Source organism: Acomys minous (genome assembly GCF_964271855.1).
Source record: "Acomys minous genome assembly, chromosome: 3".
In the NCBI taxonomy this organism is placed as follows: Eukaryota; Metazoa; Chordata; class Mammalia; order Rodentia; family Muridae; genus Acomys; species Acomys minous.
In genome coordinates, this window is record NC_140485.1 from 119,179,864 (window position 1) to 119,468,221 (window position 288,358).

The window sequence follows — 288,358 nt, forward strand, 5'->3', positions numbered from 1 at the left end:
GAGCACTCACCGAGTGCCGTACCTGTGCCGTCCTTATTTGGATTTTAGAGCAGGCCATTTCCCTCTTTGCTTTTCATTGGTCCCAGAACTAAGGTGTAATTTTGATTATTTTAAATCACTAATAATTTATTTAAAAAAAAAGATTTAAGTTATGTCGATGTGTATGTCTGTGTGTGGGTGTATACATGAGTTTGGGTACCCATGGAGGCCAAAGGCAGACTTCTCTGGAGCTGGAGTTACAGGCTATAAGTTGCCTGATGTGGGACTGGGAACTAAACCCGGATCCTCTGACGCGCAGTAAGCAATGTTAGCCACCAAGCCATTTCCCCACTTCCCAAGGCCCCTGGTCCTGAAGGTGGCACATCAGTGTCTTTTTGTTGTTGTGTATAGAGCTGCTTGAACTGAATCCGTGGTCTCACATAGGGCTAAGCAGGTGCCCCGTGGCATTACGTAAGTATCTGGGTCATCTGAACACGGATGTGGGTGGAGAAGCCCAGGCATGATGGCGTAAAGGCCTTCTCAGTACGAACCTTTCACGAACCGCAATCCACAGCAGGACAAAAGTGTTAACAAAATGGTGATGTGGGAAAATACTGTGTTTTATGTAGGCTCAGAGACAAGGAGAGAGATGGGGGCGGGGTTGTTTAGAGAAACAGATAGACCCTGGTGGTGTGGGAAGACCTAAGGTCAAACAGTGGGTAGCTTGATCTTGTGGACATGCAGTATAAAAGAACCACTGAAAACACTGGAATTAATGAGACAAACTGTGTCTTAAGGCAGAGGGGACCCGACTTTCTTCAGTTTCCAAAAAGGATTTAAGAGACTAATGCCCTTGAAGTTAGGGTCTTTTAAAGATCAATCCTGTTGCTGTCAAATGAGAAAATATTCCAGAGAGTATTTTGTATACTCAGATGCAACATGATGCATCACACTTTTATTTTCACATAGACCATGTCTATTTTATTGGAGACTTGTATCAGTCAAGTCATGATACTCAAACACCTCTATGTGATTTCTGTCCTATGCAATAAGCACGTTCCTCTGTGTATAGGAAATGTACCGTTTATCCATCCAGGAGCTTCTGATCTCATCCTTTCAACACGGGAAGGTTCATAAAAATATATTATTTGGATCAAAAAATTCCCCAAATATGAGAACAACGTTAAGGAGACAGAAAAGACAGTTACGTCCATTAGGATCCTCCTGTAAGCCTCTTAAGATACGGAACGGTGTCTTACTGTCTCACGGTAACTTGGGGTCTTGGGGAAATACACTGAGTTTAGTGTATGTGTGTTTTTTGTTCTGTTTTGTTTTTTTGAGACAGGGTTTCTCTGTGTATCCTTGGCTGTCCTGAACTCACTATGTAGACCAGGCTGGCCTCGAACTCACAGCGATCCACCTGCCTCTGCCTCCCGAGTGCTGGGATTAAAGGTGTGCGCCACCACCACCCAGCTAATTCAGAGTTTAAAATGTTCACTTTCACCGCTCTTTTCTCTGGCCTCTGCTGACCCCGAGGGACAGTCTGGATTCCAGCCGTCCTGTTATCACTAGACTAGAGACAGGTTCTACTTGAAGTTATAGGTGAAACAACAACAACAACAACAACAACAACAACAACAACAACACAAACCAAAACTAAATTTTAAGCCAGTCATTTAGTTCATCAGAACAAAATGAGAATTCTCTGGACTTTGTCAAAGTAGCACGCCGGCCATCGTTTTACTCTTCAGGTAAATATGACACAGTGGGTAGCTTTAGAACAAGCTAACATGGCCGTGATCCAGGCGTGTGCGACCGGGGCCCTTCAGTAGTACACAAACTCCATCAGCAAACACTCCAGGCCAGAAACTTAAGTTACAAAACACAGTCAATAAGACAGTCAGTACACAGAGTAACAACCATTGCTCTTAGGTTCTGCACACTTAAAAAAAAAAAAACAACTTTATACAATGACTGAAATTATGCATCTCTGCTCAGAGACTCAGGGGACACCGCGCACACACACAGAACCCTAAGAAGATGTGGTCACATTTTGGTTTTCTTCCAGTGGTGCACAGTCACACTAAAGGTTCTGTCTGCTCCGCGGTAAACACTGGGCTGAAACGCAACAGCTGCTGACCCAAAAATATTTCAAAACGTGTAGACTAAAACAGTCCTTGACGTTAGAGCTCTTAACTAGGATTATTTTGAAAACCTTTATGGAGAGTCCTTTGGAATTTTGTAGAAATAGAACTTGGGAAATTTCAGCGAGTTTTGTCCTTTTTTTTTTTTTTTTTTGACACTAGTAAACAAACACTGGGTTTAAAGTGCAGCTTCTTCCTCTCCTCCCTTGGCTCCTCGTCCCACAGGGGAGCAAGCAGTTCTGTACTCATGTCAGGTGCATTTGTCCCGAAAGTCGACGATGGCCTTCCACAGCGTGCACAGCATCCCTCCCCTGTTTAAAGACAGAAGAACAAGGTGAAGAGCGCTGTCACTCCTGCCCTTGACAGGGAAAAGGGACTCCTAGCACTTAGCCCCAGGCTTATCAGGCCGTACGCATTCTATGTGCAAAGCACGTCCTCACCACCCAGTACTGAAAGTATCAAGGCACAAAACATCATTTCACATTCTCAGCATTTCTGAAAAACATTTTCAAGATTTTATTTATTTATTTTATGTATATGCGTGCTCTATCTGCATGTACACCTGTCCACCAGAAGAAGGCTTTAGAAGGTACAGATGGTTGTGAGCCACCATGTGGTTGCTGGGAATTGAACTCAGGACCTCTGGAAGAGCAGACAGTGCTCTTAACCACTGAGCCATCTCTCCAGCCCCCAACATTTCTGAAAATTTTTAAAAATTTAATTTAACTAATTTTTTTTGTTGTTGTCCTTTTGTTTTTTTCAAGACAGGCTTTTTCCATGTGGCCCTGGCTGTCCTGGAACTCGCTCTGTAGATCAAGCTGGCCTTGAACTCAAGAGATCTGCCTGCCTCTGCCACCCTGAGTGCTGGGATTACAGGCCTGTGCCACCCCCAAACCCCACCCCTCCCCCCACCTCCCCACCCCCCACCCCGACCCGAGAAATGTGTCTCTATAGAAGTGGTTGTTAGGGATCTACCCTGGCTGGGAGAGGACACCGACAAGAAATCGTAGCAGACTATACAAAGTGTTTCCGCTGGTAGATGAGTAAGTGCAGCATCAACTGTTTTACCACAGGACCATGAGCTACGTTAGAGTGCATGCATGATTCTGGTCTGCAATCCTATTTAAGAAATCTCTTCCAAGGACAAGCTGGGGTAGGTTGGGGGGATCCCCTTTTCTGAGGAATAGGGGGAAGGGGATGGGGGAAGAGGGAGGGAGGGACTGGGAGGAGAGGAGGGAGAGTACATCCTTACTATCAGGATGTAAAGTGAATAAATAAATAAACTCATTAAAAAAGAAACCTCTTCCAGAGGCAGGCAGGCATTGGCACATGCTTAAACAGAAATCCTAGTCATTAGAGTTCCCCCAAATAGCCTGGCCCAGCTGACTCAGTTTCGTCAGAGGGCTGAAAGCCAGACATGGCCCTTCCTGAGCCTGTGGAGCAGCTTGGAGACCCTGCAGGGCAGGAACCCAGACTTCCTGCTCTCAACCCAGGGCTCTTTCCCTCATGACAACCAAACACAAGGGGGAGAGCGGTACCTTAGTCTGAGGCACTTTAAGTCATCACGTGTGACATAGTAGAGAACGTCCACCAGTGTGTAATCCTCGGCCAGAAACTGCAGAGACAGCAAAGCACGCAGGGAGTGAGACTGAGACACTTTCGGTACCGTGCTAACAGATGCATCTGCCCACAAGACAAGCACCGCTAGTAACTAAGAATGGGTCTAAAAAACCAACCTCCTGGAATTACTAGAGGACTAGCCTGCTGACTGCAGAATTAGAAACCCATCCGTAGTGTTTGCATCCAACAAGCCTAGTGCTCTACAGTCCCGTTTGTCCACAAGTAGACAAAGAGTATCCTTGGGACATTACTGCCTACTGCAGTCTCTGTGGACCTACTTTCTCCTAGCCAGTGACAGGGACCTTCCTGTAATTCACTGCAAAGTCCGTCCTGGATGTAAACGGGGCTTTTAGTTTTAAAGCAGATAAAAGGGGCAGTGGTTTAGTGGGTCATTACCCACTCTCCCTTGATTGGGATCTGAGCCCAAGGGGATAAATGTTTTGGAGAATATGGTTGGGTATATTGTTTTCCCTTAGCAAGAGAGGTATTTTAATGTAGTTAGCAGGGAAGTATTAAAGGTATATTTCTAAGGAGACCATACATTTTATGTAGTCCATATGTTGTAAAAATAAAATTTTATTTTAGTTATTTAAAAGTATATACCTAAATCTTAAGGCAGTATAGTATCATTAAGAGGTCTTTTCTAGCAAATGGAAAGTATTATCTTAAAAAAAGAAGTCTTATTTCTACCTATGTACGTATGTGTATTTGTTTGTGCAGAGAGCAGGTATGGCTGGACTCCAGAAGAGAGCACTGGATCCCCTAGAGCTAGAGTTACAGGTGCTTGCGAGCCACCAGATGTGGGTGCTGGGAACCAAACCCAGGCTTGGGCAGCGCACAGGCTCTCTCCAACTCTCAAGTACACCTTAATATGTATATATGTGTCATCCATGTGATCTTAAGTCAAATACTACTCTTCATGTTAACTGTAAGTCTATGATGGTGAGAGAAGAGTTAGGCTGTCATCGACATAATGTGATTTGCATAGAGTATTTCTGACCAGCTACATCTACTTTTGTCACGTAGCAATTAACAGCCACTGCCTAGTGGAGATCAGTAACGTTGCACAAGAATTAAAAATGGACCAAAGGTGAGTAGCAGCAGGAGGAGGACACTTGTAGCTCTCGCTCCATTAGTTCCCCACACTTCCTCATTTCCAGTCTATAAACAGGAGACTCCTTGGAGGCTGCGGACAACAGTGCTGTGGTCCACCTTCCCTCCTTGCCTCTGTGCATCTCTTACTGCACTCTTTCCTTGTCTGTCCTGTCCCTGTGCACATAGCTGGCCTAGCTTCACCGCCCTCTGGGAGAGACGGGGCACACACATACATAAACCTGAAAACTACACACACAGGCACACACGCCTGAAAACTGTGTCAGAAGGTGCCATTGTAAGAGGTTTGCTTTGTTTTGTTTTAATCAGTGGAACTCGTCTGTCCTAATGTGTGAATCTGGGGAGGGCGGGAGTGGCTCTGGCTTGCTCAGCAGTGTGTCTCCTGGGCCTCAGGTACCCAGCGCATGCATGGCAAACACTCATCCTGAGGTAGACACGTGGGACACCACGGGTCCCACACATAGTTTTCTCTTTACCCGACTTATAGTGTCTTCATCAGCTCCATTCGCTCTCAGCCAGCCAGCGAGCTCAGAGTCTTCATGGGCTGTGCCGGCAGAGTCCAGGTGGCACACAGGAAACCCTGGGATATCTAGAACCAAAACAGGGGTCATCTTTAGCGTCACAGAAGTGATGTGGGACCTCGGGATCCATGGAAATTTGTTGCTACTTTTAAGTAATTAAAGACTGCTAGAGAGTAACAGAGAAAACTGAGGCTGGCTCTAGAAATGACGATGTAAATAAAACTCGGGCCAGCCACTCTACTAGTAGACAGGAAGCCACACCCACTTCAGACTTTGGTGTGGAACTTGTAGTTTCTTAGGATTAATTCTGTGTACCCAAGGCATGCCTTGTAATTTTCGTGCAACTAAGACGAACAGTTTGTAGAGTAACAATTATAATCCCCCCTTTTCACTATTGGTAAAGTAATTCAGAAGAGCCGAATACTTGAATAACTGTAGACACAGCTTCTGAATAATTAGCAAATAAGGTTCACCTGCAAGTTCTCATAACTGTATTCCTTTAATGTTTCAAGCTATGGCCTTTTCTTGCTGTAAGCTTATCCTATTTAAGTCTCTCCAAATTAGAAGGGAGAGAAGCTGGAATATGCTGGATACAGATGCTAAATAACAAAAGTAGCGTTGTTTTATTCTGGCACTCTCGTTGTGATATCTCTTTTGTTGGCCTGCCTTTCAAGACAGGTTTTCTCTGAGTAGCCCTGGCTGTCCTGGAACGTGCTCTGTAGAACTCAGAGGTCTGCCTGCCTCTGCCTCCTGAGTGCTAGGACCAAAAGACATCAAGGGCCACCACTGCCACCACCACCACCCTCATAGCGAAATCTTAAAAAAAGAAAGGACTAAAACAGTGGAGATACTTTGTTTACCTCAACAACGCATTATCTCCCAAAGAGCGCGTTTTTGCTGGGCTCACAGAACATGATAGGTTACTACAGTTAAAATGGAGATCTTTAATAAAGGAATTCTAGCAGGGGGTGGGGGGAAAGAGTACCGTACAATCTGCCTGCCGGTCTCCCCAGCCTCCTGTGGCAGCCGCCTGAACAGGGATGTCTAAGCAGGAAAACTCTGGATTTCTCTGCAGCTTACCTATGGGTTGGGACTTGAGCTTCAGGTGTTTAATTTCTTGGTCTTTCTCTTCAATAGCTCGCTGAAGGAGTGCTTGCAGCTCTTTCTCTTTCCGAACTAACTCTTCAAGTAGTCTGTAGGAGAGACTCGGGTCGGGTGACGGGATAACAGAACAGGAAGTGACAGTGGGTTTTCTAAGCGTAGGCTTCTTTCTCAGGCTATGAGCACAGGGGTTTTATAAAACTCAAAGACTCGGTGCCAGTGGCATGCGTAGTAAGAGGGCATGTGTAATAAGAGCACATGCGTAGTGAGCTCAGTAGGCAGATGTGTGGGGACTTAAGTCATCCTTCCTGAACTATGAAAATCTGAGGAAGCGCTGGGGTGTCTGGCAGGAGGCAGGGGCTCAATAAATGTGAATGGTTATTGCTGCGATTGTCATTGCTGCTATTTCCTTTCTCACTTCTGGGGGTGGGTAAGGCTAGTGAAGCGTTTAAAGAGATGGCTGTGTCCCTGGTACATTCTGTTTCTAAAGTGGTTCTGGTGTACTCCCAAGATGCAAAGATACACTCTGGCCTCCTGGCATCACTTTTGCCCACAGGAAGCCCACTCAGCAACTGAGAACCAACCGTCGATCGTGTTTCTGGGCGGGAACACTGCAGCTTACAGAAGCCTGCACTCTGGGTCTTTAGAAAACTACCTCAGTAATTCTGATTCACAATTCTGTAAGTTTAAAATAGAGAGATGGCTGAGTGGCTAAAAGCACAGCATTGTTTTCACCGAGGGCCTAGGTTTAATTCTCAACACCTACACAGCAGCTCACAACTCTCCCTCACTCCAGTTCCAGAGAATCAAATACCCTCTTCTGGCCTCTGAGAACACCAGGCACACACGTGGGGCACAGGCATACATGTTAGCAAAACACTCATTCATATTAAATAAATCCAAAAATAAAATACATAACTATTAACAAGAATTTTAAGACAAGTTGCTTCACAGCCCGCAGCTCCCAGCAAGCTGTCTGTCTCACTTTCTGACCATTGATAGATTTACTTCAGGGCCATGTAGAGCCAAAAGTCTGTTTCCGTTGGCATGCTGGGAAGGCAGCACGCTGCAGCTGACAGATAAGCCTGGGCCTGCAGACTGGCTCAGCCACACACTTCCTGTGTTCACCTTAGACATATTTCCCAATGCCTCTAGGCTTCCGTTTTGCCAGTTAAAACGAAATGGAAAACCTCTAGGCAGGATTACTGTTGAGAATTCCACAACACAACATATATAAACCACTAGGTCCAAGCAAGGGCTCCTATCTCGAGCTCCACGATCTACTCCATCCAGGACCTAGAGATGAAACCGAGACCGTTGTGAAGGACAGTGACCGTAGTAGAGTCGGCAGCAGAGGTGGGACAAAAGCAAGGCACAGTAAGAGCCAGAGGCGGGTTGAAGAAGACGTGTAAGCAAAGTTACCTGCAGAGAGATCACAGCATGGACCTCAAGCCAAGGGCCAGAGCGAGACTTTCTATCCACCCCAGCACCAGTGATTGTCCCGGATTGGGAAGCAAGCTCTGGATGAAATTTAAATGGGTGGTTTTTGGTCTGGAACGTATCTCTGTCCACCTTGCTGGTTTAAAGACCTATAGAAAAGTGGCTGCAGATTGCTGTTGCCTTCTCAAAGGACACGGGCATTTCTAGAACTTATTGAGGCCATGCAGATCTCTTCCATCTTTAAAAGACAGAACACCACAGTGGAAGACCAGGCTTGCTAGGCCACCTCAGCTGTCCCTAGTCCAGCTTTATGACCACGTACCCTAAGTGTGTATTTAGCTCATGGGTTTAGTGTCACCGTATGCGAGTTAGCTGGGAAATATGGTGTAAGGGTGACAGTTGCCTTCCTTTCTGTTTCAGAAAAGTATGGCAAGAAACTACCGTGAGTCCAGTTTTCTAACTCAGGTGAGCACAGCTATGAGGTGGGCTTGGGCGCAATTCTGGAATCACAGGGCAAGGAAATCAGGTCACCAGCCAGTGGTTTCTGAGTTCATTCACTCAGCTTTTCACACTTGCCCAGCTTAAGCCACTAAACTTAAGATTCTTAGCACCAGAATTAGGCCCTTCCCTAAAATACACTCCCTTCTCCCCCATATTCACACACACAACTCCCCCTCCCCGCTGTAGAGGAGGAGGACATGGCTTGAAACCAGGGCCTTGTACATGCTAGGCAAGCACACAGCCACACACCCATACCAACGTCCAACTGAAGGTTAAGTGTAGGTCGTAGCGTGTAATCTCTGTTCTTGGGAAGTAGAGGCAGGGAGATCAGGAGCTCAAGGGCATCCTCAGAAACAGACTGAATTTAAGGCCAGCCTGGGCTACATGAGCCACTGTGTAAAAAAAGGATTGAAAAAAATATTAAAATATTTAGAAATAATAATAATACCAACTGAAAGCAGAGGAGGAGTAAGACAGGCAGTGACCCCGCTTTAGCTGCCTGTTGCTTTATGTAAACTGTCCACTCACCCTTCCTCAAATAATTTGTAAGGAACACACTATACTTTGTCTCACTTTCCTGAGGGTCAGGGAACCTGGGAATTACTACTAGAAAGGAAAGAGGAAGCCAGTGGTCCTCGGATTTCACAGATTGAACTCTTAGCATAAGTGTATAGATTATTACAAAAAGGTAGCTATGTAGGAGTGTAACACAGAAACACGGCAAGACCTTCTCTATAGAGATGGATAGATTTTGAGAAGCGAGACTTCAGCTGGAGCCAATGGGACCCCAGAAAAGACATGTGTCGATGTGGGAACTGTGGCTCCTGGAAACTGCAGACGTCATAAACATGGTAGACAGAAGGCAGCGCCAGATGGTGAGAAGGAGGTGGAGCAAACAGGCAAAGGAGAAAATGGAAAGCCACACGCACTTAGAGAGGTAGGTGCTACCGGCATGCCAGGGTGGGCGGGCAGAGGTTTGGGGACAGACCAGCTCTTTGGTAGACAGAGGAGCTTTCCTGCAGAATCAATCTGAGCAGAAGGCATGGGTGGGCAGGGCTGGAGCAGCACAGGCAGCCGAGAAGCCCTTCTTCCAGAGACCAGGGAACGGGTTCTGAGATCAACTCCAGTCGGGGCTGCGTGGCTGAGTGAAATGAAGTGGCCAAGAAGCTGCTACAATGGAGGGCTGGAAGAGGCAGCGCGGGGCCGAGCTGGGTGGCAGAGGGCAAGGCTGGGATACGGACACCAGAGCCCATGTCACTGTATTCTGAAGTGTTCCCCCACGAAAACCACCAAAGTCGAGTAGGTTTCACACCGAAGTCTGACTTCCAGAAACTCAAACTAACGCTAAGGAATCATCAACTTTTGTCACCCTGGTGAACAACTGTATCTTCAACTAAGGTTTCTAAATATTTGAACCTGTTTTATTGGTTCACTAAAAAGAAGTTTTCATTGTAGAACCAGAGCCATAAAATCAGTTTCCCACATGTCAAGAGGGACCGGCGCAGGAAGCTGTACATCGTAGGAACTCAAGACTGTGCCAACATCTGTGAAGAACAGGAAGTACCTACAGCTCATTTGATAACTGGGTTGCACGGGTTCTATGGTACCAAATTCTTGGGGCACTCTGTTCTCTCTCTCCTCTGTCTCCTGGGAGGAACAGTCTTTCCCGAGTCTGTTTCCAATAGGGGTCATGAGGCAACAACCTGTTACTCTGTAAACCCCAGTGCTCCTAGGGCAAAGAGGCAAGCAGCTGAGCTCAACTCACTAGAGGCAGGGAGCACTATTTTATAAGAGGTTAGTGTCAACCCGCCCCCACAACCTTGCTTTACAAGAACAGCCTTTCCCTTTCTGCGACGGGGTGACAAAACTGCCAAGTCCGACTTTTAAAGCAGACCCACAGCTTTCACTTTTAATAGGAATGGGAAAAAAGAGCCCACCCCGCACCCTCAAGGTACCTGTTGGTTTCTATTTTCATCCTTCCGAGCTGCACACTCAGCGACCGGTGAGCACTCTGGGAATCGTGGGACACAGTGGAGCTGAGCGTGCTCACCCCCGAGGTGGCCACAGCGTCCTCAACGACGACCATGGCCTGAGGCCTCCGGACAGGCTGGTTTGAAGGCGGCTCCTCGTGCTCATCCTCAACATCCAAGTCTTCTGGGTCAGCCGTGTCACTCTCGGACGCAAGGCTGAAATGTGGCCTCAACTCTGCACAGCAAACCAGAGCGCTGAGAAGCACGACCACTGACTAATGGGCTTTATGCATTACGATGCACCAGCCCAGCCCCCACGCAATCCACCCAGACTGAGCCTTCAGGTCAAGGCGGGATTCCTGTGCATCTGTTCGGATTTGTTCTTGCAGTGGGAACAGCAAGCAGCTGCACTGCTCTAAAGATGGTGCCTAATGCAGGAAGGTGCGCCTGTATCATCAGCTCTAACTCCCCAGGGCCACCCTGGCTTCTGCACTCAGTGTTTCTCTGCCTGGTTACCACTGCACTTGAGAATAACAATGTTATTCTCAATGTTCCCAGTGATCTTAATGACACTCAATGTTCCCAGTGATCTTAATGACAGCCTGCGAAGAGAGCTCCTAAGGGACTCCCGCTGCACTCTGTCCTGTGCGATCACTTTGGAACAGGGACGCTTCTTAAAACTTTCCCAGTGAAGCAGTTTTACAGCAGCAGAGGAGTTGGTAATACAGAGCGAGCGGTTCCTCTGTACCTACCAGAAGCTCACTGTGACCTTAACATCTCAAGTGACTTCAGAACTAGTGCCCAAACCAGGACACCAACACTGGCACTTGTCAACAAGTCCCCGCCCCCCTCGTTTTTTTAAAAACAGGATCTCATTACGTAACTTGGGCCGGCCTGACAGTCTCCACCATCCTGCCTCAGCCTCCCACGCGCTGGGACGACAGGCTCGCACAACAGCACACCGTCAATCTGTGAGCGGTTTCCCCATTGGATCTGCCTCTTCTCTGGTGCATGTTCTCTCACTGTGAGGAGGTACCAGCTATCCTGGTCTCCTCCATCTGTGACTAGTATTCCTGTGCTAGCTCTCGTCTTCACCTTCACCCCACTCACGTCTGCCTCCCCCGTTCATTTGTCTTGGTTTTTTTGTTCAGGTAGGGTCCTCTGTAGCCCAGGTTGGCCTTGAACCTCTGTTCCTCCTGCCTTAGTCTCCCAAGAACATCCTACTTTCTGTTCAGATATTTTATACCATGCACTTTGCTTTAGGTACACTTGATGAACTGTCGTGGTCAAGTAGAGACTACATCTTTGAAATAAAAAAAAACACAGGCATGATGCTGTGCCCTTCTTACATGCATTGCCTCAAGAGGTGCATGATACATGGATGGGCATGGTAGTGCACACTTTTAATCCCCAGCACTAGGGAGGCAGAGGAAGGCGGATCTCTCCAAGTTCGAGGCCTGGTCTACAACGGGAGTCCAGGACACCTAGGGCTATTATACAGAATAAACCCTGTCTTGGAAAACCAGGAAAAAAAAAGTCCCATCATACACGGGCCTTGTTACTGCTTGAATTCCTTGGTTGAGGAAGGATCCAGGTTTCTCCACCACAGAGTTGCTGTTTTCGCTTTGTAGTTAGTCAGTACCTTGCAAGAAGAGACGTGGAAGCCTTTCACTATCCTGTGTCTCGTCACTGTTCTGCCTACTAATTTTAGCCGTCATTGACAGTCCTTGTCTACAATAATTATCACTGCTGGTGCTTGTGTACTGGCTGGTTTAGTGTCAACTTGACACAAGCTGGAGTCATCTGAGAGGAAGAACCTCAGTTGAGGAAATGCCTCCATGAGATCCAGATATGAGGTATTTTCTCAATCAGTGATCGATGTGGGAGGGCCCAGGCCATGGTGGGTGGTGCCATCCCCGGGATGGAGGCCCTGGGTTCTATAAGAAGCAGGCTGAGCAAGCCATGGAGAGCAAGCCATAAGCAGTGCCCCTCCATGGCCTCTGCATCAGCTCCTGCCTTCAGACTCCAGCCCTGTTTGAGTTCCTGTCCTGACTTCCATCGATGATGAATAGCAATGTGGTAGTACAAGTCAAATAAACCTTTTCCTCCCCAACTTGCCTTTTGGTCACGGTGTTTCATTAGCAAAAGAAACCCTAAGACACTCTCTCTACATCTGTCAAATAGAATTTTATTATAGCCAAGGGCTGACCCTCACATGTGTTTACTTATTGAATTATTTATTTCACCCTGGACTCACAGGTATTTGTCCTGTTAGGCTTGCTATAGTTTGGGTCTTAAAGCGCCCCCCAGAGGTAGAGGTAGTAAAGGCTCAGTGCTTAGAGCAGCCACTAATGGGAGTAGTGGGACCTTTAGGAGCTGGGGTCATTAGGAGGTCTATGTCACTGTAGGTTGTGGAACCCAGACTCTTGCTTCCCAGCCAGGAACCAAGAGGTTTCTCTCTGCCAATTGCTCTCACTAGGCTGTGTCACCAAGAGCCCAAAGCAATGGCCAATCATGGCCGAAATAAATCGTCTCTCTTATGAACTGCTTATCTTAGGAAGTTTCTATGGTGATAGAAAAATTATCAACACAGATCCATAACCCAATACTATGTTTACTTCATTTCATTTTGCCATTCAAATTCTTGCAGCATGAACTGGTGGGGATTTCATGTCAGATCCAATCTTTCCAGTAAACCCTGACCTTAAGAGTCTTCCTTAAGCCAGGCACGGTGGGCATGCCTGCAATCCTAGCACTGGGGGAGGCAGAACTGGGGGGTATCTCTCTTAGTTCGAGGCCAGTCTGGTCTACAGAGGGAGTCCAGGACAGCCAAGGCTATACAGAGAAACCCTGTCTCAAAAACCAAACCAAAACAAAACCAACCCCAAAAAAGCTTCCTTACTTTTTGTCACCACAGGATGTCTCAAGCTCATTTTATATTTCTCCTACCTCAGGCATAAAATCCTGCCAGAGGATGATGTTGAGGAAGCACAACCTAGGTCCAGACATACTTAGGTAGCAGAGACACTATGCCCACACTTGCAAGCCAAACAAGGCATTCTTAGAACAGAGCAGGAATCCCATAACGTGGAAGGAGTCACACTACTTAAAGGCTGGTGACACTCCAAAATAGCTCACACTCATCCCTTTAGGTTTCTATTTCCTACCTTTAGAATGCAGCTCTAAACCACAGCAGCGGTCCACGTGCCTAGCTCCTGTGTGTAAGTCTATCCATGGACTGACCTATCTAGCGGCACCGCCAGTTTACAGACATGCCAGAAGGAAGTTCTCATTACTGAACAGACTGCCCAGGTACTTCAGAGGTCTGTCTTACAGTAGGAGACACTCCTCCCTCACTTCACAAACCTTGGTTCATCATCATCACTGCCTTTTGTGTTTCACCGCCAACACGGCTACATGTCCATGGACTGGACAGCTCTAAGAGTGAGCCTAGGCGCATGGGCTCTGGGTGACTAGGGGCGGCAGTGTGCCTTTCAGGTAGGGAACGTTCACGCTGGGAGAAGTTAAACACATGCTGGCACATACAGGAGACGGCACTTTCAATTCTGTGATTAGAACTTTAAAAGAATCTTAACAACTCCATTTGTTCGGGATGGGCTCACGAGCTGTGATTTTTGCTGAAGGCACTGGAAGATCTGAGACTCGCTGGTTAAAAACAGTGACAAGGAAACATATTCGTGGGCACAGCTAGCTACACATTGAGATTCTTAACTATTTAGGGCATCTTACGGTTTCTAGTTTTTCTTCATGTCCAAGCAGGCTGCCTGAAGCCAATCTTCCACACCCAGAGTGACCGTTTTGCTCAGCCTATCGCTGCGCACAGCGGATGCACTGGATGAATGTTACCTGGTGACTGCTGTAGTCAGAATGAGACATCACCTCCAGAAGCTCACGTATTTGAGCACCAGGCCTCTAACTGGTGGCGCTATTTGGGGAGGCTTAGGAGGTGTGGTGGCCTTGCCGGAGGAAGTGTGTCACTGGGAGCGAGCGGGCTTCACCAGTTTGAAGACCTGAGCCACTTCAAGTTTGCTGCCTCTGTGGTTCAAGCTGTGAGCTCTGCCTTCTGGCATGCACCCCCCACCCGTCCACCCCCATGGTGGCGGCGGCAGCCTTCTATTACTCTGGAGCTGAAAGCCCAGATAAGCCTTTCCTTGTATAAGTTGCTTAGGTCATGGTGTTTTATCACAGCAACAGAAAAGTGAGTAAGGCAGTAACTCTGAAATGACTTAAAAAACAAAAACAAAACAAAACAAAATAAAGACAACAAGTGCTCTTAGAAGAAAGACCAGAAACGAAATGACAGAGGTAGAGCAGCCCAACACACACAAGCACTAATTATTTTTACACAGTAATTAAATAGTTCTGACCTGGCACCAGAATGGTAATAGCCGTTTGCACAGCCTTTCTGATGATGCTGTCCAGGGCGAACATCCAGTGTGGCTTGATGTTGTGATTCCGAAGAACTTTATTGACCTGGAAAAACAGTGACCTTTCATCTAATGTTTTACATTATTTATTATACATGGTGTGTGTGTGTGTGTGTGTGTGTGTGTGTGTTATTGTGAGGACAACCTGTGGAAGTCAGTTCTTCCTGTCTACCACGTATGCTCCCAGTGTTAAATTCAGGTCATTAGGCTCAGGGAAGGCCTCTGGCGAGATGGGAAGGCCGCATCTTCGGTACTCAGCAGGGCTGATGGAAGGCCTAAGAGCAGGGAGGGCTCAAGGGGCTTTCAGGAAAGACAAACCCTCCCCTGCCTTGTCAGGGCTGCCAGTTAACACAGACATTCACGATTTGGAAAAATCAAGGGAGGAGGGTAGAAGCGAATAGTTGTGCACTGCTTATACCTTGCCACAATCCTCATCTTTATTTTTTACTTTTTTTCTCCCTCCCTACCCCCTGCTCATTGTTGCTTATGCCTCTCTATACAGAGGAATAATCTTCTAGAATATTCCAAAAAGTGTAGTCAGAGTCAGTCTCTCTCTCTCTCTCTCTCTCTCTCTCTCTCTCTCTCTCTCACACACACACACACACACCCTTTGTTGTAAAGGTAACTTTTTTTTTTACAATGAGTGGTAAATGTTCCACCCACCTAAATAGACACTGAAACAGGCACACACCTGAGCTTTCTGGACCTCGCTTGTTCTGGGACATCCTTTCAGACTGAGTTTGAAACGCCTCCGTTTCTTGGAGTGACCTGCCTGTGTGACTTCCTGTACATCATTTAGCAAACTGGACCATTCCTCTCCAGTGTGAATCCTTTGTGACCATGCCCTGCCCCGCACAGCCACCTCATTACACACCGTATCAGCCAATGAGCATACTAGACAGGGCACAGGCTGCGCAGGGGGGAGTGAGTTGCGTGTCTGTGTCTGACCGGGGCCCAAGGCCCAGGATTACAGCTAAGTAGCTCTCACTCTGAATTCTACAGCCAGCTGGCCTTCCAACCTCTCGCCTGGAAACCAGTATGTGGGCAAGCGCAAATCAGCTAAACCATTGCACTCTCTTGCAGATGGCTATGTTTCCCTAGTTGCAGTGTAAGATGACTTTAGCATCTAATGCTAGTGACAGGCACTGCCAGCTGCTTTCATACTGTGACCTCATCCGGTCAAGGCTCTTGTACCCGCTAACGTACAGCAGAAAGACCAAGTAGACCCCAGTCAGAACACCAGTGGCTGCTGATGGATGAAGATGTAGCTCTGAATGGACACAAATGTCAAGAGACCCTCAAATACAGGAGCAATAATACTTTAAGAGTTAATTTTTTAAAATGTAAGTAAGACCAGACAGTATGATTCTATACTCACAGCACAGGCCCCACCGAGATTATCTTTTACTTCTGTCTCCCATACCTTGTAAGGGTGTCTGAGTGTGGCTTAAGGTGTCTGGGGCATGGCGGTCTACAGAGAAGCCTTACTCAACAACAGGAGGGGTTCTGCATCAGACTTGCAGAATACCTCTAGTTTGTGTTGCATGCCATGGTCACCATTAGATCATGTGGATTAATTTTCACTCGTCAACTGCCCGCACTCTGAATTGGGTATCTGGCTTGGAAATGGTGGATACTTATGAAACAAATGTGTGAAGAGTGCTCTATATGGAAACGAGAGAAAAATCCTGAGGTGTGGTGGTGGGGACCTGTTCAACAGTGAGCATTTCCCCGTGCATCAGTGCACTTCCCTCAGTGGCCACTAGATGTCATTTCTCGTACAGCATTACAAAACACATGGCTAAAGTACAGGATGCTTCAGAGGCCACGGAAATCAACAGCAATGCAGCACTCGGGAATGTTTGTAAGTCTTGCTGTTTTCCATGGCGGTTCAGCTGTACCTGTCTCTTATCTTTGGGGGCATGCATGTGAAAGGGAACAGAATTTAAACTGTATCCTTAGCAGAGTTTTCAAGGAAACTGCGGCACACTATGGCACTTACCGCATCCTGGAAGCCGAACAGGACCACCTGCACCTGGCTGATGCCGTGACTGTCGAAGTCCAGCTCCAGCTTCAGCTTTGACAGCGTAGTGGCTATGATTTTTCGGTCTGTGGACCTCACAAACTCCCTGAGGCTCGCGATGAGGGTCGTGATGTGCTCCCACTTCAGCTTAGGCTCTTCAGCACCCTGAAAATAAAAACCCCTCAGGGCCTTACTCATTCTGTACCGCATACACCTGCCTCAGCTTTCCCATTCTCAGAAGATCTGAGCTCCAAGAGGCCTCCTGCTAATGGGGGAAAAAAAAAAAAGGAGCAGGTTTTGAACTCTGTGGCTCCTTGTTAGTAGCCATCACTTCTGCCAGAAGTAACCAGCCTTTGGAGAAACAGCCTTCCCACCTCCACCCCCCATCAACACACACACACACACACACACACACACACACACACACACACACACACCTCGGTAGCCAGGACAAAGGTATACAAAGCTTTGCCTAATGGGCATAAGCAAAGGCAGTGCAAATAAATCCTGCTTTCATAAGTCTTAATTGGACACTAGAGTGAGATAGAGGCACTGAGCCATAGAATCTTTGTGTGTTTGTTTTTCTTTTTTTCCAGACAGGGTTTCTCTGTGTAGCCCTGGCTGTCCTGCACTCACTTTGTAGCCCAGGCTGGCCTCGAACTCACAGAGATCTGCCTCCCGAGCGGTGGTATTACAGGCGTGCGCCACCACTACTGGCTGAGCCATAGAATCGTAACCTCAATGTCTCTGCCCAAAGAAAGGTCATGAAGTAGGGTCAGGAATGCATCCAGTGACGAGGGAGTAGGCGCAGGGGGGCTCAGAATGACAGTGGGTAGGGAAAAGAGAAGTAGAGGCCAGAGAAAAGGTGGAACCATCGGAGCTTTAAGTCTCCAAGGTCCAAGCCTCTCCGCCAGGCTCAGCCGGGTACCTCAGGCTACTTCCCTCACGGCCATGTGTATCTACAACGTGTGTTTGATCTTTCCACCACCATTAAAGTCAATTCCTTGTCATAGAAGGGGCCAGCTCAGACTCCACCTCTGGAACAGTTGTAAAAATGTAAAAATGGACCAAGGAAAAGTTTACATATATAAGTAGATCTCGCCTTCAAAATGAATTTTAATTTTTTACTTGAATAAAGTACATTGCATCGTAAAGAAAACCTAATTTACGGATGCTGTTTATCCTTGTTTAATGTCAAGAACCAACAGAATTTTCATTAAGCTCATTTCTATTTCATATTGCATTTTCTTACTGTAGTAATAAAATTAAGTTTCTCCGCTGGGCCAATGAAATTCCAATTATTAGAGTTCATCAAAACTTCCAGAAAGCACCACCAAATGCTTTCTCCACAAAGATCCTTGATTTGGGAGCGTGGTCCCATGTTTGAGTTCTCATGAGAAAAGTATAAACTGAGAGGCCTAAAGGCTGTCATTAAAGAAACATTTTAAAATTACACTGAGAACAATTTTGCACTTTGTCTTTTTCCTCGACACAAACTAAACAACAGCCAGAGGGAAGATTCACCAACAACTTCATAACACCAGGAAAATATCGGGAAGGAAAACGGAGTTATTCAGACACTGAATCTTAGCTCAGTGAACAATCAACTGCAGATCTGTCAGCAGCCTGAAGGGCAAGCATTTATTTTCGGCATCAGGTTTATTTTCAAAACAACAGCAACAACAACAAAAACAACCAACCATGTTGCTTCTAGAATTTTGGAAGTGCATGTTGCTACCCTATGAAAGAACAGTCTCTACTCTGGGAAACGCTTCCTGTCCATGATGCTAGTCCATCCACTTACTCCATCACTGTTTCTGTCCTAACTCCAGTCCCTCTGTGTTAACTCCTTCAAGGGCACTTGCTCAAAACAATGGTAGCATTTGAAAATAAGCCTTTCCCATGCATTCAGCATTCACAGACTTTTCTGCAAAAGTCCTCTCTAGTGTTGTGCTGGCTGGTTCTGTGTGTCAACTTGACACAAGCTGGCGTCGTCAGAGAGGAGGGCGCCTCAGGTGAGGAAATGCCTCCATGAGACCCAGCTGTAAGGCATTTTCTCAGTTACTGATCAAAGCGGGAGGGGCCAGCCCATGGTGGGCGGGGCCATCCCTGGGCGGGTGGTCCTGGGTTCTGTAAGAAAGCAGGCTGAGCAAGCCATGGGGAGCAAGTCAGTAAGCAGCACCCTCCATGGCCTCTGCGTCAGCTCCTGCCTCCAGGACCCTGCCCTGTTTGAGTTCCTGTCCTGACTTCCTTTGGTGATGAACAGCAATGTGGAAGTGTGAATGAATAAATCCTTTTCTCTCCAACTTGCTTTTCGGTCACAGTGTTTCATCGCAGCAACAGAAACCCTAAGACGTATGTACAGGGGTGTGTGTGTGTGTGTGTGTGTGTAATGTGCAGAGATGCACACATATGAAGGGCACAAGCAGGTACTGAGTATGCCCTATCACCTATCACTCTCTGCTTTATTACCTCAAGGCCTCTCACTGAACTTAAAGCTCGCTCCCTCTGCTAGGCTAGCTAACCGTAAACTCCCAGGACCCATGTCCGCTCAGAGATGCTGGGGTCATAGTCATTCATGCCCTGCCAAGCTCAGCTTTGACATGCGTGCCGGAGCTTCAGGCCTCTCGTTTTCACGAGTGCTCTTGCCCACTGAACGGTCTCCCAGGCCTTTCTCGTCCTTCCTGGAACCCTGAGTGGATTTGTAGCCGGTGATACAGACTAAAGTGGCTCTGAGGCCCAGGGAGATGGCTCCGTGGGTAAGAGCAGGTTCTGGAAAACAGGGCCTGAGATCAAACCCCTAACACACATGGAAAGAGGAGGCCTTGTCTTCACCTGCTTGTAACTCCGGCTTTGTGGAACGGAGATGGGTGGGTCCTGTGAGCTCACTGGCTGGCCAGCCGAGCAGAGTAAGTTTCTATCCTGTCTTAAGTAGTAAGGCAGAGAGTGACAGAAGATGAAAGATCTATCTGCTGTACTTTCCACAGGGGCACACACCACACATTCATGTGCAGCACACACATACTTATCTCCATCCCCTGACACACCTCAAAACACACAGCACACACATACAAGATGCACACACCCCAGAATAAAAATACATTAAAAAAAAAAAAAGCTTGTCATGGGTTACAGTACTAAGGACCTGACTAATAATCACCTTTGGGATTTGTTTAGTATACACAGAAATGTAAATATTTCTCTAGAAAGGTTAAAACAAATTAAGAAAATTACTTTTGTCTGGTTATGTAGGGGAAAAAAACCCACAAAGAAACTAGGTAACTATTATTAGGTTGATGATAACAAGTTCACCTTTGTACAGTATTTTCTATTATGACCTAAATTGCCCATGACTCAGCAGGTCCTGTTAGCAATCCCACGAGGCTTTGTGAAGCAGCTCAGGCTGAGGAGGTCAGTAACCTACCCAGATGGCACGGCCTGTAAATGATGGGGCTAGGGCTCTGAGGCAAGTCAGAACTGAACGCAAGCTCCCAGTCATGTACCCTACCCGCCACATGCTGGCACTGCAGTCAGCCATGAACTGCAGCCAAGACCTGCTCCGCCACCCAATCACCATGGGTGTGACGGACGGCCCTCTAAGGAATTCACAGTGTCCTGGACAGAGCGGTCCACCACTGTCATCTGCCCATCGGGGCTGAGCGTGTGATTCTGACTAGCAGTTTCTGGGAGCTTCCTCTTGGTATCCACGGCCTTCTCTAAGGCTGACTTGGAAGGGCTCCTCTATCTTTCCTCTCACAGGGGAACACTCCAGTGGGCTCCAAAAACTTAAGATATGCTATGCCATTGAAAATAATTTAGGAAAAAAAAAACCCCTTCCATTTTAAGGATTTCAGATTAAACTATAGCAAAGTGGTAGAACATGTGCTTGAGATATGGTGGGCTCAGATTTAATCCCACACTCATATTTAATCAACCAATTAGCCAGTTCATCAGAATTTCAGGAGTCATAGGAGCGACTGTTTTGGAAAAACGGTGCTACAGTGATGACCCAGACACCTGGAGCTACAGTGCATTGGGAGTCAAAGGGAAAGAAAAAGAGAGAGAGGGAGGGAGAGAGGGAGGGAGGGAGGGAGGGAGGGAGGGAGAGAGGGAGGGAGGGAGGGAGGGAGGGAGAGAGGGAGGGAGGGAGGGAGGGAGGGAGGGAGGGAGAGAGGGAGGGAGGGAGGGAGGGAGAAGAGGAGGAATAAGAAGAAGACGAGGAGGAAGAGGAAGGGGAGGAGGAGGAGGAAGAGGAAGAGGAAGAAGACATCCTCTGTACTGGAAACTTCCTCTTAGTAATGTGAATGATTGAGGCAATTCCTGGGTCTCACATATGCCTGACCAGAAGCAAACGTCATAAACTGGTGGCCATAGGAGCCTTAATTCCAGGGTGGCTAACAGCGGCGAGCCTCCACCCTGCCTGCTCCCCCATTTGCCATACTGGGAGCCAGCGCATACTATACACCCTGCAGCCACACTCTCTACGTTCAAACCCCAACTGCATCCCTCAGGGGCGCGTGACTTCGGAAGCCACACAAGTCCTCTATGCACTGCCCTCTTCACCTGGAGGGGACGGCTATTATAGGACAACACTTAGGTTCTGGCACGTGAGGACTGAAGGGCACACACCTCAAGGTGATGGCCAGAGGAACTGTTCGCTATGATTACAGTGCACCTAATACGTAGCTACCAGTTCATTTTACTCCTATTTCTCTGCTAGAATGTCAATTTCAGTGAGACACAGAGCTGTACTTCGCTCCCTGTTGTACTGGTAGGTTTGTGCCGTTTGCTGAATGACTAAATGAACGGCAAGTCATGCACCTAACCCCTCCATCCATCTAAACTAGGTTTCCCATATCTCAATCTGTCCTTTTCTCAGTTCTTGAGTGACGACCATGGGCATACCTTGACAACTGCCCTAACCCCCTACCTAGAGTCTGGGCTGCCTTCTCATGCGAAAACACCTGTTACCTGGGCCTCGGGATCAGTATTTGAGACAGCTTTCCAGTAGGACCACAGTAGGTTTCTCTCAGAACATACAGATGGCATCCCCTGTAGCTGGAGCCTTCATCGGCTCTTTCTATGGGATCCAAAGGTAGGTGGATGTTAGGGGATTCCTATGGTGACAGAACGTTCCAGTGGCTCCACGAACAGCACAGAAGCCGCCTAGTGGGTCTGACAAGATACAACTGGGTCTGAACAATAAGAGCCATGAACAAGAACCTGGCTCCTTGTCTGTCTCCATGAAAGACAAGAGCAGGCCAGCTGTTGGACTGAGACATGTGACGAGCCTAGCCTACCCCTCTACTCTCTTGGCAGCCATTTCCCCAGAACCAAAGCAAGAAAGAAGCTATATGCAGTCCACACCGACCACAGCCATGAGCAGTTGGTTCACAGTGATGCGGAGGGGCTGGGGCGGAAAGACAGGCAGTGGGGACCCCTGATGTTCACAGGACTGATAAGAGGATGACCTATGTCAGGAGGTCAGGTCCCTCATGTTCACAGGACTGACAGAGGATGGCCTATGTCATGAGGTCAGGTCCCTGATGTTCACAGGACTGAGAGAGGATGACCGATGTTGTGCAGAGGATACGCTATGTCTATGGGAAGAAAGCTTGCATTCACAAGAGGTCTGAGCTGTGCCTTATTTTGTCTGGTGTATGTGGGCTCACGGTGCTCACGAACAGAGCAAAGGGCATGTGGGGATTCTGGGAGAGGATGGTCAGCAGCACACAGGGAGAGTTCCCTGAAGTCAGTACATGTGCTGACACCCTGAGTTGGACTGCAAGCCTCAAGAACTGCAAGGAAGCACATTTCTGCTGAGTTAGACTTGGCTTGCTGAGTTAGACTTGGCTTGTGGCGTTTTGTCCCAGCAAGCTAAGGTACGAGGGAACAGTAGTGTCTGTGGCAAGGTTTCTGTCTGCTTGTTTTTCACACAGGAATTCTGGCATACTACACAGTTGCTCACTGCCGCCCCTACCCCCAGGTCCCCATGTGAGTGTAGTGACCTCACAAGAGGTTCTGCTACACCTGCTGATGTGATCAGAGGGCAGCCTGGAGCTAACGTCAAAGCCAGCAAGCCCTGTGGCTTAGTCCTCAGGTATCGACTGAATGGATGAACAAATGCATGAACAGAGGACGTGTGCAGGACTAGGTGGAAGTTCATGAGTATGAGAACCTGTGTGTGCCGGCCAAGGACTGTACACATACATATGTGATGTGCATGTTAAGTTATGCACACTGGCTTGTTAGTGAAACAAAGCACAAACACTATTGCTGCACAGTCTATTAGTATCAATGTTTCACTATTTCAAGTAGGAGTGCAAATACCTTAATTCCATCAGTCCACCTCTGGGGGAAAAAATACAAGAACAGGAAGGATGCAAGGGAGGGAAGGAAGCAGAGAAGAACGAAGGAAGGACGGAAGGAAGTAAGGACAGATGGATGGAGGAACGAAGGGTAGGGATGGAATATGAAGCAACAAGCAAGAACAGCACATAGTTTCTACGTTTAATGTTTTTTGTTTGTTTACCCTAAAGGAGGGTTTTTATTATTGTTTTTTTTTTTAAATAAGGTCTCCCTATGTAGCCCAGGGTGGCCTAGAACTCACCATCCCCCTGCCTCGGAGGGTTTTTATTATTGTTTTTTTTTTTTTAAATAAGGTCTCCCTATGTAGCCCAGGGTGGCCTAGAACTCACCATCCCCCTGCCTCGGAGGGTTTTTATTATTGTTTTTTTTTTTTTAAATAAGGTCTCCCTATGTAGCCCAGGGTGGCCTAGAACTCACCATCCCCCTGCCTCAGCCTCTTAGGTGCTAGGACACTCGGCATGTAGGTTTGTCTTTAATGCTTAGAGTACTACAGCCTCCTCATACTTCCATGTGTGAGGACACAGGTAGAAATCTGTACTTTGGCTGGGGTACAGTGGTCCATACCCATAGCCCCACCTGATCAGGAGACAGAGCAGAAGGTCACCTGGAACCCAGACAGCTAAAGTCTATCTTTAAAAAACTAAATTAGCTGAGCAGTGGTGGTGCACGCCTTTTCATCCCAGTGCTCAGGGGGCAGAGGCAGACAGATCCCTGAGTTTGAGGCCAGCCTGGTCTATGGAGAAAGTTCCAGGACAGCCAGGGCTACATAAAGAAACAAGAACACAAACACTATTGTTGCACAGTTGGTTTGGTTGAGAAACCAAACCAAACAGCAACAGAAACCCCTATGTGAATCTTCCGGAAGGAAGTCCCCTGAGGCTTTACCTGGGCCAGAGATTCCATGAGGTTCCGCACAACCTTGTCCTGGTCTTCTGTGAGGATCCTGTGAAGGGTAGCCCGCCTCTCGCTATCCTTTCTCAGCAAGAAGAAGCCGGAGTCTTTCTCTTCGGGGGACGGGGGCGCACTGTGGTCTTCAAAGTTTTCGTCTGGAATGCTGTAACAAAGGGTGAAGCCAGCGTGAGGCAGGGTTTCCTTATAAAGCGGCACACTCACAGGGTAACCCTTTCAGCACAGCCAAGCCAGCTCTTTACCCTAGAAAGAGTGTCCGGATCCCTTTCCCATCCTTCTCCCCGCAGGATCTGGCTCTGGTTTTGAAGGAGAAGGGGTCGGCCTTCAGCTCTGTGTCAGGAGACACAGAACCGTACTCGCTGCTGCTGCTGGTGTCTTCCACCAGGACAGGGACCGGCAGGGAAATACTTCTAAGATACTCTGTGACAGGAAAAGAAAAAGAGAGAGGGAGAGAGAAGGTAGAAATCACTTTAAGAATGTCACACACGCTGGCCTCTCTGTGAAAAAGACTGCCCTCCACGCCAGTGGTTAGAAGCTGGTCACGTGATCATGGCCCATGCCTAACATGGGTAGGTGGGCAAGGATTCAGTCAGGAAGGGGCCTCTTGGACCCTGAGAGGAATGTCTCCCAGAGTGGAAGAGCCAGGCCGCAGGTTGAGTCACCAGGTCTCCGTTCCCACATCTAGAAACAGGATGAGACACACCATTTTAAAGTATCCTCACAGGTGTGTGGGCTCACCTGCACATCTGTGGCTAGTAGGGTGTGAGGGACAGGCTCTAACCATGCTTTAACTAAGAAAAGCATGCTGACTGCCACATGGCATGGTATGAGGACGAAAAGAAAAACATTCTTTGCTAAAAATAAACAAACTAACAACAACAGAGAAAACAAAACCTTTGGAAACTGAATGACCTCTAAGGCCATCCCAAGTTGCCAAGACACCAATTCCGTGGCAAACACGGGCCTCTGCTTTACTCTGATGGAGTCTAAGACAGAATAACAGGAAATCCCTACATTTCATTCCACACTGGTTTTAAAGACAGTCACTTTTGCCAGAAACATCTTTAATGTCTCAAGACTACAAACATCTTTTACTAAAAAAGGCAAGTGTGAAGTTATTATTAAAAAAAAAAAAAGAACCTGTGGTTGCTTGGAAACCTCTTTTTATTTAATTTCTCTTAAGCTGGGTTGAGCTGAACTCACCTGGGTCTCAAAGACAGCAGATGGTCAATCAGCAGTGGCCCTCTTCCATGGTTCACCACTACTGTGAGTCAGCAGCCATCACCAGGATGTTGCCATGGGCCACCAGACGGACGCACACATCTGTCACTGCCCACTACTATCTCTGGCTCACGGACATCAGAAAGCAAAACTGTCCTATTTTCCCTTCTGTCATTTTATATATAAATCCTGGCAGAACCAGCCTAGGTGAGAAACGGTTCTTAGGGTAAAACCCATCACTACGGGGAGGCCAAGGTAGTCCAGGACCCAAGCCCAGGGAATGTGGTGACCACAATGGGTGGGTCTTCACACCAATCAAGAGTCTCCTGCAGACATGCCCAGCAGCCAACCTGACAACCCCTCACTCCGACATTCTACTCGGGAGATTCTTGACTGTGTTAAGTTGACAATTAAAATGAAAAACAAGCCGCCTATTCTTCCTTCTGCTTCTCTAGGTACTTTTAGGTTCTAGACACACACACACACACACACACACACACACACACACACACACACACACACACTATTGACGGTAGTGCTTTTTAGAAAATGGGATTGAGGGGGAAATATTTTCCAATTTTTCTAAAATAAACAAGTATTTTGTATGTACATGCAGGTACATGTGTGTTTGCAGATGTGTAAAGATGTGTTTGTGCATATGTGTAGGGCTCAAAGGACAAACTCCAGTATTGTTTCCCAGGTGCTATGTATGTATATAAATACACATATATATTTACTATATATATACATATATATTTAATAAATAAAAATATATACCATATATATTATATACACATAGCACCTAAGGAAATAATACTGGAGTTTGTCATATGTAATACGCAGGCGCGCGCGTATACACACACACACACACACACACACACAATTTAACACAGGCTTTCTCACTGGCCTGGAACTCAAGAGTTCCTGAAATGCCCCTGTCTCTGCTCTCCAGTGTTGGGATCACAAGTGTGCACTTCTATGCCTTTTTTTTTTTAATGGGAGTTTTAGGGACTGAACTCAGGTTGCCAAGCACTAGCCTGGCTGAGCTGTCTCCTCAGTTCATGTCATGGTTCGTTCAACACAAGCCTAAAGTGACCTGGAAAGAGGGAACCTCAGCTAAAGGATTGCCTAGATCAGAGTGGCCTTTGACCTTATCTGTGAGGCACAGTCTTAACTGACGTAGGAGGACCCAGCCCAGTGTGGAGGCGCCATCTCTAGGCAGCCAAGTGTGCCTGCACTGCAGAAGAAAGGGAACACAGCAACCAGCCAGCATCACTCCTCTGCTGTCTCTGCTTCAGTTCCTGTCTCCAGCTCCTGCCTTGGCTTCCTTCTGTGGAGGACTGTAGCCAGTGAGCCAGGTAAACACTGGTCCCCTAGTTGCTTCTGGTGTTTACCACAGCAATTAAAACAAACTAGAACAGCCCATGGACGTTCTTATGGTCAGAAAAATTCTATCAAAGTAGCTTCCACAAGCAGATACTCAATAGCTAGCCAAAGCGCTTTAGTGAAAACTTGATGGTGCTAGGCCCGAGTGTCACATGCTGTGATCTTAGCACTTGGGATACTAAGGCAGGAGGATGCCAAATTCCTTGCAAGCCAGGGCAGGTGTTAAATTTTAAATCACCAAGAGTCTATCTTCCTCAATAAGGAAGGAGTCAGCACCATGATCAACTGATGTCTTGTACAGTCTGCACGGCAAGGTAAGGCACTCCTATCCTGTGTTTCTGTTAATGTCTTCGTGAGATACACACATATGCATATCTACAGAGAGGGACAGGGCCTTAAATTAGCCTGATTTTTACCTCTCTAGTCCCATTATGTGGTTTGAGTAGCCAGCAATGAGAAATCCCATGAAGTCTTGTGAATTTTAAGGTTGCTATGGATACTGATTGCCTAAAAGGTGGTCTCGTAGGGTAAAAGTGTGCATGTCCAAGGGTGGAACCCAGGCCCTGTCATTCATCTTAGAATGAAAAGGACTTCTGTGGACCCCATGCGCAGGCCTGGCTCATCCTCAGCCTGGTGAGAGTCAATCTATTAATCTGGTTCTGAACTGCTTCCTGTGTCAAGCCCAGCCTCATGAGAATTCGAGATGCGGCCGAGGTTTCTGTGTCTTCTATTCACATACTATGATGACAAAGACTATGGGCTGGCGGGGAAATCCTTTTCAGTAGACAACGGCGACATCTGATTATTCAACTTGCAAAGTGAACAGAGCAAATAGGCCTTGAGCCTGGGAGCTCAGTCAAAGTCTGGGTCAGAGGTGTGGCTTCAAGCTTGTCCTCATGGCTCCCAAGGGACTTAAAGCAAGAGATGGCGGAACGCGGGGAGAGGGGAGAAAAAGAGCACAAAACACAACTGTTCCCAACACCAGAATCTTATAGGAACGGAGTGAGAAGCAGCAGCAATGAAGAAAGAGACGAGCAACAGCCACGGCACGAGAGAAGAGGCGGGTGAGGTGTCAGAGAGGCCTGCCCAGGGCATGGCTGCAACAGGAGAGAACAGGCTTTCAGGCAAGGAAGCGTGAGAAGTGGAGAGTGCTGAGACCGTTCTTGTTGGCTTTGCTTCAATGGGTCTCATTGGCAGGTTTAGTCGAAGTGAGGTCAGAGGTCAAGTGGAAGCACAAATACTAGACTGTCAGGAATAAAGAACAGAGAAGACCTGGAAGTATTAAACTTCACGACATGAATCTGTGATGGGGGGGTGCATCTATCCCAATCTCCTGGTAAGTGAAGACTTTCATGGGACATCCCTTTTAGGTTAGTGTCCAATTATGAGTGAATATATACCATGTGAGTCTTTCTGGGTCTGGGTTAACTCACATTGTATGATCCTTTCTAGTTCCATCCATTTGTTCACAAATTTTGGGATTTCCTTGTTTTTTATAGCTGAGTAGGATTCCATAGTGTACATTTACCACTTTCTTTATCCATTCGTGGACTGGGGGACACTTGGTTGTTTCCAGGTTCTGGCTATTACGAATAAGGCTGCTATGAAGATGGTTGAGCTTATGACCTTGTTGTGTGGTGGAGCATCTTCTGGGTATAGTCCAAGTAGCAGAATAGCTGGGTCTTGAGGAAGCTCTATTCCCAGTTTTCTGAGAAAGTGCCAGATGGATTTCACAATGGTTGTACAAGTTTGCACTCCCACTGGCAATGAAGGAGTGTTCCCCTTTCTCCACATTCACTTACCAGGAGACTGGGATAGATGCGAGGACATCTTATTGGAACCCTAGGTGAGAGAAGTATGGGAGAATGCAGAAATAGAAGGATCCAGAGGGTCCTAGAAACCCACAAGAAGAACATCATGACAGGCAGATCTGTACCCTAGGGAGGTCTGTTCAAACCACTGCACCAACCAAGGACAATACATGCAGTAAACATTGAGCCCCTACTCAGATCTAACCAGCCGGCAGGACATTCTCCACAGTTGTGTGGAGAGTGAGGACTGACTTGGACATGAACTCTGGTGTCTCATATTTGACCACTTCCCTTTGGTGGGGAGGCCTGGCAGCACTCAGAGAAAGGATAAGCAGGCTACCAGGATGAGACTTGACAGGCTGTGACCGTATCATGGGGGAGGAGGTCCTTTTCTGTCATAGGGTGAAGGAGGGAGGGAGATAGGGAGGGAGGAACGAGGGGATACTAGGGAGGGGATAACAATTGAGATGTAATCTGAATAAATTAATAAACAACAACAAAAAAAGCAGAATTCTAGGCAAGGGGGTGTTGGAGGATGATCAGTTCATGACAGAAGCTATGGAGGTGAGCAATATGGGACTTAAACCAGAGCTGGAGGTTGGGCTTAAAGGACCCCGCTGGGCTCCTGGCCTTTGATGGATGCTGTATGTCTTTAGGGCTAGCAAATGGAATGTAAACATGTCTGTATACATGCTTATGGGAGGCTACTCTAGATTGTTTGGTCTGGAGCTCTGCAGGCCTCAGAGCACGATCTGTGCTTCCACAGGAACAAGAGGACAGGCCTTGACCAGCACAGAGGCCTGGATCCCAACTCAGATATGGGAGTCCAGATATGGGGCTCTCAGGCGTGGAACGGGAGCAGAGAAGGGTTTCCGGTTACTGGCAGCATTACTGCCAACGCCCTGCCAAGTCCCACGAAGTCCGTGGCTATGGGGAGCTGGCTGCGGAAATCTGAAGAGGCCGAATGAACCTCGCAAAAGCCAGGTCACCTCACAGGTGTGTCTCCAGAAAGGGATCTGCATCTCTGAGTTTTAGGGGTTGATGGAAAAGAGTGAGAGTCCACAATCCTTTCAAAGAAAGCTTATCAGGAGGCCAGGGTTTGGTTGGGGAGAGGGCAGGTGGCCCATGTGTAGAAGGGACCCACATTGCCAAGAATTTCCATCCAGGGGAGGAAGTGGTAAGTCGAGGAAAGCTCAGATTAGAACAGCTATTCAAGAGCAAGGGGGACAAAGCTCCCATCCAACACAAAGCCTCCTACCCAGCCGGCCTGCCTGTGTCCAGTTGCTCAAGGCCCAGCAAGCAGTCCCCACACCTCAGCTGTTTACAGAGCTAGCTGAGCTTCTGCAAGAGAACTACAGTCCAGGCTGGATGTCTAGACGGTGGTAAAGGCCGGCATCTCAATGACTAGCAAGCACACGGTTAGCCCAGATGGAAAGACCTCAGTCCGAGTCAGTTCTGCACACCGACTGTCCACCTCTGATTCTCCTTGTGCTAAGTGGACAGCATTACTGAACCAATGCTATTAAACAAACCACCATCCACCCAGCTATGACCAGGACAACTGGCTTCACTGCCCCACGCGGTAGCTAGAAGCTTCAGATGGTTATTTATGGTACCATTTAAGTAAAGACTAGTGCCTCAGTCATAGGCGCCATATTTGGACGCCGTCTAGCGGCTGATGTCCTAGACATTGAAGACACGGGGCATTTCTCTTACTACAAAAAAATTGTGGACCCAGTGCTGGTGGTGACACCACTGCAAATCAACTCTCCCTGGCTCTCTGCCCCTTTTAGCTAATTCCTTAGTATTACATGAGGGGCCCTTTGGGATCAAAGCCTGAACATCTTGTCCAGCTTTGTCCCTTCTGCATTCACGCTGACTACCAGCAACACTGAGCCACCAGGGATACTGAGAATAACGGCACCCAGACAGGGGAGTGTCTGTGCTCTACACAGAAACCATGTATGAACAGTCGCAACCGCCTTTAAAGTGCTTGCATCTGACATACACGGTCTCATTTCGTTCTCACAAATCCATGAGCAGCTGCTGTTAAGTCACATTCAAGGCCACTCAGTCATCAAGGGGACCCAGCTCTGACCCCAATTCCCATCCCCTGATGCTCTAAAACTTTAAGATCTTTTAGTACTTTAACTAGAGTTAAGACTATCAAGGTAGGCCAGAGCCTAAACTCCTGCAGAATTACCCTGAACGCAGAGGGAGAGGACGTGTGGGAGCCACAGTGGGCCAGCAGCAATAACCTTAAATCTCATGCTCAGTCTGAGGCACATGCTCACCGAGAGGACCGTGGGTAGAGGTGAGCGCTGTTAAGTTCATGGAAGTTTACATATGTGTGGTGGGAAAGGTTTCCTGTGAGTGAAAACCATGGCACATGAAAAGGACCAAATGATGTGAGACTGAGAGGCTGCGCACAGCTCCAAGGCTCTTCCAGGGCAGTATTTTAGTCTCAGAATCAAATCTGGGAAGTATCTATGGTTACCAGCACAGAGTGCCAGCTGAAACAAATACACTTCTGCACTTCACATATGGAAAAGAAAAAGGGAGGGGGAAAGAGGTCTGGATGAATCAAAACTTCTGTGCAAAGCAGGCTGCTCAGAAACCCAAGAAGCTGCCATAGGTCTATCCTGAGAAAATGTAGGGGCTTCTTTCTACATCCTAGGAGAAAAGAGGCAGCACCATCAGTTTGTCTCTCTGCATCTTAGAGCCTGTCCCCACCTCAGCATCACAGAAGGAAAGCTGTGCCCAGGAGAGCCTGATGAATGGGCCTCGCTTGGCTGACTGGCTCTGAGGCACCTGAACAAGCTGCTAAGACCCGGCCATGCTAACCTCCTGACACAGCGGACATACATTAGCTATATAGTTGCTCCCACTCCCACCAGCCATGCATCCACAGCTGGGCTCCTTCCCTTATTATTCTCTGAAATAACTGGCTTGAGGGACAACTCAACTCCCTGGTTATGGCTTTCAAAAGCTAACCCAAGGAAACAAAAGCACGACCCCTGGCCCACGAGAGTACAAGGCACTGTCCTAAGATGTCAGAAGATGCCCCATGATACTGACATTTTCCAAGAAGCCACAGCAGCCAATCGGCTCCTAGAAAAGATGGCGGACTTCAACCCAACCGATGATGACGTAAAAAACAGACCCTGCGCTCAAGGAACAGTAATTTGCGTCTCCTTCACAGAAGAGGGGTATTTGAGCAGCAAGAAGCTGAGGCAGGTTCATGGCTGCAAGAACCTGTAATGCTCAGACACCTCCCAACTCCCAGGTAAGCGAGGAGAGAGGAGGAGGAGGCTGCCACGTAGCACACTTTGCCAGTTTCAGGTCAGGGGGCAAGGCAACGCCTACTCACCATTTGATCCAGTTGAGAGAGCTGTGGGGGGAGGGGGGGAAGCAAACAGCATAAGCATGTATTAGCTTTCATGTTAAACTGGGCAGTAAACAAAAACTGAATGCTTGAAAAGGCATCAATGTCCTTTCCCAATATTCATCTGCCCATCCTTATCTGAGATAAACACCCAAGCGCCAAGGACAAATGAACCCTTTACCTGACTGTAAATTACGGCATCAGTGACAAAATTCACTTACAATTGAAATTTTAACTACTGCTAGCAACCAGTCCACCTATGTCTCTTCTTTCTTTCCTTCCATTTTAGGCAGTTATTCAGAACTGTAGTCTCTGAGAGGTGGCAGGTATTTTCTACTGCCTACAACTAAAAGACGTTTGGAAATTTAACAGCTCCGTCACTGCCAGCAGCCCACTGGTGGCAACGTGGAGTTTCGACCTTGAAGGTCTACAGTTTGTCCCTTTCACACTGTAACCTTTATTTCCCAGCACCCACAATGTACTAGAGGCTGATGCAGTGACTATACTCTATGTGACAGAACATCGCTACGCACAAGGTCCCAGCACTTGTGAAACTGTTAGTAACGTGACTTCCTGATATAGAACCAAATGCCTGAGAACAAGGTGCTTTTTACACTAATTTCCGGTGATACAGTAAACAGATGCTTACTTACGGAACTACTTTGCCTTTTAAAAGCTTAACACTCAGAAGCTGACCCTCCTGTGTGTGTGTGTGTGTGTTTGTGGTGGGGGTGGTGGTGGTGGTGAACAACATACCGGAAAGCTTGGGCTGTGTCTTTTTCTTCTTGCTGGAAACTTTTAGGAACTCGTCAATAAGCAAGTCATTAGCACAGGCTCTCTTGTCCGGGTCTGGTTCGAAACACTTCAGTATGAACGCCTTGGCCTCAGCAGACATGGGCTCTGGGATCTCCGGGTGGACCTTGAACATCCCCACCTGAGGCGTAATCAAAAGCACCCTCAGCCTCGCACATCCTTGCCTCCTCTTCCCTGTCACCTTGCCTCTCTCTTTCTCTCCCTCCCCTTCTCTGGGTGGTGCCCAAGGCTCCCTGATGCTGAGCGAGTGGTGTCCCTGCCCTGCCTGTGGCTTTTCTCCAGATGATCTGGGCTGTGCATTCTGCAGATTACAGGAAGCGTACGGAGGGCTTCTGCAGCTTTAGCAATGATGCCGGAAGAGTAATTTAGCTGAAGACACATGCAGCACCAAGTAGTAAGACTGTCCTTCAAAACGGGAGGACCCATTAGTACACACTGCGCTCAGAAAGAAGGCGTTGTGTAGGGATCTCTGAGTTGCTCAGAGAAGCGCACACGCCAGGCGATGTGCTGGAGCCGAGATGAATGCACCTTGCTGGATCCCTTCAGCGACTCAGTGAACTAAATATTGTCCCTCTTATGGCCACAAGGAAAGCAAGGCTTCAGAGAGAAGTGTCTTGAGCTGTTCTGCTTAAAGCCCATGCTCCTTCCCCTATAGCAAGACTTTAACTACCTTCGCATCTCAAAGCACCTACATTAAGAAATACTTAAAAGCACTTTGAGATTAAAAAATTTTATTCCACCATTAGAATCGACTTCTTACTACACTGGGCTAGGATGGGGGCATGCTCTCACTTCCCGGAAGTACTTATAGGTAAGCAGATTAAAAGAACAGACGTGTGAAAAAGGTTGCATCACTTAAGATGGTAATTATACCTTTTGTAAAAATGGATTGCGGTAGAGAGATAAGGAAAATAATTTGATTTAATTTCTAAGCAAATTTAAATGTTGTGTTGTGAATTTTGTGTGAGTGTGTATGTATGTGTATGTGCGTGTGCCTGTGTGTGCATGAATGCCATGTGTGTGTTTATGTATGTGCACCTGAGTGTATGTGCATGAATATGTGCCTATGTGTGCACATACTCATGCATGTGTGCATGTATGTGTGTGTGTGTGTGCATGTGTAGGTATGTATGCATGTGTGTCTTTGTGTGTGTGTGTGTGTGTGTGTGTGCGCATGTATGTGTTGAGGTACTATGGATTGAACCAGGGAGTATAGAAAAATGGCTTACCACAGAGCCTCAAGAGGTTCTTATATTTTTCTTACATGGAACTATCAACACAACTTTCCAAAGAGTTTAGAGTCCTGTGTCATCCATACTGGGCTGTAAAAAGGTTATGCCGGCCGAGTGTGGTGGCGCATGCTTTTAATCCCAGCACTTGGGAGGCAGGGGCAGCGGATCGCTATAAGTTCAAGGCCAGCCTGGTCTACAAAATTAGTCCAGGACTGCCAAGGTTACACAGAGAAACCCTGTCTCGAAACTACCCCCCCCCAAAAAAATACATTAAAAAAAAAAAAGATTACACCGAATCTCCGTTTAGAACCAAGAAAACCAAGGCTGAGGCACAGGTATGGACAGCAGCATGGGAGGATGGATCCCTGTGAACTTGGCTGGGGCTCAACGTATGAACGTATGTTTCCTGAGGCTTCTTTCTTAACAAACTCTGACATTCATACATGCACAAAATACCCATTAGCTACATGAATCTGTATCCCTTTGTGGTTAGTATAACATGTGACCTTGAACATGGCTGCTTGCGGCTCTCCGAGTTCATAAAATGGTGGTTTTCCTGTAGCCATTTCGATGATTGTGCATCCCAAAGACCAAATGTCTGCAGCCTTCCCATAGCCTCGTGGTCCCTTATCGATTATTTCTGGTGCCATATACTGAAGGGTACCTGAAAATAATGCAAACATATTTCCACTTTAGAAGGGAAAAGGATGATACCTTATGACCCTCTGAATTTTCTGCACAAACATAACAATGAAAAGAACACGATTCAGGCTTTGATGTCTCTTCTTCGAGATTCAGTTTTTCTTTGCAGTTAATAAAAGCAGAAATAGATTATAATGAATTATATGTATAATAAAACATAATTATAATTAATTATAATGGATTTTATCAGTGAAACAAAACAGTTCACCAAGTAGCATGTGGCTATGGGTCGCACATGGCTGATCCCCCCTTAGGGGTCTCAGAGACTTCCAGCCAGAGGTGCGTATATTCTTGTTGTTGTTCAGAACAACAGGAAACATAATATTTATTTCTGCACTTAGGTCTTCCAATATATGACGACTCCCTCTGTGTGTATTTTTTCCTGAGAAAATCCAGCTTCCTCATTCACTGATCAAGCTATATAGTTCCCAATTCTCAAACCGAGAATTTGACTTGTATGTTCTCATTTTGGGGACCATTACGGTAGGTGAAACAAGTCCTGGTGTCAGCAAAGGTGGGAACAGAACAGTGATGACCAGAGGAAGCTGGGGGAATGCGGGCAACAGTAGTACAGTCAGCACTAAGCGACAGTCAGGAACAAAACGTCCTGGTTTCCAGTCCACAGCAAAGTGGCAGCAGGCAGCAACAATCAATAATCAATATGGTGTTCTACGTTAAACAAACTAACTAACTAACAACAACAACAACAACAACAACAACAACAAAAACCCTCCAAAACCCAAGAAACTAGAAAGGGGACTCTGAGCTTTCAAAGAAATGCTTAGACGTTTGAGGAGACAGACATGCCACATTAAACGACATAGGCATGTATTCAAACATCATGTAGCACCCATTAGTTGTACAATTCCTCATGTTTCAAGGGGGAAAACCCGTAAGGATATAGATATGGCTCAGTAGCATGGTGCTTATTGTGCCTGTGAGCCCTAGCACAGACAAAAATAACTAGGAAAAAGAGTAAGCCCTTATCGCTTACTCATGACAGCACCAGGATTCTCAGGTAAAAAATAATTCAAAAACTTCCAATGGATGTGATTCTATATATTAAATATATACAATTCCTGGCTGTGGACTTTTAGTAAAAGATTTTAATGCATCCTTCTCAATCTGTGGGTCATGACCCCTGGGGGGGGGCGATGACCTTTTCACAGGGGTCACATATCAGATACCCTGCATATCAAGTATTTATATTATGATTAATAGCAGTAGCAAAATTACAGTTATGAAGTAGCGATGAAATAATTTTATGGCTGGGGAGTCACCACAACATGAGAAATTGCGTTAAAGGGTCGTGGCATCAGGAAGGTTGAGAGCTTTGAATGGATTTTTAATGGACCATAGGCATGAGGGCAGGAGAGGGCAAACGTGGAAGCAGAGAACAGGAGGATGTGCAAGGCAGGTGTGCGACGGGGGGAGCTGTAGCCCTGGAAAGATGACAGCCCATCCCACGCCTGGACATATTCCGAAGCCAGAATAGGCAGGCTTCCGTGACGGTTGGGTTGCAGCGTGAGAAAAGGTGCCAGCGGCAGCCGAAGTCCGGCGTGTCCCTCAACGGAGACAGGGAAGAGTGTGGGTGGGAAAGGCTCGAGGAGAAGGCAATTCATTCCACTTAGCATGTTAGGTCTAGTTCAAACCTCAGATCTATTACTAAACAGTTTTGTGACCTTGGGCAAATTATTTAAACTCTTTGAACCTTAATGTTCTCACCATAAACCGGGATAATGATAGCTCATGATTAGGGTTTAGGTACAAATTTCAGAGTGTATAATGCCCTATGCACCCAAGCGAAGCATGCAGCCAGTGCTCCATAAATGACGGCGACCACTGCCTTTCCCTCACCCAAATTACCAAGGCAAACAGAGCCAGGTCTTCCCTGTGCATTCACCAGAGGCGACAAGGCACACTGGCCCCTAGAGTATCAGTCATGGCTACAAAGTCCACTGTGTTGAAAAGCAAAAGCAAAAACAAAACAAACAAACAAACAAACAAACAAAACAAGGCCTGTCTGCCACGGCTCTTGGATCAGCACTAAAGAGAGATCTGAGCCCATTAGTCACACATTTGTACATGTCACCTTCATGCGTGGCCAATGGGAGAGTTACAGCCACAGGGCCCCATTGAGGACTCCTTCCCCACAATGCCTTGGGGATTAAATACGAGTTTTAAAGATGAGAAGAAGATATTAAATCAACGCCCTGCCCCAAAAACCATCATAGAAATAGGGATTATCACCTCCCGAGTTACCAAGTCTGGGCAGCATCTTAATCATCTCTTGCCAAGTTGAGAAAGAACGAGGAAAGAAGGTAGTAGGTTTGAATTTATTAAAAAAAAATAATAAATTGTAAATATGGGTAATCCTGGGCCTGAAATACAGTGTGTGGAGTGTGGGAGGTTGTGCTGACTGGAGGATCTGAGAGACACACGGACCCTCTATGCAGAGGGAGCTGGAGAGGAAGACAGGCTGAGGCCTAAAGGCCAGTGACAAGAGCAGAGGCTGAGCTGAAACCCTGAGCTCCATCATCCACAAACTGTCATGACTACCGGAGAGACCGCCCTTTCCTCTCCACCGATGCCCCATCTACCTACCACAGGGGATTGGGAGATGGGGACATCTGGCTACTTTGCTTTACATTAAATAAGAAATTAGTCGCTGACTCTTTAGTTCTTCTTCTTCTTCTTTTTTTTTAAAATCTATCGCTCAATCTCTGGCCCTTGCCCTCCTCCATTCTCCTACAACAGAACTTAACAGTCCTGGAGAGGCAGCATAAGCACACGGAGCAGGGACGAGTTAGCAGGCCCAGTATCTCAGGAGCAGCCATCCATCTGTGCTGCTCCGCTTTCCTCTTGGCTGCCTCCAACTTTTCGGAGACTGCCGTCTCCACCCCACGAGGACTTTGCATCAGAGGCAGCTCAGTCACTGCGATGCCTAATTTCTCATTCCCATTTCTTCTGAGTGGATGAGTCACTTCCTCTTTTCTGAATCGAAATCTTTGGGCTATTTATATTGTGGAATAGGGGGATTGATTCCTGAGAGGAAAGAGGGAACCTGGAGCCGGGATAGGAAGTGATTTGGGTATGAGTAAGAACCAGAGAGGCTGGGCTAGAGAGTGTTTGTAAGAAGTAGTCCCGTGAGGGTCAGAGCGGCTGTAAGCCAGTCAGGAGAAAAAGGGACAGGAAACAGAAAAACAAGTTGAGAGTGAAAAGTAATCTTCAGTGGTACAATGCAGCAGACTGAGCCAGTCTCAGAAATCCAGGAAGACAGACGGGCACACCAGGCCCCACAGCACACTGTCCTGTAAGCCCCAGGCCATCCGATCCCGGCAATCCCGTTCATGGGAACCCTGACTTAGCTTATCTCTCACCTAATGCCCAGGCTCAGCAAATGTCATTAATTACCCAAGATCTGTATCGCTGGTGTGAAAACTTACCTGTAAAGGTTTCGGTACACGGGTTTATGCCAGCAAGCCTCTTTGATGTCCCAAAGTCAGAGATCTTGAGAACGCCACTGTAGGTGTTGATCAATACATTGTCACCCTAGGGGCAAAAAAAAAAATCCAACCAAAATGTTATCTTTTTACTGATCTGTCTGTGGTCAACTTAAGCCTAAGAAGTGCCCGTAGAACAAACAAGGGCATTCATACTGTGTTCCTCATTAGCAAATTATCTCAGTAGAGAATTCTTTTCAGTACAGAGTTCTTATATTATGATTTATTTGTATCTTATCAGTTGTTTATACTCTTCTGTTCAGGTCACAAGGTCACACATGGCTCTGAGGGGAGGCTCACTACAACTTACACTTAGCCTGTGTACAATACCTATATAAATAAGTTTCTTAATTTCCCAGTCACTTTATTTTCTTCTCCTTGTTGTTTCTTATTTTCCTTGGATTACTTAGGACATCTGAGTTGGTTTCAGGGTTGTAAGCCACCAAGCAAGCAGGTGCGTTAGAAACAAACACCCATAATGCACACAGAAGACTGTGGCCTGTTTAAAAGGCCTTCAAAGCTGTTATTTTTGTCTTGGCTAACACTCTTGAACACACTTAAGAGAAACGAGTCACACAGTAACTCCCGTTCTCTTAGGTAGCCCATAGTAATCTTTGCTTGTTATCATTCTAAATTCCTAGTTCCGAAATATGTTTACCATTTCTCCCTTTTGAATATATGACCTCTGCCCTTAAACTGAACAGTTAGGATGAACACTTTAAATCACACTTCCTCAGGCATGTGCACTTTCCAATATCAATATGAGTATATATGGACAGACTCCCCAAGAAAGTCCTCTCTTTGTTCAGGAGGTGCAGCCCAAAGTTGAAAAAACCCCAACTCTCCTTGCTTGCTCTAAGTAATGAAATGCCCTTCACAAAGTACTACTCCTGGTTGTACTTTGTTACTTTGTATTCACCAAAAAAAGGAAACTCTTTTTTTTTTTAACCCAAGGAATACACTTGGAGTAAGCCAGGCTCTGTCAAAAGTCATTAGCTTTTGCTAGTAGGGAACACAGGCTGTACCTAAAAGACACAGGGATAGGAACAGACTTTCCTGAACAGGATTTTATTTGCTCAGAAATTAATCCCAACAGTCAACATGTGGGTCTTCATAAATCAAAAATCTTCTTTCTGCACAGCTGAGTGAGCCCAGCTGAGGAGACAATCAGTGAAGAGACCCTGTTGCCAGCTACACATCTGACAGATGATTAGTATGCAGAATATATACAGAACTCAAAATGCAAAGAGTCAAAGCAAACAAACAAAGGACCAATTCATAAAGGGGGGCTTGGGATCTGAACAGAGCTCTCCCAAGAAGAAATAAAAATGACTAGGAAATATCTCAAAAAGAAAGAAGATGTTCTTGTCCCTAGTGATTAGGGAAACGCAAACTGAAATAACTTTCAGATTTCAGATCCCAGTCAGAACTGCAAAAATGAACAAAACAACAACAGCTGTTGAGGGGTGTGGGGAACCACCAGTCCCTGTCAGTGGGATTGCAAACTGCTGTGGCCACTATAGAGATCTTTATGGAGGATCCTCAAAAAGCTAACTATCTATCACATGACCCAGCTATATCACTCCCAGGCATGTGCCCAGAGGACCTGAGAACTGACTCCACAGACAGCTTGCTCAGCCATGACCACATTTTCACTGCAGCTCTACTCAAATGAAACAACCCAAATGTCCTTCGAGTAACGAGCAGGTAATGAAAATGTGGCATATATACATGAAAATGTGGTGCATATACACGGAAATGTGGTACATATACATGAGAATGTGGTGCCTATACATGAAAATGTGGTACACACACATGGAAATACATATACAGTACAGAATACTATTCAGCTGTAAAGAAAAGCAAAACCATGCACTGCAGGAAAGTGGATGGAATTAGATCACACTCAAGACCCAGGAAGATAAGTGTGCCATTTTCTCTCTCATCTCGTCTTCAGCTTTGAGCACACAACCTAGAGTAACCACAGAAGCCGGGAAAGCAACAAGGCCGGGAGGACCAAGAGGGACAAATATTGGGGTGCAAGTGACTTGAAGGGGAAAATGGAAAAAGCAGGGGATAATTTTTCTTTGTTTGTCTTCGTTTCGAGACAGGGGTTCTGTGACGTTTTCGGATAAAATAACTACCCAGGAAGGACCCTAGGAGGATGAGTCGTGGCGCGCCCTACCTTTATATCCCGGTGAACTATCTGGTTGTCATGAAGGTATTTTAATCCTTCCAGTATCTGCTTTGTATAGAAGCCAATCGTTTGCTCATTGTCCTTCAACGGGCCCCATTTTGAACGAAGGAGAGCAGAAAGACTCCCTGTAAAATGAAGAGAAACAGTGGGTGAGACTTACCCAGCTGAGCTCTTAAAAGCATACTCATAATGTGACCTGAGGTTAAGCCAGACTGCACTGGCTCTTCACTATGGGCTAGAAACGCCTTGTTAGCTGGGCCCGAACACAAACGTGACAACATCCCTCTTCTGGAGGCAGTCCTTATCGACACAGTCTAACCCGAGGCTCAGTTGCTGCCTTTAATCCAAGTCACGGTGACCCGAACCAAAATGGTCTCAAAACTTCTTTACTATCTGCTAATAAGCGCCACAGCATCTATCTAGCTTTTCCTTCAACATAGATAAACGAAGACCTGTAGTCTAGCACATTCCATTCAACTTAGCCCTCCCTCCAGGCCGTAAAGATCTGCATCTCTGAGAATAAGAAGAAAAATGCCTCTTACCTCCTGGGACTTGCTCCATGAAGATCTTGATGAAGCCGTTCTCACTGAATGAGCCCAGATACTGAACAATGTTTTTGTGTTTCAGATGCTTGTGCAGAGCAATCTCCTCGTGCAGAGGCTGGGAGTACCTGGAAGATGTGTAAACGCCAGTGTGCTGAGCAGCCAGCCAGACTCTAGGGTGCTAATGTAAGCAATGCACACACTGAAAATGCCAGCTAAGCTGTGCCCACCCCAAAAAAAAAAATCAATGGCCATCTGAGGCCTTTATTTCTCATAAATCTTATGATGCTGCGGCTGTAGCAGGACCAGGAGAAAAGTGTTAGATGCTGTTCAAGTCTCCTTCTATATATTAAGTAATTTCTCTTAACCAAACACACTATTAGAGACGCCCGTTTATAGACGAGAAAAGTGATTCATAGAGAGGATGATGACCCAAGGTCACAAAGCTAGTGACAAAGGTAAGGCATGACCCAGGAGATTAGATGCCATCTACACAGACTACATACTGTGGATATTATGGCATCTTGTTCCCCTGGCTTCCTGAATATAACCACTACTCTGGGGGGCTCTTGTTAAGGAAGGCAGGACGTTCCCAGTCTCTTTAATGTTCACCTACAACTTCCCAAATGTTCACCAACTCCTCAGTAGAAAGCACAAAACCATTTATATTCCAATCTCTTTCAGCCCACACCTTAGTCCCCTCACCTTCCAAATCCACAAAGGCCATCACATCATGACTTCTTCCTGATCCTAAACAGATCTCCACACTGAAAGGCCAGCTGTTCAAGGTCAGGTGCTTAGCATGTGTGGCCATATCAAATTATGAAAGTGTGCTACATTTCTGAAGCAGCACAGCACTTCTGGTCGTTAGATGAAGCACCGTAGGGCTTACGGACTCTGAAGAATCCCAAGATCAGTGAGCACCTATGTAGACGTTGCCATAGCTTGTCAAATAATAAAACTTCAACAAATCAGCTTTTGACGATTTAATTGGCTTTCACTGGTGATTCGTGTCAGTGTCTGGTCCAAATGGACAGGAGCTTTACTGGACACGGCAGACCAGCTCAGGTTTAATGTAGCTTAAGCAGGAATAAGAAAACAGCAATTTTGCAAAAAGCAACCGGCTGACTTCAGGTTATTATTCCTGTATGTGTCAGAGCAGAGGGGACTTCCTTATTCTGGTGCCTTACACTGGGTGGGCTCTTTGACTGGGCGCTGTAAATCTTGACTTATGGAAAGGTCAGACCTTTCAAATAAACAGATTGAGTATAGGTGACATCAAACCTGAACATGAATAATTCTGTTTTGGGTTGATCTGTTGTAGTCTGGTACAGGCAGTCCAAATTAACATCCTTCTATAAGCTTTACTTAATAAGATAAATATGCTGGGTTACCAGTGACCATACCCAGAGTCAATGCTAGTCCCTAACACACACACACACACACACACACACACACACACACACTCTCTCTCTCTCTCTCTCTCTCTCTCTCTCTCTCTGTCTCTCTGTCTCTCTCTGTCTCTCTCTGTCTCTCTCTCTCTCTCTCTCTCTCTCTCTCTCTCTCTCTCTCTCTCTCTTCTCCCCCACCCCCACACCATAGAGGCTACAGGTATGAAAGGCTCTAATTACACTAAGGCGTATTAAATATAAACCTGATCCCTCACTCGTGTTTCAGGCATATTCCTAATGAATGTTCAGATCATCCAATGACAAATCCAACTAAACAGACTGGACATTTTTAGAAGGGAAATGACAAATTATAAAATTCAGTGCTGAATAATAGTATTTTCATGCTGAGCAGCAATGGTACATACCCTTAATCCCAGCGCTTGGGAGGCAGAGGCAGGCAGATCTCTATGAGTTCAAGGCCAGCCTGGTCGACAGAGTGAGTCCAGGACAGCCAAGGTTACACAGAGAAACCCTGTCTCAAAAACTAACCAACCAACCAGGCACCAACCAACCAACCACCAACCAATCAACTAACCAACCACCAACCAAATATCAACCAACTAACCAACCACCAGCCAACCAACTAATCAGCCACCAACCAACCAACTAACCAACTGCTAACCAACCAACCAAATAAAAATAGTGCTTTCATGAAGCAGTGCTGGGTAAGTTCTAACTCAAGCACTTTATGAAGATCTAACTTCACTTAATTGAAATAAACTTTAATTATCTGTATAATACTTCTCAGAAAGCTGGCAAGGAAAAGAAAACAGAAAATCCCCTACGTCTCATACATATGGCCTTTTTATTTCCCTTTTCAGAACTGCATACGAATTGATCAGCAGGCATAAAAGTGATCCTCCTACAGTGTATCAGCTAGAGACAGAAAGAACACTTTGATACGGTATGAGTTAGCACAAGAACAACCAATAAAGAGCAGTACCAGTTCTTACGAAATGAACGCCTCTCTGCAATGTTACTTCTGCAGAAATGGGAGGCACTTAGAGGCTATTCACGGTTGTTCCTGAGGTGCAGTAGTGGCACCTGCTGCCTCCCAGGACGGGAGACACTTCAGACTATTTATGGTTGTTCTTGAGACGCACTAGTGGCACATGCTGCCTCCACTCTACAGGTTTAGGAGATCAGTATCATCAACCTGGTATCAGCAATGACTCACTTTATCATGAATCAAAGGCATCCCTACCTCCTGACGCCCTACTGAAAATCAAAATATAAACACCTCCATTTAAGATTAAGTGATGTAAGCATCCAAATCCCATTGTTTAAACCAAGACTAGTTCAAAAGTTACAATACTAATCAAGAGTGCAGCTGAGCTACAGGCAAATGCTCCTCTCCAAGACGGAAGACACTGTGAAAACTCAGCAATTTTCACTAGTGAAAGTGCCAAGATGTAAATGAGTATGAAGTAACAACTTTTCAGGTCAAGAAAGTGGGCTACATTAGGAAAATGGCAAGAAAGCCATATGTGTTTTGACTAGCTATAAAAATAGAAGAAATGGTGCCACCAGAGACACTACAATATCTTAGCTTAGAAAAAAACCTACTCATCTGTAAGTCACTGCGGGATCAGTTATCCACCATTAATCTCCTAGAATAGCATCATCACCATTTTTTAAAAAATGAGGTCTCAATACATGGCCCAGGCTAGCTGGCCTCTCCTGTATAGTTGCAGTTGCTTCTTCAAATGTCCCTTCTCTCCCCCTCCTCTTTTCTCTCTGGTGACACATTCAACGCATGTATTTTGTACCCGTCCCACCGCTCTTTGATATCCTGTTCCCCCACTTCTTTCTAAGTGCCCCCCCCCATTTTGCTTTTCAGTTTTGGAAGTTCCTATCAACATGTCCGCGACTCCATCCCATGCACCACGGAGGCTTCTCAGGGGGTGTGTAGCTGCTGTGACAGTGTTTCTGACCTCCCAGTGCTTCTTCTTTCGTAGAACTCCAGCCTCGGGCCCTCTGTCACACCTGCTCCTGGAGGCTGTCTATTCTTTCAGTCAGAAGACTTAGCATCTTAACCGCGCCCCCCTCCAGTCTGCTAACTCCAACTTGCCGAATCCGCCTCTGGTTTTGATACTCGTTAATGCTCTCCGGTGTGTTTCTGTCTTTTAGTGTGCCTTACATATTTCTTGAAAAGTAAACGTGACGTTCTGGGCACGAGAGGCACATGAAGGTGTGGCAGAACTTTAGAAAGTGAGCCTCACACTCACATGGGGCTGCCCCTGAGTGGGTCCCCCTGGAATTCTTAAGCCTCTAGGCTGCTCCGCACTTGCACCTCCAGCCCACGCTGGTTCCCCTGGAGGTCTCTGCTGTAGTGAGTTGTGATTGTCTGCAATTCCTCTCTTTCTCATTCAGGGAGCAGTCTCCTGTCTTCCCTGATGGAGCCTGAAAGAGCTGTTGATTTCTTAATTGTTCGGTGATCTGCTCGCTCAAGGGCAAGATACCGCAGCTCCTTACGGGGCTGACGGTAAACCACGCTTGTGCCTTTTCATCTCTCTTGTTATGAACCACCCTGGATCCAACAAGACCACGCCCAACACGCAGGGTCACTCTACTTTCTGCTCTTTGAAAGCCGTTCCCTTCCCACCTAGAATCTTTTTGCCTCCTCAGCAAGTCTTGTAGGAATCACTAAATGAACAGAGAAACCCGAGATGGAATTACGACGACGGATTCCCAGGCAGTTCTGACAATAAGACAATCGCCAAGTATTTTTCTACCGCACTGTCAGCAACCCCAACCTTAGAATGCGGCTTTTATACCGACAGTTGCCTTACCTGCTGTCTTTCTCCGGGATTTCCTTAATAGCAATCCTGACCTGGTTGCTCAGGTCTCGACCTGCGTAGACTATCCCGTAAGTGCCTTTTCCTAACACGACTCTATCACCATTTTCATCGTATTCGTAGTCATACTGTAAAAGGTGAGGGAGGGGCAGAAGATTGAAACATCAGTTCAAAGAGACATTTAAAACACCATTTTAAAAAATTTGTTTGTTTCAGTCAGGGTCTTGCCCAAGTTGATCCTAAACTTACCATCCTCCTGCCTCTCCTTCCCAAGTGAAGGCATATCTGATACTATCGAGCCTTTTCACAAACATCTTCCTTATTTTAACAATAGCTTTATAAGTAAAAGAATAATATGGACTTCTTAGAGGACAAGAGTAAGTGATGTGTGTATATATTTATATATTCATTTATAATGTATTTCTTATATATGATCCATTATATATAATATCATACATAACATTCCATATATGTATAATATTTATGTCATGAAAACAGAAGGAAGAACCATTAGTGGAGAGGAAGGGGACCAGTATGTGGCAAGAGGAGAGATAAGGTTATCCATAAACAAGGTATAATATGATGAGAATATCATAGTGAAATCCATTATTTTATATACTAATTAAAAATTAATACATTAAAATAAGAAAAGCTCCAAAGACATTTTGATTAAAATAACAGACACTGCCATCACAAGGTAGGCAGCATGTTCTTGTTTGAGAAAGTGCACGCAGCAAACACCACGTAGCTTTGTAGCTTGGGGTGTGAAGGTACCTCTTCAGGAAGCCACTCACAGTCTTTCCCCCACTGGGTCTGGGTTTCCAGTGTCCACCGGCACTGCACCTGGCACTGCACCTGGCACTGTACCTGTCACCTTCTACCTCTCCAGCTGGTCTTCCCTCTCTTGTGCCACTCTGGGTGCTTCTGAAGCACTTTACACACTGCCATAAAAACAAAGCCACCAAAAGAGCTTGAAGATGAGAAAGGTGGAGGTGGGAAGACTAATGGTTGGTGATGCAAATGTGAATTTTATTTTATTTTACCTTCGGTCTTACAAGATGAGGTGGTTTTGTTTGTTTGGTAGATCGAAATGAGACAGTTTATAAAGAAGAGAAAAACCCTCCCAGGAACGGCTATGAGCCTGGGATAGGCACAAGACTCAAAAGCCACAAGGGATTTTTACAATGAAAAATAGAGGAAAATTTTGATCTTTTATATAAAAAAAAATCATTTATAGTCCTGAGACTCCAAGGATCAACCATACTGGTCAAATATGGAAACTGGATCCAAGTTAACGAACGACAGAGAACACTTCATAGAGGCCACCTCAGATCTGGAGATCTGGAGGCGGCACATCAAAGGTGCAACACACAGAAAGGCGAGACTCAAACCCTGGACAGGAACTGCAGCAGTTTAGACCTTCTAAAGATCAAGCTGTGTCACTGCAGGAACCCAGCAAAGAGGTGCAGACAGGAAAGGGGGAGCCTAAGGCACTCCCCCCACTATAGCTGTCTGGCAGATCTGGCAATCGGTTTGCCTCACAGAATGATCTCTGCTATAAGCTTAAAAAACAAACAAACAAACAAAAAAACAATGATTGTATACACTTAAGAGCCAGAAACTTTAACATTAAATACCGATATGTCACTCATGAAGATGGCCATGGTCATGAATTGTTATGCTTACAAAAATGGCCTTGAAACACACACAGCACATCTGATAAAGTTACAAAGAAAAGTAGACAAAACTCCATATACCTAACAGGTACCTTTTTTTAAAAGACAAGGTCTTGCTCTGGAACTCATGTTAACCTTGGGATCATTTACAGACACGCACCACCACGCCTGGTAATTCTAGCAAACAAATTTAAAGTTCCAATGACATTGAAACTGAAAACCATATACATAAAGATTTAAGTTGAGAACATTTTAAAATAAGAAAGAATAAAACAGACCAGAAAGATCTGGAACCCACACGCAACTTCTAGGAACTGGGTCCTAAGTAAGTTCACACAGATATGATACAGGAAAATGATAAAATATCAAACAAAACATCAAAGGCGGAGAAGATTATTAAAAGGAGCAGGAGGTCAGCAGGATGACTGAGTGAGCAAGGGAACGTACAGTGGGCGCCCAGATGGCCTGAGTTCAGCCCCACATGGTGGGAGGAGAGAACTGACTCTTGAGTTGTTTGTTGTATGTATTCTTGAGTATCCACACTGTGCTGGCCAGTTTTACGTCAACTTGACACAAGCTGGTATCATCTGAGAGGAGGGAACCTCAATTAAGAAAATGCCTCCATAGGGTCGGGTTGTAGGCAAGCCTACATGACACGTTCTTAATTACTGATCAATGGTGGTGGGGGGTATGGGGGGTTGTGGGGGGGTCAGCCTATGGTGTGGTGCTATCCCTGGGCTGGTGGTCTTGGGTTCTACAAGGAAGCAGGCTGAGCAAGCCATGAGGAGCAAGCTAGTAAGCAGCACTCCTCTGTGGCATCTGCCTCTGGGTTCCAGTCCTGTTTCTGTTCCTGTACTGACTTCCTTCAGTGAATAGTGATTTGGAAGTGTAAGTCAAACAAATCCTTTCATCCTCAACTTGCTTTTGATTGCTTCATCAGAGCAACAGTAACTCTAGCCAAGACATACACAGATCAAATAAACAGTAAAAGGAAGCAGGATGATGCGCTTCTCCAATCCTGGAGGTCTACCTCCAAGTTTGGGAGGTAGACTAGAAGTTCATCCTTGGAAACATAAAGGGTTCAAAGGTCATCCTGAGCTACATGAGATATTGTCTCAAATAAATGAATGAATAAATAAAAGCAAAGATAAAAAGGACAAGTCACCAACACAGGATGGTAATTAGACTCTGGGGATCCAACAGGACAGGCTGACTTCAGCTCCAAGTTCTTTCCAACAGGTTTTGAAGCCCTTGTGGAAAGCACTTGGGTCAGATCTCCTAGCCAAATCACTCTGTTAGAGTGGGAGTAGGCAAGACTCCCTCATGGACTTCTCTCTCTTAGAACATGGGCCAGATTCTGGGATGAAGGCATCTGCTCTTTTGATGATGTTGAGCATCGACTGTGAACACCAGAGCTGCACTACGAGCCTACGAGCCTTCCTATGCTAGGAATGATGCCTAAGGTAGAGGGGAAGGGTATAGCCTTCCTAAAGCAGATGGCCGGGCAGGGAGGTCCGCCCAGGAGAAGCCAACCATGTGGGTGTGGGTGGGGCATGCGACACCCAGCAGGGAGCATCTAGCAATCTGCCCAGGCTTGGAACGTGAACCGAGGATCTTGTAAAGACGCAGTAAGACTGGCCCAACTATACCACCCAAGGAGTTCAACTCACCACACCCAATTCCTGTGGTCTAGAATCTGGCAACGCTATGCTGTGCTGGCTGAAATCCTACCAGCTAAGCCCACTAACAGAGAAACTCAACTTTGCCGATGTCCCTTTCTAACAAACCTACACGCTAGACCTCCAACACTCTGTGTTAGCATAGTACTTCAAAACTTAAAAGAAAAAAAGAAACCAAATCACTTTCTTCACCTGATCTCCAAAAATCCTTGTTTGACAGTAAGACACATGACCACCATTAATCTACACAGGACTGGAAGTCTCTTTTTAATGATAATGTCAGAGTTGTGGTTTAAAGCCAGATCCTCAGTAGTGTCCTTCCCACCGCCCATGTGGGGTGGCTTGAATGAGTACAGCTCCCATAGGCTTATATATTTACATAATTTGCCCCCAGGAACTGTTGAGAAGGGTTGTGAGGTACGGCCTTGCTGGACGAGGTTTGTTACTAGGGGTAGGCTTTAAGGTCTCAAAAGCCCACATCAGGCTCAGTCTCTCTCTCTGCCCGCTGCCTGCAGACCACGATGTAAATCTCGTAGCTTTGGCATCATGCCTGTCTGCCTCTCGCCAGGATGATCACGGACTAACCCTCTGAAACCGTAAGCAAGCCACTGAGGAAATGCTCTCTTTTATAAGATTTGTCCTGGGCACGGTGTCTCTTCACAGCAACAGAACAGCAACGAAGACACCGTGCTATAGGGAACCCTGTCACAGAGAGCTTAAAAATAAATATCAATTTTGTTCTCAACACCAGCATCTCCAGGGTGCTGTCTCTACCCAGTCAACATGCACTCACTTTTTCAAGCACATGTCTGGTCGGTAACTGTGCCCTCCCACGCTCCAGTTTTTCTTTCCCTTACTCCTTACATCCAATCCATTGACAAATACTAAGGTTTCCTTTGTGCAGTCTCCCAGTACCAGGCTCCACCTTTGTCCTCAGTGCTAACACCTACAGCCGAGCTTCACAAGTCTGTACTAGCCCCTGCCCCTCCCCCCCTCTTGTTGCTTTTTTCCCTCTGGTTAAGTTTTTCCTAGGAGGGTGACCCTCAGACTCTGCAACATCCCAAATCCCAAAGTGATCGTCCATGTTAAGACCACCAACTCTGCTTTCTTGACTCTCTGTTGTGTTCAGAGTCAGATGCTAACTCCGTGGCACAGCATGAACATCCTTCCGGCCTCCTGCTACCTATTCCCTGCCTTTTCTCCTCAGTCTCTTCCGGTGGGGATGACTCTGGAAGCTGCTTTTCCTCCACATGCTGCGGGAACAAGCTCCTCCACCATCCGTTGACTTCTCAAGATGGCTCGATGTGCTTCCAAGATTTTGTTCTTCCTTTGGTCATTGTTATCATTGTTTTGTTAGGGACTGTGGTGCATGCCAGAAAGCGCTCATCCAAGAAGCCATACTTGGAGCCTTCTGTCCACACTTCCCACTGGCCCAGTGTTGCCCACTTGTTTGCAACATCATCTCTCATCTTTGCCTTACTTGGCCAGCAGTGGGTGCTCAGTAACTATCTGCTTAATAATTACATTAGAATACAGTAAGAACTTTTAAAAGCAGGTAACAAATCCTTTGGAGTCAGTATCAGATAGGGAGGTCAGAAGTTTAACAACAGCCTTGACTGTAATTGGAGGCCAGCTTGGGCTTTGAGACCCTGTCAGTATCAGTTTAGTTTTGGTTCAAAGTCTGTTTGCCGCTGATGGAGCTAGTCGACTTTCAGTTTCCCTCAGGAATCTCAACATCCAAGGGCTACTTTTGAGGAATTATGAGTTAGGTTGACTCCCACTGGGCAGCGGGGGAGGGGGAAGGAGGGAGAAGCAAGACGTAAATAAAATTCAGAAGATCTTGAAATAAAAACAGCATGCTTTAAATAAAGCCATCTCAATAGCATTTACCGCTTTGAGGCTTTTATTGCTTACCTTTCTGTTATAAAATAAAGACATAAATTGAGATGGTAATCCTGAAAGGAAGTTGAGATAAGAAGCTGGCTGCTCTATAAGGACAGGGAATTATCTATGGGATGGACAGAAAACTGAGCATAGAATGGGGCTGAGTACTCAGAAGGGCTGGGAGGTGTCAGTGTGCTTGACGGCAGCATTGAGCATCCACTTTGAGTGGCTAGAGCCATTAGACCACCCTCCTATGCTAGGTGCTTAGGTGCTAGGGATGAAGGGCGTCCTGCCCAGAGTAGTCTGCCTGGATGTGAGTGTGAGGTACCTGACACAAACACCACGGATAATCTAAGCAATGTGTTAAACGACAGACATGGGAAGACAAAAGTGGGTGGGGAAAGAAGGGCAGTCTTTGAAAAGGCCTGGTTGCACGGCTTACGGATTTGGTACTCTGTTTCTATGGCAATAGGTTAGCAAGCCAGGTGGTTGCTAAGGGAGTCAGCAGGAGCACTTCAAAGCAATGATGGGGATACATGCGGAACCGTTCTCTTTTGTTATTTGTCCAGAACAATCTCAACTGGGACTGAAGAGAGAGCCTGACATGGAGGAGAGCGGCGATTCACCCTGCCCTTGCCCTGGCAGAAGACCCTCAGTGCAAGGACCACCTCGTAGCTCGCAGATGCTTTCCTCTGGGACTGAATCACTTCATCTAAGCAGCAACCTCATGGACCTAGAAAGCTGTTTTATTAGTATTGCGTCTATACCATCTCCGAAATAAATACCATAACCATCAATACAATTAATAGCATGTCAAATCCATTACAAGCATCTGGTATACTAGATTCTGCTTCTCTCAGCTCTGCACTTAACTGTAACTCTGTAAGGGACGAAGCCCAGGGCCTCCCACAGGTCAGCCAGGTGCTCTACCCACGAGCTACACTTCCAACCCAAGAAGCTATTTTTCAAGGAACTTCCTCATCTCCCCAAGTAAAACTGTACACCCCTCCTACACTGTACTCGCCCCTAAGTCTTGCTTTGTTTACCCATAACACTGAGTACTATCATACTAGCACTCTTTTATGCATCAGCTGGCAGAGGCCTGACACATCAGTGCAGCATGCTCTTATTTACTTGTGCTGCTGGCTATGACTCGGGGCTTACGGAACCACCGTTATCTGTCGAATGTTGACAACATCCTAAGTGAAAAGTGAAAACAGGAGCATCTATCTCCTGGTCAGCAATCTTTCCCAGTATTTTCACTTTGTTGGGCAAAGGTATGCAAGGCCTTCACAGATTGGTACATGTGTTGAATTCCATTTGAAGTGAAGACAAAATAACTGTGCATATAAATCTCCACCATTGTTTAAAGGTGACCTCTAATAAAGTTCTTCTTACATGGGATAGAGGCTGAGAAGGAATTCTTTTTGGTTTATCGTACGTGGACTGACACTTGACTTCTGTTTGAGGCCAGGAAATGAAGGAATTCATCTTAGTCCACTAGCGCGCTAATAAAATAATTTAAATAGGAAGTGTTGAAAGTATTTCAGAAACATCATCAAATATATATGGTAAATTTATACACTCTGCAAAAATGTAGGTTAAGGCTTAATGATACAGCTATTGCTATGAAATAACACTAAGAGGAAGAACTCAGGTGGGTCTCAGCATCCTTTGGTCCAGAAGGTTACTGCAACCGTAGTCGTGAGTGCTACGTTAAGGGAACAACTATGGCAAAAAAACATTAGCAATAGCCGAGGAACAATAGAAAACGCAGTCCACAAGGCCATCCCCAACAATACTTGAATTCTTGGACAAGGCTATGAAGCCCATTGAGAATATCACAGAAACCATTCTGTGTCAAGGAGTTTTCACTATTCTGATGCGATGCCCAGGGTAGACATACAAGAATGCTTTCTACCAGGAAAGCCTGGCTTTCCCACGCTGAGTGGAGAAGGGTGTGTGGGGACGCTTTGGTGAGCCAGCGCATTATCACACGTATTTACCAGGTCTTGAGAGGTCAGCTGACCTCACAGAACCTTTTAGATGTTCCCAGGAGGAAGCATTCCCATCCCCCTTCCTTACTGAGTAGGCTATGATGCCTCTGATAGACTTGCTCAGCCAGGAAGGGCCTCTCAAGACAACTGCCCCACAAGCTACCACCAAACACAGCTCCTTGCAAACTCACCTATTTCCCTTTTACACACGAGGCGCGGGCTAGACAGATTAACCACAAATGTGCAGCAGTTCTACCTGTGTTACGTGATGCATGTACTTAAATTCACTCCCAGTCCCTAAGCTGGTGGTTCAATCACAAAATCAACCATGTCTATCTATAGCTCCCATAGCCTGGCTACAAGACATACGTATTTTTGTTGAAATGTATTTAGCTCCTCAAAGGGGAAAAATAAGATAAAAGGTAGATGTTCCTACTTTAAAAAAAAAAATAGAAAGAAAATCCAGAAACATTTGGCATTGCAAAAGATTTTATGGATTTTTCCTGTCTAAGCCTTCATAACTTTTAGTGATCGTTCTTGTTACTTTTACCGTGACAATTGCTTTGTATCAAGCGATGCTAAATTTAATCCAAATAAAACGCAGATACTAAGGGTCAAAAGAACACTGAAATGGGAGTTAAGAGACCTAGTTCCAACCCAGTCCTTTGATCCAAAAATATAAGAGTACAGAATGTGAAATGCATACCAATACTTCTATGACCAGCAAGCTAATACATTGAGAAGTTCCTCTTCCCCCCAAATTATATCTACCATCTTTTAGCTGTAAGAGGCATAGGCTTCCTTATCAATATAAAATTTAGCCATTAGAAATTACAGAATCTACCTATAAATGATAGCCTTAACAATTAGTGTATTTAATTTTTCCTTCAACTGTTAATCGATTAAATAATAGTAATTTTCTTTTAGTTCAGTGAAAGGAATGAAATTATCAAATGATCCAAAAAGCATATATACCGATCATGGGTGTTAGCTTATGGCTTTGTTTTTGTTTTTTCAACTTCACTTTAACCCGTCCAGCCCCTCTTACTAAGAGAAAACTCAGACTGTGATTGAGTGCCTCCATGCTCCACCCCGCCACTCAGTGATGAAAACGCATGTTTAATCCAGTCATTACCTCCAGAGAGTCACTGGTGTCACAGTCTCCTTCTTCCGTGCCCCTCCCTTTCTCTTCCGTGATGGTATTCACCATTTCAAAGAACCTACAAAGACAGTCGGTATTCAGAGCGCCTGGAATGGTACGTGCACGCGCACAGTAGGCCCGTCATGAGCTGACAATATCGTAGGCAGAAAAAGCATTTGGACACTAAACCCACCAAACATCCTGCCTCGGCCCGGCCTGCCTCTAGTGCGCTGAGAACTTGTGTGTTACTCAATACATGGAACACAAGCCTAGTTCCTAAAGAATCAAATGGTTCAGTGAGTCTTAGTGAATATGATGCGTGTATCTAACTGAGAGCCCAGCACAGAGCAGCGTTGTTGGTTGGTCACCCTGCTGAGGAGCAGCAGGAAGTGAGGTCTCTGCTAAATAAGCATCATGCTCTCGCTCAAGCACTGCAAGTAAACACACCCCAAGTCTACTTCAGAGCAAAAACGGAGAGCCGAGAGTTTTTAGGCAAATAAACATCAGGGTCTAGTATATGTGTTGGGGGCTATGGGGGTGGGAACACAAAAAGAAATCTCAGGTTGGTAGGACTGTCTAGAATCTTCTGACTGCAAATAACAATAAACGCAACCTGGGAGTGAAACACTGAGGCTGGACGAAGTCGTAGAAACACTGAGAGAGCGGACTACTGATGCCGCTGCTATCAGAGCAAGAATGCCGCTATCTATGCGACCTCAGGCAAACTCTTCCACCTCTCGGGGTGTAAAATTGTAAAGCAGGAGATGACACACCTATTTCACAGGCTGGGAAGACCCTTAGGGCAATACTTGCCAAGTATGTACACAGCACACCGCGATCACAGACATCGATGCTGCTTTGCTGCTGTTGCTGTTATTTAAAAACAACAAAATACCTGTATCCTGAATGCTCCGGAGCGGCTAGTGTCTGTCAGCTACTAAATATTCTGCCTGGGTGCTTCAATATGCCTCACGCGGACCCTGTAAGTACAGTCTGAAACCCTGACGTGAACTAGGGTGGCCTGGCTTACATGTGCACCGGTGACAGAGACGCCTCTAACTTAACGCTTTTAAAAGTTTTTATTTCTGAGATCCGTTTCAGAGCCAAGCAATGTATCTGAGAAATGAAGCTGTCTCCTGCCCTGAGTAAAGCAAGGAGAGAGCAGTACGCAAGGGCTGCTGGTTTCAAGGCGGCCGTATACGAGGCTAACCACACAGGCAGGTTATCATGTGATGCGTTCAGCTGCACGACTCAGGAACTCTATTTCTGTGTCTCGTTTCATCTGCCCAATTATTTATGTATCCACCCATTCAACAAATACTCACTGAGCATCCAGAGCCAAAAACAGATCTAACTCATGGCTGCCAAAGAATGAGGGCTGTTGGGAGTTAGCAGACTGTTTACCAAGTTCACTTGTGCCTACTTTCTTTTATTATTAAAAACACATTTTCTTACAATATATTTGCATCATGTTTTTCCTCCTTCGCCAATTCTCTACCAACCCACCCACCTCTGCGACAGGGTTTCACTGTACTCTCCTGGAACTCATTCTGTGGACCAGACTGGCCTCAAACTCGGAGATCTGCCTGCCTCTGCCTCTGCCTCTGCCTCCTGAGTGCTGGGATTAAAGGCACGCGCCACGATGCCTCCCCTGGTTCTCATCCTCCATTCCCAGTCAATGAAGCGAAAGCAAAACAAAACGAAATCCCATGTCTGCTAGTGATAATAGTGAACTCTGAGTATGATTAAGTTTCCATGGTGAGTTAGAAACAAGAGTAAGGCCAGTCAAGGTGGAAAATAAAGCCAAAGACCTTTTAGAAATCGCCTACGACCTGAGGTGAAGATGCACATCAGCCGTTACTGGGAAACTTTCCCGTATGACCATCCTAGCAGAACATACCGCAGAGTGGGGTGGCAGTCCTCTGTGCATATCAGAAGCATGGATGCAAATTCACACCTGCCTGGGTCAAGTGCCCAAGTGTATCCTTGTTGGTTATGATTTTAAGGTGGTTATCTCTTAAAACTCACCTTTTTCTTTTCCTGAAGATGGTAACCTTACCTATCTAGTAGGATTTCCCCTAAAGATTAAAATTTACTCTGTGCTCAGGATGAGCATCAAGATAAACGCGTATCACTGTCTACTGAGTCGGCCTATGGGTCATTTATTATGGAGACTATCTGTAAAAGAACAGTCTTCACTGGCTGCCTCTCACTTACTTCTAAGTGGCCACTCACTTCTCTTCTGCCTCACTGCCCGTCACTGTGTTCTAAGGGAATATGAAATATTAGTTAATAACTAGGAGAAATATACCCAGAAGGAGTAATACAAACATATAGTGAAGCTTACAGACTTTGGGGCAGGGGGATGGATATATTTCTTTTACTGGTGTGGATCTCTCCCAAGCTATGTGGCCACCTGAGAACCCAGGACCCTTCGTCTGAAGTGGAGCTCAGGAACTTGTTTATGCTTACCTGGTAGTCATGGTAGGAGGCAGGGTAAAGAGTCACAGCTGCAGACAGAAGTGAGTTTATGCTCAAGAATTTGATCATCATGCCTTGTTTTTAATTAAACACCACCATAACGAGGCATGGCATTAAACAATTAACCAGTTGGCTAATGTTTTATTTGTGTAAAATACACTGTGACTAAGCAAAGGCTTGATTTGCTAAACAGAATCCCCAAATCCAATACCACATGCTTATAAATGAGTATCCAAAATAAAGTGTTTGTATAACCAAACGCCTTGCAGTTAATTCTTCACAAAAGCCACATGTTTTGTTTTACTTAAAAACAGAGATCAAGTGAAAACATCCTTTTCACATGTAATGACAAATACGTACTTTTTACAGTGAAGTTCTGTGCAGAAGTAGATCTGGAAGTCATCAGAATTGTGAAGCACATAAAGAAAGCAGCATCGTTCTTCAAATTTGGAGATACTGGAATAGACACCACCCCCCACATTAATCAGACAAATAAATATCAATACTTCCATGTATGTATGTATGTGTGTGTGTATATATATATATATGTATGTATATATATGGAGAGAGAGAGAGAGAGAGAGAGAGAGAGAGAGAGAGAGAGAGAGAGAGACAGAGAACCAACTTTTTATATCCAACCCTATGATGGCATTGCTGTCACTTCTATAAATAGCACTTCCAAGACTGATGTTCCCCATACCATAATACTAAAATTATGTATTACTCCTCCTTGTCTTTGCAGAATGGGGCTGCTCCACGGTGCTGACACTACACATATGCCACATGTTGGGTCTGGCATGGAAATGAGTCCTGTCTGGCATAGCACTGACTGCTGCTGAGCAGAAAGCACACGCACCAACTAGCTGGCTAGCCTCGATGGTGCTGGGCTTATGGGAGATGTTTCCGGAGCTAGAAGGAAGTAAAGGCATAGACTAGTGGTAGAGTTTAAAGACTTTAACTTGAAGTAGCACTTGAGTTGGACATGTCAGATACTTCCCTTTAGGCCTACAGGAACAGTTTTGAGTAGGTTAAGTTAGGCCGTGTGGTTTATGCTAGGAGTTGGCCAGAGTTTTCTGTAAGGGGTCAAATAGTAAAATACCTTAGGCTTTATAGACCAGACCACTCAGTCCAGCTATTGGAGCATGGAAGCCTTAGCTACACATTAAGACTGTGGCTGTTGTTCTAACAAAACTTTATTGATAAAACAAGCGAAGGTCCCCGATTTGGTCCATGAACATAATTTAGGAGGCCGTGTTTGGTCCCCTCGGTGCCTGCCATTTCTTCAGTTTGGAACACAGTTTGGCTTCATATTTGTTTTTTGGCAAATGGTCTACCTAACGTGCCTGGGGGTGGCCCTGGACTCACTACCAAGTCCAGACTGACCCTGAACTCGTGACCTTCTTGCCCTGGCCTCCTGGATACAAGGATTACAGGCATGTGCCACCGTGCCCACATTTTATACTTTTAAACTTTTTAAAAAAGAGTTTAGTCATCATCTAAGTCATCCCCTCTGGCTATACTATTTCTGCTGCAGACAGAAGGAACCTGCACTTTTCCTCTCTGAACGTATTTCTACGATGCCATCGCCGTCTTACGTCACAAGGCCACTGTTGTTAAAATGCCTGTTCCCCCTTCCCACCTGACTGTAAAATTTTTAAGATGACTTCCTTTTTTTTGTCACTATGTTTAGCAGAATAGGACTCAATATGGCATACAGCTGGTGTTCAAAAAAATGCCATTGACTTGAGCTGGGCACATTTTGAGGTGATGCAGGCAGACTGCTGGCGTAGTTGGGTTGTTCCTCGGTCCGTCTTTCTAGAGGAGGAAGCCAGGAAAGGTTGGCCAGCTTTGAAGTCACGGACCAGAACCAGAGCTTCCCAACATGTAAACCAGCAATCACCAGATGGAGGCATTCTGTATACAAGTCACGAGTCACAAGAACTGCAGGGAAGGGCTGCCAGGCCTAATGGACAGGAGCTAATTCATTGTAAACCTGATCCGATGAGGGGAAATGCAGGTTACTTACTACACTACATTCGTGGCTGAGAAAGGGCAGCAGTAAATAATACGTCATCTGAGGCTTAAATACCAAGAGTGTAAGGCTTTATCTGAGAAGGCATTGATTGGAAAAATGCAACTCAGCCTCGTCATCTCACTTGTTTCTCTTCAGGTCGTCTGTGAGGTAACAGGTAGTTCCACCAGGAAAACTAAAATTACCTGTGACTCACCGCTCTACTGGTTTATGCTCCAACAAACCCAATTACTGTTATTGCACAAGCAACAGGATGTTGCACAACTGACCCATAGAAGTCACCCGTCTCCTGTTTCCATTATGTGTGTGTGGGGGGGGGGAGGGGGACACAGAGCAGTAAACACTGTTTGGTTTGAGAGTTGACTGAGTTTGTGCAGCACAGGCTTCTGGCTGACAAAGCTTCAAATGCTTGACCGCTAACAACAGAACCTGAATGACAAACCTTATTTCCAATTTCTAGGAAAGAGCTTTTTTTTTTCTTTCCTGAGCCACTGGCATTACGACAAGGCTTCAGCATGGAACTGAAGTTTGTCACTGTGACCTCACAAACACAGCTGCATCAGTGGTGACCTTGGGGAAAAACTTAACAAATTCCCTATCTGTCTGTCACCATTAATACTCGTTCCAGGGAGGAGCCGGGTAGATGTCTGTCCTGCAGAACTCGGATGTGGCACTATCATTAGCTCCTGCTAACCTAGAGGACAGAAAGTCATCTTATAGGCTTCAACGAAAGGCCAGGCAGCAGACGAGGACCTCCACACGGCTCCCTGTTAGCCACAGGTTGATTCCAGGCCACGGTTTTATTCACCCTGGAGTACAAGCATGCGGTCAGTTCCACGGTAGTGAGGAACTGTTCACAATGGGGACAGAGAGACCGAGGGGCTCGGCCTTTGTGGCAGAGAAGGATTTCTGACATGCTTTTCACGTTTAAATGTTGCCTTCAAGTCCTATGGATGCCCTCCAAGCACAGAAAGCGCAGCAGGGGGACTGACCTGACTCCCCGGACGGCCGAGGCGCTGAAGTCCCACTCATGCAGCCCTTTCTGGAACACAAGAGAGGAGGAGCAACAACAAAAGACCATTACGTCATCCGAACGGAAAATAACCCCGTAACATAAACTTGTTTTTTTATTTTTAAAAACATAGTCATTTTTCCTGATGTCTAATTCTTCATGCGTATAATTATCTGATGGGGTTGGGGTCTGAAACTCATCTTGAGCTCACAAGGGTGATGTTTACTTAATAATTCCTGCACTTCAAGACAACAGCTTTCAAAAAGCCTGGAAAATTTATTTCGTTAAGTTATAAACTTAATTTTAGCAGTATCTACTGCACTTTAATTTAAAAACAAAAACAAAATAAAACAACAATTAAAAAAAGCGATCATAGTAATTAAGACTGCTATAGTCAACAGCAATTTGCTTTCTTTTTGTATAATTATCTTCCATGTATGTACATATGTATGTATTTGAGTACAAGTGTGGGGTTTGCAAGCACATGTGCAAACACATGTGGAGGCGAGAGAAGTCACTGATGACTTCCCCCCTGACCTGCGGCTTGTGGCTTGAGCCCTAGGGATTTGCCTGTCTCCACCTCCCCAGGTGTGGGGGTGCAGGTGCACACTGTCACACCTGGCCTTCTCATGATGGCTCAGGGACCAGAACTCAGTCCCCACGCTTGTGTGGAGCATTTTAACTGACTGAGCTATCTCCCTGGATTTAGCAATATTTATTTTCTGAGAAGGAAACACAATTAATGTGAACAAAGCCTCTGTATGGCTTTACAAATAATTATTTCTGAATGATCTTTGCCCTTTTGAGTTTGAAAGAGGGGCTCATTCTAGCCCAGGCTGGCCCTGAACTTGCCATCCTCCTGCCTCAGCTTCTTGAGTGCTGGGCTTCCAGAACTGCACCAGCACAGCCAGCTTGGAACTAAACGTAGATAAAAATTTCAACTCAACTGATGTGTTTCTTTTCTCAGGAATTAATGTGTGTGTGTGTGTGTGTGTGTGTGTGTGTGTGTGAGAGAGAGAGTGTGTATGTAGAGTGTCCATTATATCTCTAAGGGATTATTATCTAATTTATGTGATAGATGGGTCCATATTTTAAAAACTGAAATTTTACCTCTCAATTATGACTAAAATCATCATAAGTATCATCAAATAATTGTTCTTAGATTATTTTCCCTATACAAATGCTTAGAAATCTCAACCTCTCCTGAGCTGACATAAAAGGATGCAATGAACCTGAGGGGTGGTCCTTGAACCTAAGCCTGCCTAACTGGGCTGGTGCGGGGCCTGCATGCTAGGTCAGTGGGCCATGCCCTTTACCCTGGCTTTCAATTCTCCCTCTTAGCACAAGCTAATTCCAGGGTGCACGCCCTAACCACCTTGACTGAAGAAGGCCACCGGATACTTTGTCATCAACACTGGTTTTGGTTAATTATTCAGAACATCCAAGTATTTTTTTTTTAAACTTTGCTAGACAGTCCTATAAAAATGATTTGACAGGATTCAGTTTTTCTTTTAAACTGTCAACGGAGAAGTTGAATTTAACCGACTTCCTTTACACAGCTCCCAGGTGATTTGTTCCTCCTTCTGGAGGCTGACGGCTAACTGGAGTTAACTTGTCTGACTACAGAACCCTGGCTGTGATAGAAAAGATCTGGTAGGTGATTCTGAACTTACGCTAAGCAATGAAAACTGTCTAAGTTCATCCACAAACCAATGGCCTTACATCTCATGATGACAACGATGATAAAAACCATTAGTCTTGCTACTAACCCATACCAAAGCTGGGATTCTTCACATGGCTCCCCTGTCTGGTCTCTTCCTCCCCTGAGGACAAAACTACCCTATTTATTTTCTTAACCATACCCTCAGTGGAAACTGTAATAGAAATAAGAAAATCCCCAAGTGTTCGGCCATGACATACAATCAATACCATGTACAACAACCATGAGAGCAAGCTCTTCCATACCCACCGCTGTGAGGCTGCTGTCTCTCTGTGGCTAGTGAAACGGATGGTGAGCTTTGCAGCTCTAAGGTTGCCCAGAACCCTTCTCTTGGCAAAAGCAATTCAAAAAAAGCTACAATTTCTATTCTCTGCTCTTCAATCTTGGCTAGGGCCATGCAACCATGCAACCAGGGGTGCAGACAGGTCCTCTCAAGTATGACGTAAATTACTAAAAAAGCCAATGTTTTGTGCACCTTTCTGGGATCTGAGCAAGTCATAGTATCATGAGACTCAGGGAGGAAGGACGGTGCGGAAAGGCCTAATGGAGACTTGAGGGATGACTGTGCCACTAAAACCCTTGTCTTGCAAACACAGACCCAAGCTTGATCCCCAGAATCCATGTAAAAGTGCCAGGGAGTGGCAGATCCCGTGCAATGCCATCACTGAGGAGGCAGAGACAGGAGGACCCCCAGGCCATGCTAGTCAGCACCCTTTTGCCCCAACTGGTGAGTTCCAGGCCATTCAGAGGCCCTGTCGCAAAGAAGGTGAACAGCACTCATGAGGACATGAGCTGAGGTTGGTCTCCAGCCTTCACGCACATGTATATACACATGTGCACCTGCACACATATATCCATGCATGTGCATGCATGTGTGGACGGTACACCCATGAAAATGCACTATACACATTAAAATGTGTATGTGTGTATGTGTGTGTGTGTGTGTGTGTGTGTGTGTGTGTGTGTGTATTCTCAAGACAGGGTTTCTCTGTGTAGCCTTGGCTATCCTGGACTCACTTTGTAGACCAGGCTGGCTTGGAACTCATAGCAATCCACCTGCCTCTGCCTCCTGTGTGCTGGGATTAAAGGCATGCACCACCATGCCCAGAAAGGAAAAAAAAAAAAAAGAAAAAAGAAAAGAAAAGAAAAAGAAAAAGAAAGAAAGAAAGGGAGCCACATAAAGTAACCAAGTACTGGGCAGGAACAAATTAAAACAGCAGCCTGTAGCCTCTCCTGTCAATCTAGTATGTGTTGTCTAAAGTCTGTCAACCTCCAGTCAACGTCTAAACAACTATAACCCAGAGACTTCACTGATGACCTGTTTACTACTCACACACAAGACAGCCATACCTCTAAAGCCTGCTACTGAGCTGTTACTCAAGACCATGGGCAGGTGGGAAGTGGGGATGAGAGCCAGGCAGGTGGGTTAGTGCGGAAAGCAGCCGCTAAACACGGCAAGTACAAGCACCGGTAAGCAGAACTGGTCAATCAGTTGCTCAGGGAGAATCTGAGGATGGGTTCCCGGACAGACTGGGCCAGTTGCATGGGAAAGAAGCAGAAGCGCTTCCTGAGTATCTGCTTCCCCAAAGATCTGCCCTGCCAGGACACTTCACTAAGGTGCTCTTAAGTTCAAAGCCTACACTGCCAGAGGCCCCACCTGCGCAGCTACTCGGACTCACCACAGGGAGGCACTGGTGAGCTGCAAAATAAATGAGAAGGGTCCAGAGATGCAGAGCTGGAGTGATTAGATGGCTGGAGAGACCCCACAACGTCTTTACCTATTTGCCCACCCCAGCCAGGGCAAAGACCAGAACTAGGATGGAACCACAAGGGTGACAGTGATGGTTTAATAATTGCACTCTGTCAGGCTTGATTGCTACCCAAGGTAGTGGCCTTTTCTCTCTAGTCCCTCCTCCTTCCCAGCTACCATTTAACAAAAGTTTGTTGTTGCTTGGCTTAAATTCTAGTGGGGCCGTGAATCTGATGTAAAATGGCCATGATAAGTTCAGTGTCCTTATTGGTGAAGGACTAGGCTGGACTCTGCCTTTTAGAACGATGTCTGTGTGAGGCAATGCCTGTAGCAGCTGTTTGAGACCATGGGATGACAGCCACCAACAGCTTACAGAGAATTCAGCTCAGAGCTCTGATACAGAATTCCCCCTCAGGAAAAAAAAATCTCTGAATTTCTCAGGGTAGGAGATCCGTTTCCTTATCGCCTGAGCTGTTTTACTTGGGAGTTATAGTCCAATGCATCACGGATGGGAGAGAGTGTGTCTGCCTGGAACTGGGTAAGGATGCACCTTCACACAATGTACCTGTCCTCCCTACATGGTCACTGGCTGAGGTGAGAGAAGGCAGGCAGCCTTTAAGTGCTGAGTGGTCCCTGCCAGCCACACTTGGGACTGAGAAGCCACAGCACAGGCCAACTACAGAGGTTGCTTAAACTTTAACCCGAAAAGGGAAGGAGGGACTTGAAATAACCACACAAAACGTCTTGTATGTGGCTTCTCTCGATCCGGGTTTTTCTTCTACAGTACCCTTGCAGATTCTCCTCAAGTGCTGAGTCTAAACAGCGAACACCTACGGAAGGACAGGCCCAAGGCTGGGATTCATTAATTGTGTGCCACAAAGTAAAGCAGCTCTTCAAGCATCCTGGGACTCTGCAGGCAATGCCTGAAAGTTTTGCAAGATTGCAGTATAAAGCACACGGTACATAAAACAATAGAATAGTTTATCCCACAAGTCAGAAACTGCTGAGGGGCTAAAGAAATAAACATGGTAAATGAAAAGCAATAGTCTCAATTCTAGAAAAAATTAACACATGCTACGTCATGAATAATCAATTTCCTGCTTACTGTAAGGTCTATTAAATTGGTCCTTTACCTGTTAATTACAGACTTAAAATGGGCAATAAAGCCTTTTATTGCTTGTTGTTTTTGCAATCTTGCCAAGTCTGTTGTTAAAAGGTAGGAAAAAAAACCGATAGTAACAGTAAAGGCATGACGGGTAGCATGAGTGTTTACAGAGCATCAACTTGCAGCCAGGAAGGACATTGGTTTGCAAAAGCGTAGATTTTTTGAACGAGGACAATTTTACCATAAAGATGACAGGCGGTGAGATAGCACAGGTGCAGTCCATGCACATCGGAAGACAGTGGGAGGGCGGGAGGAGTTCAGAGCACTCGTAGGAAGCCCAGGCTCAGCTCCCAGCACCCACAGGGTGGTCTCATTGCCATCCATAATTCCAGTCCCAGGGCATCTGGGACCCTCTTCTGATCGCTGTAGGCACCAGAGATACATACAGCGCCCACAGATGCACGCAAGCAAAATGCTTATAAAATAAATAAATATTTTTTTAAGAAGACGGCAGAAGCAGATGCCGGATAATTCACAACCCTTCTTCATTGTGCTTGTTCATGCCCTCAACATACGTATCTCTTAGCACACTGTGAAAGTTGCCTCAGTAACTGTCAGCGGGAATAAAGAACATCCATACCACACCCAGCTCGCTGGACAGAGAACCTCTGCGAAAGAGCAAACAGAAACAACCAGTCGGAAGCAGTCCCGTTTCCAAAAATCTCTGGCTCGCAGCTGGCTCTCTTCCTGCCTTCCCAACTCTACCAGCTCTGCACTCGGTTCTCTGGAACTCGCTCATCGCTAATTCCTTTAGCCACAATTCTGTTCCAAGTGTCCCTGGGTAACCTTGCTCTTTCCGGTCAAGCCTCTGAAAAATCTATTCCAGCCTCGCTCTCCCTCCAATATAAGAACACGTCTGCATCTACTTTAAAGTGTGCACTTTAAAAGCAACATGACTGTATATAACCCACTGTAACAATAACACATACATAATCACATTGATTATGGCCAATTTAGTCTCTGAAGTTGTATCTCTGTAGGTGCTTGCAAGTTGTCAGCTCTAAGGACGAGGGTCCAAAAATGAAATTCCTGTACAATTCACCCTTTCCTTCCAAACACCCCGCTGGTGCTATCACAATCAGACTTTGAACCACTAACACTTCTTCCTGCTTCTCCTCCTAATAAGTGATTGAGTCCATATGCCTTTTTTTTTCTTTTTAAGTGACCTGCCACTCCAGCGCCCCAGCATAAGCGTCTCGGCCACTTCATTTCTAGCTCTTCCCGTTAGTGATCTTCTCAGGCGACAGCTACAGGGGCAACATCACCAACACCTGTTCTGTGCCATTTAGCCTTGTGCTGGGTGGGTTCCTGGTAATTATCTCGTCTCCTCTCTCATAAGGCGACTGTCTTCTCTTCATATACGGAGGCTACAGGAAGAGTCACCTGGTCTGCGCAGGTCACTCAGCCGCCAGCAGCGACAGGCAACCAGCCTTGCCACCGTTGCGGCTTCTCTCTGACCCTGCTCCTGGCTACTCTATGCTGCTCTCTGGCCAGCGCTTAGGCTCCAGGCAACTTCAATGGTACAGTACTTCCTACCAGCACGTGTCTAAATTCTCTCCCCTCACTGAGGAGACGAGTTATGATTTTGTACCATCCTGCTTACCAAGATATTTCCTGCCACCAGCACCGCCCACCTCCGTAAGCCAAAAAGGCTCCTGACCAGCCCCCAACACACCATGCTCACATTTGCATATGGGGCCTCTGTTGGGATTGGCTGTCCTTCCAATCTGAGGTCATTCCTTACTCTTTTCTCCTCTAGCCCTGCCCGGGCTCCAAGTCCTCGCCGAAGCCTCCCAAAGCCACTGTTCCCTATTCATTGCTCCTCACTGAACGGCACAGACCCAAGGTCCCAGGAGGGCCGTCTGCACAAGGCAGCATGACCCCATGAGCCACGGTGTTTTCCTCAGGTGTAACGTCACGCTCCAGGGGAGGACACGTGACGTCAGCCATTCATTCTCCCCTTACAAAGGGGAGATAATGCCTTTGCTGTCTCGAGTAAATTAGTACAGCAGGAAAAGACAACAACAGTACCGTTTTGGGGTATCTACGTTAGGGCTAGATGCCTAGGCTACATAATAATACCGCTCACAGTGGCAGATGCTAGCACGCATATGGTGCATTTTGTCGGGTGGAGATCTCTTAGTTTATCGTCACCTGTTTGCGGCACACTCTAAAACTCCAGTACAGCCAGCCTACGGTTGTCCTACCCGAGTGGTAGTGGGACCAGTGCTCCTCTGAGGATCTGAAAAGGCCACAGTTCTGAAAAAGCCGCTCAGATGTGGGTGCACACAGACGTACTTCTGAAAATGGACAGGTGTGCACACACACACAAGGTGATCTGATGCTACCCAGCACTTAGCATGCCAAAAACTCTACACCTTACCAGACTTAACACAACCAGACTCATTCAAACATACGATAACTTAAAATCATTACAAACAGGATCTGGGGGCTGCCGGACAACTGTCTGGTCATTTCAAACACAAGGTGCCCCATCTTCTACAAACGATCACCCTGTGACAGGTGAGTTGTTGCTGTCTGGATAGCAGTTACAGGGCCTGGCCATGACTGACTGACATCTGGGAAAGGATGATCCCAGCCTATGTGACTATCCCAGCGCATGAGGTATTAGTCCAATATTAGAAACGTGATGTATAGATGAACCTGCTGAGATCCCTATAGCGTGGTTAGTGCAATTAAGTCTTGACATGTCTGGTGGGACACACAGAACAGAAATCCAGACTTTAAAACCAATTCTTGGCACCCAAATGCTGAGGTTCCAAGGTGCCATCCTCTGAAAATTAAAATCCCTAGGATCCCAGTTTAGTCATAAAGGCAAAGAAATAATGATTTTTTTTTAATCAGTGGCTACCATTGAGTCATTTAGTATAGCCACAACCTTTATTAAACTTGGTCTCAATCTACACATCAGAATCATATGGTGATTTTTATAACAGTGTGTGTGTGTGTGTGTGTGTGTGTGTGTGTGTGTGTGTGTGTGTGTGTACTCGAGTGCATGCACACGAGCACCCAGGACTCCCTCTGAGCATAGCACAAAAGATCACAACGTGTAGTTAACCCACAGGGTTAGAGAACAGGAGCTCAATTTGTGCCCACTGGGTACTTAGACTCTTCCAAATGATAATCTCACATTGTTGAAAGAATAAAGGAAGGTTAAATTCTGAAGTCTTTAAAAATAGGGGTGAGCCCTAGCTTAAAAAAAAAAAGCAGTCATCTTATGATGTTGGTTGTTATTACCCTTAACATATCTGTGGTACTCATTATAATAAAGGGCTCTGTGAAACACACTTTCTCTACATCTCTTCATATAATCTTCATAACACACTTAGAAGTGGGGGAGGGCTCAGACTGGCCTGGAGTTCACTGTGTAGCTGACAGCAGCCTTGAATTTTTGATATTTCTGTGTGCACCTCCCAAGTCCTGGGATTACAAACATGGCAACAGTGTCTGCTTACAACAGTCTTCTGAGGTGGATATTATTGCTGTTGTTGTTTTCCCTTCTACAGATGAGGACAGTGCAGCTTAGGGAATCCACGTCACATATAATCTAAACAAATTCAGGTCTGTTAACTTAAACAGTATTGCAGGCTCATGCCTGGTTCGTGCTCAGCTCCTCACGCATTATTTTTCCCTTGTCAGCACTGTCTGTATCTGCAGGGTTCACTCGTTGGTGTATTGCCTCCCAAGGAAGAAAGGAGTTCCATGGAGGGAGGAGTTTTATTTATCTACTATAAAGTGTTTCCCCCACTGTTTAATACAGCATGTGGTAGTGCCTGGCACAGAGTGATTGCTCAGCAAACATCCGTTCAGGGAACAAGCGAATGAGTCATGTTTAAAGACAATTAAAAGAGTATTCTGGAAAACAATTTTAAAAAAAAGAAAAGAAAAGAAAAAAAAATCCTCAAATAAACTTTCTCCTAAGATTTCCCTAGCACCCGTGTTGTCTCCCGTTGCTTGGCGAGGTCCCACGTGTTTCTGCCTTTTAAAGAGAGCTTGCATGTGCACCAGAACTTATAAAGGCATGCCTACAATCTCTGTACTTGAGGCTGAGGCAAGAGGACTGAAATTTTAGAGGCCAGCCTAGCCTATGTTTAGAGACTCTGTCTCAAACCAGAGGAAAACAAAATCTGAATGAACTGCATTGCGTCAGGGCTGATCTGAAACTCACCAGCTATTTAGATAAACAAGCAGACGCAATGGTAACTCTAATGGGCCTAGTGTAAGCCTACAAGTGGCTCTACTCTAGCAGGCTCCCTGGAATTAAGAGACATGAAGTTTACAACATAAATTATTTAAAAAGTATTTCTTTGGCATAATTTTGAAAAAGTACTCCTTTGGGGGGCATAACTTAGTTACAGCACGAATTTCTAAAACAAAGAAACATCCCAATTTTCAGCACCCTTGAAACAGTTATAGCATCTATACTAAAAAATCTGAATTATTTCAAGTATATCCTACTAGTTGAGGAAACTGCTAACACTAAATTAGCGCTGCTTATGTTACCGCATGCACTTATGCCCAGGTAAACACAGCTGAGCTACTTCTTCTTAATTAGCACATTTACTGAGGTAAGAAAGGCGTGAGGTCTCATCTTACTGCACAGTTCACCTTGTCGTCAGGGAGCACGTGCCAAATAGATATCGTCTTCTCCTCGACCTCGTGGTTGATAGACAGGTAAGAAGGCTGGTAGATTTTGGTCGGCTCTAATATTAACACCTAGAGAAAAAAAATAAGGCAAAGGCCTGCGTTAGTGACAGCTGTTGTGGTAAATCCAACACCACGTGGAAGAGGCTACAGGCTCCATGTCTGTAGAAGCCGTCTTCACTCTGATGCGTTCCGGGTCTTCTGAGTGGTTTACGATATACACGTATGCTAAGGCCCAGCTCTTACTGCGAATGGGCAAGCTACATTTCGACGTTCCACAGTTCAGCTATTCTATGAGAACGTACCGATCCATTTAAAAAAACAAAACAAAACAAAACAAAACAAAAAAACAAAAAACAAACAAAAAACCTCCGCAGGCAGCTCAAAGCCAGCCGAGTTACACAGTGAGTTCCAGGCCAGCTTAGGTTACAACACAGCACATACCTCATTCCCAAAGCTTGAATTAACCATCATGTAATACCATATGCTATTTCTATGAAAAGAAGTGTGTCAAAGAGTGGCAGAGACATGATAAAAAACATTTCTGTTCCCCAAAAGGATTCTATTTCTAGAATAGATACTTGAAGCTCTCTGCTGTCACACTTTATCATGAGGAGGCAGCAGTATGGTTCTTGTAGCCATGAAAATGGATTTATAAATAATTTGGGGTTTTGTCGGAAAAGGTTTATATATAAACCAAAGAATCATATATAGCTATGTGAAATTAAAAAAAAATCTTTGCATTCCCTTCAATTTGGAACTGGAATCTTCAATAAGAGAAATGAAATTTCCTCACATTTTAGACATATGAAGAGCATGTGATAAGCAAGTTGAGGATCCATATATTGAAAAGTTACATGAAAAACTTTTATTACTACAAATACTTTACACCAAGAAGGAATGACATCAATACACCATATACTCCCTGATTTTAAAGTTCCAAGAGGTTTTTAAAAAAAATACATCCTTAAAGACAATTTAAAAAAAAAATTGTGACAGGGTTGTGAGTATCCCAGGCTGACCTTGAACTTGCCACTTTGACCTTCTGGTCACTCTGACTCTACCTTCCAGATGCAGGGGTCATAGGCCTGAACTATTGTTTTAGTGGTGTGTGGGACTCGCCAGGAAACTCACGCATGTGGGCAAGCAAGCATCTTACTAACTGGGCTACATCTCCAGCGCCAAGACCTTTTTTTTTTTTTTTAAGGCATCCAAGAATGTTTAAAAAGAAGAAAGAAAAGCCGTTACTTCATTACAGAGAAACTAGGGTAGCTCTTTGTGCTCTGCTGACTAAAATTACTTTCAGAAGTAATCATGCATCAAGCAAGCTCACCAGATAAAACTGGAGAGAAAAACAGTCCTACAGCCCTGCCACCAAGAAATAACAGGTCCCCAATACACAAAAACATACAACGCAGCTTGAGCAGGGCGGTACCAGAATATGGGTCAGAAAACTGGCTCCCGGCCACATACCAGGGACCCAGGAGACTTATGTAACAGGAGGGGCCAGAGAGCGCCCACATTTGCCTTTACCCTGAGTACAAAAGCTTTTAGATGTCAGCAGTTTATTTCTAGATCAGCCCTTTGCTATGTACAAGACAAAAGACGCTTTATCATGAACTTCACAGAGATGCCCGAGTCCTGCCTAGGACTACGCCCTTTACCAGGTGAAGCGGGTCTCCAATTCCAGTAAGTCACGCTCAGAAGATACGGTGTAAGACCAAAGATTTATTTTCAACCACTGCTGTAGAAATGGCACTGTCGTGTCTGAATAACCCAGTGTTTAGGATACAGAGAACAGAAGATGGGCTTCCCAAAAGATCTTCCAAGGTTTCTTCAACAACAAAAGAGAACCCTCTGCTCTGGTTCTGTAAGCTCATTACTTGAGAAAAGCACGCGCTCAGATGAGCTCCCTCTTTTGCTCAAGTACGCATTCATTGTCTCCCAAGTGTTCCTGATAGATAAACTCTGAGCTACCTGTTCTCAGCGTGGGACAGACACGGGACAAAGACAAGGTTACCACTGTCTAACGTTTGTGGAGCCCTTTGAGCTGCACCTGAAATGACAGAAGAGGAGGAATCGAGGCACACGTACAAGAGCCACGGAACAGCTGAGGAATGGAGGGGGAAAGGTAAAGGAGATGAGGAGACAAGAAAAGGAAGAAAAGAGAAGGGTCCACTAAGAAAAAGGAGGCTGCTGAACAGAGAGCCACGGTGCCGAACGCAGCTCACGCAGCTCACGCAGCTCACGCAGCTCACGCAGCTCACGCAGCTCACGCAGCTCACGCAGCTCACGCAGCTCACGCAGCTCACGCAGCTCACGCAGCTCACGCAGCTCACGCAGCTCACGCAGCTCACGCAGCTCACGCAGCTTTCGGTTTCCCGTCCTTCGCACCAACACTACAGTGACTGCCAACCTCATGTATCTGAAGCAGGAGGGCAGGGCGAGGCCTACGAGAGGAGCGGTCAGCAGGCAGCGCACATCTAGGTCTCCGCGGGGTCTCAGAGCACAAGGCTCCTGCGTCCTCTTGGCTCCGGGCTTTGCACAAGGTGAAGAGCAAATCTACCCCCGCCCCCAGGAGGAGGTTCGGGAAGGGAGTCTATCGTGTATCAATAGGATCATGCAAATCATTTCACAAAGTTGCCACTGTCTTATGTGGTAGCTACTGGGTTTCAGTCAGACTGACTTTAACCATTCTAGTCAAGATGACCAAAGACCCCCTAAGGAGGAGCCACGAAGGAAGCTACTGTGAGGACAGCATATTACAGTGACGGAGAGAGCCCAGCGGGCTCCTTCCCCTCTGTAAAGAAATATAAATGGCCAGTTCCCGACAACGACAACTTCCTACCCAGATTCGTATGTGTGTATGTATCTGAGTATGCACATTTCTCTCCCCCACCCTTCTCTGCCTGTTTTCGATCTATGTCATGCATATTTTTTATACATTTACCATATGCTTTCCTTATTTCTGTAAATGATATATGTGCACTTTCTGCAATGCCTATTCATATATTCAAATACAGGAAAGTAGGCACATGATTAAATAAAAATATGTTTTTACTGAATCTGGAACTTCTTGGTAGACTTAGGCTTTCTGGAATTGAAACAAAATAAAGTGTAAGAAAAGTTCAGTTAGTTAGGAATAGTGAGGCACGCTTCTTCTGGAGGCTGAGGCATGATGCAAAGCTTGAGACTATCATATGATGCATGGTAAGACCTTGTCTCAAAAATTAAAACAAAACAAGTGGTGGGTCTGGGTCAGTGGTAGAGAGCCGTGGTGTGGGTCAGTGGTAGAGAGCTGTGGTGTGGGTCAGTGGTAGAGAGCCGTGGTGTGGGTCAGTGGTAGAGAGCTGTGGTGTGGGTCAGTGGTAGAGAGCTGTGGTGTGGTTGAGTGGTAGAGAGCTGTGGTGTGGGTCAGTGGTAGAGAGCCATGGTGTGGGTCAGTGGTAGAGAGCCGTGGTGTGGGTCAGTGGTACAGAGCCGTGGTGTGGGTCAGTGGTACAGAGCCGTGGTGTGGGTCAGTGGTAGAGAGCTGTGGTGTGGGTCAGTGGTAGAGAGCCGTGGTGTGGGTCAGTGGTAGAGAGCCGTGGTATGGGTCAGTGGTAGAGAGCTGTGGTGTGGGTCAGTGGTAGAGAGCCGTGGTGTGGGTCAGTGGTAGAGAGCTGTGGTGTGCGTCAGTGGTAGAGAGCTGTGGTGTGGGTCAGTGGTACAGAGCTGTGGTGTGGGTAGTGACAGACATGGTGTGGGTCAGGGGTAGAATGGTGCGGTGCAGGGTCTTGGGAGTGTCTAACCCACATTCAGTAAAGTAAAAATTAGAAAACTACAATTTTGAACTCAGTATAACAACAAAGCATGGGGAAGCAGTTTTGAGTTTTCCAGTTATGTATTCTGGAGTTAAGAGTGAAAGAAACAAGCACAAAACACTCTCTTCTAGTGTCTTCAAAAACAGACACCCACAAATACATCACAAGGCTTCAAGAAGAAATGGGATTGCTGCAAAACAAACTACCATAAACGAGTCTGCACTGTACCGTGTGCTCTGTGCCTCTGTCCACGGAACACAATGCCAACAGTTTTACCACGCTTGCGTCAAGACACCTTTTAAAGAAACAGACCTTAAGAAGACAGATGAAGTCCCCATGGTCCCCTCCACATCCTACCATCCCCTCCCTAGACAATTTCCCAGAATGCCTTGCAATTCTTATACCCACCAGTGAAATCTAAAAATGTTTCCTGTCCTCGCATATTTGCCGACTGTAAAGGTTTTACTTATGAGTCCAGCAGACCAAAACTTTTTTCTGAACTTAATTTGTATTTTCCTGTATTTTCCTTCTTAATTTGGCTAATTTCCCTTTCCATAGGATCATCTTCTTTAACTCTCATATTAGGCAAATTGTCCATTTTACAGCATTTGTAGTAAGTATTTTTCCTACTTCAAAGTTTTTTGTTTTACATGTTTACGGCAGTTTCCTTTTCTTATTTTACAGTTCTGTGCATGCCACTTCTATACCTCCTCAGAACCTCCATTTTGTTGTGTGAGTGTATAGGTATGGATGAGTGTCTGTGTGGGTTCATATGTATATTTGGGTAAGTGTGCACATGTGTTCATATAGCCAGAGGGTAAAATCAGGTATGTTTCCTTAGGATCAGTCAACCATTTAAAAAATATATTTTTATTCATGTGTGCGTTTCACTTGTGTGTCTGTCTGTCCACCACATGTGTGCAGTACCTGGAGAGGCCAGCAGAGGTCGTCATATCCACTGGAACTGGAACTCCAGACCACTGTGAGCCATCATGTGGGTGTTGGAAATCAAACCCCTGTGCTACCCTTAATCAAGGAGCCATAGGCATCTTCAGCCCCAAACCTTTTTTCTGAGAAAGGGTTTCGTATTAGCTTGGAACTCTCCAAGTCGGCCGTGCTAGGTGGCCAGCAAGCCCAGAAGATCATTCTGTCTCTGCTTCCCCAGCACTGGGGTTGTAAGTGTACAACACTAGATCCAGATTTTTAAATACGGGTTCTCCAAGTGGGACTCAGGCTCTCATAGCTGCTGAGTAGAAGTGGAGTTCCTCCATTTTAAAGTGAAATCAATTAGGATAAGATGATATTTTCCCTGAAGAACTACTTTCCTTTAGTAAAGTCTCTGAGATGGACATGGTGGCATGTGGCTGTAATGCCAATACTTTTGAAGCGGAGGCAGGAGAATTCCAAGTTTGAAACTAGCTTTGGGTACACAAGGAATTCAAGGCCAGTCTGCTATGTAATGAGGTCTGGTTGTTCTCTCTGCCCCACCCCCACCCCTCTCCCCACAATCTCGGTTTAAGGAAGGGCCAGGGGTGTCTCTCAGTGGTAGAGTGCTCGCTTAGCTTTGAGTCTGATCCTGAGTACAGACAAGAGAAAAAGGGATGGGGGGAAGGCCAGAGAACATTTAAAATAGAACAGAGATTCAAAAAGGGGGAAAGAAAAGAAAGTCTTTTTTAGCCTCAAGTTTATAATCTCATAACCTCTCAAATTTTCCTGGGTCTTATTTCTCTATTCAGTTGTTTACGTTACAACAGACTAGTTTATATCGAACCCATTCAAATTAGTCAGACTGGTGACTGTGAATGATTTCCTTTCACGCGGTGTTCTAGCTCATCGAGTCAGCAGTCCAGTAAACACGGAGGCACTGCGCTCTCTCCTTTCACCACCACATGTACTGCTACACACAGCACCAGGAAACGCAAGCGGCCAGCTCACTCCGAGATAAGGATTTCCCCAGGCTGTGTACCGTCTCCACAGGGAAACAGAGCAGGGTGCTTTAGTTCAAAAGGCTTTTCAACTAAGGGTCTTGCTGAGCTCAGGGCCTCACATGTTAGTCAGGGCAAAGCGTGTTCAACCCAGTCACAGATTTAAGTCAACGAAGCTGACGATACGATCAACAAGAACTGGAAATCGGAGTTTATAAAAAGAATTGAGAATTGTCACTTCCTCTGAGCATGGAAGACTGAGACCAGAGAGTTCAAACAGGAGACGCATCACTCGGGCACGGGAAGTGATTTGTGTGCAGAACCAGTTGCTATTAGGCCCTTACTTCGAATGTTGTGATCCTGAGTGCTACAGGATACTGATGCATTAGCGGTGACTACGATCTATGCAGTTGTGTGTGTGTGAGAGAGAGAGAGAGAAAGAGTGAGTGTGTGTGGGGGTGTGAGTGTGTGGGTATGTGTGTGAGTGTGGGGGTATATGTATGTGTGTATGAGAGAGAGTGTGTGTGTGTGTGAGTGTGTGTGTGGTGTGTGAGTGTGTGGGTATGTGTGTGAGTGTGTGGGTATATGTATATGTATGTGTGTGTGTGTGTGTGTGTGTGTGTGTGTGTAGGTAACAATCAGTAAAATGTTTGCTACGCAAGCATGAAGACTGAGTCTGATCCCCAGTACTCATTAAAAACGTCACACTTGATAAGGTGTGCTTATGTAATCCCAGTGTTAAAGAGATGGAGACAGTGGAAGCCCTGGAGCTTGCTGGCCAAGATAGCTTAATCCCAGTGAAAGGCATTACTTCAAAAAACAAGTAGACACTATTGAGAAATGACATTGAGGATGACCTATGGCATGTGTGCATGTGCGCGCACACACACACAAGATGTGTATGCACTGTATATATACATATATAAGTACGTCTATGCCTCTGTCTGTGTATTCATGCATACACATACACACACATAAAGATGTGTATACACTACAGAGAGAGAGAGACATATATTTGTGCATATATATCTATGTCTATGCCTGTGTATTCATGCATACATACACACAAACATGTACACACTCACATATGTGCACACTCACACAAATATGCATCTGTGCTATACATAGACATCATGCGTGTATATACAGGTCTATACCTATGCCTGTGTATATTCATACACAAAGATGTATATGTATTGTATATTATACATCTATATATCTACGCATGTTTATGCCTGTGTATCCATACATGCACACATGCTCGGTTGTGTTCTCTCTCCCTCCCTCCCTCCACCTCCTCTTTTTCTGCTAGAAACCAAACTGAATTGAATACTAAACTGCAAGTCATCGCTGTCCAGAGTCAAAGCCCTGGAAACAGTGATTGCTACATGAGCACATGTGGCGACAAGGCAACTTTGACCCACCTGGCTTAGAGCAGCTGAGAAAGAACTGCAAAACAAGTGCTGCGCTGACAGTTTCACCGTAGCAACACTGACAATCCAAGATGGAGCTAGAGAGCTACGGATTCCAACAACATCCATCCGTCTGGGCTCAAGAGGTGCCTTGACCAGACTAAGGCACAACCTGCTCTCTCTATCACTCTCTAAGCATGCCTCAGGACTTACCAGAAGGAGCAGCTCAAATCCCTCCCCCAACATCAGGATGGGCCTCCTTTCTCTGGCTTGGAAAGTCATTGTTTTGAAAAGTCAACTAAACTGGGCTTGGTGGCAGGTGCCTGTGACCCCAGCAATCAGCATGCAGAAGGCAGGAGGAGTTCAAGGCCAGCTTGGGCTACTTAACCAGACCCAGTCTCAGAATATAAAGCAATAATAAAGCGCTTAAAAGTAAGCCAAAACAAATCAATCTGTAGAAAATACGCACACATGTTGTGTGCACTAGGACACAGGATCTGGAAGTCACACACATCACAAGTGTTAAAATCACGCTGCCAGAAGCCCCAGAAGCCCCTTAACGTCAAGAAGGAACACAGAACTGAACGGAAGTCAGATGTAAGCAAGCGTACTCACGGGAAATCTCACGACGGTAACATCTGTTTTTGTGGCCTCCACCAGGAAATCCATCCAAAAGTCCACAAGTTCCTGCTTGGCCGTAGGCTGCTCTGTGGTCAGTTTCACAAAATGCTTATATATCAAAATTGTCTCCACAATAGACTTGAGGTACCTGGGAACGGAAGACATGAGGTGGGACACACGCAGGGCCACCTCCTCCCCTCAACCCCGTTTTCATCCTCGCGGAGTGCTTTCTACGCTCTGAGTCTACTTGTTCTCATCACTGCGCCTCCACAGTTATCAGCACGGTTCACTTTATGCTACATATCGGATACCTTCACATGTTTCACAAGTTTCACAAAAATTCTGCAAAGCATGCTTCTGAAAGATGAGAAAGCTCAGGTTTAGAAGGCTTAAGTAAATAACCTGGACCTCAGGCCAAACATCTCCCTAAAACATGTTTTATTTGCCCTTATGCTGGGGATCAAACCGAGGCCTTGTGTATGCTAGGCTAATGCTTCAAAGCTGAGCTACAGCCCCAGAAACACTTTTTAAGTGTGTGTGTATGTGTGTTTGTGAGTGCAAGGAGCGTGGCCATTTGTAACACACAAGTTTTAAATGCCTATATTCAATCTGAAGATGAGGTAAACACATTCGTTTTTAAATATGCCCCCTTAAGGTAGGGCTCTGAAATAAATCCTTCATGAGAGATTATTTTACACTGAACCACTGAGCCTAAGTATTAAACAAATGTCCTCAAACCAAAAGAGGACAGATGTTGCCTCAAGTGAAAAGGGGGAAACGGGGAAGAAGATGGTTATGCAAGATGGAGGCAATGTAAGCACTTTGTGGACCACGGACGTGGACATTACACAACAGGCCTTGCTGTGTGGCTGCTTCAGTAACTGTGCAGAATGGTGTCAAGAGAAGGCAGGAAAAGCCAGCGCTCTCTGAGCGCATACTTCAGTCTCCACTTCTGCCGGCAGAATATTAGTCAAAAAGAAATGGCACACGTGGCTGTTATGTAGCACGTGCGTTTACGGGTCAAGCCCACCGTGGACACGCTTAAGACTGTCGGTACAGCCCCTGTCCTCAAGGTGCACACGGTGCCATGGAGACAAATACAAAACACCATGAATAAAATCAGCGGGGCTGTACTCTAAAGAAAGACATGAACACTGACAGAGGCTTATTGAAAAAAAGTCAGAAACAAGAATGAGGGTGGGGTGGGGTGGGGTGGGAGGGGGGATGGGTCAGCGCGAGAATTTGAAGTTAGAACCTGACTTAGGACATGTGATGTGTTGGGAATTCTCCAAGGCGCATGAACAAGGAGGCTGGAAAAGGCAAGTGCTGAACTCAAAGGTGAGAAGCACACTGAGGCATGCTCCGTACACACAGAGAGCACCGTGAACGCTGGAGCAGAGCAAGAGCGTGTCTGGGAGGGCTGAGGTGAACCTTGCTTGGCAAACCGAGGAGATGGACTTTCTCCTCAGCTCCAACGACTACTAAACTCTATTGACTTAAGGCTTTCTATGAGGAACAAAGGTCGGCCTGGATTTTAGAAAGACCACGCTGCAAGGATGCCGTGGGTGAGGACCAGAAGATGAAGAAGTCCTGTAAGAAGCCACCATGGCCGTCGGCTTCTGGGATGCAGACAGTGAGAGCCTGGACTCAGACCTGTGCGAGGAGGGGGCCCTTCTCTGCACGGCTGTTAATCTTGTCACACCTACCCCCGATGGTCAGTCACCACACGTGTTGCAGGAAAGAAATTAGCATTATCGTTTAAAATAGGTCTCAAATGCAGAAGGGAAATTTCTCTCTCCTACTACACAAAGAATAATGAGACTTGGATACCTTCCAAAAGTAGCCTCGAACTTAAAAAGCACACACATCGGAAATGCTCCAGTGTGCCTATTACACTAGGAGTGAGCGGCAGTGAAAACCAAAAACGGGAATTCCCAAACTGAGACCGGATCATGAAGGAAACAAAGTGCACGTGGTGCTTGGAATGGAGCCCAGAGAGGCTGGGATGAGTATGTGGCCTGAGATCCGGCCTGTGGGTCAAACTGGAAGGCACAGGATGTGCGGCCTCTGCAGTTCATGTGACTGACACTGGTCGAGGTGGCCCAGTGGGCTGTCCAACACATAGGAATGCTTTAGTGACTTCACCAAAGTCACCAGAACTTTTAACGCAATAGGCTTTCTTCATGAAAATCCTATTTTTCCTATAGATTCTGGCATTAGCGTAAAAGTAAATAAAATGTACTACTATAAGTTATAAAATTCAGGAACAGTACGTGGCTATTTATTAGACGTAATGGTATTGACTGTTACCATGCTGGCGTCTTCAGTTTGAATAGCTTTTCGGAGGCTTGAATGACTCTCAGGTGGTCATTGGCCAGGACACTGGCTCCCAGAAAGAATCCAACCTCCCAGTAGCTCTGGAGTTTCTCCAAGTTCCCCTTTTTACCCAGAAGGCTGCTCAGTTTCACTCCTAGATGAACAGGAAGCACAGCGTTACCCCGCAGCCAGGAAGAGCTGACTTTTCATTGGGACGTGAAATTAAGTTTTCATTGCCCTTAGAGATCAAAATAGCCTCAAGTTTCTGATTACTACTATGGTTCAAACTTACTGTAAGGATATAGTGTCTTACTAAACAAAAATGTATACAGAAGAAAGTAAACATCTTTTAAAATTGTGTTTGTTTTATCTTGTTTACGTTTATGTGTATGCGTGTTTTTGCCTGCATGTGCACGCCTGATGTCCTCAGGAGTCAGAAGAGAGTGGCAGATCCTCTGGAACTGGAGTTACAGATAGTTGTGAGTCCAAGTGTGGGTGCCGGGAATTGAACCTGGGGCCTCTGCAAGAACAAGTCTTCTTAACTGCTGAGCCATCTCTCCAGCCCCAGCAAAAAAAAGAAAAAAAAAAAGTCTTTAACTGAAAATCTCAACAGTCATGTATGTACCACAGTCTAGAATTTTCATGTACCTGAACATGTATATGAGAAAACCTAGTACATTGTTGTGCACATATTTCTTTTCTTGTTATGCCATGTATTATGACATAATTTGAAAGGGGATTTTTTTGTGTTTTGTAGGTTAAAAAATCTATCAGTAACTTAAGTACAAATGTGTGTTTGTGTGTAGCATGCATATATATTATACACATGTTATGTGTTATCACAAATATGAACCTATAAAGCCAGAGACTCTAGAAAGCACTGTCTCATGTCATTTGTCTGTTATGCTAGAAAGGATTTGCACATGTGAGGCACACATTCGAGCAGCTATGCCCCCAGCCCATTGCGTCACTGACTAACAAGACTTGATAATCCTGTGAATTTGCCAACTTTTTTTTTTATTACAACTGTCTTGCATTATTTGTTCATCATCTTGATTTGCTTAGAACATATGTCCTTGCACAATGGCTTAATGCTACTAATATCCATTACACTGAAAATTATTTGAGACCAGACCTAGTTGCACATGCCTATAATCCCAGCTTGTGTGGAGGTGGCCAAACTTTCAAGGTTTACCTGGGCTACATAGCTGACTCAAGACCACTCTGGGCAACTTAGTGAGACGGTCACAGAATAAGAAGAGGGTGAGGAAATAGCTCAGTGGTAGATCATGTTAAAGGTTCATTAATAAATTTTACTTATTAACTTGTAAATTTTTGTCCAGTTAACAAACAAATAATTCCTGTCTAGTGGAACATATAATCCCCAGGATTTGTGGCCTGTTGGACCATAAACCAGCTTCAAAATAATTAAATGTAGAAATCTGATGCTAATATTTCTTGTGAAGTCATTTTATTACTTCTTAAAACAGTCTTTGACTCAGATACACAATCTTTCATTTTGGCTTGGTTTTAATTTGTGGTTTTCATTGTTTTGCTTTCCCAAGACAGGGCTTCTCAGTGCAGCCCTGGCTGTCTTAGAACTTGCTCTGTAGACCAGGCTGGCCTTGGACTCAAGAGACCCACCTGCCTCTGCCTCCCAAGAGACAAAGAAGCTCATTTAAGGTTTCCACATTAAAGTAGTAGATAAAAATCATTTACCTATGTTTATTTAATATTTCCTGAGAGTTAATAATTTTATCCTTTTGAAAATTATAACTAAAACAAAACTTTTAAAGTTTCTTTTAAAAACTACATAATTTACTTAAACCCTAAGTTCTTCAGGAGAAAATGAGCAATTGGGCATTGTTCACATTTTGTGAGGATAAATTAAAAAGGCAGTTTTAATTAAATTAAATTTCACAAGTTAGAAACAGTTGCACCTACACATGGAAACACACCACAGATCTTTGATCTGGACATAACAAAAAATGTTTAAAAAGTAGGCAGGAGAAAATAAGATGCTAGAAACGTGTCTACCACCCTCGGTTGAAAACAAACAACTTTTCATTATGTCACACTTCTAGAAAAACAGTGGTGCCCAGATGCAATCTAACAGAGAGTCCAGCTGTCAAACTTTTAAATGACTACAAAAACGAATAGACGTAAAACAACAATAAAATGAAATTTCATCACTTTTGCACCCAGAAGGTCATTCTAAGGTAGTGATACTTGGTTTTAACCATAGCAGAAATCTGTTGTATGATCACGATACCAGCCTCTCAACATTTGGACAAAAATGCTTTTTAAATTATTTTTTACATTTATGTGTGTGTGTGTGTGTGTGTGTGTGTGTGTGTGTGTGTGTGTGTGTGTGTGTGTAGGATGGTCATGCCACGGTCATGCTCATGCCACAGTAGAGGTCAGAGGGCAAAACCAGAGTTGGCTGTTTTCTTTAACAACGTGGAATCTGAAGATCACATTCAGTCTTTGTGGCAAGTGCTCTTACCTACTGCTATCTCACCAGCCTCAACATGTACTATATTTAATAAGAAACAGTATTTTAGCATATGTGTGTCATAACCTATTTAACCAAACCCAGATGGACAGCCATGTTTCATTACGTTCTTGCAGACCTCGCTCTGTGCACTTACTCAGCTATCTTCTCCTCATGAAGTTCCACGTGATGATTTTTTTTGAGACTATTCATTTTATGTCAAAGCTAACTCAAAATACCACTGTCCGTTCCCTTGGCAGTTATGAGACTTACCATGGCCACTCAGCATTACTGATATTGTTTTATTTTATTTTTGTTGAGACATGATCTTACTGTGTAGCCCAGACTGGCCTCAAGTCCATACTCATCCTGTTTTTACTTACTAGTGCGGGGACAATCGGTGTGAGCCATGAGAACACTGACCCCTGCGCCGGCTTTTTAAGCCCCTGTGATCAACCATCTTTTCTTGTCTGTGTTTGTTTTTCAGATGAGCATTTGTAATGTTCAAATATGATGCACGAAACCTGTTTTTACATGAAACTATTAGACTCTTAAGACTGGTGTTAAGACCATGACTCTAACGTGTGTGTGTGTGTGTGAGTGAGAGAGAGAGAGAGAGTGTTTGTTCAGGTGCATGCATGCACATGGTGTGTGTGTGTTCGGGTGCATGCACGCACAGGCACATGCACATGGTGTGTGTGTGTGTGTGTGTGTTCGGGTGCATGCATGCACAGGCACATGCACACGGTACATGTATGTGGAGGATGAAGAACAACCGCGGTGTTATTACTCAGGTGATGAAAATCACTGAATACGCCCGGCTGTTTGGGCAGCAAGCCCGGCAGAGCCATCTGTCTTTGCCTGCTCAGTAGGAAGATCGTACGAACACACCGGCATCTCAGCTTCGACAATGTTTGTTTGTTTGTTTGTTTTATTGGTTTTCTGGGAGAGTTTCTCTGTGTAGTTCTGCCTGCCCTAGAACTCTCTCTGTAGACCAGGCTGGCCTCAAACTCAGAGATCAGCCTGCCTCTGCTTCCCGAGTGCTGGGTTTCGAGGTGCGCACCACCACCACCACCACCCAGCTTATTGTATTTTTTGTTGTTTAACGTAGCTTCTGGGAAGTGAACTCAGGTTATCATGTTTACAAGGCAAGTACTTTACTGACTGAGCCATCTTCCTATTCCTCCAGTGATTTTATATTTAGGGGATTTTTTTCTTATACTCATTTATATATTATGAAACTAAAGCTCTTAGTATATAAAACTAAAGCTCTTAGTTAGTATATAAAACTGAATCTAGGATGTGTCCAGAGAGCTGAGCGTCTAAGGAATACTATCCTGGGCTCTAGGCTGGGATCATAGGTGTGTGGTTGCTGATGTAACCACACCAACTATAATTTTACCAAGTCCTTACCAATAAAGCAAATTTTGTCTATGTAAAAAATTTTTGGCTACAGTTATGAACAGTAAGTGTTTTCTTGTTATTTTAAATAATTTCCTTTCTTTTTTTCATTGACTTGCCTGCTTATGTAGTTTAGAGTTTTTTCCCCCCAGCTCTTGTTGGAACTGCTTGACTTGAAACTCTGAACAGAGTTTTCAATAGTAGTGTTTTTATCATAGTATTTTCACCCAGTGGCTGCTAACTCAAGGCTATTTTAGTGGAGAAAGGAGGCCACAGAGCTCTGAGCAGACACTCATTAGTTGCCTAGCAGTGAGCACACTAAAAATTGCTGGCTGTTTCAATCCACACAACACAACAGGCGAGAGGGGCTACGTCCTACCGCAGTGAGGAGAACAAAGTCCAGAGAGAGCTGGTAGCTTCCTAAATGGCTCTCTGTTGTGAAGAATTTCTAGCATACGCAATTGGAAAATGTACTATGAATTGTGGGGTAGGGAGTGCAGCTCAGCGGTAGAGCACTGGGTTAACATGTGCAATGCACAATATACACAGGGAGCAAAGCATGTACACACACATATATATACATAAATATGCACCACGACCAATGGCCAGTTTATGACAGCTGTTAACACTTTTGTTAACACTTAATTATTTTTTCTGAACCATTTAAAACTAAACAAATCACAGATACATTCCATGTTTACAGATTATAAGGAATCTTTAAAGTCCCCCTATAAATCTCTCCCCATTAGAAATATAATTCCCTCATGTTATATACTAGCTTGTCCTGACTAAAATAAACCCTCTAATTATCATCTCTAATGTCCCCTATAGGGTTTTTTTCCCCACAACCAAGGTCCAACAAAGGGTCATTTAACTTCATTTGGTAGATGTAACTCTGACCCCAAATATTTTAACCTACCTAACCCAGCTATGTTTTTATTCCCATGACACACAATTTGCTTTTTAGGTGCCGTCTTGTAGAATGTCCTTTTATTCTGGGCCTATCCACTTGCATTTCATAGCATTGCTTAACTTATTTCATTAGCTCTCCCAATTGCTACTGGATGGATATTAGGCCTTACGCTTACAGGGCAACATTTCAGGTGAGAATATAGACACTATAGCTTCGTCAGATTAAGAGAACCATGCAACTGTGGTAACCACTTACAACAGTGATGTGAGCTTGGTCACATTGCAGGCTCCTTCCCTTTCCACAGACACATCTGTTCTTTTCCTTGTTTTTGAGGATTTATTAATTTGCTTATTTGTTATGTGCATGGGCGTCCTGCCTACACGCACATCTGTGCGCCACATGCTTGCACGTTTTTTCCCTTTGTGATGGGCAGTTTCATGGGGGGCGGGGGGGCAGTAGCTCAGGCACCACGTAAGTGTGGCACGATGTCTGCTCTTTAGTAAGGGTCTTCCCTTAATGGTCTTGGTTCTAACTGAAAGCCGTTGCCACAGCAAATTACTGTGACAGCGCTGTCATCAACAGCTTTATTAATCAGGACTCTCTGGAAGCACGCATCCTCCTTGGGAGTGAAAGTGTCTGTAACAATCTTCAAGTGGAGAGCTGCGTCAGCACGGGAAAACCAGCGTAGCTTCTTATTTTAATCTACCCCTTCCAAGCTCTGCCCTTCTGAGACAGTGGCCGCCTCCGTAAGGGACAAGGGAGTTCTTTGTGGCTGGTAACACACTTTGTTTCCGTTTAAAAATTTTTTTTCTTATCTTCATGGACACAAAGATTTTTATATTCAGTAATAACTTTATTGTATTTCATTACTTACATTTTGTTTGTGGGTTTCGCTTGCTCTTGTTTGGTCTGGGCTTTTTAAAGCAGAAAGGGCAGTGTTCTCAACAGCAGCCAAGGCTGGCACTGACCGTCTGATCCTCTTGCCTCCAATTCTGGATGCTAGGGTCACAGGTGTAACCACCAGGCCATTTATGTGGTGGTGCTGGGGATTTGAACCCAGGGCTTCCTGCATGCCAGACGAGCTCCCTACCAACCTGGGCTACAGTCCTGGCCCTGGCCCATAATTTTAGTGTCCAGAGAAAATGAGATTAAAATAGCAATTGATCGCTTTTCCAAACACAAGGTTCTTTTCCCTACAGCAGCATCATCATCACTGTTGTGGACCCAAACAGTAACTCAGACCCTCTATAAAATGTACCACAGTATAAAATCCCAGGACGATGTGAGAAACTATTTTTCATTTAGATAATGCTAGAATATTAATTTTAAAGATGAGGAAACTGAAAACAGATGATTTAAGATGCGGTCCCGTGTTTTAAATGCTAGTTTTAAGTATTTGAACCATCAATTATTATCCAAAAATTAAGACCTATGAAGCAATTAGTGCAACGTTAAACAAACCCATGACTGTAATCAAGAGTCTGTGATGTTTTGGACATGGCTTGAAAGTCTGGTTCACTAAGCTTGGGGGCTTAGAGAAGTGTACCGGGAAGTGTGAGAGCCGTTAATAATGAGAGCCTACGGGAGACGGTCAGCTAGTCTTCAGAAGGGATCCAGGCAGTTCTAATGGGGCCCTCTTTAGCTCCCGTGAGTGAGGCGTGACACAAAAAAGAGCAAGTCTAGCCGCTGAATCACACCTACATTTCTGCGCAATCACGTGACCGCTCCCTCTTGACATCCTCCGTGAGTTACAGCAGGAGACCTGTGAGGACACCGTCAGGGGAACTCCAAGCCCTCAGGCTTTTCGCCTGCTACCCTGTGGTCTCGGCAAAGTAATTTTGCCTCTGACTTTTCGTTGTAGAGACAGAAAATGGACTAACAGAGCCCTTGGCTACAGATCATGACAGTTGGGAGTTACTTCTTACATCAGGGATTTTAAAGTTAGGATGCCAAGAAAGCGTCAGGTTTAGCAGGTTTAGTGATTTTTCTTACCATACTTAAAGTTTCAAGATTTTCCTTCATAAAAGCAAGGAAAGGACATAGAGAAAACAAATATGGTTATTACAACGGTTGAGCCACTCAGACTTATTCATGTTTTAGGGTGACAACCCAATGAATGGAAGAGGACATAAATTAAAAAAATTTTTTTTGATTAGAGAGTTATGAAATAAATATTAAAAAAATCTCTAAAATAAATCAAACATTCTTTTCCTTATATACTATTTAATGTTGTTGTTATATTAGCTTATGAATTTATTTACCCAGACCATTTTTATTGAAAATATATACATAATCCAATCTTACTATATAAAATTTAATTTTAGGTCAACCCAGATTTGATTGGCATGACAAAATGAAATATAACCTAGAAAGCTAAATACCATTTTGCAGGTATACAATTTATGGTATACATGAGAGCATTTTATATGCCTAAAACTTAGCTCTTATAGCAGCTAAAATTCACCTTCAAGTCATAACGTGAGTCTTGATGTATGGCGAAATTCCAAAATTTAAATAATTTAATTTTGTGTGTGTGTGCATGTCTCTGTGTGTGAGAAGGGTGCATCTATGTGGAAGGGGGCAGTCTGTGTACAGAAATGCATATGGAGGCCAGCGGTCAACCTCCAGTGTGGTTCCTCGGGTGCCATGCTTCTTAGCATTTGTTTGATTTAGAGTTTCTTGCTGGCCTAGAACTCACCGTGCAGGCTATGCTGTCTACAAAGGGCGCCCCAGCAATCACTCCTGTCTGTGTCTACCTCCCCAACACAGAGAACTCCAAATGGCTCATTACATCAAGCTTTTGCCTGTGGGTGGGCAGGTGGGGGTGGGGGATCAAAATAAAAGTTTTCCTGATGCATGGCATATGCACTTTACCAATTGAGTCATCTCCCCAGAGCAGTCTTCAAAATGTAAAGTCAATTTCCTGTTTCTACATGCTTGCTGAACATGTGTTAGAAGCTCTCTCTTCTTGGACCAGAACACACTATACCCTTGTGAGGTGACATTGTAATTCTCACTACCTCAGAGTGATAATTGGTCTCATCTACACCCCACTTAAAAATAAGACCGACAGTAAGTCCATTTCCAAACCACTGTTACTGCTTGACCTACAGATGCAAACCAGTGTCAGATCCCACGAGGGCTAAACAGCTCCAACAAAACTTCATTTGTGTTCCAGGGGACAGCAACGAAAATGGTCGTACCACTGATGCAGGGGGAGCTTGGGCTATGACAGATCTTTTAAATTAAGATTTACCACTTTAGTGTCATTTCTAAGTTGATGTCTATTTTTCTCTGATTATTTTTATCAACAACAGCAACAAAACTATCTCACTTGATTTTAGGCAAAAGGTGGAGAGTGATCCAACTAACACACACATAAGGTCAAGTGGGGCTTTCTGGTCTACCGCCAGCATAACCCAGCAGTGGCTGCCACTAGATTGCATCATTCCTTGAGCCGGGGACTCTACCTTCAAATTATCTTAGCACAGCACATGGTGGAAATTGCTTTTTAAAGCATGGGATTTATTTTTCCTTAGAAACACCTAAACAATTTTCAGGTTTAAAATATTAAGAATGTTCCTTTTATAATGAATAATTTAATTAGCATTAAGTGGGTTTTTTTTTCCTCTTGTGAAAATAAAGCCAAAGACTTCAGTGGCTGTGGTAATAATTCCTCCAAGAGCTGGGAAGGTCTCTAAGGAAGGGCTCAGCCTTTCACCAGAACAAAGTCTGGCCACCACAGAAGGTCTGCCAGGATCTAGACATTAACAATAAAAAAATGCTACCAAAGCATAAATCAAAACTCATTTAAAAATGCTATCGAAGCCTAAATCACTCAAAACTGGTTCACAAGGATGTGACTCCGTAATTTCCCTAAACTCTGGAAGAAGACCAGCAGATGAAACGATGCTGCGGATCAAGGAGGGAGCAGCACGCTCTATCAGGGGCAACAACGCAAAAGCAGCCTGAGGGGACAAGTTAACACCAAGAGCGTCAATGACTTTACTGGGATTCTAGGGGGATTTGCAGGCTTTGCCACCACCACCAAGAAATCACAGGGGCAGCTGTGTTTGAGGCCATAAACAACAAGAAGAAAAAAACCTAGAAGTCAGCCAGACAGCCTGCTGTCTGTCCGTTCATCTTTCCCCTTTCCTTCTCTCTGTCTTTCCTTCCCTTCCTTCTGTTTTAGTTTTGTTGCTGTCCTGTGACAGAGTCTCGTGTAGCCCAGGCTATCCTTGAATTCACTATGTAGCTGAGGATGATCTTAAACTCCTGGTCCTCTTATCCCCACCTCCCAAGTGCCGGCTTGCAGGTTTACATCCCTGTACCCACCCATCGGTCCCTTGGGGTTTTTTTGTTTTTTGTTTGTTTTTTTGTTTTCTTTTGAAAGCAGGAACACAGGGCCTTAAAACTGGGCACTGAATGAAGAACAAGCACCATCAATATGATTTTGAGCTGTAACAATATGAACCAATGACTTAAAGAAAAAGAAAGATGAAGGGGAAATGTGAATTATAACCCAACACTAGAATTCTGTACAACATTATGAAATTCTGACCCCCCCCAGGGGATCTGATACCCCTCCCTGGGGCACAGCCCCCAAAATTTAGATGAGATATAATGAAAAGCTCAAAGTTTCCCTTGCATCAACCTTGGGTCCAGCTTCTTGATTTCCTTTAAAAAAAAAAATCAAGCTGCAGTTACCAACTTTCCGAAGCTCGAAGGAAGATTCAAACTGCTGCCCAGCCGCCAGCAAGAGGACCGCGTAATTAATCCCGGACTGCAGGGTTGGCTCAGACTCAAATGCCTTCTTGAACCTGTGGGGGTGGGGGTGGGGCGAAAAAGACAAAACATACAAGTTTACTTTCTCAATCATGAAACCCTGGGTGTGCAGTTAACTTCTGTTTGCGTTAACTCCAGTGCCCAAGGCAAAAACTATTCCACTGGCTTCCACCCCAGAATCTAGTGTGCTATTAGGATTTAGTGCTTAAGTGATTGCATACCCTAGACACCCCAGCTGCTCTGACCCTGATATTTAACTCATCCTCCACCTACTGACCTCGTCTTTTGAAAAATGCCTTGTTTCCAACCATCTACCAGAAATGCGTAAACGTGTGTGTGACAGAAAGCTTAAACATGAAAACTCTAAACAATTTGGTTTTAGCTTCTTGGGTTGTTTGTGGTTTTTGCTCGTTTGTCATTTCTGTCTTAAGATACACAAAGCATTGAGCAGGATCATCTGGGCAACAGCTTGAATGAATGGGGTCCCTATTAAATGACAGAAACAGTGACTAAAGGTCAATCACAGGAAGAAATTTCCCAAGCCCATGGTTGTGCTCCAGCATGCTAACTTTGGCTGGAAGGGCGCGAAACCACTTCTGAACACGCACGAGTCTGCGTTTGACGCTTGGAAAGCCTACGGCACAGAAGGACCAGCATTTGGCTATCTCCTACGGCTTTCAAGATGACACAGCCTAGGACCCATTTAAGGGGCTCCACACATGTAATATTAAGCAGGCGACGATATCGATTTATTACTTCATTTGGACACATTTAGAAGAAACGTAAAGATAAACATTCTAGACCCCAGTAGAATCTGCTTGAGATGAACACATGAAAAAGAGAATCTTTATTCAAAAATAAAATCAGAATGAAAGAACATAGACTAAAATCCCAACAAATGACCATTTGAAGATACATTTAAAGACGATTACATAAGGAAAAGGACAGTACAGAAACTATTCTATTTAAATCGCAGCTGAAAGATAGAAATAACAGAACTGGGGTGGAAGGCCAAGCACTAGTACTATATTTACTTGGTATTTCTCATATTTTAAAATAAGTTAAACATTAGACAAAACCACATCTGTCTGAGTGTTGAAGCTCCTGTATCTTCCTTAAGTGGCTTACTTTAAAGGAGAATGTCCAAATTCAAAACAAAAAAACCCAAGTCATTTGGCTCTTTAAACATCTGCAGACTATTCAACAAAATTCCAACTACACAAAATATTTATACCTTTAAAAGAAATATAGATAATTCCATCCTAAATGGGAAAAAAGGTCATATCAAGGGAAGTCATAACTTACAATTTCTCATTTATGTCTTAAAGGTCTTTGTTCACAGACAAGTGGATGCTTCCAATAAAAAAGAATAGTGTAGGAAAAGAAACAAAACTTTGCTCAAACCACACAACACTGTTCAACAAAGAATCAATGACCACGGACTTTCATACCCGTGATGGCATATAACTCCCCTCCCCCGGCCCTTGAGTCCAAACAAGACCTTCTCCTCTTGGGTCAGGTGTCCCACTCACAGCAACAGGAAAAGTAACAAGGCGAGCGGGAAGGGGCACACACATGAACTGCATTGTATATATTTTTGGAGATTGATGAAAAGCAACAATAATATCACTGAACTAAAATTCTAGAGAAAAGACCCCAATGGAGTCTCACTAGGCGCATTAACTACACTTAAGAGTAGGTCCCATGCCTAATGGTAGGTGCCCATCATACAATTTGTAGACTTTTTGTTTCATATTGTGCTGGCTGGTTTTGTGTCAACTGAAGACAAGTTGGAGTCATCAGAGAGGAAGGAGCCTCAGCTGAGGAAATGCCTCCATGAGACCCAGCTGGATGACATCTGCTCAGTTAGTGATCAATGGGGGAGGGGCCAGCCCATGGTGGGCGGGGCCATCCCTGGGCGGGTGGTTCTGGGTTCTATAAGAAAGCAGGCTGAGCAAGTCATGAGGAGCAAACCGGTAAGCAGCACCCTCCATGGCCTCTGGGTCAGCTCCTGCCTCCAGGTTCCTGCCCTGCTTGAGTTCCTACCCTCACTACTTTTGATGATGAACTCTGATGTGGAAATAAACCCTTTCCTCGCCAAGTTAAGTTTTGGTCACGGTGTTTCGTCACTGCAGCAGCTGCCTGAAGATACTTTGTTTGGGCAGTGCTTGTCTCACTGGCCTTCTGCTTCTATGGTATGGTTTCCAATTTTGTTTTTTTTTAATGCTCTCTCCCTCTTCCCCCCCCCCTCTTGTTTGTGTGTTTCCTGTCTTTTTTAAAATTACGGTTTTTCTTGTTTGATTTCTAAGGAGAGAAAAAGAAAGTAGGTGGGTGAGGTCACAGGGATCTGACAGGAGTTGGAGGAGGGGCACTGTGATACACACACACACACACACACACACACACACACAATTTTTTCAATTAAAAAGATGCTACTTCAAAAAAGGCAAAATTTGCACATCTCTAAAGTAAAATAAATAAAAAATTTCTAGAGAAGGAATTTTTAAAACTCTAGATTGCTGTTGATCATTAGGTCAGGCCCTACCTGGCATAAAGTAGATCTCTGCCTACGTGAAGGCCTATTCGGGAGAAGTGAAACCAGTGGAGTATGTGCTATGCTAACTGCATAGGTTGGAAACTTGGAGGAACCTCAGACAATATGGCTGAAGTTTCCCCCATAGCACACATGCTGAAAAATAGGTTGGGTTCTACGGAAGCCTGGGTGGGGCATGCTTGGATGGCAGGGCGAAAACTGATGCCAGGTAACGCCCACATGTCCTTCTAAGTTAAAGCCTCATTAGGCAAAAGAGCTTGGACTTACGTATAAAAGGCCTCACACTAAAGATGTTACTGAAGCTGGGGAGATGTCTCACCAAGCATGGGAACCCGAGTTTAGATTGCCAGCATCCACAAAAAAAATCTGGGTACCACAGGACACATCTGTAACTGGAGTGCTTGGTAGTGGAGACAAATGGGTACCTGGAGCTCACTGGCTAGGCAGGTTAGCTGAGTCCGCGAGCTCCGGGGTCACTGAGAGACTGTCTAAAGAATAAGCTGGAAAAAGACTGAGGAAAACACTCTGCGGTGACCTCTAGCCTCCACACAGACACATATGTACATACACGTCTCAAAGCACACATACAGAACATGCATGAACATGCATACACACACACACACACACACACACACACACACACACACACACACACAAGCAATTCAATACACGAGGGATTTAATAAAGTTTGGAGCTAAAGAATAAAAAGATAAATCTCAAAACTCCAAAATGTGGACAAAAAAAAAAATCTTCCATAGTGTTTAAGGGATCAAGAGGTAAGTCTTCCAGACTCGCCATCAAAATCAAGGACAGCCACAGCCAAGACAAGGACAAAACAGACAGATTAGCTCAACCCAAGTTGCATATGCTGACACCAGCAGCCTTTTGACCTACATGCTCTGTGCGAGAAAGCAAAGTGACTGTTAGTCCTAATATAATTCTGGAACACACAATGTTTTGTGTATAATGAAGAGTTATGAAGCCTGGAAAAGAGTTGAGGCGAGTGAGCCACTAAAGAGGGGTCAACCCAGGAAGAAAAGCCAATGCACACACAACCCAGAAGTTGGAGCCTTTAAGACGCCAACTTTAAAACTACACGTAAGATAAAGGAAACAGGAAAAGATGGGGGGGGGGGAATGAGTGAAAAACTAACAATTTTAACGGAGTCGGAGTCTTAAAAACATACATACACCTGACAGACACCATACTTGAAAATAAAAATGGGCTTAAGAGCACATTGAATACCATAGAAGATAGTGCTGGTGAAGTAAAAGAAACAAAACTAAAGAGTAAATAAAGTATTTAAAGTTAGGCACAGAAACAAAATAAGAAAAAAAAAGAGGAAAAAAATTTAAAGGCATAGGAGACCTATGGGACCCTAGTTAAAAGCCCTAGGATATGTATTCATATATTTCCAGAAGAAAGGCAAGCGAACACATAACACAAGAAGTAGCTCAAAGAAGTGGATAAAAATACCCAAAAGCCGCTGAAAACATTAGCCCACAGATTTCAGAAGTTTAGAAAAGTGCAAGAAGCATGAAATAAAATAGTGCAAATGCCAAGACCCAAAAGCACACAGAGAAAAAGTATTGTGGAGTCAAATCCTGGCTTTATTGCCCAGCTGGTGTCAGGCTGTGGACACGAGTGGCCTTCTGGCTTTAATTTCCAGCTGGTGTCAGGCTGTGGACACGAGTGGCCTCCTGGCTTTATTGCCCAGCTGGTGTCAGGTTGTGGACACGCGTGGCCTTCTGTCTCAGCCCATCTACAGGTATGCATTGCTCAAGCAGGTTGAAGGGGGAAATAGAAGGATCCAGAGGGTCCTAGAATCCTACAAGAAGAATATCATGATGGGTGGACCTAGACCTAGGGGGGGTCTGCTCAAACTACTGCACCAACCAAGGACAATACATGCAGTAAACATTGAACCCCTATTCACATCTAGCCAATGGACAGCACATTTTCCACAGTTGTGTAGAGAGTGGGGACTGATTCTGACATGAACTCTGTGCCCCCTATTTGACCACTTCCCCTTGGTGAGGAGGCCTGAGGCACTCAGAGAAAGGATAAACAGGCTACCAGGCTGAGACTTGATAGGCTGTGACCATATGGTGGGGGAGGAGGTCCCCTTCTGTCACAGACCTAGGGGAGGGGAGGGGAATAGGGTGAAAGAGGGGAGGGAGGGAGAAATAGGAGGATATAAGTGAGGGGATAACAATTGGGATGTAATCTGAATAAATTAATTTTACAAAGAGAGAGAGAGGGGGGGGTCTTAAAACTGACCAGAGGGGAGCTACAGCATAGCTTAGTGGAAAAACCTTTACCATATTTGATTAGAGGCCTGAGTCCAGTCATCACCCCTGAGGAAGAAGGAAGAAAGTGCTAGGGGTGGGGGGAGACAGGAAGGAAGAAAAAGCAAGAAAAGGAAGTTGGCCAGAGAAGAGTAAAGGAGTAACATCCTCAAAGAACCAATAAAACTGAGTTGGTTGTGCAGCTCAAACAAAAGACAGTAGAGGAAACAGGACTTCATCTCTAGGGTAATGAAACAGATGTTTTGAGACAAGCAAAAAACTCGAACTCATTGGAAGCTGACCCACCCCACAAACACCAGCGTTTTCAGACCAAAGGAAGACTGAGTCTAGTCGGAAGTACTGAACTGCAGAAAGAACAAGCAGCAAAATGGGTAAACACATGACTATACACCAAGTCAACTAACTATAGCACTGAGTCTATCGACTATTTAAATGACGCTTTCTTTTCTTTCTTTCTTTTTTGTTTGTTTTTTCAAGAGACAGGGTTTCTCTGTGTAGTTCTGACTCTCTTGGACTCACTTTGTAGACTAGGCTGGCCTCGAACTCACAGAGTTCTCTTGAGTGCTGCGACTAAAGGTATGAACCACCCAGGCCTTTCTTGGTCAGATTATTTGAGAAGTCAAGACCCACCTAACCTGGACCACACTTTCTAGTAACAACCTACACAAAAAAGGACACGGAGGAAGGAGGAAGGAAGCTTTCGCTTTTTGCCTGCTTGCCCTTACTCTTGTTGGCAAGTTCATCTTCTCTGCTGCTGAGGCATTCCTTCACTGTTGTTCACCTATTCCTTTGTGACTCCCACACAGAAGAGTTCAGTGGCTAGCTCTTCAGGAATCCCCTAGGACTCCACTGCCAGACTGGGTCTCCTGAGAGACACTTAGCTGAACAACTACTGGATCCTTGGCCTTTCCACTGGGAGACACTGTTAGAACAGCCAGACCCCAGACTGAAAGCCAGAGGTTCTCAACCAGTGGGTCATGACCCCTCTGGGTTCAAACAACTTTCACAGGGGTCACCTATGACCACCAAAACAACAACAACAACAACAAAAAAACCACAGAAATTTACAATTCATAACAAAATTATGGTTGTGAAGTAGCAATGAAAATAATTTCATGGATGGGGGTCACCACAACATGAGGAAACATAGTAAAGGTCTGCAGCCTTAGGAAGGTTGAGAAGCACTGCTGTCTGTTCCTTTAGAGAGCCCTGTCGGACGTAATACTGTAACCACTAGGGAGCTACTAAAGGAATGGTATGAAAAGTATTACTAAAAAGCTAGTAGAGAAGACAATGTAATGCTCAATTATCTTGTTAAAAAACAAAGAACGTGACATAATGAACAGTAAGGTGAAAAATATAACCCCAGTTTTCAGTTACCACATTAAATGTAAATGACTTAAAATACAAAGATTTCCCCAAACAACTTAACAGGAAAGAAAGAAGGAGGGAAGGAAGGAAGGAAGGAAGGAAGGAAAAGAAAGGAAGAAAGACAGACACAAATACATATATTTTAAAGAGACACTTTAAATATAAGGACACAGGTAAGTTAAAAGTGCAACAATGGCTGGATGTGGTGACGCACGCCTTTAATCTCAGCACTCAGGAGGCAGAGGCAGGCTGTGAGTTCAAGGCTAGCCTGGTCTACAAACTGAGTCTAGGACAGTCAAGGCTACACAGAGAAACCCTGTCTAGAAAAACAAACAAACAACCCCCCCAAAAGCAACAATGAGCAAACATGTAAATAAAAACAATAGCAGAGGTGTGGAAGTAAACCAGGTTAACCTGTCTTATCTGCGACCCTGCACCCAACACATGCAGAACGCCTGGGCAGAAAGGAGCTCTCAGCAAGCTTCAAAGAACTGGGGGAAAGGCAGACTGTGTGTTCTCTCTCTCTCTCTCTCTCTCTCTCTCTCTCTCTCTCTCTCTCTCTCTCTCTCTCTCTCTCTCTCTCTCAACAGCAGGACGACCCACTTCTGAAGATCACAGGACAAATCACCCTGGCACTTGTGTTTGGATGGAACTACACAGAAAGTCCAATACAACAACATTCCTGGGGTGTAGAAAAACTTACACCTTTAAATGCACGTGTTGGGAAAGACACAAGATTGGGAAAAAAAAACAGCTATCTATTATCCCTGAAATCTAAAAAAATTATACAAGCATATACGAAATATAAAGTAGATATGCAACTTAAAACTCAGTAGTACTGAAAGTTGATTCTTTGCAAAATTTAATAAAATGGAAAGACCCCTAAACAGAGAGTTCAATAGAGAATGAAAGCGTGAAAGAGAGGAGAGAGAAGAGGCGGGAAAGAGAAGCTATTGCAAGATAAAGGAACAAAGTGGGGCATCATTATAGCTCTAATATGTATGAAATCATATATTATCCTATATAATGTATCATATATATATGTATGTATATCACACACTGATACTAAAAAGAGATCAAAAGCTACTTCTGAGCCGTCAGTGTTATGCCAATGAGGATAATAGTGTGGATGAAATGAAAGTATTTCTCGAATACCAAATATGACGGTGCAAGAGAACAGCAAGCCCTGGTTCCTCCTAGCTGTCCCAGAGCACAGACTAACTATAAGTGATCCTAGTATCCACCCCCTCCTAGAATGTGAGCTCCAGGGCAGCAAAGACTTTGCAGTTCCTGCTAACAACGAACCCCCAGGCCCTGACTCAATCAACGCAGGTGGCTACACTTAGCTGTGCAATGAAGGTACCACTTCCTCCCCAAGAATCAAAGGCAGGAAGTGACGCACACAGCAGGTCATGCAATGTAGAGAAGATCCGTTGGCTTCCATTACAGCTCTCAGCCCTTCATCTTCACAAACCGCATGACCATCAACTACATCCTAGGACAGCATTAAATTGGTGGTTTGTACTCCACCTTCCCTGTGTCATATTTTAATACTGTTGGAATTTATTGTCTATTAAACATATTGTGGATATTATTCATAAAAAGATATTTTTCCCCGTGTAACACCTTTTGATAGAAGTTAATTTGCAGCTAGGTTGAGTTTCTACTGAAGAAAATGTATAGATTTATCATCACTAAAAGGCTTACTGATTAGAAATCTGTCACATAAATGATTAGGTCAGTATTAAGAGCAATTATGTTATTGTGTTCTCTTGTTCCTTGATGTTACTCCACTCCCCCCCCTGCCCGTCCCTCCTTTTTCTTTCTCTCCCCCCCTCAATCTCATACACATATAAAATGAATTTAATGACTAGAATCCTCCCGCCCTCCCACCCTTATAAACCAACCCCTACTTGCCTCCCTACAAATCCCTTTCAAACATTCATTTTCTCTGAGATCCACCGAGTTTGTGTGTATTTAAGATTCACACTTGGGTAAAAACTACACACGGATGCTAAACTAATGAAACTATTTTGGCTGAAGCTGAGTCATTTTAGAGTAAGCAAGCCGCAGAAGCGAACTGCTCGACCGTCCTAACTCATGTCTGAGCTACACTTCTGTGTCACGAACTCGGCAGATGGTTTGGCTTGCCCCGCTCTGCCATCCCTCTGAGATCTGGCCAAAAGGAACAGCCACTGGTGGAATGGCCAGGTTAAAAAAAAAATGCTTACATCACAACCACAAACGATTCTTGGAAGTTAAAATGCACACCCATGAAGATGTGCACCAAGCCTAGGAGCCTGGAATAGGGATGTGTGCTCCTTCCTACAGAGAATGTTTCTAGTAAGGCAATTCAGTCTCCATGTCCACCAGAAAAGCCTGTGGCTGTCACCCAAATGCTGAGTACGAAAGTAGCAGCCTCCCATTCGTGAGGTCTTACTAAGCAGTGGCTCTGTATGCGACCTTTGGGTCCAGTATTTACAACTCTGACAACTGTTTCAAGCCAGAGGGAGCTGTAAGCAAGGAAGGAAGTCATGCAGTGTGGAGCGGTCAAGCAGGAACTTGACTTTGTTTTCTGGATTCCATAGTATAAGCCTTCTCCTCTATCCCTCGCCACCCTTGGTTTGTACTTTAAAAACTAGTTTAGTTGCTTTTTATTACATGTGTGTGCATGCGCACACATACTCGTGCCTGTACGTGCACTTGCATGTACTTGTGTGAGTGTGGGTGCACACGTGGAGTCCAGAGGTCAATGTAAGGTGTCTCTAGCTGACTTTATGAGACACGGTATCTCAGTGAATCAGCTAACAAACTAGCCAATAAGCTCTAGAATTCACCCTGTCCCTGTCCCCACCCACGGTGCTTTTCAGGGGGTGCTGTGGATCTGACTCTCTTCATGCCTATGTGGGAAGTGCTCTGTACTTAGGGACATATCCCTGGCCTCTTCTGTTTCACAAAGTAAAAGAGAGGCGAGTTGGACAGGAAAACATAAAAGAACCAAAGTGGAGAAGGTAGAGAGAACTGCGTTTCTGTTAAGAATAAAGTTTGTATCTTCTGTTGATATTAATATATTCTAGGAAAATGGAGTTTCCATACCAAACATATTTCATCAGCTTTATTGGGTTAAAAACTAATACTTAAGAAGTTGTTACAGTGGTACTACTAGAATATGCCCATACAAAATGTCAAAGACGACATTTTACATTGCTAAAATTTTCACAATCCAATTAGCAGGAGGGCAAATGAACGTAGCTTTATGTAAAGAAGTCTACAGCGGCTAGCAGGGCACAATTATTAAGATGGAGCTAAAATGATGTGTAACATTAGAGCAGAGGGAACTTCTGCCACAGCCTCAGCTGTCAGCCTGTCACAAACTTAATGGCCTGGGAAGAGGGAGCCTCAGCTGAACAGCCTAGACAGACTGGCCTTTGGGTATGTGGCCATGAGGCTTTTCTGTAATGGCTAATTGACGCAGGAGGGCCCAAGCCACTCTGGGTGGCACCATCCCTAGGCAGTGGTCCTATTCTGTGTAAAGCCAGCCGAATAAGCCAAGGGAACAAGCCAACAAGCAGCATTTCTCTGTGGTTTCTGCTTCATTGAGTTCCTGCTTTGGGCGTCCTGCTTGACTTCCTAACTTAGCTTCTTTATGACGGACCCTTTGCCCCTGTAAGTTGTATTGTATTTTGGTCACACTGTATCACAGCAATAGAAAACAAATCAAGATAACTTCATTTGGGGGAAAAAAGAAACTTTAGCAAAAAAACTTAACATAGCTGGGTGTTGTAATGCAAGCCTGTAATCCCAGCACTCTGAGAGACAGAGGCAGGAGGATCTCTGTGAGTTCCGAGGCCAGTGTGATCTACAAAGTGTGTCCAGGACAGCCAGGGCTACACAGAGAAACCCTGTATTGAAAAACAACAAACACAAAAAACAAAAGAATGAAAGTCACACATTAAGAAAATTATGATAACAGCATGAAGTCACTTCCATTCCTGTCAGTTTCTCTGCTTCCACACTAAATATTTGTTGAAAGGGAGCTAGTGCACTGTACTACACTCAGTTCACTCTTACATCCGACAAGCAACACTTTGCATCTAAACGCAGTTATATCATGATTATATTTAAAGCGAAGCACTTCTCACTCAAACTTTCAAAGTAACAGATTTTGCTCAAGAACTTCCTGTAGTCAGGACTGGTCCCTTAGCTGACTGTGGCAGAGCGAGGCCTTGGCAGTGAGCAGTGTTCTTGTAGTAATAGTAAGGACTCTGTGTGTTTTCACCATGGCCAAGACAGTGAGCAAGTGTCTAACTCTGAGTACAGACAAGTATTCCTGACGTGCTCTCCGGCTGGGAGCTGCCAGACTCAACGGTCCATCTCGCTGTCACTCCTCTCTGTCTGCACTGTAACAGCTGCTATTCTCCCGATAAGACGTGGGTAATTAAACTAGAAAGTCAAGCTCCTTAATGTCTCTACGGACTTCTGAAATTATCACCCATGGAACTTTCAAAGGCAAAGCAAACAGTCTGAGTAGGAAACGAATGTCAAGTCATCAGCGAAGGTGACCTGCTGACCAGGGGACAGCCTTCTCTCTAATTCCAAACAGTATTTATTCCACCCACTTATACAAAATGGCTTTTTCCCCCTGAAAAGAGAAAAACCATGCTGTGTTACGGTCTGCTTTTCAATTTGATATATCATGATACATCACTAGAAACATCTCTTAAAAGGCCACAAATTTCTTCTGAGCAAACACCCACAAGAACTGAAATTGAGATCTCCAAGGAGACATCTGTACATCAACACACTCATAGCAGCACCTTTCACAATGTGCAGAAGATGAGAGAGCCAACATGCTGGTAAGTCAGCTAAAACAATCACAAAGCAAATATAAGGTACTTCCAACAGAGTCACAGAAACCGAAGTAGAACAGCTTCCCAGGTGCGGAGATAAGGGAGGAGTGGAAATATCTCACGGGTACAGAATTTCAGCTTTGTAGGATGGAGATGGGTCTGTGGATGGGTGGTGGTGACAGACATACACCAGTATGACAGACGCACACTTGATGCCGTTGAACTGTATTCTCAAAACTGGTTAGGGTGGCAAATTTCTTTTAAAGCACATTATGTACTGCCACCATCAAAGCAAACAACACAAAGGAACCAGCCCCACAACTTTGAGAGACTGACACTCCATCATGTAAAGACGCTATTCTTTGTTTGTTTGTTTGTTTTTTAAATTAACACCCAGGCTTCTTATTTCTTGTTACCGCACATGCACTGCAGTGAAGGTCACGGTTAATAAACTTTGTTTTGCGTCTGCTATTTCTTTAGGATGGGCTCCAAATACTATAACTGTATCAAAGAACATGAATTATTTCTAAGCTCTAGATGCACAATGCCACACTGCATCCCAGAAAGATACAGTTGACTTATATACCCAAGATGACTTCCACACTGTGCCCATGTTTAAAAAAAAAACATTCTCATCTCTTTTCCCTTTGCCAAGAGATAACGAAATAATTTGAATGCCCTGATACTCCAACAGCTATTTAAGTCAAAGAGGCTTCTGTTACTAATTGGTTAGTACAACAATTGCATTGTGGTTATAGCAAACAGCTGTGGTTGCTAGGCCAGTTAATATCCTACTCGGAAATAGCAAATCATTTATGCCAGGTACCAAGGGCATTGTTCAGCTGGAGTTCTGGTCTGAGAAATTATTTTCTGAACTGCATATGCAAATCCACAAACAGCTAAGTCCCACTTGAGCATGGCAACTTCACTGGAAAGAATAGAGCTGATTAGAAAACAAAACCAACACAACAAAAATAATAAAAAAAACCAACCAACCAAAAAAAAAAACCTCAAAAAATAACAAAACAAAAACCCAAAATAACAAACAACAACAAAAATAACAAAATCAAACAAGCCAAAAATCACAAAACAACAGTAACAACAACAACAACAAAAAAAAACCACCAAGCCCCCCCCCCCAAAAAAAAGACAGCAGATATATAAATCCCAATAGAGCTACATGGAAAACATGAAACTATGGCAACACAAGTTCTCAAAAAATCAGCAACCGTATAGGAATGTCACCTAGTGAGACTGAGCCAGAGACCTCAAATGTATGTCCAAAGACACAAACAAGACAATATTCTAAGCCACCACAAAAGAATTAACTCTAACTATTATATCGTTTTCTCTTTATAGATAAGATCTTAAAGGAGACGTGGTGACCATCCTGCCAATAAGCATTTCTGTGGTCCTCAAGGCACGGCAGTCTGTCCTTATCCCCTCGGAACATTTCCAACTGTGAAGAATGTTATGCAGGGGTTGCCAAGGCTCCCGGGTCAAAGCCTCACGTCTTCTCAAAGCTCGATGCCCTTCTTGCTTCACTCTCCTTGTCTCTCCCCACTGTCTCCTACACCTCCCAAACGTCCTCTAGCCAGTGTGATCCCATGGCTGTCTTCCCTGACTTATTTAAAAAGGCATAGCCTAAAAAGCGAACCACAGACTCATCCCACGAAGACGAAAAACAGCCATTTCGAGTGCATGAGAGACAGCTTGGTCCATACATGAAGACCTGAGTTTGACTTCTAGAACCAAGGAAGGCCTTGGTGGCCAGCACTTGCTGTGCCAGCACTGCCGAAGGTCCCTGATGCTCACTGGCAAGCATAGACAACTCGATGAGGTCCAGGCCAGTGAGGGGGGGGGGGGGGAGAAGGGGGGAAGGGAGGAAGAGAGGGAGGAAGGAAGGAAGGAAGGAAGGGAGGGAGGAAAAGAAAGTGACAGCACCCGAACAATGACATCCAAGGTTGTCCTTTAACTTCTACATGCATATACATGTACACACACACACACATATTGCAGTATTAACCTAGATCACAAAAATGTCCGTATAGAAATACAACTGGACTTCCATATCCATAGGTTCCCCATCCCAATATTTAACACATGACAGCTTGAAAATATTTAAGAAAATATTATGTCTGTACCGAATTAGTACAGATATTGCCTTGTCCCTTTCCCCTAAGCAATACAGTAAAACAGTTATGAACGTAGATCTTACAGTGTGTCAGGTATTGTAAGCAGTGTAGACAGAAGTTGGGTACATAGAGGACTGCGTGAATAGGGCATATGCAGGTACCACACCATTTCATCTACGGACTTGAGTTCCCATGGATTTGGACACTTGGGTGTCAATAACTAGCTCCCCATGGACACCCAAGAATGAATGTAGTAACTTCATTCCTGCCAACCTCAAGAGCTTCAGTGAATAAAGCAACTAAGCCACTGACCATAGAAACACCTTAAAACACGTTCTTTCCTAATGCTTCAATCCGCACTGGAATGAAGCCACGTATTGATTCCAACCCTGCCCTTTGGGTCCCATCAGGTTCAAAACCCAGACTACGACATATCATAATGTGCATCACTTAAAGAAAAAAATACCCCTTTTTTCATATTTTGTATCTTGACATTCTGTATCCCTAACTGAACTTAGCTGTGCATTGGAGTGTGCCCAGCGCAGTAAAAGGATGCCATGCATGGTCCCTGTGTCAGGTGACACGCAAAGGAGCATGGGACCTTTACCATCCACTATGGAGCAGAACCCTGGACTTCCTAACGATATTTAAAGGAGACCTGTAGGAAGGGCTCCATGAGACACGCCATCCCAACTGCCTGAGTGGGTGGGTGGGGGTCCTCTCTGTTGAGCTGAAGCTCTTTTCTTTAAACTTCCTATGGCGCATGGATCACAGCTTATTCAAACAAACACAAAATGATTCAGGCTATGACCTAGGCTTGAGGGGCTGGCTGCTTGCAGTTTTGACTTGACTGTAGTTTTTAATCCCAGCACCTGCAGTTGACAAGCGAAGACTCAGATGATTACAATTCAAAATAAAAAAGTCAGTTGAGACATCAGGTTGGGATGAGGCCTCAGGGCAGATGTGAATACTAGGGCACACCTGATGAGGTGCTTGGTAAACTCAGCGGTGCCTTAAATGTCAGCACCCTAATGGGGGCAGTCTTCGTTCTCAGCTCTAACAGAAAGCGAGGCCAGGGCCAGTGCTAGTGAGAAAAGGCCATGCATGCCCTACAAGGTGGACTGAAACAGTAAGAAAATGCAATGGCTAAATGAGTGTACAAGCATCAAAACTAATCCACTTAAAAATGGGGGCAGTCTTAGTGTCTAGCAGGATAAATGGATATGGAGATGCTAAGTTATGAGCAGGCACTCTGATGAAGTGACATCATCACTAAGTAAGTCAGTGAGTGGTGGAGATCAGTTCCTAAGGTCTCCCACTGAGTTGGCTGACTCTTAGCAGCCTTTCCTATTACTAGAAAACTCAGAGGTAGCTCGGAATGAGATCATAAAAACAGGGGCGTCTTTGCTGGCCGTCAAGACCTTGACCACAAAGCTTTTCTGAAGACAGTTAATCTCAGGCTAAACAGGAAGCACGAAAAGAGGAACCGGTAAGAACTGAAACCAAACCAGAAGAAAACAGAAAAATCCCTGCTTTCCTAAAGTGACCCTAACACGGCCTTGACGCGTCTTTCAGCAGTCCAAACCGGTTCTGAAAAGCGGAAACTGCTATTCTGCTCCTGAGCCAGATGCACATGAACTTCCCTGAACACATTTTCCACTTGAATTCACAGACCGTGAACACCAGTCGTTTGGGGCACTGTGGGCAGGCTGTCTCAACCACATCCAAGTGGGCACAAAGCTCCCCAAACAACAGATTCTAATCCCCCTACCATGAGGAATCGTCTAATGAGTAAACCTCACAATAATAAACATGCTGCGTAATTGCATTCCTCTTTTGCAACAGGAGAGAGGGATTAAAAAAAAAAACTCGGTTAAGAGCCACAACAAAGCTTTTTGCACTGTAGAAATAATCTGAGGTACGAACTCAAAGTTTCAAACCAAAGTGTCCCATGAAGGGTGCAGATCACTGTCCCTCCGGTTGTACCCAGACTCCCAAGGCATTGCTCTTCATGATCTCCTGCTAAGCTACTAGGATGACACAAATTTTAAATAGGATTATTTCAGCTTCACATATTAACAACGTGTTATTGGCTATGGGGAACTCCTGAAGGGTTAATCTCCTTTAATATACAGACAGACAGACAGACGAGATGCACCAGTACAGTTGTAAACAGAAAATCATACATTATTAAATCCCATATTCTGTCTGTCTCTGAGGTTTTTTGAAGACCGTATCTAACTATTTTACCCACTCCCCATATACTCGGGTAATCAATTTTATTCCTTTTCAAGTCTCTGATGGCGTTGAAGACCAGATAGTTGTCTTAGAATTAAGCTTAGTTGTTTAGGGGTTAAAGATTTTTTTAGGTCTAGATAGATGTTTTAAGTTAATAACAACGAGATATGATAGATATTGATTCACATTCAGAATTTTAGATGCACCAAGGTACGAAAGATGTTTTCTTCAAGGCTGTCCAATACAAACACCCAAAACATTAAGAATGTAACATTTATGTAATTCCTGATTGTGTCATGGTTCTTCTTGCTGTAGGTAGTTTATTGTATATATGTGTAATAATATAAATGTATATATATAAAAGAAAACTACACATTAATTGGTGACTATTTTAGGAATAGTAGGAAGTGCAAAAGGACAACAATGTAAGTAGTGCTCTATAAAGCCACCATCCAGCTTAAAATGAAGTGTATTAAATATACCTAAAACTGCATGTGAATCCCTCCTAGATCTCCCTCAGCTCCCCCTCTCTCTCCTGGTACCTACTATATTGGATTTAGAGGTTATGGTACCCATCCATGCATCTATACTGACTCTATATGCACATGACACTTAAAAATCCTATAATATAAGATACTGCCCCTGGCCAATTTCATTCAACGCACACACACAGACACATGCATAATTAGTACTACAATGCGGGCCATCATTCATGCCTGGTAAGCACTTTACCACTGAGCTACAGTCCCTGCCGCGTCTCTGTCCTAAAAGGCCTTCCTAAGTCACAACATGCTCTAAGTTACACATCTGCTGTGTCTAGAGTTGCTAACTTTTCTGGGCAGTGCCAACGTCTCCAGGTGGCTATGAAAGTGAATACCCACACAGCAATGGAACTCCTCTTTCTTTATCAACCTTGCCAAAAACTAATATTGTCAGATAATAAAATTTGGAAAACCTGAATAGTGTAATTTTGTATGTCACCATTTTGGCTATAAAAGAAAGGCCTGTATTTTACATATTTAAAGTATTTGGTGCTTTCTCTTTTACGAATGATTATTTATATTTTTAGGCGAGGCCGTATATATTGAATACAATCTTATACCGGTTATATGCATGTTTATCTCAGACTACCTATCTTCAACAGGTTGGTGCCTTTTACGTTTACTTATATATTTACTCTCTCCAGTGCTCTGTATTTCTTCCTATATAGTCAAGTTTCCTTCATCCTAAAGAATTCCCTGTAACGTTCCTCTAAGGAAGAGCCACTTAAAACAAAAGACGTCAAACTTTATTTGCCCAGGATGTCACTGTGTGTGAGTCCTCTGCTGATCTTTCTCTTCTTTCAGCACGTTCCAGTGGCTTCCCTTGATGAGAACCGTGTCCTCGCCCTTACGCAACACAGCCTCCCTTAGAGTACTCATGACATAATCTTGCATTTCTGATTTTTACCAGTTTCACTCTGGTGTGTCAAGACCAGCTTTTCCTTGTTTAGTCTGTGAGTGGCTTCCTGGGGGGGAGGGCGATGCATACAATTAATCAAGCTGGGGTGGCCATCAGCCATTAACGCTTCAAGCCTTTTTCCTTTTTAGATACAGCAATGTTCTCCACAGAGCACTGAGACTGTTAATTTCTCAATCTTTTTCTTCCCTCTGCTCCAATCTGATTTTGAATAACCTGTTCTCCAGGTTACTGACCTTTTCTTATATTATATTTGACCTATGTGCTATCAGCCCTAACCTATTATATTTAACTTCTAATGTGGTATTTTTCAGGTCTAGAATCTTTGTCGTTTTTATTGTTTTCTTTCCATCCCATAATTCCTCATATTACTGTTCATCGTGGTCATCTTTTCAAGTAAATTCTTTAATATTTTACCATTGTTTTTATGTCCTTGCCTTTTTGATGGTTCCAAAACCTATCTTGCCCACTGGTTGGCCCTCTCCCTGCCTCCCTCCCTTCATCTGAGACTCATGGAACCCAGACAGGTCGCAAACTCACTGTGTAGCTAAGACTTACACTGAATTCCTGCTCCTGCTGTCTCTACCTCTGGGACTACAGACATACACACACCAATATGACCAACCCCATGGATGTGTTTTTATGCCTGGCTTTTCTCTTGATCGTGGGTCACACTTGTTTACACTTTCAATAACTTTTCATGGGGTAACAGACATAGTGGATACGCTGCAGAGTCTGGGCTCTTCTTTTTTTTTTAAGAGTTTGGTTATGTCTTAGTTACTATTCTATTGCTGTAAAGTGACATCATGACCAAGACAGATACGGTGCTGGAGCAATGTCTTAGACCTTTATATACTGTTCCACAAACAGCAGGCAAGGTGGGGTGAGGTGTTTGGGGAGCAGCCAGACTGGGATGTCCTGGGCTTCTGAAACCTCAAAACCCTCTCTCAGTGATGAGACTTCCTCCAGCAAGGCCACACCTCCTAGTCCTTCCAATCTTTCTCACACAGTCCCACGCCCTGGTGACTAAGCTTTAAAATATATGAGTCATTCACATATATATAGGCCGGTCTCGTTTAAACCAGCACACTCCACTACCCCACCCCACAGGCTGTACCCACATCACGATACACAAATCCACTCAGTTCAGCTTCAAAACTCTCCACAGTCTCTCACGGTCTCAACACTGTTCAAAAGCCTAAAGACCAAAGCTTCTCCTGAGAGAGACTCAAGGCCATCTCTGAACTATAACCTACTGTAAAATCAAAATAAAAAAGCAGATCACATGCTTCCAACAAAAAAAGGCACAGAATCTACATCACCGTTATAAAAGGGAGTAAAGGGAGCACAGTGGAGGAAATACTGGACCAAAGCAAGAGCGAAACCCAGCTGGGCAAACTCCAAATTCTGTATGCGTCAACATCCAGTCTCCTTCCAGCTTTGTTGACTGTAACACATTTCCCGTTTCTCTCTTTGGGGATGGCTTCAGCCCTCCTTCGCTGTATCCCTGGGCTCTGGCATCACCAACATCTGGAGGTCTTCAACACAACCCAGGCTTCACCGTCACAGCTTCATGCAATGGCTTCTGCAGGTGACTCCCCTGAGTTATGCCTCAGTGGCTTTCCTCAACCAGCACAGGAAGCCTACAACCCTTTCACTCCTATATCCTCCTTGACTTAAAGGCAGAATAACATGGCCAAAGCTGCCAAGTTCTTCTGTTTGCTAGAACTGGAACCTGCGCACCCCCCCAACCCCTTCCTTGCATTACATCTGCATAAGCCTTCCTTGGTTTAGGCCTAGGAAGTCCCTCAGATTTCACATTTACAAGGTTAGCTGGGTGTGGTCCTGCCCTGAGGTTACCACTCCCTTTACTCCCTTTAGTATCGGGCTATTCTTTAGGTTATCTCCTTGAACGCTAGATTTGGCTCCAACACTTTCTGGTATTCTTTTTCTCCTCAAACTATACGTTTTGTATTTTTTTTCTTTGTTCCATTTCTTCCTTTTCCTTGTGGATCTGCATAAGAATGATCATGTGACCTGGTAATTACTAGGCTGTCTTGAAATCTCTTTTGCCAACATCATTCATTCAAAACTCTTTAATTTAGCGTGTGCATGCACACGCGAGCGTGCGTGCGTGCGCACGCACACACACACCTGCGGCCATGTTTTTAGGACAAGGGCAAAATGCAGCCACATTTTTTTTGCCAAAATATCACAAGAATGGTCTCTAGGCCAGATGCTAATATGCATCCCTTATGAAACCTCTTGAGCAGGGCCTGCATAGTCTAAGCACCCTCAGCACCACTGTCGTCCAGGCTGTTACAAAGGCCCAGGGAAGGTCCTACTCAAAGCCTTCAACCACTTTTCTAGTTCCAAGGCCCTAAGTCTTCCATATTCCTCCAACAAACAGCATGGTCAGGCTTGTCACAACAATACCTACATCCATAATATGAACTTCTGTCTTAGTGACTGTCCTGTTGCTGTGAACAGACACCATGACAAAGGCAAATATAAAAGGAAGCAATTAAAATTGGGGGCTTGCTTAAATTTTTGAGGATTTAGTCCATGATCATCATGGCAAGAAGCAGACTGGCACAGAACTAGAGCACAGCTGAGAGCTTTACACACTGATCCACAGGCAGCAGAGGGGAGGGGAAGGGAGAGGGGGACAGCGAGAGAGATGGGGAGGACAGGGACGGTAAGGGGGAGTGGAAGGGGGAGAGAGAGAGACAGACAGACACCATCCAACAAGGCCACATATACTCTCACAAGGCCACACCTCCTAACCCTTCTCAAACAGTTCCTCTCCCTGGTGATTAAGCCTGTGAAGACCATTCTCATTCAAACCTCCATAGGTTATAAGACACAAACAGAGCATTAGCAGTCTCTCTTGGTGTATTGAGCCTTGGTTTTAGTTTTATTAGGACAGCTCTGCTCACCCTTCATCCTAGGCTTGGCCTTACAGAGTTTCAGTTGAAAGACTGAGATTCTCTACCTCAATAACTTCAAACTGAAAACTGTCTCCTCTGCAATGGGCAACTGCTGAGACTTCTGAGCCAGTCTGCATACAGCCTTCCAGCTGCCATTTCACTTGGAGGCTCCTTTGGTTTCACTCTGCGCACACACACCCAGGGTTCCGCCAAGGGTTCTCCTCCCTCTGTGGCATATTCATCATCACTCCAGGGTTCCTTCTGGAAACTCAGGCACCTAACATCGACTCCTTAGGCCGCTAAGACTGTGATTTTCTATCTGAGTTCCAACTGTCCTATGCCCTGAGGTCCAGAGAGAGTTCCGGGTGAAAATTAGCTAATGAGGTTTTAAGCCCATGTGCTTCCCTTCTCCAAGGACCAAAACCCTCCAGGTTCTGGTCCTCTGGTGACTCTTCACTGCTGCCTAACTTTTCCCAACAGTTGTAGTTGTCATCCACTACTGGATGCTGTGTGGAAGATTAACACAGCAGAAACTACTCAGTCCCTCTCAGAAGCCAGAACCTTAGGAGCAGCTGCGCATTTTAATATAGTCTGTCCCTCAGAATCTTTGCTTTTCTTTTTTGTGTGTTGTTGCTTGGGGTTTCTTTGCGAGTTTGTTTAGCGTTTCAAAGCCTTGCTTAAAAAATTCATTCCCAACCGAAAACCATAAAGATAATTTTCAGATTTTAAGCTAAAAGTGTCTTCCTTAACATTGTGTGTGTGTGTGTGTGTGTGTGTGTGTGTGTGTGTGTGTGTGTTTGGATTTTTCAACTCACTTAGAATTACATTTTCGCAGAAAGCTTAAGAAAGAGATCTTGGGCTGGGATTGTAGCTCAGGCTAGCCCAACATAAATAAGGCCCTGGGTTTGATCCCTACGACCAGAAACAATATTAAAATAAGATAGAAGGTAAAATAGAGATCAAACTTTATTTACGTTTCTGATGAGATAAATCTATTTCCTAGTACTACTACTGAAGGTTCAAATTCCTGTGGCCCATCAGCTTTGCACTCCCTGTCACAAATCTGGTCTCCTGCATATAGACTATTTTGCTCAGGTGTTTCGTTTGCCCAGGCTACAGCGGTGCTACAACCTCATTACTCCAGCTTTTACAGTGGGCTGTACTATCTGGTAGAGCAACACGTTGAATGGAGCTCATCAGATTATGTACTAAAGTTAGAAAATCTAAATTTAGCTCAGGATACACAATCAGAGACAGTGGGAATGCTCTCCTCCTCCCACCCCCACACGGTCTGACGAATCATGGACTTTGGGAGTGAGCGGACAGTTCCCATCCCCCAGTCTTACCAGGATGCTCCATGGTCCCTGCTTTCAGTGTCGGTGAAATTCGAATCCAAAAACATATCTTTGTAGATGCGGCCAACGAGACAATACATATCCGAGGCAACTTGTCCTTCGCTTTGTACCATGGGGATCATGATGTCCAAGGCTTTTGCTCTGTCTCCAGGGAGATTTCTCCTGAAGTTAAAGAAACGTTGCTTCCATGAATATCACAAAGGCAATTATAGACCGGCTGTCTTATAAAAACTCTACTTCATGTACTGATTTGAATCAGTCAAGTTTGGCAGAATAAAAATAATTTATACGCTGAGGTTCCTCTACGGACTCTGTCCTAAGCTTCCTGACTCTAGGGCGCATCTGCTGGGTCTGCCAAGGATCTCTTGTGAATTGAGAGTGAGCAACATGATGGCTCTGTACTCACCCACAGTCCTAATCTCCCTGCTGCCTACGAGCGGGTTCAAGGGGGTGAAATTCTCTTACCTGTGCACGCTGTGTCCTGAGCGGAGCAGAACCAGCTACTTCAAAGAAGGAGAAACTCTTTTTAAAAATAACTTATTTATTTTACGTGCACTGGTGTTTTGCCTGCATGTATGTCTGTGTGAAGGTGTCAGATGGCCCAGAACTAGAGTTATAGACAGTTGGGAGCTGCCATGTGGGCGCTGGGAATTGAACCCAGAACTTCTGGAAGAGCAGCCAGTGCTCTTAACCACGGAGCCATCTCTCCAGTCCAAGGAGAAAGTGTTGACATTAGTTTTCAAAGGCTTTTGTTCCAAAACAACAAGAAAACTAATTCAGAGGTATTGCCAAAATTCAAATCCTCCCAAGAGCTGATTGGTTTTTCCATGCGGCTGAGCATTCAGGGAAGTTGTTTCATGTGGTTCTTACTGTACTGAACTTGAAGATAAGGCCTCATGCGTGCTAGACAAGCACTGTACTGCTGAGCCATGTCCTTTGTCTTTTTCTCACTTTTACTTTTGAGACAAGAACTCACTGAGTTCATTTTTAAGTAATAGGTGTAGATAATTCTCAAAACCATACATTTCTTTGATGATGAAAATACTATGCTAACTGAAAAATAAGTCACAGAAGGCCACCCACAATATGCTTCCACTTACATAAAATATTTAAAATAGAACAATCAACAGAGATGGAAGGGCATTAGAGGTTGCCAGGGGCAGGAGGATCTGGGGTGTGGGAAAAGGTGACTGCAAAAGGTTGAAAAATTACTCCATAATTCATAGGGATGGCAGATATATAACTCAATTAATATACTAAAATCAAAGATATATGACATTTAAATGAGTAAGTTATATAATATATGAAATGTATTTCAAATACAATTATTATCTTAAAAGTTATCATTTCCATTAGAAGCCGGGCATGGTGGTGCACGCCTTCTCAGCAGTCAAGGAGGCAGAGGCAGGTAGATCTCTGTGAGTTCAAGGCCAGCCTGGTTTACAGAGTGAATCCAGGACAGCCAAGGCTACACAGAGAAAGCCTGTCTCGAAAAAACCCAGAAACAAACAAAAAAGTTATCATATGCTTTCTCATACTCTCAACTATTTAAGGTTTTTTGTTCATAAAATCGATCATTAGTTTTTATAGTTACTATCTTGAACTGAGATTGTTGCTTTATAAAAACATGTTACTTTTGGAAAGGGAGACAAAGCACACAAAATAAAATTCTAAGAGAGCCTTGGGACTTCCTCACTTTGTTTCAAAATATATTTTACTCAAAAAATTAAAAAACAAAAAAGATGTGTTTGAGGAGAGAGCAGGCAAGCTCTGCGGGGACTTTCACTCCACATTCGTTGATAAAGTTGGCAAGGTCTCCGCTTAGTTGGGTAGTGAAGGAAACAAGGCAGTTCTGGTTGAGCACCATGCTAGCTTTCTAGAACAGCACGCATCTACTGGGAACCCTCAGGGACAGCTACTCAATCTTTCTAGTCTGCAGTGGGGGAAGTTAAGGCTTACACGACACACAGTGCGCTCTATATAAATTAACTATCCCTTCCTTTTTAAAAATAAAAATAAAAAAAGCAACTTTATTCTGCATTAACATGTATAGTCATTCCTCTTACCATGACAGATGAGAGGTGCACAGCTAAGTAATTTTTGGACTGCTCAGGGCTCATGGTGAGAGCACAGGTGACCCTCCTTGCTGACTCCAGCTGGGAAGCCAGACTGAGGTGTGCTGCAACGACGCAGACAGAAGGCAGGATCAGGAGGGACTAAGAGAAGCTCTGTCACAAGTGACTGAGACAGGCGCGTGGGCACAGGGCTTAAAATGTCACCAGCAGAGCTTTGGTTATAACTATGTTCACGGCAGTCCTGGGGAGACCTGTGTCTGGATGAGCAAAACACGCAGTCCCTCATAGCTCCCCCGTGATTGAGCTAACCGGTAGAAGAAGGAACACGCGCTGTCAAGGCGGTGCTACATTCCTGTGGCTTCAATCAAATACGCATTGAAAGTATTTTGGGAAACGGCTATGTTGAACATGCACAGTTTCGCCCCTCAACCCTACAGAGTAGCAACCATTTATATAGCAATGCATTGCGTTGGGTATCATACTCATCTAGAAATGATTTTAAATATACAGAGACTATATATGTTACATGAAATGCTATGCCATTACAGAATGACTTGAACATCCTTGGAGCTGGGTACCATTAAAGGGATTTAGAACCAAGTTCCAACAAATACACAACAACAACTATATTTGCTTAAAAAAGTAGTGTCCTGTTGATAAAATATCGAATGTTATAAAAGTATAAACAGTAAATACAAACTTTGTCAGAGGGGGAAAAAAGGAATTATAAAAAGTTGAACCTACAAATAACATGAGAGGCTTTTACTCACAGAGAGACAGAGAAAAAACACACAGGTTGGTAAAAAAAATAAAAATAACAGCATTAGAAAGAAAGAAGCCAGTGGGATCAAAAATTCAAGGCCAGGGAGCTGGCGAGATGGCTCAGCAGTTAAGAGCACTGACTGTTTTTCCAGAGGTCCTGAGTTCAATTCCCAGCAACCACATGGTGGCTCACAACCATCTATAATATGATCTGATGCATACTGTATACATAATAAATAAATCTTAAAAAAAAAAAAAAAAAACCTCAAGGCCAGCCTGAGATATACAGCAAGACCCTGTCACCCAAACACACACACACAAGTCAGAGAGAAACCAGAAGACATGCCTCAGTAGTTCCCATGGCTAAGGTAGATACAGTGCAAGCGTGTGCTCTTGTTGGGAGCTGCCGGGAAGCTGGGGGACTTTGGTGAGGCTCAAACCATCACGCCACAGGATCCCAGAAGGGACTAGATTACCTGTTCAGTGCAAAGGCGTAATGAAACTTCACATGGTGATGCGAGGCCAAATCAAAGGTTGGCAGTTTCTCTAAAGTCTCCACCAGCCTCACAATGGAGTCATAGTCCTTTCAACAAGAAGAACAGCACAGAATTAAACCCTGAGGAGAAGCCCCGTCAAGACAGCATCTGAAGTTGAGAAGGGGATTAAATGCAAAGTTAGACCTGTTGAGGGACAGGGAAGGCGGCTGTGACAAGCCCCTCCCCCCTCTTCCGCCAAGGTACAGTCCAGACAGGAAACCATTGAAGAGAACTCTTAAAAGCTGTGACAGGGATGCTGAGGTGCAGGGCTTCACAGTTGATGGCTTCTCCAGGGGTGAGGGTGGGAAAGGAATCAGTTTTCTTCAAGGGGCCGGCAGCTAGGAGTTTGACCATGCTCCAGTGAGTATGTGGGCAGCACAAAATGGACTTTGTATATTTTTTCTTTCTTTCTTTCTTTTTTCTTTTTCTTTTTTTATGGTGTGGGGAAAGGTCAGAGGGTAAAGGTCAAAAGAGGGAAGGTCAGAGGGGGAAGGTCAGAAGGGGGAAGGTCAGAAGAGAGGAGGTCAGAAGAGAGGAGGTCAGAAGAGGGACGGTCAGAAGAGGGATGGTCAGAAGGGGGAAGGTCAGAGGGTGAAGGTCAGAAAGGGAAGGTGAGAAGGGGGAAGGTGCACCTGGAAGGACTGGAGAGTGAGTGTGATAGTGCTGTATTATGTAAAATTCCCAAACAGTCGATGAAAGTATTATGTTGGGGGGAAAAAAGTCTGTTCTGAGACCTTTAAAGATCCTAGAAGCCACACCTGTGTTTCCTCTAAGTTCCTAATAACATAAATTGAGGGATGAAAAAATATAGTTATATGTTTTGATAAAACCCAAAGAAACAAGACAAATAAACCACAGAAGCATGGTTGGCTCTTTTCACATTGTCAGGCTCCTGGTTGGCAGGGTTACATCAAGGGCGATAAAATGGTTCCATCAAAGTCCTTAAAAATTTGAAGGTCACAGGTCAACTGACCGGACTCCTGTTGCAAGTAGCAAAATTATTTCATCTCTTGTGAGTGAGTCGCCTCTAGCCATGGGCTCCTGGCCGGCCTGGTCCTGTCTCCTGGGTGAGGTGCACACAGGCAAAGAGGCTGGACAGCCTGGCTTTTATGATACACCGCTAACCCATCCTTCACTGAGAGATTTCAGTCCACTTGCCAGATCTCAAAAAGCCTAAGACATGTCAATAGAAATGATAAAATCGGACCGTGGCACTGCCACTATTTCACAGTGCATCCGCTGAAAGGTTCTTGCTCGTGGTATTGGCACCTTCAGTGGCGCAACTTCAGGAAGTGGAAAGTATATCCAGAAAGCGCTAAGAATCTCTGCTGTTTGCCAAATCAAAGCTCTCACTGGCTGGCTGACAGGTGAGCCAGAGGCTCACAGAGGAGAACAGACCCCCAAGGGGCGGGTATACAATCAGATTTGAGGAAGAGTAGACACCAGTCAGCCATAATCCCTGATACCTGTGGCCACATGTGAGACTCTCCCACTCATGACAAAATCGAATGGTGGAGAGCTGCCAGTCAGCTCCGAGCAGCAGCACAGATGACTTACTGAGAACAGAAATTCAACCCTAGCATCGCCCCTCCCCCCCAACGTGCTACCTGAGCGACACCTGGAGCATCTTCTCACCTGGATATCTCTGTACGAAAGCAACAGGTTGATGACAATGTCTGCTGTCAAAACTTCGATATTGTCCACTCGCTGCCGGATCCTTGCCAGCTCAGCCGCCAACTCTTTCCCAGTGTATAGATTCCGAGCCTTCCTGATATCATTGAGTATAGATTCCCGGAAGTACTGGCTGGTGAAAAAGCACACATTGCAAAGATTTAACCCTAAAAGACAATTCAGCGAAAGCCACTTTTATAAGGATGTGCACGGCATTTGTCTGTGAGTAGCTCTCAGCTCAAGGAGACGAGCTGAACGAACAGCTCACGTATTTACACTATCAAGAACTCTAAGAGGCCATCTATCTCTTTTCACTTTCTGACGTATTTCAAAAAAAAACATCCGAACTTCACTGTTCCTTTTGCTCATTTGAGCATTGAAGGCCCACCTTCATAAAGAGTTTGAGAATGCATTGAAAGTTGCAGGCTAGCCAGAGCTATATTGAATTAAGAAAATATTTTACATTTCTTTTATTTTCTTTTTCAAGACAGGGTTTCTTTGTGTAGCCTTGGCTGTCCTGGACTTGTTTTTGTAGACCAGGTTGACCTTGAACTCACAGAGATCCACCTGCCTCTGCCTCCGCAAGTGTAGGGATTACAGGCGTGCGTGACTGCACCCAGCTACCATTTTACATTTCTTACTTATAGCATGTATATGTACTTCTGGGTGTATATATAAGTATATGTATACTTATAAATAATATACTTATATATAAATAGATAAGTTTACTTTAAAACAGTTAATAGATTGGGGGCCAAGTTCTTTATAGGCAGTGAATGAGGTTTAACTTGTGAACTAAAATGACATCTCTTTTTTCCCCAGAGTATACTGTAAACACTTCCTGGCTCTTCATTTGAAACATGTGACAAGATACACAAACAAATGAGGCAGAACAGCATGGCTTGGTCCTCACCCAGTGTGGGCGCAAAGCCTTACCTGGAACTCGCCTGTGCCGCCTTCAGAAGCTGAACAAAGCGGTCCACAAGAGGCAAGCAGATGGGCCCCAGCAGCAGCTCGAAGTTGGGCTGCATGAGCTCTGTCAGGCCCTTCATGAAGCTGCTGTCACAGCAGTAGACCTTGTTATGCGGAGTCACCATGTAGGAGACGAAAGTGTAGTTCCCAGTGCACATCTGTGGAGACAGGAGGCACCAGGCAGTAGGGGGCGTGCCTAGGGGACACCACACCGACAAAAGAAATGCCAGGCTGTGTTTCAGTGACTTAGATTATTATTTGAAATAGCAACTCTGATGGCAAAGGTCAACAGAAGAGATTCGTTTCTGATTTATGGCCCATGAAAATGGAATTTTCCAGTCTCCTTAACTGTGTACTTCAATGTGATTAGGACTTACATGTTATATCTTTTACCGGGCATTAAATATATAAGCACTGTTGCACATAGCTACTAGGATGCATGCTAAAAAAAGAATAATAAGCATAACCCTCAGCCTCCAGGGAATCAGAAATTCAGTCAGGTACAGGATAAGGAGAGTAAAATACTGAGAACTGTGCCTATGAGGCATCCCTGGGAAGGCTGTGCAGGGAGCAAGGCCCAGAGGCAGCCGTTTCCCTCCAGGTTCCCCTGAGACTGTCAGAGCCCTCGCTATTTCCCCCCTACAACGGGTCTCAGGTGTCCCTGTCTGCCTCCTCTCTGCTAGCGCCGAGGTCCATGCACCTCACACCTATCTGCCTCTCTGCCACTGGCTCTCACTGACTTCCCTGCTCCACTCTGGCCTCCACATCGACCGCCTGCCATCTTTTCTCTATGCAAACATCTCCATCACATGGGTTCCTAGAGGCCCACACACACACCCCGCCCTGGGAGCCTGTCGTGAAAGGGAGGCTTCCACCGCTGTCCACAGGAGCCTGACCCCTGCACATCCTGCCCTTTGCTAGCTGCAGCCTGTGCCTTCTCCCTGCAGTCACTGAGGCCTGGGTTGGCTGAGGCCTGGGTTTCCGGATTATGCCAGATCGAGGGGATATTTGTGCCAATAAAAGCACTCTTGGGAAGATGACAAAGGGAATTGGACTGTACTTCCCCTGGGTAAGCAAATCTGATGACTGAAGTGTAGGGCCCAAGGAAGGGACCAGAAGGCAAGCTGAAAAAAAATTTCAACTACATATTCTGAGCAATGGGGAATCAACAGAAGGTCCTGGGCAGAAAGGACAAGACAACAGTGGCTGTGCACTCTGGCCTTCTGGGTAGACAACAGGATGGACTGGAAGAGCAAGGGCCACGATTTAAAGAAAGGAGGCAGGAAGCTGCTTGGCACAGACAGACCCCCAAAAGGAGAATCACCTGGGTCAGGGAACCGGCCACCTGCACATAGGAAAAAGGAGGAGGAGCCAAAGGCAAATCCAAACTTAAAAGAATGGTTACATTAATAGAAAGCAAAGGATGCAGCAGCCTGCAGGTCCCGGATGACTCACTGATGTACATGCTGCTGAGGAAGCACAGGTAACAAACCCGATGCAGAGCCAGATCCCCAGCTAAACTGTGGGAACACCTCAAGAGACTGAAACTTGCGCTGGGCTGCAACGGGGCGCTCGTTTTGAAGGAGTATGGATTTCACAGATCAAAGGGACCGGGAATGAATGCAAAACTTCCCACAAGGGGATTTGGGGTGCGTGATGGGAATGTAAACACGGGTTGGGGTATTATTTGATACAACTCTGAATGAAACGTCGGGGACACATAGAGAAACGCGTATGCAGAGGGCTGAGCAGTAGACTGGATGGGGACAAATTCCTCCCAGACGTCACCAGGAGTCCCAGGCTGGTGAGAGAAAACATTTGCTGAGGACCTGTGCAGAAGCAAGCATGGCCCCACTGTCACCACAACCTCAGTGCTCACATGACTACAACACAAGAAAGAGGCCATGGCTCCACTCTACAGTTGAGGTGACGAAATAGCTTTAGATCTGGCCCTTGGCCTTGTATATTTAAGATTCGAGCCCGAGTGCTTTATCTGCAGTGCACGTGGTTGCTTCTGGGGTGAACGGACAGTCTCACATGAGCTTCTCAGGGCAGTCCACCTGCCTTCCCACCCAATGGTCACCTTCACAGGAACCCGAACGCACTAAGTGACAGCTCATGCCAAGTGCTTTTATGGCCAGAGTTAATTATTTATGAGCACGTTATGCTTTGAAGCACCCGGTCATCGGCAGTGAGGCAGAAACAAGACTGTCATGTGAGTAGGAGAAGAATTTGCAGGGGTGGAGACGTGGACAGGTCACCGCTGTCCTTCACGCAGATGGGGGAGAGCAACCAGGAAGACTGACACCGAACCTGTCCTTCTACCATGCTACCTGGATCTCAGAGCACAACCCACTAACTTAATTCTTTGCTCAAGCCACTGCCCAAGCAGGAAAGAGGGAAAGGCTGTAACGTGATGCACGTGTGCGTGTGGGGTGTGTGTGTGTGTGTGTGTGTGTGTGTGTGTGTGTGTGTGTGTGTGTGTGTGTGTGTGTATAAAATCCTGATGCTCAAAATCTCAAACCTATACTTGATTGAATCCAAAGCATAGAAGAGCCATCAAAAGCTAGTCTTAAACGAATAAATTATATCTCTGCTGTTTTTAAGAAAATTAAGAATAATGATTTTGCTCTTCAATCTTTAGGAAGTGTATGAAGGAACAAAATTGTATGTGGAAAAGGAGTCAAACACCTGGAAGGAAATGGTCACAGCTCTCAAACATGCCGAAGGAGGTTTGCTCAAGTTAGATTTTTAAAGGACACCTTGTCCCCGGATCACAGCAGAACCTAAATCAACCAGCAAACTTGTTCACCAAGTAAGTATCCTTCTTGCTCTTTAAGCTTAGGGAATGTGACCTCCCTTGATGTGCTTTGCTATGACAACAACCACCATCTCTGCAGCAGGCCATGCTGCCCTCATTTCCTAAAATGTGCCTCTTTGATTACGTGTTACTTGTCTTTTCACAGCTACACACTAGCTCTCCCACTTTTTCATCACACACCACAGTTAAAAATATGGCCGTTTTCATCCTCAACCACTAGTGCGAGCCTCCTCGGTAGGCAACAAGCCCAGGTCCTGGCGTACATCAGTTCCTGTTCAGCCAACACCTGCTGAATAAGACGCGTTACGCCTCACTGAAGCACGGGGCGATTAGCGCTCATTTCCTGATGAGATGTGAAAGATACGAGCAACATTAGCCACGCTGCAACGAGCCTTCCTCAGGCTGAAATCGTAACCGGATATTTTACGTTTTCTGATCCAAGTAAAAAGTACCAATTGTAACATTAGTCTCATAATCTCGGGTGAAATCATGTGTGGTCTTATGTCATGTAGTATTTTCACTCTATAAATTATAGGTTTGGTCCTAATCGGACTTGATGAACTGGGGGTGGGTGAGCGGCTGGGGCTTCCCTTTTCTGAGGTATAGGGGAGGGGGGAGGGAGGGGTTACAACCAAGATGTAAAGTAAATAAATTAATTAATAAAAATTAATTATCAACAAAAAATAAAATAAGTAATAGAAGCGTATCTGTTTTAGGGTTCTTAAAGACTGCCTTATACACAACACAACCACTGGCCCACACGGCTCTTCCCATTTCTACTGTAATAATTCAACATTTTTATGCAGTCTTTTTAATTTTAAATTTTTAAATGTCTCTGATTTTCTTATTAATTTAATTCTGTATGAAGGGTTAGCATTCTGTAGTGTAATCTCAAAGAAAGACTTCAGTGCTTAAGAGCCAGGGCTGGGGGTTTAGCTCATCTGTAAAGCACTTGCCTAACAAGCACATGGTCAGGGGTTCAATCCCCAGCACCAGGAAAAGCAAAAACAAAACCAAAGAGCCAACCTAAGAATCTGACTGACTGTCTCAAAATAGAAGATACATTATAGACAAATAAAACTATAGACAATATGTATTATATATGTATTTACAGATATATATATATATATATATATATATATATATTACCAATTGTAGTTCCTTAAGATTGAATGTACCATGAAAGCTTTTTCTAAAACAGTTATATTTCACTATGATGAGTTAGAGAATATAATTGTGTTTATATAAATATACAAGAAGCTCTAAAAAGGACTAAAAGAAATAAAACTTGATAATCTGTGAATATTTAAAAATAACAGATTGATTAATTAATGAGAAAGAAAAGATTTAAGTTTTTGTACAGTTAAGCAAAATACTCACAGTATTCTTCTGGCAAATGATTTCCTAAAAAAATAAGAGAAAAAAAATCTTAGCAACTGTTATAACAAAAACCTGTGGCCCTTCTAACTATCCTATGTGAATAAATTTGTATTAACACTTGTATCAACAATTGGAAATGTCAGAGGAACATGGCAAAAGCAATCATGTTTACAGTCAGAAATAAAGACATTTAAGTTTCTGCATACAACAAATTTACAATCTAGAGGAGCTAAGAGAACACAAGAGTGTTGTCTGCAGTTTGATGACAACAACACAAGCATGAACTAAAACTTACTTCTGGAGAAAAGGCCTGTATTTGCCTAACCCTGGTCTCCCTCACAAACTGGGCTAGCAAGCAGAGCACGTCCTGCTGGGTAGCTGGAGATAAGAGAGGGCACTTTGGCCAATGGCAACCTCACCCATAGATAATAAGGACATCTGACGACAAAAGTGTATGTCATTTAGACATTTTTCAGTGAGACACGTAATGGGATAAATAGATCATGTGGACAATATCCCAGTTTCCTAAGTTGTAAGGAGTGAAGAAAATAAATAATTTAGATATGCAGCTTTCCACACCAAAGTTCTTAGTAAGAGGCACCTGCCATTCTTCCTATTATTCCTAGACATTACAATAACTCGAGACACTGGGGAGAGACTGTAGAAAAGGCTGTATTATACTAGCCCCACTGGTGGTGAGGGAATCATGATTCAGAAAATAGAAAATGAGACTGCATACAAGGGAAGATGGGGTGTTTGTTGTCATGGAGACAGGAAGTGTAAGGCACATGTGGAGTCTTTCTGGAGAGTCCATCTGCCTATGGAGAGCAGCCAGATCAGCAAGGTGCAAGCAGAGACACAGAGCCCAGCAGAGTGGCCAGCACCCTCCCCGTGTGTGTGTGTGTGTGTGTGTGTGTGTGTGTGTGTGTGTGTGTGTGTGTGTTTACCCTTCAATACCTCACCATCTTGCTGGTACAAAGCACTTGCAAGCCAGGCTCACACCTGTAATCCCAGTACTCGAAAGGCTAATTCAAAAGACTTGCCACACATTTCAGACTAGCACGAGATAAACAGTAAGTAAGTTCCTGGCCATCCTGGGCTATAGAGTTAAGGCCTTGTCTCAAGCAATCAAACAAACAAACAGACCTTTTTACTTTTTTTTTTTTTTTAAAAAGGAAGTCTGGGTGGACATGCATGCACACACATATTCTGTTACCGTTTGAGTGTGAAACAGCTCATGTGTTGGAACACCAGGTCTTTGGTGGTATTGTTTTGAGAGGCTGTGGAACCTTTAGGACACAGGGACTAGATGGAAGAGTTACTGGAAGGCGAGTCTCAGGGGCTATAATCCACTCTACTCCTGCCTGTTGTCTGTCTATCCATCCGTCTGTCCATCTGTCCGTCTGTCTGTCTGTCTGTCTGTCTGTCTATCTATCATCTACTTATCTACCAAGTCTCTGTATCGCTGATGTAAGGATTCCCAGCCCCTACACTCCTATTACCATGAACCTCAGCAACAATGAGCCATCCCCTCAATCACAAGCTAAAATAACTCCTTTCTCCCACAATTTGTTTCTTGTTATATATTTTATCACAGCAATGAGAGGTAACAACCACAAAGGGACTCCCATACATGACAGAAGGCAGAAGAGAGACGCATGTGGCGTTAAGCTATGGTTTCTCATGGAGGATATTCTTACAGAGCTGCAGGTCAGCTAAGAAGGTGGGTCAGAAGCCGAGATGTGCAGAACAGGAAACTACAAGGGCAATATGGGGGAAATATGCGGGAAGGTGGGCATCGTTTCTGGAGACAGATGGAAAGTAGGGGCTCATGGGGGAGAGGGGGAGGGAATCAATACATGTTACCAAGGAACTGTCAGTAAATGTTTCCTTGGGAGCCAAGGGAGACAGTTCACTTGGAGGCATATATAGATAATCAAAAAAAGTACTTGAAAAGGAGTTTCAATACAATCATTGATCTATAGCAGAATGGTCATTTTAACTCCCAAATAAGAAGAGAATGTTATTTTAGGCCTTAGTGAAGAAAAGGCTTTTAGGCACAAAGCAAAGAACCCTGCAACCGCTCAGTGGTCAACTGGAGTTTGGTTGTTTGTTGAGACGGAATCCTGATGTAAGCCAGACTGGTCTCAAGTTTACTGCGTAGCCATGGACGGCTTTGAATGTCCTTGCCTTTCTGCCTCTGCTTCTGGAGTGTGCTACCACATCCAGCTTGTGTGATGCTGGGAGCCAAGCCTTCCTGTATGCTAGGCCATCACTCTCACTCTGTCAACCAATCCACACCCCTAGCCCCTTCAAGAGCCTTCTTGCTGAGTGGTTTGGGAACACACCAGTACAGTGCAACTGCAGAGGCAGGGAACACTGTAAACGTCCATTGTCCAGAAACTGGTTGAATAAACTATAGTATATCCTAACATCCCTCAAACAGGAGCTTCTTCTCCATTGTCCCTGCTTTGGTACAGCAGACACAGGCATCAAGGGAGCAGGGGAGGGAAGCGATAGGACTGAGGACGCTGGGGAACATCATCACAGCTTCTGCTGGCTGCAGCCCGCACGCTGTTTCCTGCAGAACTGCGCCCACCTGTCCTGCGCTTTCATTCCACGCCATGCAAGCACGGTAATAAATCACAGATTATATGATGCACCAAGGAAGGCAGGAGTCCTCATCCCGACACTCGCCAGCTGCTCGAGCCCTAAATTTTGTAGCCCTGGGCTAATTTCTTAACCGTAAGAAAATCTTTTCTGATCCTTAAGCTGTCTCTCTCACTGGATCATATATTAAAACTAAGTGGCGTTAAGTTTGCGAAGTTATCCAAAGTGCTTAAAAGCCATCTGCAATATGAGACATTAATCACATCAGAGGAAACAACTTAATTCCTACTTATCAGACCTAGGGACACCGTGCACTTGTGTTGTTCGTGGTTAGGAATAAAACAATAGGAAGACTCTTTCACTTAAGATAATCTGTGTCAAAATCAAGTTCTATTACACCAAAGCTGGGAAAAAAAGACATTCTGTGCTGCCGACACCATCACCTCCTCCTCCTCCTCTTCTTTTTCCCTAGCTTTTTCTTTTCACATTTAAAAAATAAAAATTTAAAAACTCTTCTTGGGAGAGTTCTGCCACTGGTAGGCATATCCTCTCAGCTGGGTCTCATGAATGATTTTTTACCCATACAGCATTGACAACATTTCAACACCAACTTCATTTTACACTGGTTTTTGTTTTTTTTTTTGTTTTTTGTTTTTTGTTTTGCCACCAGCTATCTCTTTCAGTGACACCTAATTGAACCAAATTATCCTAGTACACATTTATATTAAAAATATTACAACAACACACCATTTCCTTTGAGGGGGGGTCAGGTTGGTTTCTTGGGCTATAGAGGGTTATTATCTACGGGAGTTGGTTACAAGTTACTATTGGTCTTACTTAGAAAGCAAACAAGCTTAGACTAAACAATGTCTCTCTTTTCCCTTATCTTACATTCTTAGGTTTGGAGATAGGGGTCGAAAAGAAAGAAGGGAGAATACAGAAATATACAGGGAAGACAGAACAAAAAGTAGATTAGCGAATCTACTCCTCAACTTAATGCCTCAATTGTCACTCACAAGGTTATTTTTAATTCACTGGTATAGAATTTTGCAAATAAGATTTTTAAAAATGAAAAAAAAAAACTGTTAAAAAGTTATAGGTATAATGGCTTTCTGTACAGAAAGTCAGTCACACTTGACCTAGGAAATCACCGGTAATTTCAAAGATGAGGAACCCAAAGAGGATGATGGGTTGAGCTGCCATGACTATCGGACTCCACAGCAAGGACCACTGCGTAATGGACAAGATGGCTCGCTCTACTTCTTCTGCTCTTTAGGATACTGAGACTCACACTGTCTAACAGGAGTCTCTCCAAATGTTGCCAATGACTGGTGTCAACCCAGGAATATGACATCTGCCGGTTCCTGTGCAGACTACAATTTTTATTTTCCCTTTGACAAATGCCAATAAGAGGCTGGATGGAGTGGGTGGGCAGGGGGGGTGGGCAGGGGGGGTGGGCAGGGGGGGTGGGCAGGTGGGGTGGGCAGGTGGGGTGGGCAGGTGGGGTGGGCAGGTGGGGTGGGAGTGGGTGTTACAAAGAAAATGGGGAGTGTTGTTTAAATGCAGTCCACAGCTAATACCTTAGGAGATGCGACACTGCTGAGTCCCTATGGATTTAAGATCCTTAGAGAAATCTCCGTAAAGCACTGGTGTACATATGGTCTCTCTGCTCTTCCCTCAAAGTGCCTTTCCCTCAAGTTTAATAAGGAATGATTACAGCTCAGATTAAAGTAATCCTGAAATAAGTAAACTGAAGGAAACAAAAGGTTTCCTCTTTCAGCAACAACAAAAGGGCTCCCTGTGGCATCCATCATAAAGGTATGAAATAAAGAGCTTCCTGTGACACAGTCAGTGTATGGGATATAGGCTTCCTGTGACACAGTCAGTGTACGGGATATAGGCTTCCTGTGACACAGTCAGTGTATGGGATATAGGCTTCCTGTGACATAGTAAGTGCACGGGATATAGGCTTCCTGTGACACAGTCAGTGTATGGGATATAGGCTTCCTGTGACACAGTCAGTGTACGGGATATAGGCTTCCTGTGACACAGTCAGTGTACGGGATATAGGCTTCCTGTGACACAGTAAGTGCATGGGATATAGGCTTCCTGTGACACAGTCAGTGTATGGGATATAGGCTTCCTGTGACACAGTCAGTGTACGGGATATAGGCTTCCTGTGACACAGTCAGTGTACGGGATATAGGCTTCCTGTGACACAGTCAGTGTACGGGATATAGGCTTCCTGTGACACAGTCAGTGTACGGGATATAGGCTTCCTGTGACACAGTCAGTGTACGGGATATAGGCTTCCTGTGACACAGTCAGTGTACGGGATATAGGCTTCCTGTGACACAGTCAGTGTACGGGATATAGGCTTCCTGTGACACAGTCAGTGTACGGGATATAGGCTTCCTGTGACACAGTCAGTGTACGGGATATAGGCTTCCTGTGACACAGTCAGTGTACGGGATATAGGCTTCCTGTGACACAGTCAGTGTACGGGATATAGGCTTCCTGTGACATAGCAAGTGAGTGGAATGTGGAGGTCAGAATGCCAGTTTTTGAAGTCTGATTCTAGATGACAGCTGGTGAACCATGTGGGAGGGGTCACAGGCTGTGCTGTCTAAAGGGTTGGGGCCAATGCTTCCAGTTCACTGCTTGAGAGGCTTTCATAGGGACATATTTAAGTGGTTTTTATATAGAAGCTTTAATGACTGACCGCTTTGTACCACCAACTAGGCTGGTATACTTAAAGTGCTGGGGACATCCATTAGTAGGCCTAGAGTCATATGCCTTTGTAAAAGTTAAGTTTAGTTTTAACTATAATTGAAATTTTAATTAAATTGCAGAAAGAGAAAGCTTTAAGAGAAGGAAGCAGTATTGTAGACTTGGGGTTGTTTTTTATAAGTTTAAAAGATTTGCAGCCAAAAACTGGGGCAGAACTCAGGAGTCTTGTGGTAGTGTGGGTAGAAGAATAGAAGGACCCAGAAAGGACAGGAACTCCACAGGAAGATCTACAGAGTCAACTAACCTAGGTCCATGGGGAACTTAGAGACTAAAGCACCAACCAAAGAGCATGCACGGTCTGGACCTAGGCCCCATACATATGTAGCTTACGGGCAGCTTGGTCTGACGTGGGTCTCCTACCAAGTCAGATGGGAGCTGTTTCTGACATGGATTCTGTTGCCTGCTTTTGGATCACTTCCTCCTAGTGGGGCTGCCTTGTCTGGCCTCAGTGGAAGAGGATGCACTCAGTCCTGATGAGACTGGATGTGCTGGGGTGGATTGATATGGGGGTGGGGGTGTTCCTCTTTTCTGAGAAGAAGGGGAGAGGAAAGGGGGGAAGGATATGAAGGTGGGACCAGGAGGAGAGGAGGAAGAGAGTTGCAATAGGAATGTAAAGTGAATAAATAAACTTTCAAATGGCATTTTGGAATCTGAGTGGTGTCAGAGACATGAGGACAAGTCATAGAGGCTTTGCTTGGCTGAGTTCTGAAGATCTACAGCTGATCACGCCCTTAAATACTGTCTATGGTCCAGGTCTAACTTTGCCTAAAAACTACTTTGAAATCTGCTTTTTCTCCTAAAACTGCCTTTCTCTCTATTTATTAGCCCTAATGAAATTTACACTGTAACTTTTCCCCACAGAGAATATTGAAAAAAGGAGGTATCTGGCCAAAAGCGTGAGACAATCAGAGTCTTGGCTCTGACAATTGTGATCAGTCAGGCAGAAACCTCTTAAAAAGAAAGTTAGGACTTTGACATAATAGTACATGGCAAGATATTGTTAGCTGTAAAAAAGTAAAACTTTCTTATAATAAATAAAAAAAGTTTTCTTTAGAATTCTGCTTTGAGAGCACTAGAAGGTGGGCCTGGAAGGTCATGCTTTACAGATATTTTACAATAGAGGACCCCTTGACAGTTAGCCTAGGCCTGGATAGCACATCCTTTGGTTTGGGATGGGAAGTAAGGCAAGTTCTTTCCGTGTTAGGAATATTTAGTTTCGAGCTATGTTACTATGACTATCGTGTAAACACAATGACTTTAGCCCTGGGAAATTTATGATTAAACTTTCTGGAGTATTGTTTAAGAAATAATAATCAGGTCATGCTGACCATTGCTTGGAAATAGACTGACTTATACTATATGCTTTATTGTAGGTTATACAGAACTGTTTGTATCTCTGTTAGATTGTTTTCTTGCTCTGTTGATTTTTAAATGCTCTACTGATTGTAAAAGATGAGAAAATCATGAGGTAATCTGTAATGAAAAAAAATTGAACTTTAATTTAAATAAAGTACTGGGGTTGGCCCAAAGAAGACAGAAGAAAAATAAAGTTCTCCTGGGCTAGAAAACCTTTCAGTTTTGCACCGCAATTTATGCATGGGCCTCAATATTTCCTTTCTCCTCCGTTCCTCAAGCTCCTCAACAATTAGCTTCCTTAGCTAATTGTTTAACCAACAGTTGGTTCCTCTGGCCAGCTGTTTCCTGCCTGCTCAATTCTCCTCACCTCGGAACCACCAAGACTTTCTCTTCTCTTTTCCTGAAGCTCTTGTACAGGAAGTTGGCTTTATACAGCACAGCTACGAATTCAGTTTAAACTTAAAAGTATTTGTAATAAAAATTACTCTGATGCTCTAATTTACTACAAACTAGCATAAATATCAAAATATATAATATGGATACCATTAAGTCTTTCTAAACAATATCTGTTTACTTCAGTTATATATAAGTGTGGATCTCAAAACAAGATTTAATGTCCCACTTCATATATGAGTTTTAAGGGAAATTAAATCTCTGCACCCACAGAAAAATGTCACAGGTCAAGGATGGCACAGAATGGCTTGAAGGCCAATCATGGTCATTAATTAAAGGTCATCCGCACTGCAGCACACGGCAGAATCTCCTTCATTACTGACTGATATTCCATCATCTGCACATTTTGGTCACCCTCCATCAACAGACATCTTGTCTCACTCCCACTTCCCTGCTATCATGAGTAACGTTTCCTAGAAACACAGGCATTACAAATACTTCTTTCATGTCTTGCTTTTAATCCCTTTGTGTACACAGCCAGAGAAGTAAGATTGCTGGATCATGCTATTGAATCTGTTTTTTTACTGTTTTTAGGAACTGCTCTGCTGTTTAAAAGCAGCTGGTTTTTAAGAGATGACTTAATGATGTGGTTACAATTTTGGGTTTGCTTAGTGTCACTTCTAGAGAGGTGCTGATCAGATGCCAAGTAAAAGAAAATAGATGAACCGAGGCAAGGAGAGGGTATGTGGAAGCAACGTGTGTCCACCATATCCTGCAAAAGGAGTATGGGGCAAGGACACAGTCAGACGGCCATAGGCAATGGTCTGTTAAGGAGAGTCCCGTCTGTAAAGCGCTTTCCAGGCAACGGCTTACGAGAAAAACACAGCCAAATTCCTCAACTAAGGAATAAGCAACACACTCGTCACATTTGGCATAAACTGCATCGCCACCCACCCCATACACTCCCATATCTGGAGAAGCATTTCTGCTGCGGTGGAGCAAATGCGAGGAAATCAGATTATCATTCAGGAAGAGGAAAAGATGCCTCTGAGACTTCCAACCGCAGCCAGAACATGAGGAAAATGAAGCTAAAATTATTTGGGAGTTCAAATGCCTGAGATGTAGGCAAACATATACAGTTATCCTGATGTACATAGAAAATGAGGTATACACGATCATTTCCTTCAGAACTATTGACTGTTTCAAGTGTATAAAAAGTATAAAATACCAGCATACACCCCCCGACCCCCGTCTACCACCTAAAGCTGCGTTACATTACAGATGTACTTGATGACGTCTCACCCCTCAATTCAATTCCCCTCCTCTACCCCAGAGGGGTAATTATTCTGAATGCTTGCCTGTAACCCCCTAGTATGCATCTACGCACTCCTAATGCTAATATGTATGACCCACTGTCACGCACATCATTAATTACACTTTGATTAGCTGGTATGATGCCTTACCCATATGTAATATGATTTCACACGTGACCCTGAATATACTGATGTAGATTTGTAACAATTCTAGTTGGTCTGCCTTACGTGTCCCATAACTCTCCATTAAATAACTTCCAAAAAGTCACTCTCCTGCTAGATGTATTTACTATCTCCTCTACACAGAAGAGGGATTATAAAACGTCACATAACCCTTCTTGGTGGTATTCCTTCACCCACGTCTTCTACAATACATATCCAGGGTGAAAACTGTCCCATCTCGCTGTGTTTGACATGATAAGGCACTGCCAAATTGCTCTTTTAGAAGCTGCGCCAATACGCCTGGCTGCCAGGAGCATGTTCAAGTCCTACCTACCACAGTCCTGTCGTCTGGATTACAAGCGGGTTTTCCGGGTTTCAGTTTTGACTTCGGCTACTTCTCAGCCCTAAACATCTGTTTTACTCAATGCCCAGGATGTAGCTCAGCGGTAGAGCACCTGCATGGCACCAGACCCCTAGGCTGAATTCCTTGCAATGAAAATTAAACACAAACATCACACTCAAGGTTGAAGAGATGGCTCAGAGGTAAAAGGGCTTGCCATGGGAGTGTGGAATTCTAAGGTCAGAACCCCAGAAAGCCATATAAATGACCGCCACTGGGCCCAGTAGCCCTCCTGTCCTATCTGTCTCTACCTAGCAAGACTACTGATAGCAACAAGCTCCGGCTTTCCCTGAGACACCTCAACGAAAAAGGTAAACATCAACCTTGGGCTTCCATATGCACACTGCACCTATGCGCAAGCATTCACACACACGTACACGATGTAAAGACACGGATACACAGCAAGCATACCACACACACACAAGGACACACTCACATGTGCACACACATATACACATGCTGAAGGGGAAATAAAACCCATTCGATCCTCTAAAACTGAACACATCCCCCACTTCCCTCTCCCAAGCGCTGAAGTTTTGGCTCTCGGCCTTCTTTGCTTGTACACCGTGTAAGCTGCGTGCCTGCATGTTATAAGATGCATACGCCTCCTCTCGTACTCTGTCTCTTTCTCTCTTTTGGAAGACTTGGTCGTCATGCTGTCAGAGGACGGGAGGAACGTCTTTGGGAGAGCGTGCCTCTGCACCACAGCCAGCGGTGTCCAGACACCCTCTCCCACACGCTGAGTGACCCGTGACCACTTTAAGTGCTTGAAGTAAGTCAGAAGTTAATGGTCAGCAACAGTCCGTGTTTTACAGAAGGAGAGCTCTCAGCCCAGAATCCTGTAAGTACTCGTAGAAAATTGTGAAAGGCAGAGTCAACTTCAGTTTCTCAAAGTGAAAAGTTTTAAAAATAGTTTATTTCTCATGGGTATACTAACCACGGTTGGGGGCAGGCCTCAGTCAGCACAAAATGAACTTAATGGTATTTTTGTCTCATAGGGCTTTTTTTTAGACTTTTATTTGTTTATTTATTTATTTTGGCTCACTAGACTTTTGCTTGGACATTGTGGGTTCTGATTTTGTGCTTTTATGGATTTACTTTTTGCATGGTTGTCCGTGTGTGTGTGTGTGTGTGTGTGTGTGTGTGTGTGTGTGTCTGTGTGTCTATGTGTGTGTGTGTTTCTAGTTTGTTTGTCTGCTTTCTAAAAAGAGAGAGAGAAGAAAAGGGCGTGGCGGCGGGTGGGTGGGGAGATTGGGAGGAGCTAGAAGGAGTTGGGCGAGGGGAACCATGATCAGGTATGCTGTATGAAAATTTTATTTCTAATAAACCCAGAAACAATTATAAATTTTACCACAAATGCATGACACGGTTAGATTCTAAATATCCTTTTAAACAATTCAGCCATAGATTTCTTTAAAAAGAATGTTTATGGTTTCTTTTAATTAGTTTTTTGAGGAGCCTACATATTTAAGTTTGTTTTTTTCCCTCTATGATTTCTTTTTGAGAATTCGCTGCCAAATACAAATTGCTGCCTCTACTGCCGAGGAGTAAATGAAAATGAAGCAGGCTCAGCAGCACTTTCCTTGGTGTCCAAGGCACATCTCTAAGAGAAGCTAGAACGAGGGGAACGACTCTCTAATGCCGTCTACCCAGGAATGGCGGGAGGGCATTCACTTTTGCTTCCATTTGCCTCTTCCATGGTACACAGTGGTCAACAGCTGCTGCCGTTCACTGCAGCTCTGCTCTCTGGCAGAAGGCAGTAGGAAGAGCCTAGTCACACTCACCGCAAACTACAACACACAGAAATAAAGTGAAGCAGCAACTGGCCCCCGCACAAGCGCCCCCCTTTCTCAGTAGCACAGAACTTTTTAGTACTTAGGAAATCGTTGAGGCTACAGAAGTTATCCACTATTATTACCAGCCTTTGCAACTGGACTACCTTGCTAAAACAGTCTAAATAAACAATCCGGCTATGATGACCAGATTTCGAGCCCCAGAACCCACATTTAAAAAAAAAAGAAAAGAAACCCAGGTGTGATGGTGCACAAGTGTAATATCATTTAGAAAAAAAAGGAGAGAGGCTAATTCCTGGGGCTCACTAGACAGCCTAGGCTACTTGGCAAGCTATAAGCCAATGAGAGACCCTGTCTTCTTTTTTTTTTTTTTTTTTTTTTTTTTTAAGGTAAAGAGTTCCCTGAGGGTGTCCTCTGTCCTACACACACAATTACAGCCATGGTATTTGTGAAAGATGTCAAAAACACACTGGAGGAAAGGCAACGGCCTCAACAGATAGTGCTGAAAACCCTGGACGTCCACAGGAAGAAGAATGAAATCAGCCTTGTTTGTATCTGTCACACTGCACAAAAATCCATTCCAATGGACCAAGTCTCTCAGTGTAAAACCCTAAAGGAGTTTGATCCCAAGACAAATGAACACCAAGAATAAATAAAGCAATCCCTTCCTTTTATCAACAGCTAATGTAACCAAAGCAGAAAGAAAAAAGTACAAGTTACTTTCTGTAAGACAAAGATCTAATCTGAGAGAAAATTAAGTAGAGTGGTGAAAAACAGATTTAGGCCACGTAGGTGCGAATGTCTTGGGACTGAGCTGGGATGTGCCTCTCATGCCCAGAATTAGGGTCGTCTGGCAAGCCATCCAGAGAAAGGAAGCAACGCTGCTTATTCCTTCAGTGCTCAGATAAAGGCGAGCTGGTACTGAGATTTTTGCATGGCTCTTTGGCTGGAGGCCTTGATACCGTTGCTAAGCTTCATCTCCCAAGCTTGACTCTGATCTGGAACCTGGAAGATGGAGATGAGGAAAAGCCTCACGAAGCTCACTGCAGGTTCCACAAATGACATGAGTCTTTTTTTTTTTTTTAACAGTAAGTTTTTCAAAGAATCGCACAGTATAAAATCACTTGTTTGGCAAGTGCCCTTTATTACAGTTGTTTTTGTTTGTTTGTTTGTTTGTTTGTTTGTTTCCTGTTGTTTTTGACACAGGTTCTCACTATGTAACTCTGGCTGTCCCTGAGATCACTACATAGATCCATCAGGCTGGCTTCGAGCTCACAGAGAACCACCTGCCTGTGCCTCCTCAGTGCTGGGGTTAAAGTTGTGTGCCACCACACCCCTCATGACAAGGGCTTTTCAGTCAACTGTTTTACAGAAAGCAAAGCTTCTCTTGTCCTCTCCCACCTTAGTTGAAACTGTGCCCAGGTTTCTGGGGTTGTGCAGTGAGAAGTTCCAGGAAGGCACTTTCAAGAAGCAAGCACACTTTCAGTCTGTGCCAGGTGGGCGCAGTAGAGTCCCCAGTGGTCCGGTTAGGCCTGGCACATCTCATGCAAGCTTGCTTTCTCAAGGTATGGGGACTGATGACTTCCTGTTGTGTGAGTTTTGTTACTGTAGGATGCTTGTTTTGTTTTTGGTGTTTTTGAGACAGGATCTCTTCCTGTGTAGCCCAGGCTGACCTAGAACTCACAATCCTCCTGCACAGAGATCTTAAGAGCTGAGATTCAGACACGACCCACCGTGATCACTCATGATGACTTAACACACTCTTCCTAGCTGTGTCATTTGACCTGTAACTCAGACATCCACACGAAGTTTCTCCACTTGTTCATGATCGCACTTTTATACTCCATTTGATAGACCTCACAAGGTTAGCAATGATCCCTGCCCAGTCATCCCACTAAGGAGAATAACTTTTCGCAAAGGTAAGCTACTTTAAGCATTTTGGAAATGCCCCCCCCCACCCTCGCTGCTGGTGTTACCTTCAGGGACTGAAGAGAGTCTGAGTTGGTGTCACAGTAGAGGATGATGTTGTTAGCCATACTGAAGCTTTCTCTCACTCCAAGATGGTAAAATAAGGATGGCTGCCGGAAGGCATCGCTCATCTCCACCACAGCAATATCTACAAGCAGAAAAAAAGTCACTGAAAGACGATGCCTGCATCGGGCCCAATAAGCACATTTGGGTTTCAGTAACTCGATAGGCAAAGGGAAGGAAAGGGAAGGGGCTTTCCCTGTTTGTTTACCCTGAATTTTGAATGCAGGTCTACCGGAAGTGGGTTTTTAAAAAACTCAACAAACCTGTACTTTTTTTTTTTAAACAAGAAAAAAAAAATCAAACAAGCATTGCAAATTAAGGAACACATGCAATGGTTAGAAGCAGCAGCCGAGGTTCTGTCAAATTTCAACGTTACAACAAAGTAAGTTTACAAGTTAAAAGAAAACCTTCAAATGGTCCATAGGATATCATAGTCACCAACGTAAGGTTGTTTTTAAAAATATAAATTCATTAGTCCACAGCTATCTTAAAAGCTAGTTGTTATTACTGTAGGGTCAGTTTATGGCAACTGCTATGAAGAAAGCAAACCTGAGGCACAGATCCGTATGACTAGGAAGAACAATATGATCACAGATGCAAATACTCCACAATTCAATGATGCCTCATAGCACATTAACAAAAGTCTCATCCCAGAGTTAGAAATTACGTCACAGGAATAAAGTTGAGACTACTCTCAAACTCATTCATGCACATAAATAACAATGTATAAGAGAAACTGGCGTGAGGTACCGAACATGCGGGGGGGGGGGCATCGCCAGGGAAAAGGGGGATGGAGGAGAAGATCAGAGAAGACTATCAATAAAAACAGACTTCACTTTAAGATTGCCATTAGGAAACCTAATAAGTTATATGCTAATAAAAATGTAAAAGAATGGTTACATAGAGCCGCGTGTGGTGGCGCACACCTTTAATCCCAGCACTCGGGAGGCAGAGGCAGACGAATCACTGTGAGTTCAAGGCCAGCCTGGTCTACAAAGTGAGTCCAAGACAGCCAAGATAACATAGAGAAATCGTGTCTCAAAAAACCAACCAACCAATCAAACAAACAAAGAATGGTTATATATGTCCTTACAGAATAATGAAGTTGTCTATTATACACCTATGCTGATAATTTCAAGCATACTGTGTAGCAGCCAAACATCATAAGGTAGAAAACTGCTTAGAAATGGGAAAAAAATCAAATTTTAATGTACTAAAAGATAACACAGACATTCTTTAGGTATATTCCTGTAAATTAAAAAAAAAAAAAGTAGCCGGCAACATTCACACCACAGTGTAAATCATGGTGATGGATATTCTGCTTTTCTTCCTAGGCTCCTTACCACTTCTCCGCATGTCTCCTACGAACACCGATGTGTAAGTTAGAAATGCACTGTGACTAAATGTAACGCAGGAATAAGGTTCTCTTTCTCTTTTCCGTGCTGCTGGGGATAGAACCCGGGACTTTAAACATACGGGAGGCTCTGACTTACCTAGTGAGCTGAATATAAGTCGGATACAACAAAGGTAAAAGACACAGATTTACTGATGAAAAACTTGCTTACAAAGCCCCCTTCCTCGAAGCTAACACTGACTGCAAGAACCATAACCCAGGTCTTATCTTGAGGGGAGGTGGGATCCCCAACATTTATTTACACATCAAAAAACAACACAAGAAATGAACAGATCGTGGAATTCCACTCATGCAGCCAGCTTCCTCCTGCCTGGACAAGGATTCTGCCTTCCCCAGGCACCAGCTCTCGGTAGTTAGCCATACAACCTTAAACTCAGGGGAGCCTGAGTAAACGAAGGCAGGCAGAGTAGTGGATGATGGGAAATAAGACATTTGGGAAGAAAAATTAAAGCAAGTTAAAGTAATAGAAGGGGAAGGGAGCTTTCAGAGACAGACAGACAGACTGACTGACTGACTGACTGACTCTGGAATTTGATGCTAAAATAAAAACATTGCAGAGGGTTTTCAGATGAAGAGAGAAACTAGATATTAAGGATAAGTGACTTAAGTACGCTGGGGTCTAGTCATTAGATGCCAACATTGAAGGAGGAAGCTACCCAAGACATTAAGAAGAATTTTTAAAACCCTGTCATATAATATGGCCACTCAGAAGAGGCTTCATTTTCTCCCGTTTTAAATACTGACAGGCAACTTGTTCTGTATTTTGTACAGTACAAAATACGCCCTTCCCTCCAGCTTCTCCTCTCAGGCTGCCATCTCCTGGTGACCGTCATCTGATTTCTGTCCCTACAGTATTGCCTTTTCCAGAGCATCGTCAAAATGAATCACACAGTTCAGACCCTTTTGGGTTTGGCTCCCTTCACCTCGCAAGAGCCATCCGAGATCCCTCCCTAGATGTCTGGTCAGGGGTTAGAGGACATGTGGACTGTCTCCAGGTGGTAAAACTGAACAAGGCTGCTATTCCTGTAATACAAGACTTTCTACAGATGCGTTTCTATTTGTCTTGGACAAACACCCAGAAGTTTGGGCCATATGGTAACTATGTGTGTTAACTTAGAAAAATGCCAAACCTTGTAGCTTGTCTTTGATTTGGGGAGGGAGGGGGGCGGGGATGACAAGAAAGCAAGCCTTGAATCTGATTTCTTGTTTCTCCTTCGATAAGTACAAATAACAAACAGCAACCAACCCCCCTCAGTGACCAACCACCACCAACCCCACCTCTTGGGGCCTTAGTAAAACTTCCCAGAATTCCAAATGTCACACAACTGCGAGAATTGTCTACAGCTGGCAAAACCACACCTCTGCTAGAGCATGAGGCAAATCATAGTCAGCCGCTGTGAAGCAGCCCCATATCCTAACACCTTGGATTAAAACGAAAACATATACTTAGAATATTTCTGTGTTTGTTGTTTAAAAAAAAAATCCAAAATTTCAGAATTCTCACTACAAAACCTTTTCCCAAAGTAACTATATTCTGGAGGCAAATATGTCACCAATGACAAGCAAACTGTCCCAGTCTCCAACAATCCAGGCCTGACTGCTTGAATACTGACCCAGGGACTTCCAATGCCTTATGAAAACATTACAGCCTATAACTCCTACTGATTTCTGGTGCCTCGCTCCAAATGCCCAGTCTCAAAAAAGACAAACAGTGTATAGAATTTACTACCTGACAAGACAGCAAGCCCCACACTGATTATCTTTAAATACTGACCTCACACATACATACCATGAAATAAGACCAAGTGTAGTGGGTTGAAAGAGAATGACCCCCTTAGGCACATATGCTTGAATGCTTGCCACGCCATAGTTAGTGGCACTACTTGGGAAGGATTGGGAGGCGTGGCCTTGTTGGAGTGGGTGTGTCGATAGAGGTGGGCCCTGAAGCTTCAAAAGCCCAAGCCAGGCCCAGTCTCTCTCTTGCTCTCTGCCTGCTGCTTGTGGAGCAGTACATAATAAGCTCTCAGTTACAGTCCAGTTCCATGCCACTGCCACACTTCCCACCATGACAGTCATAGACTAATTTTCTGAAACTGTAAGCAACCCCCACCCCATTAAATGCTTCCTTTACAAGTTGCCTTCACCATGGTTTTAGTCACTACTCTATTGCTGTGAAGAGACATCATGACCAAGGATGTTCTTAAAAGGAGAGCATTTAATAGGGGGCTTGCTTAGAGGTTTAGTCCATTATCATCATGGCAGGAAGCATGGAGGCAGGTGTGGAGCAGTAGCTAAGAGCTATCCGTCCTGAGAGAGAGAGAGAGAGAGAGAGAGAGAGAGAGAGAGAGAGGGAGGGAGGGAGGGAGGGAGGGAGGGAGGGAGGGAGGGAGGGAGGGAGGGAGGAGGAGGAGGAGGAGGAGGAGGAGGGGGGGGGGGAGGGAGGGAGGGAGGAGGAGGAGGGGGGGAGGGAGGGAGGGAGGGAGAGGGAGAGGGAGAGGGAGGGAGGGAAGGAGAGGAAGAGGGAGAGGGGGAGAGAAGGGGGGAGAGAGAGAGGGCACGAGGGAGTGGGACAGGGAGAGGGAGGGGGAGGGAAGGAGGGAGGGAGGGAGGGAGACAGAGACCTAGACAGAGACATAGGGACTGGGCCTGGACCTAGCCGGGCTTTTAAAGCCTCAAAGCCGGCCCCCAGTAACATACTTCAACAAGGCCACACCTCCTAACTCTTCTAATCCTTTCAAACAGTTCCTCTCCCTGGTGGCTAAGCATTCAAATATATGAGCCTAAGGGCCCATTCTTATTCAAACCACCTTAGCCATGTGGTGTTTCATTACAGGAACAGAACAGTAACTAAGTTTTCCTAACTGCTAAATCTCTAGTCCCTTGCGGTAGGGAGAGTCTCTCTCTTTTCCTTTGAGAATTCACCTGCTGTGCTTTCTGTCTCTCTCTCTACACTAGTATCTGTTTAGACTCCCTGCATGCGCTCAAGTGTATGGGTGCAGGCCTGTGCGAGTCACTGTACACGCGGGGGGGCACAGGACAAAGCTGGGTGCCCATCCTTGCTTAAGACAGGGTCTCTTGTTCAACAATGCCTACACGGGCAGGCTGGCCTGTGCAGTTATTTTCCTGGCTCTATTCCCACCTCACTGTGGGAGTGCTGGGGTCATAGTCATGCACTTCCCTAGCATGTCTGGCATTGCATAGGTTCCGGGAAATGAAAACTCGGGCCCTGAGGCTTGTGCGGCACATGCTCTACCCACTGAGTAGAACCAGCTCCATATTTTCTTTATTAAAACTTCTGTGTCAATTCTGGTCTGGCTGATGCTTTTGCCACCATGCCCTGAGCCTCTCATTCCCAGCACGTTTTTGATGCCTGATGGAGAACGCTCTCTTCGCCTCCCTTGACCTGTCTTCACTCTGGTGCTTAGAGCTGTCAGCTGAGCACTGGGCAACTGAAAACCTCTGTCTGGGACAGCTCTTCAGCGAGAGCCAGAGGCCTTGGAGCTGTGACAGTAGACTGCTGTCAGCTGTCATGTTACGAGATAACAAGCTCTCACTCCCTTCAGGGGGAAGTAAAGCTTTCCTGAAGGAACCTGCCCAAGCTACTCTTCAATAGGGCCTGGACGAACTAGAAAAAGGAAGACTGCCCAATACAGTCTCTATAGGTAAAGGAAAGGATTCCTCCTGGTAGCCTCCCTCATTCTCTGCACGTGCGACAGCCACAGCTCATCCAGGCGAATCTGCACAGGCCACGAGGGCTCCCTCCGGCTCCCTCCCCCTTACTCTGCGTCTGACCCTTGCTATGCTCTTCACAGCTTCAGGGGGTGGAACATGGGCTGATGGTGTCTGCTACCTGCGGGTTTCCCTTCCTTGCCAGACTTCAAGATCCAAGGGACCAACGAGCACCTGGGCTTTCTCCGGGCGGTGAGTCCTCTCCCTCACAACTGACTCGAAGCCAGTTTCAAGGTTCATGCAACATGATCAACCAAACAGACAGGCTGGATTCCGGAGTGAAATGAGGTTTCGCCTCCACAGGTTGGAAGGCCTCCTCTTCCTCTGGGTACTCCCAGAAAGCAGGCACAGCACAGGAGCTCCTGCTGCCTACAACAGATGCCGTCAGGGTGAACGCTGTTGGGTATGTGTACACAAAGGGACTTGTGGCCCTGGCCACGGAAGACCTGGTTAATTCTGAGGCCAGTACTCAGCAGCTGTTTTCCTGCAAAGGTTTTAGAGTTCATTTGGTAATGAACAACTGCAAACTGACAGTTTTATAAAAATAATCTTTCTAAGAGTGTTAAATATAAAGATCATTTTGAGGAAATAATCATCTTAACATAGTGAATCTCTGAATCTGTGAACATGGGACATCTCTTTTAAGTTTTTCTTTGATTCATTTATTTAGTATTTTATATTTTAAAATATATCGATCCTACACATAATTTGTCAAATTAACATGTTTCAAACTTCGAGTACTGCTGTAAATGATGCACTTTTCAAAATGTCTAATATCCATTGTGCACGTGCGGCTCTATAAGATGAAGCCCAGTTGTGCACATTTGAGTGTGTTGTTGGTCCCTGAGTTGAGCTTTTTACACAGCTGTGTCATCTGTGACTAACAATGTTTTTGCTTCTTCTCATCCAATGTCTATGCTTTTGACATCTTTTGTTTGCTTTTTCCTTAGCTAGGGCTTCCGGCAGTTACTGTAATAACCCATATACCATTATCTAACTGGAAAAGGCATCTTTATGACAACCTTCTGACTCTGATGGGCAGCTTCTCATGAGTACGATACGAACAGTTGGGATGGAGCTTCTCCCTGAGAGGCAACCTGAGGGCATGACAAGAATCTGAAGGATGACATTACAGAGAAGACATGTGACACTCTGCGCTTCCCGGAGGCACTTACAGGAGGGGCAGCTTATCGCTGAGCATCTCTGACACCTTTAGTGCTTACTACGCTTCAAGCACAACACACTTTCAAATATGAACTCAATTCACCTTCAGGATGGCCCTCGGTGATAATTAATATTAGTATTTCAGGGCACTTGAACCAGACGGTGTCTCGGCAAAGACTGACTAAAAGGTGGAAGGAAGCGTCAGGATTCAGATGCAGGGATCTGGCTCCAGGGCCCACACTCTTAGGCCTTCCCTGAGTGACATCCCACCAACTGCAGGAGGATGGAAGTTCGTGATCTTAGAACAGAAGTGAGATGGTCAAAGGAGACTTGAGGACCAAAGCATGTGATTTATGAGCAAACGCAATCTCCCCACCCCCACCCCCTTTATACAGACCAGATAGGCCTTGAACCCAGAGAGATGAGCTTGCCTCTAGTTACTGAATGCAGGATTGATGGCGAGGCCTCAGCACTTGAGCAAGAGCCTTTAATCACCGCCCAGCTGCCTTCTATGGTAACAGCACAAGCAAAGCTGTCGTGTTAAATAACCCAAGAAAAAGCCAGTCATTTTAAGTTTAGACAAAAACATAAAAATCTCCAAGATTTTTTACTTAGAGCGAACTTTGTTTCCTTTTCCCAACCAGGTTAATGTTAAATGGAGCAGAACATTAGGCTTCCAGGGAGATTACTGAAGCACACTGAAGCTCAGGGCAATCGCAAATCTGTTGAGGCCAATTGCACTTCGATCATCAAATAACAGGATTCAGAGTGCGTGAGGTTTGCTTTCTTCCTCTCTAATTGAATTTTCCTTTCATGGCACAGTATGTTTGTTAAGTATCCCATGAGTTACTGCTGTTTCTAACTAAAAGCCAGAGCTGAAAAAACAAAACAAGCAAACAAACAAAAACCCAAACACCTCTCATTACTCTATCTATTCAATGTGTGTGTGCATGCGCTCGGTCACTCACAACAAAGCAGGAACCCACGTACCAACGTGGCTAGTACAGCACAGTCCACAGGGTGCTGCCCCTCCTCCCCGGCAAATGCCACAATCAAAAAAGAGATCCACAGGTTACCACACAGACCCTCCCTGTCCAATCACAATGGGGTCATTCTCAAGGCAACTAATTGACATCAATTTAATTTGGCAAACATCCTGAACACCTACCACACACTGTTATCTGGGATGTGCTACGAGAGTTAACAGGGAAATACAGTTCTGCCTCCTTTGGGAGCGGTTAGAAACACACATTGGCTAGCGCTGATAAAAAGATGAAGGCAGCTGGCACTGTGGAAAAATCAATAGGGGAACTCAGGGGTTAGGGCATTCAGTGCTGTGAGGATAGGCGAAGCACACCCATGTGAGCAGGGCGTTGTCTGCCTGGGGATTGGAGAAGAGTGGACAATGCATAGCATTCCCAAAGGATGAAGCAAGAACGCCCCCCCTAAGGAGCCTGCCATCCCCCCAAACACCGGTCCTTTGATACCTGAAAGAAGGGTTACCTGCAATCTACTGGTTTCCCCATTTCATGAAATAATTTGACACAAGTTACAACTAAACCATCTCATGGCAATGTCTAAACTATCGCTCCTGACCTGCAAGCAGTGGCCTATGAAAGTTCTGAAGACCTGATGAGTCCCCTCTCACAAGCGACAAGCATATGATACTGGGAAAACGCCACCATTCCTTTGTACATCGAGAGTGTCGGAATTCTCAAGAGGGGTAAAAGAAGAATCTATCGCTGTCATGTTTACATGTCAATTCCTCCTACAAATCACTACCCACTCAGCTTGGGCAACATTGCTTCAGTCTCTTAGTCATTACGTGGTTAACGCCATCATGCAGAATGATGTACATTTCTAACAACTGTGTATGTTGGCCCACATCGGCCTCATCATCAAACTCCAACATGCATCACACATGAAACATTCTCCCTCCCTCCCCTCTCTGTGTCTTTCTGTCTCTATCTGTCCATCTCCCTCTCTCTGTCCCCCCCCCATGCGCGCTCGTGTGTGTGTGTGTGTGTGTGTGTGTGTGTGTGTGTGTGTGTGTGTGCGTGCACGCTGCTGAGGAGTAGAACTAGACCCTCAGGCATACCAGTCAGTCACTGACACTGAAGTATATCTACATCAATAAGTCACTCTTTTCTTTTTAAGGATTTATTTTTATTTTACGTGTATGAGTATTTTGCCTGAATTTATACACATGCTCCTGTGTGTGTGTGTGCATGCACATACATGCACACATGCACCCACACATACCTGCTGTCAACAGAGAAGAGAGAATGGTGCTCACTCCCCTGGAGGAAGAGTTAAAGATGGTTGTACACTGTCATGTGGGTGGTGGGAACTGAACCCGGATCCTCTGTGAGAGCAAGTGTTCTTGCCAGGCAAGCCCGCACCCATTAATCATTCTTATATTGCTAAAGATGTGCAAATGCAATCTCCCCAACCTAGTCCTATCTTGCTTAGTTGCCACTGCCTTATTATTAGACCTAGGAAGTTAGTTGTTGCTGTTGGGATTTTACCTGAGAAGTAAGCCTGGTATTGGAGGGGTGTTTAGCACCTGCAGGTAGCTTAGCTACAAACAGCCTTGCAAGCATAAAGACCTCAGTCCTAACCTCACAGGTCACATAAAAAAGCCAACAGCAGGCAGTACATGTGTAATCCCGGCACTGGGGAGGCAGAGTCAGGGGACCCCTGGGGCTCACTGGGCAGATACACTATCTAAATCAGTGAGCTCCAGGTTCAGTGAAAGGCTGTCTCAAAAACTAAGGTAAACAGCTGCTAAGGGAGACACCTGCTGTTGATCTCTGACCTCCACAAACACAGGCACACATGAACGAACACACACATACATGCGCGCATGTGCACACATATACAATACAATAATAACAATGGTAATAGTAATAACTGTACAAAACTATTAGAATCTTATGGGTGCTAAAGACAGTAAAGATTTTATGAATGATAATCAAATGTAACCAGTGCAAGAAATGCTCACAGGAGGCTCTTTGAGCAATGTAGCATAAAAATATTTAGGAAGACAATATCTTGTGGTAAAGACTTATGAGTCTATGAGAACACAGAAATGATCTTGAAGTCAAGTTTATAAAAACATGAGTAGAATGCTAAGATAAACAGTTTTGCCTTGACTCTATAGTCTACCCATGTGCATGAGTTTTAAGGAGTGTGCAGGATCAAAGCTGTGCTTTGAGAGTATTAAACCTACAGTCTGTGGATGGATGACTGACAAAAAAAAAAAAAAAAGAGGAGGAGGAAGAAAAAGAAGACGACAAGGGGGAGGAGGAGGACGAGGAGGAGGAATCACTTACGAATTATCCAGCAGAAAATGTGGCCCCAAGATAAGATAGAGAAAATATATTGATAGGCTTTAGAGTTTGGGTGAATACAGGCAAAGAAAAATGAGAGATTATGATCTGAACCCATATAATTAAGGATGGTAATTTGATACGAACCTAGAAAGGGACACAGAGCAAAAGAATTATTATACATTTGCAGGAACTGAGTTTAGACTGACTCATAGTAAATGGTGTGTGTGTGTGTGCGCGCGCGTGCACATTGTTACACTTTATATGTGTGTACACACGTACACACACACACACACACACACACACACACACACAAACACACAGAGACAGCTACCTTTGACTCTCAGCGAAAAGATCAGAATCAGAGGAAAAGATGTACACGTCTCAGCCTACAGGTAATAATGGAAGTGGTGGGTACAGAAGAGCATGTCACGTCAGCACTGAACAAACCATGAAGGCTTCTGGGACTCAGGAATTCCCCTCCTTGCTATGTGCCCAACGGACACACACATGCACATTCACCAAAAGATGTGTAGCAAACGCTTACTGCAGCCCTGTGTGTAAGCCGCCAAGAGGAGAAATAAAAAGGGTGCAGTGTGAAGACCAGTGGATGAGGTGACAGGGACAGTGTTAAAAGTCATAGCAGTGAACACCTGGGGGGGAAGGGGGGGACAAGCAAGGCCTTCTGGTGGGCGTGCTGGTGAGGCTCTGCCTCTACATCTAGGTGTTGGCATCTTGGGCATGTTCACTTGGTGGAAACCGACTCATCTCTAGTTAATCATTTGGCCCAGAATGTTAAAGGACACCTTTATGCCAGGAAACAACAGCAGCTTATTCTGTGTTTTAAAGATCAAAAGTCCAAAATCCAAGTGTCCGAGCGCCAGGGCTTGTGCTGTGTGTGCATGCAATGTCAAAATGCCTCCTGTACCTCCTGTCAGGATATATAGGGTTAGGTTCTGAGGTAGAGAGAAAATGTTAATAAAGAAAGGATATTTTAAGGGCAGAAAAGAGGATTCATGGTGAACACAAGAAGGCAATGAAATGGAAGGGAGCACCCTGAGGCCTCTCACTTCCGCTGGTGACTCTTCTCCAACAGAGAGCTGGGGCCCTTCCTTCAGAGAGAAAGGCCCAACCAGGTAGAGCTGGATTTGCCTCAATCCTGGGCTTGCAAACATGGCCAACCAAATAGGGCGACCTGCCTGAGTGCCTGCACACCTCAGATGCTCTCAGAGGGATTTGTTAGTGTTTCTGTCACTAGCGGGAGTGACACTGGTACCACAGCAACTGAACAAAGAAGGGAACCCTCAGGAGACCCCAAAGCTCTACACTTTCTGTGTAAAGGAGCGAAGGGCATAATGAGAGGAGCCCGAGACTAGTCAATCCCGCAGAGCTCAACGGCTGGAGACAAAAGCCTGATCCAGGCAGAGAAACTTCACTCTCAGAGACAAACCCTTCTCAGTTACAGGCGGATTGCGCTGGCAAAGAATTCTTCCTTTCTGGCAAAGAACAATCTTGAGCATACGCCACTTAAATGGCAAAGTCTGTACCCAAATTCTGTCTTGAAGGCTCCTTCACATCCATCCACCTTGCAACTTCTAGTAGGCAGCAAATACTTTATGAAGGAATATTTTCTGCAGGTGTGTCCGCGCGCGCGCGCGCGCGCGCGCGCGCGCGTGTGTGTGTGTGTGTGTAGAGGACAGTCCTAGGTGTCACTCCTAGGCCATTATGTCTTTGTTTTAGACCCAGGCCTCGCACTGACCGGGAGCTCACTAAGAAGGTCAGGCTGGCCATACAGGTCCAGGGGTTGCCTGTCAATGCCTTGCCCACTACCGGGATTACAAGTGAGCACCACCATACCTGTCTGCTAGGAGGATACAGGTTCTGCGGATAGCACTCAGGTCCTCACAGGCACCTCACAGGCCTCGGCCATCGCGCACTGACGGGGGAGAGTGCTCACACGCAGGACAGTCCCCTGTGCAGTTCTGCTTATTAGAGACACAAAACTGGGTCTTATACTAGAACATGCTATCTCTTTCGCAGTTAGAATAGGATCTAATTATATCTTAAGATTTTATGTGTGTATTATTTACTGTGGCTTCTTACGTAGCTCCAGGGTGGCCTCAAGCACGCCTCCCACCTAAGCCTCTCAGGTACCCCCACATCACAGGTCCTGGTCATTACATCTGGCTGAGAGTTTATTTCTTAACACTGTGGTAATAACAACAGACTGAGGGACAATTTAAGATGGACATGGTGGCGCGTGCCTGTGATCCTGGTACTCAGTGCAGCCGGGCAGGACGATAGTATGAGGTCAAGTGTGTGTGGGGTGGAGTCAAAAATCCTAAGACCCGTTATAAGACAGGGAACACCCTGTACATGAGCAGTAGGAACATGATAACGAGGCCTCACAGTACGAATGTCTGCATCAACGCTGCAAACTGCTGTTTTCCTCCTCAGAATTCTTATACTCCCTAACGGTATTCTGGGCTTGAATCGTAAATCCAGCTCTCTATAAACCTGGATTGAGTAATGTATTGCAGCCTTTAAGTAATTAATCTATCTTAAGACGATGGGAAGGCTAAGCAGTCTATTTTAGAGTCCGGTGTGCTTTGGGTTGTCGCTGAAGTGTGCTATTTGTTTCTTGTCTTTCTTGTTCAACTTTAATTAAGTCCTCCAAGCTCCCATCTTCAACCATGCTTCAGCGAGGCCTCAGGCACCCAGAGACCTTTGTAACTGTAAGATTCTTACACAAGACCCCCACCCACCCCACCTAAACCACGCACCAGCCTCGGTGAACCAGCAGGTGCCGCAGCTGCACGAACCTTCGGCAATCGGCTGGGATGGCTGACTGTTTTCCGTGGGTGTGTATCCTCAGCAGAACACTGGTCTTTACCATTCTAGACAGTAACTTCTTCTCCACAGCCACGGCAGACGGCAGCCAGGAAGAACTTTCACACCCCCTGACCGTGTTCTCCAGCAAAATTAGCCGTGGCAATCCCATCATGTTTGACTATTTTGATTGAAATATTTTCCGATCTTTGGTAAGGGAAAAAAAAAGTTCCCGCTGTCATTTCTGTGTGTTATGTTTATACAACACAGCGATCCAATCATCACAATTCAGACTCTAGAAAAATATATAGGAAGGATTATCTGGTTTTATTTATTTTTTAAATATGAGGGAGAGGAGAAAAAATTAGAAATTAAAAGATTAAAGGGACAGAGTCAACTGCAAATATAGATCTTATCTGTATTCTACTAAACAAACTACACATTCATCAGCTTTGCATAAATTAAAAATTTGAAAATGGACAGGATATCTCACAACATTAAGAAAATAACTATTTTAATGGGTTGGAGAGACGGCTCAAAGGTCAGTAGCTCTGGCCGCTCTTCCAGAGGACCCACTTCGATTACCAGCACCCTGATGGCAGCTCACGACCATCTGTAACGGGAGCCCAACTCCCTCTTCTGGACTCCAAAGACACTGAACACATGTGCTCCACAGACACATACAAGTAAAACACCCGTTACACATAAAATAAAATGGGAAAAAAAATAAAAGATTTATTCTAAGTCTCACAGGACACTATGGCAGTAAGCCTTATCTTTTAGAAAACAGGTATATAACATGATAATTAAACTGTCTGCGTGATAAAAGTGAAAGGTGGTGTCTGGCTGTCTAGCTACATGACACATGCATTCTAGGGCTGAGGGTACACGCCAGTAATCAGAGTACTTGTCTAGCATGTATGAGCTGCGTGGTAAATAAATGAAACAAGATGCACATCGCCTATCTGGCAGAGAATGCCACTCACCCTGGCGAGCAGGCCAGCCTGGAGGACACGGACACACGGACACACACACACACACACACACACACACACACACACACACACACACGGGGGTGGGGGGGCATCCCCTGTGCTCATAAGATCCAGCTGGATCTCAGAGGTGTGAGTGATCCCCAAAAGCTCCAGGATTCCTATGGTGTCAGCAAGAACAATTTCTCCCTGGGCTTCCACTGAGGTGCCAAGAGGTGCCTGGTCTTTCCCTTCTGTCACACATCTTTTCAACGCCTTGTCAACGAATGTCTTCTCATAATGGTTCTGTAATTCTGACATAATAGGTGCGTAAATATGGTTCTGCCAGCAAGACAAGAGAAACAAACAAAAGAGCCATTGCCTAAAACAGCCAGAGAGATTCCCCGAGAATCACCCAAATCCAAGTCCACACAACGTCACCATACCAGCAGGACTGAGTCAGAGGCCTTGAGAGACGAACTGTAAAATTTCCAAAGGTATGGACAAAATTCATTTGGAAGAGAGTTACTTATCTCCTAAATCCTCAGCATTTGCTCCTATCTGCCTAATTAACCATCGGAAAATAAACAGCCAGCAGGAAAAAAAAAAGAAAGAAAGAAAGAAGAAAAAGAAAAGAAAAAGAAAAAAAGACAGCGAGCATCTCTGAGATGTCAGGTAAGCCTGCACTGGGAGCAATCTGCTCTCAGACTGAGTGACTGGCAGCCACATCAGCTCCAACACACAGGAGACCAGTACAATCACCAGCTCAACCCATGTTCATTAAATCTCTGCTATATGCTGAGTGCTGGGGATACACACACACACACACACACACACACACACACACACACACACACACACACACACACGCAGGATTTATGGCCCCAGAAAGCTTGATAAGACAGACAAGAGAACAGACAATGAAAAAACAAGCAAAGTGTTGTAGGCGTGCTGAGCAGACACGCCGGGCACTTTGAATTGTGAGATACAGATCTGGTTGATAGACGGGAGGTCCCCTGACAAGGTGATCAAATCCTAAGCAGTAGCAGAAACAAAAGTCATGGGAAGCAATATGCCTCATCAATGGGCAGAGCTGACTAATGGTCAAGGTCCACCTCCTGCAGGGGGTGGGGGCAGCTGGATGGAATCAGGCTGTCCAAGCCTACAGCTGCACCACGTGGCAAGCAGTACCAGGAGCCCTGGCCCCAGACCCTCAAGCTCATACTTTTGCCTATCCTATGAGGGTAAGGACAGTCCCTGCTGTGCTAAGGGATCATCAACAGTGAGCTCTTAGCAACTGGTAGTCACTGCTGCAGAATGATCGAGGGGTGGGGAGGCACCCTCACTCACACCTTTCTGCCAACCACAGGGACCTGTCAACAACAGGCCATGGACAGGTCTCTACTCTTTTCCTAATTACAGGGCCTGTGTAATCAGCAATTTCGGTTGGACTCTCCTCCCATGAACTTTGGGTGGTTTACAAAAATCTGTGAAGAGCATTTTCTGGAGATTCTGACTCGGGGATGCCGCCGGCGCTGCAGGCACTTTTAAGGTTTGGAGAGCAGCTAGTTATAAGGTCCCAGAAACCACGAGGACGAATAGCTGAATACATACCCTAGCCTCCTTCACACAGCCCCAGACGCCCATGATCCCATCCACTATCTCAGCCCAGCCCACTGCCGTTTCTAGTTGAGTCCTTTTCGCTCTCCAGTATCTGAGCAACGGGGGGCAGAGGCTGCATTGCAAATGCTCCGCCAAGGGACAGTGCCAAGACGCCCACAGAGGCCCCAAACCTCAGTGAGAATGCTCCGCACTGCTGTCACCCAGTGCACTTGTCCTGGGACCAAGAACTCAGCCGCAGACTAGTCTCATTTCTTTCGGACAAGCTGCTTCCTTCAAATGTTCCAGGCCCAAGAAAGAAGGAATAGCCGGGCCGGGTGGCGGTGGTGGTGCACGTCTTTAATCCCAGCACTTGGGAGGCAGAGGCAGGTGGCTCTCTGTGAGTTTAAGGCCAGCCTGGTCTACAAAGTGAGTCCAGGACAGCCAAGTCTACACAGAGAAACCTTGTCTCAAAAAGAAAAAGAAAAAGAAAAAGAAAAGAAAAGAAGAAATATTCCATAAATGGTATAGGATGGCCTCAGCAAGGGTTTAAACGTAAGCCCTTCCGTACGTGGGGATAAAATGCACTTCATCCAGAACAGACTTTCTCGCCTTGGCTTTTGTCAGTGCCCGGAAGTGGAGGGAGGAACATGAAAAGGCCTACCTGCCCCCCCCCCCACCTCAATATTCCTCTTCCTTTCTTGACTTCCTTTGCTGGCTCTCCTCCAAGAGTTTACCTTTGTCCCCACAGGTTTCTGCTCTGTATTTATCATCTCTTACTGGAAGCACCCACGCCAAGGCTAAGGTTTTCTTTCTCAGACACCCACAAGACAAAGTAACTTTATGAGTCAGACCATGTGTTCCTTGACCTGAACCAAAAGTTCACACTTTTCTTTGGGAACCGGTTTAATCCAGAGGGGCAGTTCCAGACTGTACGCTCCACAGTTCTTTCGGCCCACTGTGATTTATTTCAGAGGAGCACAGGCAGAGAGAGACAGACAGACAGAGAGAGACTGGGGGGGGGGGGCAGGGGGGTATATGGAGGAGGGCAGAGAACGAATAAAATAACCTGAAACCCTACCACCCACAATCCCACTACTAACAAAATGGCGCGTACAAGGGTTTCCAAGGACTGCTGGCTCAGCGTACCCTCATAGACAACAAACTATAAAAATGAACTTGATGGCCCAGGCAGATCGCTGGGAGTTCAAAGCCAGCCTGGTCTACAAAGTGAGTCCACAACAGCCAAAGCTACACAGAGAAACCCTGCCTCAAAAAACTTAAAAAAAAAAAAAAAGGAAAGAAAAGAAAGAAAGAAAGAAAAGAAAATGAACTTGAGTACTAAATAACAAAGTAATTTTCGGCCATTCAGTTGGGTTTTAACTTTTTTTTTTTTTTGGGTGGGGGGAATAAAAGATAATTTCAACTGGTGGATGTTTTCACTTCTAGACCCACTGTTAGCCTTGATGTAGGGCTTCCAGGAGCCCTTACCACACGTCTCACTATGGTACTGCACATACGTTCCTGTCAACAGCTTCGCTCAGTTCCATAGCAAGATAACTGTGGCAATGTCACCATTAATAAAGTGCACCAGGGAGCAAATCTACATCCAGGTAAATGATAATAATTTAATGGTTTCAAGATTAATAGCCCTTAAAAATACAGTGCATCTAAAGATGTGTGGCCTTTGACTTAAAATCTCATCACTCAGGGGGGTGAGACAGGGTTGCAGTGAGTTCAAGGCCAGCCTCAGCAATAGGATGAGACCTGTCTGAAATATATACATATATGTATATATGTTATATATAATCCTCATTGTCACAGAACATATGTGCTAAGATAATTATCAAGCAGAAATACCGGACATGTTGGTGCATTTCATTCATGCATTATCATACATATACCCATATCGTTTGGGAGGAAAATTACTATTGCTCTATAAACAATGCATCAGTAATAATCCCTTCTAATGCTGTCCTGCGGTGGGGGAAGCCTAGGGAAGATGTTCACAATTGCTACTGAGTCAGAAGATAAAAGTCTATGTTCAAACAGCTCCAAGTCCATCTTTTGCTTCTTCTCTCCTTTACCAACAGCATGCCTTAAAAAAAAACAAAACATAACAAAACAAAAATACCACCCAAGTCCAATTTGTGCAACCTATATACTCACAGGTGTGGGGCCATCAGCTGAAGCATGGTCGGCCCACCACTGGCCGCATTCTTAGGTAAAACTGGCTCTCACCCCAAGCTATCAGCTGTCAAAAGGTCCTCAGATAAGGAATGGGCCTTGTGAGCCCCACCCTTCTCCACACTAGAATCTTGACCATGCCTAGCTCTTTTAAGTAGACTCTGGGGGATCAAACTCAGGTCCTCATGCTTGTAAACACTCTTACCAACTGACCTTTCTTCTCAGTCCTCAAAAGAAAAAAAAGTTAGTTGTAAGTCTAATAAAATATGTACACGATCTATATATAAGAAAAACTATGAAACTATTATAAAAATAGCAAAGAACTAAATAAGCAGAGAGGTGGCCTGTGTTCGTGAATACGAGGAAGACTCAAAACTGTCAAAGTATCAGTTTCCATCAATTGATGTATGTATGTATGTATGTATGTATGTATACATATATGTATGTACACACACACACACACACACACACACACACACACACACACACACGTAGGGAAAGGGATTTTAAGAACAATCTCTGTAGGGTGCCCTGTGAATTTTGGCAAGCAGTGGTCCTAACGCATTAGTTCTCAACCTGTGGGTTGCAGCCCCTTTAAGACCATTGGAAATGTCAGAGTTTTACACTATGATTCACAACAGTAGCACAATTACAGTTACGAGGTAGCAATGAAGATAATTTTGTGGTTGGGGAGGGGGGGTCACCACAACATGAGGAATTGTATTAAAGGGTAGCAAGCATTGGGAAGGTTGAGAGCCGCCACTAGCCTAAAGTTTACATAAAGAGACAAAGGACTTGGGATGAAGCCTGAAGCTGCAAAACTGGCTGTCCTAGTTCGTTCTTGGTTGCTGTGATAAACACAACCGAAAGAAACCTGAGGAGAAAGGGGTTTATTGGAGCGCACAAGCCTATCATCAAGGGCAGCTGGAGGCGGGGGGAAGAACACAGGTCAGCGGCTCACTTCCCTCACTGGTGGTCAGCCTGCCTCTCACACACCCCAGGACCACCTGCTCAGCTGAGCCTGAGCACCCTCACATCAATCATCAGACAAGACCGTGCCCCCACAGACATAACCACAAGCCAGACAGATGGAGGTCTTCAGCTGAGGTCCCTTTGTGCCAGGCATGTCGGGCTGACAACCAAGGTGGGCCACTGCACCGGCATTACTCAAATTCACAGCTTACTATGAAGTTACAGAAATCACCCCCAACGTGTTACCGGTGAAAGCAAAAGCAAGCAAACGAAACAGATAAACCACTGAATGGAAGAGAAAAGAGAATCCGAGATGAGTCCCCACAAACAGGGTGAGCAAAAGCCGTACAATCGAACAAAAGGCAGGCTCTGCAATAAATGAGGCTACAGCAACTGTGCATCCACATGTTAAAGAAAATGGATCTAGGCCTTACATTCTCCAGAAAAACTAACCCAAATGGATCATAGACTTGAATCTCCTGGAAGATACCACAGGGGAATAACTAGGTGGTCACCGACAGACAGGGTGGTCACCTCTTAAACAGGACAGCGAGAGACTGGTCCACAAAAAAAAGAACGGTTAGGCTGAATTAAAGACTGCTGCTTTGGCCAGACATGGTGGTGCATGCCTTTAATCCCAGCACTTAGAAAGCAGAGGCGAGCAGCTCGCTGTGAGTCCCAGGCCAGCCTGATCTACACAGTAAGTTTTAGACTAGCCAAAATAGTAAAACCCTATCTCTCAAAAGAACAAAACAAAAAGAAACCAAAACCACCACCACAAAAAACAACAACAACAACAAACACACACACACAACAGCCTTCTGCTGCCAATGAAAAAGACACTGTCAAGAATCAGAACACAAGCCACGGAGTAGGAGATAGATAGTTGAGACGTATCTGACACAGAATAGTTATGCAAAAATATACAAAAAAAATTCTTGAAACCTGCAATGAAACCAATCAGACTGAAAAGTACACCAAACACTTGAATGTACACTTTAGCAAAGAGGATAAACAGATGGCAAAAAAGAAAGCACATGAAAATTTAATCAGCACCTACTGCCCCGAGGGACGTGCAAATGAAACAACAGTGAGCCAGCACTGCATGGCATCAGGATGTGCAGCCAGCAAGGTGAAAAGAAACGGTGCAAACAACGGACACACACTCCGGGTGGGAGGGCAGGATGGCCCAGCGCTGTGGAAGTCAGCGAGGCAGCTTGTCCCTACTATCCAGAGATCCTACTCCTTTACACACTATGCAGTGAGCTGAAACTCACACTGACAAAAGAGACACTATCCCTGCACACAGATGCGCGCTAACTGCTTCACTCATTAACTGTCAGAACTTAGAAGCCACCGAGATACCTTTCTATAAAGGGAATGGGTAAACTGAGGTACATATGGGTCATGAGAAATGGGGTTGCCAAGCCATAAAAAGACATGATGGGAGCAAATGCATGTTACAATGTGAAATGTCACCCAGTGCAATGGCGAGACCGTGTGGGGAGGGCGCCCTGGGATGCAAAGGGATCGGCACTGACCGAGAGGGACGAGCAAGTAGAGCACAGAGGATCTTTTTCAGGCAGTGAGACTTTTCTGTACAGTATTATAATTCCGGGTATATGACCTCATACATTTATCCAAACTTGTAGAATTTGCAACAAGAATAAATCCTACGGTAAGGTATAGATCTGGAAGGTGGCTATGCTCACCACTATACCACTGAAGCCACAAGGTATAGATCTGTGACAGTAACAAGAAGCTGTCGAAAGTTTATCAGTTGTAATGAGTATATATCACTCTGGTAAGGAGGTTGACAGTAGGAGGGACGGTATATCTGTAGGAATAGGGAGGGTTTCAGAAAGGTCCTTTATTGTATCTTCTTTATTGCTATGGAGTTAAAATTTTCTCTAAAATATGACGTATATGTATGTATGCAATATATTCTAAAAAGAGGATAGTCATATGTACACTAAAATCTCTCTCTCTCTCTCTCTCTCTCTCTCTCTCTCTCTCTCTCTCTCTCTCTCTCTCTCTCACACACACACACACACACACACACACACACACACACACACTGACCTCCTTCCTGCCTGTCCCCCAAATCTGTGAGCATGTCAGGGTTACGAGGAAGTCTGCTGATAATTTAACAAAAGCCAAAGCACTCTCAGGCTAAATCAAGATCCTGCTAAGAGTAAGATCCGGCCAGGCCACCAATACAGCAGCAGCAAACCAGCCAGCACCTCTGACACCACGCACCCCAATATACACCGGCATCCAGTCCTGTGCCATGCTCATCAGCGCCCACACCCGGAACCCCTGGCTAGACAAAGTGCACTTGCAAGGCCTTGCTATGTAGAGCACGATTCACGCCCAGCCTCCAGTGCACACTGCAATCAGAGGGGCTTCAAAACACCGAATCCAGTCCTCACCCAGGAGATGCTAGGTTACTGTGGGGAGTGGTGTGGACAACCGGGTTTTTGTTTGTTTGTTTGTTTGTTTGTTTTAGAATCAGGTGACTCTACTTTTCATTAATACTGAGAAGTACTGATTAGGAAGCCACCTTTAAAAAATGCCCCCTCGATGCACCCATGCAGAGAACAGGCTGCCCGCTCCAGCCTTTGGATCCATTGCCACGTTCCTCAGAAAACGTGTCAGCAAATATTCACTTTCACATTGATGGAAATAAATCGCTGCTCCTCTAGCGTAGGCCAGCGTCAGCAGAATTTGGACGGAACCTAACCCCTCCCAGTCACAAGGCTGACAGGACTGCAGCTGGCATGCACTTGCCAGTCATTAAACCATTTTCTTTTTAGACATTTAGTTGGAGTTTTTGCATCTGTTATGTGTCCTTTTAGCAGTTTCTCTAAGTTGGCTGAACAAATGATAGTGTTTTCCCCTCTGGTGTCAGTTACTTCTTCAAATACATTTATTTTATCTACATACGGATTTCAGGGAGGAGAAGTTGCTTCCTTGTATTTTCAACTTTCCACCATCATGAACACAATGATAATAATTTATGATAATGAAATAGCCCTGATGTGACCTGGACATTTCCCGTTGGGGCACACAGCGTGACATGAAAAGCCAGTAGCTCATGGGCCAAAAGGAACGTTGGGACAGGGGACAGCAGTACCTGAGCCCCCAGCACACCAACAATAACGAACATGAAAATCACAGAAACCTGTTCACAAAATAGACTGTGAGCGGAAACCCTCTTAATTCGCAAGCCCAGCTCCTGCTCTTCCCCTCGATTCTGTTTTCTCTTCAAGAACCATGCATGTTTTGTCACCTGCTCACTCAGTACTCCATGCAGAAAAGACATGTAGGAAAGTTCAGATTTCCATGTGCTATTTGCATGTGCTATTTGACAATAAAGATATGTATGACCTGTCCTTTCTGTAGTTTCAGTAATTTAATATGTGTAAGGGTTCCCTAGAAAGTAAGTAAGCTTCTCTCCCTCTCTCTCTCTCTCTCTGTGCATGTGTGTGCGCGCGTGCGTGTGTAGGAAGTGCCACTGGCCACTTGTGAAGATCAAGGCTAACCTTCAGGAGTAAGCTCTTGCCTTCCATTTTGCCTTTATTTGGCTGGTGCGCTTCCTACTCCAGGCTAGCTGGCCCTCCAGCTGCCGAGTCTCCCACCTAGGAACACGGAGTGCTGGGATTACAGGCGCCCACCACCACCTGAAGGTGTTTTAACGTATGTTCTGTGGGTCACACTCAGGTCTTAAGGCTAATACTTTCTCCCTGGCTCCTCCTCCCATGATTTCTTTATCACATTCTAAGTTACCATGATCTTTAAAGTTGCCTCTTGCTTAAAACTACACGTAAGAGGATCCATGCAAGACGTCTAATGAAGCTTTGCACGGACGGGAAAACACGGTTGTATCCATTTCTAGATCCATAAAAAGTGATACACAGAGAAAACAAAAACTACAATGGCAGGAACTACAATGGTAGTTGCACTATTGGGTGCAACTACATTAAAGACAGAAATTTCTGAGCCGGTTCCATGGAAATGTTTGACAATAGTCTCCTAAGATTAAAGCAAGTCTGATTAAATGGCCCAGAAGGTAATAAGCTCACCAGCTGCCCTCTGACTTCCACATGTGTGACACGGCATACGTGCGCCCATAAACATCCATACAAATATAAACAAATGCAGTAAAACATCTTAAAATAACCAGTGAGGAACAGAGCATTGATCCCAGATGGAAGGCTGAACACATAGTGGACCGTGGTGCAGCCTCCTGACAATTCAGCAGCAGACAGACACCAACACACACACACACACACACACACACACACACACACACACAGGAAAACCATGCCGCATGCTAACACAAACCTTACATGTCATTAAGACTGAGAGGAAAGCCCGAGTCTACAGAATCATCTCTGCATTTCCAACAGAAAAGGCAACGGGGATTAGGATCTAGAAGGTGATGTGTAGGAATCGCCAGGTGCCCCTTCCCACCACTTCTCTGAGGCACAACCCACAGCCTTCATCTTGAACATCTCTGTGGCCTAAGAGATGGACACACATTATTGGAATATCCAAATCCTTTAAAAATTATCCTTCAATAGGAAAGTATGATATTTTTCCTCGCTAAATTCTTTCAAAAACATTTTTCACACATGCCTGTGTGAGTATATGCCTGCCGTGTGTGTGTGTGTGTGTGTGTGTGTGTGTGTGTGTGTGTGTGAGAGAGAGAGAGAGAGAGAGAGAGAGAGAGAGAGAGAGAGAGAGAGACAGACAGACAGACAGACAGACAGACAGACAGACAGACAAGGTGGGGGGGCAGTGTGTGTGTTACAGATGGATAATGCAGGTGCTGGGAACTGGGAAGCCCAGAAAGCACTTGGCTGCTGAGCCATCTCTCCAACCTGTCTCTGACATTTATCCTTCCTAGTGCTGGAGAGCTACCCCTGTACCTATCACATGTTGGGTGGGGGTGGGGGGTGGGGTGGGGGGAAGGGTTCTATCCTCGAGCCACACCCCTGCCTTTTTTTTCTAACTTCTTAGTCGCTGCTTCTATTTCTGCTTTCTTAAAACAACACTGAAAAAAAAAATCAAATAAAATTTCCTTTCTTCCAGAAACATTCAGACATTTAAGAACAAAGACCATGGCATCTCTGACAGGTGCCACTCCTGGCCACAACACTTCTAGTCCTTTCATAAGGCAACAGGGCTCATTTAACATGGCTACTCTGGGTATAATGTGGCCCAGGAATGTACAAGAAGCCAATGACCAGTCAAAGGGCATTCTGGCGGAGAGCAAGGCAAAGCTACTGCTCGCTATGTAACTCCTACTAGAGCCTGCATACTGACTAACCTACACGATGGTGCCTGCTGGGAACGTGTGACACGGGCAAGAGCACTGTGCATGGTTCGCTATTATTAATAAGTCATTAGACTCTTCTTCAGATGTAGTAGACAAAAATAACGAATCAAAGAACGTGTGGGAGTTTATAAGGTGTAAAAAAAAAACCAAGTTCAGACTAGTATGCACATGTAATGTGTACATGAAGCAGCAGGGCGTCTTGGTTTAAAAACAAAACAAAACACAAAAACAGGTTCTGAATCAGTTGTGACAGGCAGGAATTACAAGAACCCACCCTTCTCATGAGCATCCGGATGAGTGACAGGCGGGATGATAGTACAGGCGTCACACTCTGGACAGCCAAAGTAGAAACTGTTATCTCGACACAGTCAATGCAGGGGCAGGGGCAGAATTGTAATATAAGGCTCGGCTGTGGCTTAGTGATATTTACCTACCACATGTGAAGTCCTGGATGTGAGCCTAACTAGACACTCACAAGCTATTAACATGCCTTCCACAGAGAGGGTGAAAGGCATGTTAAAAGCACGCTATGGAGCAAGCCAGCCAGTGTGCCCGGTTGTTATATAAGTAAAAGCAGCTCTACCAGGCATACTGTCGTTCTTTGGAAGCCCATCGTCCAGTGCCATGAACAAATCAAGAGAGACCAAAATGCCAGAGTCTCTAAAAGCATCACAGGTATATGCATTGTCTGCTCCAAAGTAAGAAATCCTAAAGAAATCAGGAGTCCCTGAATTATGTGTGGGTACACACAAAGGCACAGAATAGTCACTGCTGTCCACGTTTCATCCTTACCCAGGACTCTGGCCCATCTTTCTGCACCAAGAGTGAATACCTATCTGGGAAGCTTCTGGAATATATTTGGACAAAGAATGTGCTGGGGAAAATGTTACCATTTACCACTATATTCCCATACCTGGACTTTACAACTATCCCCCCAAAAAGACCTCCCAATGCGTCTATGCTCATTCAAATATACTCATTAAAAACAAACTACAGACATTTTTCTTTGAAAAATCTGAGAAGAGGGCCTCCACAAACTACACGCAAAGAAAGCCATACGATAAACAAAATCTGAGGAAGAGGGAAAAAAAAAGACTGCATGATATAAATGTAAGGTTAACTTTTAAATGAATAAAGATAGAAATAAATCTGAAATTTTAACAATTTAAAATTTAAGATTAAATTTTAATCTTAAAACTGCTTTTACAATTAAGACTTAAAAATTCAAAGGAAATTTAAAGTGTTTCACAATGAAACTTATCGAGAGAGATACTTTCAGGAAAGGGGTGCGGAGTTCTTTTTAAAATGACCTCATTTATGTTAGCACCAATTAAAGTTCTTGGACGCCTGCACACGAATATATCTTCATGATAAAAATAAAACAGTTCAGTCAGCCGGAGAGGCTTGACTTAGTACCATTCAGATACCAAGTATTATCATGGGCAAATTACAGCGCTTTGTGAAGAAACAAAACTTGGGTTTGGACATGACTGCAGACACTTGTAATCCTAGCACTCGGCGACTGAGGAAAGAAGATTCTGAGTTCAGGCTAGCCCCAGCTACATATTAAGGCCTTGTCAGAAAAGAGAAGAAGGGAGGGGGGAGAGGAAGGGAATAAAAGTAAACAAATAGACAAAAAGTTATGCAATATGTTCAAAAGCTACACATGTTTGCAGCTTTTGTCCTCGAGGAAATGTAATCGCTCCATAGTCCCTTTGGACAGGTGGCACTGTCTCAAGTAACTGCTCTCTGAAGACCTACTGTCGTAGGTGTAGCTAGCTGATCCTCTTTATGAAGTGCTTTTTTTAACACCAGGGTCACACTCAAAGAAATCGTTATGACTTCCTGTCACCCACAAAGCCAACTTGAGTTAGCAATCACCATGAATTCAGAACTTGTCATTTGTCAGTTTTGTCCACTAGAGTAAGAACTCCTCAGGCAGACACCAAACCTAACACACCTAACATCACACGAGCCTCATCAGGGGTCTACTGAGTGAGTGACCAAGTGACAGGATGAACGATGCTGGGATCAATCACAGGCCAGAAGGACAAGGAAGCTGGTGGAGAGGCTGAGATTTAAGGTGACGCCCAGTGCTGTTCACAAGGAGCAGCTGAATCCATCGGTGCCCACAAACATCCCAGCCCCACACCTGCCTCCACGCCGTACTGACTGGGCGAGTCACAGGATGCTGGGCTTTCCTGCCTTTCATTAGTTAATATGGAATAGTCCACAGATACCCCTGGCGGGCTTCTGAGAGACAATCTACTTTTCTCGGGACCAGTTAGGGGTTTCTAAGAACTGTGAGGACCATCAGTTCCCTATGGCAAAGGGGCCAAGTGCTGGAGTTCATGTGGCACTTGAGTGTTTTTGTTGATAAAAATAAACACCTTAAATGACTCCTTTGGCAAGACTCAGAATGTGCTGATCTGAAGTTGTCTTTCTGAGTTGGAGAAATGGCTCAGTGGTTAATAAGAGAAACTCTTGACCTTGCAGAAAATCCCCGTTCAGTCTCCCAGCACTCATGTTACCCACTTCAGGTGGCTTACAAGCCCTGTAACCCTAATTCTAGAGGACACAACATCCTCGTCTGGACTCCATGAGCACCCAAACTGCGCGTGTGCGCGCTCTCTCTCGTGCGCTCCACACACACACACACACACACACACACACACACACACACACACACACACACACACACACACACACACCCCGCCTCTTGCTCATTTCAAAAATTCCTTTTAAAAGCAGTCTGGAGTACAACGTCAATGTTATGCTTCCTTATTTTTCCAACTGATGGAGAAGCTTGTTCCTAATCTGTAATTCTCACACGTTTCATCTTGTTCCTCCTCCCAGACCTGCAGGATGTTTACCCAACTGTCTCCGTCTTCTGAAACTCGGCTGAAGAATGCAGTTCCCCACTGTTGCTCTTCCAGGAATGTTTTACCAAAGTATTTCAGGAATTGTTGAAGTTCCAAAGTTTCACGCTCTAACTTTTCAACTCCGCTTGTCAGAAAGATGACTCGGAGAATGTTCCTCTCTCTTCTTGGGACCCCTGCTACATCGAATTTCCCATCACCCCTAACTCCAGTGGGTGGCTAGCCTCCTTTCATTGTTAAAGCTGGTAATAACTTTTTAAGTAAGCAAAAAATTATAACATTTATCCCTGTGTGTGTGTTTACACACGAGTATTCACACATGTGATGCACATGTAGAGGTCAGAGGACAATTTCCACTCATCAGTTCTTTCACTCTCTCACGTAAAACTCACAGCTCACATCAGTTTATCAGGGGCGGCAGCGAGCACCCTTAGCCACTACGCCATCTTCCCAGGCCTTGAAGTGACTTTTAAAGAAGGACCAGGCAGAGGGCCCAGTGAGTAGAGCGCTCCCTGGGCAAGCACGAGGACCTAAGGTCACACCCCCAGCACCCGTGTAAAAAGGACAACTGGACGCATGCAGTTCTGTGACTGGCTAGTCTAGCTGAGTTCACAGTTGAGGGAGAGACTCCGTCTCAAAGACATAAAGTGCAGCGCAACTAAGGAAGACACCCAACACCAACATCTGGTTTCCATCCACACATGTACACAGATGTGCAAGTGAATACAAACACACATGTGCACACACCATATAAGCAGACAATAAGGAACATACTATAAAGATCTATTTACTTCTTCCTTTTGTCCAGTGGACTGGAAAAGTATCAGAGCGTCCCCAGATCCAGCAATCCTCAGGCAATTACAGCCCACGAGTGCAGACTGAACAGCCTTTTCTCGTTCGCTAAACAATCAAGCTCTAACGTGTTGTGAAATCTGAAGACAGGGATTCAGCACTCTGCCTGCGAAGAGAACAGCAAACTGTCAAGCTTCTTGTCTTCTGGCCTGGAGTGTTATTTTCCAGCCCGGGCTGGAAGGGATGTGGTTATACAGAAAGTAGACTCGGGCGAGCATTCTTGTAATCTAACCCACCAAATATGTAAAACATTGAAAACATGCTGACTTCAAAAAGGCAACGCCAAGCCACTCCTACTTTCAGGAGGTCGCCACCCTAGAAATGTAGGTGAATTTCAGTTTGATTATGACTCGATGCAATCAAAGTGACCATGGCAATCACTTGGTTGCTAGCTAAATTAAGCGAAACACCTCAGGTGTAATTTTAAGTTAAATGTGCTTTTTCTCAATGTTCTTTTTAAAAACAATTTTACTTCCCTTTCTTCCCTCATTCTTCCTCCTCATCATTTATTCAAGCCTTCAACAAGAACTTAATACTTCTCCTGCTATGGGCAAGGCTCTCGGCCGTGCTACAGCCGAGATGGTCGTGACATTCACTCCCTTCCCTTAATGACTCTTCATTAGAGGGGAAAGGAGAACTTCAAAGAAATCCTCTGTAATTTAAGTCAGAAGGGGCCACTTGACAAATGTCTACAGTGCATAGGAAGCCATGAAAGCAGAGACTATACCTCCCTGGAGAGGAGTGACGGGAGGTGGGAGGTGGCAGTGGGGAGCCAGGAGTGGGTAGCCCATGCTCCGTGTAGGTTCTAGGGCTACGAGTTCACTCAAGCAAGAGAAAGCATGCTCCTGACAGAGGAAAGCACAGAGAAGCAGAGCTGAAAAGTACAGACGTGTGGAAATGGGGGGGGGGGGCTATCGGGCTGTGAAGGGAGTGGGGATGGACTGCACTGATGGAGCTTTTAGGGGTACAGACCAACCCAGCTTCCAGTCTGGCTCGGCTTCTTTATCATCACCACGTGAAGACACTGCCGCTGCACTGCAAGCTCCTGCCACCGCAGACTGCCCGGGGCCACCAACATGCCTTCTGCACCGTGATACACGGATCCCTTTGAGCCCTGAGCCGAATGAACACCTTTTCCCCATCATCATCGTAGTCGTTTCTGCTAGGCGTTCTACCACAGCAGCGAGGGGCGTTAGTTCTTCTACGTCACACTCGTGCCAAGAGGGAGACACGAGAAACGTACTACTGCCTGCTTGCTTACCGCGTGACCTCTTTCCAGACACGCTGCAGTACTCATGAATGCTATGCAAAACCACTATCTGCCTGAGAATTGTTCTATCTGGTTGTTATTCTACCAAAACAACAACGGCGGCCTTTATTACACTGTCGCTGTTAATACTAGAAGTCTTGCCATGAAAGTCTGTGAACCTAGTGTTACCACAGATTTGTTTAAAAAAGAAAAGAAAAGAAAAGAAAAGAAAAGACTGTAGCTGGGTCTCAGTGATAGACCAGCACATGTAAAGCCTGGTGTTGATCCACTGCAGCAGCGGTGACTTTCAGACGCATCCAGCACACAGGTCAATAAGGCCAAGGCATGGATCCTTCTAGGCCTTACCAGGTTCTAAATGACAAGGAGGTGATCTGTGGCATCAGAGGAAAACACAGATTTCCTCAAATTTAAAAAGACTAGAAAACACTTGACTGTGCCTATTACAGTACTGGTTAAAAAGCACAGGCCGACATGATGGGATATAGTGTACCGACTGAAAAATCCTCGAGTCAGGTCAAAAGGTTTGCACTGTGCACTCGTTCGTGCTTCCAGGAATATTCTACTCTGCTTTGTTCAGGCACTTGTGCCAGGCCTGTCTGAAGGTCCCAAATGCCGTAAGACAGGCAAGGAAGATGTGTGTGAAGATGTTTGGCCTTTCATCACAAGCAGTGTTAGAACTGCCCTTGATGTTCAAAGACACAGGCCGTGTAGTGGGGAGACCCTTCTGGGCAGTGAAGGTAGGAAGTAGTAAGATCGATTTGGTGGTGGTGGTGGAGGAGGAGGAGGAGGTGGTAGAGGTGGAGGAGGAGGAAGAGGAGGAGGAGGAGGAGGAGGAGGAGGAGGAGGAGGAGGAGGAGGAGGAGATTCAGCCTGAGAGTCAATTTTTCAACCTCTCACCCCATGCTCCAGCTACAGAAAAGCAGGGCCTAGGGGGCATCAGTGAGTTTGTAGCAGCACAGTAACATGTTTAAGGAATGCTTCCAGAAGAACTCTCTGGTACTGGACCGGAAGATAAGAAACCCAAGGAAGGCCTTCCACAGCACCGGGATGAGGGACAAAGGACAGCTATGGCTGTGAAGGAGGGAACAGAGAAGCACCGTCCTGAGGGTCACCCACAGGACCACATGTCACAGCCCTGAGGGTCACCCACGAGACCACGTGTCTTCACACGTGGAGAAAACCTTCATGCCATTCACTCGGCTGCTGATGCCTTTGCGATTCCCTCCTCCTCCAGAAGCCAACATTAGTGCTACCTGCTGCCCAGGCTCTTCGCGTGTTTTCATCTCTACTGCCCATCTGGTTTCCTAACCGGCCCCTCTCTATTCCCTTTGTGTATAACAGTCATGTTGATATCTGTAATGAAGTTAAGTTGATAATGCCATTATTTTGCCCCGAACACATTTTAGTGGCTTAGGGAGAGACTAGAAAACTTAAGTCTGGCCTCCGATGCCATCCTCACAGGATTCCCTGCCTCCCTCACATGTCTTGTTGAACTCCCCTTTTCCTCTAGCTACCTCTGGATCTTTGTGCACAATTCTGTTCCACGGGAGAAACCCGCCCTTCACACCCATGGTCTCAGACCAGGACTGTGCCCTTTCATAAGCCACTACACACAAATGAAAAGCTGTTTTCCAACAACTGTTTCTCTGGACAAGTGACTTCCTCCCAACCTGGAACTCACTGCATGCACACAGACTAGAATAGGATTTTTACATACACACTCGATAAGTGAATGGATGAGGAAAGGTAGTAAGGAGCCAAAGAGGTGACTTGAGTTTCTGAGTGGAAAATAAAAATACCACAGCTGATAGACAACACGGAAACAAGGTTTTCAAAGGGATTTGGAAGACACTGAGGTTGAGGTTGACTAAGATGTTCGGCAGATTTGAGAACGAAGACAACGAGGTAAGGGCTGAAGGAGGGGCTAGGAATACGCATCTTTATGGTCATTTCCAGAGTCATGGATGGTAAAGCTACGTCGGACACATGGAAACGACCTCTTTCCAAACAGACAGTGGGCACATTGCGGGGTCTACCCATGTGGTGCCCATCTTTGTATCCCAGGTTCCATAAAAGATGAGAGAAGAGTACTTCAAGAAAAAAAAGGGGTTTTCCAGTCTTACTGATCCCTTTTAAAGGGGAATGAAGACCAACAGCCAACATCGTGGACACCAGAAGCCTTTGTTGATGTTAAAAGGTTGATTCTGGGCTGTCATTACTGATAGTGGAACCTGTCACAGTCTGTCACCAGCCCTCCTGAGTGGTCAGGTAGTGGCGGGGTGCCCTTAGAGAACATTGTGAGTTTTTGTTGTTGTTTGCTTGCTTTGCTTTCTAGCAGTGACGCACGCCGTTTTGGTAGTTCATGTGCTTCTACCACGATATGCTGCAGCCTTGCCACAGTCTCAAACTCAGGAGGTCAAATCAAGCATGGCCTTGACCCTCCTAAATCTTTCAGTTCAGACAAACCTATTCCCTTTTACGAAACTGATTATCTTGTGTATTTCGTTATGGTGACAGAAAGCTAGCTTGTGGGACAAAAGATGCCGCAGGAGTCAGACGATGAACAGGGGCCAAACGATAGAAACCACATCAGCCCCAAGTCCAGTATGTGCAAATGTGCAAATAAACTCTCTTCCCTCTTCCTATTTGTCAGAAAAATCAACCCAGGACTCTCCCAGAAGAGTCTCCTTTAGGGAGCACATGAGCTTTGTTGCCACAGTCACCCCAGGCCATTGGGGTTTTCCAGGGTTGTTAAGGTCTTCCACGATCTAAAGACAGTCTTGTTTCAGCTACAGAAGAAATGGGTAGAAAGGATATTTTCCTTGATTTGTTCTAAACCATGCAGGCCGCACAGTCCAGAGAGTTGCAGAGCTGCAGCCTGGCTCAGCAGTGTTCTCCGTGGGACCTAGAGTCAGGACACTTGAGTAACCAAGGGCTGTCTTTCCTTGTTTTATTTTCTGACTATATGCCCACCTCTTAGACCTCTCATCAAGATTGTGGTGCTCCTTAGCAACCTAGCCAAATACAACTCAAACAGCCTATCAGACTCAGCACAGCTTACTGGAAGATAGTCAGGGCTTTAGAGAAGCAAGGTCAAAGGAGCTGGATCAGTCTTAGGAAGCAGGAATCTACGGACTCGTCCTCTTACTGGTCAGATAGGGCCACACACGCGTGAGTCTGGCTCTTACACTAACCATTCTCAACTCACTGTTGCTATCGTGTTCACCTAGTAGAAATACTGAAGTCCAGTGGAATTAGCCAGAAACCCACTATATGTCTTGGAGAACTGTTTCCATACGCTGCAGTATGTGAACGAATTCATTTTGGGTATAAAATGGGGAAACAAAAAAGTGAAGCATTCAAAGGGATAAAGTGGTAGCCGGAGTGTTATGTAAAATTATCAGAGCTAAAGAAACAGTCTTTCTATTTTAATACCAGCAGCCAGTCTAAGATTTTTGCGAAAAGTACATTAGGTTCTTTAGTAATTTAGTAACAAACACTATTTTCACTTCTCTTTCACTTAAATATACTGCAATTTAGTGTCATGATAAATTTTAAATGATCTTCATCAGTTTTTTCTTTGCTCCAGCATTCTTTCTTATTAATTTTAGAACACCTCGAAAAGTTATTATATAACAAAGTCCTGCAGTTTTTCCAGTCACTTCTATTGTTTTAACAATTTTTAAAAATTCTTTATGATAGTCCATGATACATATTTTAACATCTTTTAACTTTACAAGTGATGAAAATCTAACCAAAATAAAAAATTGTCTTGGAAGTTACAGTGCCTCAAGGGCTCTCTTGAGACATTCTTCTAAGACTCTGCATAGCCCTAACCCTTTTTTTTTTTTCCTTTGTGAGGGGACAGAAGAAGTGGTTTAAGAAAAGGGTCTCATGTAGCCCAGGCTAGCCTCAATCTTGCTACGTGATGAACATATCTTCAATCCACCATGTCTGGCTCGTACAGAGGTGGGTATCAAACCCAGTGCTTTGTGAATGGTAAGTGTGGTAGACTGACTAGAAACGACCCCCACAGACTCATGTGTGTGGATGCTTGGTCCATATGGAGCGGCATTAGTAGGAGTGTGGCCTCACTAGAGTAGGTGTGACCTTGCTGGAGGAAGCGTGTCACTGTGGAGGCAGGCTCTGAGGCTACATCCAGTGACACCGTCTCTCCTTGCGGCCTGTGCGACAAGATACAGTACTCTTGGCTCCTCCATCACCATGTTGCCCGCAGGCTGCCGTGCTTCCCATTACGATGAGAGTGGACTAAGCCTCTGAAACTGAAAGCCAGCCCCGGTTAAATGTTTTCCTTTATAAGAGTTGCCATGGACTTGTCTCTTCACAGCAATAGAACCCTAACTAGGACTGTAGGCAAGTATTCTGCCAACTGAGCTATAGCCCCAGCCCATAACAACACCTTTTGGGGGTGGGGGTGGGGGGGTACAGAGGTTCGGCAGTCAGAACATTTGCTGCTCTGAGGAACAGAACGTAATTCCTAGGACCTATTATGAGTCTCTCGCAACTGCATCTTAACTCCAGCTCCCAGAAATCCAAACATCTCTTCAGGCTTCCGTGGGCATTCTTGGGGACATATACATAGACAAACACAGACAGGTAGACATGAATACACAAAATAAAGTAGTAAAATAAGTAAAAATACAACTTTTTAAAAATTAATACGTATTTCTTATTTAAAAAAAAAACTATAGGATTCACCCACTTACTCAGTATTTTCAATTGCCACACCAAATAATTTACACTTTGGGCAATCAATCCAGATCCTTAGGACTTTGAAGCAAGTTATTTTCTCCCTGCCTCCCATGTCTATGCAGCAAAGAACTCAATAAAATATGAGCCGGGGGGGGGGGGGACCTTTAGGAACTTTGTTTAAAAGCTGGGCGTGGTGGTGAACGCCTTTAATCCCAGCACTCGGGAGGCAGAGGCAGGCGGATCGCTGTGAGTTTGAGACCAGCCTGGTCTACAAAGCGAGTCCAGGATAGCCAAGGCTAACAGAGAGAGACCCTGTCTCAAAGAACCCCCCAAAAAACTCGTTTAAGTAGCCAATTATTATATTTATATGTATTCTATCTTAAGAAATACATAGTGGCACACACATGTAATCCTAGCACTTATAAGGCAGAAACAGATCTCAGTGAGTCTGAGTACAGCCTGATCTACAAAGTGAAGACCAGGACACAGCTACATAATGAGACCCCCACACACAAAAGGAGGGAGGGGGGGGGCAAACTGTGGTTTGGTCAGGACATGGTGGCTCACTTATTCATCCCAGAACTTGAGAGGTCAGTTATGGCAACACAGTGAGACCCTGTCCACCCTGCCAGAAAGTGGGTTAAGCTTCTGGGCACTGTACCTTCACAGCAGGAACCTGTCTCTGTGTTTCTGGTTATTACATACAGACCCATGAAAACAAATTGTTACTCTGTGTAACTTTATTTCCTCATTCATTTGGTAAGCATTTACTGAATAAATATCGTGCACCTGGTATTCCTCTAACCAATAAGAAACAAAGGTGAAAAAAAGTTACCCACATTCCCACTGTGGGCAAAAAGCAGAGATCAGCGGCAAAAACCATGCTGTAACTAAGAATAATGCCATCCTGGATTTGCATTACTCTTGAAAAGAGTTTCATGAGATATCTTTACATTGAAGTGATACAAAAAGTCAATTTAAAAGTCTGGAGAGGAGAAGAAAGAAAGAAAGAGAGAGTGAGAGAGAGAGAGAGAGAGAGAGAGAGAGAGAGAGAGAGAGAGAGAGAGAGAAAGCACTCTCTGTACACAAATTGGCTCCTATTCACCAAGAACGTGTTCTGTGTACAGTTCTCATAGGAAAATCCCAGAGAAGTTTGAACTTACTCAGGCTGGGGATGTGGCTTTGTTGGTAGAGTGCTAGCCTAGCAGAGAACGGCCCTGGGTTCAAGCCCCAACAGCGCATAAGATCATTTTGGTGATGCAGATAGTACTCAGGCAGGAGGATCTGAGGAGCTGGAGGCCAGCCTAGGATACTGGACACTTTCTATAAAAACACAGAAGGAGGGAGGGAGGGAGGGAGGGAGGGAGGGAGGGAGGGAGGGGGAGGGAGGTCCTTGCCTAAGTTTTTTAGTAGAATATCCAAATGTGCTAAGCAAATACAGCACATTTGCTTTGTAAGGAGTAAGACCATCGCGTAACTTGAATTCTGTTCTTATAGACAGGGAAGGTGACAGACAGGACGCATAGTACTATTCACTTAGTCCATATGCCTTCTGTCATGCTGTGCAAGAGCACTGTGGTGCCTTTGTACGCTCCCACTCAGTAGGCTCCATGTGCACTAAGATGGGGTAAGCGTGCACTATCAAAGTTACGCAGCACAAACTAGCATGCAGTCAACGGAATTTAACAGCCACGAGTCTGGATTTCTCTTTCTTCCAGAAACAATAAAAGGCAGTTACAATCTGCAATGCTGCACTACACTACAAGCACTGTCGGTTCCTTATCAATTAACTTCCCCTTTTAGGCCACAGCAACAAATAGAAGATATGGCAGAAAATTTCCTGAGTCCTTTTTTTTTTCTTCTTCTTCTTCTTTTTTTGGTTCGCATGTCAGGGTTTCTCTGTGTAGCACTGGCTGTCCCACACTCCCTTTGTGGACCAAGCTGGCCTCGAACTCACAGAGATCCACCTGCCTCTGCCTCTCTGACTGCTGGGATCACAGGTATGGTTTCCTGAGTTCTTACAGAATACATTGTTGATGGGAAAATCGTATCTGCTGGAGGAATTTAATTAACAGTCCCATGTGTTAATGGTCCACTCAGTGCACTGCACAAGCCCTCATAAACAGAGTAAGTGCCCTTATAAAAGACACTCCAGAGAGATACCATGTCTCCTGTGCCACCTGTGGCTATAATTAGACGACTCAGTCTATGAGGAAGTGGCCCTCATCAGACACCAAATCTGCCAGTGCCTTCATCTTAGATTTCCCAGTCTGTAGACTGTGAGAAAATCTTGTCGGTTTATAAGCCACAAAGTCTACAGAAGTTTCCTACAGAAGCCTGAACATGCTATGACAAATGCTTTCGAGAGTCACATGCCAGCTCTAGGGACACAACAAGGAACAAAGTGACCCTAACTTAAAAAAACACAAGCCTCACGGGGGGGGGGGGGGGGGGGGGGAGGGGGGGGAGGACACCAGCATTATCCAACAGTGGATTCAAGCTGGGATACTGCAACAGGCAGGAAAGGCAGAGCAGGCTGTCAGGAGGGCCATAGGATACTGACCGGCAGAAGGGAGTCTCCAGAAAGGAAGGACCGAAGAGTAACCTTTTATCCCACCCTTTACCCCACTCCCACCCCTAGACAGGAGCTGGGGGTGGGGGGTGAGGTGGGGGTGGGGAATGGGGGGTGGGGGGAAGAGACTTTTGACCTAATTTCTCCTTTTTTTTTTTTCTTTTCTTGTCGCTGGTCTTTGCTACTTTGTGGGTTCTTCTTTTTCCCATGCTTTATCTCCCAGATTCACCCCCTATCACTAGTTAGAAGAGGAGGAGGATCTTTAAATCTAATTTCTTTATTCTTGTTCCTTCTTTGTGCAGGACCACTAACAAACAGCAACCAAACCCCCCTCAACAACCAACAACCACTGACCCCCCACCTGCCAGGGCTAGCATTTACATAAGCTCTGAAAAGTTCCCAGAGTTCCAAATGTCACACAAGTGCAGAAACCGTCTGCAGCTGGCAAGACCATGGCTCTGCTAGCGCACGAGGCCAATCACTGTCAGCTGCAGACAGTCCAAAGCCGCCCCATATACCTACACTTGGGTTTAAAACGAAAGCACATTCATTCTTATAGTATGTCTGTGTTCTCTAATGAAACCAACATTCCGGAACTCTTGAAACTGTCACTACACCAAAGCATCTAGAAGAATCCTCCTAAATTATTGGTCCCAGCACAGTAAAACTACGGACCCTTACGGGGAGACATGGGAAGGATACGCAGAGGGCTGTTGGAGCGGGGAATAGAGAGACCCCTGAGAGCTATCAGCTCAGGGGAAGGCAGGCAGGGGTAGGGCTAAACCTGGTCACAGAGGGCTGCAATGACCTCCCAGGGCCCTACATGGTGGGCGTTATAACAAGTGTCCTTTCCATTGGTCAAAGGCCAATGAGGGGAGCTCAGAAGGATGCTGCTAAGAAAGTCCTTTCAGACTCAGCTCAGAAGAGAAATACTGGGGAGAGAGGTAAGAAGGGCAAAGGCAGCCCCAAGAGGTACGCCCCCACACCCACCAAGGACAGAAACAGCCAAAGGACTGTAGCATCTTCTTCGAACCAGCCAGCAAATCTACCCAAAATTTAAAAAAAAAAAAAAATTCTTTAGCAGGGTGTGTTCACATTAGAAACAAGATTTTTTTTAAAAAAAATTAATTCTCCAGCCTTTATACAATTCAAAATCAATAGCCTTAAAGAAAGTCGCATTGTTTCTCGTTTGAGATGAGGATCTCACTGCCGCATGTGGAACAAGTGACAAAAGTTAAGAAAGGAAAATCTATACTGACAGCTAGCCCGAGAAATGAAGAAAGAGCAGGAAAGCGGGATGGGGGTGGCAGAGGTGAGAAGACTGTCACTTCCAGAAAGGCCCGGCTTCCCTGACTTTCTGCGGTAAACTTTCTGAGCTGGAAACATTCTGTTCGCCCAATAGGAAGAACCAATGCTTTTTCCAAATGTAAACAATACAGACGATAGATAAGACACGCAGCCAAGAACTGTCCTGTGTTTGCACATGACTCTCAGGTGTAGAGTACCCCAGCCAAGCATTAAAGGGGGGGTGGGGGTGGGGTTGGCTCCTGCTCCTAACCGCTCCAGCCTACCAACGGATTGTACCAGAAATAAGACGGCAAGTGTGTGAGGACAAGGCTTGAGGAGAATTTAGATTAGGGAAATTACTAAAAGGAAAATAAACTCACTTTGTTCCTAAAACCAAGTGGGACAGAGCAGGGGAAAAGCCTGAGGAACCTCCTGGACTTCTGGTCTTTATCTAGAGACAAATCAACACTGGCTGCAAATCCCTCTGGAGATGCAGGACGTCTGCAAATTAAGCCAGTCCAGGAACCACACACTTGCATCTGCACTTGACCGGCAGAAAAGGCTTCTCCCCACTCCCTGACTTCCGCATTTTCTACCACCGTAGCTACCCCAAGTTCTCTGAAAACCTACACCACCACCAGCCTCTTCGCCTTTTCCAAAGGGGGAGAATAAAAGTGACAAATCAGCCCATTGCCAGGGGGAATAAAGTAGTTCACAAAGATGCTTCTTCAAAAAGGTAATAATCCCCACTTTTTTGCATAAGTAGTTAGCTCAAATCAGCAGTTCTCAACGTGTGGGTCTCGACCCCTTTGAGGGTTGGATGACCTTTTCACAGGGGTCACCTAAGACCATTGGAAAATGCAGATGTCTATATTACTATTCATAATAATAGCAATATTACAGTCATGAAGTAGCCACAAAAATAACTTCATGGCTGGGAGTCACCGCAACATGAGGAGCTGTATTAAAGGGTCGCAGCGTTAGGAAGGTTGAGGACCACTGGCTTTTGGGCAGCATTTCATCTATAAATAGGATCTTTACATTTTTGTCCACTGCCTCCATCTCACATATCAGCCAGTGCAGATTGCTGCTGTCCCGTCTTTGGTCAGCTATGTCACATAACATGCTCAACCATAGGGAGTCGGGTCAACCACATATAAGCCAACAGGTTTTCACTTCGACAGTTCAATGGTTAGCTGTAACTGTCAGCTTGACCCAGCCTAGCATCATCTGCAAAGACAGACTGTCTGCATTGTGCTGATCTGTGGATGGTTTATGAGAGGCCACCTTAATCAAGTCAAGTGATGCGGGAGGCAAGGGGTACTGCTGTACTGTGTAAGAACAGAGGCCTTGCTGGGTGCGGTGGTGCACACCTGGGAAACAGGCAGATCTCTAGGAGTTCAAGAACAGCCTAGTTTACCATAATAAGTCCTAGGCAACATGCCAGCACAGTGAGACACATCTGGGTGATGGTGATGGTGGTAATGGTGGTGGTGGTGATGGTGGTGGTGGTGGTGATGGTGGTGGTGTTTTAAAGGAGAATTTGAGCTAAGCATAGCAAGCAAACAGGCATTCATTTATCTCTATTCTTGACTGTGGAAGTGATGTGACTGTTTTGACGTTCTTGCCTTGGCTCATGACGGGCTGTAACCTGGAATTGTAAGCTAAAATAGACTCCTTTCTCCCCCAATGACTTTCTACTAGGCCTATCTACAGACACTGGAAATTCATAGACGGAAAACACATTTCCACGTTCTGTAATCGTTCTTATTCTATTTCCAGTGGCCACTTTCTGAAAAGGTAATGGCCCCAGTTTCTCTCCAGGACATGGCTATGAGATGGACGTGCAAAAGAGAATGAAAGCAACTCACCTGCTGGTCAGCCAGCTGCATTTGTGCACATCTGGGTGACACAGGCAAGAACTTCAGACTCTGGCAAACGTTTCTCCAAAGATGGCCACCATCAACTCCTGACCCCTCTGTGTGAACACGCCCTCCCTCCCACTGAGGTATCTCCCTTCCTTTAACTCCAGGTGGCAATGTGGCTGCTCTGGAACATTCTTAAAAAGCTGAGATCAACCTGAGGTGACTGGCAGTGTCACTCACAGAATGCTCCTCTCAGAAGATATACAAGAAAGCCAACCTAGTTGTACGGAAAGGCCATGCAGCAGATGTAGGAGGGCTGTCTGTCCAAGGCCAGCAGACAGCTGTGTCAACACGCAGTCATTGGAATGAGCCTTCTTGAACGCTGCAGCCCAGTTAAGACTCCAGGTGATTATAGACCCAACAAAGCGGGGACACACCCAGGGGCCTATTCAACCCAGTAAGCTGTGACAGACAACAAGCTGCTGTTTGAAGCCAGTATGTTTTGAATGGTGATACAACAGAAAAACAGAATGTGGACCTCTCAAAATAATAAGCCAGCACTGAAACATACATGTTGGTCAAGCCAACATTTGCTTGTCTTTGTACATGTTTCTCGGCTTGAACTTCCTAACAGTGTTAAAATGCAGGCTTTCTCACTATCAAACAGATACAGAAGAGGCACGGCTGACACTCTTGGAGCCATCCTCCTGGTTCCAGACAATAGGGTTTTCCCATTGTACGGCAGATGCCAAGACGAGCGAGTCCATGACGTGAACTCTCTGCTCTATGAAAGACATCACTGTCTAGTTTTGGGGATCGCTGTGACCAGGTTGGGCTCCTAATGCGATGGTCCCTCTACCATTTCAGCCACTAATGCCTAAGGCTGCCATTTAAATCTTGAATGTCGCCCCCAGAGACCCCAGTTGGAAGTCTGCTCCTCAAGCTGTGTCTCTATTGGCCTCTTTAGGAGACGGGGCCTAGAGAGGGGTTAGTTGGGCCACTAGAGGTAGGGTACGAGAACGCTGGACCTTTCCACCTCACAGGTGACAGGCTTCCTCTGCCATACACGGCCTTGCAACAGGCCCCAAAGCAACAGGGCCAATCAACCATGCACCGAAACTCTAAAATGAACTCAAAATAAACCTCCCCCCTCTCTTTTTATATTGATTGTCTCGGGTATATTTTGTTACAATACAGGAAAGCTAACAAATGTGACCGTGCCTGTAAGGAGTTCTCAGTTAGCCTGCAGAGCTGTAACTGCCTCTATTTCTAAGCTGCAGATACGGCACAGAGGAAGAAGCTTGGAGCTTTAGGAAGGAACTCAGTGCCAAGCACTTGCCCGACGCGTGCAAGGCCCTAAAGCTTAATCCCTAGCGAAACAGAAGGCAAGTTAAAAACTCGGGCGTCTTAGAGTAAGAAGCGTGAACACGGAGTCAGGAAGTGGCAGGACCAAGATTAAAAAACAGAAGTCACTCGGGAGGCAGAGGCAGGCAGATCACTACAAGTTCGAGGCCAGCCTAGTCTACAAAGTGAGTCTAGGACAGCCAAGGCTACAACAGAGAAACCTTGTCTCGAAATACATCATCATCATCATCATCATCATCATCATCATCATCATAAATAAAAAAACAGAAGTCTTCCCAATCTGGCCTCAGTTTTGGTCTATATGTAATGTGTATGTAATGCGCACAGCTTGATTCCTCTACTAACAGGACTCTTTCCCTTCTGACCACTGGGGATACATGGGTCTGCACTTATCTCGAGAAATAACCTCTGTCCCCAGACAGCCATCCTGGCTACACAGGTAGGCAAGACACTATTTGTTTGATGCCGTCCCAAAAGCATGGGAACTGCTCCCGCCAAGACCAGAGCGAACCCTCTACCCTACCCCAGCAGGCGGGAACTGTCTGAACACCTCGCCCGCCTATCTGCGACTGCTGTACAGAAAACCCTTCTGGCTCCGGGCTCCAGACTCTTTTTGGTACAAAAAATGAAGCAAGGCCAGAACGAGCCAAGAAATGCCGACGAAGATCATCTCCGGGAACACTTCAAGATTTGCAAACTAAAATAGCTGGGCACCACTGACCTCACAGCAAGTGGGTCAAAGGGGGGAGGGGGGGGTCCTGCCAGCTCTGCCCTTCCCCACCTGCTCTGCCTCAGTGTGCTCACTGTGGCCAGCAGAGTCGGAGGTTCCTTCAGGTTTTCATTCCCTTCGTCATCAGATGCATCGGCCCACAAGTGGGTTTTAGGGCTTGGGTAACTACAACCTCTAGCTCAGCAAGCTGGACAGATCAGTATTGGTGATGAGAAGTTGCCCAGGGCTGTTAAAAGACTTACAGAGCAAAAGTATGCCACAGTGACCTCCTGCATCAGATGTGACACCTCAGGGAAAAGTCTCATTAGACTAATCAGGAGACCAAATTCAATCTCTAACACACTCTGCTCCTTCGCCTTGTATCTGAATGTCAAAATGCAGCCTTCAAAAGCCAGCCACTCTTTCAGAATGAGTACAAGCTAGTAAGTCTCATACAGGAAAAGAAATTTTCCGTGATTTCTTTTCCCATATAAAAATCTTCTTTTCAGCCAGGAAAAATAATCTTGAGAGGCTGAAGCATGAGGCTTGGGAATTAAAAGCTAACCTGGGCTATACAGACTGAAAAATAAGTAAACGAATAAGGGAATTGGAAGAAAGATGGATCTGTACTAGACGTGTACTGATTTTTTTTTGTTGTTGCTGTTGTTCTTGTATGAAGGACTTAACACAGCATTTATGCTGCAGTGGCATTATGACTTGAAGATTATGGCAGGTGCTCACACATTACAGGCTATCTGAAATAGCGTACCATTTTATATACAGGGCATGGGCATCCTTGCATTTTGGTACTCCTGGATGTGGAGGGGGCTGCCGAGGATGCACTATAAAGCTGAATTTGGATGTATGATACTTTATACAAATGCAGGAGACCCAGTCCCTGCTACAGTCACCCTTAAGGGACATAAGAAATCTTAGATGTTTCTATGTAGCATCCTCCGTCCATGGCCTACCGTGGTGACCACAGCACAGAAGATGATGGCACGCATCCTCAGAAACACCAGTCAGTGCAGGATGCTCTTCTCGGCACATTATGTGAAACAGTAAGGATGCTGATCCCAAAAATACGGGTAAAACATTAGCAGTGCTTCACAGCAGGATTGTTTTTTTGATTGGGCAGCTTCTTTTTGCAACGGACAAATAGGCAGCGGCTACAAATGAATGGGTACAGCTAGTAGCAGGGGTGTGCTGTAGGGCTCACTTAAGAATGCAGTCAGAGCAGTCTTCCACTACGCCCTGGCCAGAAAGAAGCTAAAGTGAAGAAAACATAAACATTAAGCAACTTTGAAAACCATGAAGTGTTTCCACTGGGGACTTATAAGGAGGGAAGCAGAGCAAAGAGATTTCACATTTTAAAAGGACAAATTGTTTTATATGTAGCCGGTGCTACAAGCAATGAAGTATTCCAAGTAGCTGAAAAAAACAGCAAGAGCATGTGGCTTCCAGGACCTGCTCTTTAACGTGGGAAAGCCTGGGAAATCTGGCTGCAGGGGAAGAGATGAAGGTAAAAACTTACCTGGCTTCAGATATCTCTCCCTTCGCTCCCTGAACAGGTCCCACACTTGTATAAACTGAGTCCCGCCAGTAACGAAGTCCTGAGCTTAAGGTTTCTCGTTGTGAGTTAGCAGACACCTGAGTTATCGAAGGGCACCAGAAAAGCAACTCTATTTCAAACCAATTAAAGTTAGAACAAAATGCCAAAGCCGGTGTAGCTTCAAAGTAGGACATTTGTCTCATCTGCCACAGCACCCTAGGTTCAAACCCCGGAAAATCAAATCAACTAAAGAAAACACTGACTACACTTTACAAAATAAAATTAGCCCAAAACTCCAGCACATTGAATCTGGCTTGTATACATTTACTACTATGGTAACCTAAGGTTCTTCCTATGGAAATGGACTTGGAAACTTGTTTTCCACGCTATCACAGGCAGGGCATCCTGACCTCACCCCGACTCTCAGGCCGTCGACGGTAGGGCAAAGCAAGGTACCTTCTGCTCATAGCAGTTTCTGCTGCTTCCTACCACACTGTCTTCCCTTTCTGCACCTTTCACAAGTACTTGTCCTTTGAGCTTTAATTTTTCGCTTTATTATTATTGTATTATTATTATTACTATTATTATTATCGTTATTATGTGTGTGTGAATGAAAGGGGGCAGGGGGAATGGCACGGCACAAGTGTATAGGGCAGGGGTAGCTTTCCGGAGTTGGCTCCCCCTTCCATTGTGTGATCTGGGCACAGAACTCCAGTGGTCAGCAAGTGATTTGCCCAGCGGAGCCATCTTACCAGCTGAAAAATATACTTTGAAAAATCACATGCTTCGGCTTACTCACCAGCAGTCAGCTGGACACCTAACATCGGTTACTTTCCAGAAACTGCCCTGACAAAAATTACTTATAACTCTACAGCCTTCAATTGCAGTTATTTCTTTTAAACATTCGACTTGGGCTGGTAAGATGATGGCTCAGCAGGTAAAAGCCTTTGCCAACACACACACACACACACACACACACACACACACACACGGCTATATGTGCATGTACATTCGTGGGACAGGGGGAACATGCAATCCGTAAGTCATGTGTGGAGATCAGAGGACAACATTTGGAAGTCAGTTTTCTCCTCTCAGGGCCTTTCTTGTTTCTGTCACCAAGTTGTATACGCCAGGCTACCTAGCTGGTCCATGAGCTTCTGGCGAACCTCCTGCCTTTGCCTCCCAACTCACTGTAAAAGTGCTGGGAGGACAGATGCACAGCTCCACACCCAGCTTCTTATGTGGGTTGCAGGGACCGAACTCAGGCCATCAGGTGTGGCAAGCACCATCACCTGCTAAGCCATCTTCCCAGCACCTTGTTCTGCTTTTCGAGACCGGGTTTTATGTAACCCAGGGTGGGTCTGAGCTCCTGCCTTTACTTCCCAAGTGCTGGGATTACAGACATGTGTCACCACACACTACTAAACAGCATTTTTAATATCTCACAAAGAACCAACTCTGACTTGCATACTGGATCTTGAAAGAAAATCAAAGCTTAGTTAGCATCTTTTTTTTTTTTTTTTAATACATTTTTATTAATTTATACATATTACATCTCAGTTGTTAGCCCATCCCATGTATCCTCCCATCCCTCCCTTCCTCCCACTTCCCCCCCCTACTCCCCTCCCCTATGTCTGTGTCTGAGGGGGATCTCCTCCCCCTGAATATGCTCATACGGTATCAAGTCTCTCCTTGGTGACCTATTATCTTTAGTTAGCATCTTTTTTAAAAGATTAGGTTTTGCTGGGTGTTATGGCGCACACCTGCTCAGGAGGCAGAGGCAAGCAGATGGCTGTGAGTTCAAGGCCAGCCTGGTCTACAATGTGACTACAGGACAGCCAAGGCTACACAGAGAAACCCTGTCTCAGAAAGAAAGAAAGAAAGAATCAGGTTTAGAGGGAATAAGTAAAGCTACTAAAGAAAACATGCAATTTACAATCACACAGCTCTTAAAGAGAGAACAAACAGAGAAAGATAAATCGTTATGTGGTTATTTAACTTAAGTGAAAATGGATGTTAAGGTTGCATTTATAAATAGCTCTGTGATAGGCTGGACTCAGGAGGAATTTCCCTTGTGACCACATATTGTAGCTCAAAAGCTGGCTAAGAGACTCTTGTGGATAAATGAGAATGTTGCGAGTGCTGAAAAGATAATTCTCATAAAGTCATCAGGAGTTTCTGCTTTAGCCCAAGGCTCAAGTTAATCTCCCAGGATTTAGAGCAGGTAACCAAAGGCTAAAAGCACGTTAGTCCTGAGAGCCGCAAGTCACCGCTTATGTCAAGTCTTCGTTTACATTCTTGGAAGATCTTCTCAAATGTAACATGGCTTATCCTCTGGCACAGAACTCTCTTAGGGCAACACATGTCTGTCTGACAAATGAACCAAGAACAAACCAGAGAGCGCGGAGTTTATAAACAGAAAAGCGAGGGCTGCATCATGCGTCTGCCTTGCAAACTAATTCCAGTGTGTCTAATGGCATTTTTTTTTTTTAGGGGAAAACAAAAGCATGATCAAAACAGCTGTACCCTGGGAAAACGAAGGCAAGGCGATGCACAGATAGCACAAGTTTGCCTCAAGGTCCCCAGGCAGTGTCACAATACAATGGGCAACAGCGTTTAAGTATGAACAACTTCCTGCTTTCTTAGGAAACACTCCCAAGATTCTACAGCCACGGGGGTGGCGCATCCGCGTCCTGGCATCCCAACGCTTTGAAGGATGAAGCGGGAGAATGAGCCGGGCAGCCTGAGAGTATGAAACGCAACGAGCCGATGCTGGAGCATCGAGGGGTGACCATCGATAAGAGCTGCACTGTTCCTCGAGATGAACATGACTCTGAAATAGAACTCTTCACCACGCAGGATTCTGTAAAGCTTAAAAGCTGAGGGGGCGGGTGATGGGTGCACTCTCCGTTACTATTTATATGTCACCAAACCATAAAAGCATGTGACCTAGTGTTGCAGGCAAACTGGGGATTGAGTCAAATCTCTTAGTTCCAAGTGGATGTAAGATTTTGCTGACTTAGAGGAGCGTCACTTGTACAATATCAAGCCTTCTGGAAAGGTATCATGACTACCCGTGAGCCCCAGGCGATGGCGTCAACAAATGACACTCTGGAGGGTTCCCTGGCCTCGGACACCTAGTAATTCCTCAGCTTGGAGCTGTCTGCCACTCACTTGACATTTGGTGCCTTCAACAGAGTAAAATTACAGAAGGTCTGGACTTCTAAAGGGACGGAGGTCAGCCTGCCTCTAAGCCCACCACTAATGGACACACCGACGGCTGTACACACAGGAAAGCCCGCCTCTAAGCCTGCCGCTAATGAACACTGAGGACTACTTACATGTCACCAGCCTTTAAATGCAATTTTCCTTCTGAGCTAGTGTTGTCTTTGCATCTAACTTGCTTCTTCAAAAGAATGTTAAAGTAAATAAATAAATAAACTACGCGTGTACGTTATGTTCATGATAGTGTGAATTTTTGTCATTTAAAAAGTAAAGGGTCTCGGCACCCAAAAAATGCAAGCCTGGGGACCTGAGTTCCAGCCCCATAACCCAGGGGAAGCAGAGAAGCAACTCCACATGTATTTGCCATCCACACAGGTTTATTTTCCCAACCCCTCCCCACCACACCTGCCTTTCTCTCTCTTTCTCCCTCCCTCCCTCCACCCTTTGTCTGTCTGTCTGTCTGTCTCTCTCTCTCTCTCTCACACACACACACACACAAATAGTAAATTAAAAATTTTGATCTTATATAAACAAAATTAATATTGATGATGCAAATGTGCCACTCTAATATGTGCTAGATGGACTATTGGGTATTAACATGCATTTCCTATAAATTAATGGTGATAAAGTCAACAGTCTGAGTGTCTGTGTGAAGAATTCATAAAACTGACTTCAGAAGTAACAAAGATAGATCTGCTGAAGGACATTATGTAAATACAGAAGGATCAGTCCTTGGGTAACACACACACACACACAAACATACGTCATATGTTACAGTTAAAAATAAATTTTCTACACTGCTGATCTTAAACGACAGTGGTTCTCAATTTTCCCAATACCATTTCCCTTTAATACAGTTCCTCCTTTGTAGTGATTTCCCAACCATAAAATTATTTCACTGCTACTTCCTAACTGTAATTTTGCTACTGTTACGATTCATAATGCAAATATCTGTGTTTTCTAGTGGTCTTGGGCAACCCTTATAAAAAGGGTCATTTGACCCCCAAAGGTGTCACGGCCCACAGGTTGAAAATCACTGTTGTAAGACAAACAAGTGTATAGAACTCTGCTGGGGACCTAGGTCGGCATTTTCTTTCAGGCTTTAGTTCAGATTTACCAACAACACTCAAGTGCGCTTGTAGCACAGAAAACATCTGCAGCACTGGTCTGCTTGGAAACAGAGGTGAGCTGACTGCTCTGTTGTGACCCATGCGCACGCACGCACAACACTGGTCTCTGATTTCACAAGGTCACGCCAAGTGACTTGTACCCCAACCCTGCTTTACAGCTACCCATATACGCCCACACTAATAAATAAAGCCTGTATGCCAAGCCTCCTGCTCATTTAGATGGTCTGTAGGCCTTTTCCTACGGTGCTGTAGCTAAACAGTAAACACTAGGTACACCTCAGAAATTAGGAATTTGGGGGGGGGGGCAAATAAAATTCTATTGTCCAGCACAGAAGACTGAAATTGTCACTATATCAACCTAGTTTCCCAAGACAACTTCTTCCAAACCTAGGCTTTGCCATAGTGAGATTAACACACGTCAACTCTGTACATGTTATGTGATTCCCCCCGCCCCCCACACACAATAGTTACAAATGTAACCTGACAGGGTGTCCATAAAGTCGTTTAGGCCCGGAGACCCCTCAAATATTCTAAGCTAGCACCAGTGCTCTAGGTTGCCCTCTAGAATTCTATTGCTGGAGACATCACAGACGCTGGTGTGGGCCTGAACGTTTTATCCCTGTGGCTGGAAGTGCCGGAAGGTGCTACGCAGGCTACCGGAGACATTCTCCAGTGATCATCAAGCACAACGCTGCTGAGAGCCTTCAGAGAAATGCATACTTCTGCCTCATTAAAAAAACAAAACAACAACAACAAAAACCAAGAACCAGGAGTGGCGGCGCACACCTTTACTCCTAACACTCGGGAGGCAGAGGCAGGCAGATCAACGTAAGTTCGAGGCCAGCCTGGTTTACAAAATGATTCCATGACAGGCAAGGCAAGGCTACACAGAGAGACCCTGTCTTGAAAAGCCAAACAAAACAAAACAAAACAAAAACTTTTATAGATTAGTGTGCGTGTGCATGTGTCTGGCTACACACATGACAGGGTCCATGTGTGGAAGCAGAGGACAACTTTGTACAGTTAGTCCTCTCCTTCCTCCCTTTCTATGGGTTCCAAGGAATGAACTCGGGCCATCAGGTTTACCCGGTGAGTGCCTTTACCTGCTAAGCAATTCCGGCTTCCCCCTCCCCCCAGGCCCTCTGACTCATTTTTTACGCCTAAGTCTTAACTTACCTGTGGCTCGCCACCAACAACGTCTCCAATCTGTGTTTGCCTTTCATTATCTAAATGGAATTTTATTTGTTTACCGTTCCCATTGTGGCCCAGCCATTCAGTAACCTAGCATTCACCTGGCGCTATCTGCCTCCTGGAGCTGTTTTAAAGACTGGGTAAGATCTCACGAGTGGAGCCCCTGGCACAGCACCCAAGCGCACGTAGTCATGTTGTTTATTTGCGTATGACCTGCCTGAAATTATAAGGCCGAAGTCACGTCTTTGGCATGTAGAACTTTACAGCATTTACAAGCCCTCTGCAATAGGTTTGTTTTCAATCAAAAAAGTAAACCTATGGGAAGCTGTGTGGAATACCAGGGCCACTGGTTAACAACAGTGGTTTCCCAACATAATGAAGTGGGGCTTTTCAGGCCCTACAAGAATCACCCTGACATATTCTTGGTGGGTTTCTACCACAGACCCTGTACCACTCATCACATTCAAACCCTGGGGACTGATATCCTGCTGTTCAAATGGTACCACAACTCCAACCACAATTTGGAGTGTGTCTCACAGCAAATGTTCTAGGGCCTCCTCAGGGCAGGAAGAGCTTCAGAGAGCACCGGCAGCAGACAGAAGGGAGCAACAGTTGCTTTAGGTCAGACAGAGCTCCCGGGAGACAGGACTAGGGACGGAGAGACTGACCAAAGTTCAGTCCAGGACATGGTCAAAGGCACATGTGCGGGCAAAAGAGTGTTAGGATCCTCTCCCTGGGGGGCTGGCATTCACAGCATATCATCTGGGAATTAATGACCCAGTGTGAAAGATCAGTGGTCCTTGGAGTGTCCCTCCACTAACCGGGTATTAGGCAGCATCAACTGGTAATGTGCACACCTGACAGGAACGCAAACGCTTCCCCTCCATAGGAATACACACGAACATCTTCTGGTATAAAAAAAATGACTTCAATATTTGTACCTATGTATTTATATTCAATATTTATACCTGCGTATACAGACTTGCCTTACACAGCAATAACCAGTATTTCATCTATGAGCAAATTCATTTCTACCTTTCTGATTGTGTGTATATCTATATGTGATATAATGTCTCATTTGATCTAGTTTATATATCTATAATACATATATATACACTTATATGTTTGGTTTTCCTATTAAGTAATGAGTTAGTTGGTCAGGTGTGGTGACCAACACTCAAGAGATTGAGACAAGAAGATTACAAGTTTGAAGACTTGCTTGGTTAACACAGCAAAATCCTATACCATTTTAAAAAAGAAGAAGAAGAAGAAGGAAAAAAAAGCAAGAAAGAGGTGCAGTTCCTGGGGAACAGCACTGGAGGCTAGTCTCTGGCCTCTACACCCAGCTGTATGCACACATGTACACACACACATGACTTTAAGTGACTTAATTAAATATTTGACATGCATGTGTGGGTTTGTGGTTCTATGCATTTGAAAAGCATACTTTACAATAGAACAATATGGCATTTCCCAGGAAGAAAGGGTTTTCCCGGGAAAAGAATTTGACAAAGGGGAAAAGGGCTTTTAGGGTTTTCTCCTGAAAGGCTCTAAAGGGGAGAGAAATTACACACATCTCTCCACGTGCTTAACAGCCTTGATCTTTATAGGCTGAGGCTGCACGAATGTCTGAATGTCTGCTGCACCTCTCTGGTGCTATTTTTTACTAAGGTTAGTCACATTTTAAGATTGTTTATTTATTTTGGTGGTGCTGGAGACCATCTCAGGGCCACTGCCGTGACAGATGGAGCCTCCACCACTGAGACACACCTCCAGGCCCCGAGGTTGTTCTGACTATTACTGCTGTTTCTAGTTAGTTGGGTGGGGAGGGATGTGGAATATAGGGCATTCTTGATTTCTTCAGCATCAGTCGTTCCCATGGAAACAGACAGACATTATCAACCTTTTCATTCCCGAAGGCTTGTGCTATCTTATTGTGGATAAGCAAATCAGATGCAGGAACCAGAACTGCACAGGAAAGCGGGAACAAGCTATGATCAGAGGCTCTCTCTGTGCACCTTTCCACAGAAAGGTTTCTCTGGTCTATCAACATCTGTGATCCGTTTGACTGTCACACCCAGAATCTGGCTCAAGAATCGCCTGGTTAAAAAAACAAAAACAAAAACAAAAAACAAACAAACAAAAAAACCAGAGTCCCAGCAACTGGCAATCAGCATTTGGCCTAGGTCCCTGTCTCCCAGCTGGTGTCATGAAACTGGTAAGAAGTCACTGAAATATGTTAGCAAGAGACCAGAGTGAGGTGCCACAGTGGCTGTTCATCCTCAGAATGAAGCTTAGTCCACGACTGTGGACAAAGATGTCAGCCTGGTCCTTAATGTCCACTATTTCAAAGAACACCTGCAGTATCTAACACAGTACACATATACCAAGTGTTACAATAAGAAAACAACTTGAGTCATTAAAAAAGTGGGAAGATTTGATTTCTATTCAATTGCTTGATTAATGCTGACGTATTATATGTGTCTGTCTGTCTGTCTGTGTGTATATGTATCTTTAAAATATGGACAATACAGTACTGTGTCTATCTCTTCTATTCAGCTAAGAAGATGGTCAAAAGTGGATGACCTAGCACTGAACAACCTGTGTACCAGTGTGACCAGCGCACACACAGACATGCCAAGGTGGAGGCGAAAACAATGACCACAGGAATGACAGCCCTGGCCCTGGCCCTCCCAGCTCTTAATTATTCTTTTCACAATAAACAAATTAGAAATCTTGAATATGGCGCCGAGGCATTTGAGCTGGGCAGAACAGTGCATACCAGTAATCCCAACACTGAGCTGAGACAGAGGATTGCTAGTGTGAGAAGGGTTAAAGTGAGACCCTCTCAAACAGGAACAAAGCTGTGTAATAGCAACCAATGCTCTTAGCCACTGAGCCATCTCTCCAGCCACAGCCCACAATTTCGGTAACAAACTAAAGTAATCAAGATTTCTTTTTAAGCGCGAGTGTGTGTGTGTGTGTGTGTGTGTGTATGTGTGTGTGTGTGTGTGTTATGTTCTCAACCTCTTGTTGGTATAAATGTGTGCATATGGGGGAATGTGCACATGGGGATGTCCAAGGTTAAGCCAGGGTGTCCTTTGTCCATCACTCTTTGTGTTTTGAAATAGGGTCTCTCACTGAACCTGAAGTTCAGTGACTTGGCTAGACTTGCTGGCCAATGAGCTTCAGGGATCTGTCTTCTCCCATAAATTCATCCTCCGGCATATACAGAAATCAGCCACCACGCCTAGCCCTCCCCTTCCCTCCCTTCCCTTCTTCTCTTCCTTTCCTCCCTTCCCTCTCTCCTTCCTTCTTTTCTTTCCTTAACGTGGATTCTGGGTATCCAAACCCAGGTCCTTGTGCTCGCACAGTAGGCTCCTTACCAACTGAGTCATCTCCCAGGCTCCAATGGAATCAAGATTTCTCAATAAGGAAGAGCTTTCTGGCTTAGGAAACACTTGGTTTCAAACAGCCTGTGGTCAGTGAGCAGACGGATGGGCATTCCCTGATACTCACTGGGGCGGCTCTCCCGTGTGCCTGCTGAGCAAGAAGGGCACAGGTGCGAAAGACACTGAGCGTGCTGGCAAGCACTAAGTGCTCACGGGCATTTTCGGAGCCCCTGTGTGACAGGATACAACTCCCTGAATGAACGAATCACGCGCTGGGGGCAGTGGCTTTCCCCATTATTGACCACCCACACATGAGACGAGATTTGTTTGGAAGGAATACATCCTGACTTCCTGTGTGGCTTGGATGGCTCTAAGCCACAGGGGCCTGCTCTGCTTTACAGGAGATGCTGCTTACACTTATATCTCTCTCTTCCCTCTTGTCTCTCCTAAGACAATCATGACAATGTAGCTTGGGTTTTTTTTTTCCCCTCTCTTAGCTTTTGTGCTTTAAAATATATATAGAACAGAGAAGCCGGGTTGGTGGCACACACCTTTAATTGCAGCACTCAGGAGGCAGAGGCAGGCAGGCCGCTGGTGAGTTCGAGGCCAGCCTGGTCTACAAAATAAGTCCAGGACAGCCAAGGGTACACAGAGAAACCCTGTCTTGAAAAACAAACCAACCAATCAAACAAACCAACAAACTGAGAAGAGGGAAAGGAAACAAAGGTGAGGAAAAAGAGCCTTAGAACCCCTGGCCAAAAAAGCATTCCCCCATAGTAGTGCTGTTTTGGGCTAGTGTTGGAGGAGATGGGCTGGACGAAGCACTAAGAAAGCACACGGCTTTGGTACCTTACTGTGGGACGACCTGCACATCATTTGTTGGGCTTTACACTTGGGAATTTCCCACTGCACCACAAAGAAACTCTGAACCAATTGGGCCCCAAACAGGAACTAAACAGGGCTCAAACCAAGCCCCTGAAACAGGAAGCAGGGGATAGTCCCTGTGGCTAGGGCAGAGGAACTGACCTATGTCTGCGATCTCCCAGGAAACTGGCACCAGCCTGGAGCGCCAGTGACACAGGGCGGTACTATGCATCACACATAGGTCTCACCTAGGGAGGGAACCAACTCTGGCTATCAACTGGCAATGTCTCAAGCAGGCCAAGTCAGCCAAGTTGGGGAACAGGAAGCAAGGCCAGTTGTGAGGATCTGTGTAGTTGGCTATTTAGGATAAGAAATGGGAGCTCTAAAAAGAAAGCTGTTTTTTATACTGACAACTTTTGCTTTTAGATTCCTCACCCCACACTTTTTTTTCCCCCAAAGTTTCTATTAAAGTTTGTTTAGGAAAAGCATACCTCATTTCAGTTAGCCAGTTATTCCAGAAACCAAGAGGCAGCACTGTGCTCTGCGTTTAGCTGGGGCAGCAATAGCTGACCCAAAGGTATGCCAGTACATGTGTGGGTGACCACAGGGGCTATTCTTTTTTTCTAAGTCTAACTTACCAGAGATAAGTCGGTAGGTTTCTTGGTTTCGATGAACTTACCATTATTTCTTTTTAAATCTGTACTAAGGCTTGTCTCTCTGGAGAACTACAGTGACTAAAAATTACAAAGAGGACGCGGGGCAGTTCAGACCAGAGGTTAAAAAACACTAACTGCTATGTTGACAGACAAAATACAGGTTTTCACTCACTCGAGGTATTATGGGGAAAATGAATAATACTGAGTTTTTCCATACATTTACTATATGCAAAGACCTATCCTTCCTTCTGAGGTTGTGCCCTACCTAGTTTTGTTTTGCTTTGCTTCTCCCCTCACCCCCCACCCCATGGTCTTATGTGTAGCCCAGGGTGACCTTGAACTCCTAATCCCCTGGTCCCCCCCTCCCAGAAAGAGTTGTCTTGCTATTGCCCCCCTCCCATTGTTGTGGTTGTTGCTGTCGCTGTCTGCAGTGCCGGAGACTGAGCTCAGGTTCCCGCAAACGCTAGCAAAGCCTTCTAGCGTTGAGTTATGCTCCCCGGTCCCTCCTAAACTGTGTGAGTGCACTCTTAAAGTGTGTGTGTGTGTGTGTGTGTGTGTGTGTGTGTGTGTGTGTGTGTGGACTCTGAGGATCCCAACCCGGGTCCTTAAGCTTGTGAAGCAGGCACTTGCTCACTTGAGCCATTTTACCTGTTTATGGGAAACACTGGTTCATCAGGTATGCACTCTTCATCCCCTCCCTCAAAGTAAATGACAACAATCAATACTTACAAAATCTGGGCCAGACTTGAAAGCAGAAACGCAGAAGTCAGCATCAAGACTTTCAAGAACTCAGTCGAAGGTAGACAGGTACAAGGGTCATGTTTTTATTTTACTGAACAAAACCGGGAGCCCTAAGAAGGTGAGCTAGCAGCGAACAAGGCAAAGCCCAGAAAGGTCCGGGTGGCAGTCCGGCCAAGCAGCGTAAGGGCCACTTTTAGCACAAACCCTGCTGCGCTGAAAACACAATGTAGATGAAAATAGAAAAGCTAAATGCTGAGAATTTCAACTAGCTCGCGCGCGCACACACACACACACACACACACACACTTCCTTCCGGTTCCCCACTACTGCTACACCATGAAAGACCGAGTAAGAGATTGTGATCTGCAGTGAGTCAGGCTTTATAAAAGGAAGGCCATGGCAGATGCAAGAGTGGCTCATGGCAAGGAAAGGGGAAATGGGCAGCCCATCTAACTCAGTGGCCACCAAGAGGACGCTAGGTCCCCAAGCCTTACATCAGCAGGGAGGTGAAGGCCCATAAGCAGGTAAGGATAGGAAGAAAGCTAAAAGAGATGGAAGTGTTTTGCCATCTTGCTGGCATCCCCTCCTCACTGCTCCTTTCCCTTGGCCCCTCCCCAAATCCAACACGATGCTCCTCCTACCAAAGGCCACAGTGCAACCAAAATCTGCATGAGAGCAAAAGTCGCCTAACTAACACGCAGAAAAGTCTATCAGAGCCCCAGGGTAAGGGATCTGAAACATCATTTCCTGAACGTTCTACAGAGGAGCCAATGGGTTCCATACGTTTGAGCTAGCAAGGCTTCGGAAGGCGAGTTCCAGAATCTGCTACCTGTAACATTCTGAGGAAAAGGGTGAAGTAATCTTAAATCGTGCATTAACCTGGATGGATACACAGAGGGCCTTTACACGGTTCAGTGTTTTTCATAAGCAAAATAAGGAGATAACGAAGGTCATTCCAGCAATACGCATAAAACTAGTGCGCATGAAGCATTTTTAGGCGGTTGCTCAGGTGGTAGAGGGCTTGCCTCAGATGCATGAAGCCCTGGGTTCTCTTCCCTGTGCTGCATAAATGGGTGGCTGTAAACCCAGCACTCAAGAGATGGAAGCCAGAGAAATGGATGTTCAAGGTCATGCTCCACAGTGTAGTGAGTACAAAATCTCAGCACATAAGGTCTGTCCACAAAGGCTGCACCTTGGCCACTGACACCTGTTGCCTACCATGCAAGAGGCTTGGAGCAGGCAGGATTTAGCTTGGTATGTACCATCTAAGTAACACTCTCTTATATGTAGAGCCATAACTATCTTTAAGACGCCTAAATGTTTTCCTTAGCAGTGTTAATTAAGCACAAATCTGCTTTTGCTCAACAGAATAAGAGAATGACCAATATAGTCAAGAAGCAAGCCAGAAATAAATATCAAGAGAATGCAGAACGAAGTGAAAACATTTAACTCCAATGTATTCTTTAAAGAGACACTGGTACACACAATACCAGCGACCTTCATTCTGTTAATCTCGATCTACTAAGTTGAACTACTTTGGCTCCATCCTTCCTTGCGAAAGGCCAGGCTCTGGGCTGCAGCTCGGTGGCAGAGATCCTGTTAAGCAGGGCCTCCAGGTGGAATTCCCAACACTGGAGAAGAAACAACTAAAGGAGACCCAGGTTGGGCTGTCCTCTCTGACTCTCCCTTCTGGATTCTCCCATCACTTCCTTTAAAGAGCCACCCTCCAACCTAGCTCTGAGTGCTGGTAACCTGTAGCTCTGTGACAGGCCCCCTAACTCGGATCTCAGAACCACTGATAGGCCATAAATGAGCAGTTACAGATCTTTACGATGCACAGTGAGGTCACCTGCTGCAACAATGCTGAAGTTTTACAGAACAACACAGATCACTTTGACCGACTGCCTACTCTCTGAAAAGTTTGAACAACTCATTCAAAATGACAGAAGCTGGACCAGAATCCAGAGCCCGAAGCTCTTGTTTCGATGCTCACGCTTTCTTGCTTTCACAGACCTGTACCGGATTCAGGGGATCTTAGACGTGTGATTCCATTCTCCTGCCACTTCTGCCCTGGTAAAATTTTCAGATAAAGAAACCCTACTGGAAGGCATGGAAAAAACTTTTCTCACAGAACTGAATAAACATTCGGCTCCACCAGGAGGGGCCGTGCCCTTCCAAGGGTATCACAAGGACTCAATCTTCAGACGAAGGAAGGGGTGTATAGAAAAAGCCAGCATGCCAGGCTTGGTGGCGCACGCCTTTGATCCCAGCACTCGGGAGGCAGAGGCAGGCGGATCACTGTGAGTTCGAGGCCAGCCTGGTCTACAAAGTGAGTCCAGGACAGCCAGGGCTAACACAGAGAGACCCTGTCTCAAAAAACTAGAAAAAGGAAAAAAAAAGAAAAACGAAAAGGCCAGCATGGCCCAGGGGCCTGCAGTTTCTATGCTGAGCCAGCCTGCAAGCTAAAGCTGTCTACTAGTGCAGTTTTATTGTACACAGCCATGCTCTCTTGCTTGCTCGGTTTGGTTTTTGTTTTTGAAAAAAAGAGTCTCACGCACTGTGTAGCTCAGGCTGGCCACAAACTCTCAGCGGTAAAATCATTTCTTTAGACAGTGTTTGCAGCGGCTGCTGTAGCAGACTTGGATACCTGTGAGAGAAACCTGAAATCCTGCAGGGGCTCAGGTATTTACTACCTGGCTTCTGACGGAAAAAGAACAACAAAACAGGTGACCAGTTCATGACGGAAGGAAGGAGAGTGACCACTCACTCACTTAGACATCAGGGGAAAACTTAAGTCGGACTATCATGAAAGCGAAGGGGGGGTGGGCCAAACCTTGACCATCCTCTTTCCATCCCAGCATCGGGACGAGTAAGGTATCTTCTAGCTGGGCAGAGATTAGACCCAGGCCTGACTCAGCTGAAAGAAACCGTGAGTTGGGAGGATGGCTACCAGCAAAGGAGTCCCCGTAGCCCACCACGTTCTCTCCCCTGTTCCTCACAATACCTAAAAGCCTCTGAAGACCTTTACCAGCTCTTGATCCCACGACCCCTGCCCTGATTCTAATAGAACGCCTACATAAAGGAGCCAGGGCCCCTGCAAACTTTCAGGGTCAGCACTGTGCACTGGCTGTAGAACCACCCGTCAACTCACCCAGGCTGGGCCACAGGGCGAAGTGAGACAGGGTCCAAACGCCCTTCTCCCTTCTGCAGAGATGGTACTGGGAGAGTAACAGAGGGCAGCCTTGTTAGGAAACTTTCCTTCATACTAGCAGGGCATTTACTTTCCCTCCCGCCCCCTCCCCCGCCCCAGCTCTTAGGAAAAATGTGCCCACTCTATCATTGCAATAAAAATAAGCTCAAGTTTTCATTTGGCCTTTTGCCTCTCATATCATTTGGTTCTTTGAAGCTTCTTCCAAATTATAATCCAAAAATAAGAGTGCCATAATTTTTAGAAAAGTTATGTTTGTGTAATTTTTATAGCTAGCCACCCCCAAGAACCAAGCTATAATATATTATATTCATGTTCAGTTATGAAGACACAGACTGTTTTTTAAAAAATACCCAAACCAGAAAGTCTCAGTTTATTTAGTCTGGCTTCTTTAACATGAAGTTCTTCTTGTTCTTAAAATACTCAGCTTCGGCTGAATTCCAAAACAGACATAAGCCTACTTCAGGTATTCTGAGGAGGCTGTAAGAGAATTAGATTGAAATATAAAACCTTGTAATCACAAATTTAAGATGCTTACTGTTCTCGAAGACAAAAGGCGAGATTTCCCACCAATACGATTATAAAAATTAGTATGTCTATTTCTTTGATTTCACTGTTTTTCGGTAGCATGAAGCAAGCCACTTAGTAACAGAGCTTCAGTCCCTTCTGAAACCTGAAAAAGGCTAAAAGGGGCACATCCCCGCCTCCATTATGTTAGCAATTACGTTAATGACCAACCGAATCTATCATTAAAATAGCATAGGAACTCTTTAAACGACATTAAATTATAAACCCTTCCACCCACCACAGTATCTGGGGTAATTTTTTTTAAAAACTGGTTCTTCTGTTAAGATTCTAACAAAGATTACACAATTGGCTATTTCACAGTATTCTTACTCTAGGGTGTAGTTATTTGACCGTTCAAATCGGTAAGACACAGGAAATTCACGACGCCAAAAACTCGACGGTGAAATGAGTTGGGGAAGGTCAGGGCATGCTTTAAAAACTCAACCGCGCAACGTGCACGCAAACACAAACATGCAGCTGACTGCTCGGCATAAGGCATTTCTGTACTCCCAGTAACGCACATCGCCTCAGGACATCGCCTCAGAGGGCCACAGGTGTGTGTAATAGAAGAAAAACCTAAGGAAACACTTGGGGGGCGGGGGGTCCTTCATGCCTTGGACTTGGACCCAGGGGCTCCGCCGCGGGATGGAGAATAAACCAGAGGACCTCCCTCACGAATAGTCTCTTGCACCAACACACGCACCCTCTCTGCGAGGAGCCTGAGGAGCCCGGGCGCGCTAGATTAGTCCCGCAACCCCTCCTGCTGCTCCCTAGGTGAGGCGAGGTGTAAATAGGAAGCTTGCTTCCCGCCCACGAGAAAAACAAAACAAAACAACCCCCCGGCCCGCCCCCGCGAAGACGGCCGGGATAAACCCATTGACCACGGCGGCGAGGAAGCTGCCACTCACCTGCGTTGTAAAAACGGTCCAGCACGGTGGTTTCCCCGAAGTCCAGTTTCCCGAAATGCAGGGTCTCCAGGGTGGCACCCACCGCCTCGCAAGCTTCCCGCAGGCTCTGCAGGGCCTCGCTCTCCGCCACCACCAGCTGCCCCTGGCTCGCCTCGTTGATCACATAAGCCACGGTGGTCCTACGGCCGCCTCCGCTGCCAGAGTTGCCCCGGCCTCGGGTGGCGCTGCTCCCGGGGGTGGTAGCAGGGCACCCCGTGCCAGGAGCGGCCGCGCTCTCCACGTTCCAGAAACTGCCCGGCGGCGGCGGCGGTGGAGGAGGAGGCAGCTGGCTCAGCTCACCCTCTGCCGCCGCTCCTCCTCCCCTCCGGCAGCTGCCGCCCTCCGGGATGGTGCAGAAGCCCGCGGACGCAAAGGGCGGCACGGAGAAAGTGATGCCCTCGCCGGCTTCGGTACCCATTTCTGCCTGCCGGGAGGCGTCGACCCCGGCGTCCCCAGTCCACACGCCCCGTCTGGTCAGCCACAGCTCCGGGCTGCTCCGCGCGCGCCGGGCTAGGCAGCTGCCATCGCGCGCCGCGCCTTCGCCGCCGCGCCGACGCCTCCGCTCGGGCGCCCTGTCCCCCGGGGCCACGCCGCTGCCCGGCGGCGGCTCGCCCCTCCTCGGCGCCTCCGTGGCCGCGCCGCTCGCCCGCTGCACAGGGGTGGAGAGTCCACGGGGTGGGGACGCCGGCCGAGGCGAGCGGGAAGGGACAGCGCTTCCTCCTCCTCTCAGCGGGCGGACCAGTCCGGCGGGCCAACCTGCGCGGCCCGGGGCGGCTCAAGGGCGCCGCGCTCGGGGAGCCGCGAGGCGTCGCCCTTCGGAGCGCGGGCCGGGTTAGGGCGCCCTCTGGGTGCCGCGCCACCTGGAGAACACCTTACGCGCGGTGGGCGGGCTGCCCCGGGCCGCGTCCCGGAACCGTGGTGGCCGCGCCCGAAAGGTCCCGCCTCTCTACTTCACAGTAGCTCCCCTGCCTGCACCGACTCCGTCTCCTTCCTTCCCCTCCTCTTTCACCGCTCCCGCCGCGCACTCCGAGTCCCTGCGTCGGTCTGGCAGCCGCGCGTCCTCTCGGCCACCCGCCTCCGGCCGCCCACTCGTTGCAGCAGCACGGAAAGCCCGGGCCCGCCCCTGCGGAGGGCGTTGCTAAGGAAGCTGCGGGCTGGACCGACAGAACCCACAGCTCCCGGACCCCTAAGAACCTGGAAAGAGGGCTGAAGCCGGGAGCGCTTGCTCTCTGCTTGCTGGAGGGCGCCAAAGAAGCGAGCGTTCTCTATCCCGCACCGTCGGGGTCAGCCCACTAGGCGTTTGCAGCGCTGCGCGCAGCCAGCCGGCGGTGGGGCCCACGTGCGCTCGGACCGCGCGTGGCGCTGGGAGCACGGTGGCGACCCCCGTGCAGACAGGCGGTAGGATCCCAGCAGGAGCCCTAGAGCCCAGGCCTCGAGTGGAAAGTGGTTTATAAGTGACAGGGGCGCTAAATTTAGAAGTGGTCGGCTAAATTTATCTATCGTGGCAGCCGCTGGTACTTTTCACGGTACAGTTTCCAGTTGCTGACGCTGTTATCGTTAATGAGTAATTGATTAGCGCCGGTGCCGAACGATTTAATATTCTCATTTCGTTTATCATCTTAAAGGCACCCACCCCTACCCCCCAAAATGCCAGATACCTAAGATGGAAGATACGTAGTTGATTTTTTTCCCCTTTCTTTCTTTCTTTCTTTCTTTCTTTCTTTCTTTCTTTCTTTCTTTCTTTCTTTCACCACACACAAAAGAAATGGGTCGATTGTTTGAGCGCAATCAGAAAGCCCCCCCCCCCCCATTTATTTTAGGAAGCAAAACCAGATGTGAAAATTCCCAGAGAACTCTTCCAAAATGCTGTAGGTCATGTTAGGAAAGCCAGAGCAAGTTGCAAGAGATAAAAGACTTGGATTTCCTAACTCGGGGTTAGTAAGTCAAATTATAGAAGAAGGAGAAGGAGGAGGAGGAGGAGGAGGAGGAGGAGGAGGAGGAGGAGGAGGAGGAAGAAGAAGAAGAAGAAGAAGAAGAAGAAGAAGAAGAAGAAGAAGAAGAAGAAGAAGAAGAAGAAGAAACTGCAAATTGGATGTCAAGCTCCCCAAAGCCTTACTTCATACAGCATTAGGTAAGGAGAACTTGGAAGGAAAGGACACATTCAGACCATAACAATGCCCAAATCTTAAATTGTGATAGCATTTTATTGGTAGCTTCCAAATAATAACACTTTCCTTTTTGTGACTTTATTGGATTCCCCACCAAACAAACCGTGGACGCCTGGAAGACTCATCTGCCCACTCCAATTCCTTTAAAGCAGTCACTGAGTTCATTTTCTCCTGAATAGCATGGTCACTTCCAGTTTATAAGTAGTAAATGCCAATTGTCAGACTGTTTTACCGGTGCTTCTTAAATCTCCCCCCCCCCCCCGTTTAGATGAGTCCAAGGGTGGGGTAGGGGAGACAACCCTGGGCCAACACAAGGGTAGAATTGGATTCATTCCCCACCCTACACACCAGGTGAACTTTCTTACCTGTTGAAAATGGAGCTTACATTATAGTGTTTTACATCATAGGAATGAAAATAACGCCAGGACTGGGACCTGAAAATCTAAAAGGGGAAAAAAAATTATAAACTTGATAACAAAATCTTTCCATGGCAAATGGAGCGCAAAGTAGACAAATAAAATGTTATCTGGGTTTCTAAAAATAAGAAAAAGATAAAAAGTTTTCTTTTTTAAGATGTGTTGTGCTTGTGTCTGCCTGTGGGCATGTGCATGTGGGTGCAGGTGGCCTCAGAGAGCAGGGAGTGTTAGGTGTTTGTGAACTGCCTCATGTAGGTACTGGGAACTAAGTTCTGCTCCTCTATGAGAGTAGTATGTGTGCTTAACTAATGAGCCATCTCTCCTGCCCCTAAAACTTCTTTAGAAAGAAACATAAAGCCATACACAGTTCATGATCATGGGAATGCAAGTAACTCTTCCCTATATAAAAAAGAAATTCTACTCTATTTGTAATGAGATAAGTACAAATTAAAACCTATATTATTATAGCCATTTTCACTAAATGTATTGGCAAAATTCCGTGAATTTTACAACATACTCCTTGAGACTGGACGTAAGAAAATAGACACACTTATTTGTGGTGGAATAGGAAGTAATGAAAACAATGGGTGTGTTGGAACATGCCTGTAATCCCGGCATGTGGGAGGCTGGGCCAAAAAGATCACAAGCTTGAAGTCAGCCTATGCTACCTAGCAAGAACTTGTCATATATATATATATATATATATATATATATATATATATATATGTGTGTGTGTGTGTGTGTGTGTGTGTGTGTGTGTGTATGTGTATACATACATATATACATATATATGTGTGTGTGTGTGTATATATATATATATATATATATATATATATATCTCCTTAGAGAGAGAGAGAGATTGATTGTTAGTATCTAGCAAAAATACACATTTATGCTTGACATAGAAATCCAAAATATCTCAAGAGCTGGGATCATGCAAGCATCAGAACCTGACTTGGGACTCCCCACCCCCAACCTGCTTCCTCACCCAGCACTTAAACAAGCCAGGCACACAGCCTGTGTCTGCATCTATAACACTGGGAACCAGGGGAGGTCAGAGACTGATAGATCACTGAAGTTTATTGACTGGCCACCCAGACAAATTGATGAGCTCCAGGTCTAATGAGAGACCATATATGTGCACTTCTACACACACTTGCGTATGCACCTGAATACGCAGATGCACACACATAAACATACATTGAGTGCACATGCATGTACTTGTGCGTGTGCGCATACACCACAGATTTTTTTTTTCAAATGAGTACTGAGAAACCAAAACTACATCTCACTTCCTTAAGCAAATGGCAATATATTGTCTATATGTTGTTCTTTTAAAATATTGTTATACCTTATTGGAGAATTTCATACTATGTATTTTTATTATATTCATCCCCTTAGTATTTTTTTTTAATATTGCACAATCAACGGGGAAGGGTAAGGGGAAAAGGGAGAGTGAAAGAGATGAACCTTCAGATGAAAAGGAACCTTCTAGATAATAGGACAGAGAGAGGCCAGCAGCCCTCAGGTGAGCACAGAAGAGCTAGAATTCCTCCCAGCTGAGGCAGTTAGATTCCAAGAGAAGGAAGCAGAGAAGAATTTCAGGAATGTGTATACAGGACTCTTTAGGTATTTTGCTGAATGTTACTCAGCACACATATAGGGTAAAAAAATGCTTCAGTTCAAGCAAGAGCCTCTTCTGGGCACAGCATGGGCATCAATCAGGTGGGTGTAAAGTGGGCAGTTTCCACAGCCAGCACAGAGCCAGGGAGAACTTCCCTCTCTTAACCAGGTTAGAGACCTTACAGAGTACACCGGACCCTTGGAAGCGAGCCCAAAATACCACAACTTAAAAATGAAGTCAGATCATTCTAAAGGGCATTTTAGGTATGTCCTAGATCAGCTTAAAAACCAAAACGTTCACATAGGCAGTGGGGTCGAATGACTGTAATCCCAGCACTGGGGAGGCAGAGGCAGGTGGGTCTCTGTGAGGCCAGTCTGGTCTACAGAGTGAGTTCCAGGATAGCTAAGGCTTCACAGACAAACTCTGTCTCATGGAAAAAAAATTTTGTTTCACTCATAAGTAACTAATTACTTATCAGAAAAATGTAATCAAAATATGTAAACAGAAAACCTAAAGTTTTGAAGGATGTAACAAGAGTATTCGACGGGTAAAACACATGTGATGTGTACTAAAGCTCGCCGAACAAGAAAACCATGGCACTTAATAACGAGAATAATCAGTAAAATGCGGCCACAGAAATGAACAGGTGAAGTAGCAAAGACTTTAAATTCATTTATTAGTTACTGAAAGTATAGGATGCAAATGAGTGCCCGAGCAACTTGAAGAGCAAAACAAAACAGAAAAATGAAATCGTGTAGAAACCGTATCTAAGATTTGTTTGGTTGGTGGTTTTTTGTTTTTGTTTTTGAGACAGGGTTCTCTGTGTAGCCCTGGCTGTTTGGAGCTCACTCTGTAGACCAGGCTGACCTCAAAGTCAGAGATCTGCCTCCTAGGTATTGTACCACCATGCCCAGATTAAAATTTACTTTTAAGTGGGTGCAATTAACGGATTAGACACCGTGGAAGGACAGCTCAATGAAGTTGTAGAAGCAATACATAAATACACAATTTAATTTCAATGTAAAATTTTACCTCAAGATCCCCTCTAAGTACAAGATTCACTAAGAGGACATACACAGCTCAGCATGTGGTTTGAACTTAAGTCCAGAGGAAATCAGGCACAAGATTCTAACTCGGAATTTTCCCAGTAGTCACTCAGGACAGTTTTCTCAGCAGTGCGTGCTAGCGACGCACGTGAAATGTTACCTACCCAGGAAGCTCAGAGAGTGGGTGGGTACCCAGGAGCTCACAAAGATTCAAGAGTCCATAAGGAAAACAGGTACCTAGCACAAGCCACACAGTTTAGGCACAGCAAGGTATTTTTAGCAGGGGATGAAGAAAATGCTCAGAAATCCAACCTTGGGCCTGGAGAGATGGCTCAGTGGTTAAGAGCACTGTGTGCTCTTCCAGAGCAGCAACCACATGGTGGCTCAGAACCATCTATATACTGGGATCTGATGCCCTCTTCTGGCATACAGCCATATGTGTAGTTAGAGCACTCATATCCATAAGATAATAAAATCTCTTTTTCTAGATTTTCTGAGGGTTATTAAATGAGCATGGGGGAGAAGGAAAGAGGGGAGGGGTACCCCAGAGAGAGAGTGACACAGAGACAGAGGAAGAGAGGAAGAGGTAGAGGGAAAAGGAGTAAGGGGATAAGAGAGGGAAAAACAAATAAATCTTAAAAAAAAAAAAAAAAAAAAGAGAAACCCAACCTTGAACGCTGACATTTCTAAGAATAGTAGTCTTAAGCCTGTTAACCCTCAGAATAGTTCCAAGCCATACACCAGAAGTGTGTGTAGTTTACTGACATCACTTATTTTATTTGTTTGTTTGTTTGTTTTTTTGAGACAGGGTTTCTCTGTGTAGACTTGGCTGTTCTGGACTCGCTTTGTAGACCAGGCTGGACTCGAACTCACAGCGATCTACTTGCCTCTGCCTCCCGAGTGCTGGGATTAAAGGCGTGCGCCACCACGCCCGGCTACTGACATCACTTATGATGTAATAAAGTTATTTGCATTCTAAAAGCTGTGTGAATAATAACAAAATCAACAACTAGATAATAATCAAAAACATTATCCTGGAAGAAAGATAACATTAGCAGAAATGTACAGCTGGGTACGGAATGTAGAAAAGACTGCTGCACCCTATAGTGACAGGAGGTAGAACAGTAAGTAATTCTCTAGAGAGGACAGCTTAGCCCCAGGGTGCGTATAATGGCTGACTTCATTGAAGTAGTTACATGGGTGTGTAGTTGGGCATGAGGAGACAGGGTTATAATTCCTGCATTCAAGAAGCGGTGCTGTGGAGCCACATGTTCAAGGCCAGCCTGCACAACACAGTGAGTTCTGAGCAAACAGTGGGGAGGGTGGAAATAGGTAGAGAAGGCATGAGTAAAACATTGGAAATATGATACTGTTATACACAGTTGTAATAATAAAGATAGTAAAGGAAGCTTAAGATAAAAAAAAAAGACAATACTAACTAAACCTAGGGCATATCCCATTTGATAGGTTGTGTCACGAGACAACCTGCACAGACATGGCCAAACGGGCCACTTTGAAGACATTAGGACAATAAGGCCAACTAATGGAAACACATTGTCCACATTTAAATTTGTGAGTCAATAATGAAGCTAGAAAATCTAATTGGCTAAACATGGATAATACCATTGACCTGGCAAGAAGAAAAGGAAGAATTAAATGTCTACGCCACTTCCCCCAGCCCAGCGTGACCTGGACACAGTAGTGTAGTCAGTCCTGTGATAAAGCTGAGCCTGTAGAACCATGAGTTCAAGGCCTTCCAGGACCTCATAGTAAAACCCACAGGAACAGGAAAAACGTGCATGTCCTAGCTGTTTCTGGGAGTGCCCACACAGGCAGCCTAACCAACCAATAAAGAACAAATGGTGGGATTAAGATGTAAACAGTTTGCAGCATTTAATGATTTGCTGTCACCTGCTAACAGTGTCTCAAAAGGAGAGCAGGCCAGACAACTCAAAGGCTCTTGAGAGAAGGCCATACATACCACCACTGGCTAGGAAATGGTTTCACCTACAAAGAAATAAAAACTCATTTTGAATGTGAACATGTGTCTAGATCGAAATGCTTTTAATAGAAGACAAAGGAACGTGAAAGTAAGTACACCATCGGGATACAACCAACAAAAGTCAAACCTCAACAAAAAGACACGTGCCTTACTTTGTTCTGGCTGCTATTATAAATACTATTGGGTCCTTGTGAATTGTAAAAAATTTATTTATATGAACATACATTCTGCACACACACACACACACACACATAACCACAACTGCAAACAAAACTAGAAGGAAAGTAAAATTGTGTAGAGTGTAAATGAAACAAGATGGCAGAATGTAGAGAAATCAGCCTCAAGCTGACCAGGAAATGTCTTCCATGATGATTTGCTTTCACTGGTGCTAGAAGGCTGTTCTGTTGGAGGAGTGAAAAAAAGAAAAAAAACATCAAAGGCCTTACTCAACCCAGGACCTTGCCTGATGAAATAGTTACCTGCCTGGCAAAATATGTCCACTGATGCAACCGTGGCATGGCAGTTATGGGGTAACCAATCACTCTCTGGGTTGGATTGGAGGATTACTTCACAGAAATGCATCTCATTCCTGGCACCGCGATCCTAGCGAAAAGTCCACCCTGGGGAGCTTATAAGGCCTAGGTTGGAAACAGTTACTGTTATTTTGTTAGGTGGCCATGCTATCAACTTGTCTTCTACATATTCGTATTTATAGACGTAGACAAGGACTTCTCTCAACCTTGGTTGAAGAAACATCTTTCTGGAGTGTGCAGCAGACAATGAAGAAACACATAAGTGGTCAAAGGGCTGGGAATAAGAGACTCTGTGTTCGCTCCTGAATGGGATGTCTAAATAGAACCCCACCACCACCAAAGAGAATGTGAGAGCTGGAGGATGGAAGGGGTCCAGTCTTCTGGATCTAACCCGGATATTGCAGTCATGAACTCACAGCACCGTGTTCACTGGCACAAATACCTGTGCAAGATCAAGTCAGTCAAGATCCCAGTATAGATGGGGGAAAGGGTTGCCGGTCCCCACGCCTTACTGAGGAGCTACTAGCAGTGGGTAGCTGCTGAGAGGGAGAAGCTTCCTTTGTTGCAGATGTGACCACTAGTGGACTTTCCGTGTTCCAGTGGACGGCTCCACACCTCAGCATATGTGCAGGGAATACTAACCGATCTTAATGGGTTATTAGAAACAAAAGCAAAACCACAAAATTAGAAGGAGAGTATTTTGAGGCAGTTGGAAGGGATGGGGTAGATATGATTGTGTATCATATTTCTTTGTATACATGTAAGAAATTCTCAAAAATAAAGGAAAAAATGTAAAAGAAGATGGCAACGCACAGAGAAATGTTTTGCTGACGTACTAATCTCTCCACTGTAATTTCTCCACTCCAAGAAACAAAAAATAATAAACTATAGTAAATAATAAGTAACAGTAATAATTATTGTTAAATGATAAACAAAAATAATAAAGCATTTAAATAATAGTTTTATCATAAATATACATGGTAAAGCTGAAGGCCTATGACAGATTAATTTATATTGACTCAATTTGTAAAGTCAGTGAATTTCAAACTCAACTAACTTAAGCTTTGGACAAACAGATCCTAAATTTTACATTAAATTAAATAATTAAAACTAAACAGTATAATTATAAAGAAAAGTAAAAATGGCATGCTTACTCTATGTGAAATCAGGACTCTGTGTGTGTGTGTGTGTGTGTGTGTGTGTGTGTGTGCGTGTGCGTGTGCATGTGCGTGTGCATATGTGCATGTGTGTAAAGAAAAGTAAAAAGTAAAATAAAAGAAAAATCAGTATTGTCAATGCTAAGCTATACTAGCCTTATTTATGTATGTAGAAATAGTAAAAGTCAACTATGTCAGGGAAGTGATAACTTCCACATAAGAGCACGCCAAGAAAGAAGTTGATTATCCCTATTTTCCCCCCTGGAAGAAAATATATTACTCTGAATTCTTTTTTTTCCATGTTTTTTTGCTTTAACAGTGTGCATTGCTACCAAATAATAGTTTTTAAAATATGTACTTGTCATTTTGCTATATATATGTATTTATAAGCATACATATTGTGTACATGTATATGTACATATACACATGTATAAGTGTGTTTAAAATACATATATATGTGGGTATTTGCATATATGTGTATATATAAATAGGAGACATATTTAAATAAATGTCAAAAACAGTAAGTTGCAAAAGGACAAGTGTATATTTTTAAAGCAGTTTAATGTCAGCCCAGGCAAAATAGCATGGCTTGTTTAAAAGAAAGGAAGGGCTAACGAGATGGTTTAGCAGGCAAAGGTGCTCAACCAATGATGGGGCAACGTTGGGTCGGTCTGTACCTTTGTAAAATCAGAGACCTCGCCATGGGAGGAGATGCAGAATTACCATCCCCCGCTCTCCTTGCCGCTCCTTGTTTTCCTGTCTTCAATGTCTCTGTTCTTCTCCTGTGCACTATTACATTTCCCTCTGGTTTTTGTTGTTGTTTTGTTTTGTTTTGTTTTTGCACTTACCACAAACTTCACCTTTTAGTTTCATGCAGATGCCCCTTCTGAATGAAAATGGTGTTCAGTGAGAGAAGCAGGCACCCACGGCAGCCTAAGCATGCCTGGAGTGTGCAGACTCCGGATGACCACTTATAAACCCTGAGATTTCTGAGTGCCTTTTCCAATCCAACAGACTTCCAGCGTTTGTGTGATGCACAGCAGTCCTTGCTCTTTTTGGAAAGAACTGGAAATTGTACCTATAAAACAAATGACCTTACTCTATAAACCCACGTCTTAGCATTTATAAAATGTTTAAAATCTGGGGCTAACTCTGCCTGCTGCTTCTCTGGGATTGTCCTTTTCAAATGCAGACAGTCCCGCTGTCCTTTACACTCTAGGCTTATTCTGACTTCTGCTTTCCCAGGCTATTCAGAAGGTAATTTCTTGGCTGTAGGCTTAAGGTTACTGTGTAATTCAAATGCTGATTTCTGTACCCCACTGCCCCATATTTGGTTGCAATCCTTGTTCTGAGAATCTCCTGTCTCAGTGTTATGTAAACGCTGCTCCTGAATTGTTCCCTGCTATGGCAATAAAGCAGCTTACAGCCAATTGCTGAGCAGAGGAGAGAGGAAAAGGACTTCCTGCCAGCCTCGGGAGGAGGAGTTAGAGGAGGAAGTATGGGGATTGAGCTGAGGGAAAATGTCTTGGTGGCATCAGGAGATAGAGCTGGGACAGGAAAAGCTACAAAGTGCAAGTATCACTGGGAGGAAACCAGATTAGCTTAGAGGGTTAAGAATAAAGTAATAACTGCTCAGTTCTTGTGCTGGTGAAGCTTGTTAAAATAATATAATAGTCTCAATTATGTGTGTGATAGCCGGGGTAAGAGATAAACACAGCTTTATAAAAAATAACTTTAACACCTGGCCTCTCCAGATGAGGTGTTTTCTATTCATTTAAGGACAGGGCAAGCTGAGCGTTGAGGAGCATGCCTTTAACTCCAGCACTTGGGAGGCAGAGGCAGGAGTTTGAGGCCAGCCTGGCTGACATACTGAGTTCCAGGACAGCCAAAGCTATGTAAAGAGACTCTGTCTCAAAATAAAATAAAATAATTCAAAATCATAAAAGAAAAATAAAAGCAAAAAGAGCAGGATAAGTGCCAATGTAGCACAGCATTTTTATAAGCTACACATCTCAGTCACTCTAAACCCACTATTTCAAGAACATTCTCTCTGGCCAGCTCCTCTTCAAAGTGGAAAACAGTAAGAACCCCCCACTCCCATCCCAACAAGCGTTGACCCTGACTATTGTTTCACGGGCCATGCACAGACCCAGACTCACATATATTATGTGAGGCTGAGCCTTGGTTTTAAGCCCAGATTTGTGTAGGTATGGGTCCATAGTGTTCCCATAAGAACCGCTGTAAGAATAACCAAAGGTGTGGGCAGAAGAAACAGACAGCCATTGCAGAGGTCCATGGCTACTAACTTGTGGCTTTGAGGAAGTTGCTGGCCCTAACAGCTCTGAGATGAATTCCATAACATTATTCCCACCCATGTTTCCTTTAGCTGTTGTAACTCTATTAGTACTCCCTAAGCACTCAAATATTAAAGAGCACAAGAGAGACTGTTGTGGTCTCTAGTACTACTACCCAGCGTCAATGGGATTGGACAAGTCAGTGGAACTATTGAATGGCAAAAGCACTTCCTGTTTATACAACAAATTACTTTTAAAAGATTTATGTTCTATTTTTAAATCACGTGTACATGCCTGCCTATGAGTGGGTATGTGCATGTGAGTGCAGATGCCTGGGGAAGCCAGAAGAGGGCATCATATTCCATGGAGCTCAAGTTACAAGCAGCTGCCCAGTATGGGTGCTGGGAACCTATCTGGGTCCTCTGCTCAAGAGAACTATTTCATTGTTCTTTTAACTGCTGAGCTCTCTCTTGAGCCCCCATCAATGAATTCTGACAGCTTTATCATTCCATTATGACTGTTCGTAACCAAATACAGTAATTATGTTTTTGTCTTGTGTGTGAATAAGATTCTGCCTGCCTCATCTCTAAGTGTTTGCATATCTCAATTGGAGTCCCAGCTTATGTGGTAATAGAAAGGGGGCCCTGAAAATAACGTGGGGCCTTTCCACCCACCCCACCCCACCCCCACCCCATGGGGAAGCTGGGCTGCTTTGTCAGGCTTCAATGGGAGAGGAGGATACATTTGGTCCTGCTGTGACTTGAGATGTCATGGTGCGTTGGTGCCCCTTGGAGGCCTCCCCTTCTCTAGGAGGAAGAGAAGGTAGTAGGGGGAAGAGGCATGGGGGTGGGACCAGGAGGGGAGGAGGGAAGGGGCTGGGATCAGGCTGTAAAGTGAACAAATAAATAAATAAAGGGAAAAAGAGGGGTAAAAAGAGAAAAGAGTATGGGTCCCGGTATCATGGTCAGTCTCATGCTTCTTGGCAATTAAGGATTTTTGAGAACTCTGAGATGTCTGTCTCAATGCCAGACTTCTCATTTGTGCTGCTAGCATGGAAGGAAGATTTTTAATATTTTGTTGATTTGTTTATTTATTTATCTATTTTGTTTGTTTGTTTGAGACAGGGTTTCTCTGTGTAGCCTTGGCTGTCCTGGACTCACTCTGTGGAGAGGGCTGGCCTCAAGTTCAGAGAGGACCACCCACCTCTGCCTCCCAAGTGCTAGCATTAAAGGCGTGCACCACCACTGCCTGGGTTTTGACTTGAAGAAGTTTTAAGGGGCTAAGTTGTTTTGTTTTGTTTAGTTTTCTATTTCCATGAAAGGAAATGTTTTAAATTATTTTGTCCCTGGAAGTTTACTGAATACTCAAAATCCACATTAATTTTAGTTGGCCTCTTTACCACTCATCAGCTATCTCTGCTTGTTTCTGTTTCCTTCCACGGGCTTTTTAAATTTGGATTGTTTTAACAGGGAAATGGTGTGCATTCCCTTGAAAATAAGACACTTAGCAATTGGCATCAGCAACGGCGTCATTTTCTGTTTATAACTTGTGGCCTTGACTCATTCTAAATAATGATCAAGAAAGGATACAGAGAAAAATAAGTTTCCTCTTTCATGGAATGGCATGTTGTCTTTTTGTATTTAGTAATTATTTTTTGAGTTTTATTAAATTTATGTGTAGTTTTGGTCAATATAATACTATATAACCATAATACTACTTTCTACTGGTGCTAATAAAAATAAATAAGAATTAAATTTTTTAAAAAAATCACAAAAGCCATAGGTCAGAGAAAATATTTTAATTGAAATTTCAGTTTATATACATAATATATATAATGACATAGCATAATAATGTTAATAAAATAGTTTTAAGTATATATATAAAAGTATAAACATTAGCAAAAATTCAGAGGAGAACAAAGGAACAGAATTCTGTCTGAGTCTAAAGAGAAGAAATAATACTATTTTCTAAAAAGTTAAGTTCAAAGACTCATGAACTGGCAAGTAGTCACCTCTAATCCTTTGGTGTGTAGATACTCAGACATGGTACCAATGTTTCTATTTTGATTTCTATTTCTATTCTCTATTCTGCTCCTATTTTCATTTGCATAAATCCCATCAGCCCCATGAAAAGTGTGGTTGACATAGTAACTTGCTTATAGGAAGTTGAGATGAAGCTGTGGAAGCCCTTTAATGTCCTCCTGCTCTCTCTCTCTCTCTCTCTCTCTCTCTCTCTCTCTCTCTCTCTCTCTCTCTCTCTCTATCTCTCTTTGAGAAAAGCCATGCAGAAGGCCTCATATTCTGAGCAAACTGAGGGATGTCTCTGGCCATTAACCAGCAGAAAGGCAATTCAGCCAGCAAAGACATGCTGGAGCTGAGGCAGCCTTGGCAAGCCTGGCTCTCAGGTGAGAACAGAGCCCTGCCTCACCTTTTGTGACAGAATGGGTTTTAAATCCAGAGACACACCAAGATAATAAATAGTTGTTAAGATTAGGGAAAATTTGTTATACAAAAATAGTTAGCTAATACTATATTAGTATCATCAGATGGCTATTACTTTTAGAATCTACTGGGTGTATCTAAGAGCAATACACAGAGCTGGGCATGGTAATACACACATTTAGTCCCAGAACTCAGGAAGCAGAGGCAAGTGGATCTCTGAGTTCAAGGCCAGCCTGGTTTACAAAGTGAGTCTAGGACAGCCAGGGCTACACAGAGAAACCCTGTCTCAGAAAAGAAAAAGAAAAAGTAATAGGCAGGTCTTTTTTTTTTTTTTTGTCATGACATTAATTTCTGATAAATATGAACTTATACCATTTTGCAGTTATTAAAATTTCTGAGAAAATATTTTAAGGGGCAGTGATATGTTTCTGGGGGTAATAATTTTCTTAAATTATTGTAAGTAAAACGTAGCGAATAGAATCCCGGTTCTGGGTGATAGTGAAAGCTGTTAAGAGAGGATGGGATCTAGAAGGCCCCCTTTTCTGTATGAAGCATGGATTAATCCAGCCTCAGAGGCACACAGCTGCAGTGACTCTACCAACGGAGAAACTGAGAACTCAGAGTTGATTACTCCCACCCCTTATTTAACCCTCAACCTTGCCAGGTGAGATGCCATCCAGACAGAACCGTGAAGGAGCCCACTGACCATGAGCTGTGATGGAGCGCATCCAGCATCTCTCCAGCCCACTTAGACATGGCTGGGCTGTCATTACATTACGTCAACAGCTCAAAGTAGACCTGAGGATGTCACACTCTCTCCATCACGCAAGCACAGGACATAGGTTCAATCTCAGGTCTCTGACTTAAGCCTTGTCCTCTTAATTGTTTCCTTTCCATAAAGCAAATGGGGAAAAAAAATAAATGGGTATTCTGCTACACTCACATTATATCAGCTACTTGATCATTTAGTTTGGTAAGACTTTTTGTTGTCGTCCTTTCTACCTATGAATGACATAAATATATTTCCTATACCAACAATCTTATTAGGATTCTAATTTCTTACTGTGATGAAATACACATTTTATAAAATTTACCATTTTAACCCTTTTTGAGTGTAGAGTTTTGTGACAGCACGTTTGGATTGCTGTGCAACCCCCACCGTTCATTTCCAGCACTTCTGTATCTTATCAACAGAAATTTCATACCCATCAAGCAATGTAACTCTGTAGTCCCTGCTTCTCCCAGTTTCCCATCACCACCGACTCCAGGCACTTCACGTAAGGGAACTCACAAAGCATCTATCCTTTCCTGGCTGCTTTGCTTAGCTCAGTGTAACGTCTTAAAAGTTCACCGTCTCAGAATCTCCTTTGCCTTAAGTCTAAATAGTCTCCCACTATCACGTGCCCATTATATGTCGCTTATGTGGTCACTTCCTGTCATAGTCTACCATAACAAAAACATGAGGACAGGGTCGTCGGTAAACAACAGATATTGCTTCTCATTTTTCTTGAGTCCATGATCAAGATACTAGCAGATCTGGCAGATGGTTACGGACTCAGTTGTTCAGTTCACAAACAGGTAGAGCATTCTTGCTAGGTTCTCATATGGTAGAGTTGGGAAAGGCTCCGCCCCCCCTCCTTAATGTATGTGTGTGTTGGGAGGAGGGCTCATGCCACAGAGCACATAGAGATCACAGGACAGTCTAAGGAGTTGGTTCTCTCATCGTTATGTGGGTTCTGGGCATAGAGTTCAAGCTATCATGCTTGCATGGCAAGTGCTCTCTCGCCCCCTCTCCACCTTCCCTCTCCCTTTCTCCCATCTCTCCTTTTCTTGTTCTCAAAGTCACTAATCTTACAATGGTTCTGCCTCCTATTACCCTCCATCATATAGGTTGCTAGAGTCAGCATACGAACTTGGGTTGTAACAAAATCATCCAGACCACACTGTCAGTAGTCACTCGGGTTGAGTTCTTACTTTCAACTTTGGACATACATACATACGTGTGTGTGTGTGCATGTACATGTGTGTGTGTGTGTGTGTACATATAGATGTGTCATGGACTTCTTGGGTTATGTGGCAATTTTTTTCTTTTAAAGACCGTGTCTCACTATGTATCCCAGGTTGGACCCTAACTTGTAATCCCCCTGCCTCAGCTCCTAGGTGCTGAGTGACTGAAGTGCACTACAGTGTCCAGGTCTCTGTTTCATTCTTTTGAGGAACTGCTCCACCATTTTTTATACTGGCCGTACTATCTGCCACTCGACGTGGTGTTCAGAATCTTCTAACAAGGAAGTACAAGTGGAAAAACAAGTGATGGATGACATAAAAATGAGCGAAGCAGACAATTAGCTCCTAATTATGGAGTCTCAGAGCCCAAAGGGCCTCTACAGCCCTTCATCAGTTTACGTGTTCATCCTGTATATGTCAAGATAATGCTTGGTAGTTTAAGATGAAGATGATTGGACTCCCCTGAATCAAACATCCCCTGAAGGGTTACTTCACACCCTGGATGATGCTGTCCAGGAGGAAGAAGGACATCATCCATTCTTTAAGTTTTTAACCCCGTAACTACCACAAGCAGACCTCGATACGGCAATCCATCTATTTACTCATGATCTGGAGTCACCGGGCTGGAAGCACACTGCATTTCAATCGTTTTCTTTCTACTTAATCTCTATAGGAGGAATGAATTAGCTTTATCAAACTATGTAGCTTGGTAAATGATGGCAATTAGAATGTTTATGGGGTCACCATCTAAAAACAAAACAGCTTAAATATAATTGCATATCTTTTACAGAAACTTGACATTTAGCCATGCCCACCTACATTTTTTTTTTATTGTTAATTGTTTTCCATGGTGTTGGCCAATTTTTGATGTTATTCTATAAGGGGCAATGAATGTTTACACAAAAAAGTGGCTTCTGTTTCCAGTCAGAAATGTGTAGGAGCCATAAATGATAATGAGGATGCATAGTACATGAGAATATTCTAACCACAAAGGGAATTATTTTTTTTCTAAGTGCAGCTGAGGGGTTTGGTTGGTGCCTAGGTTAGAGCAGGTAGAGTTAAGGGTTTATCTGATGAACTTAAGCACCCTGGTGCCTCTTCTCTTCCTGTGACGGCTGGTGAGCATCCCAGACAAACAGCAGGCACACATCTTAGTTTTCTTGGCTCTGCAGAACCTTTGAGATCGATCAAACACCAAGAAACCATTTCAAATTGTTAGGGGCCTCAGATCTCTCCTGTGAGCTCATGTGTCTGAGCACTTGGTCCCCAGCTGGCACTGCAATCTGGGAAGATTGTAGAACCTTTGGCCCGTGAGGTCTAGCTATAAACGGTCACTGGAGGCAGGCCTTCAAAATTGTATTAAATTCAGGTTCTGGCCCAAGCACTCTGCTTTTGAGTCTGGTTCCCATAAAGAAGGACCCCACATATTCCCAGCCCCTCAAAGATGTCCCATCTTGCCTTCCTTGCCATGATAGATGGTACTTTCTGAAGCCAGAAGTCACGGGGAACCTTTCTGTTTCTTAAGGTTTTTTGTTTGCTGTGATGGGAACAATAAGTAATCCAGTTGCCTCAACGGTCCTTTTCACCCAGGGCCTCACAGTTACAAGTTACCCTGCCACCAGGAGCCAGTCCAGCAAGACCATCGCTATGCTGATTTTTCCCAAGGAGCAGGAGAACAGGTACATTTTACGCTGGCCCAAACTGCAGCACTGGGAACGTGTGATTTCTACTAGGCTTTCTAAATACTTAGAATAGTTTGTCTGTTTTAAGCTCCAAGGTTCCTCAGCTGAAAATAGTTGATCTTGCCCACACTTTCCATTTTCAAAGGAAGAAACCAATGCCGAAAGATTGGGAAGTAGAGACAGAACTGAGAAAAGTGGAGCATATTGAGACGAAACCTCAGTATTCTTTGTCCTGTAGCCTGCCTGTTATAACAGTCTTAATTTTCGACATGATGTGGAAGCATATGTATACCTCCTTAGACCGACAGATGAACAGACAGACAGACAGACAGAAAGATGTTCTACACAGGAAGATATTTAAGATAATGGGAAAATCATTTTACATATCTGATATTTGGGGTTATTTCAAGTGGAGTAAGAGGGATTTTATTTATTTATTTATTTATTTATTTATTTATTTATGGTGTTTGAGACAAGTTTTTGTTTGCTGTGTAAACCCTGGCTGTCCTGGAACTTGCTTTGTAGACCAGGCTGGCCTCGAGAGCTGCCCACCTCTGCTTCTGGCATGCTGCAATTAAAGGCGTGCACCACCAAGCCCAGCTCACTTACTTATTTACTTACTTATTTATTGAAACAGGGTGTCATTATGTACACCAGGCTGTCCTCTAAGGCACTAAGTAGCCGAGCCTGGCTCCCAGGCTCCTGCTGGAGATTCCTAAAGATCAGATTATAAACATGTATGGTAAGAACCATCCTTTGGTAACCATTTATACATAGACAGGGAGCACATTTCTAGTGATGGACTTCAGGTGACCCTTTGCTTCTGTGGAAGCCTTTAGCACACCCAGACTCCCATCAGAAAGTGCAGATGGAGGAGAGGGCATGACGCAAGCAAGGGGGAGGGGCTGAAGACAAGAACTTTGTTCCTTAATTTTCCAGTTCAACTCAAGTTGTCCACCACTTATGGTATGTTCTCTACATGGTGACTATTTTTCAAGGTGCCAGGCAAAGAAACACATTAGAAGTATACAACTTTGCTTCAAGGTGCCTGAAATCCGGTGAGGGAGTAGGATTTTAATAGCTATGTGTTTAATTGTAAATACCTCAGAAAATCTCTCGGGGGTGATGGATCACTTCCCAATACTATAATCATGTAACCCACAGGAAGGGATAGGTAGCATCTCAGAGCGCCAACCCCGCCCCACTGAACCTGACAACTTTTTTATGGCCAGGAGTACTGTAAACAGTTTACCACAGCTGGCCCAGCCTCTGTCCTTCCCAGGCGGGCCACACTATTTTTAGCTTAGACTGAATAAATCTTCCCATACCACTCTTTGCCAATGTTCCAGCTGTTTGATGGTTGCTTTCTTCAATATTCTTATTAACCCCTATGCAGCAAATTCAAAAAGTTCTATGACATTCTCTGGTTTGTTCTACAAAACTACAGCAAAAACCTTTACGTTTTGTAACAAGCTATCGCCATTTCACATTAGCATCATCTTAATGCATAAGAAGAAAACGACAGAAAATTTAGAGAACACCGGGCGGGGGGGGGGGGGAATGGGCTCTGTTCGCTCTGGAATCTAACTGATGCCTTTGCCAGAAGCAAAGCACGAGTTCCAACATGTTCACCAACTGCTGGGCGCATCTTTCCCTTCCTAGCCATAACTCCACGGCTTTCTAGGAATCTCACCAGAAGCTCCATTATAGGGACGGGACATGTAATAAACTCCCTATGCACCCAGTGGCTTCTGGCTTTCCTTTTCCTATCATAATTCCATTTATGGCACCTCTGGATACCTGCCACCCCGCCACATATCAAACAATAAAGAGAAGGAAAAGAAGTTTTCTTAGTGACATTTTGAGAAGTAACTTGAGTGTCGCCGAAGGCTAACACTGAAGGCTAAGACAACTGGCTACTCTAGACCAGGGGTTCTCAACCTCCCGAATGCTGTGACCCTTTAATACAGTTCCTCAGGTTGTGGGTGACTCCCAACCATAAAATTATTTTCATTGCTACTTCATAACTGTAATTTTGCTACTGTTATGAGTCACAGTGTAGCTATCTGATACTCAGGATATCTGATATGCGACTCCTGTGAAAAACTCACCCAACCCCCAAAGGGGCTGTGACCCACAGGTTGAGAAGCACTGCTTACTCACACTTGCTGAGATCTTTCTCATAGTCTCTTTTGGGAAGCACACACTCCTACTTAAGTATGTCGTACATTTTTCTAAGTGCCTCTCTTTCTCTTAACTCTTAACATAGGCTTAGCGTGTGTAAAATATATTTCTTAAAACCATCAATTCTCCTTCACAAACTGGCTAGTTTGGGGATTCTTTACAGCGCTGTAACAACTACAATCCTTGAATGGTCTGGGCAAAAGGCTCTGAAAGTCCAGGCTAATTCTTCGGGCTTCTGAAGGTGGCAGTGTGGAGCTAGCTTTGTCCCTGTGTCCTGGTGACTGGCAGGAGGGAAGTATCAGCCATGCTGAGTCAGCTCTTAACAGCAGGTATCCCCAAAACCACATCCAACCATGTCCACTTACAAAAGGCATGTTTGTAGGCGGGGGTCTTGGGAGCGTAGTTTCAAACCCGGGCACGTGTATGAAATGAACAGGTTAGGGGAGTTCTTATCAGAAAGGAATGTGAGAGTGGATACTGCACAGACAGCAGTCTCAGTCGCTGGAGTTCTAATTTTCAACATCATTTGTGGGCGTGTGTATGTCTTTAGATGCCAGAGAGAGATGGGTACCTGAAGAGGCCAGAAGAGGCCAGGTAGGACCCCCTGGAGTTGGAGTTACAGGTGACTGAGAGTAGATCAAACTAGATGCTGGGAGTGGATCTTGGGTCCTCTGTAAGAACAGCAAGCTCTCTTAACTCCGAGCTCTCTCTCCAGCCTTTTTCTATTTCAGATAATCAACGTCTTCAAATTACCCATAGCTTCAAGAGAGAAAGCAGTCTCAACCTCACTGGGCACTTGTTCCGTGCCTGACATAATCCTAGGTTCTTTGCATCTTTGCCTTAGGGACTAATTATTAAATATATTTACTGATAAAGAAACTGAAGGGGAGTGGTTGACCATATTGATGGTTAGTGGTGGATCTTTCTTTTAAACCCAGATCTGCTGAACCACAAAGCCCCTTTTAAGCAGTATTATCTGGGGTAAAAATATGCACTTATCACTTCAAGTAAATGTAGCAACCTTCTGTGTGGCTAAAACTATATATGATAAAATATGTGTTGATGTGGAATGATACTCAAGATGTATTATAAGAGTTTTGAATTGATAGTTATTTGTTTAATGGATAGTTATTTGTTTAGTTTATAGTTATTATACAATTGAAAAGTAATAAAATAATACAGGGCTAGAAAGTTAGTCTTGTTCAATTTTGACTTTCAGTGTCTCCATTCTTCTTCCTAGAGAAACTGTGACATATTTCCCCATTTTCCTCTCAGAAATATTCTATGAATTTAACACACACACACACACACACACACACACACACACACACACACACACACTTTTTTTCTCTTGGAAAGCCACTTTTTGAAAATTTAAAACAAAGTCTCATGCAGTCCAGGCTGGCCTCCAGCTCCCTATACAGTGGAGAAGACAGGTGGGCTACAGTCAGGAGGAAGGGTCTCTGTCTACTTAGCTATGCTTTCCAAGAGTTGTATCTGGCAGTCAGGCTGATACGGAGGTTCACGGTAAAAAGTTACTTAAAGGAACAAAAGCTAGCTCAAGATGACTTTTGCTCTTGATCTTGAAGATTCTATAGCTCTGCAAATCCTGGTGTTCTAGACAGTCAGTGTCACGCTGCAGGCTCTGCACAATAAGTGACCATGTGGTTTCTTCAGAGCACTTCATTTTACACATTGTGTTGTCTAAGGAAAGATGGCAAGAAGAAAAATGTCTCTACATGTTGTTGGTAACTGACATAATTTTGTTTTCCAAATATTTTCCATAGATTGGTTAAATCTCCAAGTTCAAAACACATGGATATGTAAAACTAGATTCCGTCCTTCCTTCCTTCCTTCCTTCCTTCCTTCCTTCCTTCCTTCCTTCCTTTTCTTCTTCTTCTTCTTCTTCTTCTTCTTCTTCTTCTTCTTCTTCTTCTTCTTCTTCTTCTTCCTCCTCCTCCTCCTCCTCCTCCTCCTCCTCCTCCTCCTCCTCCTTTTTAAATTGAGACTCAAAGGCCCTAGAGTGAGAAGGCTTACTTTTCATTGTTTACTCTCCAAATACTAATTTACCATGTGTATTGTTTTCTTAAAATGAAAGAATATAAAAACACATGTAAAAATAAAGCTTCTGTATATCTTTGATATTTGGATAACTATCTCAAAAACAAATACTAACATTTTTAAAGAAAATGAATTTAGGTCAACATACTTTCTTTTAAATTTTTGACAGTATTTTGTAGTTCTGTGTAGCCCTGGCTGTCCTGGACTCGCTTTGTAGACCAGGCTGGCCTTGAACTCACAGCGATCCGCCTGCCTCTGCCTCCTGAGTGCTGGGATTAAGGCGTGCACCACCATGCCTGGCATGTTTTGTAATTCTTAAGGAGCATCATTTTCAACAGTATTTGCTTTATTTATTAAACTGCCCAACACTTCCACTTCCCCACTGAAAGGAAATATCCTGTTATGATGGAAATATAGAATAAAGCTTGGCTACCCTCTGCTGGGCTTAGTTTGAATAAAAACATATTTCAAGTGTGGAAATTTTCTTATAACCAGCCTTAAAGTTATAATAAAAGATATTTAACAATAACAAAAGATTAGACCCCACCATCCTTATCTCATGCCTAGGAAAATACAACCTCAAATGGCCAAGTGTCTTGGTTGAAACACAGGGAGCTCTGCTGCTCAGTCTTGCTTTCCTTACTACAATGCTGGCTTCATAATGGCCACTTATAAACATTTGTATTCATCAAATTTGCTCTTAAGAGGAGATGATCTATGGCTTGGGGAAAAAAAAGGAAATATAAGAGGAGCGATTGTGATTCTTATAGACTTATGATGAATGCTTTTTTTTTTTCAGATTTAGAAATTCAATTTAGAGTTGGTTGGAATTTCTAGAAGCAGTCAGCCCTGATGGAGAACAGAAGGAGAAAGTAAAGAGGAGAGTTTTCTTGAGGGATGGGAAGGTAAGTCTGTTCCTGGGTAGGGGACAGCTTAAAAACAAACCAACAACAACAGCAAAGCTGAGAGTGCAGAGAATAGAAGACTCTTTCAGAAGAAGTCTGTGGGAAGATGGTGTTGGGGAGATGGAGAAAGGGGAATTAATTTTGTTTTTAAGCTTCTTGACTGTTTTCTCACTGAAAGCTAATAAAGTTTAATATCTAGTCAGGAGAAGTTGGCAAACAGTATATAGTTGCATAATTCTAAAACTTTCAGTTAACACTGTCATCAGGGTTTCTTCTTAATTCATCATACTTTTGAAAAACTTCTTCTTCGATGGGCAGTGGCGGTGGTGCACATCTTTAATCCCAGCACTCTGGAGGCACAGACAGGATCTCTGTGAATCTGAGGCTAGCCTGGTCTACAGAACCAGTTCCAGGACATCCAGGGCTACACACAGAGAGAAACCCTGTTTCAAAACAAAACGAAATTGTTCTAGATGATGTTATTATTTTTGAAAAGCACAGGCAACTTGCTCTTTTACCTGTGAGTTCAAAGAACCCTTTATCTAACCAGAGTAACAGTTTAATTTGGAACTGAACTTGCCCAGTGCCTGAAAACATGGGTGACAGCAGTCTTCATGTGGACAGTGGTTCAGGATTATGTATGACATCTTGTGTGACTCTTGAAAATAGCACATAGGGAATGTAAGTGAAGTGATACCACATGTGCTGGACCCCAGGTTTCCCTGAGTGCAAAAGTCCTGGGACAAACAGGCATACAAAAACCTTCCATGAATGTAAACTTCTAGGGCGACTACTCAAGTATTACATGTAGCATAATCACTGTCAAATAGAAATAGGAAAATAACTGGAATTCAGATTTCAGCTCTAAGCAATAAAGCTGATAATAACTGACAAATGAGTCCACTGCTTCTGGAGCCTGTACTGATAACCACATTGCCACGCGTGGATTCAGGTCTGGTGGTGTCCTCTGGTTCTAGCAGGAAGATGCCATATAATGCTCAGGCCTTTCATTGCATAATTGGTCCCCAACAGGGACTGTCTTAGGACCCTCAGCCTGAGACTGGGGTTGTTGCTCTTGGCAGTGTGTATGAGATCATGCACCTGCTGCCTTACCAGAAGAGAATTCCAGCTTGCTTTGGAGCACACCATCCCTTTTGCAGGTCCAGTGTCTTTTTCCATTTTTAAAGTTCCTGCCAGAGCTGAGGACTTTTCTTTAAATGTGTTTTTATTCTCTGTGCTTTATTTAGCATGTGAGAGTCACTCAGAGTCTCAGAGTGGTATTGTGTGTGTGTGTGTGTATGTGTGTGTGCGCATCTGTGTGCAGATAGCCATAGTGGTGCACACACTGAGGCCAGAGAAGCATATCAAGTGTGCTTTGTCACTCTCCACCATATTTCCCTGAGACAGGCTCTACCTAGAGCTAGACTTGTGAGCAGTAAGTCCTAGCAATTTCCCTGTCGCCACCTCCTGGTAAAGTTTCAGAGTTTTTTAAGGGGCAGATTTCTGGGCTGGGCTTTAGCTGGTTGTATGCTAGGACATTTTACACACACAAACCCAGTTTTCAGTTTCATCCCCTGAGATCTTGAGTTGATATGCCTTTGGTGTGTCCCAAAAGTCTGCTTTATGAATGTCACCCCAAAAGATTCTGAGGCATTGAGAGTAAGATTTTGGGGGCTTGGGGGCTTGTCTGGTTTGGAAATGATTGGTGACATAGGTACCAGTATGTCTGCCTCTATGTATTTATTATTAAGGTATGGCTACCTGAACGCAAATGCACATACAACACACACACACACACACACACACACACACACACACACACACACACACTCCACCCTGAGTGACTCTCATATGCTAACTACAGCTCAGAGACACAAACCACACATATTTATTATATTTATTATTATGAATTAGAAAGTGATCAATATCCTTTAATATACGTCAATAGATCTATAGGACAATTAGCATATTCTATTTTCCTATAGTTCTATTTTTTTTTCTTGCATTCAATTAGATCAACAAAACCATTGTGGTCCCTGGCTCTGGGTACTTGGCAGACTGGCACAGAAGCTGGCCAGACCCTTGGTGAAAGCATGAAGTCACTGAACTTGAGCATCAAGGTGTCCCTGGGGAGGGACCAGTTCAGAATCAGAGGGATGGGCTGCTTCAGCATCACTGGTTCCAAGGCAGTGAGGACATGGTGGAAGGTGGTGTCTGCCCTGTTGGAGCTACTCAACAGCAACTCAGAACCTCAGCACATGTACTAGGTCTATCACAGGAGGAAGAGGAGGAGGAGGAGGAGGAGGAGGAGGAAGAGGAGGAAGAGGAGGAAGAAGAGGAGGAGTTGTTGACTGGTCTCTGCGGGAGGGCAAGACAAGGCTTTCTCAGGAAAGCAGTCTCAGGCTGGAAGCATCCTGGAGGCGCAAGCTGCTGTTGCCAGTTTTCACACACACACACACACACACACACACACACACACACACACACACACACATGCATCACTTGTGAACACTTGTACTTGCACACACTGTCAACATTCACCCTCAGACCAGAGGAAGTCTCAACCATCCCTCTGGGCCTCATTCAGGTAAGGCTGTGCCAATTCCCATGAGTCTGAGGCACCGGTGGTGTTGATCTGGCCAGGCCTTGTCAAACAATACACGTTCATGCAGGACTCCATCTAGTCTCTATTCACACCCTCACCCAGGGCTGACTCCATCCATTCCTTCCACATTCACTCAGGGCTTCCCTGACTCCCTGGAGGGACACATATATAGAAATGCTCTGTTTCTTAGACGTCTGAGTTCATGATGGGAGATCCGCACATGCTGGGATTGCAATAGCTGCCATTTTTGTATAAAAATGTAGTGGATGTAAACATGCTTTTGTTTTGATCCCAAGTATGGGATGGGGAATAGACTTGTGAGAGAGCAGGTGATGTTTATCCACTTAGAAGTCGAAACACTTTGGGAGGGGGGTGTGGTTTTTTCCAGCTGAAACACATCCTAGTACAGACTCTGAGAGAAGATATATATATGAGCCCCAAAACAGGAGGCTGGGGCTTTTGGGGTCTTGGTATTGTTTGGCTGTTCATCGCTCCACTTCCAAAGGCTCCCGGCTCCGGCTGCTGTTCCGGGTTCCAGGAGCAACTTTGTTGGAATTGCTGGTCTGCTGACATCCTGCCAACTATGCCAGGGGAAACGCTCCCAGGAACTGAATTCCAAAAGGTCTACTTCTCCTGTTCCTATAAACTTCCTTTCTCTCCTATCTAGGTTAGGTGGGTAGGAAGGGAGGTAGAAGCATTTAAAGAACCCCAAATAAAGTAGGTTTGGAAAAGGTGAAGCCTACATAAAAATATTTATATCTATAATTTTATAGAATATAAGTCATATTTTATGTGCTCAGTACTGCTAGGGACAGAGATACCAGGCACTCAAATAGATGCTCACATCGCTGTGAGAACTCTGTTGTTGCTGCCTAGTAGAGACCCACTCATTAACTATGTAAATCTACAACAGAAGATAATGTGCAAATCCTCCCAGCTTGAGCAATATTTTTGCTGTTGTCCTTATTCTGTTTTTCAGGTTTCTCTCTGTAGAACTGGCTGTCCCCAGGACAGCCACTCTGTAGACAAGTCTAAGTTCAACATCTGCCTCTGTCTCCTAGGGCACTGTCAGCACAAGGTTATTACGTAATTGAAATGTTGATTTCTGTTACCCACCCTCCCAACATCTGGTTGCAGTCTTGTTCTGAGAATCTCCTTCCTCGGTGCTGTGTCAGCTCTGCTCCCTGACTGTGCCCTGCTATGACAATACAGCAGCTTATAACCTATCACTGGGCAGGGGAGAACACAGGGCTGGGCTTCCTGCCAGCCAGAAGAGGAAGCCGGGGATTCAGCCACCAGAGAGGGGACATGCTGAGGAGCTGGAGCTACAAAGTGCAAGTATCCCTGGCATAGAATAGAGTAATAACTGCTCGGTTATTATGTTGTGAAGCTTATTAATAAACAAATACAAAAGTCTTAATTATTTGTGTGATAGCCGGGTTAAGAGAGAAACTGAGAAACAAACACAATTTTATAAAAGTAAATTTAACAGGCACAGCATAAATATAATACAATACAATGCTTCCTGTTGGGGGCATTTAATTTCCTTTGGCCAGGTAGAGTCTACACCATGCCCTCTATGGGGCCAGCCTGAGACCCGGCAGCTACAATTCCTTATGGATTTACATTTCTTGGGTTTTTCACCCTTCTTTTGATCCCACAATGGCTTCCAACTTTTTATTTAAAGAAAACATATTTGTACAAACTCACCACAGATTACCTCCTTTCTAAAGTTTTCCCTGCCACCCCTCTTTATAAAAAAATCCCCCATGTATATTTATCATAGCATCAATAGCATTTTGATTACACTTAACAGCTTCCATGTCTTGCAATCTCTTGAGTTCAACCATGTACCCCATTGGTGCTTTTGAATTCAAAAGCCTAGCAATGTGCTTGGCTTATGACTTGGTCTGTGCTGGTTGACTGGTTTAATTATTAACAACAATCTCTTTCGGTCTTCAGGGTTTGGTGTGGCAAATACACATTCACCTTCCACACTGCATGTGCTTGGCAAATGTTTGAATAAACCAATTAATGAGCCCATGTTTTCCTTAATTACCCAAATATATCACTATAGTGCAACTACATAACATTTATATACAATTAATTGCATATGATAACAGTCCTTTCCCTTAACTTCATTGTTGTCTGGCTTCAAACTACCTTGGGCAACACAGCCCTCCATTTGTTGCCTTTGGACCCACTAATTGCTTTCCGAGTTTGTTGTGGCTTTTTTTAAAATTTCGTAATCATCAGGAAAATGTCAGAATAGCAAATCTTTGAAAGCTCTAGGGTTAATAAAACACAAGTTGCCCCGTCACGGAGGCTGCGATGAAGCATGAACACACTAACTGTCGGAAGCGCACCTAAATCGTGCCTTCTCCCTTTAACCTAGAGTGAAGTCTGGAAGACCAGTTACTTTCAGCCAGAGCAGGACAGTGGATTTTTGCCCAAAAGAGAAATGGTCTCTCCGGCGTCAACTCCCTTATTTATGTGGCCCAATTAAAACCCAGGACTCCGGGTGCATCCCCGCCCGCCAACCCCCCTCCGTCATCACTTCCGCCCGGCCTTCCTGGACTGCCTTCTGCCTCCGGACTGTTTACGGCCTGCCGGGGAGGCCGAGTGGCGGCCGGATGAGTGCGGCGCGGACGCGGACGCTGAGGGTGCCAGGGCGTCACGGCTACGCCGCCGAGTTCTCCCCGTACCTGCCGGGCCGCCTGGCCTGCGCGGCAGCGCAGCACTACGGCATCGCGGGTGAGCGCACGCGCGGGGACGCGCTTCCGGGGCGATTGAGCTCTTGCGCACTGGGCGGTGCCGCCCGCCGCCTCCAGGGGGCGACCGAGGTCGAGCCTCGCTGCTTGGGCACCTGTTCCCGCATAGTTTGTCTGTTCCCTTCTGCCCTTCGAAAGCGGAGGCAACAGAATCACGAGTTCAAAGCCACCCTCTACTGAAACGTAGGGGAGACTCTGACCCTATCTTGAAAAAAGACTAGGAAATTCTGGGCTATCTTTCTGTTGTCTCGTGGAAAACAGATACATTGCAAAGATGTCTAGACGCCCAAGCCGTTTATTTAAGCCATTTATTTTATTAACCCATCTGTTATTTACGGGCTGGGACAAAGTGTCGCAAGCCTTTGCATAACACCCACCATCTGTAGTATTTGTTTTGTCTACTGTGGGGAAAAATATGATTTCTGAATATTGGTAATAAATAACTTATTTTCTTTGATCATTAGTGCTTTGGGCTTACACGGTCGGGTTTACAGTCTTTGTCCACAGTTAGGAGGAAGGCTTATATCTTTTATAAAGGTTTCTTATAAGGAGCTGGTATATTTGGGAGTTGTTTTCTAGACATTTTTTGTGTCTGAGAACCATGGCATGCCTGGTGCCTACTAAGGTCAGAAGAGGAGGTTTGAAGACGGTGTTGGGTCCTGTTATCGATGGTTGTTAGCCACCAAGTAGGTGCTGGGACCAGAAACTGGGTCCAATGCGAGCAGCCAGAGCTTATAAGGGGTGACTCTGGTGACAGTTGAGTGTGTGTGCCAGCTTAATAATTAGTCATCTTACCTTGCAGAGTTCAGTCGCAGACTCACTTTGACCAGATATTAGTAGAGTGTGGCGTGGGGGAGAGAAAGAGACATTAGTCTTTTAGCAAGAATAATTACTTGATGGCAGATATCTGAACTTGACTGTTGTCAACGCTTAGCAAAAGAGTAGATGATATTTGAACACGTGCTTTGTCTCAACACGCTGTAGTGGATGTGTTTTACTCGGGTCAGCAAGGCAGGCTCACAGTCTTAGGAGTCCATAGCCTGAGCCTCCCTCCCCTGTCGGTGGAGGTGTTAGCACCAACTTGAAAGGTCTGCGTGCCTAGCGCCTGGCCTGGTTTGAGTTAACATTGTGGGATTTTTCCCCTGTGGTGGTGTTTGGATTCCAGTCAGGCCAGATGGTAAGTTGAGTATTTAACTGCTGATGTATACTATGTAGCTTCTGATCCCTTCGTATACGTGGTTCCCTTATCTTATGGGAGATTTGAGGCAGTTGGCTGGGAGGCATAGGCAGGCATATTGCTGTGAGTTCAAGGCCAACCTGGTCTACAAAGCAAGTCCAGGACAGCCGGGGCTACACAGAGAAACCCTGTCTCGGGAAAAAAAAAATTTTTTTTTTTTTTTAGGTAGTTAAAGCTGGTCCACAAAGCTTAACATTTCATCCTAGATATCTCCCAGAAGATTCAGCAATATGACCTTGGTTTTTTTTTTCCCCCTTTAGGCTGTGGAACCCTGTTAGTATTGGATCAAAGTGAATCTGGACTCCAGATTTTCAGAAGGTAAGGTGATTGTATTTTCTAATGCTGTGAGAAGACACTGTGATCAAGGCAACTTATGAAAGAAAGAGTTTAATTTGGACTTACGGTCTTAGAGGGATAGAGTCCATGATGGCAGAGCTAGGGCAGGGCTACAGGAACAGCTGAGGGCTCACACCCTCTTCCACAAGTGGGAGGAGAGAGATGCATGCTGGGAATGGGGCAGCCCCAGAGCCTGCCCTCAGTGACACATTCCTTCTAAAAATACCACCTCTCCTAACCCTTCCCAAACAGTTCTATCAACTGGGGACTGGGTATTCAAACATATGAGCTATGGGGGCTAATGTCTCCAAACTACTATGGCGGCTCTAATTATGAAGCAAGCATACACATACTCTCAACCACTGTCAAGTCTTAATACAGTTACTCTTTGAATATCTGGAGCTAGTAGGTCTTGATTTATGATATAAAAGAAACTTCAGCATTGGTATAATATAGAAAGTATTCTTGCTAATTATGATTATGCCATGTTCTCAAGGTTATGAGTGCCCATCTATAAATTATACACCTTAAAGTCAGAACAGTGAGCTAACTAGTACACTCTGTGACATTGCTTCGTTCGCTTTACCTAAGCAAGAGCTCCTGCCAGGCTTGTGTGGGTTACCCAGTTTCCCTTCTCTCTGTACTGCCTTCCATGTTGATGGACTCATAGCACTCCTATTGGGACTAGTCAAAGGCAGAGAAAAGAGATTCTGTTAGAAAGTGACTAACCGTTCATGGCTCAGGTGAAGGATTTATGCAGTAAGTAGCATACAGCTCTGGTGAAGGATTTATGGGAGTGTTTAAAATGATTTGTCTCAGTATTTTGACGTGCATACTGAGTGAGGCACAGGCAACAGCCAGCGGAGGTGTGACAGCGTGTCCTCAGCAGATGGCGTCATACCAGTGGCCTGCAAACCCTTTTTTACTATAGCTTTCCCAGTCTCCCTGCACTTCCCGGGCCGCACTTCCAGCCTTTCTGAACCCGCTGCGCCTTCTGTGACGAACCTGCTTCACTTAGCTCTCGTAGTTTTTAAGGCCATATGAGATAGTGCGTTACCATATGTGAGCCTCTAGAGCAGGGAACAGTAACGTAAGTCCACCTGAGATTGTTCCGCAGAGCGGGTGTTCTCTTTTCTGGTGCAGCTTTGACTGGAATGACGGCTTGTTCGACGTCACGTGGAGCGAAAACAATGAACACGTCCTTGTCACCTGCAGCGGTGACGGCTCACTGCAGCTCTGGGACACCGCCAAAGCCACGGGGCCCCTGCAGGTCTATAAAGAGCACACCCAGGAGGTATGGTGGGACTCCCTCAGGGAGGGCTGCTCTTCTTTCTTGCTCTTTGCTTGATGAACCCTTTGGGAAGGAACACAGGGAAATGTTTTCAGGGGACAGGTCAAGCCTTAGTGTTTCTTGTCCTCAGTACATGTCACTTATTATGCTATTATTCAGACATAAAGTGCTTCTCGGCCTAAGACGAGAAAAGGCCAGTCTCTTTATTAGGCAATAAAAGTGCCTCTAGCAGTGTCCTGTGGCACTGTTGCTCCACAGAGCACCAAGGCTTTCATCATGCCCTTTGAACATGCCTGCCATACTGGGCCTGAAGGGAGGGTGGGCGGACTGTTCGCAGGCTCTCTCACGATCGTCCTTAGCTTCAGTGAGACTCAATAGGTTCAAGCCGCAGCATCAAGTACCAAGTAGGAGGCTGAGTTCACTAAAGGACATTAAGGATTTATTGTTTAAAAAAAATGTGTGTGTGTGTGTGTGTGTGTGTGTGTGTGTGTGTATGCAAAAGTGAGTGCAGGTATCCATGTCAGCTAGAGGTATCAGGTTTTCCCAAAGAACTAGAGTTACAGACATCTGTCAGTCACCTAGTGTGTATGTTGTGAACTGAGCTTGGGTCTTCTGCAAAAGCAGTAAGTGCTCTTAACTGCTGAACCATCGCTCCAGCCCCATAAAGGAAATCTAAATCTATATATGGCTTTTGTGTCTTGATATCTCTGTCTCTGTCTCTAGCTCTGTCTGTCTGTCTCGCCTCTCACCTTTACCCCGCCCCCTGTGTGTGTGTGTGTGTAATATGGGGTACAAGAAGTAGTTTATACTTTGGAAGTACCAAAATGCAAGACACTCTTTTGGTGTCTTACCTTAAATGTTTTAACCTCAGTGTAGAAATGGAAGTTTCAGATGAAGACTTGTATGTGTGCTTCCCTACTCTGGCTCACCGGAGGCCTTCAACGAGTGTTCATTATATAGAAGATCGTTAGCGCCCTCTGATGAACATTATGTGATCATCCTATAACTAGTGCTAAAAATAATGAAAACTTGCCATTACTTTCTTGTGTTGGGATGGCTCCTTGAACAGTGTGGCTGTAAATTACCACGTCTTTTGGGAAATCACTGGGTAATGGCAACTGTGGTGAGGGAGGAACTTAGGTTTCAGGATGTTTAGTGATGGAATCTCTTCAGAGCAGCAAGTCCAAAGCCGGGACAGTGTGAAGTGCCACCATTCTTGTTATCCCATTGAGATGGGGACTCTTGTGGCCCAGGCTGGCCTGGGGACCGCTGTGCAGCTGAAAATGAGCTTGAGCTGGTGGCCTTCCTGCTTCCATGTCCCAAGGGCTAGGATTACAAGTGTGAACAATTACACCTTCCTTATTTTTGCTTTTTCTTAACACAATTTGTGTTGCAAATAATGTTTTTACTTTCTTTCTTTAAAACTGTTCTCAAATATTTTTCTTAAAATGGTGTTGCCTTTTATTAAGTGTTTATGTAAATGACAGGAGATAGCCAATAGATCATAAAGTAAAATCTAGCTACAGGAAACAGTGTGCTGCTTTAATGTTTTTCTTCAAGTTAACTCTAATAGCTATGTCATCTGTTCTAAAAGTAACAGTGACAAACTACCAGATTCACAGCTATAGACATTACATTTGTTTATAGTAGTCATGAGCTGTTGGGTTTACAGCTATAGACATTTATTTGTAATATTCAGGTGCCATCAGGGATTATATATATTGTAATTAATGCATAGATCATTTTTATATAACTAGTGGGCTCTATATATTCTCTAGGAAATTCTGTTTAGAATGTCCCTGATGGCTGATCACTCAATCTTTTTGTATGTTTCTATTTAAGGAGCTTCTATAGTGTACTAACTGTGGTCAGAAAATGGCTTCTCTTGTGCTCAGACCTGTTTTCTGTAGCAGAAACTCTTGCTTCACGCACCTTTCTCTGAAGAGGAAGAGCTACCTATGCTGATAGCACATACTATGCACCAGGCATGTATGAGACCTGTATGCTAATCCCCAGCAGTTTGGGGTCACGCAAGCAAACCGAATCACTTAGTCTAACTGGAGCATGCAGTGGTTGTGGTACCTTGGTGGGAGAGGAGTTGGGAAAGTGGACCCCATGTACAGTGCAGTCCTCTCTAACAGCGGATTACAGTGTCCACCTTAATCTGCTTTGGATGGTAGGACTGCACTACAGTTCAGACATCTGAAACTTCCAAATTTCAAAGGAGAAAAATATGCAAAGTACTTGTTTTATCGCGGTGGTTCTCACACTTTGCTGAACACTAAGCATTGCCCACGATGCATTAAAAATTTTCATGCTTAAGTCACGGTGTCTGGGGCTGGGGCAAGTTGTCAGGGCATTTAAAGAGTCCCAGAGGCTCCAGTGTCTAGCAGTGTTTGGAAATCACTGCTTTAACCTCATAGGCCTTCAGATCCAGTGATCTTGATGGAGATTATAATAGGCAAAATGTAAAAGTAAAGACTCTTTAATAGTTGTGCTGGTTACTCTTAACTCAACACAGCCCTGGACTCTCAACCACCCTGGAAGAGAGTCCGGTCCCATCCTCCACCCCCACCCCCACAGCAGGGCTCTCTGTGTAGCCCTGGCTGTCCTGGACTCACTTGGTAGACCAAGCTGGCCTGGAACTCACATTGATCCACCTGCCTCTTCGTCCCAAGCGCTGGATTAAAGGCGTGCGCCCCCACACCCGGCTGGAAGAGAGTCTGAATGAAGAATTACCCAGATCAGATTGGCCTGTTGAGGATTGTAGAGACTCCAGGCCCTGTGGGGCTGATCACAGGCAAGGGTCTGAGCAGCGCTGGAGAGGAGAGCAGCAAGCCCCACCGTGCACTTGTTCTCTCTTTACTCCTGACTTGACTACGATGTGATAGCTGCTTGGGGTCCTGCCTGGACTGCCCTTATATGATGGACGGTACCCCAGATTGTGAGTCTCCCCTTTTGCTTTTTGTCACAGCAATAGAGATGAAGCCAGAACAGTAGCTTTACCTTGTTCAGTTGTTATTCATATTCCATTTATCCAAACTCAAAACTTTTTTAAAAAAAAAATTCTATTAAATTTATTCATTTAACATCCCAATCACAGCCCCTCTCTCCTCTCCTCCTGGTCCCATCTTCCCCTCCTCTCTTCTCTTCTCTTCAAAAAAAGGGGACCCCCCTCCCCAACCTTACAAACCTTCCCTGGCACATCAAGTCACATCAGAGCTAAGCACATCGTCTTCCACTGAGGCGACGAGTCAGCACAGCTGGGGGAAAGTGATCCGGAAGCAGGCAACAGAGTCCGTGTCAGATATGACCCCTGCTCCACTTGCTAGGGGACCCACATGAAGACCAAGCTGCCCATCAGTTACGTATGTGTTGAGGACCTAGGTCCTGTCCGTGCCTGCTCTTTGGTTGGTGCTTCCGTCTCTGTAAGTCCCCATGGGCCCAGGTTAGTTGACTCTGTTGGTCTTCTTGAGGAGTTCTTGTCCCCTCCAGGACCTTCTATCCTCCCCCCATCTCTTTCACAAGACTCCCCAAGCTCCACCTAATGTCTGTGGGTCTCTGCATCTGTTTCTATCTGCTGCTGGGTGGAGCCTCTCAGAGGACAGTCATGCTAGGCTCCTGTCTGCAGGTATAACAGAACTGCATTAATGGTGTCAGGGCTTGGTTCTCTCCTACGGTGTGGGTCTCAGATTGGGCGAGTCATTGATTGGCCATTCCCTCATTCTCTGTTCCATCTTTATCCCTGTACATCCTGTAAGCAGGGTGAATTTGGCGTCAAAGGTTTTTGTGGGTGGCTTGGTGTCCCCCTTCCTCTCCCAGAAGTCTGGCCTGGCTAGGAGGTGGCCACTTCAGGCTCCATGTCCCCTGTAGCTGGGAGTCTCAGGTAGAGTCGCCCCATCTCCTCCCAGGAGCCCACCCTGTCTTCGGTGTCCAGCTCAAAACTTACTTTCTTTCTTTCTTTTCTTTTTTCTTTTTTTTACTTTTATTGAATGTCTATGATTTACACATCATGCACCAAAATCCCTCTCCTCCCCCCAGTAAAATAAAATAAACAGACAAACAAAATATCTTGTCACAGAAGCTGTCGTGTATCACGCAGTGTGGCCTTTTGTCCACATATGTTTACTTTCAAATGTTCATTGTTACAAGTCATGGGTCTGGTTTGAGGCCTACACTATCTTTATCGGATCCTCACTGGGACTGCTGCTGGATATCCCATTGTTGCCGTGTGTCAAGGAGATTCTTAATCTTTGAATCTACAGGTCCGGCCCCTTCGTGTGTTCCAATAGGTCATACATAGATGTTGGAGTGAGGTCGACTCAGAGCCCTGGATCAAGGCCTGCTCTCTGCTCTGTGTCATCATGGCAGGGCCAGTTTACCTGCTCCTGTGACCTCAGGACAGGGCCCTCTCTCCTGCTCCCCTGTCCTTAGGGCAGGGCCAGTTCTCTCCCTCCTGTGTCATCAAGGCAGGGCCAGCTGTTATCATGGCAGGGCCAGCTCTCCCCCTTCTGTGTCATCATGGCAAGGGCTGGCTCTTCTGCTCCCATGTCTTCAGGGCAGGACCCGCTCTCCTGCTCCCGTGTCCTCAGAGCAGGGCCAGTTCTCCAGTTCCTGTGTCTCCAGGGCTGGCTCACCTGCTCCCTCATCCTCAGGGCCAGCTCTCCTGCTCCTGTTCAATTTGTCAGATTGCTCCTGGTTGTCAAGGCCTGGATGGCCTCCTACTCCTGTGGGTACTGGATCTTGTGGGCCATCAAGCAGGTGGCAAGTGGAGGCCCCTCAAAGTCTTCGTTGAGTTCCTTATAGAAACCATTGATGTTGGCCCAGCTCAGCTTCTTGTCCCAGGGAACTTGTGGTTCTGTTGATTTGCGCCTCCCAAGGCTTTGGTTTCATCATGTGGTCCATCTGCCATGGCCCCCTCCCCACCTCCCCCCACCTCCGCCTTGGCGCTGCCCTTAATATCCACCTCTGCACAATCCAGCTTTTGGCACTGAGCATGGCCCTAGCCCATGAGAGGAGCTCCATGAGGCCTGTGGTGTGGGTGGTGCAGTCCTTGCTCAGCCTCGATTTGAATAGCACCACCTCCTCAAATGCCATCTCCTTGGCCCACACCACACCAGGACGCAACCTGAAAAGCAGTGGCGCCGGCCCAGGGTCCCTGGGAGCTCACAGGATCATGGTTCCATGGTCCTGCGGCCGGAGGGCATGGACGATCCACATGACAGGATTTCCTTCTTTCTGGGAAACACTAGCACTGTGTTTTGGAGCTCTCAGTATGGTCCTTTGGTGGCTGTGCAGTCACTGCTGTTACACAGATCAGACACAGTGTAGGATTGATGCCATCTTGGATGATCTCCACTTGGGTATTTCTAATACATTGCACTAAGTGTTTCCTTCCAATCAGACCACTCTCGGGGGGGGCGGGGGGTGAACATCTCTGTGTAGCTCTGGAACACAGTCATCCTCCTCAGAATGCATTGAGGACCTCATCTTTCAAACCCCATGGTCCCAAGCCGCCACCTTTCTTTAAAAATTAAAAGATGAGAAATGGTGGTTTTAAGTAGGTAGAGACTGTATAAAGCATGTTTGAGCAGAGAAGGATTTCAAGCATCACTCTTGTCTCTCTCGTCTTTCTCATGGACTCAGTGTAGGTGTTAATGCTGCCTGTCTTCAAGCTAGCAAGGGAGCCATAGATAAGAATTAGAATTCCATCTCCTGTTTTAGAATCCATTAGGAGACACATTTAGGAGAATTATTCAGTCTTTAATATTTTTTCCCCTAAAGACAGAGTCTTTGCTTTGGTGGCTGTGTAGCCTAGGCTGGTCTTGAAGTTACTGTGTGGGCAAGAAGGTCTTTGACCTTGTGATCCTCCTACCTCAGCCTTTCAAGTATTGGGATTATAAGAGTGTGTCACCAAGACCGACTTTATTCAGTCTTATTTAATAATTTGATATATGGAACTGGAAATTGTTTTTAGTTTTGATACAAGCTCTCTCCACAACGATGGAGAATGAGCTGTCCACTTCCCCATTCTCCCTTACCTCTCTTACTTGTGGAGTCCCAATAGCAAGTCCCAACATCTCTCCTAATCCCCTGCTGAGTAAAGACTCTCAGAGAACATCCCTGATGGGTTAGTATCCAAGAACTGGAAAACTGGGTCTAGAGGTAGCACTATTCCCAATTTTCTGAGAAAGCACCATATTGATTTCCAAAGTGGTTGTACAAGTTTGTACAAAGTGGTTTGTATAACCACTTTGGAAATCAATCTGGTGCTTTCTCAGAAAATTGGGAATAGAACATTTATTTTAAATTGGGTGTGAACTATCCCTATAGCCTTAGATGTGTGTTTCCTCGGTTAAGAATGTGTGTTTCTCAGGCCTTTGCACTGGTAGAGAGCAGCATTCGCTCGTCTGCAGCAGTGAGCATCCTCAGTCTAGAGCGTAGCTTCTAAATAGTCCTGTAACATCAGTGGGCCTCACAGAGGAAGCAGACAGGATGAATCGCAGATGCTTTCTTGTATCCGAAAGTATGGAAGCTGCAGGAAGACTCTGGAGCCATGTCCGAAGCCGAGAAGAGACAGTTTGAAGACAGCACAGTCTGAACATCAGAAAGAACGAATCAAAACACCGATTTTGCACACCCACACAGTCACGTACTTATTTCTCCTACATGAAATTGTGATAGTCGTAAGAAAGTCACCAGTGTTAAAAATGAATAGGATTGCCATTCCTTCTTCCTGAAGCTCAGTGAGGGGTCATGGTGTGCCTTCCCTTCTCTGTATATATTCTTTGTGGAGGGAACAAAAAGTTGATTAGGAAACTCTTTAGAGTAGAATCCTGTGAAATATATACAGAAGGAACAACAGCAACTGGACATTTAGTGGCCTCTAATGAAGTAATGACTCTAGGAGAGGGTCATCTACTAAAACCATAGTCCAAGGTCGAACAATGTAGGACCAGAAAAATGAGCCAATCAGAAGTTTAAGCCTCCAGGCCTGATTTCTAGATTTAAGGAAATAGGAAGAGTGATGGATTGCCATGAGGAAATGGTCACATCCAGCATGCGACCATGTGACCTGTACAGGGTGAACAGCTTCATTCCCTCAGCAGATAGGAAGGTGGGGAGGAAAGGAAAGTGGGCAGGGGCCTGTCATTGTAGAAGAGACTCCATAGTCGGAACTCCAGAATCACACGTATATTCTACTAGGGGTGGCTAGGGAGCCACTGTTAGTCTTGTCAGGGATGATTATCACCTTGTTACTAGTGTTAAGAGAAAGTCCTTACTCTAGAGTACTTAGGAGTGAGATAATCTGATGTAAAATGTTCCAGCCAACAGTCAGTCAGTCAGGAAATACCAGGACAGTGGAACAAGATGAGCAAAGTGATGGACAGAGTGCTAGATAGCTGCGGAACACTCCGTATCTTTATACACACTTTCAGATTTGCCCTATAGTAAAAGAAATATGCAGCCCTTTTAATCACTCAGTGATTAAAACTCACTGCCCCTTTCCTTTCATTCAGGTAAGTGAAAATTCTGGGCGAGTTTCTATTTGGCTATTTTTAATTAAGTAGACCAACTTACAAAAGGGCAGTACTTTAGGGTAGATTAACACAAGCTCTTTGGGAGTTGGTTTCTGTTATAAAATCTATGCTCTCAAACTGGTTTCAATGAAGTACAGCTTTGGTAAAGTGGCACAACACACTGCCAGTGTTTTTTGTTTGTTTTTCTCTCTCTTATTTTTCCAATTAGTTTTATTCAACACCAAGTAATTTTATAAGACAGGGCTTTATAGCACGCCGCTCTTAAAACTTAGAGTCAGGTACTGCATTATCATTTTGTTTGTTTATATTTAATTTGACTGTTTGCTATGCCCGTACTTTAGAGGTATTGGAGGAGGGAACTGGAGATAGAGAAGAAACAGATGAGCATGCAGATGTGCCTTCCATTCGGCCTTGCTGTGCACTCCAAGAGCTTCCCTAGCTTGGCTGAGTGTGAGCCTCTGTGCTTGGCTTAGCTGGGAAAATGAGCAGGCCGCACTGTCTTGAATTCTGGGGTCCTGCCTGCTCTATGGAGAGAGATCACGACAAGGGCTGAGGGTGGACACAGCACTGCAAGGTGGGAGATCCTTGGCTGGGAGGGGCAGGAAGTGCATTCTTGAGTCTGAGGGACAGAGGATGCAGAATTAGGCAGAAAAGTGAGAGGCTGAGCAGAGAGCCTTGGGAGGACAAGCACGCAGGCAGGGGTGTGGCCACTGAGCGAAGATCCCTGGGAAGGCACTGCTGATTTCCAGTGTTAGGAAATATCTCATACATATAAAATGTGTGTAAGATATGACAATGGTGCATTGGACACGGTTATTTACCATGCAGCTTAAGGGATAAAACATTCCTCATGCTCGGAGTCCCCTGATTACCTCTTGGTAATCCTTCCTTCTCCCCTTTGTCCTTCCTTCTTTCCAGAAGCAATGGCTTTCTTCAGTTTTCAGTTTACACTTCCGTGCCTTACTTATGTATGCATCCCAAAGCCATGCATAGTTTTGCATGATTTTGACCTTTGGGCCACACAAATCATCATGGATGAATCTCACACAGCGCTGAGTGAAGCTGAAAAGCTGCAGGAAAGGCTTTGGACAGGGCTGTGACACTAATCTGTGCTTATAAATATGCTTCTGTGCAGGCTGGATAAAGGCTACACTGCGTAAAACAAGCAGAGCTGGACGGGGAGGGGAGGCAGAGAGCACTGTGCTAAGGAGAGTGGTTGATGTTAGGTGACAGTAGCGTCTGGCCGACTTTAGGCATGGCCCCCTTAAGATGTCCCTCTCTTTATTCTCAGCTCTTGTTGTTCCTGGGGGAGGACACACTTGTCCTTTGCTTCAAGTCTTTTCCTGCTCTCTCTTCCCAAAGGCTAATGTTTTATACCACTCAGGTCTCTGCTGGGTGGGTTCTTCCTGCCTCATTCATTGTCCTGCCCTTGTTAAGTCTCCTTATTCTGCTTCCCTTCCTGTCTTTTAGAAAGTGACACAGTTTTATGTTTATGTATTTATAGATATGGTCTACTGACGTGTAAGGTCCGTGAAGGCTGGCCTTGTCTAGCAAGCCAACCATCTCCCCTTCACGCCCTCACTACTAAGTAGTTAGTTAGTGTCTGTTGACAGGGTGAATGAATCGGCTTCATGCTGGGGCTGTGAAGCCCAGATTTCTCTTTTCAGCTGTAACCCCAAGCATCTTGCAGGCTATGGACTGTGAACTGTTTTTAGAACTTGAGGTAACTGCCCATCTGTCCTAGACACTCAGAATGTATGAAGTTTCATAATATCTTTCTTCTTCCAGTCTTCTACTCTTTAAATGCTGCCCTCAACCCAGTTCCCTGAAACCTTGGTGGTATCTGTCAGTGCTTCCCAGCCCTGATCCCTGGGTACTGAGTCTTCTGCCTATATCTTTGAGACTCTTACTATGCAGCTCGGGCTGACTTTAAACTCAGAGTGTTCTGCCTCTAACCCTTGACCCTGGGTTCATAGGCAGGTGCTACTGTATGCAGCCTCCTTTATGTTACTGGTGTTTTTTTGTTTGTTTGTTTGTTTGTTTTTAGTTTTGTTTTTGTTTTTCGAGACAGGGCCTCTCTGTGTTAGTCTTGGCTGTCCTGGACTCACTTTGTAGACCAGGCTGGCCTTTAACTCACAGTGATCCGCCTGTCTCTGCCTCCTGAGTGCTGACATTAAAGGCATGCGCCACCATGCCCTGCCCATTTTTTTTTTTTTTAAGACAGGGTTTTTCCCTCTGTAACCTTGGCTGTCCTGGACTTGCTTTGTAGACCAGGCTGGCCTCAAACTCACAGAGACCTGCCTGCCTCTACCTCCCTGAATGTCACCTCAGCTTTCTTAAGCCTCCTAACTAACATCTCAGCCAGCCTCAAGTTTTGTAGGAACCTGACTTTCTGGGTGTCAAGCCTACTCTCCCACCACAATACTCCTTTTGTACTTATGTCTGTTTAAAATGTAAGCTTGTTTTAATTTTTTGTGTATGTGAGTGTGTATGTATTATGTGTATGTCAGTGTGAACGCACATGCACCTAGAGGCCAGTGGACAATCTCTGGTGTTGCTCAAGTACTCTCCACGTTGTTTGATGTTGTTTGTTTTTTTTCTCTTCTTGCATGAACATTGGCAGTTGGGGGGCAGGACTAGGGTAGAGTGTGGGGCACTTGGGATATTCTGTTAATACAATTTGTTTGTTTGGAATTTGAGATGTGGTCTCATTTCATAGCCTTGGCTCACCTTGAACTCACTACATGCACCAAGTTGGCTTCCTGCTTCTGCCTCTCAAGCGCTGGGATAATAGATGTGCGCCATCACACTTCACACTGAGAATAATGCAGCATTTTTAAGGAACAAAAGTGTAAAAAGCCATTGATGTTCAAAACCTAAAATGTTTCACTTACATTAATAATTTACACTCACCAATTTTATTGATGTATTGTTAATAAATGAAAATTATATTTAACACATACAACAACGTTTTAGGTTTTACCCTAGTGGGTATGCCCTGAGCTATGATCCCCACAGTGGGGTTAGTTAACTCAGTCATCACTTAATGTAGTCACCGTTTCCGTGTGGAGAGGATCAGCTCTTCAGCATCTTTTGCACACGTGACTATAGACTGTAGGTATTATGCTGCACCTCACATCTCTAGGCTGTATTGATTTTTGCAACTGAATGTTTGCATTGTTTGGCCAAAGTCACTTCTACGTCTACCCTCCCAGCTTCTAGCAACCTCTATTCTAAGTTTGGCTTATTTGGATTACATGATTGTCTTAATCACTGTTCTATTACTGTGAAGAGACACCATGGCCAAGGCAACTCGTATATAAGAAAACTTTTAATTGAGGGTGTGTGTTGTGGTTAATTTATCAGTATGGCCTAATAATGTTAATTATTAGGTCTATAATTATTATTACGACAGTATTTTCTAACCTGCTAACAACCAATCAAGACACAGACACCTGTTATATTTTAAAATAGGCTTAGTTAACCTGGGGGCAGATATTAATCCCCTAAACTACTTCTTATGCCAACTGCTTCTAATAATTTCTATCAAGATACCTCCCATCCATAATCCCAAACACTTGCTAATTTTCATCTGGGCCAAATATCCATCCACGCCGGCCATGTGCTTCTCCTCCACCTAACCCATGGCGCAGCTTTCTTCCTTCTTCCCTCTCCTCCCTTCTGGTCTCTTCTTCTAAGATTCTCTCAGTCTCCCAAAGCCTGGGAATTTTAGCCACACCTATCCCATTTACCCTGCCCTGATGTGCTGGCCCATTATTGGTCAAACAGGTTAGGCTCTTAGGCAAGGTGGTGGGGGGTGGGGGGTGTACAGAGACAGCAGGCAGTAATTAGCATCAAAGTACATCAGACCAACCTCCAATAATAGGCTTGCTCACAGTTTTAGAGGTTTGGTCTGTTATCATCATGGCGGGGGAGCATGGCAGCATGCAGGCAGACACTGAAGCTGGAACTGAGAGCTTCATCTCTATCTATGGGCAGAGAGCACATCTTGACCTGGCAGTCGTAGCCCTTTGCAACCTCAAAGCTCACACTCAACGACAGACTTCTTCCAACAAGGTCACACTTCCTAATCTTTCTAATCCTTTCTAACAGTTCCACTCCCTGATAAATAAGCATTCAAATCTATGAGCCTATGGGGGTCATCCTTATTCAAACCACCACGGTGGCTCAAGTGACAGAGCATCAACATTTGAAATAAAGTCAAGATCAGTATTATTGATGTTCACCCTGCAGCTTCTTCACAACAAACTCAGCACATTTATATTCCCTACACAAATGTAAGAGCTAAAGCTTTAAGAGTCAAAATAGTCTGCTGGCTAATTATAGGCACATAGGTCACTGAATGCAGTTACAGTAAGTGTATATAATGTGTATATAATTTATTGTATAATGAATGGAAGGCATCGGCTTTCAGATGGCTTATGTGAACTGATGTCTACACTGGAGTAGACACTGAAGCTGCCAGCCAGGAGGTCGGAAAGGTCCACTGGTTCCTATAAAGTTCTTTCTAAGACAGGCCAGGTGGGGATATTAATTGGATTTTAATGCTTTCTGATAGCACTGAGGAAGCAAGCTTTCTAAGATGACTGTCTGTTTTGACACTGCTTTGTGCTGCTGCAAGTAACAATTAGTTGATAGATTTGAGAGTCTCTAAGCGGTGAGCGTGGGAGAATGGACGGGGTCACCACGTCTGGATGTAGAGATGGGTAATGGTGCCTGGTGCTTTAGCAGAGAGAGTGAGCTGTTCTAGCAGGCTGGTGCTGTTACAAAGAGCGAAGATAAAACTCTGGACCTGATGCTGTTTTGCTTTCTAAACATTAGTAATTTATGTTTTTAGGCATATAGTGTTGACTGGAGCCAAACCAGAGGTGAGCAGCTCGTGGTGTCTGGCTCGTGGGATCAGACTGTCAAAGTGGTACGTGGTGTTACTTCACTTAAAAACAGTTTTCTTCCAAGATTCTATTGAAACTTTCATTTCCTAAAACAGTCCATAGCTTTAAATGTGATCAGTTAATTTTCTTTTCAAAAGTATTAAAAGGTATATTAATTATCAGATTTTTTAAAAAAAAATTAGTCTTGGCTACACCCTAATAATTACCTTAGAAATGATGATTTTAGTTCCTTAAAGAGTATCTTATGTAAAAATAAACCATGAAAGTCTTTAAAATATACATCTTGTATGTATATATAAATGTGTGCCATTCATGTCATAGTTACACATATAGTGCTGTACAGTATATATAAAAGTGTATGTTCACATTTACCTTTGTTGGGTAATTGATCTGCTCATTTATTTTCAGTGGGATCCAACTGTTGGAACTTCTCTGTGTACCTTTCGGGGCCACGAGAGCGTCATTTACAGCACAATCTGGTCCCCCCATATCCCCGGCTGTTTTGCTTCAGCCTCAGGTAAATTTTGGATTTCCCAGGAGCCTTACTAGTCGTGAAGGGACCCACGTATTTACCGTTAGGTGGCGCTGTGTACTCTAGATTCTGAGAAAATATGAGTGAGTACCCATTTTGTGCTCTTAGGATATCTGATCTTTTCTTTTGCAATGCTGGATGTTGACCCCGGGTTTGGACAAGCAGATCAGGCTCTCTGCCACTGAGCTATAGCCACAGCCCTTATGACCGTTCCTTTTTTTTTTGTCAGTCTCTTGGCAAAAAGTTGCTGAGAGCTAAGTCCCAGATTGAGTTTCTGGGAATATAACCATTAATCCCAGCACTCGGGAAGCAGAGGCAGATGGATAGCTGTGTGTTTGAGGCCAGCCTGGTCTACAAAGTGAGTTCAAGACAGCCAAGGCTACACAGAGAAACTCTATCTTGAAAAACCAAAATAAATAAATAAAATAATAAGATAAAGAATAAATGTTAGTTTTTTGGTATGGTCAGATTTGTTATTTATAAAGTCATAACATATTTAAAAGTACATTTGAAAGAGAAGGTTTGTTTTTATCTTTGTTTTATTTCAGAGCACTTTTGACCCTATGAGGCCAGGTGGGCGTTTCAGTGCGTAGGTTGCCTTTGGAGTTGAGATGCTTGGCTTGATGAATAAAATTGTGTCCTTGGCTCACAGTTGCTTAACCAAAGGCATTCGACTAACCAGAGTACCCTGGGAAGATAGACAAGAGCTGTAGCCCTCAAAGCCAAATGACTCACAGAGAGGTTTTGTAAATAAAGTTTTATTGGAACATAGCCACACCGGTTCATTTACATATCATCTGTGGCTGCTTTCATACAGTCCTAGCAAAGTTTAGTTGTTGTTACAAAACTGATAGCTCTCAAAGCCAAAATATTTACTTCTGGCCTTTTATAGCGGATGTTTGTTGATGCTTGGAACTTGGCATGAGAGAGAAGGAATGAGAAGCTCTTTTGCACAGTGAGTTCTTCAGAGGAGAAAAGGCAGTAGCTGGAGAGGGAGGTGGTGAGCTTGTAGCATCCGAAGACAGGCAGCCCCTAGGCAGAGGCAGTGCCACTTTCTTGTCAGTGAATTCTGTCAGCCCCTGAGTGCTGAATTATATACATGGCTTTCAGAGAAGTAAAATTCACAGAGATCCTTTGTTAATTTCTTATATTTTATAATTCTAAAAATTCAGAACTATCCATTTCCCCTAAACTCTTGAATTGTTTGATTAAAGGCACCTGGAAACCTTTAGGTAATTTGTATATAAACAAATGCCCATTTAGATTATGTAAGTTTTGAGATTCTAATAGTAAGTAATGGTAATATCTATATATGAAAGTATCATTAATTTAAGAAATGCTTTTTTTCCTTGACAAAAATTACCAGTATTCTTTTCTGAAATGAAGAATACTACAGTCTCAGCTTATCAAAATTATCTGTAAAAATTATCTGTAAAATTTCTGATGTTTAATCCTAGCTTTCTTGAAAGTCTGTGATTGGAATTAAATATTTTCCGAAACATCAGGTCTTTTGTAATGAGGCTAGGGATATATTTTTTCTAGCTCCATTTTCTTTTTCTTTTGCAGTTCTGGAGGTTGATGCGGGCTTCACACTTACTAGGCCAGCACTCTGCCATTAAGCTAGATCCCAGCTTTTTTGGGGGTGGGGGAGGCAGACATGGTTTCAGGTAACCCAGCAGGACCCTGAACTCCTGATCCTCCTCTTCCCATGCCAGGTTCTATGTGATGCTGAGGCTCCAGCCCAGGGCTTCCTGTTTGCTAGATGGGCACTATTTGCATGGAGCAACATGCTCCGACCTTCAGTTTTCTTTGCGCCTTTCTGTGGTGCAGTTGCTCATGAGGCCCTAAGTATAGGGTAGCAATAGCAATAGCAATGTACTTAACTTGGAATTAACTGAAAGCCATGCACACAGCTGTATTTCATCATCTCTAATGCTTTCAGTTTAGTGAATGTTATAGGTTTCACGCTTGCTGTGAAACAAATCCGCCAACTGACCACAGGTCATTTTAGTGGTTAGAGTTTTCCCGTTGATGAGAAGTCCTAACATAGGAGGTAAGATTCTTGTAAGGAAGCAGGTTGAATTGCATCGGCATCGGTTCCCTCTAAAGAAGGACCGCCCTTGGCCTTACGCTTGTGGTTTCACAGGGCTTGTTTCAAACCCTGAGTGAATTAGTGACAGACTACACGTACTTCAGAATGAGCTGCACCATGCCTGAAGCTGAGTTTGTTACACCTAAAATACGAATTAAACTAACAATCATAATTTTATATATGAAAAATATCAGGAAGTAAAACTTCTGAATTACTGGTAAGTTTTAAAAAAAACTCCTTTTACCTTACTATTATACATACATTTGTTTATTTTTGTTATTTAAAGTTTTAATGAATACGTGCATGTGTGTGTACATGTGTGTGTGTGTGCTTATTCTTAATTTAAACTCAATCTAACCCTGAGTTATACCCTCAGCCGATTCTTTTAGATTAATCAATCCCACAAAAAGGCATTGGGGATTAAACTGATACAGGTGCATTTATTTAAATACCTGTGTCATAGTTATGTGGGTAAGTCCTTTATATGGGCTAAGTCACCTTTACCTCTTCCATTTTCATTGACCTTTGTGTATGTAATTCCGACTGGATATTGTGTATAAAATACTCAGTGTATGATAGTGAACAGAAAAAAAATAGTAATGTATAACTATAGCACTTACTTTTTAAACTGTACATTGTAAATGAGCAGTATATACAAAGCATCTTTAACCAACAGACAGACCATTTGACTGTTATAAAAACTACATTACTCTCACATAGAAATACAAGTAGTACAACTGAGTTGTAATCTGAATAAATTGATAGAATTAAAAAAAGAAAAAGAAAAAGAAAAAGAAATACAAGTAGTGATCATACAGGCCAAGATTTCTTGAGTTAAAAGTTTTTACCATTTCATCTTAGCTAGAAGGTCAAGAAGTGATTTAGTTAAAAGTTTTTTTTTTAAAGGGTTCAAGTGACCTTAAGGCAGACAATAATTTATTTGCTGCCATGTGTGCATGTCTGGAATCAGACAGATCTGGCTTTATGGGCAGCGCTGGGTGTAGGCCTCTTTCTTCTGTTCTGTTTGGTTTCAGTAGCAGGTGATGACAAGATAGCAGTAGCTTCAGCCCCTGTACTGATTCTAGCTTCTGCCCGTGAGAAAACATGAGATTCTCTCTTGGACATCTAAGAAAGTCTAATTTTGTGTCATTGGTGCTCATGGGTTGGTGTCCCTGGGTGAATCACTGTCCCTGAGGAAGGGTTGTGATGTTTTGATTCATGTGGAGCCAGCCTTGTAATTGAGAGTGGAGAACAGGAGAAGGCGGTAGAGTGCAAGTGATGAGGGTGGAGCGAGCCCCGCCTCCCTGAGAGTGGGTGGGCATGTGAGGGAGCCAGCGTTCACCCAGATGGCTGCACACTCGAGGCTTAACACAAATCATGGGGTTTGATGGATTAAATTAAGCAAGGACTTGCGAGCTGTAAAGTATGTTCCTTAAAACACAACCAAGAATAACTTAAAACCTTTCCTCTGAAAGTGGATACAGTAAAGCTGTTATAAAGTTGGTTTACCAAAAAAAAAAAAAAACCGCTTGCCACTTTGTGAAATTTTACTTTGTGCTAATTTTCATTTATTAGCCTACTAAATAATTTTGAAAAGACTTAAAAATTTTCCAGAGGAAAAAAATTATCCATAGGATTTGTGGTATAGGTATGGTAATAAACTCGGATTGTACCTTAGCTAGAGCAGTTAAGCCTACTGCTTAGCAGATTTTCTTTGCTTATCTTGAGTGTGTGTGTGTGTGTGTGTGTGTGTGTGTGTGTGTTTGTATGAGAGAGACAGAGACAGACACACACACAGACTGGGAGGTGGGGGGGAGACAGACAGACAGACAGATTTTTAAGTCACCAAAAGTCTCACTATGTAGGCCAAACTGGCCTTCTGCTTGCCGACGGCCTGCCTCAGCCTCCTTAGTGATGGGGTTATTTGGTTGTGCCACCAAATGTGACTTCTTGTCTTGTTTTTTATATATTTCCTGCAGCATCTGTGTATTCTTTTATAGCTAAATACCTTTCATGGCTAAAATTCTTTGATTATTATTACATAAGATATGCAAGTCTCATTTATTAGAATTTCGGAAACATTTGTAAGGTTTGTTTTGATTTTTGAGATGTTGTCAGCTAGTTCATAGGATAGCAATGGGATGCCCACTGCTGCTGGGCACTGGAGAGTCGGGGGTGAACAATAGCACTCCTCTGCCCTCCTTGAGCCCTCTCTAGTAAGAAAACAGCTGAGACACAAGGAGGAAGAGGAGAGGGAGGAGGAGGAGGAGCCTGGCATCCCGTCTCACTTGTTCACTTTGATGTGGCTGTCTTTGGCCATGCTGTTTAGCCCACATCTCGCCATTACTTCAAAACAATGGTGGTGACAGAAATGTGTCACGAGGCTGTCATGATGACTAAGCTACCGTGCATCAGTGTAAACACTGTCTGTCTGGATGCAGGGGAAGGGCCCTGGGAAGGAGATCTCGTGTGGCGACAGAGTGTGGTGACAGGGTCCCCTGAGGAGTATCAGACTAGCCTTTGTTGTTCATGTGTGCTGCCACCGACAGCCAGCACACCTCTGAATCACTGGGGAAGCTCTGAGCCATCTCAGTCCTGCTGAGGAGTGGAGTGCTCAGCCTGGGTTGGGTAGTACCTCCTAGGCTCGGGGCAGCTCTGTAGGAGCTGCTGAACTTACAGTCATTCTCTGCTGATGTGATGGGAGCTACCATGTTGTTCATGCGTACACCTGCCTGCATTTTAAACACCTTCACAGTGGCCTCAGTGCTGAGATCAGAGGGGAAGTCTTTGCTCTGAGAATCCTGTGACTTTCCTTTTGGCTGTGAGTTGTAGTATGGTGTTTAACGATTCGGTTTGTCATCTGGATCACAGATAAAGCCTTGCTGAAACAAAGCAAAATCTCTCACAAAAACCATCTCAATCACAAAGCTATGACAAGGAGACCCTGAGTGGCAAAACACTCTTCTGGAGTGGGAAGGTGAATGCTTACATGGTCCGCAGTCATGGTGTATTTTCATATCTAACTCTGTGGCACACAAATAGATCATCCAAGTGTCCAAAGTAACATTTTTAAGATAGTATATAAAAATATAGCTATTAGGGTTTGGGAGATGGCTTAGTGGGTAAGGGCACTTAAGGCACAGAGGAATGAGAGAAGACATCTGATGTCCTGTTCTGGCCTCCACATGGGCAGGCACATGGTATGTGCACATGCACACTAATGTGCATACACTACACACACACACACACACACACACACACACACACACACACACACCCCACACCACACCACATCACAAGCAGAGACATTTGTTGTCATTAGCTAAGTTAATACCCAAAGGGAAGAATTGTGCCCATACCGGGAACTCTCAGAGGACATTGTATTCTATGTGATCCATGATCGTTATATTAACACAGGATTTATTTTAATAAACTATGTGGGGTAGATAAGAAGAATATCTGCACTGTTTATATAAAGAGGATTCATGTGAAGCAAACTTTCTTTTGAACCATGAAAACTAAATTATTGTTATTACAGACTCCATATAATTGCATAAGTCATAGCCTGGCCTGAATGTGTGGGTTCCAGGCTCTGTTAGATAAGCCTCATTCTGCTGTAAGAAAAAGTCTTATTACAGCTGACAGGCATCTGGTGCTTCAATTAAATTAATTTATTTGGGGCCCAAAGTGCTCTTTTGTTCTCAGTTCACTTCATACCACAATTCAGACTGTTTGCAGCTTCTCCCAGCTTCCCCATACTTCCTGTGTGTATGACATCACTTCCCCTTCTGCTGGGTCTGCCATCAGTGCAGGCCTGCAATGGGGAGGATTCTGGGAATTCAGGTGGGCCTCTGGCACCACCATAATGCCCCCATAAATACCTGCATGACACTGAAAGGCCAACTGTCTGGAAATAACCATTTAAAAAGCCAACCAACCAAGCAACCAACCAAGCAATCAAACAAAAACAGTGTAGGTCCTGGTGGCTGGGAGAGTTCAGCATACCAAGTAAGGAGAACCTTAGCATCTGCAGGGACAGTTTCCTTAACTGTAGAGAGGATGGACCTAAAAACCATGGCTTTTAAAAGGAAATGCACCTGAATATGATGGTGCAGAGCCATATACGGTGTCTGAGAAATAGAGGAGCCATTTACACAGCCTTTGTTGTTTTCAGTCTTTTATCCACGAATAGGACAGTGTGTAACCTTAAACCTGCAACTTGATGGTTTTCTTAGCACATCTTTGTAACCAGCACTGGTATCAGGAAGTAGGATTGCACCAGAGGACCCTGATCTTTGCAAGTCACTGCCCCCCTCCTGCTCCCAGGGTGACCATATTTGCCTTCGAATAGCAGATATTGTTTAATGTGTCATCCAGGGCCCCTTTCCCTGTGCTGAGTTAGTCACTTCATCTACTCTACACTCACTGTGATATGTTGGTGCTTGAAATCAATTCACACGTGCAGATATGGTGTTCTCCAGGGAATATAGGCCCATAGGACTTCCAAAGTGTTTTATAGTGACTTTATGGTTTCTAACCTTGTGTTAGAGAGTTTGGAGAAACATGAGCATCACTTGGCATTTCATACGATTCTGTAGAAGCCTTGTACTGACTCAGATGTTTTCCTCTGGGACTTGACTTTCTAGATGCAGAAGTTTAGGGAGAATCCCACTTACTCTCCCCAGAGTGCTGTGTGTCTTTGCAAGTGATAGAGCTAAAACTCTCCTAGGTCTTTGTGAAGTTTGCTGAAAGCACACCTTAGAATGGGAAGCGATGCTCAGACCACAGGTTTGTATCTCTTACCTGGAGTTCACCCTGCTTTGTAATTTGACCCAGCTTTCTCTGTGTGAGGTGCTTGGGGGCCAGCAGCACCCAGATATTAAGCTTGGTAAATTCTTTTCTTTTTTTTTTTTTTTAAGCAAAGCAACTGAACATCCACCTTCGGCTACCAGCTACAGCTTGAGTCTTTCTAGAGCCGTAGATCATTTCAGAGTCATTTGGTATGGAGGGCATATGCTGTTCCTGGGAAAAGGGTGTGGCTACAGACCAGACACCGTAGACACCGAACACTAGAAGAGGCCACAAGAGATGCTTTCATCCTGGCTATTTGAGACCCTGAAACAAGTTCTCCTGGGTGGTGATTATTTTTAGGGCCATTGAAGATACCTGGAGCTCTCTCGTGTACCAGCACTATTCCTACTTGATACATTAAAATTCACTCTTTCATCCCTACCATTCTTAGATCCCAAAATAGTGCTTACTTTCATCCATCAAAGTGACTATGCATTTAAACAATGCCAGCCTTGTTTGTTTTTTTAAAAGATTTATTTATTTATTATTATGCAAACAGTGCTCTGCCTGCATGTACTCCTGTAGGCCAGAAGAGGGCACCATATCACATTACAGATGGTTGTGAGCCGCCAAGTGGTTGCTGGGAACTGAACTCAGGAGCTCTGGAAGAGCAGTCAGTGCTCTTAACTGCCGAGCCATCTCTCCAGCCTGCCAGCCTTATTTTTAATAATGCAAAATATAATCCTTATCATTGTTTTTCTTTATAGTGAGACAGGGTTTCTCTCTGTAGCTCCTTCTATCCTGTAACGCACTCTGTAGATCAGTCTGGTTTTGAACTCAGAGATCCACCTGCCTCTGCCTCCCAAGTGCTGGGATTAAAGGCGTGGGATTTAAACTACCAGCTGGCTATTCTTTATAATTTTTGAGCTTTTTTTTCCCCAAGGAGAGAGATTTCCTCTAGCTGTCCCACTAAAATGTAGCAAATATAAAACCCAGAAGGAGGAGGCGGAGGCAGAGTTCAGCTGTACAGTGTGTGCGTCTCATGCTGGTAGCTGTGAGCGCTCACTTCTGTGAGCACTCTCTTCAGCATCAGTACAGACAACAAACAGATAATCCTAAGGGTGCAGATGGCTCCGTTTCCGCTTCCCATAGAGAGAGTCACGTTTTCCTCCTTGATGTAAAAGCGCCATCTTGATTTCACTCTTTGTGGCTCATCACTGTGAGTGGTTCTTACTCACTGTGATGGTTTAAAACTATGTCGGGGGTGGGGCGGTATCCTGACAGTGAGCACCTGGTCGGTGTGGGAGTTGACGCAGTCGTCCCTTTCTAACAGGTGACCAGACTCTGAGAATTTGGGATGTGAAGACCGCAGGAGTTCGGATCGTGATTCCAGCACACCAGACAGAGATCCTGAGCTGTGACTGGTGCAAATACAACGAGGTACAGTGCGTAGCTCCGTGGAGAGTGCTGACACGCCCCTTCTCTGTCTTGTTGATGTGCACTTTGGTGGTGTTTCTGTCACTTGCAATGAGCAGGTGACTGACTTGCGTTAGCATTAAGTGGCCTTAGTGCTCCCCAAAACGAGGGCTGGATCGTCTTAAAAGTTCAGCAGTGCAGCCTTTCTGGTTTGTTCTGGTAAACTGCTTTACAATTTGTGTAATTTGTATGTACACAGTCGCTCTTAGCCCTGCTGCTCCATGCCATTGTCTGCCTTGCTTTCTTTTTCACATGGCTGGTCAGGCTGTTGAATGGCTTATAACTCAGTGTTCAATTTTACAGTGCATCAGTTTTAAGAATTTTGTCTTATCTTTTTTTTAAGCCAAACTAATGTCCATGCGTCTGTAAGATGGTGGTGCCCATGTGAGACTTTCTGTAATGCTTCAGCCAAAACATCAGAGTGTAAGAATTAAAAGTGGGAATACAAGGACGGATTAAATGTGTTAGCATGCTATCTTTATTCCTCAGCAGGCTTTTGGCTGAAAGCTAAAAATATCTACCTTGTTTTCTTTTTCCTATATTTAAATTAACGTGTGAAAGTTAAAAGAATACCACATTGACAGAATTCCTTAAATAAAAAGAAAATGTGTGTGTGTGTGTGTGTTTATATGCATGTGTATGTATGTGTGCATGTGTGTATATGTGTGTGTGCATAGGTGTGTATGTGTATATGTGTGTGCATGTGTGTATGTGTGTATGCATGTGTGTATATGTGTGTGTGTGTGTGTGTGTGTGTGTGTGTGTGTGTGTTGTGCATTTGTTGAGGAGTGGACTCAGATGCATTCCTGCTTGCTGAGTAAGCTTTCTGTCACTGAGCTACATACATTCCCAGCCTAGTGCCCTGCTCTTTAATGCCTGGTAAGACCTCAGAGTATGTTTTAAACCTTTTAAAGAGAAAGATGATGGACTGATCTAACCAAATCTCTTATGTATCTATTACTAATTGAAAAGGTAAGTTAAAAATCTACAATGCTGTTTGGGACTTTGCCTTTTCCCCGTGTGTGTAGTGTTCTGTCCTAAACAGTAAACACAGCTAGTTTCTTTCCTCTTGATATATATGTGTTTTTGCTATGAAATGACTATTTTGGCTCCTTCTCTACTTGCTTTACAACTTTAAAAATAGATCCTGGGTATATATTTAATTACCAAAGTGTGTTATTGTTTCTAGTGGGAAAATTTTAGTACTATTTAATTGCAAAGATGTCATAGTCTTGCTTTTTTTTTTTTTTTTTTTGACTTGTTTTCAGAACTTGGTGGTGACAGGAGCAGTTGACTGTAGTCTGAGAGGCTGGGACTTAAGGAATGTACGACAACCTGTCTTTGAACTTCTTGGTCACACGTATGCTATTAGGAGGGTGAAAGTAAGTTTTTAATCTTTATTTTTTTGCACACAGAATAAAAGCATGAACACTAGGGTAGTCAGTGAAGCATATATAAAGTATTTAGGTACTGAAGTTTTATAGTGCTGGGATCGACCTGGGGCATTGCTGGGCCACTGAGCTCCGTCCTTGGCTCACACAGCCTTATTGTGTAGGCGAGGTGACCTCTCCTTACAGTCCTCCTGCCTCGGCCTCCCAAGAGCTGGCATTACTGACTCCTTCTTGTGTGTTTTTGTTATCCAATCAATGATATTGGAAGCTAACATAAAGAAACACTATTGGATATTAAATTAAAACAGTTTTCTCTTCTTGTTCTTGTCTATATTTCTTTTAGCATTATCTTTAGCTGTATTGGTTTGTATTTGGGGTTTATATGTCCCACAATTGCCCCTTCAGTGAGCACGTGTGTTTGATGATATGGAGAGATAGTAATTTTCTTCTCTGAAATGGTGATGTATATGAACGCTCACAAAGTGTAGGATGTAGGAACACGTTAGTGTGTGAACAGAATGTGAGCTAGCCTTTACTGCTGCCTCTGTTAGCTCATCCACTGTAAGGGCACTTAAGTTAGTTCCTTGGCTTCTGGGTCGGGTGATTCTGCTGTGTTACTGTGAAAAGCTCCTTACTGAGTGGCAGCTCCTGATGATCAGTTTTATTTTTTTCCAATATAATAGTCCTGCATTATCCCTATTTTAAATATTTCAAATCACCAGTCAATTAATATTTTGAATTATATTACCCAATATAAATTTAATTATTATGTGGTACATAGTAGCAATTAATTTTTACTTCTTAAATTTTTATTTATCTATCTTTTGAGAATTTCTACATGCATACAAAGTGTTTCGATCATACATACTCTTCCCCAACTTCCCCAGGACACCTGGCACATCCCTTCATGTCCTCTTTCTTTCTTTCTTTCTTTCTTTCTTTCTTTCTTTCTTTCTTTCTTTCTTTCTTTCTTTCTTTCTTTCTTTCTTTCTTCCCACTGAGCCCAGCTAGAGCTGCATCATACACATGGTGTAGAACCATCCATGGAGCCTGGGCGTCCTCCCAGGGGAACCTGACTCTCCCTCCCCCGCAGCCCTTAACTGCAGTAGCTCCCAGTTATAGATGGGGCCTCCTGTGCCCCTGTCCGTTTGTGCCGCCACACCCTCTGTCCTGGTCTGGGGCAGGGCTGTGTGAGTTCATGAGTCCGAGAGCTGTCACGTTCTGAGGACATTGTTTGGCATCAGTCCTCCCTGGCTCCTGCCCTGCTGCTTGCTGTGATAACTACCATCTCTTGCAAAAATAAAAATCAACTTTTTTATGTTCTCAATAATGCTCTTATATGAACATGCCTTATTAGTAGAAATAATTTTGGGGGGTTTTGTTTTGGTTTGTTTTTTGAGACAGGGTTTCTCTGTGTAGCCTTGGCTGTCCTGGACTCACTTTGTAGACCAGGCTGGCCTCAAACTTACAGTGATCCGCCTGCCTCTGCCTTCTGAGTGCTGGGATTAAAGGCGTGCACCATCACTATGCCCAGCTATAGAAAGTTTTTTCTATGGGAGCAAATTAAGGTAATGTAGTAAAAGTATTTTACAAACTGTGTGAAGTACTATTCAGGTGTAGTCAGTGCTTGCTCAGCATAGAGGCCTGGGCTTGATCCCCATTTCACATAACACTGGGCATGGTGGTACACGGCTGCAATCCAGCACTCGGATGGTAGAAACAGGAGGGTTAGTAGTTATGATGATCCTCAGCAAACTTGAGGCTGGCCTAGGCTGCCTGAGATCCTTCTCTACCACACACACACACACACATACACACCACATATATACCACACACACACATGTGCACACATACATACCACACATAACACACAGACACACCACATGTGCACACACATTCACATACACACACACCACACACACATGCCTGTGATTGAACTCAGTAGCAGAGTACGTTCACAGAATGCATGAAGCCCTGGTTTCAACCTCTAGGACCACACACTGAATGTAAATAAGTAAAAGCAAGTACACCCAAAGTGCTAGTAAGACAAACACTCATCAAATACAACTGCGAAACCAGTCAGTTGTTCATCATTTATGTTGATGATGCTAATACTGGTCACATTTCTTGTCACTAAGACAAAAAACCTGATAGAAGTTACTTATGGAAAGATAGATGTAATTCACAGTTTCATGGTGGCAAGGCAGGTGGCTTGGAATAGCTTGGTGTGGGATTGTGTGGGAGCCTGCAGAGCAGTTTGCTCACATTGCCTCGACCTGGCTACAAGTAAACCAGCTCGTAGTCAGCATGTCTATACTTATTACCCAAAATTATACAGTGAGGCCTCACGTCTAAAAGATCCCACAACCTCCCAAAACAGCTGCACCAACTCTCACCAACTCTTCAAATGCATGAGCCTGCAAGGGACATTTCACGGTTAAGCTGGGACACTGGGCACTGGCAAATTCTGTAACTGTCATCTGTTCATACACTAACACACTCTTTAACCCCTCACGTTTATGGAGTCATGCTTAGGAAGCTAGTGAGAATTTGTATTTAGTTTTTTCAGAATAGTAACATTTAGGAATTCATGTTGTAAATCATCTCTTCAGAGCTTGGGGGATTTTCCTTGGAGGATGTAAAAAGAAAAGATTTTGCTATAAATGGATACTTGAAAGGTCAAAATAAGCAAGTAAGGCCCAGAAAGGCAGGTTCTAGGTGGTGTCCTGAGGAGGCTCAGCTGTTGTGCTGTGGAGGGACCGTTGGAGTGGCGGCCATGACTACACCTGACTTTCTCTCCTGCAGTTCTCACCGTTTCACGAGTCAGTGCTGGCCTCCTGCTCCTATGATTTTACTGTAAGGTACAGAGATTTTTATATACTTTTTGTGTGTGATATCAAGTAGCATTTTTATCTGAGATATAGTGGATTGTTTTACTAATAATATGTACCTTTCCTGCCTTTCCTCTTCTTTCCTCCCAACTAGCAATCTGGAAGCCACACCCTCTTGTCCTTAGTGCTCTATAGTCTGAGCTGGTTCATGTGAGGACACTAAGCAAGCGTTGAGCTTCTGTTGCCTCATTGTGTTAACTACCCAGCATTCCTCAACCGTTCCTTCCCAGCCAGTGGCTGAGCTAGCAGAGTTTCTGTGACTTTCTTCATTCACTATGTCCTGATAGAACAGACTGAGGCGCTGTCTTGACAGGAGGTGCACACCTCTAACTTGCTTTCCTGGATGGTGGTCATGTGAGAATGCTGACAAACTGGGGAATAGACTTACCCTGTAGCCAGGCTGTGGGTGGGGTGGGGTGCGGCAGCGGCGAGGGTGTTTCGCTTCCTTTTGTTTATTGGTCTTGCCACCTGTTCCATCTACCAGTGAACTCCACGTGCAGCTGAGGGTGACTTTGCCCTCCTGATCCTCTTACTTCTACCTCCCTGGTGCTGGGATTGAAGGCATGGGCCACCATATCCAGCCGCGTTTTGTTTGTAAAATAATGAATGGTATGATTGCAGAATTTTGTCTATTTGTTTGGTTTTGGTTTTTTGAGACAGAATTTCACTGTGTAGCCTTGACTGTCCTGGACTTGCTTTGTAGACCAGGTTGGCCTCGAACTCACAGTGATCCATCTGCCTCTGCCTCCTGAGTGCTGGGATTAAAGGCATGCACCACTACCGCCTAGCGATTGCAGAGTTTTTAGAAGACAGTACCAATGGACAGGAGGAAAACTTGTCGCTCACTGGCCATCCACCCCAACCATTTCCAGGGTGGAACTGTGGAGCTGCAGGTTAACTGCTGACAGAGTTGTGTGAGTGTATCTTAAAGTCCATTAATTTACTGATAGTCCAGTCTACAACATCTACAACAGTGAACACACTAAGTGGATGAGTGTGAGGAAAGTGCAGCAGAAGGATGCTGTTTTCAGTAGAGAATTAATGCTGCTGGCAAGAAGGGTGTATTCCAGTCAGGCAGGAAGAGGCCCCAGAGCTGCATGTTACAGAAGCCGCAGGAAGGATGGCCACACGTATCTGATGCTTCAGCCAGGCTGAGCAGGGTGTGAGGAGACTCAATCTTTCTGTCACATTTTATCACATGGGTGACTCAGGGATTTCCAGACGAGGATCCAGACTTTGGATTTCCAAAGTTTCCTATGTCTGAAACTGATCACCTTACCAACTGAGGTTGCATATTGGTCTTTGATGACCTTGTTACTATCCATCATATTGAAACATGCGGTATTTTAGAATGTAAAATGCATATTTAAGTATGTGTACATGATCTCCAGCAGGAGCTTTGAGTCTTTTGCTTGTAGAGTAGATTGCATTTGAGTAATTCATAAAAATGTTAAATCTAATATGTAAATTCATATTGCAGACTATTTATTTGTTTTGGTGCTCTAACATTGGCTATTACATTTATTGATTCATATTTTCATGGAGGTTAGAAGACAGCTCAAGGTCCCTAGAAAGACGTGAGATCTAACTCAGATGAGGTCATCAGCATCGGCAGCAAGAGCCTTTACCTGCTGAGCTATCTCAGCAGCCCCGTCTTATTGTCCATTATTTAATAAAGCTAAGTCAAGTAAAAAGTTCCAATTTTATAAAAATGGTTGAACTCCCTTTACCTAATAAGCAATATGTTTCATAAGGATATGCCTGGACTTCTGCTTAAGACATTATTGTAGCCGGGCAGTGGTGGCGCATGCCTTTATTCCCAGCACTCAGGAGGCAGAGGCAGGCAGATTGCTGTGAGTTCAAGCCCAGTCTGGTCTACACAGCGAGTCCAGGACAACCAAGGCTTCACAGAGAAACCCTGTCTCAAAAGCCAAAATAAATAAATAAATAAATAAATAAATAAATAAAATAAAATAAGATAAAAAGACTTTTTAAAGACTTTTATTATATGAAAGCAGTATGTCTGCAGCAGAAACTGTAATTTGCATTTCAGTCTTTTCCTGGGCTAGCAGTATGATCCAGTAGCTTTTTAAAATATTTAATTTTAGTAGCAATTATTTTTCTTCTTTTTAATTACAATTTTCTTAAACTAAAATATAATTACATTATTTTCTCCCTTCCCTTTCTTTCTTCAAACTTTCCCCATGTCACCTTCTCCCTCTCAAATTGTTGGCCTCTTTTTCTTTGATTATTATTGTTACATCTAAATAAATGCATAGACATACACATAGAGCCTGCTGGATCCATTTAGTGTGGCTTGTGAATATGTTATTTTAGGGCTGAGCACTTTGCCAGTCTTCTTTTTCAGTGTTGGTCACAGGAGAGAGCAGAATGCCTGTGGCCCTGTGACGTCCAGAAGTAGATGCAATGGTGTGTGTGAAGCTAGGATGTTAGGTGGCTTCAGAGTGATCACTACATTTTGGGGATGATTGAGACAGGGTTTCTCTATCTGTGTAGCCTTGGCTATCCTAGAACACGATCTGTAGACCAGGCTGGCCTTGAGTCATAGAGCTCTGCCTGCCTCTGCCTCCCGAGTGCTGGCATTAAAGACCATCTCCCAGTGATAAATGTACTTTTAACTTACAATATTTTCAGTTTGTGATGTGTTTACCAGGATATCATCCCACCATGATGCAATCTCTTTACAGTAATTGTTTAAAATTCACTCAAGATAACACTAAGTCCAAAATGTTTCATAGTAGGGCTGGTGGGATGGCTCAACAGGTATAGCCTGCCCCCGAGCCTGATGACCTGAGTTCTGACCCTGGGACCTATATGGTGGGATGACAGAACCAACTCCGGTAAGGTGTCCTTTGACTTCTTCATACAAGTGCAGTCTTGTGTTTCTGTGCATGTTATAATAGGTTTCAGCATATTGCCTTTCCCCATTGTACTGTCTGCTAGGCTACTTCTCCACCCTGCTGAGCCATGTTTGCTGTGCTAGCAGTGCCTAAGAATGATTTGTGTTGCAAGTGGGTGATGCACCAGCCATCTCGTAGATAAAACCAGCAAATTAAGTATGTGGTATATGAGACACCCTAAAAAAAATCCATCCAATAATAATTTATATTAGAAAGATCAACATGTTGTCTTCTATGTTGTAGCAAATATGTATCAAATAGCTACCGATAGACTTTTCATAGTTTGTAAAGCTAAAATGATCACTTTAGCCTTAGAGTTAATACTTCAGATTCTTGATATTTTCATAAATATTCTAACCTTTAAAATATTTTTACATATGGCCTTTAGTAGTAAGAAATCAAACCAAAAGTTAATTTTTAAGATATTTTGGCAAGAAAAGTATGCTAGGAATTTAGTGCTATGGCTCTCAGGCTGTGTGCATCCATGCTCAAATGGTATCTCTCTCAACCTAGCAATATCGATGTCTCAGTTACAAAATTGTATAGATGTCGTGATGGTTCAAGGAGAACTCCCAGAGGTTAATATATGTGAATACTTGGTCTCCAGTTGGTAGAGCTGTTTGAGAAGCACTAAGAGGAGTGGTCTTATTGGAGGAGATGTGTCATTCAGGGCAGGCTTTGAAGTTTCAATAACCCATACCATTCCCAGTTAGTTCAATGCTTCCTGTTTGTGTGTTAGGATGTAGGCTTTCAGCGACTGCTCCGATGCCATGCCTGCCTGCCTCCAAGGCATTCCCTCCAGCCCTCTGGAATTGTAAGCCCCCAGCTATGAAATATGTGGCTGGAGAAATATGTAGTTACTTACATTACATTTCTTCTTCCTCCTCTTCTTCTTCTTCTTCTTCTTCTTCTTCTTCTTCTTCTTCTTCTTCTTCTTCTTCTTCTTTTTTTCTTTTTTCTTTTTTTGGTTTTTTGAGAGAGGGCTTCTCTGTGTAGCCTTGGCTGTCCTGGACTCGCTTTGTAGACCAGGCTGGCCTCGAACTCACAATAATCTGCCTGCCTCTGCCTCTGCCTCCCAAGTGCTGGGATTAAAGGTGTGCACCACCACTGCCTGGTTCTTAAATTTTTTCTTAAATTTTTAAAATTTTGTGTTTAGGTTTTCTTGTTGATGTGATGAAATACCTGACAAGATACAATTTCCAGGAAGAAAGGCATCTTTTGGTTTACACTTGGAGTCCATACAGACTAGCAGCAGGGGAAGGAAGGTAATTGTTACCTGTGTCTCCCCACAGTCAGGAAGGAGACACAGGACAGGAAGTTCCTGGGGCTAAGAAACCTTAAGGCCTGCCCTAGCCTTCCTCTTTCTCCAGTGATGTCCTGCTTCAAGGCCAACCTTAAACACATAAGCCTATTGAGGACAGTTTACATCCCAGCCATGGCAGGGATGATAAAAAGGAACGTTGGGGAGTAGGAGCAGCTTTAAGCCTGCCAATTTTGCATAGGAAGGGCTACATAGTCACATACAGGTAGAGAGTAATTGAAAATGCAGTCCAGAGTCAGTAGGGCTTGGCATATGCTCGGGTGCCCTAGTAACAGAGGCAGGCCATCTCCTAGCCATCCACTTGAGCAAGTTACCTGGAAACGGTGTGGCTCAGATTCCACATTTATAAAGTGAAGGTGATGGAGCACACAGCATGAGATAGTTGTGATGACCTAGTGAGCTAACATACGCGAATGCTGACACACCTAGTGCTGTTTAAATGCCTCGCTGTTGTCAGCCTTAACAGCTGAGTTGGTGGTAACAGGAGACCATCTGTCTTTGGACTGAGGCCCATTTCGGCTCTATTCTTCAAAGGCAAAGTGGTTGTTTTTATTTTAGAGCAAGAACAATCAACCTGCACTCGGCCTTTTGTTGTTCTCCTCCCCTTGGGGTTAGGAGAGAAGGAAAAGTAGGGGATCAGAAGATACACAACCAGTCCTGTCCCTTCACAACCCTTACTCTGTGGAGAAATTTGAGGATACTCACTGAGTGAGGCATCTCTTAATGCAATGAGTGTGTGACTTGAGGAGAAAGGCTGGCTCCTCCATTTGCTGCCATGGGTTGATGGAAACGGTACCTCCTTTGTAGGAATGTTTGGAGAACTCAGTGAGGTAGTACCCAGAATGCTCTTGGCACAGAATTAGTGTCTAAAAAAATAGCAGATGTTCTCAAATAGATACTAGCAGTAATAAGTTTCCTATGTAAAGATGTAGGTACCTCAGGGAGACTTGAGGTGTTAATGGTTCATGCTTTCCATAGCATTACATTAATGAGATAATTATATTGCTCAAAGCCGTGGAGGAGCTGTGTGAGTGGGAGTGAGGTAGGAGTGAACCCAGCAGTGCAGTGCAGTGGGAACCAGAACAGGGGCCGCCGCGCACCTGTGAGTATGCACAGCATGATATTCAGAGCCATAGCCAAGTAGCCAGGTCTATTTACATTTGCTCTCTAATTTACTATATATTATGTACATTTTTGTTAAAGAATCTTCTTATGGAGACAACATGATATAATAGACAAAGAGCGTTTACAATCCTAGACTTTTCTATTGCCAGATATATTTCATATGTATATATAAACTATATAGTTATATACTTATACTTGTACTATTTATTATATATTCAGTGTTTATTTGGTATATTTAAATTATATGGTCAGTTATTTAATAAATAACTTTATTTAATTGATTTATATTTAATCTTTTATGCCCTTTATCTCCCTTATCCTTTATTTCTTCCATAATTTTTATGACTTTAATATATAATTAAATAGAAGCTATTCATATCACATCTGGCACATACTAGATATTCAATAAATTTTAGTTTTCTTTAAAGAAATTGTGTACTTATGTTATACCACTTCACTATAAATGTATTGTCTAATATTTGTGATTAAAATTTATAAAACCTAACAAAATCACAGACAATTAAGGCATAATGCCTGCAATTTACTTTTAAATAACTAGCAAAATTATTGTACATGCATACATACACATACATGTATGTAGAGAGAGGAAAGTAAGCAAATATGGTAAATTTTTAATAGTTGGTGAAACTAGAAGAAGAATATATGGTATTTATTATTCTCAGTCTTTGAAATGTGTGATTGGTAATTTTCAAAATAAAAACACTCATGAAAAAGTAAAATATTTACTCATGTTAAATATGATACTAAAATGTTTCTTAATAACGATATGATATTTAATTTCGAGTAAGATAAGGATCAGTTATTTCATTGCAAAGCAGGAGAATGCTCTTTAATTGGACTGTACTAACTTAGAATCTGGGCAAAATGCATTACCAACAAAATACGTGTTCTCGTCACACTCACACTTTCTCGTGGACGTGTTGTCACACTCACACTTACTTGTGGGTGTGTTGTCACACTCTCCATGGCCTCACTCTCCTGCTCCCTTGTGGCGTCTGCCTGTCAGTGTGAGGAGCTTTTGATCCTTGTGCTTATTAGCAGAGATTTCCACAGGCCGATGCTGCTTCTTCCCCTTCCCCTAAAAAAGGTCAGCTAGAGTAAACAGATGGCGTGGCTGGCTATGTGCTCTGCCTCACAAACCTTCCATTTCAACTTTACCTAGCCCCTTCCCCACAAAAAAAAAGGTCAGCAAAAGCAAACAGATGAGAGTGCGCCGGGTGTAGCCATGTGGCTTCTGAGGACTGTCTAAGAAAGCTTCTGGATCCTCTGCAGTTTTTCATCATGTGGCTGGTATGTGATATTAGTTGTTAACCTTCTCAAGGCCTGTGACTGAGCTAATAGAATGATCAAAGATGTGTCTAAACGCTGCCCCTTTGAGATATGGTAAACATAAATACCTCTGTCAACCAAGCACATTCTCTGTGTTGCAGCATAGTTGGTAGACTTCTCTGGCATTAGGCGGGTATCTCAGTGCAGTTGTCTTTGGCTTTCTTTTTAAGGAGGGTATTTGGTTCTTTCAAGGACACTTTGGTATTAAATGCATTTTGTGTTTATAGAGTACACTGTTTGATTCCAGACTGGGACTTGGACATTTGATTGCTTGTCTTTGGCAGTTGGGATATGCTAAATAAATGTTTACAAATATAAGTGAATTTAAATTAGATGGAAAATTATGACAGCTTTGGTCATCCTAATTATAAAAGCTCAAAAACATGATTTCACTTTAGTCATGTTTGAAGTAGTCATTAAGAAAACTGACTTTAATGTATCCTGTTTGAATAAGAAATGTTTTAAGGAGAAATTGGCCTATTTTGATCATTGGGGTAGTTGTATTACCCTGATTTTTAAGTACAAAACATTTTCAGAATTCATTAGTAAAACAATTTTCTTTAAGAATCAACCCAAACAATGGAAAAAAGATAGCATCTTCAACAAATGGTGCTACATGTTAGAAAAATGCAAATACATCCATATTTATCACCCTGCACAAAATTCAAGTCCAAGTGGATTAAAGACCTCAACATAAAACCAGACACACTAAATCTGTTAGAAGAGAAAGTGGGGAAGAGCCTTGAGCTCATTGGCACAGGAGACAACGTCCTGAGCAGAACACCAACAGCTCAGGCACTAAGAGCAGCAATTAATAAGAGGGACCTCATGAAACTGAAAAGCTTCTATAAGGCAAAGGATACTGTCAATAGAACAAAACAACAGCCTACAGGTTGGGAAAAGATCTTCCCCAACCCTACATCCAACAAAGGGCTAATATCCAAAATATATAAAGAACCCATGAAATTAAATACCAACAAACCAAATAATCCAATTGAAAAATGGAGTACAGAGCTAAACAGAGACTTTTCAACAGAGGAATATTGAATGGCCGAGAAACACTTAAAGAAATGCTCAGTGTCCTTAGTCATCAGAGAAATGCAAATCAAAATGACTGAGATTCTATTGTACACCCATCAGAATGGCTAAGACCAAAAACTCAAGTGACAGCACATGCTGGTGAGGATGTAGAGAAAGGGGAACACTCCTCCATTTGCTGGTGGGAGTGCAAGCTTGTACAACCACTTTGGAAATCTATCTGGTGCTATCTCAGAAAACTGGAAATAGGGCTTCCTCAAGACCCAGCTATTCCACTCCTTGGCATATACCCAGAAGATGCTCCAGCACACAACAAGAAAATTTGCTCAACCATGTTCATAGTTGCCTTATTCATAATAGCCAGAACATGGGAACAGCTTAAGTGTCCATCAGTAGAAGATATTTGTTCAGCTACATTCATAGCAGCTGTGTTTGTAATACCCAGAATCTGAAAACAACCTAGATGCCTCTCAACCGAAGAAGAACAAATGTGGTCCATGTACACAATGGAATACTATTCAATTATTAAAAACAAGGAAATCTTGAAATTTGCAGGCAAATGGATGGAACTAGAGATAGTCATCCTGAGTGAGGTAACCTGGACCCAGAAAAACACATGGTATATACTCATAAGTGAATATTAGCCCAACATAGATGTCCTCTGAGAGACTATCCAGCTGGCGATCCGGACAGATGCTGAGAATCAAAGCTGGGGACTCTGGCCAGAGTGCTGAGAACTGTATAGAAGAATTGTATGGGGGATGGAAGGAGCTGCAGGGGTCAGGAGCCCCACAGGGAGACCATCAAGGCCGCAGGATCTGGACATAGGGGCCAACCAAGGATAACGCAAGCAGAGCACCTAGAATCCATCTTCCGATGTGACAGCTAATTTTCCATGTGTGTGTGTGTCTCGGGTGGGGGGCTGGGGGGCGGTTCCGACCCTCTGACATGCACTCTGGGGCCCACGATTTGATCACTGCTCCTTGGCAGGGCGGCCCTGTGGGCACACAGAAGAAGGGGATGCAAACTATCCTGATGAGACCTGATGGACTGTGGCCAGATGGTGGGGGAGGAGAGCCCCACCCTGTCAGGGGTCTAGAGGAGGGGAATGGGGCAGAAGCGGGAGGGAGGGCGGAAATGGGAAGATAAGAACATTAAGAACGAAGGGATACCTATTGGGATGTAATGTGAATAAATTATAATAAAAAATGCCCATCATCCAAAAATAAAAGAATCAACTCAAGTAACTGTGTAATTGGAAGCCTGAGGCAGACACAAGAATAGGTGAGAGGGAGTGAGGGCTTAGCCTCGGTGTAGTGCAGTGGGAAGCCCTGCTTTGAACTTGAGTTGTGCTGACTAGTTCCAATGGGAAATGTACGGGGTTTGACAATTAATTTGCATTATGTTTTTTTAGAGTTCTGTTGTGTAGTTTCAGTAAGGCAATGAAGTTTTGTTGTGTATGTCTGTTTTTCTTAAGGATATGTTGCTTTGTCTCATTCTGTAGTAGGGGGTAAAAGGTGTATCCTTTTTATGTGTATGTGATTAGGAAGATAGAGCAAAATCAGAAGCAACAATGAGAGGAACTGAGAGTGGTTGCCTCTGAAACAGGGCTGAGGAGGCTGCACAGGAGACGGCTGCCCCGTTAGGGCCTCACCCGTGCCTTACAGGTTTTAAGAGGCACAGACGTAGTTGAGCAGAAAACCTTGGTCTTTCCTCCTGTTCGCTGTTTGCACAAGAGTGAGCCTGTTTACTCAGATCAACTAGGTTCTACAAGTCAGCTGGTCGTAGTTTAATATGCTCTGAAAACTCAGGGGTAAATAATTCACCCTTGAGGTCTGTCCTGAAACTACAGTCTAGAATATGAATTCAATTCAATGCAATGAGCTACACAGAGAGTAAAAACACTAATTACTTACCTGTGTTCATCTTACATTCTGCAGTTTCTTGTCTTTCTATTATTTAGGCATGTGTGTAACTGCATGTGCACATGTGTGAAAACAGAAACCCTTTGCAGTTAGTGGGAAGGGGAAATGGTTCTTAGGACAGGCGTGCAGCAGGGTCTGGGGGAAGAACTGAGGCTCCTTCACTCCAAATGTGTCCTGCTGCTTTCAGCCCCTTTGGGGAACTGATTTTCTTTCTCTTCATCACTCTCTCATGACCTGTCACAAGAAAAGAAACAGCATTAGCATTATTGGTCTGCTTTTTGTGTGTTTCTCTCTCCATCTTTGGCTCCTCTGGTCTCCTCCCCATCTCTGTGTTCAGTGTCTGCTGAGTAGAGGCAGACTGTACATCCGTCATGCAGACTGTCTCCAACCTTGCAGCCCTGGTGGATGAATTCATAGCTATCTGGCTTCAGAGTGAGGGCATTAACTGTTTCATATGGTGTAGCTAAGAAGTAGCCACAGCACAGCTGGGCACTGGCTCTAAGTTTAACCATTTTTACTATTTGGACATGATGCTCTAAGGCACACCTGCTAGACAACATCATCTGTCTACTCTTCTGCAGAATTCTCATTAGCTCTGGTTCTCACTTTCCCGTGGTAGTTAACAGTCCAAATGCACATAGGCTGTTCATATAACATTATCGATCAAGATACTGATATTGATACTATTTCATAAGAAGTTTCTCAACTTTATTTCTTTTTACTAAAATATTTGTTTAAAATTGAGTTGCAAAAAAAGGTTTCATGATTATTTGTACTAATAATCAATGGGTCTATGGAAGCTTTTTCTTTTACTGCCTTTGTTGAGATGTGGAGTTCTTTATACCTCATCCTGTGTGCCTGTGGACCATAGCCATGAGTGCTCCCAGAGCCAGCCTTCCATCAACCTAATGGTTTTCTGTAATTTGTCAAGTACTCTAGCCTTGATGCTTGCTGTGATGAATTGGAGCCCACCTCTTGAAAATATTGATCTGATTAAAGTTTTAATTGAAATATTATAATTAATTCATTTTGATAGAGAAGCTAAGCCTAGAACTTTTGATATGTTTCACCTTCAAATTTTGTAAATATGACATGACCTCTGGATATCTGTGGCTATTTAAAAGTCATTTTTGAAAAATGTTGGGTAGTTTTCCAAAATTAGTCATTAATTTATTTTACATTACCAGGCAATTAGAGCTTTTGCGTTTTAAATTTAATTTTAGTATAGTTATTAGTTCCAGAATCAAAACAAAACAAAAAACCCAAATAGCTTTCCATTTGTACAAATCAGCAAGCATTAGATACTGATAATTATTTTTGAGTAGATGACTTTTTCCTCTTTGCAAAATTGTTTTGCTAGGCTAGTTTTTATTTTTAACCACCCCCTAAAAATGCTAAGACAATTAAGCAGTAGACCATGACTTCATCCTGAGTCTTACTGTTGGATTTTATAAGCCCACTCAACAGTCAACTTCTTTTGTCACCACAGGGATTTCCTGTTTCTTAACATTTACTGCCATAGCTGAGTCTGTTTGGTGACAGAAGGAGCTGACCAGCTGAGTTAATGTAAGCTAGGACGAGGCAGTGCAGCCGACGGGAGGACAGACTGAGTGCTTCCCAAGATGTTAGAAGAGGAAAGAGTGCTCTCCGCTCTGCTATGGGAGTTCACATGTATGCTGGATCATCACTTCCTTAGGGTGTGGCTTGAATGTAAGTTGTTTGGCTAATGGCGTTCTGACATGGGCTCCAGGGTATGGAATGTTCTATGTAGTTTGAGAAGGTGGGGTAAACTGAGTTGATGCAAGCCTATTTGAACCTTTAGAGTGTTTAAACGATCTGGAGAATCCTAGATGGTACCTACATATGTTCTCCTGACCTCCGTTGATCGATCAGAAAACGTAGTGGATGTAGTGTTAGTAGGATGTGCTTTGGGCCTTCTGTCCATTAGGATCACAGGATCACATTAGGATCAAGGATCACAAGATTGTCCTTAGCTTGTTCCCCTTAGCTATGAAATGAACATATATCTGTATGTACCTTGAAATGTAGGTGATGTCCAAAAGCAGATTTGTGCGCACATGTGCATACAGCCCATCTCAGACACTTTATACAGGCAAGAAATTCAAAGAATATGTCTCTGTCCCTCAATTCAAGGCTGCCAGAAGATGACAGATCTGTAAATTAATCCACGTAACCTAGAAACATGGGAAACATCCTGAATTTCTTTTTTCCATTAATCATCCCATTTATTCTACTTAAATATATCTCCAATCCATCTTTTTTTTTTTCATCATTGCTGTCCCCAGATGAGCCCTACACAGTGAGTTCAGTGTCAGCCTGGGCTACAAGACACAGTCTGACCCTGTTGGCTTCTTGTGCTACACCTCCCCATTCCCTGTTCTGGGTCCCTTTCTCTACTCTTGCTCCTGTTACCCCTGCCAGGTCCCTGCTGACCCAGGAAGAGCTCCTCTCCCCTTTCTCTTTCTACCTGCTTTGTCCTGGGCCTGTAGCCCCAAGCTCACTGCTGCTCCTTCTGGTTGTCAGTCTTACATTGTACTACATTGCCTTGGATGCGGGGGAGGGACACATGGGCCAGTGTTGCTTCCACCTGTGTTCTGATAGCTTCTACTTCATTTACTTACATCCTTACTTTCATTGCTGGAGACTGAGCCCAGACCTCATGAACGCTGCTTAACCTCTGAACTAACCTCCTAGTTCTACTTTGGCAATTAAAAAGAAAGGGAGGGAATCTGTCAGTCTACTCCACTCACGTGTGAGCCGAAGGAAGGCTGAGCTCTGTTCCTGTGGTCTGTGGTGCTTAGGTAGGACCTGTAGGGTGCTATGTAGTAGGACAATACGTTGTTGATAAATAATTGAATGAATATGAAAGAAGTGAGGTCTTTTCTGCTCTTTATTTATTTGTGATACAAATGGGAGGGATTATGGTGGTGGCATTTATTTACAATTGTGAAAACACAACTGTAGCTAGCTAATACGTGTACAACACACTGAAATTAGCCAAAGTGGGTCCCTGCCTTTTTCTTGTGGTAGCAAAGAGTCATAACAGATTGATGGCTAACTCGTAGGCTATAGTTGGTCAAAGGAAAGGATGACCTTTTATACTTTAAAGTTTTACTAAACTTGTCTGTTGCCTAAATTTGAGAAATACTACTTTATATATTTCAGGTTACTTTTCAGTGAAACACAGTAGCTCCTGTTCAGTTCCTGAAACAGTTTGATGTTCTATTTAATACTGTTTTTACTTGCTTTCTTGAAGAACTGTGGAGTCAGAAGGCAAAAAGTAACTTGTAATATGATCTCCAATTTAAATGAAAAATGCTCTATAGTTCTGTCATATTTTAATCACTGGAGTCTTGTCCAGTATTTACTTCTCATCAGAGAGCCTAAATAGTCAGTGATTTTATCAGCCAAGAGACAAAAAGGCACCGAGTACTGTATATGCTGCACCAGAACAAACATTTCATTGAAAACACTGTGCCTTATCTGCCCAGCTGATGCTGTCTGTGGGCGGCTTCTACCAGGAGAGAACAGCCCTGCCCTGCCATGGTGTGCCCACGCTGCAAGGAAAGAACAGGCTGCTCGCATCATTGCTCAGCGAGGAGACCTGGAGAGACACACACTTGGCCTCTCATAGCTCAGTCTTTCTGGTGGAGTGTAGACAGAGCTAAGTGTAGCCATCTGGGAGTGTACCTACTAGAATATCCACCATGGCTACCACTACAAGTATTCCTTGTGCTAGTGCAGAGGAACGGAGGGAAATGGTGCGGGTATTTCTTCTGTTCCAAAAAATCCATTTGCAAGCACACAGGAGGCAGAGGCAGGTAGGTCTCTGTGAGTTCGAGGCCATCCTGGTCTACAAAGTGAGTCCAGGATAGCTAAGGCTACACAGAGAAACCCTGTCTTGGGGAAAAAAAATCCATTTGCAGTTTGAAGATAAATTACCGTCTGCTGGTGTACTGCCTAGTTTGTTTTCTCAGTTTATTTAGCTTGTGGATTTACCATATTTAATGTTTTAAAAATACATTTTAGTGTACTCAAACTAGTGTGTGTGTGTGTGTGTGTGTGTGTGTGTGTGTGTGTGTGTGTGTGTGTGTGTGTGTCCTGGCTCCTGTTTCTTTTGAGGTTGAGAAAATTGAAGCTTCAGAAGTGGGGTACAGCATGGCACACCTGTCATGCCAGCACTCAGGAAGCTGAGGCAGGAGGATCAGGAGTGGAAGGCTAGTCTTAGATGCATAGCCAGCTCAAGACTACCCTGGGCTACAGAGACTTTGTCTCAAAAAACTGAAAGGAAACAAAAAAGTAGAAGAGAATACAAAATAGAAGCCACACTTCTCCAAGTTAGCAAATCCCTTCACGGTTGGCCATTGTCGCATTTGCTGCTCTGGGTTATATGGAGTCTTCCCTTCCTTTTTACCTCAGTGCTTCTGAGATGTTCCTGTGGGGGTGTGTTGCTCCTCGTGTGTGCCTCTGAGATGTCCCTGTGGTGGTGTGTTGTTTCCCATGTGTGCTTCTGAGATGTCCCTGTGGTGGTGTGTTGTTTCCCATGTGTGCTTCTGAGATGTCCCTGTGGTGGTGTGTTGCTTGTTTTGGTGTCTTACCAAAAGTAGGAACTTTTAACGTGTGTTTTGTCTGAGTTTTGTTTTGTTTGTTTTTAATAAGTTCACATGAATACTTGATAAATGTTCCTGCAGTTATGGTGGTTGTGACTAGGTGTAGAGGTGGGGCCTTCAGGGCCCATTTAGTTGCATACTGAGCACATTCTAATGGCCTTCGTTGAAGTCTCTCAGCTTCCTCACACTTGCAGCCTGTTTGGGTCGCTCCACACACTTGCCCTTGTTTCAGTGAAATCAAAGAGCTGAGTGGGTACCTGAGTCATGTCAGTGGACCACTAAAGATCCTGTGGGCGATGCCATTGACTGACAAGTTACAGTCCATGTCTGTGTATTGAAGAGATTTCAATAACATTTTCATTATATAAACATAATCTTGGCTATAATTTCTCAAAGGACTTGCTTATAGATGCAAGTCCAGGGCCAGATGATGTGTTCATTTCCTAGTGGCTGCTAGAAAGCTTATCATGTTGAAGTTCCTCCCTGTCAAGTATATACGACTTCATGGGATGTATCATTATTTAGTAATTTCATTTATGGTTCCAACTTACTTTCCTACCTTTAATTTTCCTTTAACTTATTTTTGTCATACTAAATGTGCATTAAAAAAAAAACGTTTGAATGGTTGAAGCATTTTGTATATATGCAAACTCATCTGATTATTGTCTCTAATAATCTAAATCAGTGTGTAACTAGTTTTCAGAAACAAAACTGTGCAATTACAAGTTGACTTTTGCTTATATAAACATCATTAAGATTCAGAAAATTTGATCCTGGTACAGTTCACTGTCTAGGAACAAGTATGCAAGAGCAAGAAAACTACCATTAGCGTTTCTGAGAAGGTTTGTGGCTTGAACCCTCAATTTCTTCTGAAAAGACACATTTTCGAAAGTAAAATCCACTCCTTAAATATTCTGTAGCTCTCAGTAATCAGATAATGAGCTATTTGTTCTGTATGTCTCAGCCATCCACACAGGAGGTGATCCATAGCAACAGTCCTTTTCAAACCTAATAGGGCCAGGACTGTGTTTATTAGGGAAATGATACCACCAGGCTAAACAAACCGGGCCTGTTGGTTCTGTATGTTTACCCTCTTTCAGAGAGACCAGCCCAACCGGCAGTGTGTTCCATGCTGTACATCATTAGGGCAGCTGAATCAGGAGATGATTCCCAGGATTCTGAATGTGCTGTTTTTATAGCGTGTTTAATATAAATAAGATGTTAAACAGATAAAGCTTTAGAAAGCTCAAGTACTATTTTATATATTGAAAATAGAGAAAATGTTCTGAACAGCAGAAATCAGAGCTGCATTGTGGTAAATATTGTCATTCTCAGTCTGTGAAAGAGAAGCAGAGCATAAAACCTTGGCTTGACTCTGGAAATGGCGTTGATGGGGAATCTCTAAGAAAGCTACGCCTGAAAAGAGAGTTTCAGAATTTACAGTGACATTCACAAGAAAACAGGTTCATTTTAAAGAATTTGAATTGCAGTTGAAATGAATTAAATCTAAGTGCTTTTCATATTACTTGTTAAGAAATGAAGTAGAATTTAAAAATCATAAAATGTTAAGAGTTCGTCTCATCCAATATTCTTGTTTTCCAGATGCTTTTTAGAAACACCTATGAAAGAAAGCACAGTTTCTCACCCCCAATGCCCTTGCAGAGTTTAACAATTTTTTTTTCTAACCAAAAAGTTCTTAAGGTCCCATTTTATAAGCTACTAAAATGAAAACACAGTAATTTTTTCAATTTGGCAGATTGGTAATCCTGTTTTGCTCTTTGATCTAATAGAATGGAGTACATGCTTTCCGTATTTGATATTTTATGTAGATCAATAGTGGGGCCTGCATTTATGAACTAGTTGAGCCTGTTGTAATAAAATCTTATCTATGCCATATATCTACTTGCTAATAGAAGTATTTTAGCACTTGTATTTTCCTTTTCTCCTCTCTCTCTTTTTCTCATCACAGATTCTGGAATTTTTCGAAGCCTGATCCGCTTCTGGAAACAGTGGAGCACCACACAGAGTTTACCTGTGGCTTAGATCTAAGTCTCCAGAGCCCCACTGAGGTAATGGGTACAATTCCATGGTTTTTCTACCTGCACAGTTAGCAGCTAGTTCTCACAGTGGCCCGTGTGGCCTGTGTGGCCCGTGTGGCCCGTGTGGCCCGTGTGGCCCTCAGGGAACACTCATTCAGTTCACCTGACCTTCTCCGCATGTAAATGAGTGCTGAAAGCCAAGAATGATCTGAGGAAAAGTGACTCAACGCTTTCCTCTTACACCTTTGCTGAGCCTTTTTGAGGTACTCTGTTGTAGTTTGTTATAAGATTGTCTTGTTTGTCATTGATGATCTTAGATAATAAAATGTGGGGAGGGCAGGTTTGAATTCTCTAACAGGAAAAGGAACCTTTCCAAGATGTCATGTAAAGTGCTGAAGACTTTGTTCAGCCTCTTCAGCAGAGGAAAGGGCCAGGGGAAGGGGTGTGTCTGCCCCCAGAGCTTGGCAGGGGTTGGGCACCTGTCGTCTCTGTCTCAGCACTAAGCCTTGACATACCTGGCAGATTGTTTCTCTCTAGACTGTCTCCGTCATCTCCACATTCCAGGCCCAATGGGAGGTTTCAGATAGAGAACAAAGCAGAGGAAAATTTCTTTTTTAGTCAATAAACTTCATTATGTTTTTTCTTCTGTCCTCTTGAGAACTTGAAGTATTTTTTTCAGCGTTGATTAAAAAGTTGTTTTAGTGTCATAAATTGTAAGATCAGGCCAGAAGCACCATCATATGTTGAGCGATTGGCTGTGGAAATATAGACAAGACACATTCATACATGGTGGTTCTAGGCTGATTAAAGAGTTTTGTGTTTGTGCTAAATTTTAGAGACTACAAAGAAAAGGCCATTCTTAGTACTGCATGCACAACTTGAAATAAGCACACAACCCTGCTCCATTTTAGGGACTTAGTAACATAATTCTAAGCTTAAAATAGTCCCAATAAGCTTTTGAACATTCATATTACAACTAAGATAATTGTTTTAAACTGGCTTAATAACCTATCAAAAAGGAAAATGAAGTGGAATTGTCTTTAGTGTAAGTATAATATGCCTTAAGTGACCTAGCTCCTTTTCTGAGAAATATTTCTCACTGAGAGTTTTAGAGAAGGTAATTAGTTATTCGCTATCCTAATTTTTGAAAAGGCTGTAATGCACCATTAAGACGTAGCAATACCAAAGGATTGGATACAAATGCACACCAAAAATCCACTGATACATATTTTCTTACCTGTTCTCTATGCGACTCTGGCCATGACTGTGATAGCATCTGCAGCTCCTCGGTGTCCTTGGTTGTTGTGGTTCCTCATGCCAGCCTGAAAAATACCCAGTGTTTCCTAGATCTCCTATAGACCAAGTCACTGATTGGAGGGTTATTAGCCAACCAGGATATACATCCTTCAGCAATAAAAGCCATGTGTTTGTCTGTAGCCTGACAATTGGCATGTGCCAGCAAATTTCATTTATACCAAAGAAGTGGAGTTGCTCTTGAGAGCAGCTAGGAGTAGAGAAGCAAGAATCTTTAATTTATAATCCATGACTCAGATGTGACAGATGTGAGACCCTAGAAATAGGAGTACTTCCTCTCAGATGTTCCTTCAACGTATATTTTCATATGGCCGGACCTTGTGGGAAGCACTGACTGGAGAAATAGAAATAAATATGTCTCCTGCCATCATGAAGAATTTAGTTTGTTAAATAAGACCGTTGGGTGACTGTGATAGGTCCTAGGAGGGGTGCATAGTCAGGATAAGTATTTGCCTTAAGAGATGCCTAGGAACTGAGACGTAATCGAAGATCTGTTTGAGTGAGCAGATGTTGAAGATATGAAAAGAAAATAAATCAACTGGCAATGCTAACAGTTTGCCACAGACCCTTGATAAGGGAGTAGCCAGCACAAGAGAATGAAAGAATGCATATCTCTGACTTATAGTATTTATTTTAAATACTAGAATTTACAAATTCATATGGATTTACTTAATACATTTTTAAAACACCAAATGTGGGTAATTAACAGACTTCTACATTTTTCCTATATTAATACGTGCTCAGATTGTCAAAGCAAAATACAACAGACTAGATAGCTTTACTTTTGGGTGACCAGAAGTTCCGACAGGTTCAACAGGGTCATTTTCTGGTGAATGTTTTCTTCTGGCTTGTGGCCACCTTGTAAAGAACAGTGAGAAAGTGATTGTGACTGGAGCCTAGAGAATGAGATGGAGAATGATGAGATGTAGGAAGAGGCTGGATTGTGCGAGGATTACAGCCCACACTGTGCTTGAGTCCTAGGATAATGACACTGTAAAGCCATTGAAGGTTTGAAGATAAAACGATAGAAATCGTAAAACCTGATTTGTCGTTGAAAGACAGTTCTGGTAGCTACAGAGTAATAGACTGTAGGTGAAAGTGAAAACTAGAAATCCAGCTTGGGTTCTTTTGAAATAACCTAGAGAAAGGATCTTGGTGAGTTAGGGTCCCAGCGATGGAAAGATTCCTAATGTATTAAGTTGTACTGTATCATATGCTGGGCCTTTCATATGGTTCTGTCTGAAACTTTGAGGATGGGAACAATTGCAGCCACTAATGAAAATGGGCAGTTTTACTCCTATTCCTACGAGTTGGCCCTTGGAAGCAAGGAAGGCAGTGGTCTGATCTAGTGAGCTAGGGCAAGAGGAGGCTGTTTGAAATAGAAACACATTAAGAGTCAGGCTTGAGAGGCTGGGGGTGACCCACTGCATGAAGCGCTTTCCATCCAAGAATGAGACCCTGAGTTCAGATTCCCAGAATCTGCAATCCCAGCTCTCTGACAGCAAGATGGCGGTCAGAGGCAGTAGAGTCTACAGAAGCTCTCTGGTCAGCTCGCCTGGACCATACAACAGTGAGTAGGAGACCCTGCCTTAACCAAAGTGGAAGGTGAGGACCAATGCCTGAAATTATCCTCTGACCTCCATGTGTGCCTACAATCGTACACCAACAATACGCCCATGTGCATGCATACACATACACATTTTTTAAAAGAATAATGTTTGAGATACCTCTCATTTTAGATATTTAAGTGGGATATCTGGTAAACAGAATATAGCTTGGTCACAGGAGACAGTTTTAAACAAAAATAAAGTATGTAGAGTAATAGAACTTGGACGTGAAGAATTAGAAAGAATTGGAAAGAACCATTGTGAAAGATATTCTTCTGACTGTATTTGAAGCTATATTATCTGAAGATAATTGTGTGACAGTTTCAACATAAAGGTATAAACTCTGTAGTAACCTTTAAGAAATTTAGAAAAAGAGAGCTAATTGATCCACAATTTTAAGGGAAGATGAAATTATAAAAAACCGTTATCTCACCATAATAGCCAATATCTTAATAATGAGAGATTGAAAGTACTTGCTCTACAGTCAGGCACATGGCAAAGGATGTCCACCTTTCCATTGTTTCTTTAGAATACGTTTGGAAGTCTTAGCACTGGGGCTGGAAAGATGGTTCAGCAGTGAAGAGCACCTGCTGCTCTTGCAGAGAACCTAACGTGGGTCCCAGCACCCACATGGTGGCTATAACCATCCATAACTCCAGCTCCATGGGACCTGACCCTCTTCTAACCTTCGAAGCACCAACTCTACATGTGGTACACATGCATACATTCAGGCGGAACATTCAGGCATGTAAAATAAACAAATCTAATTTTTTAAAAGAAATTTTTTAAAAATCTAAATTGAAAAAGAAAAGTAAAATGATCTCTCCACAGATGATTTGATCTTGTATGTAAAACCCTTTAAACCCAATCATATCAACACTGTTTGTGGGATAAACAAACTAATCACGTTGCTAAAAGCACATTAAGAGCAAGAGATATGTGAGGAAGTGGGAGAGTTATTATAGGTTAAGACTTTTGAATTACTGGACTTTGCATTTGAAGACAAGATTTTCCAACATTGAGTCCTAAGACGCAGTTACTTTCTGTATTTTCAGCCATATTTTTGTCATATTCTTCCCTGTAAAATGATGATTTTTGTTTTCATTTATTTATATTTTGTTGTAGACACTAAACTCTCTTTCCTTTCAAGCGAGGATGATGATCCCAACCAGTATTTATCCCCTTTTTCACATTTGTAATTTCAGTAGAGTTATAATTCATTTGTTTTTTTTTTTTTCTCCAAGTGCTGGGGTTCAAACCTAGGGCCTCACAAATGCTAAGCAAGCACTCCACCAATAAGCCACACTCCCAGCCCCTCAAAACACTTTGTTATTAAAATTTATGTTTTCACTAAGTAAAAATTTTAATTCCTTTCTAGGGAAGATGTGAACCAAGCTCTTCACCTGTCTGTTTCTGCCCTCACCCCTGTCATTTGAACAGTTCTCTTTTGTTGGTTAAACTACGCCGCAGCTTAGTGGCTTAAAACAATTGTGCTATTTACACAGAGGTTTGTGAGTGAGCAATTTGGGCCCATCAGTTCTCTGTGTTGGTCTCACCTGGAGCCCTCATATGGTTCCTGACAGTTGGGAATTTAATTAGAGCAGGCTGACCATCAGTGACCTTATTCACATTTGTCTGGTTGCTGTCTAGAATCTTGTGAAGAAGCTCAGCTTTATCTAGCCATTGTGTGCTTCTACGACAGCAAGTGCAAAAGCTGCAAGGCATCTTGGGACTGACCATGGAAGTCAAATACCACTCTGTCTGTAGACTTGAGCATTCAGGAACTGGAAAGAATTTGTAGTTATGTATAGTTTGTCGTGTTCGCTATTGGTGGTGTTGATAGTTGAAGTTAGTTTTGATATCTCTTAATTATCCTTATAATGTGTGCCAAATTTATTGATTGCAAGTCAGTGTAATATGACCCTTTGTCCATATTTTATTCCCTTAGAAAATACTTCTCAGGGCTGGAGAGGTGTCTCAGTGGTTAAGAGCATTGTCTGTTCTTCCAGAGGTCCTGAGTTCAATTCCCAGCAACCACACGGTGGCTCACAACCATCTATACTGGGATCTGATGCCCTCTTTTGGCCTGCAGGTGTACATGCAGATGTACATGCAGATAGAGCTCTCATATACATAAAATAAACAAATAAATCTTTTTTTTTTAATTAGGAAAAAAAAGAAACACCTCTTACCTCTTAGTATCTTTCCATATCCACTCAAAAACCTGTCCATCTTGTGATCTTAGCAGTGGCGGGACCTTGCCCGTGTTATCTATGGACAGTCTGAGCCTCATATTTAAAATCCTTGTTCTTTTTAGTGTCTCCATTCTGAAAGATCTGAAAAAAACAGGCCCAAAGACATTCTCACACCACCCTTCTTCTCGACAGAGTGTTAAGATCTTCTCTTTATAGGTTTAAAACCTGACAAACAAATGTCTGGGGTCGATCTTTAAGGATAATTGCTGAGATATAGTCTTCGTCTTCCCTTGTGAACTCGCTCAGCCACCTTCACTCAAGACACTTGCCTTTGATATTTTTCTCTCTGATCATGATTCATACAGTGCATTTTCTCTTTCTTCCCTTATCCTTATTATGGCTAAATGGGAGAGCCCTTTTCTGTTGTGAGGCCTATGATACTTGGCCTGTAATATACCCACTTATGTAATGGAAACTCCTTTTATATATTAATTTATCTTTAGAGCTCCTTTGTGCTCCGCAGCATTAGTCCTGGTCTTTTGAATGCTTGTTCATACTTAGTAACAGAGCCAAGTGCAGATTTATGTGTCTTTCTTTATAGTCCTCCCACAGTTCTTTCTTTCCTCAGGATATTTTAACATGGACATTATTAGTTTATTGCAACATATCATCTCTACCTATTTAATAAAAATTAACTATTTTCTCATCATGAAATCTAGGCAGTTACATTTGGAAGATTGTGGTCTCTCTAAAAAGAACTGTTACATAAATATTGGGTTTTTAGTCGTTAAAGATTTAAACTTTAGTTTAAGTATAAGCTTTCTGATTTAAAAAATATGTGTCGACCTCACAAGCATGAAGTCTCGGATTCAGTTCTTCAAATCAACAAGCAAACGCGTTAGAAACGTGACCTAGGTGTTTGCGACACACACCTGTAACATCAGCACTGCAGAGGCAGAGAAGCAGGGTGTTTGCTGCAAACAAGAGTCCAGTCAAGATTACGACGTCATGAGACCCTGTCTCAAAGTCGAAGAACTACTAAAATGAAAAACCGTGCCCACCCCAAGTAAAAGATGGGGTGTTAAAGCAGCTACCTGATCCTCTACAGTTGGAGTGTCAGGTGTAAGGGTTGTTTTTTGAGCTTGGAGACCCATGTCTTTCAGATGATTTATACTGCACAGTTGTCAGACATCCACCATAACTTGTCACTTTAGTGGCGTCCCTTCATTGCCTACCACGATCTTCTGGCCGTGCTTAGCTTTGTACTCTGCAATCCGGTCAGCTTTTACCACCTTCCTGGAGTTCTCCAGCTTGCACACCCCGAGGTAGCTGATGTTCTAACCGTGACTGTGTCCTGAGTGAGCTGGAAATGTGGGAAGCAAATAGCACAGATCTGTCCTGTTGGACCTGTTTCCACACTTCATGTGTGTTCCTTTGCAGCCTTTAAATTCAGCTTGGCTCCCCGCTGTGCTTTGACCTTACAGTGTCTGTAAGCGCAGGGTACTAGAACAGGAAATCTTATCACATAGTTCAGAATGGTGACTTGCTTCAGTGATAGTGCCTGCCTGCCGCTGTTGGGAGTGTGCCTGCTCTGTGTTACCATGTTAACGATGTATAACAGACCAGTCTAAATTTGCAAATCCACACGGTTCAAGTTGTCATTCTGTCATCTTTGCCTCAAAACCTTCAAAGGTAATCTTCAGAACAGAATCTGAACTTTTAATGTTTGTTTCCAAGATGTGTTATAAGTTATGTTTCTAATTCCGCTTCTTTCCTTCGCAACCCTGTTCCAGACCAATTACATTTTATTATGTACTATTCCCAAATTCTCTCATTCTTCTCCACTTCTCCCTATGACACATATTTCTACCTTTCACCATGCAGGATGATAAATATTCTCTCCTCTATTTCTTCCCTTCCTTATTTCTCTCTGATCATGATTCATACAGTCCTTGCATTTTCTCTTTCTTCCTTTATCCTTATTATGGCTAAATGGGAGAGCCCTTTTCTGTTGTGAGCCTGTGATACTTGGCCTGTAATATACCCACTTATGTAACGGAAACTCCTTTTATATATTAATTTATCTTTAGAGCTCCTTTGTGCTCTAAATTTTTAATTTAGAAATAATTGTTTAAAAAATTTAAATATATTTTGATGCTAGAAGCACCAATATAATAATGTAAAGTAATAGATATTTATGTTGTATGTATTATATAAGTGAATAGATGAATGTAAAGGACTCTTCAACCTGTATTGATCAGCTCTGCATTTGCATTAATCCTGTAATTGATTAACATGAGGCTCAGGAGCCTGGGTGGCTTGGCCTGCCCAGTCTTGTGCTGCAAGCCTGGAGGATTCCTGGAGAGCTGGTCTTCTGTCTAGGTTGGGAGCCCTAAGTGGCTGGTGGTTCTGTTTTCAGCAAAGGGTGCAGCAACAGCAGCATAGTGAGCAGTGGGAAAGCAGGAAACAGCTCCCTACCCTGTAGCCTGGCCTGCCACCAGAAGGTGGTGCACACATTGAGGGCGGGCCTTCCTGCTTTAGTAGTCTGATCAAGGAAGTCCTTCACAGGAGTGTTGAGTGACTGTCATGTTAACTGATCACAGACCCCATCCAGTTGACAACCAAGATCTACCGTCATCACATGCTAACAGTGATAGAACTACTGTTTCAAAATGTAAAGTTGACCATTAGTGGATTCCCCCCACACCCCTTTCTGAGCATCTTTCTGTTCTCTTCATCCTTGCTAAGGAGGCCATATGTCATGCAGATAATTACAGTAGATTGAGCAAGTTTCCCAAGGGCAAAAGCAGTTGCAAAAGCAGTTGTCCACAAAGTTGAGAGAAAATAGTAGAATGATAAATAGGAACTAGAAAGCTTGTCAGTAAAGTCAATCTCTTGATGGATCCCTGGTAATTCTTGGTTACACAAATGGCCACATTAGCGTATCTGGGATGAATTGCTGTGTCAGTAGCATGTGCACACATACTTAGTAATTAATAAAATTAAAGATGTAAATTCACATTCTGTGTTCATGTTTGCAGCTTGCCATTTTCAGTGCAGTCTCTGTTCTCTACAAGCTGCATCCACAGCACCGTCCACAGCACCATCCATAGTGTGCCATCCACAGCACCATCCACAGCATCATCCACAGCACCATCCACAGCACCATCCATAGTGTACCATCCACAGCACCATCCATAGTGTGCCATCCACAGCACCATCCACAGCACCATCCATAGTGTGCCATCCACAGCACCATCCACAGCACCATCCACAGCGCCATCCACAGCGCCATCCATAGCACCATCCATAGTGTGCCATCCACAGCACCATCCACAGCGCCATCCACAGCACCGTCCACAGCACCGTCCACAGCACCGTCCACAGCGCCATCCACAGCACCATCCACAGCACCATCGATAGCGCCATCCACAGCACCATCGATAGCGCCATCCACAGCACCATCCACAGCACCGTCCACAGCGCCATCCACAGCACCGTCCACAGCGCCATCCACAGCGCCATCCATAGTGCCATCCATAGTGCCATCCAAAGTGTGCCATCCATAGCGACATCCAAAGTGTGCCACCCATAGCGCCATTAATACTACACATGTCCTCTGCTTTTCATTATTGTGTTTATTTACTTATTTTATGCATACGGTGTTCTGCCTACATGTAGTTCTATGTACCACAGGTATGCTTGGTACCCACAGAGGCCAGAAGAGGGTGTCTGGTCACTTGAGTTTCACATGGTAGTGAGCTGCTGTATGGTGCTGGGGATTGAACCTGGATCCTCTGAAAGAGTAGCCGGTCCTGTTAACTTATGAGTCATCACTCCAGCCCTGTTCTCTGATATTTTTATTTGATCCACCAAAGATGAGTTTCTATCATAAACTCCCTGTTGAACACATCTGTTTCATTCATATCTTTGGGTCTGTTTGGCATGTTGCCTAGGAACTGGCACACAGGAAGTGCCAAAATATTAATCAGTATCATTGATCTCAAGCATTCTATCTGTGGTGATGTTGTGGTACATATGCTATAGCTATATTTAGCTGGTTTTGATAAATAATTCATTTCTGTTCTGTTTTCCAAGAATGCTTCATTGGGGCTGGAGAGATGGCTCAGAGGTTTAAGAGCACTGGCTGCTCTTCTAAAGGTCCTGAGTTCAGTTCCCAGCAACCACATGATGGCTCACAACCATCTACAGTGACATCTGGTGTCCTCTTCTGGCCTGAAGGTGTACATGCAGACAGAATGCTGTATACATAAATAAATAAGTAGATATTTTTTAAAAAAGAATGTTTCATTGTGTGTTCTAAGGAAATTGACCATTTAGTGCAATAATGCTATAATGTACATATTTTTAAGATTAGAACTATTTATTTTAATGTATAAAAGTAAGAAATATAATTGAAGTAGAACTGACATAAAATAGACCATAAGCCCGTGAAATTATTGTCACCACCTTGAAAGGTTGCAGGTTTTACAAATAATGAAAATAGATTCTCTTCAAATTTTATATTAAATACAAAAATGGAGCATTTTGATAAATCACCATTTTGCCTGTAGTGTTGATGCCAAATCTGAGTTCTTATGAAGCAGTTTTTATTTGGGATTCAGGTTAAAAGAAATTCAAAAGCTCTAAGGAATGAGTGTGCCCTTGGTGGCTGGCAGGTTGCAGAATGCATTTCCACCTGAGACCCTTGAGGAGAGACTGTGGAACCTGGAGGCTCCTGCCCTTCTGCATACAGTCATCCCATAAGGAAAGTGGGTCACATGGAGACATGCTTTGGCAGCCAGCCCTCCAGAAACCCTGAGGCACATTCAGGAAAAAAAAAAAAAAAGACCTCATGTCCAAACATTAAGTTTTTCATGAGAATATTAGTTGCTTACTCAGGCTGGAGGTTTTAGTTCTTTCAGTTTTCCTTATCCCCTGCCCAGCGCATTTCCCTTTTTCTACTGTCCCCAGCCCAGCAGACGCCTACAGGTGCTTTCTGACTAATCCTCCATGTGTAAGTACAACTTAGATAGTTTATACCTGAGTATGGATGCTGTTAGCGACTCTAGTCTGTCCTTGAGCATGTGTGTGCTCTCTGCTTGTCACAAGGCGCACTGTGCAGGTCTCACGATGCAATCACCTCTACAGGAAGCTAGTGTTTTCTCAGAGTAGAGTTTTGCTTTTTGCTAGTTTGGAGTTTGCTAAATCATTATACATTTTATTTGGCACTGTGGGTTAATATACAAATCACCATAGGCCAGTTAGAGCCCAACAGGGTACAGTATTGTTTGATAGTAAACCTCAAGTAGGTAAAACAATTAACTTGTTATAACTTAAATTATTGTTAGTAACAGTTGTTACTATAGCTTTGATAGTTGGCGCTGCTTCCCCATGTCTCTGGGAATGTATTTTAGATCTAGCTTTTGCAGAATAGTACCCAGGAGATGCATAGACCTTGGTTTAGGAATGCCTTGGGGAGGCTGGGGGTTTGTGAGAAGACAGTTCATGCTTTATCTTTTTTTTTTTTCCCCTTGTTAAAGACAGAGTCTGACTGTATTGTGCCAGACAACCATCAGATTTACAATCCTACCCCTGTTTTCTTCCTTATCAAACTTGGATTTTAAATGAAAATATCCCCTAGGTTGTTTTTCATTACATCTTTGATACCTGTTGCTACCCTTTCATCAAGGAAGGAAGAGAATTCTTTCCTAAGTATATATTACTTCTGCTGAAACTTGGTTTGTTTTGTTTGAAACAGGTTCTTAATGCAACCCGAGAGTTGGGCTTGAGCTCAGTATGTCACTAAGAATGCCCTTGAGCTCCCCATCTCCTGCCCCCACCCCCTTATAGATGGGCGAGACCACGCCTCACTCCCAGCTTTGAGTTTCTTTTAGTCAACAACAAAAAGTTTCTACAAACAAAGTTCTCTCATAAAACTGTCTTAAATGCCAAAAATCCAGTTAAGAAATTGTTGTACATTGAGCCCTGTATCTGAGGTCTTCAGTCCTAGCTGTGTATTAGGCAGGGCTGCAGAGGACTTTAATGCACCCCTGGAAAACATCCTTCATTTACATTTTTGAGGTCAGGAGCTTAAAATTATTGACCCCTGCCTCCTGTGTGTGCACAGACCATGTTTTGCTTACTGATGTTTGAAACCTGTTGAGGACTTTGATTTTGAAGACTCTAAGCTGTATGTCAGCCCCAAGGGAAGCTGATCCTGGGACCACACTTAGAGAACAAGGCAAGGACAATGAGGCCGGCTCTAGGACCCATCTAGTGATGGTCCGTGCAGACCCTGTGTGTGCTGCCACAGCCTCCATGAGTTCCTGTGTGCACCAGCCCTTTGTGTCTAGGAGGCCTTGGTTCCTTTATCCCCTGAAGCTCCTATACTCTTTCCTCTTCCTCTTCTGCAGAGTCCCCTGAGCTCTGAGAGGAAGGATACAATACCTTTTAGGGCCGAGTGTCCCAAGGTCTCTCACTCTCTGAGTAATGTCTGGCTATGGGTCTCTGTATTTGTTCCCATCTGCTGCAGGAGGAAGCTTGTCTGGTGATGAATGAGCAAGGCACAGATCTATGAGCATAGCCAAATGCTATTAGGAGTTATTTTATTGGTGCATTCCTTTAGCAGGTCCTTGGCCTGTCTAGTCTCAGGTTCTTGGCCACCCAAGGAGAGTGGTTATGGGATCCATCTCATGGAGTGGGTCCTAAGTCAGATGGTAGTTGGTTACTCCCACATGCTTTGTGCCACTGTTGCACCAGTGTATCTTGCAGACAGGTCACCCTTGTAGACTGAACGGTTTGTAGCTGGGTTGGTGTTTGTCTGTTTTGGTAGTGTGCAGAGTACCTGCCTATACCAAAGATGTTAGAACACAGGGATGAAGGCTCTTGTGTAGGCACTAGCTTGACTTCTCCATGTTCAGTGAGTTTTGAAGGTGTTCTCTTCAGTAGTAAGCTTTGCTGTCAGTTTGTGGAGAGCCACCAATAGCCTTGTCTATAGACCAGGTTGTTTGAGGGTTCCCTTGGGACCCCTTTGGCTAAGACCTCAATTAGATGTTCCCCATTCCTGGGACTGGAAACTTCACTTGGCCACAAGAGATGTCCAGCTGGGGCCCTATTTTTCCCATTATTTCGTGATCTCTTTTAGATTGCCTTCAGGTATGTATATATTATAGGAAGCTTCTAGCTGTCCTTCCCTTCAACAATGGTGTTTACTTTAGAAGTCTTTTTGTCACCGTTTAAACAATATTCTTCAGATGAGCCATAGATAGGTGCTATGAGATAGTAAGATCACCCTCCAGTGACGGCAGTCCTTGCGTTAAGGGAAGCAGTGCTTCCTGCAGCCGTCCAGGTACTGAGGTGACTCCTGAGAGACCTCCCGGGGACCACGTGCACAGTACATACCTCTTCCTTACCAAAGGGCTTCTAACATACACCATGCATGCCATACACACCACCTACGGAGACACGGGGGGGGGGGGGGGGTCTTTGGTCTTTTTTCTTTAATACTAGATTTTTAAGCTTTATTTTTATTACAAACGTATTTCAATATGTAGAACTTTATAAATGGTTTCATTGGTAGAAGGATGCCATAGTTATTTGCATTAATTTGTGTGACTATATTTATAATCCCTTATCATTAAAGTTTTGGTCTCTCCTGTATTACTAGTCAAGTATAGCCTTAAGAACATTTGTTAATTATCGTAAATCCTGACTAAATAAGAAATTGGATTGAATTAGAATGGATTGAGATTCAGAAACACAATTTATAGATACCTTGTATTAGAAACCTAAGTCTCATTTCTTTGAATCATTTCTACGTAATGTGTGGTGTTCACCCAAAAGTCCCAGCATTTGAAAACACACACATGGGAGTAAATATTTGTGTCCCAAAGTGGTTTAGGGCCTAGGCATTTAGCTGTGATGCCGTGGCTCTGTGAAGTCTTTTGATGCAGGCCTAGAGGGATGTATTCAGGGTCTTGAGGGTGTGTCCAGACTAAACTCAAATGAGCCACTTTGTGGTCGGAAGAGCTATGCCCTGACCACCCACCCACACCCAGCTTGTACCTCCTGACGTGTACTCAAATCTCTCTAGACACCGTCCTGTGATGCTCTTCATTGCCCTCCCTATGTCTTTACTGCCAGAAAACCGTTAAACTGTTGAGCAGATAGCCTCATCCCTCAGGCTAGGAGTACATCTTCTCCACTGTCTCAGGAGGGAGGAATATGCAGCACCTTCAGTCTGTTGGAAACAGTCCCCAAGGCATATCTTTAAAAGAGGAAATAGCTTTCAATCAGAACAATCTCCCTGTGTGTTTTATTTAAAACTGTGCTGACACTAGGTGCCCTGCATGCTAAGTGGTCAGGGCTTTGACTCCTGTGCTCTGCATGTCCCCTGGCTTTGTGTTTTGTAGGTGGCCGACTGCTCCTGGGACGAAAGCATAAAGATCTATGACCCTGCTTGTCTCTCGGCCCCTGGTTAAGATGCGCTGATCCAGTCAGAAGCTGCAGTATTGACTGACGAACTACTCAACATCAAATCATTAACTGAAGGATAGAAATCAGGCCTTTCCATGCACTGAGATTTCAGAATTCTAAAATTACATCGGAACCAGCTGATAAAGACATCGTATTATATTGTTAGCCTGGTACATAAGCCATATTTTCTGGAATCCTAAAGAATAATTGTTATGATGTATCTCATAATGTCTATTAGAATGTTATCTCTATATTGTAAAATCGACTAAAATATGAGAGGTTTGTAAATTACATGGGCGGTAATATATTTCATTTTTACTTTGTCATTTTGGATGTAAAATATAACTACTCCTGTTGATAAAAATCAAAATAAATTGCATTTCTTGATCATATATTATTTATGCTATCCCAGTGATATTGCCTTTTTAAAAATGTACTGTATGTGTGTAAGGATATAATTTTATATTATTATAGACACAGCTGATGTTCATATGTGTGCTCTAATATAGATCTAAGTTATTGAGCATCGCCATGTGTCTGGCATTTGCACTGAGTGAAATTCACCCTCAGGAGGATGCTGAGCTGTGAGCTATGGAAATATGTGACTTAACAATTTACTTTTGTATTCAGATCCTCTTAGGTACTGTACCCATGACTAATCTGTTTTTCTTTTCCCAGTTCTCCACTATCAAAACTTTTAGCCAGGCATGGCTTCACACACCTATAGTCCTAGGCTTTTGGAAGCAAAGGCAGAAGAATTGCATGTCTTAGGCTAGTTTGGGCTACCAAATGAGACCGTGTCATCTCCTTCCTATCCAAAAAACAAAAACAAAAACAAAAACAAAAAAAGCCCATTGAGCAAAAAGCTTTTGGTCCTACTAAGGCTTCTGGTTATTATTTAAAGCAGCTTTAAGTTACACTTTTTAAACCCTCTTGGCTACCTTCCTTAATGAAAAAATTACAGTGACTGGAAAAGGATAAAGTAGAAAAATTAGTAAAGCAAAATATTTTATATAGCACTTATTTTGTATGTCAAGTATGCTTTATATAAATGGCAGAAATTCTAACTCTTAATCTTTTGAGAATGTTAATTTTGTGAAATATTTATTTTGAGAGTGAATATGAGGACAACTTTCAGGAGTAGGTTCTTCACTTCTCACCATGTAGGTCCTGATGGAAGCCAGGATGTCAGGCTGTGTGGCCAGAGCCTTTCCTCTCTCATCAGCCCTAGGATCAGAAGATGGAAACGGCTCCCATGCCTCTGGATTGGTAGAATTAATGTTGTGAAGACGACCATCCTACCTACCAAAAGCAGTTTACAGATTGAACGCAATCTAATCAAAATCCCCACGATATTCTCCACAGAAATAGAAAAAAAAAAGTCCTAAAATTCATAGGGGAACACAAAAGACATTGAACAGCCAAGGCCATCCTGAGCAAGAAGAACAGTGCTAGAGGGGTTTCCATCCCAGCTTTCCCACCATATTATAGAGCTGTGGAAATAAAAACAGCAAACGCGCACACCAGTCATGTAGATGCACAGAACAAAATTGAAGACCCAAAATGAATGCACACAGTTACAGCCATGCTATCTCACAAATATTCCAAAACTGCACACTGGAGGAAAGAGCGTTATTAACAAGTAGTGCTGGGAAAAATGGATATCCAACCTTTGGAGAGGTTTTGTTTGTTTGTTTTGTTTTTGTTTTTTGAGACAGAGCTTCTCTGTGTAGCCCTGGCTGTCCTGGACTCTTTTTGTAGATCAGGCTGGCCTTGAACTCACAGAGAGAGATCTGCTTGCCTCTGCCTCCCGAGTGCTGGGATTAAAGGCATGCACCTCCACGCCTGACCCAAGAGGTTTTTTTTTTTTTTAAATTATTATTTATTTTATTATTTATTTATTTTATGTATATGAATGCTTTATCTGCATGTACACCTGCAGTCCAGAAGAGGTCATTGGATCTTATTATAGGTGGTTGTGAGCCACCATGTGGTTGCTGGGAATTCAACTCAGGCCCTCTGGAAGAGCAGCCAGTACTCTGAACTGCTAAGCCATCGCTCCAGCCCGATTTTTTGTTTTTTGTTTTGTTTTTTGTTTTGTTTTTTAAAAAACAAACTATACTTGGAACAATCAGACCAAAAATGCATTCAACTGTATTATGGCCTACATAGATATGCCTTGTTCCAGAAAACATAACATGAAGACAACTGGGGGCACAAAACGGCATAAACTTAGAAGTAGAACAGGAGAGAAGAGGAGCCAGACCAGGGCTGGGAAACGCGTACCACAGAGTTCTGTAACTGATACTGACTGGACCAAAGATTTGCTTCTAAGCTTTCCAGCTTCATAAAGTAGAAACATGATCAGCTATGCAGCTCAGTGTCCATGGCCTGAGGACCTGGGCTGTCTTATCACCAGGCCTGGCACATAGAAGACACTCAGAGCATATTTGCTAAATGGGCGGTTCATCTCAGGGCATGGATACCTGTTTTCTCGGACCCTCCTTTTGAAGTGGACATTGCTTAACAAGTGGGAGGGAGGGAGCAGGGAAGCCCAACTCTGTTACAGTTTGTTACCGCTTTCCCTCCTCCTCCTCCTTTCCCTCCACACTGACTGATAACATCTCACCAAGGTATGTCTCAATAAAAATGGGTCCACAGTGGGTGCTCTGTATCAACAGAACCTGTAAAAGACTGCTTTTTTTTTTTTTACAATGAAATGAAGTTATTTTCCCTTTTTGATATGAGGAATTATTGTAACAAAGTAACACACCGTGCATACAGCAGATGGTTCCAAATTCATGGTCATACAAATGACATGCTTAAACACAGTGGGTCTCAAAAAAAGTCATGAGTGTAGTAAGGAGTCTAGTAGGAGGAGGGGTAACAGATGGGAGGTAAATTGGAGGAGCTTATAACCAGAATGCACATTATTCATATATGAACTTATCATAACAGAATTTAAACCTTTTTAATAGCTTTTGCCAAGTGTGGTGCCGCAGGCCTATAATTCTAACACTTGAGAGGCTGCAGCAAGAGGATTGCAGCCTGGGCAAACACAGTGAGTCTGAGGCACCCTAGACTATAAAAGTGAGACCCTGTTTCAAAGAACAAAACCCAAACAACAAAATTCCCTAGCATCTCCCTTGATCCATTTTCTCTGTGTTCATGGATGTGAGAAAGGTTTAGATGCTGACTTGCAGATATGAGGGGGTGTTACCAGGTTGGCGCCAGAGCGAGTGTTAGAAAATGTAAAGGACCCACTTTTAGACCCAGCTCTAAAAGGGAAGGGGCATGCACTTTGAATTCTTGGTAGCTTATGAGCTCAGAGACTTCTTGATAAAAAGCTCTTCCTGGGGGAAATCAACTCAGACCTGTGACCACCTGCTGTACCAGCCATCCTATCTGCTTCCAGGATACCCTTGCACCTGCTGTGACAGGACAGTGTCAAGGACCCATCTGCCATCAGGGTAGTGTAGGGATAAGGTTATTGTGTAATTCAAATGATGATTTCTGTATCCTCCATATCTGGTAATAATCCTTGTTCTGAGAATCTCCTGTCTCAATGGTGTGTAAACTGCTCTCCAATTGTCCCCTGCTGTGCCAATTAAGCAGGTAACAGCCAGTCACTGAGCAGAGGAAAGAATCCTGTTAGCCAGGGGGGGAGGAGTTAGAAGAGGAAGTAGGGGATTCAGCCAAGGGTAGAGATGCAGGAGAGGTGGTGAAGATTCAGCTGGAGCAAGGAAAGAACTAAAAAGCAAGTCATTTGGGGATTTTGGTAAAGATGGAGTTAGAATAACATAGATGGTTAAGAACAGACTTAAACTGTTCAAGATTGTGTTGTATAACTTTATAAACAAGTTATTAAAGAGTCTCATTTATGTAATAGTGAGGTTAAGAGGAACAAACACTGTTTTATACCTCTGCCTCCCCTGCTGGGATTAAAGGCATGTACCCACCGTGCCCAGCTAGTATGCAGTCCTTCTAAATTTTTATTCCTTACTTTTTCAGTGCCACCCTGTTTTCTAGACAAGGAAGCCAGTGTGCCAGGCGTCGCAACACACAGCAGGTAATAATTGAAGCCTAAGCTGGTGCCCCTGCCACATGACCATCTCTCTAAGAAGGTGAATTGGCTTGCTAAGAAAGAATTGAGATGTAGCCTCTGGTGACTAGGCTGATCATTTCGAGAGGACTTTTCAGCCCCCAAAGGGAAGACATTGAGCCTGAGCCCGGGTGACCCTATGAAGCCCATTTTCTCTCCAGAACAGGCAGAATGCCAACGTTGCTTTTGCCTTCCACGCTTATTTCTTCACTGAGTGTCTTAGTAGTAACTTGGCTTTTCCAAAGACGAATCCTTAGTAAATTCTTACTTAGCAGGTCTTCTCTTAGATGTGTCATTCTACTTGATTCTTTTTTAAAACATATGAACTGAATACTGGTTGCCTCCTGCCTTCTCCTACTGAGTCTCCCATTAGCCAGGGAACACATTTTCTTTGAGCTGAAGTCATTTTGCTCACTAACCCAGCACCTTCCTCCTGTGTGCATTTTTTCCTTAGTTGCCAAGGAAGAGTCAAGTTAAATGTCAGTTTAGATCAGCTAAAGGCCTCTCTCCTCACACACGCTGAACAGGTCACTCAGTGCCCTGGCCCTTTACCCCTCGACCAGAGCTCCTCCACCTCAGTTTCCCTGAAAAGTTGCTATCAGTCTCTTAAGTAGCCACTCTATTTCAGGGCCACCCTCCTGTGTGCTGCTGCCAAAGACTGGGCTAAAATGTAACTGGATTATCCCAATTGTATTGTGAAACCTTTCTCTGCCTGCAGGATTGCCTAAAGGAATCCTAACCAGACATCTGAGTTCTAGTCCCTGCCTGTAGCAAGTTGTCTCCTACAGCCCCAGGATACTCACAAAAGCCTGTAGAAAGCATGCAAGTTCTCAGTCCCATCTCTGCTCAAACTAGTCTGTGTGCCTTAGGTGTTCTGCCTTTGGCTTGGCAAGTTCTTACTCATCACTTTTAAAAGTTACATGAAATGACTAAAGGAAAAGATTGACAGCAAACCCTAAAATAGCAAACTCACAGTTCTCAGAGCTGATGGAGAGAGGGCATAAAGAGAGGATATACTTTCAAGGCTGCATTAGCCCCTGTTGGCTAACCGCCAGAGTGCATTATTTTATGTGTGTGTGTGTGGATGCATGTTCATGTGTGTGCAGGTGCACATAATATGTGCAGTGTATACTCCCACCTTGGTATTTTATAGAGTCTCTCACTGGCCTGGAACTCGATGATAAAGCCTGGACATCCACGCGGGCGAATCTCCACCTCCCCAGCGCTGCGATTACAACTGTGCAACACCAATTCCAGCTATATTTTCATGGGTTCTGGGGACCAAACTCAGGTCTGCATCATTGTGAGGCAAGCATTTTACTGACTGAGCCATCACCCCAGTCCCACTATTCAGAATTTATAAATAACTCTTAAAAATCAATAGGTGGGCTAGAGAAGTAGTTTGGCAGTTAACAACACTTGTTTCTCTATCAACCAAATATATGTTTGGTTTGTAGCCTACAGTGTCCAGCACCTTTTTCTGGCCTCTGCAAGCAACCAGACACACACAGCATCAACACACACGCTTACACATATATAAAAATAATGAGTCTTTTTAAAAAATTACTAGACACAAAACACAAATAGACATAGGTTACCAATGGAGAGTTTACAAATGTTTGAAAATGTTCAGTAGGTTCTCCCTCACTGATGACAAGGAAATAATAATTAAAGTGAGGTGTCTCCCCCTCCCCTTTTGTGCATATCACTCTGGCAAGCGTTTAAACTACTGATAAAATCCAGTGCTGGTTAACATGAGAGCATGGTTTTACACTGTTTCAGCAGCAAGTCAATTTGGTAAGTTCCTCTGCCACCCAGCAGCTCCATTCCCAGGATTCTCAGAATGCCTAAGGGCTAGGGATATAGCTCAGTGGCAAAACACTTACCTGAGGTGTATGAGACCCTGAGTTCAGTTCCCATTACAGGAAAGAAGAGGAGGGAGAGGAAGGAGAGAGGGAAGAGGAGAAGGGTGAGGAAGAGAAAAGAGGAAAAGATTATATTTCTACAGCCATTTAAAGAGTGTCTGAGGGCTGCAGTAACAGCTCAGTCTGTTACAATCAACCATGAGAATATGAAACATCTCACCATCCTACCTGAAAAGGTGAATTGGGTGGGTCATGGTTGTAATCTACCACTGCACAGGCAGAGAAAGGGGCCCCAGGGGATTCATTGGCCTGTCAGCCTAGCTTAATCTTCAAGCCCCAGGTGCCAGAGAAAGATCCTATATCAGATACTGAGATGGTTCAGGGGTTAAGAGCATCAGTTCCCAGCGCCTACATCAGGAGCTCACAACTTCCTAAAAGTCCAGCTTCAAAGGATCCCACACCTTCTTCTGGACTCTGTGGACGGGTGTGCACATACATATTGATGCACAAAATGAAAGCCCCACAGTGTACAGCTTTTGTGGAGTAGCACCCAAGGTTGACCTCCGGTCTCCAATGCCCCTGCTTACAACATCAACACACTCTTTCTCCCTCCCTTTCTCTCTCTCTCTCTCTCTCTCTCTCTCTCTCTCTCTCTCTCTCTCTCATTCTGACATAGGAAAATGTGTTGCTATTAGGATATGTAGTTAAGAGCCACCCTTATTGACTTACAGTTCTGGTGGTCAGGTAACAGAAATGACTTGGCTAATTGATTCAGCCTTGGGTTTTCTCATGACATTCAGATGAGCTGTTGAGTGGTTGTTTGTACGTTACCAGCCACATAGACTCCCCGTAGGCCATGTGAGGTGTCCCAACGAGAGGCCATTGGGCCTCCCCAGAAGTGATGAAGAGAAAATCCAAGATCCAAGCTTCTGGAGTAACACACACATTCCTGCCGCGTTCCGTTGGTTACCAAGACCAACTACAGTCCAGGAAAACAGGTCCCCACCGGGAATGAAACTACCTTGAAAGTTGATTACCACAGAGTGCTTTAAAAAAAAAAAAACAAGCTTGAGATGCATGCAAATGACCTCCCAATGTTACTTTTTAAAGTCCTGTACGGTTTGTATATGACCCCATGTGGAAAGGAATGAAGGGCAGCCAGCTGTGAGCAGTCCTAGTGTGGTCTATGGTGAACAGTGAGGACAGCACTTCCTTGTAGAGCTATTTAGGACCTTACTTCTTTCTCCAGAAAGGCATCTCTGCTCCCTGTTGAGTGGATGTACTTCCTGGGTGTTGTGTCTCTTGCTGCATTTTCCTTCTGTGCTGTCTCTCCCCCGGGTATGCTCCCAAGGACCAGCTGAGGGCTCATCCTTGAATCCCCCTAACAGACTACCTAGGACAGAATATTTGTTCAGTATGTTTGCTGAATGAATGAACTGAAAGATTGATTTTTATGCCACTAATATTTATTGAGTAGCTCTAAAGATAAAAAGCTTGCGTCTAGACCTTTGGTGACTTGATTCCAATTGGCCAAATGGCTTTGTGACTTCAGATCCAAATTCTGGTTCCACTGATCTTAATAAATATACTGTGATATTTATTTTGATCTTTCTCTAGGAACTTATCAAGTAACTACTTCTGTTGGAGATGGGGTTAATTTGTTAGGTCCTATTAGAGAATTATATATAATACAGCAGAGAAAATCTGCTGTTTCATATCGCGTCCATGGAATCAGAAATGTAAGCTAAGCAGTCTTGCCTAAATGAGAAGGGTAAGGTAGCTGAGTCAGCCCCCAATCTTCTACCTAATGTTAGTGTCACAAATGGAAGCAATTATAATTGCTGGCAGAAATGAATCATTCCAAAACTAGGGCTGTACAGCCACTTCTTTATCGTATTCGCTTATAATGGGATGGCTTGCAGCAGCGGCCCTATAATTGGAGTGGTTCGGAGAAACAGGAATCTCAGGGCTCTCCTATTGGAAATCTTAAAAGGAAAAAAAAAGTTCCCATTCAGTCTTGAGCTCTGTATATTTTGAAGATGCCCTTAAACCATACATATAGTTTGTGCGACTGTTAGCCTTTCCTGAGCCCTTGTAAAACCAGAGTCTCTTAAATAGCTAATAGTGTGTAACCGCAGCTTATAGTAATAAAACTGAAGAGTTCCCAGGGGAACCAAAGCCCAAGAGCTGCTAGGGGAACCGGAAGCTTTCCTCGCAATGCCTCTGGGGTTATTCCTGCAAAGTCAGCTGTATGTGGTCCTGAGTGCACACCTGTCAGGGACATGCTAATGGCTGGGCACTAGCTAGGCTAAATGAGGACTGGCTGAGATGGCGCGCCCCTCTCACTAATGCACCCACAGTACAAAAACTGGCCCTCATCAGGAGCTGCAGTGAGCCTGGGATTCCTGCTCTGATTGTCATCTCCCTGCTGGGCTAATAATCACTCTCTACATCTGTACTCTACTATCGGGTTCAGTATAGAAGTGTAAAAAACATGAAGATATTAGGTTTTGAGGAACTTTATGCAAGGAGGTGTGATATTTTGAAGGTTAGAAGTTTGAAATTCCGGTGGCAAAGAGATGAGGCCTCAGTGATTGAAAGGAGCGCGACGCCGCCAAGATATCAAGACCCCCACTTCTCAGGCAAAGCCTGGCCATTACTACAAATTTCAAGTAGCATGAAAACTACTGTGGCTGGAGGTGGCAGAAGCCCAGCGACAGTGGCTCTGCTCCTGCTGCGTTCGCTGAGGGTGGGAGCTTAACTTCCCCCGCAAATGAATTCAAATCAAAGCCTCATTGGAATGGGGGAGTCACAAAAAGAAAAGTATATTTCTTTTTCTCTTACAGGGAGAAACAAATACACATTTCACAAGTACTTCGGGGCAGAGGTGTAGTTTCTGGCCGGGGAAAGTGATAGCCACACAATCCTACTCCCTGTAGCTGCCTGTGACTGTCTAGCGGGCTGAAACCAGTTCTCTGGGATCCAAAAAACCGACATAGGGAACCTCCCGACAGGGTGGAGAGACTAAGGTTCAACGCTGCCGCGCCCCGCCCTCTGCTTTCTCCCCTTTGTCAAGCAGCAGCCCAGTAACCCTAACCCTAGCTCTACCTCTCCACTTCTGGGGCTCCTTCTCCGCCAAGCTCCTCCACCACTTGTACTGTCGGCTTGCCCCTCCTCATAGTCCTTACTCTTTTGCTTAATTTATCTCTTTGCCTAAATTAAATATGTCCCTCCATTCCCACGATCCGCTGCCCAGACGCCATCCCTCATGAGGGCCACGCGCGGTCCCAGGACCTTTCCTGAGACCGGCGCAGAATTCAAGCTTATAGCCAGCCACCAGAAAAGGCCAACCTCAGGGCTCCTAAGCACTGCCCAGCAGCTACTTCTTTCAAAGCACTGGGATCTTGGGTGCCAAGGGCCCCGCCACCCTCCAGCACCGACGTGTCTCGTTTCCCGTACAATGCAGGGCGAGACCGTGGGTGGAAAATCCGCTGCAACTCGCGGGCCACCGGGCTGGGGGCGCCGTCACTTGTTGCGACCAATGAACGGTGCTCAATGCTGGAGCGCTGCAGTTTCTAATACGGGTTTTAGCTGTGCAGGGATCCCCAGCACGCACCCCACTGCTCTGCCGCTGTAGGAGGGGAGGAGGAACCGCGCTCTGAGAGCCGACCCAGGTGGGCGCTGGATGCCCAAGGGGCGCAGGCTCGTCCCGCCCCATGGTAACCATCCCGCCCCACGGTAGCCGACCCAGCGTGTACTGCCTCCAGCCCGCACTAGGTACAGCGTCCTCCTGACCCGGGAGCCACGCGGGACACAGCTCATCGCGGGTCCTCACCTACTTCCAAGTGGCGTTCGCTAGGATTCCCGCCACTCCTCTCAGATCCATCACCCCCACCCCCAACCCCACTTGCTACTTTTCGGAGTCCCCCGCCCCCGCCTCCCGGGAGCTGCGGGGCAGTCTCACGCGAAGCCGCCGAGCCGCGAGGACGCCCGGCTGGAGCTGCCCTCCGCAGCCCAGCCCGCACTCCCTGCCTTTCGCCTCGCCCGGCTGCCGGGCCCGCGCCCCCGCCGCCCTCGCTCCGCGCCTCTCCGCTGCCCTCCTGCTAGTCCCGAGCTCCGCCACAGCGGAGTGCGGCGGGGTCGGCGCTATGCGGCAGCTGTGCCGGGGCCGCGTGCTGGGCATCTCCGTGGCTATTGCACACGGAGTCTTCTCCGGCTCCCTCAACATCTTGCTCAAGTTCCTCATCAGCCGCTACCAGTTCTCCTTCCTGACCCTGGTGCAGTGCCTGACCAGCTCCACCGCGGCGCTGAGCCTGGAGCTGCTGCGGCGCCTGGGGCTCATCGCCGTGCCCCCCTTCGGCCTGAGCCTGGCTCGCTCCTTCGCGGGGGTCGCTGTGCTTTCCACGCTGCAGTCCAGCCTCACTCTCTGGTCGCTGCGCGGCCTCAGCCTGCCCATGTACGTAGTCTTCAAGCGCTGCCTTCCCCTAGTCACCATGCTCATCGGTGTGCTGGTGCTCAAGAACGGCGCGCCCTCGCCAGGGGTGCTGGCGGCCGTGCTCATCACCACCTGCGGCGCCGCCCTGGCAGGTGAGCGGGACCCGCGCCAACCCCTAGTCCACCCACCCCACTCGATAGAGACCGCGGGGACCACTCGGTGCAACGCCCTCATAGCCAGATAGGGAGACTGAGGCAGAGAGAGGCGGAGATCTTTGAGTGGTCGCTGAGCTCACAAAAGGGACTTTTCTTCTAAGACCCATAGCCTTCCAACCTCCTTCGTCAGCCCTCCCCACCTACCCAGGTGTCCCGGCTTCCGTCCCCCGCCCCTTTTCTCCGCGTGTCGCCCCCACCCGGGTCTTTCTTGTTCAGCCTTTTCCTCCAGGAGGGTTAAAGAGTCGCGTGAACCTAGAGCTGGAGTCCAGCCCTGGACTGAGCCGGAAGGAAGGGGGCCGGGAACTTCCTCGGATCACTCAGGGATGTGGGGCTGGAGAGATGGGAGCTAAGCTTAGGCGACCCGGTCTCCTCCCGAATACCCAAGCGCTAGGCAGAAGGGACCCGCCCGAGGCTCAGGTGCGGGAGGGGCCGGGAGGATTCAGCTGCGGGCAGCCGGGAAACCCTTTTTCCGGGGCCCGCGCCAGCGCCGGGTTGAGGCGACTAGCTGGGGTTCCCTCTCCCTTCTGGTGCCCACGGGGCGGGGTGGAGGAACCACCCTCCCAGGTGA

At 44.5% G+C, this 288,358-nt stretch overlaps 3 protein-coding genes and 1 long non-coding RNA gene across 5 annotated transcripts in view; 3 read left to right on the forward strand and 1 right to left on the reverse strand.

Moving 5' to 3' along the window:
• Positions 1 to 1,636: 1,636 nt before the first annotated feature.
• MAP3K5 (mitogen-activated protein kinase kinase kinase 5) lies at positions 1,637 to 191,479 on the reverse strand. 2 transcript variants are annotated; one of them, XM_084776261.1, is made up of 30 exons: positions 190,804 to 191,479; positions 132,262 to 132,401; positions 119,469 to 119,492; positions 115,232 to 115,425; positions 114,260 to 114,428; positions 112,565 to 112,671; positions 109,243 to 109,413; positions 87,974 to 88,086; positions 78,453 to 78,612; positions 76,137 to 76,290; positions 68,334 to 68,453; positions 59,062 to 59,111; positions 56,398 to 56,493; positions 53,551 to 53,635; positions 45,174 to 45,307; positions 40,931 to 41,058; positions 40,377 to 40,513; positions 38,135 to 38,240; positions 34,493 to 34,650; positions 32,698 to 32,875; positions 31,927 to 31,947; positions 24,381 to 24,558; positions 24,115 to 24,283; positions 16,840 to 17,025; positions 14,778 to 14,883; positions 10,375 to 10,624; positions 6,458 to 6,570; positions 5,333 to 5,445; positions 3,662 to 3,738; positions 1,637 to 2,434 (listed from the first exon to the last, which is right to left on the reverse strand). In XM_084776261.1, exons 1-30 carry the CDS (start codon positions 191,258 to 191,260, stop codon positions 2,374 to 2,376), a joined length of 4,155 nt encoding a protein of 1,384 aa, XP_084632387.1. In that variant the 5' UTR covers positions 191,261 to 191,479; the 3' UTR covers positions 1,637 to 2,373. The 2 variants fall into 2 exon arrangements, with proteins under 2 accessions (XP_084632387.1, XP_084632388.1); XM_084776262.1 differs by having other exon boundaries at positions 68,346 to 68,453; positions 190,804 to 191,476.
• Positions 117,172 to 118,319, forward strand: LOC311594508. Its single transcript, XR_014778113.1, has 3 exons — positions 117,172 to 117,691; positions 117,912 to 118,082; positions 118,234 to 118,319. It is a non-coding gene; the product is annotated as an uncharacterized lncRNA (long non-coding RNA).
• Positions 191,480 to 218,504: 27,025 nt separating the features above from the next.
• PEX7 (peroxisomal biogenesis factor 7) lies at positions 218,505 to 277,565 on the forward strand. The gene is made up of 10 exons (XM_084777582.1): positions 218,505 to 218,721; positions 220,236 to 220,293; positions 221,455 to 221,605; positions 234,002 to 234,079; positions 234,465 to 234,573; positions 242,805 to 242,911; positions 244,216 to 244,329; positions 247,144 to 247,199; positions 263,510 to 263,609; positions 277,110 to 277,565. Exons 1-10 carry the CDS (start codon positions 218,601 to 218,603, stop codon positions 277,176 to 277,178), a joined length of 963 nt encoding a protein of 320 aa, XP_084633708.1. The 5' UTR covers positions 218,505 to 218,600; the 3' UTR covers positions 277,179 to 277,565.
• A 9,157-nt stretch (positions 277,566 to 286,722) lies between these two features.
• SLC35D3 (solute carrier family 35 member D3) overlaps positions 286,723 to 288,358 on the forward strand; it is a 3,656-nt gene continuing 2,020 nt past the window's right edge. The window contains exon 1 of the mRNA XM_084777419.1: positions 286,723 to 287,727. Within this exon, the coding sequence (XP_084633545.1) occupies positions 287,289 to 287,727 (439 nt within the window). The 5' untranslated portion in view covers positions 286,723 to 287,288. The remainder of the gene's footprint in view (positions 287,728 to 288,358) is intronic.

What these genes read in the sequence shown, in the direction of transcription:
- PEX7 (XM_084777582.1), top strand. Translation starts at nt 218,601, where the DNA reads ATGAGTGCGGCGCGGACGCGGACGCTGAGGGTGCCAGGGCGTCACGGC. An exon ending in ATAAAGAGCACACCCAGGAG is followed by an intron (nt 221,606 to 234,001) that starts GTATGGTGGGAC and finishes TTATGTTTTTAG; the next exon opens with GCATATAGTGTTGACTGGAG. An exon ending in ATGCTATTAGGAGGGTGAAA is followed by an intron (nt 244,330 to 247,143) that starts GTAAGTTTTTAA and finishes TCTCTCCTGCAG; the next exon opens with TTCTCACCGTTTCACGAGTC.
- MAP3K5 (XM_084776261.1), bottom strand. Translation starts at nt 191,260, where the DNA reads ATGGGTACCGAAGCCGGCGAGGGCATCACTTTCTCCGTGCCGCCCTTT. An exon ending in CATGGAGCAAGTCCCAGGAG is followed by an intron (nt 40,514 to 40,930) that starts GTAAGAGGCATT and finishes TTCATTTTACAG; the next exon opens with GGAGTCTTTCTGCTCTCCTT. An exon ending in ATCCGGACACTCTTTCTAGG is followed by an intron (nt 24,284 to 24,380) that starts GTAAAGAGCTGG and finishes CCTTTGTTACAG; the next exon opens with CATTCCAGACGAAAACTTTG.